This window comes from Puma concolor, chromosome D4 (assembly GCF_028749965.1).
Source record: "Puma concolor isolate L17-30 chromosome D4, mPumCon1.1.hap2, whole genome shotgun sequence".
In the NCBI taxonomy this organism is placed as follows: Eukaryota; Metazoa; Chordata; class Mammalia; order Carnivora; family Felidae; genus Puma; species Puma concolor.
In genome coordinates this window covers 92963808-93244354 of record NC_141679.1, presented here as the reverse complement: position 1 = coordinate 93244354, position 280547 = coordinate 92963808, and the positions used below count along the sequence as shown (strand labels likewise).

At 61.4% G+C, this 280547-nt stretch overlaps 1 protein-coding gene across 2 annotated transcripts; it reads right to left on the bottom strand.

The window, feature by feature from the left end:
- Positions 1–54488: 54488 nt before the first annotated feature.
- Positions 54489–204836, bottom strand: COL5A1 (collagen type V alpha 1 chain). 2 transcript variants are annotated; one of them, XM_086684456.1, is made up of 66 exons: positions 204329–204836; positions 168486–168653; positions 163676–163889; positions 162515–162677; positions 143570–143701; positions 142615–142752; positions 141799–142035; positions 141079–141237; positions 140874–140930; positions 136983–137024; positions 136697–136759; positions 129432–129506; positions 128581–128673; positions 127277–127333; positions 126306–126359; positions 125898–125951; positions 123637–123690; positions 122283–122336; positions 121055–121108; positions 119471–119515; positions 116561–116614; positions 115996–116040; positions 115396–115449; positions 115152–115196; positions 114266–114319; positions 109940–109984; positions 109067–109120; positions 106006–106050; positions 104222–104275; positions 101898–102005; positions 101165–101218; positions 98718–98771; positions 94269–94313; positions 94090–94143; positions 93059–93103; positions 92564–92617; positions 91550–91603; positions 88545–88598; positions 87738–87845; positions 86297–86386; positions 86147–86200; positions 84746–84853; positions 82588–82695; positions 81630–81683; positions 80678–80731; positions 80475–80582; positions 79291–79344; positions 79079–79186; positions 77956–78009; positions 77075–77182; positions 76410–76463; positions 76098–76151; positions 75104–75157; positions 74425–74478; positions 73656–73763; positions 73501–73554; positions 73359–73412; positions 72122–72229; positions 70643–70696; positions 69838–69873; positions 69382–69435; positions 68494–68749; positions 67527–67639; positions 65014–65082; positions 61609–61842; positions 54489–56838 (listed from the first exon to the last, which is right to left on the bottom strand). In XM_086684456.1, exons 1-66 carry the CDS (start codon positions 204447–204449, stop codon positions 56692–56694), a joined length of 5517 nt encoding a protein of 1838 aa, XP_086540582.1. In that variant the 5' UTR covers positions 204450–204836; the 3' UTR covers positions 54489–56691. The 2 variants fall into 2 exon arrangements, with proteins under 2 accessions (XP_086540582.1, XP_086540583.1); XM_086684457.1 differs by lacking the exon at positions 65014–65082 and adding an exon at positions 64883–64951.
- Between the last annotated feature and the right edge of the window lie 75711 nt (positions 204837–280547).

Here is a 280547-nt window from a genome sequence, read left to right as displayed (position 1 = left end):
GACCCGCGGCCACCACGGCGCTCCACGGCCCGTCCGCACGGGCATGTCGCCGTGCACCTGCTGTCCTGCCCCTCCTCCCGCACCGCTGCGCCCCTGCGGCCTCCACCTGCCATCTCTACACGGGGACGGGCCCACACTGCCCCTCTGACCTTGTGCCAGCACGGCCTGACTCCTGACCCCAGACGGGGAAAGCTGGGACCCCCCCGGAGGCACCCCACCACCGTCTCGTTCTGTATCTGGAATCTGCCCTGCCAGCAAGGGCTGCGTTCACTGGAGCTCCTCAGGCATAATTTGATTGAGAAGTTGAAACGCCCTCTTAAAAACAAAGTCCTGGGGTAATCCATATTGGCAGCTGGCTGTGAATAACCCCTCACTCCCGAAAAGCTAGATGCAAAGCACGAGGTCACCGCCTACATCCCACCACACGGTCCCATTCCTTCCACACTGACCTCCCGTGCAAAGGCACTGTGGTTAGCTACCTTCAAGCCCTGAGGATGCTGGCTGACCTATCCCAAAAGTCCAGCCCTTCACTGCTTGTGTCCCCACTCTGTGTAAATTCTTAATCCTGGATCATTCACAATCTGGCTGTGGAGATGAAACGCATACCCGTGAAGAGACAGCACAAATAACACAGCTGAGAAGCGATCGACTAGTAGCCAGTGTGGTTCTTAGTGGGAAGGAGAGGGGCTTGGAGGAAGGGGCCCCAGTGGGTATACGGAGAGTATCCTGGGAGAGGAGGCCTTCACTTCAGGGTTTGTATAGCCACCCTTTTATTTGCTCGCTAGTCTGCGGGTCGGCAGCTTGGGCCGGGCTCGGCTGGGCTGTTCTCTGCCGGCCACCAGTGGGACCCCGCACGCGGCTGCAAACTGGTGGCAGCTGATGGAGTTGACAGTCCCAGTGGCCTCACTCACCGGCCGGGCGGTTGGGACGTTAGCGGGGCCTCTCTCTCCCGCGCCCTGGGGCTTCCTCGCACGGTGTCTGGGGACAGCAACGTGGAGAGAGACACCTGAGGCCCCTTCTCCACCACCTGTAGTGGCCAAAGCGGGTCTGGACGTCAGCCAGGACGCGAGAGGCAGGGAAGAGCCTGCGCCTGTCGATGAAGGGTCTGCAGTCACGTGACCCAGGGGCCCGAGCTCGGGGAGGAAGGCGTCCGCGGCCCAAGCAAGCTGGCACGCTCGGGGAAGCCTCAGCATTGCAAGCCATTGGGGTCAGATGGGACCTTCCCGAGACTCCGACCTGACCACACTGTCCGGGAAAGGAGCGAACCTGGACAGAAGGCACACGGCACCTGCACCAGGGGGTGAGAAGCCACTGGCCGGCGGGGCCGGGAAAGCAAAGTTCCAGGGTCGCCAGCTGGCAGCCCCGGAGACACCTTGGCTTCGGTGTGAGTGGGAAGGAGGAGGCGGTGGGAATCGAGAAAACGGTGGGTGATCAGTTGGTGCCAAAGGGCTGTCCAGGGTCTGACTCAGAGTCGGAGAGACTCTGCTCCTCCCATCCCTGCAAGCACGATGTTTGTGGAGTCAGAGAGCGAAAAGAAGGAATGAAGTGAGGTCTGGTCGGAACTCACACAGGTCCATCCGCACGCATTGAGCACTTCGCGTACACAAGCTAAATCACGACAACACCCCTCCATGCAATTACTATTATCATCTTCCACGCACCCAGCTAAGGGCTCCTTCCACACCTGTGATGTCCCCACAGGTAACTCCTTGTTGCCCACTCCAGGGAGGGCAACTCACCCCCGGGAGGAGGCCGCCTCCAGGCTCTGGGGCTTGAACAGGTCTGTTTCAAAAAAAACCCAGCACGTTGAAAGCTTGAAGTAAATGTCCAAATGGAGCAAGGAAGCCCGGCCTTCTTCCCCTACCTGACCCATCTTTTCCTTGGTCCCGGAGCAAGTGAGCAGAGGCCCTCTGGTTCCCGGCCAGGGTGGATGCAACGGCCTCCAGGGCCCGGGGGTGGGCCCCGAGATGCACTGCCCAGCCCCCCTCCAGGATGGCTTGGCTGCCCAGCTTTGGGCAGTGGCCAGCACGCAGCCTCCAGCCATCAGCACCCTTGTATTTCCATTCGTTTCTGCTTTGTATGTTTTTGAAGCTCCGTTTTGAGGTGCGTAAGTGCTGAGGATTATTGTGCCTCCTTTTTAATCGACTCCTTCATCATTATGAAAAGGCCTTCTGTTGGTGATATCTTTGCTATGAGATCTTCTTTGCCTTACGTTAATGTAGTCGAAATAGCTCTCTTTGGAGGAGTGGCAGCATGGGCTAGCTTTGCTTTTGGCCTGTCTCTGTGTTTGAATTAATACGGGTTTCTCGTAAGCTAGATTTAGCTGGATCTCCCTGGTTTACCTACTCTGTCAATCTCCGCCTTGTAATTGGGGTGTTCAGACCACTTACACTTAATGTGGTTATTTATTGGACTGGTTTTCAGTCAACCATTTTTCTATCTCTTTCTATTTATCCCATACAGTCTTTGTTCTTTTTGTCCTCTTTTCAAAGCGGGGTTTTTTTTGGTTTTTTTTTTTCCCCTAAAAAACCAACTGTGATTTTAAGGAAAATTTTAGCTCCTTTGCTGGCTAATGAATTACAACCCCTCATTGTACTATTTTGTTGGTGGCTGTGGGATTTCTCATGTGCACATTTGGCTTATGTCCAAGTAATATGTCATTTCACCTACTGGATAAGAGGCTTCCATCTGGGTCTTTCCCTTTCTCCCCTCCTATGTTACAAACGTCATAACCCTTTTTTGTTTTTGCTTTAACTGGATTTTCATATGGTCTTCTTTTCCTTCTGCTTGAAAGACTGCCTTTAGCACTCCTTGTAGTGCAGGCCTGTTAGTGATGAATTGTTTCAGGTGTTTCATGGCTGAAAACAATGACTTATTTCACCCCCATTTTCTAAAAACTTGTCACAAAAATCGGGAGCATTTTTTTGTATCTGAACGGTGGTATTTTTTTTAAACGCTTTTTATTTTAATTTTATTTTTGAGACAGAGAGAGACAGAGCATGAACGGGAGAGGGTCAGAGAGAGGGAGACACAGAATCCGAAGCAGGCTCCGGGCTCTGAGCCGTCAGCACAGAGCCCGACGCGGGGCTCGAACTCACGGACCGCAAGATCGTGACCTGAGCCGAAGTTGGACGCTCAACCGACTGAGCCACCCAGGCACCCCATCTTTTTTTTTTTGAAGTTTATTCTATTTATTTTGAGAGAGAGAGAAAGAGAAAGATCAGGGGAGGGGCAGAGAGAGAGGGAGAGAGAGGATCCCAAGCAGGCTCTGAGCTGTCAGCGCAGAGCCTGAAGTGGGGTTCGAACCCACAAACTGCGGGACCACGAACTGAGCTGAAATGAAGAGTCAGACGCTTAACCAGCTGATCCACCCAGGCTCCCCTGAAGAGTGACATTTTTGAAGCATAAATAAATAACTCAATCCTATTTGCGTCGGCATTAAAGACAATAAAATACTTAGGAATAAACCTAAGCAAGGAGGTGAAATGTCTCTTACTTTGAAAACTACAAGACATTGATCAAAAAGATCAAAGTCACAAATAAATAGGAAGATAGCTGTTCTCAGTCCCTCATGGACTGGAACGGCTGATATTGCCAACGTGTCACTACCCCTGGAAACTATGCAAAGATTCGATGCAATCTCCATCAAAATGCCAATGGCAGGGCGCCTGGGTGGCTCAGTCGGTTGGGTGTCCGACTTCGGCTCAGGTCACGATCTCGCGGTCCGTGAGTTCAAGCCCCGCGTCGGGCTCTGTGCCGACCGCCTGGAGCCTGGAGCCTGGAGCCTGTTTCGGATTCTGTGTCTCCCTCTCTCTCTGACCCTCCCCCGTTCATGCTCTGTCTCTCCCTGTCTCAAAAATAAATAAACGTTAAAAAAAAAATAAAAAAAAATGCCAATGGCATTTTTTTTTCACAGAAATAGGAAAAACACCTTAAAAGTTATATGGAACCACAAAAGAACCCGAATAGCCAAAGCAATCCTGAGAAAGAAGAAAAGACAGGAGGCATGACACTTCCTGATTTCAAGCTTTGCTGTGAAGCTGTAGTAATTAAGACAGTGTTGCATTAGCATAAAAATAGGCAAAAAAGTCGAAGGAACAGAACTGAGAGCGCCCCCCCCCCCCCCAAGCCCCAAGTACATAGGACCGGCTAATATTTGACAAGGGAGCCAAGAATAGCCAGTGGAGAAAAGGGGGTCTCTTCAGTAAGTGGTGCTGGGAAATCTGGATATTTACGTGTAAAAGAATGAAACTGAACCCCGATCTTACATCGCTCACAAAAGTGAGCTTGGAATGAATGGATTACAGACTTCAGTGTAAGACCCGAGACCACAAAACTCCCGGAAGAAAACACGAAAAAAAGCACCTTGGCACGGACCTTGGAAGAGGCCCTTTTGGAAATCGCACAAAGCGACAAAGTAAGAAAGTAGCAAGTGGGACCACATCAAGCCGAAAAGCTCCCGCACAGCTTGACGGCCTCGTTCCCTTTCAGGCTCCCACGGTGCGCATCTCGGGGGAGACCCGACCCATCCTTCTTCTCTGTACCCTGGGTCCTTTTCGCTCTGGCGACCTGTGAGAGTTTTGCTCTACCCCTGGCTCCAAGCAACTCATTCTTTTTTGCTGTTTGTTTACTTCTGAAAGAGACAGAGTCTGAGCAGGGGAGGGGCAGGGAGGGAGGGAGACAGAGGATCCGACGTGGGTTCTGCGCTGACAGCAGAGAGCCCGACGCGGGGCTCCAACTCACGGGCCGCGACATCATGACCTGAGCCGAGGCGGGACGGACGCTCAACCGACTGAGCCCCCCCCCCCCCCCCCAGGCGCCCGCAGTTGATTATTTTGTATGTCAGTGAAGCTGCACTTGGGGTTTCTTGTGCTTGGGACTCACTGGGATTTTGGATCTGTGGGTTGATAGTTTCCTCCAAATTAAAAAAAAGGGTTTGCATTTTATGTGTTCGGATCCCTCTGTGGCCCCTGTAGGCTTCCCTGCTGTCGCTCACGCTGTGCTTGTTCTTGGCCCCTCGCTCTCTCTGTGTTTTACCTCGTGACGTCCCCACGGCTCGCCTGTCGTTTCACCCGGTGCCTACTCTTTGGCGTCAGCTCTGGCACCGGTCCCACCCGGGGTGCACTTCACCTTAGACCCTGCGGTTTCTGCGTCGAGAGCCTCGACTCGGCTCCCTCACACCTCCCGTGGGTCTGCTTAGTGCCTCCGTTCTTTCCCGTGGCTCCCGGAACCCGTGGGGCACAGCGACACTCACTGCTTACTGCTGTCCTCTGTGTCACTGCCAGGTCACACTGCATCGACGACCTTGCCCTCTCCGTGTGGACTGCGTTTCCTTGCTTTCGGCATGCCTGGTGCACTGTGGTTCGCCGCTAGGTATCACGAATTGTACCTTCTGGGATGCTCAAGGTTGCACATAATCCATAAATATTCATGAGCTTCTTCTAGGACACAGTTAAGTTATGCGGGAACATTTTACCCTTTCGGGGAGCCTTTCCAGATGAGAGCAGGGCAGTCCAGAGCACGTTTTCCTCACCGTGGAGGCCACACTCTGGGTGTGCCATCCGAGGCCCTGTGACTCACGACGTCTGACACGCCAGCCGCTGGGGGAAGTGACTGACCCTTTTGGGGGGGGGGTCACTCCTGGTGACCTCCAACAGGCCTCACTCCTGGTCTTGTGTTCCCAGGACTGCTCCCCACGATCCTACCCCCTGGCCTCACGTGCTGAGCCACTGAAAACCCGTGATTTCCCATGCTGACCTCCCCCTTCTTCGGTGTACTTCCTGATGGATGGTGGTCCCCTGGGTCCCCCCCAAACTCCCAGTTTCATTTCCTCCACTTTGCAGGAGTTCGGGGCTCTCCCAGCTCCCCCTTCTTGCCTGCAGCCTGAAAACTCTCTCTGGGTAGGCACGTGCAAATGTCCTGGGGCTTCCTTTCTTTGTCTCACATCTTCCAGGGTGTATTTCTTTTGTTGTTTAATGTCCAAACTCCTTAGAACCGTTGTTTGATGTATTTTTCCCCGTATTCTGTTGTTTTGTTTTCTTCTCTTTTCTTTTTTCTTTTAGTCATGACAGGAGGGAGAGGGTAGTCTGGTTCCTGTTACTCCTTCTTGGCTGGAAGCTGTTAATCTTTAAATTTTCCCAGCGGAGGAAAGGTTTTGCTAGAAACATTCACTTCACAAATATTTATTCACTGAATGTAAACATGGCGGGCAGTGGACGGGGCTCGGGGAGACGGAGCGGGAGCAAAGACAGACGGGACCACGGCCCTCAGAGGCGAGAGAGGCATCCCCTGAACTGCATAGCCGGCTCTTTAGTCACAGTCGTGATACCCGAAGGTTGTAAAAGCTCACGGCATCCAAGCAGATGGGATCAAGTCAATGCGATTACACATGAAATGTACGTTTTGGGGAGATGACATGATGAGTTCATTCGCAGAACCAGGCAGAAGAACAGAAAGGGGTCCAAATGGCCACGGGCTTCACCAGGTGGGAAGGAGGCACGTCCTGGCTGAGGGCGGGGCCTCTGGAACACCTGCCCCCCTGCCCCCCTGCAGAATCCCCGGGGAGAGGCGGTTTCCCCGCGGCCACATCCCGCCGCATCCAGCAGCCAGCCAGACGTCCACGCACACACAGGTCCGGCTGGCCGCTAAAAGCTATGGACAGAGGAGAGCACCTAGCAAACAAAACGCGCAGAGAACAGAGGAGACCACAGAGCTCTCTGGGGGACGAGGACCAGCACGATGAGGGCTAATGAGGGGCTGGAGTCTGGGGAGGGGCCGGGGACAGGACAGGCTGCCACTCGCAGGGGGCAGCGGTCACAGAGAAGGAGAGGACAGAGGGTGGAGGGGGGGCCAGCGGGGGCTCTGGGGCAGGGGGCAGGAGGGGGGGTGCCATGCGGGAGGAAGGGGGGGAGCCAGCGCCCAGGAAGGGCTGGGGGCTGGGCCCCGGGTCTGCCTTCACTTGGGCACCTCCGGCTTCCAGTGCCGAGCACCCACGGGCAGCAGGAGCCACCAGGGTGTGGGCGGAATGGGACGCTGGCTTGGGGCAAGGGGCTGGTCAGAGGCACGTGGGATTAGACGGGTTAACACCCTCATCTTTCTAGGTCATCTCAAAATTGGAGCTCAGCTAGAGAAGCATTTCAGCAGGTTGTGTAGCGACCTTCCGGGCAGGAGCGCGCTCCGGGCACTGGAAGCCATCGTGTCCCAGAAAGCCCACAGCCGGGTGACAGCTGAGAGGGGCACCTCCTCTGAGCGCTGGGGGCAGCGGCCGACAGGACACGGGGAACCAGGACCAGGGCAGGAGGGGCGGCTTCTCCCCGCTGTGAACAGGGGCAGGACGCGCCTGGGGGTGGGGGTCTGCCTGCGGTCAAGGTGCTGCAGCCAGAGGTGTTTCCGCGTGCCCGCATGTCACACGGGCCTCAGCAGGAAGGACAGAGCGCACCGTGATGCTCAGGGGCTTAAACACAACTCCCGCCGCGCCCCGGAGGCTCCAGGAGGCGGAAAATGGGCCAGGACGGCATGTCCCCCCTCCCCGGACAACAGAGGCCCGTCTCCAGGACCCTCCAGGCCCATCCTGTGCTCCCAAGCTAAGCTTGTTCCTCGGGAGGGTCCGGGACCTCTGCGTGGAGAAAACCAACTCTGCCACAGCGAACTCAGCCGGGTCGCCGGGGCCAGGGACGTGCCCACGAGCGAAGAAGCCCTCGTGCTTCCCCCTCCTTCGCAGCCCAGACGCTCCAGCGATCAGAGCAAGAGCAGCCGCCACCCCCACCCTCCAGGTGAGAAAACGAGGCTCAGAGATGTTTGCACAGGGAACTCAATGCCCAAATCCCCGATGGCTGATCCCTAATGCCTCTCCACCTTGCCCAGCTGGCCAGAACAGTCCTGAGGCAGGGCACCTGTCCGGAGGGCACCTGTCTGGAAAGCACCTGTCCGGAGGGCACCTGTCTGGCGGGCGAATTTGCCCTCAGTGGGGACACGAGGCCAGGTGGGCGGGACTGGGTCCTGGCACGCACTCAATAACCCCCTTGCATGGCCGGCCCCTTCCAGTCCCCATAGCTTCTATGTTCTTGCTTCAAACCGCCTTGAAATTATCAACCCGTCAACACTTGGCCTTTGCTGGCAGAACCCACGGCCATTTATTATTCATACCAAGAAGGTTTTAGGAGAGGCTGGGCTCTCATTGACTGGGAAGTACAATTATTATTTCATTAAAGATTGATTACACGTGTGGCTGGTCATTTAAATAATGGCTCTGCTGACACCGTTAATTGAATGACACACGATTCCGCCCTTGCTCCTCTGAGCTGGCCCCAGAGCCCGCGGAGAGGGGGCCGGCCCTTTTCTCCCACCCGGAGGGCAGGGAAGAGTCAGGGAAGGGCGGGCGAGCTCTGTCTGCAAATCAGGTGCGTGTGGGGTTCAAAGGCGCGAGGCCCGACGTTGGGGCCTGAGCCCAGTGTTCGCGGACTCTCTCACGGCCACCAAGCTCTCGGTCCACAGTAATGTCTCCAGGAGGAACTTAATTTCAAGGTGGCAAGACAGATGCCGTGTGTGGTTTAATGTCACTTCATCATTAAAAGCAGATTGATGGGGGTTGAAGACGGCAGACGGCCCTCCCAGGTCTTGCGACGTCAATGCCGTCTGACTAGAGAGAACTGCATGGAATCCAGCCCGTGGCAGCCCGAAGGAGGCATCCAGGGAGGCACGCACGCACGCGCATGTGATCGAGGAATGCACGAACGTGCCAACAGAAAACAGGTGCAGCCTGGAGCCACGGCTTGCCTTCCTCGGTCCATGGGAGGAGGAGCCCCCTCGGGGAGACCCCCAGCCCGGCGCCCGCCCATAAGCCCCCAGAGGACCGGACCCTGCCCTGGGACACTGGGTGGAGGCGGGAAAGCATTTCCGGAGGAAGGCAGTGCAACGCCACCCCCGTCCCCCCACCACCTCCAGGGAGGGCAGGTCTCCAGGCAGAGCCCCCAGGAAACTGGACCCCACTGGGCCTCTCCGGCCATGCAACCCTGGGCTGCCACCTGAGCCCCCTGCCCGGCCCCTCCCCTCCGCCCCGGGCCCCTTCCCTGGGCTGCCGCCAGTCTGTGTGCACAGTGGGGAGGCCGGACGGCAGGGGGGGTGGACGGCAGCTCTTCCCTTCCTGGCCTGAGGTCGGTGCGGGCAGCAGGGGCCACATCCGCACCCAGGACAGCCACCCTGGAGCTTCGCCTCCGCCCGGAATCATGAGGATTTAGTCTTTGTCAGCGGCCCGGCTCACGACGCCCAGCTCCCCTCTTACAGAGGCAGGAACAGGGCTCCGGGCAGGTGAAGGTCACGCTGCTTTGATGGAGGGAAGTCGGGTTTTGGAAGGGGTGGGCTGGGTCTTGTAGAGGAAGGCTTGGGTGCCCCCAGGGGACTTTCCCTTTGCGTTGGGTCCTGGGCGTGGTGACACTGGGGCACCCGAGGTGTCGTGCAGAGGGCCGGGGTCTGGCAGCGGGGCGGCTTCCCCCCGCTGCTCATCTGCCGTGTCACCCTGAGCAGCTCACTCTGCCTCTCTGGGCCCACGCTGGGGCCCACACGTTGAATGTCCGGCTTCCGGCCTGGCACAGAGGGTCTCCCGAAGGGCCCGTGTGTGTCCCACCGCCTTCCCCGACAGGGTCACCCTGGCCAGACACCCTCCGGGCCCAGGAGTTTCGGGGCCCAGGGTCCCCCAGCGTCCGTCCTGCGGCTCACGTCTGCCTGGTCCTCATGTTCTTTCTCTACAGAAGCCGGGCAGCCGGAGAGGGCCAGCTCGCTGTCCCAGCTGAGGAACCTGGGAGTCGGGGCGCCGGTGCCCAGCGTCCCCGGAGGAGGTCATCGGGACCCACCTGGCGAGCGGTCTTCCCCCCAAAGTCACTGTTTTCCCCCAAGACTGAGCTTCCCATCCTGGGCGACCCCTTCCTCGGCTGGGAAGCACTCAGGATGTAGTTACTGCTTTCATATTGGTATGTCCGGCCCCAAAGCCGTCCCCTGGGCCCGTCCCCTCACAGGACACCTGCACCCACAGAGTTCGCCCACAGCCTTGGGTCACAAAGGAGAAAACGAACCCAGACTTGAAAGCGAGGCCCAGGGTCGCCGGGGGTGGGGCGGGGGTTGTCCAGCCCAGACCTCATGACGCGGCCTACCGAGCCCCGCGGGACCCAGGGCTGCGGCCGGTAAACGCAGGGCGGAGATGACCAGGCCCCAGGCCGCCGGGATCCTGTTCTGTGCTGACCATCCCACAGAGCGAGGCTGTGGGCCCCGGAGGCAAATGAAACGATTTCGTGTCATGAGGACACAGGGGGCTTGGAAAAGCGGTTCTTGTACACCCCGTGGCCTCGGACCGTTAAGTGCCTGCGCGGCCCATCTCAGAGCATCAGGGCCACCCCCGGAGCGGCCTTCCCGGGAAGTCCAGTGACGGAGGAGGACGCTCCCTGTCTGGATCCATTAACCTCACTTTCTTGGTTCCCAGTCCGCTTGGACGAGCTCTTTTTATGGAAGAGGGTGCCCACATCCGCCCCCCATGACTCTAAACAGGCTCTGGACCCCGGGGGGGGGGTGGGGAGCAGCAGGGACAGAGCCCAAGATGTAGGGAGACGCTGTCCCCTAGCTTGGGGACATCCTCCAGAAGCCGGCGTGACTGCGGCCCCATCACGTGCCCCCTTCCTGCGCCTGGTGGCTCATTGCAAACACACCAGGGACTTCGGGACCAGCCCGGTTGCCCTCAGGTACCTTCTCCCAGTTTCGAAGGCCACACGTGTTACTCACAGACGGCTCAGGTGATGCAGCGACCCTTCTAACCCTTGACTCGTTGCCCAGGATGTGGCTCCACAGAGTGGGTACAGGGGTGGGGAGGGGGGTGGAAGGCAGGGTCGGAGTCCTGATCCCCTGCCTCGTGAAAACGGGGCATTATTGTCCACTGCTGCATAAGGAATTGCCCCAAAGCATGGACGCGTCACAGACAGCCATGTCTTGTCTCAGGGCTGCGGCGGGTCGGGCATTTGGGGACACCTGCCTAAGGTGCCTCGGGAGGTGGCAGTCGGGGTTGGCAGGGGCTGGAAGGTCCACACAAGCGGGAAGGAGGCTTCAGCCCCTCTCGCTACGCGGGCCTCGCGCTAGGCCGGTGAGGTGTCCCCATGTGTGGCAGCTGGCATCCCCAGGAGCTAAAGGTCCGAGGGAGGGAGGAAGGGGCAGGCCACAATTCGGTGATGGCCCCAGAGCCACGTGCTATCTCGCTTCCACGTTCCCCGCGTTAGAAGTCCAGGCTATGCCTCTTACCGAAGAAACGAACATATTTCTGCCTCTCTGCGAGAATCTTTCCATGTTTCTCCGTGCTTACCTGTACCTGTGATATAAAGAGTTGAATTGCCAGAATTTGGACTGTATTGCATAATCGATCGTCGACCCCTCACCCGATCACTCACCGCGTTGCGGGGTGAGCAGATATGTACAGTTACTTTCCCACGACCGCACAGGATTTCGGGCCCCACGGTGTCCCAGGAAGCGTCGCCAGAGTCAGCAGGTCCTGGACGAAAGCCCGGTGCTGCCGTTAAACGGCTTTCACTCCCGTCCCGGAGGGCGTTCAACTTGGAGTCAGTGTTTCAGGATCTCAAACAGACCATAGGTGAATATCGTGTCCCAGCTGCCCTCTTCCTCCAGGGCCAGGGTTCCCCGGTGGGCTCGGGTCCAGTGGGACCTGGCCAAGTGAACGGAGGGGAAGGCCCGCGTTCCACTCCCGGGTGGGCCAGGACATCACCCTTCCCCTCTGCCGCCCGAGCCCGGGAAGGTGGGCCGCGAACGGGGCACCTGGGTCCTGGCAGGTGGTGGGGGTTTGTGTGTCGGGTGAAGCCTCTGAAGTTTCCCCACCACACCCCTGTGCCCTTGTCCGGTGATTCCCCCGACATGGCCTCCAAGGTGCAGAGAGCGGGGTCAAAGGCCACGCACATTTTAAGGTTGACACACGGTGTCAGACAGCCCCGCACAGCCGTCGGGGGAACTCAGGCCCCGGCCCCCAGCCTCTGCAGGGGCTCCGCCGACAGGGCGGGGAGCTGGGCCGCCCAGATGCACTCACCAGGGCTTGTCCCCTTCCGGTGCTCAGGTCTCGGTGCCGTCCCCTCCCTCCTGCGCTGTGAACTGCCCCAGCGGACTCAGCTTTCAATAAAAGGACGTTCGGAGAGCCCGTTCTGCTCCGGGCCTGGAGGGATGGACGCCCCGGCCGGCGCTGCCCTCGGGCCAGGGTTAGCTCTGCCCCTGCTGGGCACAGCCACGCCCCCTCCGCATGTCCACCACTCGCTGGGCGTCCCGAGGGCCGCTCTGCTCCAGCCTGGCACACAGAAGGCGCAGGTGAAGCTTGTCATGCGAACGAAGGAAAACAATGATGAGCAAATGTATCGCCGAGGCGCGCGTTGGGACTGACCTGTGTCCCCTGCCAGCCCCCCAAATCCCAGCCTCCCCCAGAGTCCCGGAACTCTCGGGGGTGACTGTGTTTGGAGGCGGGATCTTCGCAGAGGGGATCGAGCTAGAATGAGGCCATTAGAATGGGCCTCACCTCGCGGAACTGGAGCCCTTATAAAAAAGGGGAATTAGGACACAGGCGCACAGAGCGGGAGATCACGGGGAGAGGACGGTGTCTGTGAGTCACGGAGGCGGGCTCTGGAAGGAAACCCCCCGCCGGCACCCTGACCCTGGACGTCCAGCCTCCAGGGCTGTGAGGCAGGGAGCTTCCGTTTGAGCCGCTCGTCCGTGGCACTTGGTGACGGCTCTGAGCCCACTGATGCCGAGAGCTGGGTGGACCACGCCGGCTCGTGGCCTGGCCGTGGCAGGTGGAAAGCTGCGGCCACGTGGCTGTGAGGACCCGAGGGGACCCCGGCGGCCCCGATCTGCCTGTGTGGGACGCCCTGGCCGCGGCTTGCGCCCACGATCCTTATTTTGTGTCTAAAACCCTGCAGATTCGCCCTCGTCAGCCGCCCTGGATCTCACTTTCAGTGGTTTCATTTCTGCGTCTGTGACCTGTCAGCCTGTGTCATCTCAGTGCTGGCACCGGGCGCCGGACGGCCAATTATTCCCCAACTGGGGCAAGTCCTCGGCACGCAGAACCTCGCACACAAACTTCTTTTTTTATGCCATGCACCTCGGAGAGAAGTCTCGCCCCGTGCTGCGTTCGTCATAGGGGAACGGTGCACAGCGACGCGGGCACGAGTGGGTGCATCCGAGCACCGTGGGACCCGTGCCATCCGGCGCGGAACTCACACCGTGAGCACCCTCTGGTTCGTGCTAACGAGTGCCTTCACGCTCTGGGGTTGAAGACGTGTGGCAGAATCCGTGCTCGGCCACTTTCTGCACAATCGGGGGTGACTTGCTCCCCCTGGGCCTCAGTTTCCCCATCCGCGTGAGCAGTGGCGATCACACCGCAGGCGTAGAAAGAGATGGGCTCCGTGCCCAGCCGACGGCCGGCCAGCGTGGCGGTCCTGCTCACCCCCAGCTGCTTGCTTCTTCCCGACAAGCTCCCAGAGACGGTGGAAGAAGGTGTCCAGCCCGTGTGCCCATGACACGGAGGAGAAAAGTGAGGTCAGAAATGTCAACGGGTGTGCTGAGCCGGGAATCAAACACAGGCTTCTGATTTCAAGGGACAGGCAGCAGGGGCCCCAGTCTCAGACAGTTGACAGCTACCGCCTGGCTGGACGCAGCGAGAGTAGCAAACCTCACCCCAAGGGAGGTGTTTCCTGCCGCATTTTAAATGAGCACATCCTAACCATCACCTTCATTTCTGAGCAAGTTGCAGGAGGGGCTTTTTAAGGGCATTTGTCTGCCTCTGCGTCCTTTGAAAAGCTCCGCTGTGGGGCGCCTGGGTGGCTCAGCCCGTTGGGTGTCCGACTCTTGATCTCGGCTCAGGTCATGGTTTCATGATTCGTGAGATCGAGCCCCGCGTCAGTGTCCACGTTGACAGCACCTGCTTGGGAGTCTTTCTCTCTCTAGCTCCCCCTCCCGGCTCTTGACCTCTCTCTCTCTCTCTCTCAAAAATAAATAAACTTAAACATAATATAAAGCTCAACCTAAGTTTATGGCCCTGGAGGAGAGGACCAGCTTCCCGTTTATGGTAAAGTCACCAAGGGAAGTGGTCCTGGGAGCGTGCTCCCCAAAATCCTCGTCTTGCCTGGGAGCCTCCCAGGAAGGGCGCTGGGCCCCAGAGCAGGTGAGGCAAACACATCTGCTGCTTCTGAGCACCAGCCTGTGGCGTCGCTAAGACTCCTGCGTGTGGGGTCCTGCTGGCCTGGCGTCTGCGTGCTCCCCGGGGGAGCCGGCGTGGGCGTCTCGGGGCCGAGGGGGTCGCGAGTGGGCGGGTAGCAGTGCGTCTGCAGTGGCCAGTGCCTGAGTGGTCGTGCACACCCTGAAGTGGCCCTGGTGTCACTGTGACGTGACCGGAAGCAGTGCGCCCCCCCCCCCCCCGCCTCTGAGGGCGTCTGCGAACCCTGCTGGGGGTGTCACAGCCTCCCATCCCTGTGAAACATTTTACCTCCACTGGGGGCTAATTGACACCTAGAAATTGCACACATTTGGGGCGCCTCGGTGGCTCGGTCCGTTAAGCGTCCCACCTCGGCTCAGGTCATGATCTCGCGGTTCGTGGGTTCGAGCCCCGCGTCGGGCCCTGGGCTGACGGCTCGGAGCCCGGAGCCTGCTTCGGATTCTGTGTCTCCCTCTCTCTCTCTGCCCCTCCCCTGCTCTTTCAGTCTCTGTCTCAAAAATAAATGAACATAAAAAAAAAAAGAAATTGCATACATTTAAGGTAAGCATCTCGATGAATTTGGGCAGGTGCATATACCCATGGCATCATCACAACCAAGGTAGGAAACAGGCACAGCACCTCCCAAAACTTCCGTGTGTGTGTCGGGGGGGTGGGTGTGGTTTTCGGTAGAACACTTAACATATTCACGTGCACAACACACACTGTGAACTGTAGGCTCTGTGTTACCCACGCACAGCTGTGCCCCTGACCTCTAGGACTCAGCCATCTGGCAGGCTCAGCTCTCCCCCTCGGAACACACAGAGGAGGCCCCCTGTGCCCCCGGGTAGATCCTCTCGAGAAATCAACACCCTGAGGGCTAGGCTTGTGCCCAGAGCACACGTGTGTGCGTGCATGAACACACAGGCACACACGTACGGACCCACATGGATACACACACACACCCACACAGGCTTACTGAAGCCCCAGTTAAAAGTCTTAACCCAATCCCAGGAAAAATGGCTCCTCGAGGGAAACTTGGCGGATTCTCGTCATTCTCGTGGGTCCTTAGAAATTTTAGGAGGGGAAGAGTTCTCGGAAAGTGTTGCTGCAGCCGCCCTGGAGGACGGCGGAGGCGGGATCTGGGACGGGGAGGGCGTCCCGGGGCTCGGGGTCGGCGGTGGCGTGGCGGGCGTGCTGGAGTGTGGTCTCTAGGCGACGCGGGGTCTGCCTGTGGACAGAGCACACGGCCGGGGCGCCGTGGACCCCCAGGGGGAGGAGAGCCATTCCGCAGGGGACAGAACGGGCTCCGCCTCTCCCTGCGTCCAGCCCCCGCTCACCCGTAACTCAGCAGCGTGCGTGCCTCCGTCACTTTGCTCCCTCTGGGGCTCGGCGGTGCAAACGTGGAAGTGTGTTTGAAGGCCAGGCTGATGGGGGAAAGCGTGTGCTTGTGCTTAATGAACCGTGTTTGATGCCCACCCCCTCTGACGCTATCACGCCCCGTGGCCCAAGCGGGAGCGCGGAAGCGGCCCTCAGGGCTCCGGAGTCCAGCCTCCGCTCCCGTGCACAGCCCCCTCCAGCCCCCAGCCCAGCGTCACATCAGGGCACGGACGAGACGGCGCGGACCCAGCCGCCTCTCCCCCGCCCACCGTCCCTGTGCAGGTGCTCCGTGGCACGGACACGCGGCCGGGCCGCCGGTGGCCCGAGTCCCCTGGCTCCCCTCCCCAGGATGGGGCTCAGGCCCCGGTGCTCACGGGGCCCTCCTCGCCGAAGGGCAGGCCTTCTGTGTGTCTCCTCCGTTCTCGCCTCCCCAGCGCCTGGAGCATAAGACGAGCTCGGTCGTTATTCCTGGACTCTGAACTCGGTGTGGATTCTAACAGAAACTCCACCAGAGTCGGTGCTGCTGCTCGACTTCCGTTTCTCCCTCCTGACGCTCGATGGTCGTGAAATCAGCAAGCACCTTCTATCTTCGTGCGGCCACCCGCCCAACAGCGCGCTCCTGAGCGATCTGTGACAGCTCCCAGCACCGGGGGTGCGGCGGCCGGGCGCCTGTAGCCGAGAAATCCACAGAGACGTGCACGAGAAACCCGTAACTGATGAAGGGCTCAGCGATGAAGCAAGATACGGGAGCGATGCACAAAAACCAATTATATTTCTACACGCTTGTAGTGAACAATCAACACGGAAGATTTAACAATTCCACCGACGGTAGCTTTTAAAGGAACACACGATGGATGAGGAAACTTAGCAAAAGAGAGCAAGATTTGTACGCTGAGTGCAGGACAACATGGACAGAAATCGAATGCCACATAAACAAACAGGGGGACATCCGTGATCTCAACAGAAAAGACTCGCTATTAAGATCGCAATACTCCCCAAATTCATCGACAGATTCAAGGTGATCCCTATCGAAATCTTGGCTGGCTTTTGTTTGTGGAAACAGGCAAGCGGATCCTAAAATTCCCGAGGAAATGCGAGGAATCCAGAATAGCCAAGACAACCACGGACAGGAAGCAGGTGGGGGGGACCGCCACCCCCCCCCCAGTTGCAGAGACCATGTGGCTCAGGCACACAGGTGCACTAGTGGAACAGAATCGAGAGTCCAGAAACAAGACCCCATGCTTGTGCTCAGTCGATTTCCAATAAGGGCTCCAGGCACATCCGGGAGGGAAAGAAACACAAGGCTGGACATCCACGTGCTCGTACAGAACCATCCACACATGAGGACGCGGCTCAAGATCTACCAAGACCTGTAACTGTCAGAGCCGAAGCATGAACCTCTCAGAAGACGTCGGCGTGCATCTCCGTGACCTTGGATCAGACGATGCTTCCTTTGCAGTGACATCGAACGCACAAGGAACAAAAGAAAAAAATAGACAGTCGGACTTGGTTGAAATGTAACACTTTTACACATCGAAGGACACAAGGTGTGAAACGGTGATTCTGACCGAATGGGAGGAAATGTGTGCGAATGCCTGACACGGGGCTTGTAGCCGAAATACCGAAGGAGCTCTTTCGACGCGATAGTCATTTAAAAGGGTGGCGAACCCCGTGTGTCACAGGGCAAAGGATTCGAATCGACATTTCTTTAAGTCACATATACAAATAGGCCACCAGCCCGTGGAGCCACCGTGGCGGGCAGACAGTGGAGCCGCGGGAGTCAGGGCAGCCGATTCGAGCAACGGACCTTGAATTGAATCTAACTGCCAGGCCATCGGCCAGAGTCTGAAGCGGGAGCTGCCCCGTTTCACCCCCCGCGACGCAGTGCCCAGGTCGGGGTCTGCAGGTGCGAGGGAGCTCCGCACCAGGGTCCCAAAGGTCTCAGGGACTCTGGGGTCCGGCGGGCAGTGCAGGGGAGCCGGGGACCGAGTCAGCGGCGGAAGGTGGCTTCACCTGTCCCTCCCCCCACGAGGAGGCCTGGGCACAGGGGTCTGAGGAAGAACCCTGCCCAAGCTCTGTGAGGGAGGCACGGGGCCGAGGCAGGAACGTGTGGGCGCAGGCCTGGCCATCCGAGTCCCGACCCACAGCCCCTCAGAGGCGGGCACCAGATGAGGTGGCCTTTGGGGACAGCCTCTGTGACGCCTGTGGCCGGGCCCGGAGGTTCATGGTGACACTGTTCCCAGTTGCCAAAACGTGCCAGCAGCCCGAATTCCACCCACAGACGGACAGATGGGCGGAATGTGGACGAGTCCCTGCAGGAAAGGAGCAAAGCCCCGAGCCCCCTGCAGCGCGGGGGAGCCCCGGACACGCCACGGTAGGTCGGCGGTCACAGAACTCACTGTCCACATGAGGCCCGGGAGAGGCAAACCCACAGACACCGAGCGCAGGCCCCGGGAGGGACCGCTGATGGCACACGGTGGCTCTGTGGGGTGACGAGGGCTCTGGAATCAGCCCGTGCCGACGGTGGCCCCGCTCTGAGAAGCTACGAAAAACCGCCAACTCATACGCTTTAAATGAGTGAGTTTTATGGTATGTGAAGGCTGTCTTAATAAAGTGACAGAGAGTCTGCACTCACCCGCGGCCGGAGTCCCAGGCGACCAGTGGAACGCGGGTGCGAATGTGTGGTCCAGGCAAACTCGGTCTGCGGTCGAGGGGGAAAGCGGCCTGGGAGCGGCCCGGGAGGATTTCATGTCAACGTGTGCTGTCTTCCTCTCCTTTCTTCATCCGAGAAAAAAATGAGCAAACAATACATGTTTTAACTTCATAAATTTTGACAACTGTAGGTGCTCCTGTGACGGCCACCCTAGGTCCCAAATTAGAGCCTATTTGTGTCACTGCAGCCGGTTCCCTGGGGCCCTCGGCAGTCCCCACCCCTCTCCTGCCACCGGACACCCACACCCCAGCAGCACGGGTCCCTTCACTGACAGCCGTCACCCGGATCGGCGCGCCTGTTCTCGGAGATCGCGTGAATGGTGAGACACAGCATTTCGTGGCTGACTTGCTTTGTTCCACGTGAAGTCGGGAGGCTCATGGCTGCTGTCCCATGTTCCTCTTTATTGCCGGGGCAACCGCCGCGTGGCCGGTTGACCCGACACTTGGGTTTTCCGGTTTGGGGAGATTATGGACCACGTTGCCGTGAATATTCCCGTTCCGTCTTCTCACGGACGTGGCTTTCCGTGTCTCCTGGGAAGGATGTGCAGAGGCGTCGCTGAGCCTGTTGGTGCTTCCCCCGCAGTGAGCCCCTCACGGCGGGCGCTCTCGTGGCCGGGCCTCTGTGGCAGGTGCCTCGTTCCAACCTGACTCCAAGAGGAGCCTGTGCGTCCGTTTACTCGCTCGAGGAAGCTCACGCATCATTCACCATGTACCAAGAGCTGGACGGACAACTGTCTGTGCTCACAAACTCATTCTTTTGTGGACAAGGCAGTAATAAACCACACGTCCATACTCGTGAGTCTAGAAGAAAATGCACAGGGCAGCAGGGTGAGGGTGGCCGGAGGTGGAGGCCGTCCCACGGGAAGCCCTAGGTGGCCATCCCCAGACCTGGTCCAGAACCCCAGGGTCGGCATCACTACGTCCCTGCTTCGGTGACCTGTCCCCTGTGCTGATTGAGGCCTCGGGGCATGGCGTTCGTGGCTGTGCCTTGGCCCCAGGGGGGCAGCCCGTGTGTCTGTGGGGTGCATCTCTGTGACCCCAGCACGCGACCAGAGTTTGCGGAGGTTGTGGAGAGTGACAGAGAGAAAGGCAGCCACATGTCCAGCCTCCAGGATGGCTAGGCAGAGCTCGGACACCGATGCGTTAGAGAAGAGAACACATCCGCCCTCCCCGAGAGCTAGTCCTTCGAGTGAAGGACATCCAGCAGCTCCTGAACACTTCTCCCTCGGCTGCCTCCGGGCCCTGAGTCCCGCAAGGGGAGCGAGGAGGGCGCCCACAAATTCTGGGCTCACAGGAGCACAGTCTCGGAAAGCCGTGCGTCTGCTTGTCTGACAGCCAGGCGTCTCCTCCGTGAGCGGAGACCCTGGGTGCCTGGCCGCCCCCACCCCAGGCCAGCCTCGCCAGCTCACGCTCCCCGGGGCTGCAGGCTCCCCAGGGACGGGTCTCCAGGGAAGGTGGCGCTTCCTCCTCTGCCGGGCCCTGGTTCCTGCCTTCCGGGGCCTCTTCCGGGCCCCCCCGGAGAAAGAGGATTTTTATTGTTGCTTCTGCTGCTGTTTTTCCACGCCCAGAGCCTCCCAAAGGCAGGCCGTCCACACCGTTCCCTGGGGGCCCAGGCAGACCTGCCAAGCAGGACATGGAACCGGCCACCTGGCAGTGACGGGCGGCAGGCAGGGGTGACCAGGAGGTACCATCTGCCCTCGTGATCCCCTTGGCTTCCTGTTCTTGGCCAGCAGAGGACGTCCCGAAAGCACTGCTGTGACTCGGGGAGAGGCCCCCGCAGCTTTGTGCGGCTCGACTGCAGGTGCACAGTGCTGGGGTGCCCCGGGAGCCGCAGACAAAGCCGGAAGTAGCCTCAGTCCCCCCCCGCCGGCCACCAGGCAGCCGCTCCTGGGCACGGTGGGGGACGGGGAGACGTTTCCCTGGTGCACGCCACCTCGGGGTCATGCGACCTTTCCCAGGAGTGGGAGGCCGTGGGGTTTGAAGGCAGCCCGGTCCGTCCCACTGCACAGGGTGGTCAGGGGCGAGCTGAGGTTTCTGCCCACGTCGGGCAGACAGTGGTGGGAGACCCGCGGCAGGTGCGGTGCAGGTGGTCGGCAGGCGCGTGGCCTCGAGCTTCGTAGGAGTCTGGCGGGTGCTCGCCACCTGGAGCCCGGGGGCCGTAGCCGCCATGGGCCGTGCTGGATCCAGCTGAGGAGGAAAGGCAAGGGCAGAGCAGGGTTTGGCCCTGGGTTAGGGTGAGGGTTCGGGGGAGAGGGAGGGGGAGGGCTGGGGGTGGGGTTGCGTTAGGGTCAAGGGAAGGCGTATGTGTAGGGCCGGGGTTAGAGGTTAGGGCAGGGGTAGGGTCGGGGGTGGGTGTAGGGTAACTTAGGTTAGTCAGGGCGTTAGGGTAGTTATCAGTGTTCTTCTCTGATTTCTGCATTTTCCCAAAATCCCTGTAATGAGAGTGCATCGCTCATAAGAGCAGAGCCCTCTTTGCAAATGGGGACCAAGGGCACACACTTCAGCCCTGACCCTGACCGTGGGCGGCTGCCCTTGCTCGGCCCCGGGGGGGCTTTGCACACGGCGTAGCCCTGTTCTCACCACGCAGTACCATGGAGAGCGGCCAGGCCTCCGGTCCAGAGCAAGAACGCTGCCCGGGTCGTTGCCATGAAAACGTATTTCTTAGTGACACCTCAACCTTCAAGGTAACCTTGGTTAACAGCTCCGGCTGGTATTTACGAGACGCCGCGGCCGGGCGGGTGGCACCCGTCAGCCGAGTGACCTCAGCCTGTGTACGCGAACCTGGCCTCTGGATGTTTCCTCGGAGGCACCCTGTGGGGGCTCCAGGATTCCTCTCCCAGTACCGCCCTGCCGCAGCCGGGACTGGGGTCACCCAGTGCAGGTGACAAAGCCCCCGGGAGGGCCTCGGAATGGGATGTGACTCCCACGGCTGATGTCTTGGGGGCAGGGCTCCAGGGCGGGTGTGGCAGGGCGGGTGGCCAACTGGCCTGAGCCCGAGTGTGACCCCCATGGCTTGCTGTCCATGCCCTCCGTGGACGCCTCTGTCCTCCGTGAAGCCACCTTGCCTGCCCTGCTGGCCAAGTGACCCACGGAAGGCATCGTGTTGTTCTACACGATGTTCCAGGCCGTGAGGACAAAGGTGGGATCCATGAGGAAGGCCCCAGTGCTGCACCTGCCAGGTGCTGAGTCTGTGCTGAGTCTTACAGGACAGAGTCCCTCCCGCCAGCCCACCTGGCCTCAATGCCACAACCACCTGGCCCGGCTCCTGAGCCGCCTGAGAACCCAGGGTCGGCTACAGGTGATGGTGGGGGCCGCACCAACAGTCTGGGCCTACGGGTGCCCCTGGGTGCCACGAGGCAAGAAGAGCCTTCTAGCACACATTCCAGGGGAGCCAGAGCCTTCTGCCCTCCTGGCCCTGCCCCACAGACGCCGGGGCCGGTGGCTTTCCGGTGGGGCTCTGGCATCTGAATGTAGGAAATCTACCCAGGGATTCAGATGCACACAGGCAGCTGACCAGTGCTGCCTTCTTCCTTCCTGCGGCCACAGCTCCTCGGCTGTCAGGTCAGTCCAGGACCCCAGGCTGCCTCTTCCCCATGGTGCTGTCGAGGTGGACGGGGCCGAGGGGCACGGCACAGCGTGCGACAGCCTCACGCAGGGGTGGTTCTCAACACGGGCAGCCCCACCTGTCCGCCCCCAGTGCCTGGAAGCGGGCAGGGGAGGATCTATCTGCACCCCTGGCTGGAGGTGAGGCCGAGTGTCCTTCCTGGGCAGGTGGCATTGCCCTGTATGAAGGAGCCGTGGGCTGGCTAAAGGGGAGGCTCCTGCAAACGTGATGGGGCCCCGGACGGCAGGGTGCACAGGGATGCACGCGGGAGAGTGTGTGCGTCCGTCCACGAGTGTGAGTGTGTAAGTGTGCGAGCCTGTGTGCACGAGGTAAGCAAGCGTGCGTGTGCCTGTGCACCCGTGTGTGTGTGTGTGTGTGTGTGTGCATCATTTCCCCCGAGCAGGATGGAAGTTCTGGCACCTTCTGCTCCCACCGTCGGGCTGGGTGCGGCCAGGTCACTGTCACCAGGACGAGCTCTCTGCGGGGACTGTTGCTCGAGGTTGGGGACCAAGTTTGTTTCTGTTTCTGATGCCCGACAGCACCCAGCACCTTCCGCTCTTGTGGAACGGACTTGAACTGGGGCTGAAAGGGGCCTAATTGCCTTTGCGTTCAGCAAGTCCGCTTTAATGCCCAAGAGGAGGCTGGGGTCTCGGAGCAAAGAGCTGTGTTCAGCGGAGTCCGGCCCCGTGCTCTGTTCACGGAGACAGCCCCGTGCTGCTGCAGACCGGAAGGGGCCCCCAGGGGACTCTGGGCGTGTGACACTACAGTGCCCCCGCCTGCCCTGCTGCTGGTGGGGCTTCTCAGCGTGGCTGGAGTCAGACACCCCCTCCTGCCCACCCAGCCACAACCACAGAACCATGGCTCGTGGCCCCAAGATGCGGCCTGGCCACCTTTCCACGGCCCCCAGGGGTGGCATTTGGGACAACAGAACAGCACTCCCGGCCAGAGTCGGGCGGAGGGTCTGCACGCGGGCGGGAGGCCGCCACTGCAAAGGCCCGTTTGGGAAGAGGGGGCTCTGAGCTGGGGGGGGGGGGAGGGGCATGCCTGCACACGTGTTGGACCCGGCCGCGTGCCCGGCCCCCCGAGTCCTGCCCTCCGGCCGCGAGGCCATTCACCTACCGGGGTGCCCTTGACTCCCGGGGGACCCCAGGCTCCAGCCCCTGTGCCTGGTCAGTGCAGGAGCCTCCTCAGCGCGTCTTGCAAATGAGGGAGGGCCAGGGCTCCGGACAGCACCTCAAGGTGGATGTGCGGGCAGAGGTGGGAGGAGGGGCTTCCCCACCCTGGGCCCCGGGCTCCCCGGCCTCCACCCTCCCGTAGCTTTCCCGCCCAGGCCACGGATCCAAGGGCTCCCGGCAGAAATTAGGAGGAGTTCAGGACCTTGGCCCACCTGCGTCCAGCCAGCTGGCCTGGGTGGACCCATTTCTCACCCCATGCCTCAGTTTCCCCATTTGTGCAAGAGGGTCTCCATGTTCTTTGCAGTCCAGGGTCAGATCTTACCAGTGGAAGGGCAGGGTGAGGCCACCTCGTGACAAAAGGGGGGACAGGTGAAGCTTCACTGCTTCCCCCCCGGCCACTCACCGTCAGCCCTGCTGCAAGGGAGGGTGACGCCCTTGCTCCCGGCCAGGGGGGCTCTGCACCCCTCGAGAGCGCTGGCCAGGAACGAGTTCCAGACATGGGGAGTGTCCAAAAGATGGACTGTGCGGAGGTGGGGGGCGAGCTCAGCCTTGGGGCCAGGCGGGGCCTCCGCCCATCCAATTTCTCTGGGCCTCAGTTTCCTCATCTTTGAAAGGGGCCACGGCCCGCAGAGTCACAGCTTGAGTGAGGCAGCACATACATGTGCATCTGTCTGGTGTCCCCTCTGGTGCACTAGGTCCGGGGGCCGGTCTGTCATTCCTCCGGGAGGGGCAGAGGGTGCCGCAAGCCTTCGGGGTAAATGCCCGCGTCAGTCCCGCGGAGAGGCTCAGCCCCAAAACCCAGAGCACGTTTCTGAAATCACACACCTTGGGCTTAAGCCGGCTGTCGTCCGAGGCCAGGTGGGGCGGGAGGCTACCCACGGCTCTTCTCCCTCCTCCCCTGGGTGGCCCGAGAGCCAGCGAGCAGGGGGAGTGAAGCACACAAGGGGGCTGGTCACACAGAGACGGGAGGCAGGGCGGCTGGGAGAGGCCACTGCAGGCCCGCGCCAGGAGCCCAGGCTCGCAGGCGAGGGTACGCTTCCGGAGGGAAAACGGTGTCGCCTGCTCAATGTATTTCTTTCACTAGACAAGGTCCCCTCTCCTGCCTCCTGCCCAGGCCTCAGGGAAGCCGGGATCCTTCACCAGCCCCGACTCAGTGTCCCCATTCGGAAGGATAATCTGAGCACCCAGCCCACTCAGGATCCAAGCAGGGGGGCTCATTGCCTCTGGGCAATCCGCAGGGAGTGGAGGGCAGGAGGGCCCTCCCCAGCCCCCACCCCCGGAAAGGCCAGGCCAGCTGGGGCCCTGGGGGTGGGGACAGAGGTGAAGGTGGAGGCAGAACAGACCTGGGTGTGAAGGCCCCCTCTGCCCCCCCACTGCACCCCCCGGTCCCCCTTCCCCCCGCCAGCCCTGCCCACCAGGGGGCCTGGAGCAGGCCACTCCTGGTCAGTTTCCGGATGGCCCCATGGGAATGTTCTGGGACCGTTAGGGAGAAGCACCACAGGCTTTATGTGGGCCTGGGACCTCCAGGTCCTTCCAGGTCCTTCCAGGTCCTTCCAGGTCCTTCCAGGTCTTAGCTGCTTTCAGCAGACAACTGTCAGCCTGGCAGGGACTGGGCTTGCGGCCGTGGGAGAAGGAGGTGGCCGTCGGCCAGAGCTGTTTGTCCACTGGGTGCTGCGTGTGCAGGGCACCTCACTGAGCCCTCGGGGGCCCGCGGAGGGCCGGCTCTCATCCCCACTTGCAGGCCGGGAAACCGAGTCTCCCAGAAATCGTTTGAGATCATACGGCCAGCGAGGCGTGAGTCACCGGATCCGCCCTGGCGGGCAACCCCAGTATCTGGATGAGGCCTCCTGTGGGACCCCAGGCAGATCGTGCTGCAGAACAGTGTCTAAGGAGAAGAGAGGCTCTTTCCAAAAAGCTCCTCTCTGCCTCAGTTTCCCCCCGTGTAAAATGACCGCGTAGGTAACACAGCCTCTGGGCTTTGAGGGTCCCCTATCACGGGAAGATTGCCCAGAGGAGGCCTCAAAGAGAAGCCGGGTTCGGAGAGGCGCTCCCCCACCCCTGCGCACGCCCGGCCCTGCCCGCAGGACGCACGCGGGACGCGGGGCCACCTTTAATCCCTGGCGGCAGGCGCGAGGCGGGCTGCGGGTGGGGGAGCGAAAGAAATGTTTAATTTATCACCCGTTCCGAGAACGGTGGGAAAATAATAATAATTCTGTCAGAGCACCGGGAGAATATTATTTACAGCCTCGAGCTTTCACAACAATTTGAATGCAAAACAGGATGTGCTGTATTTATAGCAGTTTGTCCCAATTGGAGAGGGAAGGGCCAGCTCGGGAGAGCAAAAAAGCACTTTTCTTTCAGCCGCTGGCGCTCGCCCGCCCGCTGAGGAAATGATGAGCCGCCAGCACTCCGAGGGGCCCCGCGAGCTGAAAAGGCAGGTCCCGGGGACCAAAAGCAAACGCCAGAAGCACTGGGTGGCTCTCTTTTTATTCAAAATCACATTTTTATCGATTCCTGCACTTGTGCCTGGCAAGGCTGCAGAGGTGAGCAGGTGCTGTGTGGACAAGACGCCCCCCAGAGCGTGCCCGGCTGGGGCCGTCTCCACTCGGCAGCGAGGGGCCGGGGGTGGGGGCGGCCGCGCCTCAGTTTCCCTGCTCTTGGGAAAGGAACCGGCGTTTCTGTCCCCGGGGGCTGAGATGATTAATGAGCAACCCAGCAGAGCTTTGAGAATGGAAAATATCCTCACCGTCCCAGGGATTAATCATCACATAATGCATGTTCCATAACGGTGAGGGGACTTAAGTACCTGGAGTCGGCAGAATGACTCTCCCCTCGCGCCCCTCAGGAGCCTGTGGGGCAGAAGCTTCGCGGAGAATCAAAGCTCTCCTTTGCAGCAGCAGAAATGCTCTGGAAGGGTTTTCACGCCGTGAGACGGAGAACAAAAGGCGCCTCGGATGGAGGGAGGCCTCCCAGGTTCTGAAGGCGGACAGGGGACAGACAGAAATGGCTCTTCTTCTGTGGTTCTAAAACAGGACTGACCGTGTTCACCCCCAAGCTGGCTGAACGTGTCCTTGGCCCCGCAGGGAGCCTTTCCAAAGGGGTCAGGGGCGACCGTGCAAGCTCTCAGATCTGTTCCCTGCATGGCGTTCGAGCTGACGCCCTCCAGCTAGATTCTGGGGACAGGACTCGGACCATGGAGGATTTTGGGGGGCAGAGACTTGCCCCGTTCACCCTTCCTGACGTGGTAGCCCCGGGGCACCCGCCTTTTCCTTGCTGAGGGTTTGTGGCAGGTAGATGTGGGTCAAAGTCCTTAAATTGTAAACGCCACTCACACGTGAGCAAGCGCCCTCCACGTGCTCTGTAGGTAAGAAGGGTCCCTGTGCCTCAGGTTGCCCGGGACAGTGGACATGCTTTACCACCTGTTAACACGTGCAGAGACCCCTGCCCTCTCCAAACTATCCTGTCATCTCATTTACATGAAAGGGGACATTTGAATTAGCCTCAAAGTCAGATAGGACCGGATGGGACGGGTGCCCAGAGAAGCCAGGTCAGCTTGGAGAACCTGGTTCCAAATGCGGGCCCAGGAGCCAGGGTGACCCCCTTTCTAGCAGTGATGACAGACAGCCTGCCCCAACAGAGCCTCAGTTTTGTCCCCCGGAAAGTGGGGATAACAATAGGATCTTCTCAAAAGGTGAGCCATGACCCTCAACTTCAAGCGTCCAGGGCTGATGGGTGTAGGACAACGCCCCTCCCTCCTCCTCGACTACCTTGTGACAAAGCTGAGCCATCACTCCTGCGTGTCCACGAGCAAGACCCCTGCCCTTTCTGCCCCGGAGCCGTGAGAGGCATCGGCGGAGCTCCCTGGGCCTGCACAGACGTTTGACAGGCCGAGAAGCCTGAGGCTTGGATTTGCAGGCACCGAGCAGGGCAGCGAGATGCTGAGTTGACCGGGCCGGGAACCCCGGCTTGTCGCTGTCCGGTTCCTGCGGACATCCAGCGGCATCCGTCGCTGACAGCAACTGCGGGGGCGGGGGGGGGGGGGCGGGGGGGGGGGCGGGGCCCAGGGCAGCCCACCCGGAGAGAGCGGGGAGGGAGCCCGGGGAGGAGCCCCCGGCAGAGGCAGTCAGGGCCACAGCCACCCGCGGCACCAGAATGAAACCAGCCCACCTCCGAGGGTGGGGCCTGGCAACATCCCAGAATCCTGGATGCACCCTGCAGAGTGCCCTCGGCAGCCCGTGGGACTAGAGGACGCAGAAGGGCAGGGACACAATGATCCAGTCAGCCGCCTCCCCGATTCAGAGGTCCGGTCAGCAGCGGATGCGTGTTCAAAAGGGAGGGGGACCCCTCCCTGGAAGGGGAAGGGCGTCAGCCCTCACGAGAGAGCGCAAATTATCTCAATCAAGTAATCACTTTCATGCTTTCAGCTGAGCTAAACCAGAGAGCTTTGGTCGGAGGAGGCAAAACTCATTTGAAGTCTAAGCCTCACGGGGGAGCACCGCAGGAGCCTTCCAGATGCCGGGGGGGCGGGGGGACTTCAGGGGACAGCGCCTGCCCCCTGGAAAAGGCAGGAACCTGCCTCCCGGCAAAGCCCGTGTCCCGTGCTTCGCTACCTGCAGCCGGCTCCGTGATGCGTACCCGGCTCCCGCGGGCTCCTGGACCGTAAACCGTAGATGGGAGATTCCCGCCCCACCCCCACCCCCCCGGGGTGGGGTTGGTGAAGAAAGAGGCTAGGGTATTGGAGCCATCCGGTCACTCGGTGACGGTCACCTGCTCTCATCCTGTCATCCTGGGTATGCTTCACACCAGGACGGCTGAAACGTGCACGTGGGCAGTGCCACCAGCTGTGTGCCATGCCCTCCACAGCCCGCCGGCCCCCCGGATCGTGCCTGGGCGACCCGAGGCTTCGGGGCCACCCCTGCCATCCGCACACCCACAGAGACCAGGGCTGCTTGGGTCTTGATGCTGAACAGAAGGGAACTTAAAATATCTCGACGTGTAGACCTTTCTGGAACCCAGGATGGACCCCATCGGAACGGGGGCTGTTACGGCCACTTCACTGATTTTTCCTAGGAGGGCTGGTGGGAGTGGAGAGACCACTGTGTGACCCCAAAGCTTACCTGGGTGCTTGGAGAGGAACCTGCCGCCCTGGGGCTGGGCTGCAGCAGGGCTCCTGGCTGGTGGTTTCGGGGGAACACAAGTGACTCAGGGATTTGCATTCTTGCCCAAGAAAATCCCACAGGCCACACCCTGACCTTGTCTCAGTTCTTGTTTCCTGTCCCTTTGGAAATGTCTCCTCTTAAAATACTTGGTGGGGAAATCGCCCAAACGAAATGCTTGAGAAACAGATTACCACTTGCTCACCCAAATCACTAATGGGGTTTGGAAATTTCTAGATAGATTCTTGTGCTTCGAGTGACCAGCCATCTGGGCTTTGCCCAGGACAGAAGGGTCCTGGAAATTTCACTGCTGATACGGGGACGGTCCCAGGCAGGAGGGACCAGTGGGTCAGCCTGCTTGAGCCCAGGTCAATGTCCATGGTGGTCACCCAGCAACTCTGCCCCCATTTCCCTCCCTCATGATGATTGGCTGGTGGCCGGCCAATCAGAGGCTTCCCTGGGAGCTTTCGGTTGGTTGCTAGGTCATACTCTCCCTTGCCTCTCCAGTCACAGGGTGGGGTGTGGTGACACATCTGTGACCACAGCAAGGGTCTCGCGCCTTCTAGGAAGCTGTCCTCTGCTGTCCTAGGTGAGAAGGAGCCCAGGCAGGGCAGCCACGGGTGTGTCTGCATGTGTCTGTAAACCCAGCCACCTGCCCTGGCCACCCCTCGTCAGTGGGAAGAACAGAATTTGGGATACTGAGAGGGTGGAGGCCGAACGGCCCCAGCAGAAACCTCGCGCCCTGAGTTCCGCTCCACCGGGTGACTTGCAGGAGGCCACAGAGAAGGTATTTACGTGCAACAAACAACTCCCCAGCACTTCACCCACAGCAACACGCATCCCGGATTCTTCTAGTATATTCCACCCGCATCGCAAGACCCTTCAACAAGGTTAACCCCATCCTAATGCAAGTTTAGAAATGAAATCCGCCGCAGCGAGCAAATGTCGGAGGCAGCCTCATCCCATTCTTTCCCGCAGAGCAAATATGTTTGCACAGCGGCTTCGGGAACAGAGCTCCGGAGCAGATAATACGCGTGTTCAACATGGCCTCAGTCCCTCTGCCGCTCATTTCGTGCATTAAATATGACAGTCCCCGGCCGGCCCCGCCACCGTGCTGGCGAGCCAGCAGCCGCTTGTCAGCACGTTAAATCAAGAGCAAATCGGGTTGTGCACCGGTCCCTGGGAACAAAAAGCAGTGGCAGGATTTGGGATTTTACGAAGCGGTTTCGCTCAGGTGGGAACGCGCTCCTGGATTTCTTGTCTCGTCTGTTCATAAGCTTTCAAATTACACGCAAAAGCAGACAAACACCGCAGAAGACAGAACGACACAGGACAGATCCTACTTCCTGCTCTGCCTTCCTCTAATTTCCAGAAGGTGAAAATGGCCTCTATCCTGCGCCAGTCGGGGCGGGCGGGGGGAGGGGAGCCCGCTGTGCGATTTGCTTTCTCCACGGCGCTCTGAGGGCTTGCAGACCCAATTAAGATATTAAAATGGGGCGCGGGCATCAGGGCTCCTCCGCGGAGGGCTGTCTTTGTTTGCGGTTTCAGCAAGCAGCGCTGTGCAAACTGCTCCGGCCCCGGGGACGCCAGAGAGTTCTAACGGGGATTATCTGCCTCCTGAGATATAAATTCCAATTTACTCTGACACAAACTATTACCCTGCAAACACCGGTCATCTGTCTTCAGGTGCCTGGCAGGCACTCCTCGCCAGCGTCATTATCTCGGGGAAATTAAACCCGCACAGGCTGAGGACCGCGTCCTGCCGGGCAGGTGCCGGCTGACCTGACCTCCGCCCGGTTCCCCCCTCTCCCCTGCCCCGCGTTCGCTCCCACCACCTGCCCCCACAAAGGCCACCGGGCAGCTCAGATCGGCTGCAGCTGGAAGGGGCCGTAGGAAGCCTGGCCGCGGCCGGCCTGGGGGTCCGGTCCAGGCCAAGGACAGGTTGACGGGGCCAGAAATGGGGAGACAAGAAACGGGAGGCCTAGTTGGCTGTGCTGTGCAGAAAGCTGGGGCTCTGGGGGCCCCCGGGTGGCTCAGTCGGTTAAGCATCTGACTTAACTCAGGTCGTGATCTCGCAGTTCGTGGGTTCGAGCCCCGTGTCAGGCTCTGTGCCAACAGCTCGGAGCCTGAAGCCTGCTTCGGATTCTGTGTCTCCCTCTCTCTCTGTACCACCCCCACTCTCTCTCTCTCTCTCTCTCTCTCTCTCAAAAATAAACACATTAAAAAAAATTTTATAAAAAAAAAGAAAGCTGGGGCTCTGTCCCCACTCTGGTGGCAGATGAAGCCTCCCTTCCGGGTCTCAGTCCCCACATCTAAGGCCCTGGGTGCCAGGGTCCCCGTCCTCTTCCTGCAGGTGCCGCACAGCCTCACTGAGGCTTTCCTGGAGCGGCAGAGGCCAGGCTGGCCAATCTGAAAGGCAGGAAGAGACCTTGTCGCCGGACCCTGACGGTGGGTCAGGGGGTTACTGAGATCTAACACACGCTCCCCACGTCCACCCATGCACGGTGCCATGCTCACCGGCCTCTTCGCAGAGTTGTGAGATCGTCACCACGCTCTGTTCCGGAACACTGTCATCACCTCAGAAGAAACCCCATACTCTTGGCTGTCCCCTCTCTGTCCCCCTCCCCCCGGCCCGTGACAACCACGAATCTGCTTTCTGTCTCCGTGGCCTCGTGTGTTCTGGGCACCTGACATCAGTGGGACCACACCTCCTTCTCACGCTCGAAGACTAGTCCCTTGTGTGGCTAGGCCACGCTTTGCTTATGCATTCGTGAGCGTGCACATGTGGGCTGTTTCCGCGCTGGCTGCTTGGAGAGTGCCGCCGTGAACACGGGCGTGCGAGCTCCGCGTGGACACGGAGGCCTCGGGGCGGAACCCCTGGGCCACGCGGTGGCTCTCCGTTCTGGGAGCCACGGCCGGGTCCCCGGGTGGCCGCCCATCTCACGACCCCGAGCCATCTTGCTGCTCTGTTTTGCCTCAGACGTGTAGAGAAAGTGCCCGTGGGCAGGGACATCTTTACTGCCCCCAGTTCCTACGGAACGGGGACCCTTTCCCCCCAGCAGCGTCCTGACACGCGGAGGGCACACTGCCCTGCCCCTCGAGGCTCAAGTCGCAGACGCGGGGCCGGGTGCCAGCGGGGGCGGGCGGGGTGGCCCTCCGGCCTCAGCAGACAGGGTCTGAAAGGACAGCTGGTGCAGACGCCTCACTGTAGATGGGGACACGAAGGCTCTGAGGGCCGGGGTGTCCCTGAGGCTGCAGACCTGCCTGGAGCTGGGCAGGAGCACAGACTTCTTTCTCTCTTGGCCTCGCCCTGGCCCCGGGTGGCCTCGGGGGCCCACAGCCAGGAGGAGAGAGCTTACCTGGCAGAGGGACGTCCCCAGAGATGCCCACCGTCAGGGTCCGGCGACGAGGTCTCTTCCTGCCTTTCAGACTGGCCAGCCCGGCCTCTGCCGCTCCAGGAAGAATCCAGAAGATTGGACGTGAGGCCCCGGGGCTGGAAGGGAGAAATGCCAGGCACGGCCTGCTCCTTTACCGCCGCGGTGCTTCGTCACCTGCCGTGTTTGCCCAGCCGGACCCGAGCTCCTGGAGGGCTGGAGCCCACACCTGTGTCCCGGTGTGTGCGGCTGATGGTGTGCCGAGATGGCGAGCGGGACCCGCGGGACCCGGCAGGAGAGGAGAGTTTGGTTGTTTGTGCACATGCGTGTGCTTGTGTGCATGGGTGTGTGCACGTGTGCCTTTACACAGAGGTGTGCGTGTGTGTGCATGGGTGCGTGCGCGTGTGTGTAGGCATGGGGGGTATGTGTGCATGGGCGTGTGTTTGTGCGTGAGCACGCACGGGTCTGCCTGTGTGTGCGTGGTTGCCTGTGTGTGTACAAATGCGTGTGTACGTGTGGGTGTGCATAGGTGTGCGTGTGCACGGGCGTGTCTTAGGCAAGGTCTCAGAATCTCCGCATTTGGAATCAGAGGCACCAGTGTTTTGGGGGTGAGCACGGCTCTGGCCTCGGGCGTCTGGAAGGCGGAGTGAGCCCGAGGCGGCTGGGACTCGGGTGGGCCCGCCTCCCACTTCTGCCTGGTGGCCTTTCCCTGAACGCGGGCCCATGGAGACCCCTGCCTTTCTGTGGGCCCATCACGGTCAGGTCGCCCACGGGCACACACACCCCGAGAAGGAGGCCTTCACCCCATGTTCCCCCGTTTCTAACAGGACGTTCATGGCTGGCCCTGAGGGAAACTGCAAAATTGCAGACGCTTTTTCTCCCCCTGCAGCCCCAGGGCCTCTAAGGGATCCACTCACGTGCCCCAAATTCTTGCCGAAGAGTCTACAGGTGCAGTTTCTCAACCTGGTGTGTTAGTGGCTTAGCAACGGCGTGCAGGAGAATTTACGCTTTTAAAATAGAATAATGTTTCCTTCCACCACACGGACGCCAATCTTGGCACTCGAGGCATGGTTTACGGACTAGCGCGGGAGATTCCTAGCAGAGGGTCTCACATCCGTGGGGGCATTTTCATACATTCCCCCTGAAGTCTGTCTGGGTGCCAAGTTCCCACATCCCGTAAGAAGGTTCCTAATCACGGCCCCTCCCGTGCCTGGAGGCAGAGGGACTGTCAAGGCTGGGACCCTTTTCCCAGCAGGAACCAGCGAGCTTCGGCAGACATCGTGGACTTCAAAGGCAACCACCCATCTGCCAAGTGCAGCTCGTTCAAGCTGGCGGGAGAGGCCGAGAAGTGCAAGCTGGTCCTGGGGGACTTGGTTGGGGACAGCGCAGGCGAGTGTCAGCCCTGGGCTGAGCGGCCTGGGCCTCAGAGCAGAGAGAGCCGGCTTCGCGTCCCAGCTCTGTGTCCCCGGCCCAGCTTCCCCACTTCTCCGTCTGTGATTTCTGCGTCTCTGTGAGCGAGGGTCAGTCCCTGCTCCGGAGGCTGTGACTCTGCAGGACAGTGAGCTGACTGTGCGTGGGGCCGGAACTCCCTGACCCTCGTCCCTGTGGGCACGTGGAAGAGGGCCATCAACTCTCACCGGTCCTTAGAGCCCGGTCTCCGAACCGTGTTCCGTGAAACACGAGCCCAGGGCATTTTGTGCACTGGAGGCGCCGGGAGTCGTAGCTGGGGGAGGCCCTTTAACTGCTGGGCCCAGAGCTGCAGAGAGGAATGCCCTCGGGGCAGAGGGAGGTTGGGACGAACAGGCTCCGAGCTTGTATGCCCTTGACTCGCAGGGTCTCACTGAGACCTCCGAAGAGGGCACGGCGCGGGGCCCACGGCCCCCACTTTGTACGTGGTGAAGGGAGGCTGCCGGACCCACAGGTGAACTTCCCGGCAGGGCTGAAGACAGAGCAGGGGGCCCCGGACGACGGCCATGCTGCCCAGGGCAGCTCAGGGAGGGGACAAAGCACAGAGCAGAGACGCAGGCTAGGGAGGAGGACTGTGCTGGCCGTCCTGAGGGTCCTGGGGGAGCCCAGGGTGGCTGGAGCGGCAGGGTGGTCAATGCACAGGGGGGCTGGGTCCTGTGCGTCCTGCTCCCTCCTCCGCGATGCCTCGGCGGGCTGTGACACGCCTGCAGCCCCGCTGTTGCACCTCCAAAGTGAGGGTGGCGCTAACTGCACTCAGGGCGCAGGCCCCTGGACGGCACGGGTCTTTCTGGCACCAACACCGCCCCCTTTCCTCACGAGCAGGTGATTCCCTGATGTCCCCAGGGCCCCACCCCCACCCTCGCGGGGACACCGTCTGCCCCCACCCTCGCGGGGACACCGTCCCCAGGGCCCTGGAGGAAGAGAGTGCGTCATCGCTCCCTGCTGCCCCTTTGCGTCCCAGCCCCGGGACCCCCCGCTCGTCAAAGCCCCTTCTGGCCCCTCCGGGTGCCCCGCGCACATGCCCACAGCCTCACTGGGCTGAAGAGGGAGTTTTTAAAAGCGTTTGCTCCCCGACAAACCCGGGTTTGCTTCCAGCGTGCGTTTGCCTCTCTCGATGCCGGCCGTTCAGAGCCTTGGGCGCAGCTCTTGGGCTCAGCGTCTGAGCTCGCTGGGCCTGGGCCAGGGTCCCTGAGCGGGTCTGAGGAGGGGGAGCCCCCAGCCTCCGGCCCCCCGGTAACTGACACGGGGCGGCCCCTCCCTCACCCCGGGTCTCACTCTGCAGCGGCTTCACACAGCCTAAAAAACGCTCCTTAAGAAGGGAGAAAAAGCTACATGGGAACCTTTCTGCTTCTTTCAAGCGTGCAGAGTGGACCTCAGGCCAGCTGTCCCCCGACAACAGCTGAGGAAGGTCGCGCCACACCTGCTCCGGGGAGCGGGGCCGCCGGCCCCACGGAACTGGGCCACACCCCACCCGGCACGTGCCTCGGGACACTTGCAGACCTGACTGGGCCGTGCTGAGCAAGCCCCACGGGGGGCGGGGGGTAACAGGGGACGGTTTTCCACGCTGAGGCCGGGGAAAGATTCTTCACTGGGACTTCAGAAGCACCAGACACGAAGGAGTGGGTCGATCTGTTCGACCACCTTGAAATCCGGAGAACAGAAGGCAAGTCACAGAGGGACAGAGCCACCAGCTGCCGAAAACCGTAGCGGCTTAGAGTGGCAGGAAGGCGTCCTGCACATTCGAAGTCCCACCCGGGTCTCTTCTGAGGACACTGGGGAGAATCTGTGTCCCTGCCTTCTCCAGCCTCTACAGGACGCGCCATTCCTTGGCTCGAGGCCCCTTCCCCCAGCCTCCCAGCTGCTACGTCACCTCTCTGATCTGCTTCCCAGACCCCTCCCCACCTTCCCTGCTTCGAAGGACACAGGAGATTAGGTTGGGCCCCTGCGCCATCCAGGACCATCTCCCAGCTCGAGGTCCTTAACTTAATGCCATCTACCAAGTCCCTCTGGACATGGAAGGTGACACAGTTACCAGCTCCGGGGACGAGGGCAGAGAGTCTTTGGCAGGGGTATATAATTCTGCCTATCGCAAACTATTAAAAGAAAAAGCACATTCTCCTATCCGGGATATCTAAGGGACGCCTACAGATCAATAAACACGTGGGCAACGCTTTTCGTGGCTTACACTTTTGTGTCTGTGCTATGTTCACAGTGCAAAGCGACCTTCACAGAATGCACTCTCTGAGGCCAGGAACGTGGGCGACCTCCACATCTTTCCTTCACATCGGGGGTCAATGTGTCGGCGAGGTCCCCCGCCGCCCTCCCGGCTGACGAGATCCCGCCAGGTCCTGGCCGCAATCTCCAGCGAAAGCCAAGTCTATCCACTGGGACGGTACCTTATTCCTGAGTAGCTATAAGCATCCTAGAAACCCAGGAAGACTTACATTAAGTGCACAAATCGTCAATACAAGTCACAGAATTATGACTTTTGTGTTAAGGAATCTGGACAGGGTTGGCGTTTCGGTCTTACGTTTGAACCACATGGCCTATTATAAAGAACGTCTCATAAACCCCGACTCAGACGTGTGATTAACTGATCGATTTAGTCATGACGTAATATGGAAATCTCAGGGCACGTCTACACAGTGCTGAAATAAAGGAGAGACCTTGGGCTCGTTGCGTCTCTAAGTGACATTATTAGATTCCTAAAAATTAATGAGCACTAGGACGATTTTGTTCATTAGACAATTGCACTCCCCAAGAAAGGATTTGGATCTATTACACTTACTATTACAATCTGAAGTGTGAAAGTATTTAATGAATTAAATCTGTAGCATTCAAAGGCCCTTAAAAGCCAACTGTTAAGATCTGGAGGTCTTTTGGGAATAGAAAAATAACATCTATCAGCCAAATGTAAGAGATCAGGGGAAAGCTACACTTTTTTTTTTTTGTTTGTTTGTTTTTTTAGTTTTCAGAAACCACCCATAATTTTAAAAAGCAAAGTAGACGGGCGCCTGGGGTGGCTCAGTTAGTTAAGCGTCCGACTTCGGCTCAGGTCATGATCTCGCGGTCCGTGAGTTCAAGCCCCACGTCGGGCTCTGTGCTGACAGCTCGGAGCCTGGAGCCCGCTTCAGATTCCATGTCTCTCTCTCTCTCTGCCCCTCCCCCTCTCGCGCTCTGTCTCTCATTCTCTCTCTGTCAAAAATAAATAAAACATTAAACAAAATTTTTGTTTTCATCGGTACATTTCAGTGGCCGTGAGAACTGTTCTGTGTGGGCATTTGGGGAAATGAAATAAAATACAAGAACTCTCTGGAGACACCCGTCATGAGCGCACGGCCCCGTCCGAAGGTGCCGGAGGCAGGCGTTCACGCGGCCTTGTCTCCGTTGGCCTTTTCTCTGCCGTCGGGCCTTCTGCACTCGCTGGGCACCTCTGTTATTCCCCTTACCTCTCCATCGGCTTCTCATCCGTACATCCTCCTCCTACCCCTTCGCTTCTACAGCTGAGACTGCGCATCCTCCCCGGACCTTTTACAGCCAAGGTAAATGGTCCCTGTGTCCCGTCACCAGCAAAGACCTTGAAAGCCCGCAACCGCGTCCCCTCCTGCCTTTCGCCATTGCTCCCCGCCCCTGCTTGGTCACCTGCCAGAGCCCCACGGGACAGCGACACAGGTGCCACGGGGCCTCTGCCTCCGCCCCTGCCTGCCCGCGTCCTCACCCCGTGTGACTTGTCCCTATTCCTGCTTCTTTTCCCGTGTTTGTTTTTTCTTGTTTTGAATCTGGGTCTGCGGGTGGTAAATTAGGTCCCTGCCCAGAGGTCTTCTGGAAACACCTTCGTCTTGCCTCCCTTTCAAAGAGCATCTTCCCTGGGTGTGAAATCCTAGCTTGGCAGTTTTTTTTTCAGCGCTGGAAAATACATGTCTGGCGTTTCTAGATGCCATTATGTCTTTTTTTCTTTCTTTCTTTATTTTGAGAGACAGAGTATGAGCGAGCAGGGGAGGGGCGGAGAGAGAGGGAGAGAGAGAATCCCAAGCGGGCTCCGTGCCGTCAGCGCCGAGCCCGGTGCGGGGCTCGAACTCACGCACCGTGAGATCACGACCTGAGCTGAAACCAAGAGCAGGGCGCTTAACCAGCTGAGCCCCCCCCCCCCCGGGCGTAGATGCCCTTATTTCTGCCCAAAGTCTCATGGCGGCTCCTCTGAAGCACATGCCTCTCTTCCTCCGGCGGTTGGCAAGCTTTTCTCTTCGCCCTTGCAGCCCGAGGGGAGGCCCACGTGAGGCCTGCTTGGACCTGTCCGCTCTGCTGTTCCACGCGCGCCAGTTCTGAGCGCAGGCGGTTTTGTCCCACCGCGTCCCCACGTCTCTCGCCCGCCCTCAGCCCGGACGCCCTCAGTGGAGCGCTGTTCGAGGCACTGATGAAACCCCCACCCGCTCGGCGCAGAGCCCTGCACAGCCTCCGGCCTTCTCTGTGCCCGTCGGGCGGCCCCGGGCAAGGCCGCCGCTGTCCCCGCGACACCGGGTTCCCGCGGCTCCTCACCGCCCCGGTCGCCTCCGCCACCTCGCAAGAGAATGTCTGAACTTGGTCCTGCTCTTCCTGTGTTTTCACAAGGAAGTCCGGTCCCCGTTACCGATTCGTGCGTTCCGGGCAGCGCAAGGCTGGGCCCGTGGCTGTGTCTTCTGACTGTGGCGGTCTCCCCGGGAGGGATTCCCCCCCCCCCCCGTGACCCGCTCTAAACGGCCACTTTGCATTCATCCGAGGACAGGGCCACCCTCCTTTCGGTGGGTCCTTAACACATCTGTGATGTAGTGGCTGTTGCTCATCTGTGAAATTTTCTCTAGAAATCGATTCCCTCGTGAGCTCACTGACTGCAAGGACACAAGTTTTCTTTATAAAAGTGACCCTATAGGGGCGCCTGGGGGGCTCCGTCGGTTGAGCAGACGACTTCGGCTCAGGTCACGATCTCGCGGTTCATGAGTTCGAGCCCCGAGTCAGGCTCTGTGCTGACGGCTCAGGGCCTGGAGCCTGCTTCGGATTCTGGGTCTCCCTCTCTCTCTCTGCCCCTCCCCTGCTCTCTCTCTCTCTCTGTCAAATTAAAAAAATTAAAATAAAATACAATAAAATAAAGAGGACAGTGGAGCCGGGAGGAAAAAGAGACCTGAGCAAGTGTGCGGGGATGTGTCCCACACCTCGTGCTGACACGGCCCAAGGACAAGAGCCCTGGGTGCAGCCAGACAGAGCTGGGCGGCACGTAGGCCCCTTGGAGCTTCTCAGACTTGGAAACCACGGAGGTGTGCGGGCCGCTGCACCTAAGGCCACGCGAGCCTGCCGTGTCCCTCCGCGTCGGGCTGTTTTGTTTTCTTCGGGTGCGCGCCCCGCCCTGGACTCTGGCGGCCCGGCCAGCGGCCTGGTGCCGCCCCTTCTGAGCACCCTGGATGAACACCTTGGAGCTTCCTGCCGCGCCCTCCCCTTGGCCCCTCCATGGATGAGCTCCGCAGGGAAGCAGGCCCAGATACCACGGGAAGGAGAGCTCTGACGTCAGGGACCACGGCCCCAGGCCACGCGGTCCCAGATGGCAGCCGGCCTCTTACGCCTGCAGATCTTCAAGGAAAGACAAGCGGCCTCTGTCCGGGGCTGCGGGGCCGCCGACTCTTGCCCTGTGTGAAAGCGGGAACCAGGACGGGCCTTAGTTTCCAGTCCCAAGATCTGACCATTGACGGTTCAACCGCAGTTAAAATGCAGAACGCCCCTCTGTAGTCATAGAAGGAGCGGGGGCGGGGGGAGGCCTCTGGGAGGGCCGTTTTCGCTGCTTCGGGACAGATGGACATTTCCAGATGGCTGGTGGCTCTCCTGGCTTCCTGACTGGGACTCCTGCCATCGAGCGGGGTGGGCGGCAGGGGCTTTCAGCCTTCTGTGAGGCTCCGGGAATCAGATAATTGGCCGCCCCCTCCCCATATGGCCGATTAGTCACTGGGACAATGAGAGCCAGGGTGGGTTTTGGGACCAGGGCGCACAGGCAGCCTTCCACGCCCGTCCTCACCGAGGCCGCCTCTTTGGGAAGGTGAGTGCCCACTAGAGATTTTACCGAGCAGCCTCCGTTCGTCAGGGCTGTAAACCAGCAGGCCTGTTTCTCCCTCAGGCGAGGGTTCGACGCCCGGGGACCTGGCCCCTCCTGCCGTCTGCGTCACAGGGAGGCCTGCTCAGGGCTCCCGAGCTCGGGCCGAGAGAGAACGTGACACACAGGCTGAGTCGCTCCGTTCCCAACCACATTCCGCTGGTCTTCTACTCAAGGGCTTTAAAACAAAAATCCCATCTGTCACTGTTTGGGGTCTGGAAATGTTTGGTATTTTCCAGTTCTGCAAGACCTCGAATTCCTGGGCTTTTTCTTGCATTTTGTGCCGCCTGCAAGTGGCTAAGATCGTCCCTACGTGGTTCTTTCTCTCGTGAGGTCCATTCGGCCCACATGTAACAGCCATGCGCTACTGAGGGTCTGGGTCCCAAGCTCCTCCCTTGGAGCGACATGGGACGTTTGTTCTCTGGAGCCGCCCTCCAAGTCAGCAGAGGCAGGACGTCGACCGAACAAAATGGGGCGCCCTCCCGCTGACCTTGGACGTGTGGGGCCGCGCTGTGTAGGACGGCGGGGTGCACGCACGGGCCGGCGAGGGCTTCGCGGTCACGCAGCGGGACACAGCACAGGCGAGCGGGCCGGGTCCTACCTACAAGGGCTGTGCTGAGATGTCCCCCGGGCCGCCGGGCAGTGAGGCGCAAGTGGGGGAACCCTGGCCCCTGCGAGGACTTTGCTCAGTTCTGGTGGAAAATGGTCTCGTCCCTCCGTCTGGGCCGGGGGCGCCCTGGGGGTGGTTGACCCGCCCGCACCCCGGAGAGGGCTTTGCCCCTGCAGACGCAGCCATTCTGGGGGGGCTAGCGGGGCGTGGCCTGGCTTTGTCCTGCGCCACCAGCCCACGGGCTTCCCTGAGCCTGTGGGGAATCCGGTTTCTTTCGTCCGTGCCAATGATTGGGGCAGTTTTAATAGGCCGCTGACCTCCTGGCAGGGTGACCACCATCCTGGCTTGTCCCGGACTCAGTTTCCCAGCAGGTAGGGTGCTCAGGGCTGAGACCAGGAGTCCCAGTGAACCGGGACCAGCTCGAGTCTCACCCTTTGTGATGGGAGGTCATTGGGAGAGGACAGAGGCCGGAGGGCTGGGAGGGGCCTCTGGGGCCCAGGAGCCCCCAGTGCAGCCAGTCCAGTCCTCCCAGTGTGAGGCCACGAGTGTTGCCCACTGCTCTTCTTCCCGGCCGTCCAGAACTTTCCACGGTGTTGCTGCCAGGTCTGTGCCCCCGTTTCCAGGCAGTGCCCCCTCCCTGGGTCTTCTGAAGTGGGACAATCAGGACCTAAGGCACAGGTGCGGTCTGACCTGTGCAGACAGGAGTGTGGCTGTCTCCTCCTCAGTTCTAGATTCCATGCCTCCATTAACGCAGCCCTAAACATCATCCCACTTCTGGAGAGCGACACGGTGCTCCACCCAGACCTGACTGAGCCTGAAGTCGACCAGGTGGCCCCTTCCAAGCCCTTTTCTTGCAAATGGCTCTCAAGGCTCCAGATCCTTGGAAGGACGTGTGAACCCGGGCAAAGGGGAGGGAGGGACTGGAGCAAGTGGGCTTGGTGGACCGGGGCGACAGCACCGTGCTGGTTTCAGGGTTTGGGGCCCCTCGCAGCCCCCAGAGGTCAGCTTTATTTGGGGAGGGGGCGACGTGCCTCGGGCCGGGAGGCTCCATGGTGAGTTTTGACGCCAAAAGTGTCTCCTCCTCCGGGAAGCCTAGCGTCTGCTCCGCCCCTCAGAGCACGCCCCGGGGCAAGTGTGGGCAGCCGGCGATGCCGGGCAGAAGTGGAGCCCAGCACAACAGCCACGACCCTGCCCAGCTGCCAGAGGGGCGGGGAGGGGGGGGGCACGAGGGAAGCTGTGGGGGCTGGGCCAGGGCTGCCTCAGTTTACAACAGTGACCTAGAATCCAAGGGGCTCCTCCTCTCAGCTTGTGAAACAACGGACCAGAAACTGAGGCCGGACTCGGGCACAGCGGCCAGGCCAGGGAGGGCGGCCGGGAGGGGCAGGTGCAGGGGTGGGGGTGGGGGTGGGGCGATACCAACGCCCCTGTTCACTGACCCCTTGGTCTATCGCTGACCCAAACCGTGGGCACCGTCTTTACTCCGGAGTCTTCAAATCCACCCCATTATCCTCAGTCACGTTAGAGAGAACTCAGAGAGGTCAAGCGACTGGCCCAAGGTCACGCAGCCTGGACCTGACCGGGCCCAGGGAGACCCAGGTCTGTGTGGACACAGAGCCCTGTCACCTCACCAGTGACACAGAGACTTGCTTGTTCACGAGGGAGGCAGCTCCATTCTGGGACCCTGACCTTGGGAGTCCCAGACCCCAGCGCTCACAGATAGCACTGGGCGGCCACAAGCCGTGTGTTGACAGCCGACCCGGGCAGGGAGCCCCACAGAGCCCCAGGCCAGGCCCCCAGCATGTGCTGGATTTGATGACAGGGCGGGGGGGGGGGGGGGGGGAGGGGGGAGGCTGGAGCCCAAGGGTCCCAGAGCCACTGGGTGCGATGATGGAAGGTCCATGTCACCCGGCTGGAAGGGAGAAGGGCCTTCCTCTCCGAGGGACAGCACAGGGCAGACGAAACCAGAAATCGCATTGGAGCTGGAAGGGGTTCAGCAGCACGGAGAGCAGGCCGGGGAGGGGACACGTCATGGGGTGGAAACCCAGGGGACAGGGGCACCTGCCACCAAACTTACAGCTTCAGGCCCGTTCCCGCGGGCGTCCCCTGCCCGGCCTGGATCCGACGACCGCCCTCCCTCCTGCAGCCGGGACTTCCGGGTGCGCTGTCCTGACCTCGCGGGGTGGGGTCATTGCTCCCCGAGTCTTCAGGGGTCACTCCCATCAAAGCTGGGCTTCCCAGGCGGGACCCCGTGCCCTCCCATGAGCACAGAGGTCACAGCCACAGTTGAGAATCCAAGGGATGTGTGCATAGACCCCACAGGCCACTGCCCCCTTTCCCGGGGGACAGTCCAGCCCAGGGGACACGCCCGGCCCTGGCCCATGCTCCAATCTGGCCCCAGCCCCCTGCTCGGTGGCCGGGGCCGCCCTTCAGCGGCCCCCCAGCCGGTTACACCTTCCCGAAGCCCCTGCAGGTTCACGCACTCACATGCATATATAATGCAAATAAAACCCTGTCATGGCATCGGGTTAATTGCACGAGCCCCTTCCTCTCCCAAATATCTTTGACTGCATTCGTAGAAGTATTTTTAAAAAATCCTATCGTGAGGGTTAAATTGTAGCGTAGGGCTAACGCGTAGCTTGAAAAACAACAGCTTTGTTCTGACACTGAAGGTCAAGAGATAACAGCCTTGCTTTACCAAGGTCAAGGAGATCCACTGGTTGCAACTAAGCGGCAGAAAGTCTAAAATGATCACCTCATCTGGCAACTGTTTCTAACTCATCTGGGAACTGTTTCTCTGTTCTGTTCCCAGGTGATGATAAAACTCTGTCCCCCCCGGCTGTTCGCGGCCGCACCCTGATCAAGAGTGTCGGTCCCGATCGGTCGGCCTTGCCTCTCATTGCAATAAACTTTGTTGTGACTGTCACTGGTGCCCGTAGCATTCTGTTGTGGGTGCAACACTATCAAGTGTTGAAAGAATGAGAGCATTTATAAGTGATGCACGGCAAGGCTCAAACATTTTTAAAACTTACTTTTTTTTTTTTTTTAGCTCTCAGCCCATCTCTCAAACAGATTTTTTTAAAAAATTTTTTTAACGTTTATTTATTTTTGAGACAGAGAGAGACAGAGCACGAGCGGGGGAGGAGCAGAGAGAGAGGGAGACGCAGAATCCATAGCAGGCTCCAGGCTCCGAGGCGTCAGCACAGAGCCCGACGTGGGGCTCGAACGCACGGACCGCGAGATCGTGACCCGAGTCGAAGTCGGATGCTCCACAGACTGAGCCACCCAGGCGTCCCAATTAAACAGATTTTTTTTTTTTTTTTTTAAACAACACTTAAAAAGAATTTCTGGCTTGCCAGGCTAAAAATGTTTCTGTATTTAACATTCTTAACGGGCCTTCTACCATAGTGACAGGGCCCTCAAGAGGTCACGGTTTTTCTCTCAAGATTTTGTTGTGTCTTTGAAACTACAACTTCCTGAAGGAAGATCAGTCCCAGGAGGACCCCATCTCTAGGGTGGGAGGTCGAGGCCCGGCGAGGTCCTCAGCTCCGGGTTTACGGCTGCACGCGGGGGCGCCGTCCTCGCTGCGGAGGGCTCGGTCCAGGAGAGGCCCGTCCTCCTCTTCTCTACCCGCCCCCCCCCACCCCTCCACCCCGTTCAGGGCTGGGGCCGCAGTCCTGCACTGGCTCACCCCCGAGCAGGTCCCCTCCGCGCTAAGCGGCGGTGAGGCAGGTGAACAGGGGCGGGCGTGACCAGCGGTCGGGGCAACGCAGGCCACGGCGACACCCGCGTGTGCTGAGCGAGGAAGCAAGTGTGCGTATTAAGAAGACGCGTGGTCGGCGAGAGCCAGCGGGGAGACGAGGCGTCGGCGTCCCGGAGGGGCACGAAGCACAGAGGGCCCCCCGGGGGAGCAGGGCGGGGACCCTGAGCCCGCGCTCCCTTGCCTGCGGGCCCCAGACCAGCCGTCCCCCCTGCCGCCGTGTGGGGGGGGCCACGCCAGGCCAGACGCTCCTTCGCTCCGACACCCTGTAGACCTCGCGTCTGTGGCGCCCCCGAGGTGCTGGCCATCGAGGTTTGACAGGTGACACTTATGACACCACCAAGCCCCCGGTACACCTGAATCGCTGTCCCGGTCTCCGGTGGAGAAGGCGTGCTTGCTGGGGCGTAACGGAATCGCCTGCTCGAGAGGAGGGTGGGCCCTGGGACTTGGATCCTGGGCCTAGGCATGGGATCCTGCTCCCTTGTCCCCCTGTCCCCCTGTCCGCTGTCTCCCTGTTCCCTGTGTCCTGTGTCCTGTCTCCCTGTCCCCTTGTTCCCTTATCTCCCTGTCCCGTTTCCCTGTGTCCTGTCCTATAACCTCCCTGTCTCCCTGTCCCCTGTCCCCATCTCCCCGTCCCCTGTCCCCTGTCCCCTGTCTCTCTGTCCCCTGTCCCCTGTCTCCTGTCTCCTGTCTCCCTGTCTCCCTGTTTCCCTGTGTCCTGTCCTATAACCTCCCTGTCTCCCTGTCCCCTGTCCCCATCTCCCCATCCCCTGTCCCCCGTCCCCTGTCTCCCTGTCCCCTGTCCCCATCTCCTGTCTCCCTGTCCCGTTTCCCTGTGTCCTGTCCTATAACCTCCCTGTCTCCCTGTCCCCTGTCCCCATCTCCCCATCCCCTGTCCCCCGTCCCCTGTCTCCCTGTCCCCTGTCCCCGTCTCCTGTCTCCCTGTCCCGTTTCCCTGTGTCCTGTCCTATAACCTCCCTGTCTCCCTGTCCCCTGTCCCCATCTCCCCGTCCCCTGTCCCCTGTCTCTCTGTCCCCTGTCTCCTGTCTCCTGTCTCCCTGTCTCCCTGTTTCCCTGTGTCCTGTCCTATAACCTCCCTGTCTCCCTGTCCCCTGTCCCCATCTCCCCATCCCCTGTCCCCCGTCCCCCGTCTCCCTGTTCCCTGTGTCCTGTGTCCTGTCTCCCATCTCCCTGTCCCCTTGTTCCCTTATCTCCCTGTCCCCTGTTTCCCTGTGTCCTGTCCTATAACCTCCCTGTCTCCCTGTCCCCTGTCCCCATCTCCCCGTCCCCTGTCCCCTGTCCCCTGTCTCTCTGTCCCCTGTCTCCTGTCTCCCTGTCTCCCTGTTTCCCTGTGTCCTGTCCTATAACCTCCCTGTCTCCCTGTCCCCCTGTCCCCATCTCCCCGTCCCCTGTCCCCCGTCCCCTGTCTCCCTGTCCCCTGTCCCCGTCTCCTGTCTCCCTGTCCCGTTTCCCTGTGTCCTGTCCTATAACCTCCCTGTCTCCCTGTCCCCTGTCCCCATCTCCCCGTCCCCTGTCCCCTGTCCCCTGTCTCTCTGTCCCCTGTCCCCTGTCTCCTGTCTCCTGTCTCCCTGTCTCCCTGTTTCCCTGTGTCCTGTCCTATAACCTCCCTGTCTCCCTGTCCCCTGTCCCCATCTCCCCATCCCCTGTCCCCCGTCCCCCGTCTCCCTGTTCCCTGTGTCCTGTGTCCTGTCTCCCATCTCCCTGTCCCCTTGTTTCCTTATCTCCCTGTCCCCTGTTTCCCTGTGTCCTGTCCTATAACCTCCCTGTCTCCCTGTCCCCTGTCCCCATCTCCCCGTTCCCTGTCCCCTGTCCCCTGTCTCCCTGTCCCCTGTCCCCTGTCTCCTGTCTCCTGTCTCCCTGTCTCCCTGTTTCCCTGTGTCCTGTCCTATAACCTCCCTGTCTCCCTGTCCCCTGTCCCCATCTCCCCGTCCCCTGTCCCCTGTCTCCCTGTCCCCTGTCCCCTGTCTCCTGTCTCCCTGTCTCCCTGTTTCCCTGTGTCCTGTCCTATAACCTCCCTGTCTCCCTGTCCCCTGTCCCCATCTCCCCGTCCCCTGTCCCCCGTCCCCTGTCTCCCTGTCCCCTGTCCCCGTCTCCTGTCTCCCTGTCTCCCTGTTTCCCTGTGTCCTGTCCTATAACCTCCCTGTCTCCCTGTCCCCCTGTCCACTGTCTCCCTGTTACCCTGTGTGCCGTCCCCTGTCTCCCTGTCTCCCCATCCCCTGTCTCCTGTCTCCTGTCTCCCTGTCTCCCTATGCCCTGTCTCCCCATCCCCTGTCCCTTTGTCCCCTATCTCCCTGTCTCCTGTTCCCTGTCTCCCTATCCCCTGTCTCCCTGTCTCCCCATCCCCTGTCCCCCTGTCCTTCTGTCTCCCTGTCCCCCTATCTTCCTGTCTGTGTACCTCTCTCATTTCTCTATGGACAGACACCCAGGTCCCGCCCAGGGGCCTTCACTCTTCATCACGTTGTTACCTTTGGGCCCGGGTAGTCCTGCCTTCCCAGGGGCTCCAGGGGAACCGGGAGTTCCTGCAAATTCCAAACACACATGTATCATGGACAAAGGACGGCCGCAAAATTCCACTGGAGATCTTTGCCCCAAGTAGGAAGGTCCACCGGCCCCTGTTGTCCTCAGAATCGCTGCCTGGTGTCATGGAGCAGCCACAGGATGGGACCAGACCACCCCCTGGGGCCCGGGCCCGGGGCTGCTGCTGATTCCTGCCTCCGCTGACCTCTGCGTGGTGCACCCAGGCCTGGGCCACGCTCCAGAGCCCTGCTGTCTAGCGAGGGGCCCGGAACATGGACACCTCCTCCGAGATCCTGACACACCGGTCCCCCGGGGCACGGCCGGCCTCTCTTGCAGTGTGTCCCCACAGGGCGAGGAGGTTCGGCTGAGCCCCAGCCCCCGGATGCCGTCGAGGGCGGGGTCATCAAGAGCCCCTCCATGTAGGATCTGATTCCATGTCCGGAGCAGGGTCCCCAAGTGCCCCTCAGCGTGCACCTAATCACCCCGGGCTTGGGGCGCCCCCCCCCCCCCGCCGATAGCCCCCTCGACGGGCTGTTGGCACACATCTGCCTTCTATGCTGGCTCGGGCCCCACGCCAGGAGGCCCCCGCTCTGGGGAGAGGCGCCCGCACACGGCAGGTCCGCCCACACCACGGCTTGTCCCCAGTCCCCCCAGGGCGACCGAGGCCCCGCTCTCCCCCTTCCTGGTGTGAGACTCAGGGAGGATGCTGGCCCCCGCGTGCCTCCGTTTCCTCATCTGAGGGAAACATAGAAGAACGTGGTGGCCTCAATTTTCGGGTGAGATCAGGGAGCTACGTGAGGGCCGGACCTCTGTCTTCCCGTGGCCTCGAAAGCCGGCCTTGGGTCGAGGACCAGGAAGCAGATATTCCGTAAAAAGACACTTGGTCTTTGGACAGTCAGGTGGGTGGGCGCCGACCCCTCAGGTGCAGGAGAAAGCTCGTGTGGAAGCCTCGACCCCCCTCCCCAAATGCCGCTGCTGGAGGTCCAGTGTAGACCGGAGGAGCCTTAATGGTCCCGTGAACGGGGGACCGACTCATCGTTGCCCCTTCTGGGCACACTCACCGTGCTCTCACCGCACAGGCAGCACGAGAAGAGAAAGAGAGGAAGAGAAAGGAAGAGAAGAGAAAATGCTTTCACAGCACCGGACCGCATCCAGCGAAAGTCCACGTATTAGCAGGCGTGCGCAGTCCAAGGCGTGCGCTCCGGGGTCAACCGTACCCCAAATGTGAGTTCCTGAAACACTCCGGAGACCAGATCCCTCGTAGGGGAACCGCAGGGCCCGACGGGCCTTCGGGTCGGCGTCTGACGCTGCTTCTGAGCAGGGCCCCGGCCCCCGGGCTCCGGCTAGAGACGAGCAGGGGACGTGCCCACCCCAGGGTCTGACAGGAGGAGGCGGGGCTCGGTGACCCCGCCCGATCCGGGGGCACGTACCTCTCTCTCCATCGACCCCTGCCTCTCCCTCGGGCCCTGCGTCCCCGGGCAGCCTGTCGGAGCCCTCCAGACCCGCCACTTCACCCCTGCAGAGAAACGCAAAGTGCCCGGCTGGGCTCCGCACCTGATCCCACTGCCAGGCCACCCGATGCCAGGCTTCTGCCCGTGAGGTGACCTCGGGCCTGGGCAGGCCGCCGGGGACCACTGGAGGGTCAGCCTGGAACTGGGGCTTCCTGCCTCTCTGCCCCCCCCACCCCCCCGGCCATGGGTGCTGGTCAGGTGCGAGGAGATGGCCTGGGAGCCCTCCAGACCAGGGGGAGCCCAGCTCCTCAGTGCTGTGTGTCCTCGGGCATGACATCAACCCCTCTGGGCTTCTGTCCTCGGGGGAGGATACATTAGACGACGCAAACGTTTAAAACCTGAGTAGCACCCACGGTGTTGAGAATGAGCTTCATAAACGCTGGGGACTTTCAAAAAATAATGACAATAGATATTTATAAGAAATTGGGGGCAAATTAAGCGTCCCGTGATATTCTAGTCAAGAGCCACATGTGCCTCCGGCCTCACTTGTTCCAGACCTTTCTCCAGGGTCACGCAGGGGAAACCGTTCCCGTCCTTCTCTCCCGGGCTCGGCTAGTGAAGGCAGCAGCTTCTGGAAGTTCCCGCCCGGTGAGAGAGTGCCTCATCCAGAACCTCCCACGGGTCGGGATCGGGGCGTGCAACCGCTGGGGACAGCCGCTGGCCGGGGAAAGGTGATCGGGAGCCTGTGATGGCCCCTCCCTTTCCCTGCCACCTCAGCGACCCAGTGGGGCTCAGCTGTCCCCAGAGCCTCCGAGTCCCCCAGGGCCAGTGCCAGCGGCAAGAATCCGACCTGGGCGGCCCTCCCCGCTCTGCCTTCACACGCAGCGCCCGTGTGGGACCCGACGGTCGCCCCCACACGGGGACCCCGAGGCCCGGAGGGGAAGCCTCCCGGGGCTTGGGCCCAGCCGGTCGGGCTCCAGAGAAGCTCCTGTTCCCTCCGGTCCAGCTGCATCTATTTCTGTGCCCGGCAGCCTCCTCGTCTGGAAAACGAGGCTGAAAACGTGCTTAGCGAGGGCTGGGACGCAGCCCGTGGCCGGCGAGCGGAGGCCGACGTCGGGCCCGCGCAGCTGGAGTCTGACTCACCCGGACGGGTGTCGGCCGTCCAGGCCACAGCGCACAGGAGGGCGACGATGGCCGGGACGGCAGGTCCCGCGGCCACGGCGGCTCCGCCCCGCTCCGTGGCTCCCGTCTGTGCCGCTCAAGGCGCTCCCTGGCTCTCTGGGGCCGCGGCTGCCCGCCTTAACCTCCGGGTCTGATTCTCACGTCAGCGACCGCTTCCTCCCAAGGCCTGTGGCGCCAGCCTCACAGGCCCTGGGCCTCACAGCCTAGTTAATGAGCATCCTGCGTAAGGGCCCTCATTTGCCCTTGGCTGGGACACTCTTCCCAGAGAAGACCCCACGGCCCTGGGGGAAGGGCAGCCTGCCTGTTTGTGTCGTGAGGGAAAGCCCTGGCCGCCCTCTCTCATTCCCCAGCTCGGTGGGACAATGATCCGAGGCCGCCCCAGGTCGGCGAGGTTCGCACAACCAATCATTTGCACACGGTGGGAAGCGGGGTGGGCGGCCCGGCCAGGGATGTCACCAAGAGCCGGTCTAGCTGGCCCTGCACGGAGGACAGGCTCTGGACCACCAAGCAGTGTCTTCGGGCTTGGGGAAGCGGGGGAGGGGGAGGGGGGAGGAGGATCCCACCCAGTTGCCCCGGCCACTTGTCACGTGCCCCGGGGAGGGGCATCTCTGAGACAGAGCCAGAAGTCCCAACCCCACCCGCCCGATAGCCCCTGTCCCAGCGTGTCACTGGAGTCGCGACCCCCATCGTAAGACAGTCATGATGCTTTAAACGTCCTAAGTCAGCAAATGTAACAAGAATTATTCACAGGCCCCTTAACGAGAGTTATCAAAACGTGCCTGTTACCTACGGAGTAAGGTTTATAAATCAAGCTTAAAAGCCTAAGGAATCACTGGGCTTTGGAAGTCACCATTGTAACAGACTCACCAGACTCATCTGAATTTATTTGAAAGACAGGAACACACTGAGAGGTCCTTCCTGTGCAAGAAACCAGACGAAACCTAGCCGAGAGGCACCACAGAGGGAGGAGGAAATCAGGAAATGAGTCCGTATCACAAGGCTCAGGCCCAGGGGTGCTACTACGACTTTGAGGGCATCTCTGGTTGTGGATGGGGAAACTGAGGCACAGAGAAGGAAAGGGGCTGCCTGGGGGGGGGCCCACACAGGTTGTCACTGGTGGGTCAGGATTAGAACCCGGCTCCCCGTTGTCCCTGGAATGCTCTCGTCACCGCCCTCTGCCTCCCTCTGCCTCCTCCCTCGGTCCCGAGCCTCCCGCCCCTGCCCTCTGGCTCCTGGCTGTGAGACGCTTAGAAACCTGGGCTCGGGCTCCAGGCTCAGGGCTCCACTCATTCCGGCCCAACCCTCACCTGTGACAGCACATGGGCAGGAATCCGACATCCCCACCCGCCCTCGGGAGGCTCCCAGCCAGAGTGGAAAGACCCCTCAATGGCAGGCCAACGACCCATTGAGGCACGGGGATCAAAGACGGAAGTCCTGTCATGGCTTCCTTGCCTTGGGCTCCCCCTGCTCCAGAACTTTCCAGAAGCCTGTCACTGTTGGTCCCCGCCGAGCGTTTCCTGGGCCGGTGCACCGGGACTTGGCTCCCCCTTGCGTTGGCCTCACAAGCAAGACAGAAGAGGGATGTTTAGTGAGCACCTACTAAGTGCCAGGGCTGCTCTGTGCCCTGTGACACCGTGGTGACAGAGCGGACAGGTCCGTACACTCTTGGGAAGGCAGCCAACAAAGAAGCAGACAGACAAATACACAGTGTGGCCCCAAGAGGCCTCCGGCCAACAGCCAGCGAGGACCGGAGGCCCTCAGCCCAACGGTACTCAAGAGATCTTGCCAACGATGTGTTTGAGCTCAGCGGATCACTCCGCGGTCAGGTCTCTGGATGAGACCTTGGCCGAGGCCGGCACCGCGCCTGCCATTTTGGGGAGGCCCCGAAGTGAGGGCCCGCGTGAGCTGCGTCCAGACGCCTGACCGCAAGAATGTGAGCTGACGCACACGTGCTGTGTCGAGTCTCTTAGTTCGGGGTGGTTTCTTCCGTAGTGAGAAATAATACGAATGTACAAAGTGGCTGCTTAGGTTTAAAATGAAGCTGAGAAGATCCCTGCACCGGGGAACATGTCGGTTCCCAACACACGCCCGGGGAAGCGGACTTCTCCCAAACCCACGTGATAAAACGTGTCGGTTTGGGGGGTCGGGGGTGGGAAGCGGGATGCTTTGTGCGCATGGCACTCGTTGAAGGGTTTACCCCTGGGAGATTACCGGAAAGTGGTGTTTTCCTGCTCAGGCACAGAAACAGACCCCAGCGACGGGATAGGCTGGTGGGTATAGGACGCCGACTCGCGTGTGCTCCCAGTGCGTGGCCGGTGAGGGGAGGGCCCCTGTCAGCTACAGTCCTTGTCACCCTCTTGGGGGGAAATCCCTTGGACTGTTGTTCTCCTCTCTTCTGTTGAAACCGACCGCGTGATAAAGTTCGTTTGTGAGATTTTTAGACCAGACCGGGTGACTACTTTGGAAGGCTCCAGACAGATGGTGCTGGGTTAGAGGTATCTAAATCTTGGGCGACATCCACGTGCGCTGTTTCGTCCGCGTATGTGAGCTGCGCGTCACTTTACGCACACACACCTCTGACCTCATGCAGAGTGAGTTCCTGGATCCCGCTGGTCAGTTTTCAGCGCGGGAGTTCGTCGCGGGTGTTGGCTCAGCCCGCTTTGCGCGGTGAGGGGGGCCCCGGGGGTGGAGGCGGGGAGGGCTGGGTGGGGGTCAGGACGGGAGGGGGGCCCCACCTGCAGGAGTCCGTGTGGGGGGGACGGACACGGCTGTATCTGCAGGGGTCCCGAGCCCCTGCCAATCACAAGGCTGCCGGGCTCTAGCTGCTCCCCTCCCCCGCCCCCGGTGGCCTTCGGGTTGGAAGTCTAGGCGTGTGCTCCCTTCGGCAGCGCATATCCTAGAAGGTCTAGGTCTTGGATCTCCAGGAAGTTGTGCAGGTGGTTTCAACGGACAGGCGGCTTAGGGAGCCGCCGGTGAGCAGACGTCAGTGGGCGTCACCGGAAGGACCCACGTTGTCCCCGCACACGGCGATGGCTGCCTTACGAGCGTGCTCCCCGCTCAGGGGCTTAGCAGGCACCCCTTCTCCGTGGAGGAGGAACCAGAGACCCTCCCTGGCTTTCCTGCTCCGGGACGGGGCCATTTCCTTTCATGACCGCGAGCGGTCCCCTCCCCCAGGGCCCAAAGCGATTTGTGAAGTCGACCTCCTGTCCCCTCGGCCCCTTCTCCATGCAAAGACACAGCCAGCCCGTCTCAGGCTCTGAGGGACCTCCGGTCACAGAGCGGCGGTGACCCTCACGCGTCTCGCGTCTTACGGAGGGGCGGACAGGGGCTCTGAGTGCTGGGTGTTGGCAGAATCTGGGCCTGGGTCCCGGAGCCAGCTGTCCTCACTGCGTTCTGGCCAGGCCACAGCTGTGTCCCTGGGTGCAGGTGTGCCCACACCTGCACGTGCACGTGGTCCTGGGGGTCTCATCCCAGAGCCGGCGTCCCCCTGGGGTCCCGGCCTGCTCGCTTCCCACCCTTCTCGGCAAGCCCTGCGGACTCCACGCTGGAAATATCCAGACTGCGATCCTCGGCGCGTCCCCTGCACGGCCAGCTCTCACCTGGGTGACAACCGACGCTGGCTCCGTCCTAACACGGGGCCCGGAGCCGGCCAAACACGGGTCCTGCCGCGTCCCACATCCGGCACACAACACACACACGGGCACACGTTTTCTCTCTCACTTTGTGCCTCTTTCTTTATGCTTCTAAAAAAGTACACTTTTATCCCTTATATGCGTGTTACTTCTCCTGAGCACTCATCCCTCTCGACAGGCTTCGTGCCTGTGTCTGCTCACGTCCGTCGCCACTGGGCCAAGAGCTCTGTGCAGACGGGACTCTTCCGCGGTCCCCAGAGCCTGGCACACGGCACGCGGCCAACGAACTCCCTGAACGAATGAACGAATGCACGAACAAGTGGATGAACCAGCTTCCCGCCTGTTGGATTTCAGCCGGCGACCTGTGCCCTCGGCGTGCGCACGCCCGGCCTGTCCCCTCCGCCTCCCGAGTCACTGTGGCGGCCCTCAGACCCGTCCGGCTCTGAGGGGGCCCCACCCTGCGTGGTCATCGCCTGAGCCGTGTGTCTGGAGCCTTCACCATCCACATCCAGGTTCTGAGCAAAGCGCGGCTGCTCACGTGGGGGACGGCTGAGCTGCGCCCGGTGTGTCCCTCAGTGTTTCTCGGTGTTAGCGCTGATCCTCAGCCCCTGGGGGTCCTGGTCCCCGCCGGCCCTCTCCAGACCTCATCTGTTCCCCGTGACGCCCTCCAGCGTGGTCACCGGCGACCAGCCTGGCCACCGCCCTTCCACCTGTGACTTCTTCCCTCGGGAATAACCTGCCTGCGAAGGCCACAGGGAGAAGACGACGACCTGGACAAATGCTCCGCCCTGGAGACAGGAGCCTCCCGTCCTGGGAGGACAGTCCGGGCTGCACGCCTGCCGTCAGCGACGCCGAGGTTTTGCGAGAGGAGTGCCCCGCTCTCAGGGGCCGAGTCCGTCGAGCTCAGGATGGCCGAGGCCAGGGGGCGTTGAGCCGGGGGGCACAGCAGGGCCCCTGAGGCCTGGAGTCCGATTCAGCAGGTCGGCAGCGGGGCCCGAGAATCTGCTTCTGTGCCAAAGGACCACACTTTGAGAAACACCAGTCCAGGCTTTGGTGCAGCAGCTAACCACCCCGGACGTCACTGGCTTAAAGCAACCAACATGTGTCTCCGGCTCTGTTGCAAATTCATCTCAGGTGGGCTGGGGACCGACCCCCTCCAGGTCCGCTGGGGACGCGGCACTCCCGAGAAGGAGGCCGGTGACAAGAGGGAGCCCCTGCTGCAGACTGGGAGAGCCAGGGTCGAAGCTGGAGCTCGTGGTCAGTGGCCAGGCGAGCCCCACGCCCCGAGCAGCTCCAAGGGGCCGAGAAGTGGGGTCCGGAGGTGCAGCTGGGCAGCAGGGTGGGGAGGGAGCCCCAGGGACGTGCGTCAGGGCCCAGGATGAGCCCGGACACCCAGGCATGGCCACAGCGTCCCCCGGGTTGGCGCCTGGCCACATCCTGACGGCCCCCAGGGAACGGCTCCGTCCTTGACGGGCCCACGGCTGTGTCTTCTGGGGGAAGTGCCCCCTTGGCCGCCAACGGCCTCCTTCCGCTCTCCGCGGCCACCGGGAGGGGGTCGGTGCAGGGGACGGCCCTGTCGCCCTTAAGAAGACAGCCAATCACGTCTGTTTATGGTGGAAACAGCCAACTTGATTTATTGAAAAATTCTTACAGGGACTCATTCATCGCACAGGTTTAAAATATCGTTATGATGGGGCGCCTGGGTGGCTCAGTCGGTTAAGCGTCCGACTTCGGCTCAGGTCATGATCTTGCGGTCCATGAGTTCGAGCCCCGCGTCGGGCTCTGTGCTGACACCTCAGAGCCTGGAGCCTGCTTCAGATTCTGTGTCTCCCTCTCTCTCTGCCCCTCCCCCATTCATGCTCTCTCTCTGTCTCAAAAATAAACGTTAAAAAAATTGTTTTTAAATAAAAATAAAATATCGTAGGACACCCTTCCTTGGACGTCACAGTTAAACTTAGGATCGTGTCTGTGGGGCTTTAAGGCGTCATCTGACATCGTATTGTAAAGGGCCCAACGTCCCAGAACCTTTTCTGTGGGTCTTCCGATGATCGTGTTTTCCCTTTCCATCAACAAGTGACCAGTTATATCGACAAGGACAAATAAGAATCACACCAGGAGAATTTCTGCAAATATAAGAAGTAATTTTTATTGCAATATACCGTAGCAAAGTGGTCGGGGGAGAAGGGGACACATTTGGCTTCAGTACAAATGACGACAGCTTTGAAGGGACCACGAAGATGGGGAGGACAGACTAAGAGCAGACTCGGGAGGGGCGAGGAATCAAAACGGAATCACATGACCTAGACAACCCCCGCAGGGCACCGCTCGGCAGTCCTCGCGTATGGCTTTGCTTTGGAAGAGACAAACGTGAGAGTCATTGGCGCAGGCCGGCATCCCAGGCGCGAACGGACCTCGAAGCCAGGCTTTTCTTTGGCAACAGCGAGACTCTGTTTCCGCGGGAGTTCGGGAAATCCCAGTGGGTGATTTCGTTTCGCCCGGGGCCGGAGGGCTCTCTGCTGTGGTCTCCCTGGCGGGGCGGGGTGGGCAGGGACAGCACCGGACCGGTCACCTCTCCCCCCGAGGGGGCCGAGCAGGGCCCGGGGGCCCCACCCGCTTCCCCCAGCATGGAGAGAAAGGGCATGGCACGAGGGCAGCTTTTCACAGTAAAGGGACAGCCAATCCTCGCCGGTCCATCGGGTCCCCCGCCCACAGTAGGCAGCCCCCGGCCCTCGCTCGTGGGCAGAAGGCACGGTGCCCGGACAGAGCCCCGCCAGCCCCGAGCTCCAGTGCGGCCGAGACCTGCGCCCAGGATGCTTGCAGGTGGGAATCCAAATCGCTCGTGTGGGAAGGAGGCCCTGAGGCAGCCCTGCAGAGACCCGCAGAACTCACGGCCCTCCTCCCTGTCCGCTGAGGGCCCCCCGGGCCACCCCGCCGGGCCACGCCCGTAGCTTCAATTCAGTTCTTAGCACAGACACAGAAATTAGCACCAAACGTTCGGCAACCGGATACAACCTGCTATCGTCACGACACAGACAGTGCGGGAAGCAGCTTTTATTTGTGTGTGTGTGTGTGTTTTCAAATCACAGAACCACAGCCGAATACCGGAAACGGGCCTCGCCGCGACCTGGGGGCGCAGAAGCGCGTGGGCCCAGCGGGCAGGAGGGTGGCGTGCGTCTACCTTAACGTCCTTGGCGGAGACCCACGCCGTGGAGGCGAAGACGGGGACCACGCAAGGCGGGAGGGTGAGGCACGGCCAGGTACCCCCGCGTCGCCTTTCAAGGAGACCTTGGAACAGATAGCACCACAAAGGACAAGTTAAAAGTGAGCACCAATTATCACGTAAGGACCATCTACAGAAAGTGTGGGTTCCCTGCCCCGGACGCTCTCCCGTCAGGCTCTGCGGGAAGGAGAATGGAGAAAGGAAGCAATTAAAATTAATTTATGCCTGCGTTTTAACCTAAGTGCATGAAGGAAAGGCAAAGCGTGGAGTTCTCTCTCTTTTTTCCTTTTTTTCCTCTCCGTTAAAAAAAAAGAAAAAAAACCTCCAGAGCTCATGAAAAAATTGTCTGAAGAGGGGCACGGACGCCTGCTGGTCGAACGGCAGCACGACCTCCCGCCCTGGGCAATATTCCACTTTATTGCACGTTCCTGGCCAGGGTGGGGACGGGGGCTCCTCAGGTCTCGCCGGGATTGGACCGCCCACCCCTTGTCCCCACTCTCCAGCGGGGCTGAAGCTGGGTTTCCGTGCGTGATCGAAAGTCAGGGACACTGCACGTTTATGACAATACAATACAAATATTTACTTAAAACTCACAAAAACGGAAGCACCTTGAATCCATTGGAAAGGCACATGCGGAACGACATTTCGCCCGCAAATGGATCGTGTAGTTGAGAACAGACGCTCTGGCAAGGTGGGGATGACCCTTACAAGGCTCACCTCAGAACACGTTTTGAAGGGGAAATACACATCTTCAAGTTGAATTTAAAAAAAACAACAAAAAAAGGGATCTCCGAATAGTGCAGCCCCCAACCCCGCTCCGTGGCAAGAAGTGTGGCCCCCTTCCCGACCCCGTGGCATGGTGGCGACGGAAGGGCGCTGAGACAGCGGGGTGCCGGTGGCGGTGGGCCGTCTAGGTCATGTGATTCGGCTCCGGGGTGGGGACTCAGCTCTCTTCCTTTGCTCTGTGGGTCTGGGGTCCGGCTCGGCGTGGAGCCGGGCGCAGACGAGGTCGGGGGAGGGACGAGGGGCCTTCACTGTCCAGGACGCCCGCAGACGGCGCGCTGAGGTCACGAGGTTGCTCTCGGGGGTCGGGCTCGCGGCTCCTAGCCCAGGAAGCAAGCTGGCCCCACTTCAAATCCGAATTTCTGCGACGCTTCACCGAAGTCATTGAACATGATGTCCACGATGGGCACCTGCTCCACCTTGGGGGTGTCGATCTCCAGCACGGTCTTCTGATACCCTTTCTTCGTCTGGGAGGCACGAGAGAGGCGTGTGTCAGTAAGAGGGGGCCGGGGGCACCTCTCACGCTTGAGCCCCACCTGCCACACCTGCCCCGGCTCCCGGGCTCCCACGCACGCGCACGAGCGGCCGCGGACACGGCCCGGTTTCTGCCACGTCTTCAGGCAGGCGGAGGGAAGGAAGGTTCCGGACCAGGGCAGGCAGCGCCCCGCCTCCCCGCCACCCCCCCCCCCCCCGCCCCACGACCGGCCATTTAATCCTGGCCACGGTCACGGACCCACGCCCCCCCGCCCCTGGCCAGCTGGGACACCCCAAGGCAGCCCCTCCAGGACCAGCTACAGAAAACACAGCTCTACTGGAATACGCCGATCTGGGCTCCACGCTCAGAACGCAGAATTCTAAGACAGAACAGCGGATCGCGGGCCCTGCCCTTGGCAATGACCCCCAGAAGTGAGAGGAGGCCACACCCACAAGTGCGAGAAGAAGCGGGGAGCTCTACGCCGTCACCTCCCTCGGCCAGGCCGGCACCCACGGCCGTCCACCCAGGCTCTGTGTCTCTGGGCCTCCGCCCTCACCGTCGGCCCCCCTGAGCACCAGGGAGTCAGATTCAACAGCCTCCTGGCCCTCGCTGGGCCGCTGGGAGGTGGGGCTGCCACGGGGCCCGTGCCACCTCGGCTACGGGTGGCCCGTGCCTTTCCACGCCGGCAGGGCAGTGCCACGGGAGGGCCGGCGAACGGCCTCTCCTCCCCACCCAAGGGACGGCAGCGTTTGCCGAGCTGACAGGGTGATCTCTCCTGGATTTACGGGGCCCCATGGCTGCAATGGTCGGAGCACTTATGGAGGGCATGTTTAAGCAGGCCGCGAGCCCGCAGCCGCCCCGCCACCCCGTTATTCCTGAGGCATAAATAACCGTTACGGGCTGGCGATGGCCCCCGAGGGTGCACGGAGCTTCACAAACAACGGGATTTATGCGGCACGGTTCCTCGGGCCCCCTGCCAGGTGGTCCGTGTGTGTGCACAGGACTGGGCCCACTCAGTGGCCCCTCAGTCCGGCCACACGGCCACAGAGCGTCTGCGGGAACCCCAGTCTTTGGTCCCTCGATGCCCCGTGAGTCCAGCTGGCCTCCAGGGGCCGAGGGTCGAGGCTGGCCTCTCTTCCACCAGGAAGTGCGCGGGGGGCAGCAGGGCCCCCTGAACGGTTACGTGGGAGGGGCGTGACCTGGCAAATCGTGCTGAACTTTTTGGGGGTCTGGGGTTTGCTGAGCACAGCTCACCAGGAGCCCCCCGTGCCCCAGCTCCACGTTCCACCGGCCCCGCCCTCCGCCCACACTCCAGCTCTGGCCTGCCTGCGTGGCCCACTCTCTCCATCCGCAGGGTTCTCTCCTTGGAGACGTCGTCTCTCCACGGAGATAGGATCTTTTCTTTCCAGACTGAACCCGTCTGAGGGGGGAGCTGCCACTCTTCCTGGCCCAGCGTCCGGTCTGGACATCCCGCCCTCTCAGGTCCTGCTGCGGCAGCCAGAGATGCCCGAGGACCGTCGCAGAGCTCAGAAACGGCCACCGTGAGGACGGGGCGCGATCTCCTCTCTCCGGCAGATCGGGGCAGCCGATCGACGTGCGCACTGTTTTCTAAGGGGCAGGACCGTGGCTGGGATTGCAACGGCGCTGGGTCTTGGGCCCGGGCTCCGGGCCAGCGGTGCCGGCTTCCACGGACCCCGTGGTGGAGGAGGAGCCGGGTCCTTCCAGCTCTGGGCAAAAGGTGGAGCCATGGGGGCTCCCCTCAAATCTCCGCCCTTTCCGTACGGCGGCAGCCCTCGCGGGGAGAAGAGGCAAGTGGCAATGTCGGGAGCCACTTTCGGTTGTGACAAGTAGGTGGGGGCCCGGCAGCTGGTGGGCTGAGGCCAGAGGCGCCGCCCAACGTCCGACAACGCACAGGGCACCCCCACCCCAAACCCACACGCCCAAAGACTCATCTGGCCCCAGGTCTCGGTGGAAACTACAAGGAGATTTTAGCTCGATTCCTGCAAGAGCTTCCTAATGCTGAGACCTTGCCACCACGGCCCGAGAGCTGCCTCGTGTGGTAGTAAGCTCCCTGTCAACGGAGGCATTCAAGGTGCAGCTGTGCCAGACGCGGACTACGGTGGGAAGGGGGTGGGGATTAAGGAGACTCCATTCTGTCACATCCTACGGGCCTTGGGCAGGTCACTGGGCCCCTCCTGGCCTCAGAATTTGCTTCTGCAAGATAAAGGGAAGACCCCAATCAGGGGTTCTTACCCAGAAGCGGGAGCCATCCCAGTGGCGTTTGGGGCGTGGAGGCTAGTGGTGACCGGCTGCCCACATGCCGCCGGCACACCCACGCCACCAGAGGACACGGCCAGACAAGGAAGGCCTTTGGCTCTGGGGTTAAGGAGCCGGGAGCTCGACCTTGTGCCAAGACGCAGGCAGACCCAGGCAGGCGGGCTCCCGGTTACACAGCACCGCGGGGAACTCCCGGCGGCTCCCGGCTTTGCTGTCGCAACGAGTCGGGGAAGGAGCGTCTACAGAAAGAGACGCGGGGGCACCTGGATCTTTCCGGAAAGCTCTCTGGAGCCTGTCTGAGCTGCAGCGGGGAGCCAGGCAGCCCGCACTGTAGCCGCTGAGGGTCCTGGGCCGACGAGGTGCATTTTCCAGCATCCCCCCCCCACCCCCCGCCCGCTGCCCCTGCAGGGACGGCCCCTCCGCTTCTGGAGGACCAGGCTGCTCTCCTCACCAGATGGCCTGTGCTGGCCCCAGCGGACTGCTTCCCTCTCTGCCATGGAAGCCAGGATGCTCCAGAATGCTCCGAGCCACATTCAAGCCCCTTCCCCAAGGACTTCCTGCTCTAGGAGACACTTCTTTGCCCTTCACGTCTCTGCCTTTACTGCCTTCAACTAGCGGGCCTCTGTTGTCAAAAACAGTCACGGGAACTGAGGGTTCTTCTGGGGCTCACGGCGGGCTGAACACAATCCCGAGCGCTTTTTAGGCGAGATTAGAAGTGCTCCTGGAGCCACCCTCTGAAGCAGATGCTATTACTGTCTCTACTCGCGGGAGGCGGGGAGGCAGGGATAATTTTACCTGCTGCCTCACGACCTTCTCACAGCAGCTCCCGTGTGTCAGGAGCGTGAACAGATGCCAGGAGGTTAAGGCCCCCTCCTGCCCCCCCACCGATGCGTCTGGACCCCTCCCCAGGGGACTGGACTCCTCTGCTCTTAAGCAGGGACGACTCCCGCACATTCCCCGGTCAGACCGCAGGACTGACCCGCACAAATCCCAGGGCACGGGGCCGCAGAGGGCAGGGGCAGAGTGCCTGGGGGAGCCCACCCCTCTGGGCGTCCTGGCCTCACACTCGGCCCTGGTTCCCTCCCCTGTAATCCCCACAGTGGCCCCGGGGGGTGGGTGAGAAAAGGACCAGAGGGCCCCCTGGGGGCCGGAGGGGGCAGTCCCGCCCAGGGCACCAGCCAGGGGCGGAGGCAAGCTCCGAGCCTGGGTCCCGCTCTCGGTGAACACCGGGCACCTCTGCCCGCTCACCTTCCCTCTGGGCCCAGGTGGCACCGCAGAGCCGTCCGCGACACTCTGGCCTGGCCCAGAGGGCGCCGGCCACCCTCAGCGGACCGGTCCCAGGCACGCCGGGACGGGATGGGGCGGGAGCGTGCAGCTGCGGGGACGGACACAGAGGCGAGAGCACGGGCTTGTCACACGCACCTGGTGGCAGCTCAGTGCGGGGGGACGCCCTCCCCGGCCCGGGTCACACTGTGACCAGCTCTCACAAATGCCCTCGCTGCTCCGTTCAAAGCGCAGGTCGGGCGGCAGAGGTGGGGTGGGCGGGGGGGGCAACTGGCGGAACCACCGGAAGAATTGGAAATCACAGATGGTTTGCTCCACCCAGAAATCTTCCGGAAGGGCCCTGTCTGGGGCTGGCACTGGGGATGGCCACCAGGTGACTGGCACGGTGCCTTCCGGAGAAGGACATCATGCCTGGAGGGAGGCCCCGCGGAGGGCCGGCCTGGGCACCTCGGGCAGGTCCCTGAAGAACAGGGGCCGGGAGGGGACAGCAAGACTCAGAGGCAACGCTTCCTGGCGGCCCCCGCCTCCAGCCTCTCAAAGGCCCCAGGAGGGGCACGCCCGAGGATCTCAGCAGGACCGGGCCCCCAGTGCGCGGCTGCACCTTAAACGTCTCCCGGGACACGAGGACACGGCTCAGACCTGTGGGCTGCCCAGGGCTGCCCCTCCCCTGGGCACCCAGGCCTCGCTCTGGGGGGGTGGGGGGCACAGGCGGGCGTGCAGAGAAAGGCAACTGTCGCGGGGCCCGGGGCCCAAAGAGCGAGGCGCAACTCCAGCCCTGACTGGCCGTGCGGCCTGAGCAAGCCTCCCGTCGAGCCTGCAGGCAGAGCGGCCCTTTCTGGCGGCCGGCGCGGGGCCCGGGCCTGACCCTGCACCCACAGAGCACAGCCCGGCACTTGGGAGCAGACCCAGCCTGGGTCCCGGCCATTCCCAGGAAAGCCCCGTCCAAGAAGAGAGCCTCTGATTCCCAGCCGCGCTGACAGGGGCTCCTTGTCACACGTGGATGGGGCCACGGACCCGGCTCCCCGGCCTCCCGTGTCAGGGCCCAGCTCTCCCGGGTCGGGCGCCCTCGCCGCCCCCTGCACGCAGCGCAGGGCCGGCCCCGGAGGCGCCCGGTGACCGACCTGGCGCGGACCGAAGGACGAACGCCGGAGGCCTGGAGGGTGACACCCCGCCCCCCGGGCCAGCCGCGTGTGACACTCACAGCACAGCCATCCACCAGGGCGCGGATGTAGGGGCTGTTGTCGTAGGACATCTCCTCGTCGTTGGAGCCCAGGAAGCGCATGGCCTTGTCGTAGCTGCCCGTGGCCGCGTCCTGCCAGGCAACTGACTGGTAGCAGTTGTAGGTGATGTTCTGGTTGGCGGAGGCACTCAGGAGGCGCAGGAAGGTCATCTGGACCACCCCCACGGGGTTGCCCTCGGCGTCCACGTAGGAGAGCTGGGGGGTGGGGAGACAGGGAGGGCGCTCAGCAGCGGGGGGGACACGGCCTCCTGCACGGCCCGCCTCTGTCCACGTGCCGTCTCCTCCAGAGTGAGAGCCACGCCGAGGGCAGCGCCCCGGAAACGTGCCACACTCCCGGCCCCCCGCCCCCCGAGGCCAGGGCGCACCGGCTCCCGGGGGGCTCCCTGGAACAGAGCTCGACACACCTCATTTCTTCCAGACACCCACACAGCCCTCCCACTCCTCCTGGCCTCGCGGGTCCCTACTCCTCCAGGGCTCAGTTCATGTTCCTCCTCCTCCAGGAAGCCTGCCCAGGTCAGGTGCCCTTCCCCACCTTAGCCTAGCTCGCTGTCTCTTTTCCCTACTGGGCTGGAAGGCCCTCCATGCCAGCGCTGGACCCCGTGTCACAGGCTCCTGGTGCGTGGCCGCAGCCCGCCCCGGACTGAGAGCACCCTGAGGGCAGAGACATGGCCCCTAGTCCAGTCACTGTGCCTGGGGACCGGCCAAAGGAAGGCGCTCACGAGATCGTGGTAATAAATGAGAACCTTTTGCTGGGCACCTATCACGTACTAGACCCTGGCCACGGAGCCGTGGGAACTGCAGACAGAGAGAGCAGGGGGCCTCAGGGGCAACTTGGGCCATTGGGGAGTGAGGCACGGGGTGCTCGAGGGCTAGGGCGACCGGGCGTCCTCCTGGAGGCACAGGGGAGCCACAGGATGGCACTCGGGAAAGGCCATTTCCACCTCTCCTGGGGCTCAGAATCCAGGGGAAAGCAGAGCACGCCTTCCTGCGGCCTGGGGCGGGGCTCAGTGTTGCCCACACTTCGAGGGGGCAGTCGGGGCACACTGGGGACGTGAGCCTCCCAAGAAGACCCCTCTCTCTGACAGCAAGCCCCGGGCACGGCATCAGGGAAAGACAACGTGTCAGCTCTCAGGGACTCTCTCCAGCGTCACCAGCTGGTTACCCCAAACAGGGCTACCGGGCTCGGCGGGGCAGGCACGGGGCGTCCCGGGAGGCGAGCCTCGGTTTCCGCATCCCGAGCGGATTCCAGCTTTCTGAACAGCAGGACGCGGCCAGGGGACGCGGGCGTTGCCCTGACACCCCCACCCCGCCCCAGACGAGCCTCGTCCCACGCCAGCCAGGCATCGGGGTCTGAGGCTGGCCCCGGAAGGGCCGGCTGAGCACGTGAAGGGGAATGAGGCCCACTTGCTTCTATCCACACACATATAACCAGTGAGCACGGAGGCGGGGGGCCTGGCCGGCGATCCAGCCCCTTCCCGCCAGCTCCGGCTTTGCACACGGCGACCGGACACCTCACGGTCGGACCCTGAGGAGGAAGACCGAATACCAACCGGCAGTCCGGGCCATCAGGTGCTCCTTCTGGGAGGAAGCTTGACTGACTGGAGGAAGCAGACATGCACAGGGACAGGCCAGCGAGCAGCGCGGGACACAGAAGGACCCGAAGCCCCCAGGGCTGAGCGGGGCCGCAGGACGGCCGAATCCCGCCGCGAGTCCCCACCTCCCAGTGGGAAAGGGGCTCCTCGGGGTTATCTCCACGGGCTGGGTCCCGGGCAGCCCGTCCAGAGAGAGAGGCCATTCCTTTAGGAAGGGCCCCGCCTCTACGTCCGCCAGGACGGTCACGGGCAGCTGGCAGTGCCTCAGCGGGAAAGCCCAAATAAGCAGGTGCTTCCGCTGGGTCCCGCCTCGGTCTAAAGTGTGTGAAACGGGCCGGAGGCAGGAGGCCGGCTACCGGGGTGGGTGGCGGGAGACGGTGTTCTGAGAGAGGGGAGAGGGCGCGGGGCCACGAGGCGGGTCCTTCTGTGAGCTGGCTGCTCCTTCTGAGGCGAGCGCAACAGGGGTGGAGGAAGGAGAAGGGGCAGGTGGAGAAGCAGGTGGGGGGCCCGCCGTCCACGCAGGGAGATTAAAGAGGTCTCCGCAGACGTGGCGAGGCGAGCGCGAGCCTTCAGAGTGTCTGCAAAGAGTGGCTTGGAAATCCAGGACGTGGGCAGCATGCGATACTGTTAGCTACGGAGTGCCGCAGGGTGTAAGGACGAGGGGCCCCGAGGGCGGAGACGGGGCCAAGGCCAGCGGGAAGCCACCGCTCCGTGAGTCCTTGGGGGACGTGGCTTCTGCGCCTGCGGGCAGGGCCGTGGCGCCGGCACGGATGGCGGACGGCCAGGCGGGGAGCCACGGAGCTCCCACGACATGGCTCCCGGGAGGGGAAGGACCCTCTCCGGGGGCGCGTGGAGAGGGGACAACCAGGTCCGAGGACGTGAAGGCTGGGAGCGAGGTTGGACACCTGCTACGCACCCACGTCCTGGGCCCTCGGCCCCTTCGCCTGCTAGAAGGAGGGCACCGGACTCTGTGCACTGTATTCCAGGAAGGGGTCCGATCAAAGCCCTGGGACGGTCAGAGAAACATGCTGGCCGCCGGCCGCACGTAAAGGAGCCCAGACTGGCCCTCGGTCTCCGTGCCGGTGACAGAACATCACTGGCTTCCTTCAGGGTATTCCGTGCCCTTCCATCTCTGGGAAAGGTCACTGGGACTGGCTCCCCGGGAGTTAAAGCAGGGACCAGCCTAGTCGTGCGGGATGCGCAAAGACGCCCGTGGCCGGGTGGGCCATCAGGACGGCCCCTGGCCCGGCAGCCGCAGGGGCCCGTGTCCTGAAGAGAACTCAGTTGGTCAGCGGCCCAGGACTCGCCTCGTCTGACCTGCCCGCTAGGACGCGGCGCTCTAGAAACCCCTCCGGCTCCTGGGGTCTCTGGTCCCGACTCCTAGCGGCGCCCGGCTGTGGCTCCGGGCGGCCCGTGCACCAACCTCCTGTCCTAGACCGACTGGAAACCCGCCCGCCTGCCCCCAGGCCGAACGACCCCTCGTCGGGGATGGCGGGCGCCCAGGCTGGGTCTGGCTGTCGCGTGCCGCGGAGCAGCTTGGCTGGAGGGGCTCGAGCAGGGGCGGCGCACGGCGGCCGGCAGTGCCATGCAGAGCCGCGAGCCAGGCTGTGCCGCGAGCAGGCAGCGCCCCGGCGGCCACTTACCAGGGACCCTCGCTTGTACTGACTATACCAGGTAGAAGGCTGCTCTTTGGGCCAGCGGGCCATTTTACTCTGTAAGATACGAAACGGACGCGTCTGAAGGACAACCGCGCGCGAGTCGGAGGCCGCCTTACCAGTTTACCGCGCTTGAATTCACTGAACCAGGAACCCGGGTTTTCTTTGGGCCAAGAAGTGATCCTGGCCTAAACATCGAGCGGGGAGGTGGGGAGGGAGAGAAACAGAGTGACAGGGTTACTAGGAGCCTGCCCTGCCTGCAAAACACACCTCCTCCCGCCCGCGGCGCGCCCCTGTGCCTCGCCCCACGTGGCCGAGGGGGTTCCGCTCGCCCGGGGGACAGCCCGGGGGCCACGGCGGGGACAAGGGGAGAGTGGGGGCCTCGGTATCCTCTCCGTTTGTGCACATCCAGCCGCCGGCGCGGGGCCCGGCACTTGCCAAGTGCCGGGTGGGGCCGCGGGGTCAGGGTGCGGACGACCGAACGGATTCCCGGGGACCGAGATGAAGGCAGTCATGACAGTAAGGGTCAGCATCTGCTGACGGGCCAAGGGGAGCACACTCGGCCACCCCGCCGTGTGATCCGCGGCTCTGCCTGGGGACGGGGTGGGCAGGGGCGCTGCCAGGGCTGGGCCGGCTGGGGGTGAGCCGTGCAGGTGGTTGATGCATGTGGTGGGGGTGCACGTGTGTGTGCGTGCGTGCGTGCGTGCGGTGGGCGGTGCCTCCCTGAAGACGCAGCGTGGAGCCGACCTGGTGGCAGAGGAGGGCCCCCAGCTGGCGTGTGCTCAGCGCAAGGCTGAGGTGCTGTTCCCAAGGTGGGGCCCAGCACAGAGCGGGCTCGTACCCAGTGCACACTCAGTGCACGAATGCATGCGTGTGACCCCTCCTCGGGGAGGACACCTGCCCCTGGCTCCGGGAGCCGGAACGGGGAGCCGCTGGCTGCAGGCACAGAGCCGGGGAGCCCAGCGGGCGGGGCCACGGGACCCAGGCCCCACAGTCTGCTGTGCGCAGCAGGGGAAGAGGAAGCCTGACTCCCTGTCCTGTCCCCCCCGGGCTTCCCCTCTGGGCTGGCCTCGTACCGGGGAGGGGAAGGGGCCTCGGGGAGGAAGAGGCACCCCAGTGCCCCCTCCTGTGCATTTCTGAACGGGCACCCGGCCTCCTCTGGGAAGCAGATGGCAGGTGCGGGTGGGCACTCCTTCTGCCTTAAACCCCCGCCCTCCCGCTGCCTGACGGGGAGGGGCCGGGCGCCCGATTTGCATGAGGCTCAGTCCGAGGAAGAGGGCAGAGCAGTGGGGGTCGCTCAGCCCCCCCGGCCCGCTGTCCGCCCAGCTACAACGCCAGCTCGGGCTCCCGGGGGTATCTGCTGGTTCTCCAGAAGCGAGGCCGCTTGGCGGGGAAAGAGCCACAAAAAGGATGAGAACCAGCGTCTTTTCCACCCGAATTTCCTCCTGGGCCTCTGCCAAACGGGAGGGTCCTGCGGCTTGCGTTGTCTTTTTGAACCTCAGGGCGTTTGTCGCTGGGCATAAAGGGATTTCAAATTTCAGGTTGGGGAGAGTGTGTATAAGATAGGGGCGGCTCAGGTCACGATCTCACGGTTTGTGAGTTCGAGCCCCGCGTCGGGCTCTGTGCTGATGGCTCGGAGCCTGGAGCCTGCTTCCGATGCTGTGTCTCCCTCTCTCTGACCTTCCCCCACTCACGCTCACATCTCTCTCTCTCAAAAATAAACACTAAAAAAATTTAAAAAACAAAACAGGGGTCCCCAAATCGTGCCTGTCAGGGTGGAGCTCCTGTCCCTGTGAGCCGGGCCTTCTGTCCAGGGGTGCTGGGGGCCCCCCAGTTTCAGCAAGATTTAGAGATAAGGGGGTCCTGACGCGGCTCTCTCCCACAGGATCTGCTTCTCAGCGCTGTGGCCAGTAAGGAGCTGCAGGCCTCAGGCTGCCCGGCTCTCCTGCATCGGAGCCTCGACTGTCTGCACAGCTGGCCGCCTGAGGGGCGCCGTGGAGGTCTGCGCAGGCCCCACGCAGGCCCCACGCAGAGGGCTCTGTGCCATCTTTCAGCTAGAGACCTCGCTCACCTTACCTGTCCCGCACCAAGGCGGAAAGGAGCCCACGTCCACCCCACACACCCGTGCACACACACAAACCCCCGGCACGGAGGCGATGGCTGATGTTGATGGTCCATGCGGTCTCTGTGAACCAGAACCCCGCCCGCCGACACCCTGCACCCAACAGACTTCAGAGAGACGTGCTGTACTCGGGACAGACAGGAGCAGGTGCCCAGGAGGAGCCTCCTACTAAGAACTGAGGCAGACGCCAGCCTCTAAGAGACGTGTCCGGGTGACTTCGTACTTGCCCCCAAAGTCCCCCCCCAAGGGCCTCAGGTCGGCCTGGGGTCAGAACCGCGGGGTCATCTGAGGAAGGCTTGGAGCGACCAGTGGTTGAAATCCCAGCCCGGGGGAGGGGGGCAAAATGCCCGGGGGCTACCCTCTTCAGCCCTGCCATGGCACGAGGCTGTGCCCACCGTGTCCCGTGGCTCTGGTCTACTTTCCGGGGGAGAAACCTTCACCTGGAAACCGCCGGAGCCGTCAGCCCGGCCGTGCGGTGACAGGAAGGCAGTCGGGGAGGCAGGCACTTACCCCCTCGGACTTCTTGTCGGGGAAGATGCACGTCGCCCCTCCGGCCGTGAAATTGCAGTAAACTTTGAAGGAGTCTCTGGAGCAGCCTTGGTTAGGATCTACCCAGTATTCACCTGGACGGCAGACGGGGAGGTGGGTTCGTGAGCTGCTCCCTGCGTGGTTCCAGAAGCATCCGCACCCTGTCGGCTCAACCGTTCAAAACCCACGGCCCGGCCCACAGGCCGCCAGGGCGGGCCTTCCCCGGGTCTGTGTGCTCACGCTCTGCCTTTCGTGCTGCACCCACATGGAGGCACGACGGACCCGCCACCAAGAACCGGGCGGGAGGGTGAAGCCCAGGGCCCGTCAGCGCTGGCGAACGGCCCCCGCAGCAGGCGGAAGGGAGTACAGAAATGCTCCAGGTGGGCTTGGAGGTTCACGCGCTTGGGGTCAGAGAGGCCGGGGACCGGGGACCTCGGGGGAGAAGCGCTCACGCCTCCCAGAGGGGCAGCAGCCGGCCGGCTAACGGGGCCGTGGGCTGCGTGTGGCCTAGGGCCGTGAGCCCGGGAGGGGTGCTGTGTTTCCGGAACAGTCCGGACAGTCCGGGTCTCGCAGGCTGCTTCCTGACACTAGGACGTGTCCAATGGCACGGGGAGGGGACGTGACCCCCGCGGCAGCCCTGACATCAGGCGTGCTGAGCACACGGCACACCGTCTCTGCCTCTGGTAGGGCACGCGCTTCTGTCCCCACTTCACGGACGGGGCAGCCGAGGCTCAGGGTGACAGGTGACGCACGAGACGGTGGCTGAGACGGGACTGGAAGCGGGCCCCGGGCCACCTCGGAGCCCGGCCCTGCTTCCCCGGCCCCCCTTTCCCGGGGCGCGTCCCGCGCTGCCTCCGTCAGGCCCGCAGCTGACGCACGGATGGGGGCCCCGAGGCCGTGTCCTTCCCACCGCGCGGGCTGCCCCGTCCCGGCCCCCTTGCGCCCCTACCGTCCGGGAAGTCGGGATGGCAGAGCTGCAGGTCCTTGCAGGTGCGTGCGGGGTTCTGCTGCGTGCCCAGGGGCCGCTTCATCTGCTCGATCTCTAGCTTCAAGGAGTTGAGGGAGCCGAAGATCTCCTCCATGCCGTCCGCGTAGTCCGCGTAGCTCTCGCCGGCCCCGTCGTCCAGCAGCTGGCTGGCGTCGATGTTCCGCCGGGTCCTGGATGCCTGGATCGGCAGGGGCTGGATGACCTCGCCGGGGGGACCCTGTGTGCAGAGAGGACCAAGGGGCTCTGGTGGGAGCAGGGCCAGGGGAGCCGGGCTCCACGTCCCGGCCACAGACCCCGGGCCACCTCAGGGGGCTTCTGTTCCCTCTTTCCTGCTCCGGAGCGTGGCACACCCCTCCCGGCCGCCAGGCCTCCCCTGCGCACCCGCCTGCCTCCGCCCAGCCTCGGCTGGACCCCCAGCGACCGGCTCTGCCCTCGCCTCTGCAGCCCAGCCTGGGGCTGCACACGGTGGGACCGCACTAACACCTCCCGGGGGCGGTGTGGGGGCCCCAGCCGAGGACAGACACAGGAATCGAGAGGCTGTGTTGCCAACACGGGGTGACCCGGGGGGCGTGCCCCACAATCTGGCTCGTCAAGGCCTCTACCCATCACCCCGGGGGCCTCGTGTGGTGCCGCCCGCTGTCGCACGCACACGGATGCGCACACATGCACGCACGCGCACACGCACGTGTGCACTCTCTCCCCCTCTGCCCAACCAGGCCTCCCAGAGAGAGGCAACCGGACCCTGTCCACCAAGTCCTGGACGGCGAACAGCACCCACAGACGCTCCCACGACCGCCTCCGCGTCAGGAGAGCCCCCACCCCACTTTCAAGTGTTCGAAGGGGACTCACCGGCGGGCCGGGGGGTCCTGGGTGGCCTGCCTCACCCTTCGGGCCAGTGGGACCCTGGGAAAAAGGAAAGAGAACCAGGATGTGACTTAACCCCACCTCGTGCTCTGGATGATCTCCAGAAACCTGCATGGAGACGGCAAGGGACAAAGTCTAGCGTGCCGGGGGGAGGACGGCAGAGACCCTCCTGTCCACAGTCCCAGCTGTAAAAGCCTGACGCCCCGAGACGGGAGCTTAGGCGCACCGTCCTGCTGAGATGGGGAGCGACGGCCCGAATGCCTCTGTCTGCAGCGACCCAGGCTGCGGACGTGCTCAGGACCTTCAGCTCTGGGAGAGAAGCATGGAGACCAAGCCATCAGGGATCGAGGGGGCGAAGGCGGCCCAAAGCGGTCATCCAGGGGGATGCACGCCCCTCCTCCCCCGGGAAGAGGGGGCCCATTCGGGGTACAAGCCACTTACCGAGGAGCCCTTAGCACCTTTTGGCCCAGGAGGACCCTGCAGAGAGCGAGGGATGGAGCGTCAGGGAGCGGGCACCCCTTCACCTCCAGGCACCCACCTCGACCCACAGCCCCGCTCAGGCTGGGCTGGGCCTTCTCCCCCTCCCCTGCGCCCCAGTCCCTCTCCTAGGAGCCTGAGCTTGTACTGGCTTGTCTGGGGGGCAGGCTGGCGCTCACCCACTGGGAGGCCGAGGGGCCTGTCTGACGTGGTCACACTGCCCCCACCCCAGCCGAGACACCACACATTCAGGCAGCCAGAGTTAGAGGGAGAGCAGGGCCAGCGTCAGATCCACGGGGCCACCTTGGGCCGCACGGACCCAAGGGGCAAGCGGAGGCTGGAGGCCGTGGGGGAGGACCCTGGTGTGCAGGGTGCCCTGGGAATCGGGGGTGCCCTATGGATAGCCCCCCACCCCTCGTCCGGGCCGAGCAGTCCGGCTCATGCTGATGGGGACACTGTCCTCACCCCCCCCCCCCCAGCGGATGTGTGCGGTGGAACAACCACGTTCCCTCAAATGCCTGCCTCCCCTACCTGGACCCGGGGCCCAGAGACCCCACCTCGCTGCGTGGCTCACGGCCCTGATGTGGAGATATGGGCAAATCCACCCTGGGCCCAATGTCCACTGGGCAGTGAGACCCAACCCCGGGTCTCCTGACTGTCCTGTGACCCTCCCACCACATACTGAGGCCCAGGCCCAGGCCCAGGCTCACCGGCCTCCCTGCTCCCCCCCAGAACGACCAGGGACCACCCGCCCCTCCCAGATACACACCGGCAAGCCGGGAGGGCCCGGAGGGCCGATCGGGCCGGAAGGACCAGTGATGCCCTGAAAAGGAGCAGAAAACACAGGCCATCACACAAGGGAGGTCACAGACATACTCACCTGCTGGAAGCCGAGTTCCTCAGCTCTCACGGTCTCTCCTCCAGCGGACACGGCCCGCCAGGGGCCCGAACACGTGCCGGGAGGTTGCCCGTCCCCCCCGCCCGGCTGCCCGGGGCCCGGCCAGACTCTGGCATCTTCGGGCCATGGGGAGGTGATTTCGTAGTCACCCCTTCTAACGTTCCGACTTGAAATACACAAGCCCCACACCCAGTGGTCCCCCCGTTGCTGGGTGTGAGCACAGGCCCTGGGGGGCGGGGGACGTCAGTGTCCTGGGGTCCCTTTGTGCCTCCCCTTCGTTCCTCCGCACGTAGAGCTTGCAGCCAGACCCCCCGTCCACACAGGCCAGCCCGGCTGGTTTTAGCCTCCGGCACCCCCGCAGCCGCAGGGCGCCCAAGGCTCACCTGGAGCCCGGCCTCCACATGAGCTTCCCCCTGGGGCGTAAGCGCCCGCCAGGGCAGAGGGAGGCTGAGAGAGCCCGCCCTTCCCCCTCCCCCCTGCCACACAGGGACCGGAAGTTCTCAAGCCGGCTCCCCCCGGCCGGACGCTGCAGAGACCGGTTTGCTGTGACGGCTGACTCTGGTGGTGGAGACCCTGGACACCCTCCTAATTCTCGAGGTCACTGGTCACCACGCCCTGGACAGCTCCCACTTGGGGAAGACGGTGGCAGATGGAACAGGGGCTCTGGAGGACACCACCCTACAGCCACAGGCGGCCGTCAGCGGCCCCACTTCATTCCCTGCCCCCGCGGCTCTGCCTCACGAGTGCTGCCCCCTTGCGGGTCAGGCGGGGGCCAAGGTGGGCGCAGCCAAGGGCGTGAGCACCTTGGGAAGCAGAGAGTTATACCCGGAACGAAGCCCTCGCTCACACGGGGAAGCGCACAGCCACGGCAGGCCCGCCTCGTCCCCTATCCTGCTGCCACGCACACATCGCCCTTCCCCGGCCACGGGGTCCGCCTGTGCCCTGCCCTCCCGGGGCTCGGTGGTGCGGGGCCGGGAGGATCTCTCTGGCTAAGGTTTGCTGGGGGTGCAAACTCCAATCACTACTGTGGTTCCCAGGGAAGTCTAGGGCCAGGCGTGCATATCCGGGGTCGGGGGGAGCCCGGCCCGCGGGTCTGGCAAACGTGGTGGAGACTTGCCAATGACCTGGGGGCAGTTAGCCGGGTCACAGGCCCTCGAGTGGGGTGAAGCAACGCCCCCTCTGGGGCCACCAGGGCAGCGTCCCCTCCGCTGTTCCCCTCCAGACGCGACGGACGTGAGGACATCCTCGCAGCTTTAACCGGCCTCGGGTCCGCTGGGCACGGAGCGCCAGGTCGTAAGCCGCTTCTCACCATCCGCGAGGACGCTCACTGGGGGGCCCCACCTCACGCACCTGTTCGCCCTTAGGGCCGGAGGAGCCCTGGGGGCCGGGGAGACCGCGGTCGCCCTTTTCACCCTGTTCGCCCGGAGGTCCGATGAGTCCGATCAAGCCTGGATGACCCTGTTTGGAAACAAAGGCATGAGGCGGCGCTTGCTGTGGCCGCGCCTCCATGCCAACCACGTGAGCCAGCGGGACGTGGCACGTCCCGGCCACAGGAAGCCACGGAGTCACCGGCCAACACCTCCCGGTGTGGAAACCGGCCTAAAGACAGCTCAAGGGACAGACGAGCAGGTCTGACACAGTCGGCCTTCGGTCAAATCATGGTCTAAAGAGAGAGGGAGACACAGATCCCAGACCAAGGTGATAACACGGTTTCCTGAGTGACGCTGTTTTGTGCGTCTGCTGTGCGCTGCCCAGTTTTTCTATGGCCACCGTGTATGCCTTTTGTTATGGGCACAGAGACGTTTATGGACTTAAGGGAAAAAGCTACAGGGTGTTATAGATACGACAATTTTTCACGTTTCTCTACAAGGGACGCTCTCTACACAGGCTTACGTGTGTTCGTTTCGTAGGAGCCTGTGGAAAGCTCTAGAAGGACTCTTCCAGTTTTCCTTACTTTAGGGATTGAGTGGTGATAGGCACGGAGTAGAAAAGAAACAGACTCCCCAGTCCTTTTTAGAAGGAACTATCTGGGGGGCGCCTGCGGGGGCTCAGTCAGTTGAGCATCTGACTTCGGCTCAGGTCACGATCTCACGGTTCGCGGGTTCGAGCCCCGCGTGGGGCTGTGCCGACGGCTCGGATCCTGGAGGCTGCTTCGGATTCTGCGTCTCCCTCTCTCTCTGCCCCTCCCCCGCTTGTGCTCTGTCCATCTCTCTCTCAAATAAATAAACGTTAACAAAAATTTTTTTAAAAAGAAAGAACTATTTGGTTTGTGTGCTTTCTACCTGTCCGTAAATCAGCGTGAGCAGAAGAAAATCACCCCCCAGCTGGAGAAAAGGAGCAGGCTTTGCTGTGCTGCAGAATCCACAGCGGGCACACTGCTCGGGCCCTGCACACCCTTCGGCCACGGTCTCCCACCGAGGACAGTGACCGAGTCCCCCATACAGCACAGACTGGTTACGTTCCCAGCCTTCCAGGACCTGTCTCCGGCCAGCAGCGGGCACTGGACGGACAGGTGGCGGATAGTTTGAAACCCCGGACGTGAGGGGCCCCGAGTCACAGCCTCAGAGGCACCGGAGTCCTGTCTTACCTTTTCCCCCTTAGGGCCAGAATCTCCTTTGAGGCCGGGGAGTCCTGGGGGACCCTGCGGGGAAGAGGTGGAGGGATCAGAGCTCTCCTCCCCAACCCCACCCTCCACCCCTGCCGGGGAGCCCCTCAGGATCATCACTCACCATGGGGCCAGGGGGGCCGTCGGGGCCTGGGGCGCCTGGGAGACCTTGCTCACCCTGAAACGCAACCGGCCCTCAGCATGAGCCCCACAGGGCCCGTCCTGTGCCCACGCCCCCGCCCGGCAGCCGCTGCCCCTCCCCGGCCCCCGTTCGCTCACCACAGGGCCAGGGATCCCTCGCAGGCCATCGGGGCCGGGCTTCCCAGGGGCCCCCTGGGGGCCGATGGGGCCAGTCTTCCCAGGAGGGCCTTCTAAGCCGGCTTCCCCCTGCAGGGACACAGATGCTTGAGGCCGTGGTCACCTTGGCCCACGACCACCGCCCAGAGGACCCCAGATGCCCTCAGATATCTGGGGCTGTCCCAAGTTCTTTACGGAAGCCACCCTGACCAACTCTCCACCCCCCTAATTTCCTCGGTCGTCTGGGCTTCCCAGTCTCCAACGATCTCGGCCACCACGGCCGTTCCAGCCGGCCCTGCCTTCATGGCGGGCTCAGCCACCACTGCCTGGGCAGGCCTGGGCCTGGAGGGCTCCTGTCCCTGCATCAGTTACCGACAGGGCAGCTCCAGGAGGCCCACTGGGCCATCAGAGTCACAGGGAGCGGCCCCTCGAGGGCCCTGGGCGCCCCGCCTTCTGCCCGGCCCCGCGGTGGGCACTGGGTCAAGCACCAGGCCGGGTACCCCAGCACCCCAGCTGCCCTCTCCTTAGGCTGGAGGGGCAGACGGCCTGCGGGCCTGTGGGCACCACAAGCTGTCTCCCTCCCGCTTTGCGGCGAGAGCCAGGCCTCCCTCTGAGCCGGCCCCAGCTCCCTGCTGCCTCTGTGGCTTTCCTGTGTCCCCACGTCTCCACTTCACGCCCGACTCGGCCGCCATGCAGGCGGTGGCTCTTCTGGGAAGCTCGACAGTCACGGCTGAGCAGAGAAGCACATTACCTTGGCTCCCTTCTCTCCCTGTCTGCCTTCGGGGCCTGCGGGGCCGGGGGGGCCCTGGAACAGAGCAAGGGAACAGCGTGTGAGGAGCTGCCTGAAGCAGCCGGAGCCATGAGGTCTGTGTCTGCAGGGAGACGAGCCGGGGGGCGGGGGTGGGGGTGGGGGGCTCCCGGGCCGCTGGCCAGCATGGATGAGGCCCCTGGAATGAGTCCCAGTGGTCTCAGTTCTGGAAAGGCCTCCGGGTCAATCTGGGGAGGCCTCTGGCAGCCCGCGGTGCTGGGGCCCCTTTCCCGCTCACACACCAGGCAGGCCAGTCTACCACAGCACCCCCCAGACGCTAAGTATTCAACATGCAGAGAAAGGCCCGTTTCGCCCGCTCTGACTTTTGAGAGAGGTCTGACGCAGGGGGCGAGGCCCTCTCCGGCTTCCTGGGTGTCGTTCCCCCCACGACGGGCACCACCGATGGCATCAGCACTTGGCCTCCCCCAAAGCACGGGGCGACCGACCTAGCAGGTCTGAGGTTTGATGACACGACGGGGCTGGAGAGCACGCCTCAACCGGAAGCAGGTGCCCGGCGAGGGCCGCCTAGCGGACGCGGGGCCAGGCGGAAGGGCGGAGGGGAGGGGCGGGCCTCACGCAGAAATCTCGCAGGCAGGGGCGACGTACAGGATTATTTATTTACCCTTTTGCCTGGAGGCCCAGACGGTCCCGGTTCACCAGTAGGGCCCGGGGATCCCTGGGGTCAGAGAAAGAACACAGAATTTGGGAATCAGGGTCGGTCAGACGGACGCCTGGCACGAAGTTCTCGGCGTGTGCGCCCCGTCCTCGGCCGGCCCCGAGGCTGCCTCCCTCTTCCTCTGGAGCTGCCACAAGTCCCAGGTGAAGTCATCCCGCACCGGGGCTCCAGCAGCAGCGGGACCGGGAACCCTGGCTCGCGGCCACGGTTCTGCCGCATTTTCAACCAGCACTCTCCCACCGCGTAGCAATGACTCTGGATGCCCAGCGACCGTCCACACCACCCCCTGCCCACATCCCCGGCGACAGGAGTGGACCCCGAGGCACGGGGAGGACAAGGGTGGCCCCGAGTCCCAGCCCCGGGAGCAGGGGAACTCGGGCATCTCCGGGGCTTTGTTTGCTGCTCGTCTCACACGGGCGACGCCAGCCCGTGCCCGAGGGTCGAAGTGCCCAGCAGCGACCTGCCTCGTTGGTGCAGGGTGGGGGTGAGGGAAATCGGTGAGGACTCTGGGGCCGTCCCCGAGGAAGGGGAGGCCCATTGGGGTCGGTTCCAAACCGGGCACACGTGGCTGGAAGCGATGTTTCAGAAACTCAGTGTCGGGGATGAGAGGCAAGTCTAGTGTAATTCCAGCCCAGGGGGCTGACCCGGGCAGAGCCCTTTGGGGGAGAGGCACCAATTAGGCAGAAATAAGGCCATCCTGACATTCACGGGTGGGCTTGGGGTGGGCAGGGGCTCCCCAGTGACAAGTGACAAATCAGCAGTACAGCTGTCCCCAGCTTCCACCAGAGCCCTGCAGGGAGCTCGCGGGGAAGAATGGCTCCTACGAGGGAACTGGGCTCGGCTTTTTCTCAGAAAGGAACAGAGCAAGTGGCAAATCCCAAGAGCGCTCGACACCCTCCACCAGGTAGCCGGGGTCCCCAGAGGTAACGAGTGGACTCACCGTTTGCCCAGCCTCACCGTCGTCCCCTTTGTCACCAGGGGGGCCATCTTGACCCTGAGGGGATAAAAGCAAGTTCCTCTTGTCTCCCGGGTCACAAGCCAATGCCCACCGTGTCCCCAGTCCCTTCCCGAGAACCCAACCCTCTCTGGGCGGCCAAGCGGGAACTCCTAAGCACCACAGCCTGGAGGCCACGTGGGAGAGCACCGTGTCCCAAGGAGGATTCACAGAAGACAACCAGGAAGGCAAAACCCGGATGGCAAAGGCAGGGCAAAGGCTGGCGGGGGTGGGAGCTCCGTGGCCTTGAACACCTACCGCGGGGCCAGGCTCTCCAGGGGGACCAGGATCTCCAGGAAAGCCGACAGGGCCCTGAAACAGACAGAGAGGCACGTCGGGGCCCCGAGCAACCGGGGGGCTGCCGCCGCATCCCCAGGACCCCCGCCTCACCCAGCCCCTGCAATGCCCTCTGTGTGACACCAGGAGTGCGCCCACGGCCCGGAAGCTCCCCGGAGACCACCTCATCCCAGCCACACCCCACGCGGGCAAGGAAGGCTCAGCGCTCCGCTTTCCGGGCACACGGAGGAGGGCAGGCGCCGTGCCCATGACTCCGCTCCCGGGGCTCCAGGCTGAGACCAGGCCCAGACCTTCAGGCTTCTAGAACATGCTACTAGAAGTCCCTTCTGAGACGAAGTGGGACAGGCCACGGGAAGGTGGCATCCGCGTAGACCGCTGCTCCTGCAGCCCATTTAGCAAGCTTCCCGGGCTGGGCACATGAGGCCCGGAAGCCCCCCGCCCCACCCCTCCTCTTCCTCACCTCCACATCTCCGGCCCAGCAGCTGGTGTGAAAGCCTCTACGCTCTACAAACGTTACCCCAAGACCCATCGTGGTCGGGAGCTTTAGTGCGCCAGCAGAGAATGAGAAAAGCCGGGGCCCGGAGGTCGCCAGGTTCGGGGCGCCCTGGTATCTCGGAGTTACTCACGGGGCTGCCTTTGGGACCGTCGTCCCCAGGAGGGCCTTTGGGTCCAGGGGGTCCAGCTGCACCAGAAGGGCCCGACTCGCCCTTCTCGCCCCTTTCTCCTTTGGGTCCCTGGAGGGAAAGGCCAGCGTCGGTGCCCTCGGAGCCGACCCCAGTTTCGCAGAGTGCCGTGCTGGCCTCAAGCGAACCCCCTTGTTTGCACGGGAAAGCGAGTGCCCTCGGGGTGGGGGAGGGGCGACACGCTGGGCCCAGTGGGTCCCCGAAGCTGCTCGTGCTCCCCAGCCCTTGGTGGCCCCCGGCGATGGCCTGGCCCCGCTGGCATTCCAAGGTGGGCCTGATGGGCCCACCGGCTTTCTGGGGCCCCTGGAGGGGACCTTTGGCTTCCAGGTGGGAGGGGCTGCGGGGGCCCAGGACACCCGCCCACTCCCCGGTGTGCAGGTGGAGGCGGAAGCGAGAGGCCAGGAGACCCCCAGCCACCAGCCGCCTTCTGTGCCCGAGAGCCTCTCACAGGCCGTCCTGGAAAGAACGCCCGTCTGACCTGCGAAGGTCAGAACATTCCAGTCTGGGCTGATGAGGGGACAACTGCCCCCATGTTTGTGGCAGCCCACGAGCAGGTCTGGATCACCGCAGACGGCGGAGGGACTTACGGCCTTCGCTCGCGGGTGTTCACCGCCAACGTCTTCGCGCACACACACACACACACACGCGCGCGCGCACACACGGGCAGACTCGCGCACACACACACGCCCTCTTGGTACGGTAACCCCACGGAGGTAAGCGTGAGGGGAAACACGACTCCCGTCGCATGGACGGGACAACTGGGGCAGACTGTGAGCTTCCCACCCAGCAGGGGCCCGTGGTCGGGGCCCCCCCAGCCCACTCACCGGAGGGCCCCCCTCTCCAGGCAGGCCAGGCTCTCCGGCTTCACCAGGCTCACCCTAAGGAGGAAACGCGACACGGTTACGGTGGCACCGAGAACAGGGGCCCCGGCTCCAAGCACTTAGCAGACCCTCACTGCCGTCGGGCAGGTGGGGGCCCGGGGCGAGCGAGCGGCCAGCGCACTGTGACGGCGTGTGGGGTTGGAGGGCAGACGCGTCACTGTCAGGGCGTGTGTTGGCCTTGGTACTCGCAGGCCGTGACGTTCACACAGAGGAGGGGACCAGAGCGGGCTGGGCGTCACAGACGGCGCTCGGGTGAGCTCTGGGGGACGACGAAGAGAAGGCAGTGGGAGGGACAGGGGACAGCGCAGGGGGGAAGGGCCGGGCCCAGGCAGCGAATACGCAGCACCACAGGCTCAGAGGGTGCAGCCGCCCTGGGCGGAGGTGGGCGCGCTGGGAGGGAGACGCCTCCGAGCGGAGGCAGCGCATCATTAGTTCGCGGGCTTTAGCAGGAGATGCTTCTCTGTTAAGGTTCGTATCGTAAAAAACGAGCAGTGACGGAGAACTTCTTTCAATTTAACGGGCTGATGTCGGAAAGTTCTGGAAATGGTGTCCAGGGACTGCAAATGGGCAGGAGCACGTTGGCCTCGTCCCTTTTATCCCGAGGAAGTAGGGCAAGGGCTTTAGCAGTGGAGCAAGGTCACGGGCACCGTGTGGAGTCCTGCCCGCGCACACGAGCGCACACACAGAGCCCGCCCTGCTCACGGAGGCATCCCCAGGGCCCACGCCCTGCAACTCATCCGATCGGATGAGGGGGACCCCAGGCTGTGAAGCAGGAACGGTAAACGTGGACACGCCCGCACTGCCAGGAACGGACAAGAGCCATCAGAGCCGGATCTGGGAGGGGGCTGGGCCCCCCTGCTGGTTGTAGCGCTTGGAAATTCTGCAAACGGCCGCCAGGAACAGGGGTCAGAGCCCCCAGCTCCACGGCACAGGTCTGCCAAGCGTCAAGGTGCGTCTGACGGGAACGACCCGGCAACGCCCCGCACGCCTGTGTCCGCAGCTGGACACACACACACACACGCACACACACACATCGGCCGCCAGAACAGCGAGGGGCGTGAGTCACCTTCTCTCCCACCGCACCGGGATTGCCTATGCCACCCGGAGGCCCTTGTGGCCCGTCAGCGCCTGGAGCTCCAGAGGGTCCTCGGGGGCCGGGGGGGCCCGGGGGTCCCTAGGGGAAGGAGAACCAGTGAGCAGAGACAAAATGCAAACTGTGGCCGAAACAGAAACGAGCCGCCACTCCCGGCCGGGCCGGCGCATCCTGGTCACGCTTACCATCTGACCCACGTCCCCAGTCTCGCCCTTCTCTCCGGGAGGTCCCGGCAGACCCTGGGGACAGGAACACGGCAGAAACTTAGCAGGTCGGTGTCGCGCTATCCCAATACCCACGAGGCCTTCACGGTCTCCCCACCACCGCGCCAAGCAAGCATCCAAGAGCCTCAGAATGTGCTTCTGAGCGTATATAGCCAAATGCGAGGCCACCCCCGTGATGCCAGGTCTCGGAATTAGCCGGAGGAAGTCGTGAGAGAGCACTTGGAGATTTACGGACCAAGGCGCTTGCCACACTGTCCCATTAAACAGTAAAACCTAATGAGCCAACAGCAGGGAAACGTCAGAATAAATTATGTCGCCACCATATGCTGGCAGTGACTAAAAATCACGTTTTCAAAATAAAAAGGGACGCGTCTAAAGAACACTTAGTAACCCGAACACAACGCGTAAAGCGAAACGCAAGGAGCTGCGCTCAAACTTTCCGTACGCTCCGCGTGATTCCGGTTTTGCAAAAGCTGAAGGAGACCGCGCGTGCGCGCGCGAATCCACGGAGGTAAGACGCGCCCGGGCGTTTAAAGCCGTCAGTCCTGAGCGGCACGTTTGCCAGGCACTCTTTTCATCTACAACGCTCACAGTGGGTCAGTCATTTCCACCATCTCTGCAACAAGTGCGGGAACCCACACCGCTGGTCAGGAGGAGCAAATACGGACACGTCTGCGGCCACGGGGATTTGCGCTGTTTCCGATTAATGAGGAAGCCCCGGGAGGCCCACAGAGCCTGGTCTTAGATTTCCCATTCTTAAAATGTCAGGAGAGGGGTGGGGGAGGGGAGAGGAGAGGGGAAGGAGGGCAGAGGAGATGAGAGGGGAGAGGGAATCAGGACGGGGAGAAGGGACAGGAAGGAAAGGGAAGGGGTAGGGGAGGGAGGGGAGGAGGAGTGGGGGAGGGGAGGGTGGGGGAGGAGGAAGGGAGAGGGGAGGGGAGAGGGGGAGGGGAGGGACTAGGGGAGGGGAGACAGGGTAGGGAAGGAAGGGGAGAGGGGAGGGGAAGGGGCGGGGAGGGCAGAGGGGGAGGGGAGGGAGGGGAGAGGGGAGACGAGAGGAGGGGGACGGGAGGGGCCGCCACCGCAAAGATGAGGGCCCTTCAGAAGGAGACCACCGCCCTTGCACAAACCCTGTGGTTAGTTACCTGCAGCCCCACTGGCCCGGGGGGCCCAGGAAATCCTCTTGGACCCTCGTCACCTTTCTGCCCAAAAAGGCCCTGCTGGCCGCGAGGGCCCGGCTCGCCGTCGGCTCCCTGCGGGGGGGGGGGGGATGATAGAGCCGGGGGTGAGGAGCCGCTGCCGGTACCCCGCCGGCTCGAGGGGCTCGGGATTAAGCATGGATACTCACGGAGGGGCCTGGCTGTCCGATGGGGCCCTGAGGACCGGTGGGCCCAGGCGGACCCTGGAGGGAAAGGACAGAGACACGGCTGCTTTCCCGGGGCCAGAACGGAGGCCGACGGGGAGGGCCGGTCGGGGCAGAGACCACGGTCCGAGGCCATCAGCTCGGCCCCCACGCGTGGCCGTCGGTGGAAGGATGCCGGCCCGGCGGCAGGGGCGTGTTGTTGCGGGCGGTGCTGGCGGCCGCCGTGCATCATCTGAGCTCCCACCACACGCCCAGCCGCGGGCCCCGGAGGCCCTGCGTTAAACACACGATGGGCGCCACGCCGCCCCCCACACGGGGCCAGGACCCGGCTCCAGAGCGTGAGGCTGGCGGTGCGCCCCAGGCACAGCCCACTGTCGGCCCAGGGAGCGAGGGAGGGAGGAAGGCAAGGGAAGCAGCACCGGGCGGTGGCCCCCACGGGCACACGGTCACTGACCACCTGGGGACACCAACCCCCCTGAAGAGGCCCAGCCACTCAGCAGAGTGGACAGGTGTCACCCGTACCAGGAAGGAGCTGGCCCCGAGTGACACTGTTTTTCAAGAAGACACTAGGGCCCCTGAGCAGACTGAGCAAAGGAAAAAGGGGCAAAACAAAGAGGCAGCGGTCAGGGTGCCCGTGGCCCTGAGCACCGAAGGGCGGCCGTGACCCAGGCCTGCAGAGCCAAAAGCCTCGAGGACGAAACGCTCCACTGGCCTTACTTCCCAAAACCCGTGAACGCCTCCCGCTTGTCTGTTCACAAGGGACTCACTCAGGGACATACGTACGTGCACGCACAGACACACACACACGCCCGTGTGCACACGCGTGCATGCACGCCACCCACACGTGGGTTCCAGCAGCCGTGTCCTGCTCCGGGCTGCTGATGCTGCCGCGTTGAGGACGACGTAAACGCCAGCAGGGAGCACAGGGTCCCCGTACCTGCTCGCCCTTGTCCCCCTTGCTCCCCTTCTGTCCAGGCTCCCCGATCTCTCCCTGCGGAAAGACCAGGAAGATCTGTTAGCCCCGAACCCTCTGCATGTTATCCGCTCCCCATGATTATTTTTTCCTAGAGATGAAGAATCATCTTCTCTCTGGGGGGGGGGGGGGGGCGGATAACTTTCCAAGGAAGAGACATTTCCACAGATTAACTGATTTCCCTTCTAATACAATACTGAACGGGACGCGGCCTCGATCTCACACGGTACAGGCTTTTAGCGGATTTTAAAACGTGGTGAGAATCACGGTGGAAATATTTGTTCGTCAAATCGGGAGGCATAGCGATGCAGGAACAGAGGCATCGGTTACTGGGCTCCAGAGGGATTATGAAAGTGCCCAGCGTCCCTGTCGTACAGAGCTGTCCCCCGCGCTGAGAGGCGGAGTCATCTGCGCACAGGTGACGAAGTCGGAAATGTCACCCGAGTTATCACAAATGGAAAGTCAGGCCAAAGAGCGAGATTCCACCGTCTTCATTAAACGAGGGGTGAAATATCAGCTCCGGAAGTAACAGCGGTAGAATCATCAAGCACACTCTTAATGAACGGGGGCCTTGATGATTCAAGCGACTACACTTAAAAATAGACACCGAGTAAAATCTCGTCGTGTCGGGCTCCGCACATTCAGCACCGACGTGATGCACCGGGAAGCGGGGAGGATCTCTCCTCGCTCAGGAGGCTGGCAGCAAACGTCCCCGAAACGGCAGAACCGCATGGGAGGAAAGCAGTTTCAAAGCCCCCCGAGCACTCCAGAGATCTCATTCGTCACCGCGCTATTTGGGAGCTTTTCCGAAACCCTGCACCGACGCCGAGCGAGCAGGGGCGGGGGCCGCTGTGCCACCCACACCGGCAGTCTGGGCTGCGGGTCGTCCGCGGGCAGGGGCACTTGCCCCAACTCTTCTTACCTTGTCTCCGTCTTCTCCGGGGGGGCCCACTGGGCCAGCTGGACCGGGGAGCCCCACGGGACCCTGGAGGCCATCTCGGCCAGCTGGGCCTTGGGGACCCTTCTCACCCTGAAGAGGAAAGGAGACCCCCGGTCAAACACGGCTCCGTCGTGGGACCATCCAGCCACCAGCTCATCAGCCCAGAGAGGAGAGGCCCCCGGGCGGGGAGTGGGCAGTTCCGGGCCTCGCCAGTCCTGACGGGTTTCAGCCAGCTTCGCCGAGGATCACTCTGAGCCCGGCCCCCCGCCACTCGCATCCCGCACACCGCTGCCTTTCCGAAGAAGGGCTCCTCTTTTACAAATGGGGAAACCGAGGCACAGTTTGCGAGCGGTACCGCCCAAATTCAAAGCCAACCAGCCAGATTCCTGAGGCTGTGTGCGGGATCACGGATTCTAGGGGCCAGGAGGGCCTGAGCCCCGGCCACCACCAATGTTCGTACCATTTTAATTCTCGGCCAACACCTCCCCCACCAAACGGGCGCGTACGCACACAGGCATCTCTCTTCTCTCGTGATTCTGATTCACTTGCCTCGTAACTGCCCCTAGAAATCTCAAGTGTCCTTACTAAGTCCTTGCTTTGCTTGGGTCACCGTATTACTCTGTGGGCACAGACCGAGGGGGTGTGTGCTGGGGAGGGGGACACGGGAGAGAAAAATGTGTGCTCGGTGTCCACATCCACGTGCAGCCAGCACCTACTCGGACCCCACTGCCCCATCTCGACCTCTCCGGCTTGCACAGCTCCCTCCCTGCCCCTCAATTTAGTTCCTGCCAATGTAGACTTCAACCCTAGGTGAGCCAGAAGCGGCCCAGGCCGACTGTGGCTTGCCTGGAGCCTTCCCGTGGGACATCACTGGTCAGGCGGACAGTGCTGGGGGACACCTGGCCTCCTCCTCTCCCTGGGGCTCTCCGGGGAGAATGACAAGCTTTGCACTCCTGGGAGGTTTCTGCTTAAGTATTTACTCTCTTCAGGCAACGAACTCAACCGTCCCTCAACCGTCTCCAACCCCAACTGTGCTCTACGCGCATTCAATGCACCACAGAAGGCGGGTTTCTGGCTCCGAGTTCGGCTGGGTCAGTGTCCGATGGCCTCAGTGGAAACGATGAGATGCCATCAGAGCCGACACCACACTGAACGGATGTTTGCCGGGGCGGGTGCTCCCTGCGTGGTATCGCGCTCGGCAGGGAAGGGAGCCGGGCCCTCGCCACCCATGAACCGCCAAGCGCGGAACGCACGAGGAAGGTCTTTCTAGCAGACATCCGTCAGTGCGGGCGTCCCAACTCTGTCGGGGATGGTCCGTGAGCACGTCTGCCCTTCCCTCCCGGAGCCCTGCTCATTCTGACACCTAAATTCCAAAGGGAAGTTTGAGCTGAAATTTGTCTCCGGGACCGACTGAATGCGGGGCAGGTGGGGGGTTTGCAAAATCACGGTGGACACCAAATACGGTCGGGGTGGGGGCACATCAGGGCAGCAAGGGGCATTTTGTGGTTACTCCGGGAAAGGTGCTTGGCGGAGGGCGGCCACTGGCTTCCCGGAAGGTCTACACATGAAGGGACCCGTTAATCTCCTTCCTGGCAACCAAGGCTGGGGCAGGAGGCCTCACGAAGCCTCCACGCTGGGCTGGGCCACACTCGGGGTCACTGACAGCCGGCTGTCGGGGGTCCAGGGAGAAGTTTCTCTTCTTGGCACTCGCCTCCCGGCCCCAGGCCAGGGGAGGGGGCTCCCATCCCGAACACCCATCCTTCTCCCACAAAGACCAGCCTGGCTCGGGTGACTGGGACCCGGCCACACATGGAGCCCAGAGCCCGGCCGAGACCAAGGCTGAGGCCACGCTGGGACACACACGGTCCCCAGCCCCTCCCTCTGTGTGCACGGGCTGGGGCACAGCCACGCAGGTGAGCTCCCCGGCACCCTCTGGCTCAGGTGACTCTGAAAGAAGCCAGCCGGCATTGGGAACCCAATCTCAGACCTCAGTCAGGACGCTGGGGACACACCCACTCTCCTGGGGGACAAGCACACCCTCCCCCCCACCTCCCCACCTCCCCACCTCCCGGCTCCCGCAAGCCCCTGGGGCACGCTCGTGGCAGGCTCGGGGCCCCTGCGCCCCCGAGGCGGTACTTACAGGAGCTCCTTTCTCCCCAGCCGGCCCTGGAGGTCCTTGGGGCCCGGGTCTCCCTGGGATTCCGATGGGCCCAGCAGCACCGGCCGGGCCTCTCTCTCCCGGGGATCCCTGGGGCGGGCAAGAAAATGGTTCATTTCCAAGGCTCCCAAGTGCACGGACACAATCTTCCAAAGTGCCACCAAGCCTTATCACTCCAGAGCCCTCAGTGGCTCCCAGGGCCCTTCACAGTGCACACTACTTAGACCAGCGTTCGAGGCTCTGGGTTTCTGGGCCCCTCCTGGCTCCTCCCTTCCCATAATTCCAAGCAGATGCCTGCCTCCTCCCCAGGGTCTGAGAACACATCCTCCTTAAGTGCTTGCCTGGGGTGCCCTCCTGGCCCGGGGCCCCCATCCTCTCCCCCCCACCCGGGGTCCGCCTGCCCACATCGGGCTCCCTTTCCATCCCGCTCCCCCATGTCGCACGTTCTATGCTCTATGGAGGATGTTCTGCCCCGCTGACCCCCCCCTCCCCCCAGAGCACCGCTGATGGGTGGGAACCGGCCTAATCCTAGGGTCAGCACAGGCAGGCCACCATTGCCCGGGCATCGCTCCGCACTGGCCTTTATCAGAAAGAAAGGTACCATTTTCATTTCTGCCTGGCTTCCCTGAAACGGTCTGTAACTCGGGTGGGGAGAGCTGGGGTTACCGTGTGGTCTGTGCTCAGACCCAGAAGTGGGGGGGGGGTCCTACAAACCCACATCTGTGCAGCAGAGCCGGGGCCCGTCCGAAGGGCAGGGGGAGATGCGGCCCCCGTTACACCTCCACGGAGTGCCAGCCGAGAACAGGGGTCTGTGGGTATGCCTCCCGAGGGTGGGCGTGGCCCCACGCGGCCCCCGATTCCCCCAGACCACAGAGGCAGCTCTGGGAACGCTGCGTCCTCAGACCTCTCCTAGCTGGACTCCCAACGTTGGAGGCACCATTCCGGCAACAGACGGCACCTGTGCTGGCTGACCTGTGCGTGGGCAGCCCCGGGGCAGGCGGGCAGCCTGACTCTCCAATCCACACTCAGAGACGGGAGATCTGTGCCCCTTCCCTTCCCTCCCCGCAGCCCCGGGCCCAGACCTACGCTCGGCTCGTCAGCACCTGCCTTGCTCCTCCAAAGGCAGGATGGAGACACGCGGCCCTCCCTCCACACCGCCGAGCTCTCTGCCTGTCCTCACACTGCGTGCCCCCCGCTCGTGGTCACCCCGGCTGCCAGCTCGGGGCCTGCTGCCCGCCTCCTCCACGTGGCCTGCTCAGGACCCACAGCGGGCCAAGGTTGGTGGGCACGCTCTCCTGGCCCTTGGGGCCGCCCTGTCTGCCTGCCCCCCAGGCTTGGAGGAAGAGGTCGGATAAAGTGTCTGTGCCGGCCGGCCGCACTCACCGCGGGGCCTGGCGGGCCAGGGGGGCCTTCGCTGCCTTTCAGTCCAAGTGCGCCCTGCAAAGCAACGAGAACACGTTCAGGACACCGCGGGGAGAGGGCCCCGGGCTGGGCGGCGTCCAGCTCCATCACCCCGCCCGGCCCCTCACTCACCACTGGACCGGGAAGCCCCCGATCCCCAGGGAAACCACGCAGTCCAGGAGGGCCGTCTTTCCCAGGGAGGCCGGCGGGACCTGGGTCACCCTGAAATCAGAGCCACAGATGAGCTTCTGAGCGATGCCCGGGACCAGGGTGGCCGGGGAGGTGGGGCGAGGCTTCCTCTCCCAGATCCACCAGACTCAAGCCAGAGTGGGGCAGCCCCAGGCACTGGCTCCAGAAGGAGCCTCTGAGTGGCGGCTTGATGTGCTCCGGGGCAGCTCAGTGCACAGGAGCGTGACCGGTGCTCGCGCCTGGTAGGCACTTTCCGTGGGCTGGCTCTGCGTGTGGTTTGGGGACAGACTCCACCCCTCTGGGCTCAGGGTGGGTTGAACAGGAGCCGAGGGCCCCCACGACTACCCTTTCCATACACTTGGGGCCCCTCGTAAAACTGCTCAGGTAAAGAAGCCTGTGGCCAGACCACTGGCCACATCACCCAAAACAGACCCATCACCCGAGACACTTGTTCCCAGCCTGAAACCACGTTTCCTGAAAAGATAAACCAGCTGAGCGTTTTCCCTGAAGCACATGAAAGCTTTGATAAATCTTCCAGAACTTTCTCCAGGGCCCGGCATGGGAGCAGAGGGCATCTCCGACCAGCACGCCCTTGACCTTTCCAAACTCGGACAGCTCTCTCGGTGAGGGGATATGTGCCCGCCCACATCTACGCGTGTCTACATACGTCACACAGTCACACACACGTGTACGCGTCCTTAAGCACACACACGTGGATCCCAGCACAGACACGTGTAATTCTTCCAACAACGCTTTACTGGCTCCCCTTCCTTATTCGCGGGTTTACTCTTGCGCCTGTGCTCGCGTGCACGGCTGGGTTTGCTGCGTCCCTCCCTGAAAAGCTGCGAGGGGAGAAGCTTGCCACTTTCAAGCCGATACCCAGGAATTACGACCACTAACCAGGGGCGCGCCCCGGCTGCGCGGGGAGGCTTCCTGGGGAACAAAGACGGGATGCAGGACCCACGCTAAGAGGCAGGCTAGAAACACGTCCACTTTCTGTTTTCGTTATTTATCCTTTAGCCTCTTGTGGTGGGAAACTTTTTAACGGGTCACTTTCTGCTGAATCAGTTTCAGACACGAAACGTCAGGGTGGGTTATGCGCGTCTGGGAGTCGGAGTGGCAGCCGGGGGAGGGGAGGTCAGCCGGGCACGGCCCCGGGGCCGAAGGCCAAGGACGGTTTGACCCCCGGCCCCCGCTGCCATCCCCCTCTGCGGCAACACAGCCCAGATCCTCCTTCAGACCAGGCAAAAGTGGTCGTCTGGGGAGCCAGCTGGCACGAACAGCGCTGGTCTGAGACCCCCCACTGGTTCATCAGAAAACAGCCGGACAGAACAGAGATCCCTCCGCGAAGTCCGGGCCGGCAAGGGAGGCCCGACGAACTCACCTTCGTCCCTTCTTTCCCGGCAAGGCCGGGGAGCCCCTGCTCACCGGGGGGGCCTGGGGGCCCGGGGTGGCCACGCTCGCCCATTGGGCCCGTTTCTCCCGTGGGACCCTGTGGGGAGAGTCCACGTCAGCCCCGAGAGTTTTCGAGACACGCCAGGGAGCAACCTTGCCTTCCCAAGCTAAGGACAGCCCTGGGCACGGAGGCAGAGGGCCCGCTGTGTGCCCTCCAAACCCCACAGTGCTCTGCGAGTGTCCTCCCTCTGGTAAAAGTCCAGGAGGAAACGGACGGGGCGGACGGGGTGGTTGCGTGCCGTGAGGGTGGCCCGGTGGCCACGCGAGAGGTGGGTGGCGTGCCCACGTCCCCTGCGGTCCGCGGCCGCAGCGGGTCAGTGTCTTATTTCCCGCTGCATCAGGTGGGAACTCGCTGCTCAGTTTTGCTGCTCCAAGCCATCGGTCCTGGCTGCAGGCCACCGTGCAGCGACCCACGGGCCGCGGCGCTGGCCGGAGCCAGGAGGCCCAGGCTGCTGGGGGCTCGGGGGCAGGGAAGAGCGGGCCTGAGCCAGGCCCGGCCCCGGCTGCCCGCGAGCCAGCTCCGTTCCGCCAGCTTGCCTCGCGCTGATTGTTCAACAGACCGTCCCCCGTTCTCCCCATCTGGCTCCCTGTGCGCAGCTCATCTCTGAATGCTAACAAGCCGCGGGACTCGGGATTCTCCGTCAGCAGCACCTACGCCTTCCGAACCCTGGGGCACCTCCCTCCCGTGTGGGCGCCGCACAGATGGCCAACGAAAGCGGGGGACGCGGCTGCTTACCTGAGGGCCCACGACGCCCGGGGGCCCTGGGGGGCCGGTCTTGCCTTGGAAACCCTGCAGAGAGAGAGTCACCACGCCGAGATGGCCGAGCGGTTCTCATCAGAAGGCTCGCGCCCCGACCCCCGACTCCGACCCCCGACAGTGAATGTTCCCCACCGCACTTGCGAGGGCCCGTCTCCCCTCTTTCGTCTGTGCGTATATTTCGCGAACACAGTGAGGCCGCAGAGGTTAGCTTCGCTCGCTGCTTTTCGGCCACCGGGTTTTTGTGCCGGGAAACAGATTTTAAGGCCACCGATCCTGACACCGTCACTAAGCGTTCACTTTCCCGGTGGACTCGGCGCCATTGTTCAGCCTCCGGAAGCTCGACTCGGGAGCTACCTCTGGGCTGTTTCTCATCAGCGACTTTGGGAGATGGTCCCACGTGTGTCGCTAACGCCTCTGCCGAGTGACAGGTGACCTCACCCGCTCCTCGGCATTTGTGGGAACCGGGATGGCGGGGGGGGGGGGGGGGTCTTCGCCGCTTTCGTAACCCGGCAACTCGAACACGCGGTTAGCCGGGTTCAGGGGGTTCCTCGCCTCTGCCCGCACACGGCTCGTGTGCCACAGCCCCGCCTTCAGTTTGGATGGTGGCTCTGCTACGCGTCCTCCCTTCGAGGAGGCGGCTGCGGCTGCGAAGCAGGGACGCTTCGTTTCCAGGCGCATCTACAGAGCCCTGCACATGCCAACAAGATGCCCTCTGCAGGTGCCCTGAGACGCTGGCAGGAACGTGCAGATGTGACGCCCGGGAAGCTGTTAGTGGGAGCTCTAGAATCTGGAGGGGGGCGTCTTAAGCCACAGGGAGACCTGGGGGGCGAGCGGGCTGGCCCGCGTGGCTGATGGGCAAGGGCGGTTCCCTGCCTCGCTGCCGGGACGGCCGCCGGGCCAGCACCGGAGACTTCACGCTTAGCCGCTGGACCGTGCAGGGCCCACGGCGGATTCAGCGTCTCTGCAAATTCTCAGGGGGCTCTTCTCTTGAGGCCCAAGGGAAGCTGCATGCAGTGCACGGGAATGGCCGTATTTAAGTTTATTTATCTTGCGAGAGAGACGGCGTGTGCGTGTGCACGTGCGTGCGTGCGAGCGGAGAAAGGGCAGAAAGCAAGGGCGAGACAGAGAGAATCCCAAGCAGACTCCGCGATGTCAGCAGAGCCCCACATGGGGCTCAGACTCGGGAACGGTGAGATCCTGACCTGAGCCGAGATCAAGAATCAGATGTTTAACCGACTGAAGCCCCCAGCCGTCCCGGAAATGGCCATTTTTCAAGCAGAACCTTTGTAGGCAGCGTTTACAGGGTCAGAAACAAGGGGTGGTGGACAGGTCAAGGGCACCCTCACTTGGGGGGCCGTGGCACAAGTGCCAAGTGCAGGCAGGAGCCTGAGTATAAGGCAGGAAAGGCCCCTCTGTTTGCCCCGGGGTCAGGACCATCCCTGGCCGGTCTCGAGCCCCTGGCTGGGCCATGAGCTTTGGGCTCACGTTTAGAAGTGATGCCCTTTGCTGCCTCCGTTTTCTAAAGAACAAAGTCAACACCCGAGGGAAGACCTTTCTGGAAGGTTTGTCTGGACGCCCCGTGTCGGAGACATCTGTCCTGCCTGGGTCTGGAGACCGGGTGCCCCCGCGTCCACGAGGGCAGCCAGGCACGGCAAGGGTAGCTGGAAAGCCCCTACGTTACTTTCCCAGCAAAGACGAGCAGCTTAATTACTCCACCAGCCTCTGTCTGGGGTGAGGCAGAGGCAGAAAGGCACACGCTTGGCAAAACCTTCTATCTTGTCTCCTCAGAACAGCATTAGAGAAAAACAGGCAAAGCTCAAACGAAATGTTTTAATTTTTCTCTATAAACAAAAGAAGGAGGTGATGTGCATTCATCAGCCAGCATGCGCCCCGCAGCAGAACGCCGGGGAGGTACAATTAAAAGCACTTTGTCACAATGAACCAGGGAGACAAAGGGATGCTTTTAGCGCAGGCACGGAGAAGATGTTAACGGCGGCATTCAAAGCTTCGTGGGACGCGGGGTTTGCCGTGAGACCCTTGCAGAGGCCTGTGACTACAAAGAAAACTGGCCGCAGAGACAGAGGGGCCCTCTCGGCAGCCTGTGCCGTCTTTCTGGTGACCAGGAGGTCCCCACCCGTCCGAGCCTGGAGCCTCAAGGTCACAGGTGCGCCCACGGCCTCCCGCGGACACGCCCGCCGTGGGCGCGGTGGGCTGGCCTGCAGGGCCAGGAAGGGACCTTATTTCTGAAAGACGCTTTTTCTTCCCACTGAAAACGCCGGGTGCTTTAACCTCCGGCCAACAGCGACGCAGCCCGCACCGGGCTTCTCCAAAGGGAGGGGCGAGGTGGGCAGTGCACCCGGGACGGCAGAATCGCTCACCGATCACGAGCCTGGCTGAAAGCCCAAGTTATACCCGGGCGGGCCACCTGCCTCGTTGAAGGGGCCCCGCGTAGCCCCTGCCATCAGCCCCGGGGCCGGGAGGGCCCGCACAGACAAGGCGCAAGGCCGTGTCCCTTCTCTTACTATATCCCAGCGCGAAACAGCAGAAGGGCACGGGGTCTTTCCGGCTCGCTTTCTGGCCCGAATGCGCACACTTCGAGCGTGGCCGCACTCACGATTCCTCACTGAGGAACAGGAGGCTGGTCGCACACGGCTCAGCGTGCGGATGGCATTTTGTCTGCCATGATGGTTCTAAACGTGACCCTGGACCAAAGTTGCCGGGACACCTCGGGCACCGGCACCGGCCTTCTGCGCTCACAGAGCCGCCCCAGGCGCCGCTGGCCTGCACGGGGCCGTCCGCAGGCAGGCAGGCTCACCCTGAGTCAGCGGAAGACGGCCGACACCTCAGGGGCCTTCCCGAGGCTGGCCACTTTCTCCCGAGCCCACGGGGCCGAGGAGGCGTGCCCACGGGCAGGGCTGTGGGAGAGGCCGGGCCAGCCTGCGTCCCCGTGTCCCCGTGTCCCCCACGCTGCCAATACTCACGGTCTCTCCTCTCTGTCCAGGGTGTCCCGGGAGCCCGTCCTTGCCCGGAGGGCCCTGAAGGAAGAGGCAAAGGGAAGAAGTTCCATTCAGTTCTGAGAGGCGCGCACCTTTGGGACTTCACACCAAACCAGGGGACGAACACAGCCACCTCGCTTCAGAGAAAGCTCCTGCAAGAGTCACGGTGACCAAGTGCCACGTGGGGACCCAGCACCTGTGCGTCACCTCCCGAACCCGCACAGCCTTCCCGAGCGCCACACTTCCCCTCCCAGGGGAGAAACTGAGGCAGGGAGAGGTGCAGCCGTGGGACGCACAGGCAGCAGCACGGGGACCCGGGTCCGCCTTGTCCTGGCCGCTGACCCCCAGCATGTCCATCTGGCGACAGTGCCCACGGTCAGGCATCTTTCCTTCTGGGGTGTAACAGAGTGCGCTCTGCCTGTGCTGACTTGGACTGTGCCCCAAAATACGGGGAGGGAAGTGCTAGCCGCCCCGCACCTGCGAAGGTGACCTCGTTTGGAAACGGGGGCTTTGCAGACGTCACCGACGTGAGGTCACACTGCACTGGGGTGTTCCCAAAGTCAGTGGCTGGTGTCCTCACAGCAAGATGGGGGCGTGACGACCCAGGGACACCCCCAGAGGAGGCGCCACGTTAGGATGCAGGCAGAGACTGAGCGAAGGGCGTACAAGCCGTGGACGGCTGGCAACCGCGGGAAGCCGGGAGCGGTGCGGGGCGGGGGGGGGCGGTCTCTCCCAGAGGCCCCCGGGAAAAACCGGCCCCGCCAACCCCCCGATCTTGGCCTCTTGGCCTCCAGACTGCAAGACAGCACATTTCTGCTGTCTCAAGTGGCCGAGTCGGTGGTAATTTGCAACGGTGGCCGGGGACACTCATACTGGACCCAAATAGAAGATCGCGTCTGCCCAAATGAGAGAGAGGTCCGCGCTTCCAAAAAGCGGCTCTCTCCAGTTTCCCCGCCGACGCCCCTCCCACCGGCCCAGCAAGAAAAACATGTTACTTACAGGAGGGCCCTTGGGTCCAGGGAAACCGGTGGGTCCTTGGGGTCCGTTGGGTCCCTGTGGATAGAGAACGGCCAGCTGAGCACAGATGTCCTTTCCCCAGTGCGCGGGGGCCCAGGAGACCCCACCATGGTCCTCCTGAGTCCTTGGTTCTCTGAGCACAGTCTCTTTGTGCTCCCCCGGACCCTTTCTCCATTTATTCCAGCCCCCCGCCCCCCCCCAACGCAACAAAGGAGGTCAGTCCGGGGAGCTGAGGGGGCCAGCTTGGGGCCGAGGGCCGAGGGAGGGGGCCGCCCGCTTCGACGGGCAAGAGACCTCACTCCCGGCGAAGGCTACCACTGATCCGCTTTGGGATCCTAGGAAAACCCTCTCCTTCAGTAGGACTGGAGACACGCCTCCCTCTCCCCAGCCCACCCCGGGAAGAAACGGGGAGGGACATTTAAGGCAGGCTGCCTCCCCAGAGATGTTGGCAGAGGCCCGCATGTTCACGGTGCTCACCCGTTCACCCGGAGGGCCAGCGGGGCCATCGCCTCCAGAGTTGCCCTAGGAAGGAAGGGACACAGAAAAAACAGCTTCACTACGATCATCTTTATTATCACTGCCTGTGACAGCACACTGGCCCGTGACGTCACGGGACGTCAGTCACACACGGCACACGGGCACAGGCGCGGGTCACCAGGACTTCCGGGAAAGGGCAGAGGGCGCCAGCCGCCGATCCACGCTCCCAAAGGCCACCTGTCTTGTCATCAGACCCTGAGCTGCTATCCACGGGGCTGTGACATTTCCCCGAGAAGAGCCCCCTGCAGGGGGACAAAGGCCACGCTCCCACCAGGAAGTGTGTTGAAAAGTCACATGGCGATAGGACCCAGGCATCTGCCCCGGGGCCCCCACAAGCGGTGAAAACAGCTGTGCCGTGGTATCACTCGCTCGTGCAGGGGAGCGTTAATCCCTGTACGGGAACGTGGGACGCACCGGCACTCAGCGCGGGAGAATGTTCTGTACCCTGCCGGTGGGCACATCCCACTAGCCGGGGGGCCAGCTCTGCACCCCAGCCAGCAGAAGGCCCACGTCCCTTGGTGGGAGCGCACTTTGGAATGGCGTCCCGGCCGAACAGGGAGGGCCTGCTTGGCTGTCACACGTTTCCACGCTGAGAAAACGGGAGGAGGGGACGTGAGGGACAGGCTCGGGCTCTCCCTCTGAGGCAGGAGGAAGAAACGGGCCCTCCCCACCAGAACCGGATGGTGGGGTACCCGGATGGCTCAGCACTTGTGCAAAGCCCGGGGGCCCGGTCCCCTAAGGCCGCGGAGGTCCCAGTGTGGGGTGGCCCCCTTCCCGCCACGGCTCCGTTGGGGCCGAGGCACGTGATGCAACTCAACCTGACCTGTCCGAGGGCTGCTGGCCTGGCTCCTTCTTAAATACCCTCAAGCAAACTTCCTTTTTTTTCTCCCAACAAAAAGGCCACGGATCACCCACAGGTGCTCCACGTGTGGGTGGCGTGGCTGATGCCCCAGAAGTCACTGAAAACCTACCTTGGGGCCAGGCTTCCCAGTGATGCCCCGGGGGCCCCGTTCGCCCCTCGGACCCTGCACGGGCGGGAGAGAGGAAAGGTGAGCTCGAATCCTCCCAGCCCTGGACACCTCCCTCCCCCTCCCACCGAGCACGCCCCCTGCAATGTGCTCCCGCTTCTGGAAGCCCAGAGGGTGGTTACCGTCGGGCCTCGCTGCCCCCGTGGTCCTGGCTTCCCAGGTGTGCCCTAGAACCAGAGAAAGAAGCGGCTGGTCAGTCACTTGCCGGAGACCCCTGCCACGGCCTGGGTGGTGGCCCTCTCCTGGGTTACGGGGAGAGAGCTCGGAAACAGAAGCCGGGAAGGTCTGCTCTCCTTATCTGTGCTTCTCCAGGAGATTTTTCAGGCCAACGGGACTTCACTGCACATTCGATACACAGAGCTTTGTGTTTCCGCACAGGCCTGTAGAAATCCAATTTTCTCCCTGCAGTCTGATGGATGTTTACCGCCCTATCTGGTTTCCTTTCCGCAAGCATCAACACCCCCCCCCTTCCCCTCCCGCCCACCCTCTCCCTCCCTTTCTCCATCTCTCTCAGCGGCGGGGGCGAGGGGGATCATTACCGCAACCCCTTTCATACATAATTTACTTTTGCTACAGTTCCGAATATTAGCCATTAAATTTTCAACAGGCTCCACAGACAAGCAAACGTGCAGCTCCACATATAAATCATACACCCAAAGTCATCGGCTTCTCTTCTCGTAGAACTTAGACTCCTTTTTCTTGGCGGTGTTGTTTTGCATTTTCCAAACCCCAGAAAACAGATGCGCCACATTGGTTTTTCTGGGAAGCAGAGCTTGGATAACGGGTAACCGCGGTTCACCCGCAGCGCGCGGAAGCAACGGGCGGACCGCCACCCCGGTGTCCCCACCGCCTCTCGATTCGTCTTCCAGAACTTTATTCCGATTTCGAGCGACGAAGCCCAAGACGGAGCTGAGCCGCGAAGGCCACCTGCCGCACCGTCTCTCCCCAGCTTTGACTTGTTCGCTGCTGGAATCAAAACTGCTCTGTGCCGTCTGCCGTCTTGGAGTGAATTTAATACAACGGTTTACGGTGATGAGGTGATTATGTCTCCTTCCAACAATGCACTCTGGTTTCCCTGCTTTAATTACCTGGCGATAGCCTTTGGCTCCAAGTAAATATTTGCATACGAACATTAATGCAACATCTGCTTTCTTCGCGCTGTTGGCTTTTACCAGCGTGGACGCCGGGCCAGCCCCGGCTACTTGTTGCCGTCCGTGGGTGCGTCCAGCCGCGAGTCTTCTCCACCAAGTCCCACACCCGTGAGCCCGGGCACAGAGGGCAGGACCGAGGCTCAGCCCCGGCCTCCCGGGTGAGCCTGGTGCCCAAGGGTTTCCCTGTTAACTGAACCAGAGAGGGACGGACGCTGCTCAACAGGAACCGCCCCGTCCACGGTCTGCTTGGTGACTCGCCTGTGAGTGCCTGTCCTCATGTCCTCACGGGGGACGCGCAGACAGTCCCAGAACGGCCCTGCTCCGGCCGAGAAGCCAAGCACAGGTGCATCTCTGGACTCCGGCCTCCCGGGCCCCTCAGCCACCAGCCCCGCAGAGCCGCCCTCCCGGTCCGCAGATGGCTCAGGAACGGCGGGAGCAGGCACCACGGAACCCCTGCCTGTGTCCCTCTCCTCCATAATTTCCAACTGGGACTCTCAGGGATGACATTTTCAATGTGGCTGGTGCCTTCAGTCACGTGGCAAGACGGACCATGCCCCATGGGGGTGGCTTTGAGGCCCCGGGGACACCAGCCTTTCACCCCCACCACCTGTTCACCGTCCCCTTGCCTCTTCCTCCCCCCACTCTGCCCCCTGCTCAGGCCTCAGTCCTTTGTCCCGGGCATCTGTGAGGCCCAGCCCACCTCCGCCCCTCCAGGCTGTCCCTGAGCCTTCCCTACCTCTGCAGTCAACCGCCCCCCCTTCCCCCGCACATCTGGTTTGTCCCTGAGCACGCACCGCCATCCGCCACACCATCTGCTTCACAGACTTGCTCCCTGTCCCCACCCTTGGAAGGCAAGTCCCACGAGGGCAGGGATCTGGGCTTCTGTGGCTCTGTCCCCAGGGCTCCAAGAGCACCTGACATGTGGGGACAGGGGAGGTGCTCAACTAATGCCATTTGGATGGAGGGAGGGATGGATGGGTGGATGGAGGGATGGAGAGGGAGGGAGGGACACAGTGACAGGATGGCAAGAATGACCCCATAACTTGGTCTGGAAGGGTCAGCGAGCCAGCCGGATTGCCAGGATCGGCAATCAAGGAAGAGGTGCAAACCACCAGGGCACGGGGAAGGTCACTGTCGCTGGGAAAAAATTTCTTCTTCCTTTCCTGGGGAAGGTTCCAGAATAAAGACATCTCTCTCAGGAGATATGTGGGGGGGACAGACGTGCATAATTCCGGGGTTCCTCTCCCGTGCAGGGATGTGGGTCCTCAGTGGCCCCCGGGGAGGGCGTGGGGAGCCCATGAGCCGAGCCGTGAATGGCCCCGGTCTCCTGCCAGGACGTGCTCGCGGAACTGCAGCCATCTGTGGTTCACTTGTGTGCAGGGCCATCTCGGACGCTTCCCAGGGACGCACTTGGCCTTTTCCTCTAGATCCCATGTCCTCCGCTTGCCTCTGTGCCCCCAACACCCGGGAGGGGCACAGGGAATATTTCTCCCACGATATGCGCGAACGTGCTTGCCGGTCCTACTCGGCCCTTGCCCGAGCCGTTGCCTTCTGTAAAAGTCGACATCGTTGTCCTCAGGGCCTGCCTCCGCCAAGGTGGCCTCCGAATACAGCAACCACCACAGGCAGCTTGGAAAAGCCCCGTAAATTCCCAGCATAGTTTCCTTGCGTCTGTGCTTCAGGTCCTGGGAACCAGGAGCCAAACCTCACAAGAAAAAGCTTCTGGACCCGTGCTCCCCCGTTCTGCAACCACATCTGTTTTCGGTGGCGTCCCTGGTGACCCCCAGCACCGACGCATGGGGATAACTGCCCGTGGGGCTTGCGGGGGGGGGGGGTACCCGGGCATCTCTCTGCCCTTCTGAGCTCAGGGGTGGGAAGTTGAGTAGCTCTACAGGGGCAGGGAGAGAGGAGCGGGGCTTGGGCCAGAGTGCTGGCCCTAGGGCGCCGGCCAGGCCTCCACGGCCCCACGCGACCCATCCCAACGGGGCCTTGATCCCTGGCCCCAGCGGGCTCCTCCACGGACAGGGGCTGTGGCCAAATCACACGACCAAATGCCGAACATCGCGACCCCTCTAGGAGAGTCTCACCGCGAGCTGGTGTCAAAGGTCACGAGGCCGCCACCAGCACAGAAGCCACTCCCTTATCACCCCCACGCTTCCCAGACCCTGGCCCACCCTTCACAGCGGCCTCTGTGAGTATTCCAGAGGGCAGCTTTCCCCAAAGGCGTCCGTCAGACTCTCTCTGGAGGTCAGATAGACAGGTAGGGAGGCGGATGGATACACGGACAGCGACAGACAAGGAAGAGCCAGACAGACACGCTCACAGAGGTATAGACACAGACAGGATGTACGTGCAGGTAAACAGGTAGATATGCATGGAGGTCAGGTCCAGCTCCAGATGACGACAGTGTCCCTGTGTTCACGCCGTCTCCTCGCACTGAGGGCAGTTCCCCGTTTTCTATCTGTCTCAGGCATCGGGCACGTACACGTCTGTTTACACGGGTTGGGTTGGCTTGAGGTCTCTCTCCGTTTTTCAGGAGAGCTCACCGTCTCTGCTCAGACGCGGTGAGGACAGATCGGGGCAGGTGTCTCTCTGGGAAGACGCAGCCCTCCTGTGCCAGGAGCAACAGCGTGGGCGCAGGGGAATGGGCCGGGCCTGTTCCAGTTCCCGCAAAAGCGGCAGTCCTTCCTCCGAGGTCTGGGGGTCCCCCCCCCCCCATCCCAAGGTATGCCCTGCACACGTCTCGCAACCCGGCCCCTCTGCCCCCACATGCCTGTGGACAACCAGCTCAGAACTGAACGACCAAGAGGACCCCCTCGATCCTGCGTCCCGGGCAGCAATGCTCAGAGAGCGTCCTGTAATTTCCCCGACAGAAGGCCTGGACCAGGGGGCAGTCAGGGCGGCGTGGGGGGCGTGGCTTCCTCAGCCCAGCCCTTCAGAACGCCACTGTCCATGGTGACAACGGAGTGAACCACAGCATCCGGCACCGGGCAGGTGCCCTGGGGCAACGGCAGCTTGGGAATGACGAGGGGGAAGAGCTTCCTGAATTGGGACCGGCAGGGTAGGCAACACACTCCTTTTTTCTCCTTCCCTTCCTTTAAAAATTCGCCCGGAGGAAAGGCCCTCAGGTTGAAAGACTCGGGTTTCGCTCACGGCCTGAGGAGCTGTCGGGGTCGCGGTGTTGGTCAGAAAGCATTCCCTCCCCTCCCGCCGCTGCCCTGCAGCCCACCACCACCCAGCCCCGTGTGCGGGGAGTCTCCAGCGCTTGGTGCTGAAGGCCACGGGCTTAAGGTCAGCCATCTGGAAAGGCGGTCTGGGCAGCAAAGTGGGTGAGAGCAAACAGGACGTGCCAGAAAATGCACCCGTTGAATACCAAGGCAGTAGAGCAAGCCACCCGACCGGAGGCCAGGCTGTCCTTACCCTGCCGCCCTTCTCTCCGTTCGCACCAGGAAAGCCAGGAAATCCGATAGAACCCTGAAAGAGAGGTGATTCATAAGGAAGCACGAGAGCTGGGCCAGAGAATCAGCTATGCTGCGTGTGCCAGCAGCAGCTTACGGTTCACGGCCTCAGACACGAGCTCCGCCGACCCACCCCCGACCCACCCCCTCACCCCCCACCCATCCATCCATCCACCTTCTACCCTTCCATCCATCCATCCATCCATCCGTCCGCCCACCCACCCACTCATTCACCCACCCAACCGTCCATCTACCCATCTAACCATCTACCCATACGTCCATCCCATCCAACTATCCACCTGCCCCTCCATCCACTCAGCCAACCATCCATCCGTTCTGTCCAACCGTATACCCACCACCCCGCCCCCAGCCAGCCATCCACCCGTCTAACTATCCACCCATTCAAACACCATCCATCCATCCATCCATCCAACCACCTGTCCATTCAACCATCCATCCACCCATCATCCATCCACTCACCCATCCATCCATCCATCCAACTATCCACCTATACCAACGTCAACCACCCACCCACCAACCCGCCATTCACCATCCATCCATCACCCACTCACTCAAGAAATATTTCCTAGGCATCTCATAGAGTCCACATCTAAAAACCAAAGCCGAGTCTTAACCACACTTCCCCCTTCTCCCCCTCTGAACACCCATGTCTTCGAATGCTGGGATCTGCGAAGAACAGGGCACACAGATTCCTGAGAATGAACTGGAAGGGATGTGTGGATCTTACACTCGTGACATTTTGTTTGCTGCGTCTTGTTGTCATGTTTTGTTATCTTCCCAGAACACCTCTAAATAAAGCATGGCAGCTTGTAGAGTGAGAAATTAATGCAAATCTATGCACTGACTCTAACAACTAACAGCTTTTTAATTCTAGAAACCTACAAGGGGCACGTAGAGAAAAGAGACACTTGGGGACTTTGATGTGGGTAATACCCAGACAACTACGACGTGAACTTCCCTGCGACACTCGGGCACTTCCCGTGCCTGTGGGAGGTGGCTACTGTCTTCAGCGGGCCTCGACTCTCCTGTGGCTAAAAATCCTGACCTGAATGTGCGCTCAGACCATGAAAAGTTCGCGAATTTCCAAACCTTGCACCCCTATGTCCACCTGCCAATCCAGGCAGGAGACTGCCCCGGACACCCGGGTGCAGGTCCCACAGAGCTCAGTGTGGGTGCTGGGACACAGTGGCATGTCCAGACACTCCTGAGGACCTTGAAAACTGCCAGGCGGGGCGCCTGAGTGGCTCAGTCCCTTAAGCGTCTGACTTGGTTTGTGCTCAGGTCACAATCTCACAGTTTCACGGGGTCAAGCCCTGCGTCAGGCTCTGCACTGGCAGCATGGGGCCTGCTTGGGATTCTCTCTCTCCCTCTCTCTGTCCTTTCCCTGCTGGCACTGTCTCTGTCTCTCTCTAAATTAATTAATTAATTTAAAAAAAAACTGCCAGGCAGCTCAAAGTTTTATTCCCTTGCCTTCCGAGGACACTGCCTGAACTTGGCCCACACACCCCCAGACTTCCCTCCTCTCCTCCCCTCAGAGGACATATACTTCGGGACAAAAGGCCTGTCCGTCAGCCCCTCTTGCTCCAAGACGCGGGGGGCACGGCCACATCACAGCCGCACTCAGCACACTCCTGGGGGACCCTGAACAAATTCCCGTTTCACTGCAAACTGCCTCCCCCGCACACGGGGCGTGGGCCTACCCGCCCCAAGTGGATATTAGCATTCCACGGGAAGGACTGCTGATTCCTCAGCCAGAATGGAAATATCCAGGGGGACAGGCAGCCCACGGGGCCCTTCCCGGGAACGAGCCTGAGCCTGGGAGCCTGGAAAGGCGTTGAAGCCGGGGAGGCAGAACGACGCAAGCAAAGCCGGGAGAGACAGGAACTCTCCTCCACCGCTAATTACGCCTCCGGTGCAGACAGCCGGTTATTTCTTAAGGAAGAACCGTGAATAATAAAAGGTGAGATGTGGGGGAAAAAATAACGTGTTAAATGATTTCCAAGGCCTGGAGGAGATGTTTCACTTAAAGCAGAACATGACTTCATGGGAGGAAGGTTTCATCTCCCTTTATGCTGTTATGAGCAAATAACCTTCAAATCTCCAGTGCGGAGCAGAGGTGAGAGAGGCTTCACGAGTCCTCGGTGCAGAGAAGGCAGCGGGCAGAGGTGCAGGGGACGCCTCGCCTCTCACGGTGCTCGGCTCAGGCTGGCTCTGCCCCCTTCTCTGAAAGGCCCGACTGCCAGCCCCTGCTTCCAACCCAACCAGGCTAACGCGCAGGCTGTGGCCAGGGCAGAGCCTGGGGGAGACAGCTGGGGCGACGCTGGGTTTCGCCACAGCAGCCTCCCCCGGGACGTGGCTGTCCGAACACCCGATACGCTCATAAGTTACCTTGGGCCCTTGTCTTCCCGGGTAACCTGGTAATCCCGGCACTCCGAGTTTTCCCTGGGGAAAAAGAAGGGGCTGTGTTATCTGGCCAGCACCTCACCTCTCCATCCATTTTCTCCCAGCCAAGAAAGGACACGGAGAGGCCGCTGCCTGCCCCCTGGGAAGCCGTCTCCCCCGAAAATCCCTGCCCGGACGGGAGGCAGGAGGAGACACGGCCGTGGCTGAGGCAAATCTCCAACGGAGGAACTCTTTATCTGTGAGATTCTGTCGAGCCCTTTTGTAAAAGAGTCCTCGGGGCAAGGCAGGGCGGATGTCTGGTGCACTCTGAGCGCCCGTTCCTCGGCCAGCGCCACGGCAGGGGGGCAGGGGGGCGGGGGGCACAGGTGTAAGGACAGGGGCCTGTGGAGAGTCCCTGCATGAAAGATGATGCCCTGGGTACCGGGGCTCGGTCCCCAAGCTCTGGGGCACCCGGAGGAAGGAGCCCTCTCAGGGCACTGGCCTGGCAAAGTGCTCAGAGAGACCTAGCTCGGGACAAGGAAAGGACTGACCTAGCAATAGACGAATTCGCCAGGAAGGGTGGCCAGGGTGCCGGGGGAGCACATGGGACAGGACCCGACTCAGATTACACCTAGCCCCATCTGGGGGCTTCAGCCCGGCAGAGTCACCAGCCTGGCCACCCAAGGCCGTCAGAAGGGTCTGTCCCCGGGAAGCAGTGAGCATCCTTCCCGTCACATACCTTCTCCCCAGGGGGTCCCAGGGGACCCGGGTCGCCGTTTGGACCTCCACGACCCTTCGGGCCTTCGGGGCCATCTTCTCCTCTGGGACCAGGGGGTCCGATCTCCCCCTGCAGGTCAGAAAAGAGAAGGTGAGGAAGAACCCCCAGTCTCCACCTCCCACCACATGACTCCCATGGCCGTTCTGGGCCCGAGAGTCCGGGTCCCGGGTCAGATCTCGGGGTAGGAGCCACTTAGCCCGCTTGGCGCACCAGGCGGCCTCAAGAGCACGGCACCCGCTCCTGTCTGACGAGACGGGAGCACCGCGGAGCAAGCTACGGGGCTCTGCTGAACGGCCACGCCGTCCCTCTGCACAGCGGTGGGAAGTCCCTTCTCCAGGCTGCACGCTCCTGCTTCTCCAAATGAGTCCCTCTCGGTTGAGGCGACTTTGGTTAACCCCGGAGCTCTCAACCGCTCCTTGCCAAATAGATCAGGACAACCTGTGTGCAGGACGCTGCCTTTTTCCTTGAAGCAGGGATGGGCCGCAGCCCCCGCCGCCCAGGGGTCTGGGCATGGCAGGCACACAGGAGACCACGTGACGTGTCCCAGAGACGGAAGGGTCCTCAACGCTGCCCCAACCAACTTCGCCGCGGTCCAGCCTGGGCCCGGACACGACCGAGGGTCTGGGGGCTTGCCGAGGTCCACGGCAGCGCCGGCCCGGCCTCTGAGCGCCCGCCCCGGCCCTCTGCTCGCTGCCAGGTCTCGCTCTGATCACTGGCTTCCAGCGGCAGCTGGGAGACAGCCGTACCCCCCACAGCAACGATGGGTGTCCCACGGGACACGAAGGACCAATAACTTCCTTATTCGTAATGTCCAATAACTTCCTTATTCGTAATGTCCACTGTGTCCGCGGGCCCAGGACTCTCGGTCCCTAAGAAATGTTCTTCCGACAAAAGGACCCTTCACATATTAACTGAGCACCTAGGAAAGGTCACGCTCAGGGCAGAAGTTTCTCCGCTCCCTGGCTGAGGAAGTGTCCCTGCTGCCAGTCCCACCCTCACCCAAAGGCAGGCCTGCCCGCGGAGCCTGGAGCGTGACCGCCGGACATCCTTTGTGCCATCTCTTTCAGAGATGGACCCTCGTGATGTGGACCCCGAGCGTGTGCACGGCATTGTCAGAGGCAAAGGACGTTCGCCAGCCAGAGAGAGAGAGGCCCCTCAGATGTGGGGCAGAGTCCCGTCACCATGGAGAAAGTTCTAGAAGGGCTGTCTTTAGCAGGAACATAACTGGGACACGACTATGAAATGAATCTCTCTCTTTCGTTCCTCCGCCTTTGATAGAGGCCAAGATTGCCTCTGCCTTTTTAGTCTGTGACACGGCGCCAGGCGCGTGGGGCTCTCCGGGGCTGGCACGTTCTGAAAAGGCACCTGCAGGCCAGCTTTGTCGGGGAACAGTTACGGCAGCGGCACGGCGGCCGACAGCCGTCTGTCCAGGTGCACGTCCAGCTGCCGCCACGGCTGTGCCCACGCGGGTGGCTCGGGCACCTCCCGCCCTCCTGCCCGGGGCCTGCGCTCCCTCTCAAGGGGGTCGGGGCCCTTCAAAGTGCCCGCACCCTGGCGGTGGCGGCCGGCCGACGACCCGGAACCTTCCTCCCGCTTCATCTGCTCTGCCCTCTCCCCACTTAGAGGAAGACACAGCCAGCAGCTTTCTGCCGGGCGCCTGCCGTGGGAGCCAAGCCCATCCCCCTGCAGCACGAGCAGCTTCCTCCAGCGGGGAGGTAAAATATTCATTAAAAAGCAACTGCTCTGTCGCAGCTTCTGATGCCCGAGCGTGAGATTACAGAACACAGGAGCTGCTCGGGGTCCGAAAATCACGGGAGGATGCTCGGGGGACCAAGATGCCATCGGGGTGGGCAGGGACCCCGGCCTTCCCGGGTCGGACGGCATTTCTGCAGCCCCCTCCCTCCGTCTCTTCCGAACCAAGTGAAGCACTCTGCCATCCCGAGTGTCAGCCGCAAAAAGACAAGTCCCCACAGACCCCCTGGGCAGGGGGGTCAGGGCACAGGGCAGAGGGGCCAGGTGACCCCAGGTGACCCCAGTGACTGGGTGTTCACACCCAGAGCCGCCGTGGCTCCGAGCCGGAAGCTGAGGGCCAGTGGGGGGACAAGCACAGAGCCAGGCCCCTGGGCTCCCAGCTGTTCCTGCCTGCGGGCCGAGAGCCCCCCCCCCCCGCCCCCCACAGGCGTCACCTTCATTAGGAGAAGCTGTCCTGCGGCCCCGAATGCCGCAGCCCTCCCCTGGCCTCCCACCCCCAGCCCCGACCCCCGCCAGCACCCCAAAACACTCACCCGATCGCCCTTGATTCCCATGTCGCCTTTAAACCCAGGAAAGCCGTCTTCACCCTGACAAAGGACAAGGCAGTGCCTGGGTCAGCACGAAAGAGCCCACCTCCGGGGCGGCTGGCCCCCCTCCCCCCACGACTCCGCACACAGCCCCCAGCCCAGAGCCGCTGTGTCGCCACACAAGCGCTGGGCGTGCCGGGCGGGGGGGGTTCCGAGCATGAGTCCTGTCCCTCGTGAAGGACGCCCCTCTAACCCTCTGTAGTCGTGGGGTCGAGCTCGTGGTCCGCCGCCCCCACCCCCACACCCCTGCTCCCCGCACAGCTGTGCACAGCTGGGCCCCGCTGGGGCCCAGTAGCCGCTGATGGGCGAGCACGGGGGCGGGGCTGGAGGGAGGACGCCCCAGAGAAGCCGGCCGCCACGGTGGGCCCCACAGACCGGCCCAGCAAGAGCTGGAGGGGACGGAAGGGCCCAGGGCTCGGGCAGTCTGGCTGCGGGGCAGCCCTCAGTGACACAGTCCTGCACCCTCCAGGCCAGGGGAACACATTCCTGCTATTCGCATATTTGGGGATCCACAAGGGTCAGGGACTGCCGTGCGCTCGAGTCCCCACGCAGACAACCACAGACACCCTCAGGCACTTGCACGGGGCGGCCTGGCTCGCCCTCCCTCTCCATCCAGGCCCGGCATCCTGACCTCGTTTGCCCATCGGGGGGCCTGGTCCTGCGCCCCAGGCCGGCCGGCAGCTGGTACGCAGAGGGAGGCAGTTTCCTGGGACTTGGGGCGAACTCGTTTCTCCCCAGCCCGCAGTGCGCGTCCGCTGTCCGGTGATATGCCGGGGACTCACCCACAGCGGCCTCGGGCACTGAGGTCCCAGGAGGCTCTCCTCACCCCCACCCCGCAGGCTGCCCCCCGGGGGCCCTCAGAGGGGCGGTGACCCTCCTGGAGAAGGGGCCTTCCCCGTCAGAACTCGCTCAGGTAGCCCTGTCTCTGGCTAAAGGACAAAAGTGATGGCACAGATGTGGCAAACCTGGGGCTCTGGGGACCCCCGCCAACGGGATGAGGGGAGTTCAGGGAGCCGGGAGCTGCCGGTGGGGACCTCATCTGTCCCGCGGGGAGTGTGCCCGGCCCTGACCCCGAGGGCCCTCAGTCCCCACGCTTCCAGGGGCCACAGGATGACGGCTCAGGGGTCTGCCTTCCTCCACTGGCTCTCCAGGGGGAACCGAGGCAGTGTGCGTGCGCCTGCTCCCCCAGGCTGAGCACGGAGACGGGGCCGAGGCTGAGCCATCGCCACAGCACAGAGGGCCCAGCGTCCGCGCCGTCCCTGTCCGGTGTGGCCATGTGAGGAGCCAGCTCAGGGACGGGAACAGGCAGACGCCGCGGGGAAGGAGCCGTGCCGGGCGCGGCGGGGGGGGCACGGCGACACCTCTTTCCCTCCGTGCCTGGCTCTGCTCCAGCCTGAGGGGCCGCCCAGGGAAGAACACCCAGCACCCCAATGGCCCCGTTGTCCAGCTGCCTTGCGAGGCATCCGCCTGGGGTGTCCGCTGGCCAATGCAGGTGAGCGGCGAGCCTTGGCCTTGGCCTTGGGTGGGGGGGTGCCAAGCCCCCGACCCTCAGCCCCGCCAGGAGGTGCGCCCACAGCCTGCCCTTTTGCAAACAGTCTGTCCCGCGGTGGGGGAGCACGTCCCTCCACACTCAGAGGCCACATGAGCCTCAGCAGCTGTTAGGGCTGCCACGGAAGAAGCCACCCAGCGGGCCTCCGGCTCTGCGGCAGGAAGAGGCAGGGGGCACTCACCTTCTCGCCCTTGGTGCCTTTCAGACCGCGGATGCCATCAGCTCCCTGGGCAAACACGAAGGGAAGAGAGTGAGTCGGGTGGGTCGGAGTCTCTCCTGAGCTCTCGAAAGGGAAGGGTCTAAGCCCCAAATACCAGGAGGGCTGAGCGCTCAGCCCCCCAACCCACCCAAGCTCCCTCACGCTCCCAGTCTCCGAGGGAGGACCCTGCAGGCTCTCCTCACGCCTACGTGAGCCCTGCCTCCCTGCCTCCCCCCACCAAGGATTCCCAGATGTCCCCCGCTGACATCTGCCCTCTTCCAGAAACATCCGTCTCTCTGAGGTCTGGGGAGCCGGTGGGATGTGAGGCCTCAGCATGGCTCTGGAATCGGGCAGACTGCTTGTGGCCTCTGACATCGTCCCAGGTGCCTAGTGCCTCGGTTTCCTCATTTGGAAAGTGGGGGTGACGACAACCACTGCCCTGTTACTGCTGGTGGGAGGGGGATGCAGACGAGCCCTCAGGACAGTGCCCGGCACATAGTTGGTGCTCAAAACACAACAGCTGTGTGCTGTCTGGCCACTGTCATTCTGTATTATTATTACTAACACGCGACAATAGGCATCAGCTCATCAAACTGATTGATAAGAGTGGCACCAGTGCCATTGAACGTCAGCTCAGGACAGATCTCTGCGCCAGACAAGAACTGTAAGGGTGGGACACACTCTCTTTCCTCTGAGGACCCCCCCGCCCCCCGCCACGCTAGCACCTTGCCCAGACCAGGTAAGCCCACCCGTGGAGTGGAGGGAACTGGCCACAGCCTCGGCCCTCCGAGCAGGGAGCAGACGCTGACCGCGGCCAGCTGCCCACGGGACCCCAGAGAGAGGCCAGGCCTCCCATCTGGTTCCGGCCGAGGCGGCGGGCAGGGTGGCCGGGCCACCTCCCGGGGACCCTCGGGCTGCCAGATGCCCTCTGGGGGCAAGAACTGTGCACAGAGTGTTAAGCCTTTTTCCAGGAACTGAGGAGAAGCCCTAAGAAAAGCTGGAGCCAGGCGCTGAGAGCTGGGCCGGGCCTGGGCTGCACGGCCTCCCCTGGGCGGGGGGGGGCAACCGCCCCCTAGATGCACCCCGGGCTCCAGTGGCCCCAGGCGGCCAGATGCCTCGGGACAGAGGGGAGGTGCGGTCACCCCCACACCTCGATGCCCTGGGGGCTCTGGCACCAGCTTCCTCCCTGTTGCCGTGCTGGCGGGGTGGGCTTCCTGTGCCCACGCCCTCCCAGACCCAAAGTCCTACCATTTCCCGACCCAGGTCAGAGGCCAGGGGAACGCGGCCCAGGAGACCAACAGACCAGATCTCTCGGCCACGGCACGGCTGACATCTGGGGCTGGGTGACAGGGGCTGCCCTGCGCACAGCATCCCTGACCCCCACCCGTTACGTGACGGTAGTCTCTCCCCGCAAGTTGTGACAGTCAGAAACGTCTCCAGATGTCCCCCGGGGGGCACGAATCGGCCCTGGGCCTGCCGTCCCTCAGGCTGCGGACTCCACTGCCATTTTCAAGAGCACAGGGAATGAGAATGCATCTCTGCAGTGCAAAGAGCGTTCAGCCCCACTCTTTCCCCCCCACCGCCTGCTTCCGAGTCTAACTGGATCGCTCACGGCCTGAATGAATTTTAATCAGATAGACAAGATAAGAGCATTCCCCATAAACATTTTAAAGCAAACACCTCTTAGCTCACAGACACAGCATTATGCAATTAGCCTCGTACAGAGCCAGCAGACGCTTTTGCGACAAGAATGTATAAAATAAACACGCACGGAGCTCACATAATCGGCATTTCTGCCACACAGGCAACCCTGACAAAACTCACAAGGCGTGCTGGTAAGAGCCCGCTTCAGGGAGAAACCTGCCCTGCCTCGGGCCCCCGGCCCCCGGCCCCTCGCCCCTGGGAAGTCCGTCTGCCCTCGGGCCCTTGGAACATCATGATTCCGGGGAAATGCCGTCGGGCCACTCAGGGTCCGGCACAGGGCGCTTGGTTCGGAATAAGCAAGTGCTGGGTCTGAGTCCCGACCGAGGCATCGATTTTAGGATAACTTGGGGCAAGGTGCTGAAAACTGAGGTCTTGGATTCTCCATCCCCCACACCGCAGGCCAGCCGCGTACACGTCCGAGGGGCAGAAACGCCCAGGAGGATGAAGCGTGGTCAACGGTGCGGACGAGCACAGGAGCTGAGGGGTGTGTCCACGCAAATGCCTCAGGCTGGGCTACTTGCGTCTGCGCACATATTTATACATTTCCCTTCGCGTCAAGCTGAAGTCATTTGGGAACAAAGTGAGCCGTTGGCTTTTCTGAGGCCTCGGCATCGCCTAGAGCTTTCGGACGCTACGGAGGAAAGAACGCCCCCCCCCCCCCCCCCCCCCGCCCCCGAACTCGTTCCTCAGGGCACATCCCTCTCGGTATACATGTGCCCCTGGTGCCCAGACAGCGACATGACTGGAAATTAAATCACACAACTCTAAGCAAACCCGGTTAGCTGTGACGGAGCAGGCGGGCCTGTGTTTCGGGTATCGCTCTGGAGCTCCGTGCCCCCGTTTAACAAGGTTCCAGAGCCCCTTGGCACCACTAACACGACTGCGGGTAAGTGGACACCTCCCACGAGCATCTCGCCAGCGCTCGGTCCCCCGGGTGTCATCCTATGGGGACGGACTCTCTCGCTCCGGATGTGCAAACGGCCCGGAAGGGACGTTTCTGAGTTTCCCCGGGGAAAGAGGGACAGGCTGTTCCCCTTGGCTGAGGTGCGTACCCGTGCGGGGCCTGGGAGGGGGCGGGCACTGGGTGAGAGCTAAAGCAGCGTCCCGACAGATGGACAGGCGGCCACCGCCCTGACGCCTACGTCGTCACAGACGCACCGGAGCTGTCCCCTGCTCCGGGATCAGCCCCTCCTGGCCCTGGCTGGCCACTCCCTCGCCTGTCCCAGCCCCCTGTCCCGGGATCCCACCTTTCCCTCAAGAGCGCCGGGGGGACCGGGACTGCTGCGCCCGCAATCCCAGCCTTGGCCTCCCGAAGGGCGCGAAGCTGCCAGAACCTCACCTTGACTCCTCGGGGACCCGGATAGCCGATGGGGCCCTGGGGGCCGGGTGGACCCTGAAACGAAAGGGGAAAGACCGTCAGCTCCATCCGGGGTGCGGTCGTGTCCGGTCCGCTCTGGGTCCTCCCACAACAGCTGGAAAGCTTCCGTTCCAGCAGCCAATTCCTCATGCTCCGTGCGGAGCGGACCCCGCACATCGGACCCTTGGAGGGGCTCCCACTGGGCGGGGGACGCCTGCTGTGTCTCCTGCTGAGGCTTTTGCCGGGGACCGAGGTGCGGCCGCCGCCCAGAGGTTCGGGAGTGCGAGGGGGGCCGTGAGATGGGGAGGGGCCCTGTTGCTTCGGGCTGCCCTTAAAGAAGTGCGCTCCCAGCAGAGGCACCTTGGGTGATGGGGGAGAGCTTCCGGCTGGGAGAAGGGGACGAGGGCTGACCGTCTGGGGAAGGGAGCCCTTGACGGCGTGAGGGCCTTGCTGACCACTCACTGCCCCGGCTCCCCGAGCAGGTGCGGGCCTGGGGAGGGCCGGGAGAATGAAGGGACGGAGAGGCCGACTTCTGCCACAGACAGGGCAGCGGGCAAGTCCCTGGGGGCCAGGCCACCTCGAAACTCCATCCCGGCCTCAAAGCCCCACGTCCTGGCCCCCAAACAAACGAGGGCCATAGGTCAGCAGGAGCCCCCGGCCGAGAACCTGCACAGTCACCCAGCTTGCGTGTGGCCAAGGTTACGGCGGTGCCTGCACCCCCATGTGCGGTAACCGAGGTGGGGAGGGGTCACGGGGGACTTAGGCGGAGCTCCATGCCGCCCCAGGCCGGGACCCCGGGGCACAGACAGCAGACCAAGGGCACAGTCGTCTCTGCTCACTCTCTTCTGAACCCACCTGGCCTCCTTTCTCTCCTGGAGGGCCTTCCTTGCCAGGGTGCCCCTGTCAGGAGAGAGAAGGCGTTAGGCAGCGGCCACCCCCCACCCCTGTGTTCAAATGTGGGAGGGAGAGCCGGGTCCCTCCCACCGCCTTCCCCCCCACACCCCCAAACACAAAACAGGAACCAGAGAGGCAGGAAGTCAAAGGCATCAGGCAGCTGGGCACGGAGGGCACTCACAGCCACGGGGCCCCGAGCCAGTCCTTCAGTCCTGACCCTCGGCTGCCCCATCTGTCACCTGGGAATGGTGGCAGGCCTGGCCACGACCCGGGGTGGCATGGAGGAGAACGTGCTGGCAAGCCCACGGGTGGGATCCAGGCACCATCACGTCACCTGACTGTACCCAGCCCGCCCCCAAGTGCAGGTGAGCCGGGACAGTGACCACAGGGCATTTGCTCGTCTCCTGGCATGAAGGCTTCTGTGCCAAACAAGGACGGATGAAGCGGGACCGGGGGTCTGGACATCTGGCTTCCCGGAAGGGCAGGCGCCATGCTGTCTGCAGGACACAGACTCTTTCACGTCGGGGATGGCAGGCTGGTGCTGGGGTGGAGGCCACGCCCTGTCATTCGACTGGGGTCCCAGCACGTCCCCAGGTCTGTGTGCAGGTGCCTCCCAGCCTCCCGGGTGGCACGTGCCAAAGCAGAGGACCTACTCCCACAACACAGGTTTGGAACCAACCCCAGTAGAAATGGTTATGGCCCCCGGGTCACTGCCCCGTCTACCCGAGCCCCAAGCAATTCAGTTCTCAGGAACGCGAGCTCTCTGACTTTCCAACCCAGGTCGGTCACTAGGTTTAGGCCTTTGAGTTCCTGAGGCAAACACAGACGATGACAGCAGAAAGAGACCCACTTCGCCGAGGACACTGGCAGGGCGCTGACTCTCGACCTGGTTACGTCCGACCCACAGTGTGGTCTTGGGGAAGTCACTTGCCCTCTCTGGGCCTCCACCTCCTCATGGGTCAAAGGAGAGGGTGGGCCAGGTGCTCTCTCAGCTTGCGTGTTCTAGAACGCAGCAGCATCACGGGCACCCACATCTGGTCCCTTTGAATAAATGATTTGTGCGTCTACCTTCTGATCTTTACTAGTCATGCGCTTGGATTTGACACCGTTGCAAATAGCCCGCCCCGAAGTGCACAGCAAGGACCCCCCCCTCGAGGTCCTTCTGCAGGGTGGGGGGCGCCCTTAGGGAGCTGCGCCCCCACCTTCGAGGGAAATCGGGCACCAGATGGACCGCACCTGCTGCTCTGGCCCGCGGGGGCCACACCACCCGCCACACCGCCTTTCAGAAACAAGGCTCACAGCTCCAACGCCTCACGTGGCAGAGCTGGACCCCAACAGTGCCAAGGAGAAGGTGACCTGCTTTAGGGTGACCAGGAACGGGTGGGTCCTGTCCCCTCTCTGCCACATGGGCTCTATGGAGCTTCCAGCAACCACAGACGTGTTTCTGTTAAGGAACCGTGTGAACAGGGAGGGCAGGTGTGGATGCGTGAGCCCCGGGCTCCGAGTGCCACACACGCTGGGACAGAGCCACACTGGTCCCTCGGAGAACGAGCAAGGCCCTTCCACACGGTACTGTCCTCGCTCACGGGGCGGCAGGGACAGAGTCCCTGCAGGGACTGCCAAGAGCCGGTCTGAAAAGTGCTATGGACTGCGCCCGGCAGCGAGCGCGTGGGCCACTCACGTCGGCGGTTATCGGAATGATTAGCATTATTTGAATTGAGGCCAAATGTCTTTACGTCCGTTGTAAGTTGCGTCTACAGAATGAGAGTAACTGTGGGGAGAGCTCAAAGCTCGCTTAAAAACGAGGGAACAGGGGCGCCTGACGGCTTGGTCGGTCGGTTGAGCGTCCGACTCCGGCTCGGGTCATGATCTCACAGCTCGGGAGTTGGAGCCCCGCGTCGGGGTCTGTGCTGACGGCTCAGAACCTGCTCGGGATTCTCTGTCTCTCTCTCTCTCTGCCCCTCCCCTGCTCACATTCGCTTTCAAAATAAATAAATAAGCGTTAAAAAAAAAAGTTCCAAACAATGTGCCAACAAACAATGAAAGGAAATACACCAGACTAAGAGATTGATTTTTCCGCAGTGAAAAGCCGGCCATTTTCCGTTCCCTTCTACGCGTTTGCGTTTTTCCAATGCTCTATAACGAGCACTGCTTGTATGATGGAAAAATAATAAGGCTTAAATTATTTGTATTTGATGTTTCTCTGGTTAAAAAAGTAATATATGTTCCTTGGAGACAATCAGGCAAGTGGGAAAGGAGACGAAGTCCCTCGTAACCTCACCGCACGCAGCAACCCCGGCTAATTGCGTGACGTGGCTCCTCTGATCCGTCTTACGCACACACGCGCCAAATGCACCACGTGGTATATTTTTAATGTGATTTTACGTGTCGGGCCTGTCCTCATGTCACAGAACACTCGCCCAGAGTTGGTTCTTACTGGCTCCGTAATACTCCTCGGAACCATAACTCACGTCCCCATCGCCCCGTTGTGAGCTCTCCGGGATGATTTAACAACACGCTTCAGTGCGCGTCTGCTCCGAAACGTTCCCTCCTTCCGAAGGGCTTTAAATCAACCTTCCTTTCTGCAGCCGAGGCCAGACCCAACCAACTCGAGGGAAGAAGGGAAGAAAACCCTCTCCCGTTCGGAGCGTGTGCTTTAATCTCTCTGTTCCTGCAAATTCACGTACGACAACAGGCACCTGTTCCCCTTTGCGTCTTTAGCGTTAAGCACCTTCAGTGAGCAGCTCACACAGCCTTGGTCAGACGGGCCGCCGTGCGCTCATATTTCAAGTTTAAGTGTTTGCTGGGGGGTGGGGTGGGAAGTGCCAAGTCTAGGACAGGCAGCCCACGGCTCCACGGGCACGGGGCGGGGGTGGGGGGTAGTCTTCGAGGTCTAAGTAGGAAGGAGCCTGGACCCGTCCCTCAGGGTCTCTGGAGCATCAGGGGTGTCATTGTGGGGACGGGGGGTCTCCGGGGCAGAAGCAGTCAGGTCAGGGAGGTGGGGGCCTGCAGCCCGCCCCACTCCCCAGCACTGTCTGCCCCATAGGGCTGCGGGCCTGGCCCGTGTCGGACGCCCTGCACACAGGAAAATGCGTGCAAGGAGATGCACCCACCTGCCATCAGTGGGGTAAGCCCTGGCGGTGGGATCAGAGTGGCTTCCATTTTGTCGTCTTTTCATCTATTTTGCTAATTTTCCGTAACAAGTTATTTTACAGTCAGGAGAGGAAATTCAGCGTGAACGTCAATCAAGAGAGGTAAGCCACCACTGCATCCCCACCGCCAAACGCGTGGAACACGGGAGGCCGCGGGAGGCCCGGGGCGGCTTGCGTGGGGCGGGTGGTGACCGGCCACTGGCTCAGCCTGGGACGGGGCGACTGCTGGTGTGTGATGCCCTGGACCCCGCCATTCTCAGCCCCGAAAAGGGAAGCCGTACCTTAAACAGTCCCCAGTTAATTGTCAACGTACTGAGCTCTTGCTTGGGTTTGACCAGCATTATTAGAACGATAAGATACGCCGTGTCTGAAATAAATGGTTCAGATAGTCCTATTTTCGGAAATGTGCTGTGTATGCAGCATCACCTGAATCCTCTAAAAAAAAACGTGAAACCAGAAATCCCAGCAGCAGCTTGCAAAGAGGGCGGTGGGTACAGATGGGTCCACACACACACACACACACACACACACACACACACACACACCACACACCTCGCACGTGTGTCACCTCCCCACCTCTCCCTCTGCCAGCTCAGCCACAGGCTGACTTGTCACTGGCTCCCTATTCCGAGGCGGTCCCTAATCTGGCTCCACAGCTGCGCTCACACATGGCAAACGCACTGGTTAATACCCGCCTTCGCAGTGTGTGATGGCTAAAAATACACTCAGCGCGCGCTGTCCTTCCCTTCAAACACCAGCGACACGGGGAACGGCTCGGAGCCCAGCCCAGCCCTCCTCGGGGTTGGAAATGCAGGCTGGGTTCTGGTCCTTAAACAGCGCTCCCAACAAATGACTCCTTCTCCTAGTCGTGTAGTTTCCACCCCTTGATCAGAACCCGTCATGGAAAAGTGCGCCCAGAGCCCTATAATCGCTGGGCCACCAGTCACACAATCAGCTGGGTCTTTCTTTATCGGTGGAGGTGGGAGAGAGGAGACAGGAAGGGGTGCCTCACCGCAACCGGGGGCGAGGGACGAGGGGCGAGGGGCGAGGGGGGCGGCCGCTGGCCTGGGCTCTCCATCCCTGGGGGCACACGGGGCAGGCAGTGCCGAAGGGGTGAGGTGGGCAGGGTACTCACCGGGGGTCCGTCAGCACCGGGCATTCCTGGCAGGCCTGGTTTCCCCAGGGGACCCTAGAACAAACCAGAGACCCCCTGAGCCCTGGGGCCACCTCTTCCCTAGGCCGACCCCAAGGGCACTTCCCGACATTTCCGCTCAAAGAACATTTGTTGAAAGGGATGCTCAGAGGCACTGAACGCCCCCTGGCACGGGAGCTTCCGGCAACTGAACCCCCCCAAAGGAGAGGACCCTCCCCCTCTGCTGCTTCCTGGGCCCGCGGTCTTGCCAGTGGAACAAAATCATCCCACGTGGAGGCAGGAGGGCTTCTCAGCTGGTGCCCAGGTGTGAGAACCAGGTGTGAGGACCACACCTCGGAGGTGGCCCCGCCGTCAGCGGAGGGCCTGCGCTCGCGCAAAGATCTGGGGGTTGAGCACGAGCTCGGCAGGTGCTCCGGTGGCCCCGCTCTCCCCCAGCACCTAGGACTCAGCGGGGGCCCGGATGCAGATGGGGGGTGGGGGGCGGTTTGCCAGATTTAGCAAGAACAACACGGAAAGCAAACAACAACAAAACAAGTCTTCAGGCTGACAACAAACAGTCAAATTTGACCGGGCGCCCTTTCTGGTCCTGAATCCGGCAACCCTCCGCACCGCTAGACAACGGACGGATGAGTGAATGAATGAACTTATGACCAGTGACGGACAAAGGTCCCCGATCTCCCCCCGGTCTCCTTTCCCGCGTGCGCAGGGCCCTGAGCTTCCCTGGCTCTGGGAAAAGAACAGAATCACGCACAAGCTGGGGATGGACCGCCACTTCCGCGGCCTGGGCTGCGGTGGAGGGAGCTCCCCAGGGGCCGGAACGCACCCCGTGGGCAGGTGGGGGCGTCCCTATATCTGCACAGCCACTCACCTTTTCCCCTGGAGGACCGATTGCACCCTGGGGGCCTGGGAGACCCTAGGAGAGGAAGGCAAGGTCAGGGAACTGGCCGGCTCCAGGCTCCGCCCTGCCACCCGCCCACCTTCCCTGCACCCTCTCCCTCATCTGGGATGACTCCGTTCTAGGTCACACGTAGGCTGCCGGTCCCTTGGGGCCCAGGAGACGCCACCGAGACCCGCACCCTCCCCCCCACCCCCGCTGGCCGCTGCTCACTCACCTGGGCACCTGGATTGCCCTGCTGTCCCGGGGGGCCGGGCTCCCCCTGGGGGCCCTAGAGGAAACACAAGCAAGGCACTGATGGGGACTCTGGAGGGCAGGCAGGTGCCCAACACCAGCGTCAGAAGAGGATGCCCAGACGGGAAGAAGCAGGCGGCCCCGTGGCAGAGACGAAGCGGGTCTGGGCACCTGCAAGGATCCCCACGCTGACCCGGACGTGAGGGGCACCCAGTCGTCTCTGCCGGGACACCCAGACAGCCGCCAGGAAGGAGCGACCATGAAAGGAAGCGACCAGAAAGTACTCTACTTGGTGGAAAACTTCCAAGACGTCGCACTAAAGTCTCCCAGTAGGGCCAGGGGACCTATCTTTCGCTGGGCCTGGCTTACAGTAAGTGCTCGTCACCGGAGCACAGGTCAGGGAGACAGACAGCTCCCTCCGCACCTGCACAGACACGGTCTGGCTCCGGTCGGAATAAGCACGGCCGCCAGCTCTCCCACTCAGACTCCACCTGGACCCAGGGCTCAGGGCCTGTGCCCTCCACCTCACATCCCCTTCCGGTTTGACGGTAGTAACAGTGGGCATCAGACCCCCAAGACCTACCACATTTCCTTTCGGACCTGGTTGGCCATCCATACCCGTCACACCCTGGATGGCGTTGGAAAGAAAATAACAGAGTGCTGAAGAATCAACCACAGTCACAGGGAAAATCCCACCCAACTCTGCTCGGCGTCCTGCCCTCACCGTGCCGGGGGGCGGCAAACCTACTGGGGAGGGGCAGGGGTTGATATTAAAGAATCCTGCAGGCTCGATCGGCCAGGGGTCGATGGAGCTGTCGGGCCCGAGCATCGGGTGGGCCAGGCCCGGAGAAGCCACCCACCGGGACAGGGCCCCGACAGAACCATGGGCTACCCGCTTCCAGAACTTTCCAGAAGTTGCTTAGAGTGCCTTCAAAGGAGAAAATGAGGCATCCTGGGGACCGTTTAAAACAGTACATGTCGCGTGAGAAGGAGAAGCTGTACGGCCCGCTGGCCTCTGTGCCTCCTCCCGCAAACCCACGCCTGTGGAGGGCTCTGTCTGCCTAGGAGCCTCAGAGCCCCGGCGACACCTCGACCAGCCCCGGGCAAGTGTCCGAGCGGGACAGACGTGCAGAGGTGACAGGCCTTACCGGAGGTCCAGGAGGGCCCGGGGGCCCCTTTGGCCCCAACAGACCACGCGGCCCCTGCAAGAGGAAAAGGCAAAGGACTGTTCACACTTGGCCAAGAACCCGGCGCCAGCCCTGCCCCAGGCAAACCCCGCAGCCCCACCCCCACCCCCAGAGTGTTTGCAGCAACGCAGGTGTCCACGCGTCCCGGGAAGCATGGGCAGCACCCGTCCTCGCCCGCGACACCTCCTCAGCCGCCCCACCTCTCCACCAGCTCTGGGAAGCAGGGGCGGGTGCATGGAATGAACCGGCAGCTTAGACAAGGGATCAAGGGGCACCTTCAGAGCAAAGGGAACCTTTCAGCTCAATGGCGCCCTTTCACACTCGCTCGGGACAGGTGCACACAAAAGCTCTCCCAGCGGAGGCCACGGAGATACTCCACTGCATGGAACGCTTTTGTCCACGTCTCGTCACTGGCTCCCTCTGCGCAGTGACATGTGACTGCATTTCTGCCACCGGAGGGTGGAGGGAGGAGAAACTAGTTCTCTGATGGGGACGTCGTGACCAAAGGCAGAGCTGAAGCACGGGGCTCGGGGTTTATTTCTGGGGCGCCACTAAGGCCCAGAGCTCAACCCCTCCCCCCTCTGCAGCAAAGGGCACGTGTGGGGACGGCCCATGTGCACATGGAGGGACACAGCCCCAAGGCAGCGCCATTCCCAGCACGGTTCACGAGATTCAGAAGGTAACACAGCAGAGGCATCGCCCGTCACCCAAAGGAGCCCCATCCTGAACCTCACGCTTGCCCCACTCCTGGGGGGATTTTCCAGCCTTTAACCAAGGCACGAGTGCCCTGAATTCTGACGGAAACTCCTGAGACTCAGCGGGAGAGGGCTCCTTCCCACACTCAGTGCCACTTAACTATCCCTGTCGTTATTTAAAAACCTAGAAAATGCTTTCTAGAAGTTACTAACCCGCAAGGTGACGCTTCGGCGTGTGTTAAGGAGGGGACTGCGTAATGGATTCTCCTTAGAGGCGAATCAGGCATCCAGGGCATAACTTAGTCCCCGGTGAATGTGTGAGCCCAAGCCCAGGCTCTCTCCGCGTACCGCTTGCAAGGTTTCCCCTCAATTAACGTCGCCAGATGCATACCGCCGTGGCGACGCGGGCAACAAAAATGAGCCATTTCAGAAGTAACCACAGGTGAGATGTAAACGGTGTCCTTTGTCACTGAGGAAGTTTGCTTGGGCCCTAAGAGAAGTCGGCTTCGGGAAAAGAGCCGTTTGCTGCCATGGCAGGGCCACCCTGATGCAAGGCTCCACTTTGGGGAAGTGTAGACATCAGAAGGGATGGTAAACCGTCTGATTAGTCACCACAACTGCTGCTGGGCACTTGCCTGGTGCACTCTGGGCGTCCACTATGCCTACATCCTGGACACCCACCATGATGGCCCTGCACATCCACCATCATGGCCTTGGACACCCGCCATGATGGCCCTAGGACACCCGCCATGATGGCCCTGCACATCCACCATGCCTGCAGCCTGGATACCCACCATGATGGCCTTGGACACCCGCCATGATGGCCCCAGGACACCCGCCATGATGGCCCTGCACATCCACCATCATGGCCTTGGACACCCACCACGATGGCCCTAGGACACCCGCCATGATGGCCCTGCACATCCACCATCATGGCCTTGGACACCCGCCACGATAGCCCTAGGACACCCGCCATGATGGTCCTGCACATCCACCATCATGGCCTTGGACACCCGCCATGATGGCCCTAGGACACCCGCCATGATGGCCCTGCACATCCACCATGCCTGCAGCCTGGATACCCACCATGATGGCCTTGGACACCCACCACGATGGCCCTAGGACACCCGCCATGATGGCCCTGCACATCCACCATCATGGCCTTGGACACCCGCCACGATAGCCCTAGGACACCCGCCATGATGGCCCTGCACATCCACCATCATGGCCTTGGACACCCGCCATGATGGCCCTAGGACACCCGCCATGATGGCCCTGCACATCCACCATGCCTGCAGCCTGGATACCCACCATGATGGCCTTGGACACCCACCACGATGGCCCTAGGACACCCGCCATGATGGCCCTGCACATCCACCATCATGGCCTTGGACACCCGCCACGATAGCCCTAGGACACCCGCCATGATGGTCCTGCACATCCACCATCATGGCCTTGGACACCCACCACGATGGCCCTAGGACACCCGCCATGATGGCCCTGCACATCTACCATCATGGCCTTGGACACCCACCACGATGGCCCTAGGACACCCGCCATGATGGTCCTGGACATCCACCATGCCTTCAGCCTGGATACGCACCATGATGGCCCTGCATATCTGTCATAATGGCCCTGTACATCCACCACAATGACCCTGGACACACGCCATGATGGCCCTGGACACCCACCATGATGGTTCTGGACATCCTCCATGATGGCACTGGACATCTGCCATGATGGCTCTGAACACCGCCATGATGGCCCTACACACCCGCCAGGATGGCCCTACACACCCGCCATGATAGCCCTGGACACCTGCCAGGATGGCCCTATATATCCACCATGATGGTCCTGGACATCTGCCATGATGGCCCTGTACACCCTCCATGATGGCCCTGGACACCCACCATGAGGACACTGGACACCCCCCACACCTGCAGCCTGGAGCTCCAACCACAGCCCTCCAGGTCTCGTCTTCTTCGCCCGGGGAAGGCCATATTTGCCTTACCAGCCTTCTTTTCCTTGCTCAAGAAACCCCCAGATGTCTCTGTTTCAAGGCTGACCTCCCCTCTAATTTATGCTCTGGGCAGGTCCCTGGTTCCACCCAGAGCGGTCTCCTCGAGCAGCCCGTCACCACGCAGAGGAGACAGAAGCCCACCCGAACGGGACTTACGGGTTCCCCGGGCAGCCCTCTGGGCCCGACTTCTCCATCATCACCCTGTGGGGGAGAAAAGAGGCAGGATTTTAGGGACACATTCTGAAGCCTGGACAGAGAGACAACATGCCTTCCCGCTGTGTGGAAGGGCTCTCTGGCCCGGGGCTGCTTCAGCCTCTGCCGGATCTACTAGTCCAGTACTAGCCGGGAAGGCCAGAGCGTCCCCACCCCAGGGAAGCTTCAGGGAACTGGGGGGATCCGAGGCCCTGGGACGCTCTGCTCAGGAGCTCACACACCACAGCCCCAGTGAGGAGAAGGCTGCACAGAAACATCAGGGCAGCCAAGAATCTGGTGACCTCGATGGGTCGTGATAGGAATAAATGATAGAATGATACAAGGTAGACTGAGACCGAAAACAGGTGGCTGGGTGGGGGGGGAGGGAGGGAGGGAGCGAGAGAGGGAAATGATAGGAGCGGGAACGACGGAGACTGCGTTGGAAGGGGTCACGGACAATCGCCAGACCCCTTGGGCCAACTCCCAGTAGCCTAACCTCTCTGCCCGGGCCCTACACACGGCCTCTTCCTTCCAGCTGTAGAAGGAAATGCTGTCCTGGCTGCAAAGGTTCCAGATCAGGAGCTGCCATCAGCAACTCCGCTTCTCCCGGTCAGGGCGCTGCCCCCTCCTCTTCACCTCACGCACAGCCGGCCCTGCACGCGCACACACACACACACACACACACACGCACGCACACCTCCCCTACTAAGAAGCACACACATCCGGGAAGACCCGTCTCTCCTTTTCCATAGTACAGTCAAGTGCGCTGGGGCCCAGACAGGAGAGGGGACCCTGGCAATGGCAGCTGAGAGCTGCTGAGGACAGAGGCACGGCCAGGCCCTAACTCACTTCCCAGAGTTTCCCAACCTTCTTCCTAAAACACCCCCGAGACCCCAAGACGCTATGTAAGTGACCGGGGTGAATGGAGGGAGGGGCTCATAAGCCCACTTAGTTTTCTCTGCACATCGTAACTGTGCATCACTCTCCCAGGAAGACGCACCTGACAAACCCCGGGGCCTCCGCAGAGCCCCCCTGAGAGAGGCCCACCCCCAGCCCGGGCTCCAACCTCGGGCAGAGCTGTGCTCCCCCCACCCCTGCACGCTCCCAGCCCTCCGCCTCCCTCCACCTCCAGGGCCAAGGACAGGCTTTTCCCAGACTCCCCACCCCGCCCCTAAACCCCGGGCCCCACCACCCCACAGCCTCCACCCGGACCACATGACAAGAGGAAACACAGAGCTCATGACCTCTCCCGACACCCCTCCTCCACGGCGACCCGGCAGCCACCTCCCGGAACTAGGGCACTCTCTCCGAGACCAGCGGCAGGTGAAAGCCGCTCCCAGACGCAGGCCCAGCGGTCAAGCTAAACGCTTCCACCTGCTTTGTCTCAGAGGTGCGTGCGGCCTGTCCCCACATCCCGTGGCTTCACCCACCCACAGCCCCTCCTTCCCCGGCTGCACCCTTGCCAACCAATGACAGCACCGCCTGCATTTCCCGGCGGTTCCAGCCCAGACCCCCCCCCACCGAGGGGACAGGCAGGCGGCTACTCACCCGATCTCCATCATCTCCCGGAGGTCCTGGCGGGCCAGAAGGACCAGGGTCACCCTAGGACGTCAAGCAGGGTCAGCGTTAGGCACTCTGAACAGTCACCCCCAGCCGTCTCAAATGCCCGTCTTTCTGCGATGCTGAGACCAGAAGCCCGGAGCCCGCTGAAGACTCCACAGTGACAGGAGGTGGTTTTGGGGACTGGTGTCGGGAGGCAGGTTCGCTCGACCGGCTCCCACGGGCAGGCGGTGCCCCCGGACTCTGCGGGCCGGGGGGGGGGGTGGGGGTCTGAGCGACCCCCTGCCAGCTTCTCTGTGGGAAGCGGGACACCAGCCCCGGCCCCACAGGGTCCCCAAGGAAGGGCTGCCGCCCTCGACCGTGAGCGCCCTGAGGGTCGGCGCTGGTCCACCTCCCGCCTCTCGCAGCTCTGGGCCTCGCGTGCAGTCGGTGCCTAATATGGGCTCATCCGTCAAACGGACGGGCCCGGCGGCTGCCCTCGTCCCAGTCTCCACATCGTGGCTGGAGAACGCGGACGACGCGCCTTGATAACCACTACGTCATTCCTCAACGGGCCGCGGGGCACGTCAGATAAACCCTCCCGACACCGTCCCCAAGCGCGTGTGCTGGTGTGTGTGCACACACACGTGCCTGCGTGTGCCCTCGCTGTGCCGGAGTCCGAAAGAGACACGCTCTGCTTCAGAGAGAACAGGTGAGGCAGAAAACATCGGAGGAGCGGCAAAGAGCCGTCCCACGGAGGCGGCCCGTGCAGGAGGGAAGCAGGGGTCTCCGGGCCACAGCACGCGCCCTGGCCCCGCCCCAGGAGCTGCCACCAGCTCCCGGAATCTCCGCCTGAGTGGTGCAGAGGGTCCCCGGCAGCGAAACGGTGGCCAACCGGGCTTTCTGGAACCGCGGCGGGCCCCAGTGAGAGCGGATTTCTCTAAGGAAGGGCCCTCCCCTCCCCTTCCACACGCCTCGGGTACGGGGGCCTGACGGGCTCGCTCACTGTAAGCGGCCCACGAGAAACCCACTCTCTCTGGGCTGACTTTCCGCAAGGACATCGCGTTGGCACTGGTTTCTGGGAGTTTCTTTCGTGACCACCCCGGAAAGGTGGGGTCCCAGCCCCACACGAGAGATCCCAGGCCTTCCGGAAGGGTCTCCCAAGAAACTCCTCCACACTCTGCACGGAAGCCATCGGGACCTCTGTGCCGGTGACGCGCACGCGGGGAACACTTACCCGGTGGCCCTTCTCCCCCGGCAGTCCAGCCAGGCCGTCGAAGCCGCGGTCGCCCTGCGAGGGACAGAGGGACCTGCTCAGGGGCGCCACTGCACACAGCTTGGCCGCCCTTCCGGCAGCATCCGCGCACCCCGGGTCCCAGAACCTCCGCGTGTGGCGGCCACCGGCCTCCGTTCGCCACAAATTCCGCTGTCGGCTCTGTGTTCCGGGGCCCTTTTCCCCCAAACACCAACGAAGGCTACAAACACAGAGCTGACTTTTGTCCTAGGGCCACAGGCTCTGAGCCTGGATGTCAAACGAGTGCCTGTCTCGCTCACCGCTACACCCTCAGCGCCCGGCACGGCCGGGCGCACTCGTCACCAACGGGGCCCCCTGGCGCCCCGGGCCACCCCGGGCTGCCTCCTGGAGTCGGGGCGCACAGCCCTGCCTCGCGGACGTTGCAAAGCACGTGGGGGAGGTCGAGAGCATGCTAGTTCAGGCTTAAGATGCCTCTGTTGTTGGAAGAAGTCCACTTTCTGCAGGGAGAGATTCAAGAAGGCCCTTCTTCCCTCCTGCCGCTCGGGCGACTCGAGACCAAAGCCTCCTCCCCTGAGCTCGGGTCGCGCGGGGAGCACCCGAGCTCATCCACACCAGCTACTAGGTGAACAGGCGTCTCGGCCGCCGGCGGGCGCGGTGACCCATTGTCCACCCCCTCCAGGTAACGCGGGAGAAAGGCGCCGTGCACAGCCCCGGATGGCGCTCCAGAGCTGGGAAAGGAAGGGCCGGCCGAGAACAGGGGTGGGGGCTCCACACCAACGCGGGGGGCGGAGGGGTGGCCACACTGCAGATTCCGTTCACGCGCACACGTGACTGACCCCGCGTCCGCTCACACACAACGTCTGCTGGCTCCCTGCGACGCGGGGGAGCAGACGCCCCAAAACCGGTCGAGAAAGTTCCCTGTCTCGTGCACCTGGCATTCCTCGCGTCAGCCCCCACGTGCGTGCTCTTGCCGTCTGTCCGTTCACGGACGGCTGGCAGAGCTGAGATTCCACGCGCCCCCCTCCCCCAATGCTCGCCACCTGCTCAGAGGGACCCATCTGCCCCCTCAGCAAACTAGCTGCAGTTGCCATGCTGGCTTGTGACATTCACCCCGGCAGCCCTGGTCCTCGACCGCCTGGAACCCAGCTGAGACACGGACCCAAGCAGAACCTTCCCCACCCCCAAGGTCCCCCCGAGATGAGCACGAACGTCATGACTCGTTACTTGTCACCACAGTGACCTTCATCGCACCGCCGCCATGTTGGCCGTGCCATCAACACGATGACGGCGACCGCGGCCGCGTGCAGGATGCCAGGAGGCGGCGAGCGTAGCCTACCTTCGGGCCCGTTTGCCCCGGCATCCCTCTTGCTCCGTCACTCCCAGCTCGGCCCTGGAACACAGGAGGGAAACTGTCACCGGGGTCTGGGAGTCGTGGCCTCCTGCGATGCGAAGCAGTCACACGGCCCCACGTGGCCAGGCTGGTCCGGAGGACCCCGACCGGGCTCCCGGGGCTGCTGTGTGCCTCTCACGTGACTCCAGTCTTTCTGAGCCTCGCCGTCTGAAATGCCAGATGGGGAAAATGCCAGTCGCCTGTGTCCGGGATGAGACCAGGCTGCGAGACCAGCAGTGGCCAGGCAGCTCTGTGAGTCTGTGGGACTGTGGGTCTCGGGCTCCAGAGAGAGTGTGGCCGGGCAGCAATCCACAGCCCGCTTCCCTTGCACCGTTCGGAAGCCAGATTATGGACAGGAGAGTCACAGAAAGGAGGCCCTTAGGGCCAGTCCAATTGGCTACAAAAGGAACCGAGCCCCACAGTGGTGGCTTGTCTCACTAAAGCCACACGGCTGCCCACCATTAGCAAGACACTCATCCGTGGGGGCCACTCCTGGGGCCATTACTTCCAGCTATTTCCAGGAAAGTGACAAGGACAAGCCCACGGTCCCCACCCGACTGGCCACGGGGCTGAAGGGTCGGGCCCACTACAAAGGCCCCACGGTCACCCTGGGAGAGCCCCACCAGGCTTGAGGCTGCCTGGACAGGGACAGGGCCAGATGCCGCCCTGTTAACGAGGAAATGCCAGCCCGCTGGGAATAAAGACCTGGCCCAAAAGAGCACCTTCTCTCCTCCCCTCGTCCCGCGTGCACCTGATCAAACGAGGCCCTCACCGCCGAGCACAGAGAACATTTGGAAAGCGACAGCTTTCAGCCTCAAAGTACAGGGGAGACAGGGCAGGAGCAGAGAAGAGAGAAGCCGGGGACCCGGGTGGACCCCAAGGAGCTGGTCTGTCCCACCCGGGGTTAAAGTTTACACGGAGCTGCGGGGATGAAAATCCCCGTCAGGAAAGGCGCCCAAGCAATGCGGCTCCGGGGCAAAACGCCGAAGCCAGGCCAGGTGAACGGAGACACGGGTGGGGCCCCTGCCCTCCACAGTTGTCCAAACCCCCCCGGAGTCAAGGGAGATTGGTCAGAACGGTTCGCGTGACCTCCCGGCAGGATGTGCAGCGGCTCCCGACGACCAGCACCCCGACTCCGGCCGGCAGCCCCCCGCCCCCGAGCGGCGGCCAGGCCAGCACAGCCCACGGGGGTCCCCGCTCGCGGCTAGCGCTGGCTCCACGGAGGCGTCCTGCCTGCCCCACGCACTCTCCAAGCGGCCCGGGCGGCCCAGGGCTCAGCACGCCTCGGAGAGGCTCACACCTGCACCGGGTCGACCGCAAACAACCCCAAAGCTTCTCTTCGCCCGCGTAAGGCGTCTCTGGCCGAGTAGATCCACTCGTCAGAGCATAGCGTGGGTTCGCCGTGCTCTCCCTGGCTCGTCCGCACGGTGAGGCTTAACTGATAGGAACCTGTGCCGTACGCCCTGTTCAGCAGCCACGGCCCCAGGGAAACAAACGGGTCTCCCACACTAGAACGCCCTCCCAGAGTCCCGGGGGGCCGGGAAAGCGGGCGAGCGACAGGACGCTTCCTCCAAAACCAAGGCCGTCTCTGGAGACATGAGGCCGCCTCGAGGACATAAGGCCCAGTGAGCCTTTTGTGTTCTCCATGCTCGTGCCCAAAGGGCCGCGGGAGTTGCCTTAATTAAAAATGCCTGTTAGGGGCGCCTGGGGGGCTCAGTCGGTTAAGCGTCGGACTTCGGCTCCGGTCACGATCTCACGGTTCAAGGGCTCGAGCCCCGTGTTGGGCTCTGTGCTAACAGCTCAGAGCCTGGAGACTGCTTCGGATTCTGTGTCTCCCTCTCTCTCTCTCTCTGCCCCCCGCACCCCCCCCCCATGCTCTGTCTCTCTTTCTCTCCGTCAAAAATAAACATTGAAAAAAAATAAAAAATACAAATAAAAAAACCACAACATCAACAAGCTCAGGACGGAGGCCAGAGACCAGGTTGGCAGAGGCCCGCAAGGCACACCTGCCCCAGGACACGCAGCACCCTCCGGCTCAGCTCACGACCCCGGGGAAGGGGATCCTGCCGTGAAAAGTTGCTCTTCGACAGAGGGGAACCACGAACCGGGCTTCCGGCCCCAAGCCTGGCAGTGGGGGCAGGGCAGACCCACCGCAGACTCCCACCCCCGTGGGGACCAGCTGCGGCCCACTGAGCCACAACACTTACCCTTCTTCCAGGCTTTCCGGCCGGGCCAGGAGGGCCCTGCACTCCTCGGGGACCCTGTCCGCAATCAGAGAGGGCAGAGTGTCAGGGGGCATCCATGTTTTTCAGAGGCAAAACCAAAGCCCTGAACCTCTGCTCCTCAACCCGGCCGGGGGCTCGCCGTCTCTCGAGTGGGCACCGCCGGACAGGGCACAGGGTCTGCTGCCCCCCGAGTGAGGGCCGCCCAGGGCACAGCCAGCGAGTTCCCCTGAAGACAGCGGCTGTTTCTGTCCCTCAAAGCTGCACACAGAGCCACAGATCCCTGCCGCTTCCTTAAAGAAATGCAGCTCTGCCCCCCGACATGCCCGTGGGCACCACCTCCCATACGCAGGATGCGCCCCTTCAAGCAGCAAGGGCGAGGTGCCCACGTACCTGAGGCCCCATGTCTCCCGGTTCGCCCTTCAGACCTCCGCTCCCCGGAGGGCCCTAGGGAGACACGGTCTGGGTTAGAGATGCTCATCAGACGCCAGGGAAGGGGGCGCCCCGTGGGGCTGGGCTCCCGCTGCAAACCAGCAAAGCTCACGGTCCACGGTGCCCAGCGTGCCTGCCCTGGACAGAGCCTGGGGGCTGAGCAGGACCTTTCCAGTTGTTTGGATCTGCTCTGAGTTTTGAACCAAATTCTGGACAGTGGGGCTTATGGCAGGAGAGCCGAAAAGCCCAGCACAGAGTCCGCTTCTCTCTCCAGGATGAAGGTGACAGTGGTCTGGCACGTTCCGCGGCTCAGGCCAGCGTGCGGGCACCCTCACGACGAGGCAGGAGCCCCAGACGGAGGGGAGCAGCCCCGAGCCAGCATGGCCGAGGAAGGTGCTGAATGCAGACCGGGGGGGGGCAGAGAGCCAAGGCGCCCCCTAGGGAACGGGGGTGGGGGGTTAAATCCTCCGTCTCCTTGCAAACTGCAAAGGCCGCAGGCACTCCCAGGGGCTCCTGTTTGCGGGCCCTGAGCGTGCCCGGGCACACACCACACACAGCTTGTGCGGCTGGGGAGGGGAGGGCTGGGGATCCCGGGTCTGTCCGTCCCCCCACCTCACCGAAGGGCTCTTGACTTTGGAAACAGAACCGTCAAGAGTTGACGACAGCCCGGAAAGAAAGAGACTCAGAGCTCCCTGGGCCACGAGGCAGAATCACAGCAGAGCTGGTGCGGCAGGCTGCCCAGCCCCCAGGCCGCCACAGCCTCCCAAGCCCCTGCCCAAGGCCCCCAGTCCCGCTGGGGTACCACTGACAACATGAGTGGTTGACGAGAGCTTAAAGTGTGCTCTCTCTGGGTGAGCTGGGAGCCCAAAAGGACCGACAGAGGATGTCCCCCACCCACCACGCTCCCCCTCCGTCCCCCACGTAGGACTCACCATGGGGCCGGGCCTCCCCGTCAGACCCATCGGGCCAGCTGGCCCCCTCAACGCCAGCTGCAAGGGAAAATGGGGCACACTGAGAAACGGCTAGCGTGCTGGTCCTAACAGGTGGGGCTCAGCTGGGCAGGAAAGGCCCGACGGGGCGCACCAAGGACGGGGGCCTCTGCAGGAGGGGTTTCTGACGGAGCTCCAGGAACCTGGCACCTCAGCTCCTCTGGGACCTGTGAGCCAACACGAACGGAACGGAGGCCGTGCAGGTGGAACCCGGGGGTGGCCTGCCCCACGGTGGGGATGGGCGTCCCACCCCCTTGGGTGCTGACCTCCTCCTTGTCCCCAGCCGGCCCTCGGCTCCGGCGGTCCCCCAGCCCCGCCCAGAGTGTGACCCCACCCCCCACCCCCACCCCCGCCACAGCCCAGCTCGGCCTCCTTTCCCCAAAGGACCTCTTCTGCTTCTATCCTGTGACTCAGTTCCCCCTCCCCCGCACGATGCCATTTTCATTTTGGTAAAGATTCGTTTCAGTTACAAAACCTTGTAAGCCCACGACCCACTCGGCTTCCATGAAAACGCACAGCCAGGCAAGGCCCCGTCAGTAACTCCAGCCGCAGGCGGTGGGGTTTTTCGTGCACCTCGTGGCATCACGTGGACAATTTGTCCCACGGCAACAGCTCAACGCTCAAGCTGTCCTCTAATTATCCTCGCATTGTGATCACTAACATCACCTCCACGGTGCCAGAGCCACATAAATACTGCCCAAACGAAGGCTTACTTAGTTTCCTGAGATGCCCCATTACAGGTGATGTTCCGCCGAACGATCACCCACCCACCCGCCTCACGGAACCGGGGTTCACTCTTGTCACCGGCCATCAGCAATCTGGAGCGTCATCAATCAAAACCTCGGCTCACTAACCAGCCGATTAGCAGAGAGCAGAGCCGTCAGGAAGCAAACGCTCCTCGGGACCCCCAGGCCAGGTGAGGGGCTTTGGGGCCTGCGGGTGCCGTCCCAGAGGCTCTATCTCTGTCCTGCCCCATCACTGGGAGCCCTTCCAGGGGTGCACGGGGTCTGTCTCTCCATCCCCCGTGCCCAGCGGAGGGCAGCAGACGGCCCTGCACGTCCGTATCCGGGGACCTGGACCCTCAGCATACACAGAGAAGCCCTGAGACACCTCCCCGACCTTTCCCAGTGCTCGCCTGGGCCCCCAGACACTGGCGAGTGCACACTCACACAGTGTCCTGATCCCCCAGGAGGCGCGCCCCTCTCCCAGCCGTGTCCTGTCCCCTCCAGGTACCACGCATCACTTACCCGGGCCTGCTGCAGGATGGCCTGAGCCTGGGACTCCTGAGCCGACACCATGGGACCCTTGGAGCCAGCGTCACCGCCCCCTCCAAAGCGGAACTGCAGGTGTAAGACAGGGGGTCACCGAGGGTGCACCGGTGTGGGTGCCCACGCTGGACCCCGGGGCCTCCCGGGTGACAGCGGAGCCTGGCGGGGGTGGGGAGGCCTCTGGTTGGACACTGTCTGGCCCGAGCCCCCTCCCTGGACACGCTGCCCCGGCCCCACCTGCCGGCTTCAGCCCTAGGGCCACCGGAAGACCCGCCCCGAGTCTGGAAAGACCTTTCTGACTTCCACGGCATCTCACTCTGAGACCCCACAGCCCCTATTTATTGCAAGAAAAAGCCAAGGGCCCGGTGCAAATGCCTGTGCTGAGGAGCCCTAGCTCCTGGCTGCACACAGGGTACCCTCAGCTGCACCTGGCCTCCTGGGTAGCACCGGGTCGCCAGCCAGAAGACTGACCTCTGGGCCAGCGGGCCCGGGCCTGGGCTCCCACAAGATCAAGGAGGGACCAGCTGGCAGCATGCCCGCTCAGGGGTCCCCGCGGGGACGGTGGGAGTCTGACAAGAGGAGCAGGCTTTCAGAGCCAGTGTCCCTGCACCTGAGGTGGGCCACTCGGGACCCTGGAAACACCCCAGGAGAGCCTATTTCTATGAGACAGTTGTCCCACATTGGAGTGGCCTGTGGCCAGGGGATGGTCCCCCTCAAACACAGAGCCTGGGGCCCCCTCTCCACCGAATTCTGAGCCCCAAACCCACCCACGCTGCCACCCACACACCCTGCCGTGCACCCCACCACCCACCCCCACACATGATACTCACAGGCAACATGAGCATGGTTCCAGGAGGGCCGGGCAGCCCATCAGCCCCTGGAAGGCCTGGGCGTCCAGGGGGACCCTGTGGACAGAGGGCCCAAGACAGCTGGGTCAGGATGCAACAGGGACGGGGCAGGGCTGTGTCCAGAGAAGGAGGGCGGAGCCGCAGCCCACGAGGAAACCCACAAGGCAAACACAGGACCAGCAAGACTCCCATGGTGCGGAATGTTCCAGAATCCAAGCACAGAGGAAAGAAGGGCCTGAGAGATGTGGGCTGAGGACGAGGAAAGGCTTCAGGGGGAGAGAAAGAGGAGGGAAGAGGTTCTGAGCCGGATCCACAGAGATGTGCAGGGAGAGGTGGGAGACCCAAGTGCAGGTGGCAGAGGGGCCACCCCAGGAGGCGGGCAGTCGGCCGAGCCAGGGCCCCCAGCAGCCAGGAGCGCCCCCTCCGGGCCTGCACACCGACTGGCGGGCAGCTCAGGAGACCCAGGCCCGTTTCCCCCATTTCCTCCGCCTGCCAGTGACCCGGCCCCCACGACGCTGCGTGTGGTCGCTCAGAAGGCGGTCGGGGTGACCGCTTCCCCTTGCTTGGACAGACACAAGGGACCCCAGTGAACGGGGGGACGTCCGTGGGACACAGACCCCTCTCGAGCAATCTCAAGAGCCCGTGTGTCCAGATGACACGGTGGCCCCCACGCGTCCTATTAATCTGGTCCCCAAAGCAGGCCGCAGACAGACACCCCCCTACAGATTCTCTAGACTGACCCTGGCCGCTCCAGAACGCTACCAATGTGAAACGGACGACACAGTTTATTAAAAAAAAAAAACGTATTATCAGCCAGCCTCTTCACGAATCCTGGCAGATCCCCACCCAGCCTGAGGCAGAGGAGGTTTGCTTTGCAGACAGATGGAGGCGTGACTCCCTCCTCCCAGTGGAAAGGGACTCCCACCGGCCACACCCGGCATAACCGATGGGCGTCGGGTCCCGCATTCGGCACCAAGGACAGCCTCGCTCCGGCAAGGTCACCACCACCACCGGAGCGCGATGCTCCAGGCAGGGAATGGAGATCAGTTCCCCCGGTCCCGGCCCAGAAGACGGGGGACGTTGGCTCTCTGGGAACCGTCCGCGCCCGAACTAACACCGGCTCCTCTCTTCTTCCGTGGTTGCTTTGACCACAGAAGTGGTCCCCGTCCTCGGGAGATGTCGTGGACCACGGAGTTGCACGAGATGGAAAGTGAAAGCCCCTGTCCCCCCCGCAGAAGTCTCCAGGGCTAAACTGCCTGTGCGGGGCAGCGGGCCGCACGCACGGTGGCTGGCGATGGGACACGTGACTACGGGTCTACGCTCGGGAGACGCTTCTCTGTCCTGAGACACCGTCCTGCCGTGTGCCTTCTCTCCACGGCACACGGCGGCCCGTTGACGAGCTTGGCCTCACTCTGTGTAACGGCCGTGGAGTTTCCCACGCATGATGAGCCCATCGTGGATCCACCCGCCCTCTACTGGTGCGCGTTTGGCCATTTCCAACCTCCGCCGTGACACGTGCTGTGGCCGTGGACCCGCGGGCGGCTTTTTAGGAAGTCCCGCAAGCAAACCGCGGGGCCAAAGGGCTACGCTTTCTTCTACTGCTGATGGACACAGCCACGCTGCCCTTGCCTGCATCTCGGGGAAAAAAAAAACCCTTGCTTAAAAAAAGAAAAAGCACGTTTAAAAGAGGAAAATCTGGAACGGGTTTGGCCACCTGGGGTTTCTGCTTGGAAACTCGGTGCCGACATCGTTTGCTGCTGAGCCCTCCGCCTTGGAGTCGGTCCCAAATCAAACCCCAATTTAAAACTTAGGGTCCGTGCCTCCCCGGCACAAGACGCCAGCCACGTGGTGTCTCCGTGGTGTGCGTGGGTCTGTGTAGCACCGGAGGCTGGGGGCCCACTGGGGGCGGCCCCTCGTCCACTCTCCACCTCCAGAGACCCTCCTGCCATGCCCCCCACCCCTGCTCTTCCTGAGCCACGGTGCTGGGACTGCAACCTTGGTGGGAAAGCCCTCACCCTCTCGACTGCAACCAGGACGATGCCAAGGAACGGGCAGAGAACGACCCGGGAACTGGGGGAAAGAGGGGCTTTGGAGGGAAAAGTGATGCCCCGCCCTCACGAATCCGCCCAAAGCTTTAAAACGTGAGTCTTGCAGAGCAAGTAACCCACGACTGCTTGAAAAACTGTCCGCGAACCTTTGCCCGGTGCCCAGGTCTGCAACCTTGTCCCCTGAGCTGGAAGGCGGGGCTACATCAGAGGCATCTTCCCATTTCTCAGGACACTGACCCCGGGCCCCCAGTGTGGCTCACTCGGTTCCACAGCCCACGTGGGACATCGAGGGACGCTCCGGCAAGCAGGCGGGGAGGTCGCAGGGACCCTGCGTGGCTCCAGCCGCCGGATTAGAAGTGAAATAAGCAAGTCACCTTTCCTGTGTCACTTGATCAGCTGGCCCCCAAATCAGTGCCCTAACTGGCTCAGAGGAGAGGGTTGCCAAGCGGTGACATGGCAGGGCTCCAGTCACACCTACACGTAGACACGAGGTGGCCACCTCCGTGTTAAGAAGTCGCTGCTGTTTCACGGGGTTTCCGGAGGCCGTTGCTGGCCCTGCGTTTGCTCAGAGATAAAGGCCAAGGGCACTCAGATCCTTGGCAAAGCCGCCGTCAGCCGCGGCCGCAGACCCAGACCAGAAGCTGGGCCCGTGAGCCCTCCGCTCAGGGCCAGATGAGCCGCCCAGGGCCCGCCTCCAGGCTGCGGCGTGGGTGCAAACAGCACGCGGCAGCCCGAGCCCTTTTTCCTGAAAAGGGCAGCAGGGTGTCGGGGAGAGGGGGCCCCGAGGGCCAGAGAAGTCTTTACGCTGAGATATTTTTTGCTTGGCTCTTAGACCTAGAAAAGGAGAGGACCGTGGCGTGAATTCTCTAGATTCTCAGTTAAGTATGCCCTACCTTCCTCCTTTTTAGGCCAGCGCCTGGGCAACAGGAGCTCGGGAGTGGCTCCAGACGGCCCCTTCCCGTGGCACATCTGAAAACTGGGGTCGGGAGCTGTGCCCACAGCTGGGGCCACAGCCTCGAGTGAAGCTGGCACATTTCTCCCTCACCCCACTGACCCCACCTGCCCCAGCCAAGCCCGCCACCCGGAGCGGGAGCGGGCACGGGGAGGAACGCCCGAGCTCTGCCCGTGGAGGCTTTCCGAGCCCCGGGAGGCTGGCAGAGGCTGGACAGAGGCACTGAGATGTGCCCAGGACTGTTTCTAATTCCAGCCTGCCCCCTCTCAGAAGGAGCGTCCCAGCATGCTCCCTGATGTGAAAGTGGGTCCTTCTGGCCTCCGGGGGGCTCAAGGGATTAGCCACGTCTCACAGAGGGGGAATGTTCAAGCCACAGCAGGACAATGGCCCGCCACGCCCAGGGCAGGGCTGTGCCACCGGGGCTCACGGCCCTGCAGCTTATGGGACACCTTCACGTCCAGAACGGAGGCCCTTTCCCACGGGAGCACCTCCCTCCCTGCAGAATCGGATGCGCTCAGTGCCCTCTGGGGAGGGAGCGGCGAGGGAGGCCCACGCCCGTCTGTGACCGCGTCCTGTGTCCACGCGCAGAGACACCGGCCGTGGGGAATTTGCGAATAACCAGGTGTGGTGGGTTGAGTGGTGGCCCCATGGAAGACGCTTAGGAGCACTGGGAGAGAACAAATCCGCATGGCCGCCCAGGAGGCGGGAGAGAACAGACCTGCCCTGCCAGCCTCACTCAGTCACACAGCCTCACACAATCTGCAACGGAACCTGCCTGTCAGGTGCCAGGGACCCAGCCTGGGTCCATTCCCCCGGCGCTGGGCGTAAATCCTGCCCACCCGGGGGGAGAGCGGTGGCACAGTGGGGTGCAGTCCCCAGGGTGGTACTGGGGACCCCACACGGCACCCGTGATGCACACTCTCTCGTGGGGGAGGCGGTACCGACCGCTGTTCCTTAGGGCAGGGCTTACGAACCTTGTAAGGCACAGAAAACACATCCAAGCAAAATCCCACAGGAAAGCCCGACCCTTGAAAGATAAGGAAGGGCGGGGGTGGGGGGGGTGACCCTGCCGGGGGCACTGAGTGCATCCGATTCTGCAGGGAGGGAGGTGCCTCCGTGGGAAAGGGCCTCCGTTCTGGACATGAAGGGTCCTGAGAGGAAACCTGCACGTGGGATCCGGGCTCCCTGGGAGTGCTCAGCCCCGTGTGGGATCCACAGGGCCCTCAGGACACCCGGCTCTCTTGTCCCTCGTCTCCCTCTGAGCCTGAGCATGAAGTAGGGACCGGGACAGCTGGCCCGGATCAAGCCCACCCCTGCCTTGCCTCCGCCTCGTGGCTTTCACAAGCTTTCCCTCGGCCCACCTGGGCCCGGCCGTCTGTCACTAAGGGGCGCTGGACGGGGTGATGGCTCAGGGCCCTTCTCACCTCTGACACCGCCCAAGCCCAACAGCAGCTCGGAGGAGCTGACAGCCACCCAGTTAGGAAGACAGGCTCAACTAGTCCAGGCCAGATAGGAAGTAATCAATAATCAGTAACAGGAAAGGCTACAGAATCCCAGGACGGTGGAACTGGAGTGGGAGGGAGGGGCGGATCCTTCCAGATCACCCAGTGAAAACCTGTCACGTCCAGACAAGCAAATGGGGCCAAGCAGATAGGGGATCGGAACGTGCCACCCCAAAAGCGCCACTTTGCTCTGAGGACGATATCGAGCTGACGGTAACCGAGAATCAGCAACAGTTCTCTGCCCTCCCCTCACCTGCCTTAAAGGAGCGCGTAAGTTTCCCCCTGGACAGATGGCACGAATTACCCACCACCGCCATCTGTACCAGGATGAGGACGCTCCTGATCACTGGAGACCGGGAGACTGAGCACAGGCACTGAGAAAAGGCTGCACAAGCAGATCTTACTAAAACGACCCTTACCTTCCATTCGTTTCCCTGTATGTTTCCTAGTCACTTTCCCATAATTTATCGCCCTTGGTTGAAATGGTACAGAAGCCCTCAGGTCCCTGTACATGTAAAACTTAAAACAGTAATAAAAGCGTGTGCCTGTTCTCCTATCGATGCCCTCTTTTCGTCCGTTTAATTTATAGGCCCCCATCACCAAACATAAGAGGATGGAGGGAAATTTTTGCATTCTACACAGGGATTCTGAGGTCTCCCTGCTGGCAGGTGGCAGGGTAGGATCCCGACTCTGCATCCAGTGTTCTTTGCCAGCTGATCAGCTGCGTATCCGGGAGACGTGGGCACAGAGAGGATGCTGAGCTTTGAGCAGGGACAACTCCTTAGACAATGACGGCTCACGCAGGGCCCAGAGGGTGGGCAGCCCTCGGCTCCTGGAATCGGCTCCCCCTCCCCACTTGGAAAGGAACTGGGGAGGCCGAGTGGGCTGCAGATTTCTCTCTGACTCCAAGGACAGCATCGCTTCAGAGGAGCAGGTCCCTCTGCCGACCCCATCCCCAGGCCCCGTGCTCCTGGATCCTGGCTTGAATTTAGAGACACCAGTTGCTTAAACCAACGACATCCCACTGGCAGCGGCCTTGGCTCCTCTAACAGAGCCGCTGGGTCAGGTACGGAGCACCAGTCACCAACGAGACCACCCACCCCTGGCACCGAGCCGGTTCAGCCCAAAGGCAGGGGCCAAGTGGGGAGGAGTCCTCAGTGCCAGACAGCGCGTGGAACTGGGTGATGGGCAGGTGGCGGGTGGAGGGACGGAGACTCGTAGCAACACCGAGGCTGACCAAGGTCCATCAGTACCCATGCACCCAGTGGATAGCGTCCCGTCCTGCATCTAACGGAGACGACAGCACCTGCCACGCCGTGTGGTCCCCCCTCACTGACCTCTGGGCTCAGGCACGCTTGTGGGTCCGTCTCATGACGGCCCCCGTGGGGGCACTTGGTCATACAGATCTTTGGGGAAAGGGCCCCCAGAGCGAGCTGGGGGAGGGACAGCAGAACCCTATGGTCTGGTCCCGCGGCCAGGGCAGAGCAGTGGCCCCGTGTCTGGAGTCGTGCCGTGTGGCAGAGAGGAGGGGCCGCACGCGGCGAGGCCGGGAGGCGTGGGAAGGCCACCAGCTGCCAGCGTGGCAGGCCACCTTGTTTGCTGCCCATGCGATCTGTCCCCAGAGGCCCCCCCGCCGCACAGAACGCGGCTAACCCCAACCCCCTTGGTCAGGGCTCACCTGCTCTGTCGGCGGGCACCCCCACCACGTGCCCAGCACCGCTCCAGAGCCTGACCGCCAGACCCCCAAGGACTTCCTGCCGCGTGGCCTCGGAAGCAGACCCTAGCCGTCCCTCCACACGACCAGACGCGGCCACCGGGCCCCGTCCACGCGCCCTCCCTGCGCGTCAGGTCCACACTCTCTGGGCGGTGTGCCGGGCCCTGGGGACAGCCATCCATCAGGACACACACACGCTCCTGGTTTCTCCCGTCCACAACCTGGCCACCCGATAACTATCTGTGCCCATGTCGATATTCACGGGACCAGAAAGAAGAAAGGAGACAAGCGGGGCAAGAACCCCATGGCTGCAGTACCCCAAAACTCCACTAGGTGTCAGAAAGAAATTGTGGCTCAGCCTTCACCTCAAGGGCAGCGACCTGGGGACACATCCCTTTGCTCTGGGGACCTCAGGATGCATCCCTTTGACGGAGGAGGGGGGAGAGCAGGGGGGAGGGACATGTCCCTTGGACCGGGGGCGGGGGAGGGGGGACTCCTGGACGGGTCCCTGTGACTGGGGAGGATCCTGGGACATGTTCCTTTGACCGAGGGAGACCCCGGAACGAGTCCCTTTGACCCAGGGCAAGCCCTCCTATTCAGTAGCTTGATTTCCAACAAGGAAGACAGAGTGCAGGGAAATCAAGGCCTAAGAAGCTCACATACTAAGGAAGGACGGATGTAGGTCCCAATCCCAAGTGACGTGGACAACACGTGGACAGCCTGACATCGCAGGCCACAGGGCCCTCTGTGAGCTGGTCACAGCAGCCTCAGCGGGACTCAGGCCTGGCAGACTCTTGCCCTTGCAGGTGCCATCTGCCCCAGGCTCGGGGCTGGGCAGCACTCGAGCTCCCTAAATTTCCGAAGACGGACGCAATGAGGGGGTGGCGGGAGGGGTGAGGGGGCCAGGGGCAGTTTGGAGAAGAAAGCCGATATACCCGTGCACATGTGAGGACAAGGCCAGCCACGGAACGGAAAGGCACACGGACAAGCCCACAGAGCGTGTGGTCCCAAGGAGCGGAGTCACCCCTTACCCTTTCTCCAGGATCACCCACTTGGCCAGTGGGTCCCATCGTTCCCGGAGGTCCTGGGAGACCCTGGAATTAAAATCAGGACAGAATTCAGATACAGTAGCAGGGCAACACCCCATTCCCGCCTTGCTTCAGGGGAGGGTGGGGGTGGGCCAGGGCAGCGCTGGGCCCCGGGGGGTCTGCAGAGATGGGTGCCCCCTCTTTCCCATCCAGGACCTTCAAGGGGCGTCACTGACCCCGCACCCCCAAGCACCTCCCACAGGCCCGGGAAATTAAACACAACACTCACCGCGGGGCCTTCGGGGCCCGGCGGCCCCTCCATAAGCATGCCCTGGAAAAGACAGGAGACAGCGTCTGAGACCCCAGGACCCCGTCTCTCCTGAGATCGCAGCACGGGTCCGGACGCCCGGCAGGGTGACCCTGTGAGGGTCACAGACCTGGGCCTTGGAGTGCATGCCCACCAGGGGCCCAGAGCAAGGAGGGGCCGTGGCCAAGACCGTGGGACCCGCGGCCTCCTTCTTCCCAAGCCCCTCACCCTGCCACTAGGCCCCCTGCCTGACGGCCTTTATGGCCAAGTGGGGACAAGGCCTCCTGCCCCCCGCTCCCATCAGCCTGGGCCCCAGAGAGGCCCGATGCGTAGCAGAAGGGGTCAGAAGACTGAGCTCCCTGGCCCAGGTCATGCCCCCCACTCCTGGGCATCCGCTTCCAGCCCCTTCCCAGGGCAGGACCTTCCTCCCGCAGGATGAGGGAGAGCTGTCAATGCCCGGGCCGGGCAGCCCCAACTCCCTCTGTGTCTCTTCCCACTCCAGGGGGCTCCGAGGCAGTGCACAGCCTTGTAGGAGGGAAGGGGTCTCCTGCCCCCTGCGGGGCCTCACTCGCTGAGAACACAGCAGGCATAGTATCTGGGGGTCCCGGGACCAGCAGGCTTCAGCCACACTCGGGGCCGGCGACACAGCCACACCCCCCCCCCCCCCCCCCCGGTGATTCTTGAGACTGCCGGGACAAGGGTCAGGGAGCCGGATGTCCCTGGCCCCCCGGGGCAGACCTTGTGCCCCTGCTCCCCCAGACCAAAGAGAGCATGGACTGCTTCCCCACCCCCGGGGGTGGCGTGTGCCTCTGTGCCCGGACTCTGCTTCCACGGTGACCAGCGGCCTTGAGAGACCTGGGGGGTGGGGGTCTCCCAGGGGGAGGACGGGGCACGCCCCGCCAAGGCTCGCAGACCCGTGCAGGCGAGGTCCTCCGACCCCCCAGCCTCCCCGCCGGGGCTCCCCGGTCACTGCCAACACGTGTTTACACAGATGTGCGCTCAGAGGACTATTTGTGCTTGAGATACACACAGGCAGTTCATCCAAATAGCTTTCGAATTTCCTCCTCTGACAAAGGCAGCTGAGAAGGCTCAGAAACCAGGCTGGGGTCAAGCGAGAGACCTCTGGCCGCGGCGGGGCCCGGGGCCCACAGCCGTCTTCCCAGACACGCCGGCCATTGTTCTCGGGGAGCTGGGGTGCTGCTGGCCACAGATCTCACGGGAGCCTGGGCGGGGAAGGATGCCGGAGGCCGGGGCGAAGGGGCCCAGCACAGGGAGCCCAGACTGCCCACCAGGGACCGAGGAAGGCTTCATGGACGGGGGAGAGCAGTGGCCTTCCCGCGGGGCCCTAGCCGGGTCCGCGCCCCACCAGGGTGCAGGCGCCAGTCTCAGAATTCGGCGGGGAGAGTCCCCGCGAGTGACGGGCTCAGCGTCTGCCCAGCTCAGGACAACTCTGAGTGCGGGGGCGTCCCCCCCTTACACAGCACAGAACAGAGCCTCCGAGGGATGTCCACCGGGCAACACAGGACACGGAGTCTGGGGACTGGTCCCTGGAGGCCCAGGACAGCCAGGAGCAGATAAACCTGAGTCCCCTGAGCTGACAGGATTTCTGCCTTTCAAGGGGCCCCTGACCCCGCCGGAACGTGTGGATCCGAGGGGAAATGGCGGCCGTGTCCCTGGCTTGGAGGGAGCCAGGGAGCTGGTACCAAGAGCCCCTGTGACATGAGTCCACCTCCCCAGAGGCAGGGCGCTGGGGCAGGGCGGGGAGAGCGGAAACAGGGGCCACCCCGCCCTCTGCGGTCAGCGGTCAGCTGTGAGACCCACGTCGGCCGGCTCCCAGGATTCGGCCATCTGTTTACAGAGCTAAGACTTTGAGAGCATCTCTGGGTTGAGAAACTGCGACTGTTTACACAGTGTCCCTGGGGGACCGGCGAGGGCCCTGTGGACACGTGGAACAGACTGGGGACTGGGAAGGACACAGCGCTGGGGCCAGAGGAGGGAGCCCTTCCCTAACTGTGCCCAGATGCCTCGGTTTCCCTCACTTTGTGTAGACACGCTGTCTGTGTGGGACCATCTCTCCTCTGTCAGCCCCTCCTCCGCACCCCCCGCCCCCCAGCAGCGCACCTCCAGGCGACCCATCTGGCAGCTGCGAGCAGACAGGAAGCTCACCCAGAAGGTACCAGCCTGGCCTCTCCCCAGGCCTCCCCGGAGGCCAGGCACCTACCTGCCCTGGGGCCCCACGTTCTTCCCAGGCAGGACAGCCTGCCTGCCTCCGAGGCCATGCGGACCCCACAAAAGGCACCCCAAGTCAAGAGCGGATGCGCTCGGGGACCAGACTGTCTGGGCACATGTGCAGTCAGTGAGATCAGCTCAGCGACGCTGCTGGCTCACCTCTGGCCGGGGCGGCCCATAGTGACCGCGGCAAACCCGCTGTCCTCTCGGGGAGCCCCCACCCAGGCCACCCATGGCACTGCGTTCCCCCCCAGCCCACCTTTCCCCTGGGCCTGGTGTCGGGATCTTTCGTGTTGCTGAGCAGGAGGCCGCCTGGCACTGGCACCCCCTCAGCACCTCCGCACCTTCCCCTGCACCGCCACCCCCCACCCCCAGATAAGCCCTCCTTGGACCCGCAGGGGGTAGCGGAAGAGGGTGTTCTCAGCCTGAGAAAAGCATGTGCGTCCGGTGGCCAGGACCCAGTGGGACGGACAGGCCCCATCCCCGGGGCAGGCCCGGAGGGAAGACACACAGCCCCGGGGGACGGCCTTTGCCATCATCCAGCTGCTTCCGCAGGCCGGGCAGGGCGCCAAGCCGGAGGGCTCTGCCCAAATCGCCCGCTGGGGGCTCCACCCCAGAGACGGGCCACGTCCCGCCTGCCCTAGCCATGGGGCTTCGGGTCCCTCTGGGGGAGACCAGTGGTTGAGGTTCTAAAAGCACCAGAGGAGAGAGGCCACAAAACTCCCCGTCCCAGGAATCCGAGGTCGTGAGGCCCTGGGAGCCCCGATGTCCCGTCCCAGGCCCAGCCACCGGGAACCACGTTCCGGTGGCAGGAGCCTTAGCCCAGCTCCCCCTTGTGACCAGCCTCGGCGCAGGACGTCGGCCTTCCCCTCCGGCACACGGACGACGTGGCAGGGTGGACCTCGGCCAGCCCCTCCCCGTTGTCGTGTCCACGGCCACTGCCCGGCCCACACCGCCGTGGCCACCACACGCGGCCGCAGGGCCCACCCCAGCAGGCTGACCACGTGGCGGCCCGTCCGCCCAGGGGTCAGGGCCTGAGCTCGGCAGCTCTCAGATCACCGGGGGGCCCCTGGTGCCCCCGGCAGAGGACCCGGCAGCAGGGAGCGGCCGCTGCGCCCCCGGGACCCCCCCCCCCGAGCCCCTCATTCCATCACAGCCCTGTACTTGCCCGTGACCCCAGCCTGGTAGAGCAAAGTTCATCAAAGTCCCTGCACGCGGCTTCACCAGTTCCCGCAAGCCGACCCCAGGTGGTGGCAGTGCCGGCCTTGGAGCGGCAGAGTCCGCGGCTGAACCCCTGCACTGCCCGGCCCGGCCCGAGGGGCCCCGCCAATCCCCTGACCCCTCCAGCGGCTTCCCTCCTCCCCACGGGTTCTGAGTCCCTTTCCTCAAGGTGCTGGAGGCCGGCATGGAGTGAGGCGCTCAGACCGCACGTGCTCAGCGCAGAGGTCTCGCCAGCTGGAATCCCAGGCTCCTCGGTCAAGGTCTAGAACATTCCCCCGCCTGAGGCCCTTTCCTCCAGCCTCTGCCCCAAGTACATGAGGCGTCCACGAGGGGCCCCGTCCGTGGGTCGGGCCGTGTCCTGCATGATCCACACGACCCACCACCCCCACCGACTTCAGAGAGGGGGCAAGAAAGCGTCCTTACTGGTTCGATGATGGCAGGCTCTCCCTTCTGGCCCTTCTCTCCTCGGGGTCCTTCGATCTGGGTTCACAGAACACAGGGGGGCAGAGAATGAGGCAGAGAAGGGAAAGGAAGGCCTGACCTCATGGGATCCCAATGGCTCACGGCCGGCCGGCCCCAGCCCCAAAGCTGCGGGCGGGAAGGAGCCCCTCAGCCCCGCAGCCCTCACCCCTTCGTAGATGGTGTCCTGGTTGGCGGGCATGCCCGGCCCTATCTCCGACGGGGACACCGTGGGGTCGTAGTAGGGGTCGTAGTAGGTCTCGTCCAGGTTCCTGATGGTTTCTTCCGTAAACTCGCCTTCCAAGTCATCTTCCGGAGGCGGAGCAGGCTGGGAGGGAGGGGAAGCGGGGGTCACCGGAGGACGGCAGGGACGGGGGCCTCCCAGGAGCCCGGTCGAACGTGCTGGGGCAGGCAAGTCACACATCCTCCCCTCCCACCACAGGGAAACGTCACCCCAAGCCCCACAGCACCCCATGGCAAGCTAAGGCCGCACCGGGATCGGCACGCCGTGGGGAGGCGGGTGGTGTCGGGGGCTCCGCCCCAGGGCCTTGCGGTCTGGGGGTAACATGCCTCCCACCCCATCCCACGGACGGGGGGGTTTGGACCCCTCAGAACCCAGACAGGGACGCTGCAAACACGCACATCCCCATCCGTCCCCACGGGAACCCCAAGATACCAGGCAGACGGGGCTCACTCCGCCCATCTGCAGATAAAAAATAGACGACGGTGTCACAGGCTCAGCAAGTCAGGGGCCCCTAACCCGGGGGCCGGGGAGCAGGGAGCCAGTCCGGGACCCCCGAGGTCAGAAGCGGAGGGAAGAGGGAGCCCCGGGCCCTCATCCAGCCCCCCCGCCCCCCGCACCAGGCCCGCTTGCAAGGGAAGCAATTACATTGGAGGCGTTGGCCGTGCTGGTCGTGCTGGTGGGAACCTCGGCCCCTGCGCCGTGATCGGGGGGCAGGTCGGGATTCTCGAAGCCCTCGTAGTTCAGGTCCTCGTACGGGGCGGGCGTGTAGTAGTCCTCGCTGGGCATGTAGTCGTAGACCCCGAGGCCGGGGTCGTCCTCCTTCCCGGCCCCCTCGCTGGTGTCGGGCACTGAGGGGGCTGCTGTGGGGGCTGCGGTCTGCTCCTGAGAGCGGGGAACGGAGCGGGAGTCAGGGAGGCGGGGGCCCAGGGGAGCGCCGTCCGTGGCCTAAAACCCCTGGTGCTGCACTTGAGAAGGGTGAACTGTATCTCCAGGTTTAAACGGGGTTTTTTTTAAGTGTATTTATTTTGAGAGAGAGAGAGAGAGACGGACAGCAGGGGAGGGGCAGAGAGAGAGAGAGAGAGGGAGAGAGAGGATCCCAAGCAGGCTCCATGCTGCCAGCACGGAGCCCAACGCGGGGCTTGAGCCCACGAAGCCCCGAGATCGTAACCTGAACCGAGACCAAGAGTCAGATGCCCACCCCACTGGCCATCCAGGTGCCCCTGTATCTCCGGCTTTAAAAGGAAGACGCCACACTCAAAGCAACGTGCCCCTTCACACCTCTGTCTGCTGTCCACACGCCGTGGTGGAAAGCCCTCTGCCCAGCCTCCCCGGCAGCACGATGCACAGAAGGTCACTCAGTCACCCGGTCACTGGTCCCCCGCCGAGCGTCCACCCGCCACCTCCCGGCGGCCACGGTGCCCTCCCGCCCCCCCAGGGCCCCATGGCCTGCAGCGCCCAGACCTCGGCAATCTCTGTGGTCTCTCTAGCAGCTTCCACGGGCCTGGTGGTGGGGGCGGGCTCCTTGCCCGGGTCCTCTGTGTCCTCGTAGTAGGGGTACTCGTAGTAGTACGCGCCGCCTTCCCCCTCTCCTTCTGGGTACTGAGAGCAAATTGGGGCCGTGTGAGGAAGGCGGCACCCCACGAGGAGCCACGCTGCTCTCCTCGCCATCCAGGTCCAGCCAGGCGCGGTGGGCACCGGACAGTCGTGCCCCACTCCGGGTGCGAACCCGCCTGCGGCCCCGAACCAGCTTCTGCACCCTCCAGCTCCTTGGACAGCAGAGTCAGCCCCGCGAGAAGCACAAGGGAGGACACGGGGGCCCCAGGTCCCCTTCAAAGAAAGTCGAGTCCTAAAAGGCACAGACGTGCTGACACTTTAGGACCAAGGGCCCGGACAGCCGGCCAGACCGTGGCATCTCGTGACAACACTGCTGTCACTCAGGATCCCTCACCCTCTGCTGAGGCCCCAAACCATAGCAACAGGGAAGGTGTCACCCTCAAAACTGGGGCAGGAGTCCGGCCAGAAGGCCTCAAATGCCTGCCTGGGCAATGGGACCTCGGCCTCACGAGGGACACCCTTCCTCTTCTGACTGGTCGCCACAGAAGGAGGGCAGAGGACTAATGAGAGCAGGTTGAACATGACAGAAGACGTGAGTCACCCGTGACCAGGAGGTGGGAGGATCTCCACTCATAAAAGGTGGGGAGAACGCCAAGCGGGCTTAAGCAAGGTGCTGCCGACGCGGGGCGGGTGGGTGAACAGAATTCCACAGACCGCGAGCCTCTGACTCTCGCCCAGTGGGTTTATTTTGAATACTGGTCCCCCGGCTTTCGTGTCCCTCCAGCCCTGCCGGCCTGCCTGCCCGGCCCCCCGCCAAAGGGCCTGCCTACAGCCCTGCCATGAACCAACGGGGCCAACTCACATATTCATCCGGGTTGGGATCCTGTGACTGGGGGGTGTCGGGGACCGCGGTGTCACAGTCTGGGCTGTAGTGCTCACAGTGATCGTAAGCCGCCCGATGGTCCGAGACAAAGAGCAGCTGCTGGATGTCACCCTGGAAAAGGACAAAAGCCCTTGAATAAGTGGAGCACCGGGAACTCACATGGGGATACGGGAGGCCAGCCTGATGCCCTGAGGTGGTGAGCAGCCCAGACAAATCTTGGGAGGAGCTTGTCCTCAGGACCAGCCTTCCTTTCAGGGAGGTGCCGCCTCGAATCACCACCCAAGCTAGGATGGCCAGCCCATCCAACCATGGATCTAATCCATCCACCCACCCACCCATCCACCCATCTATCCATCCATCCATCCATCTACCCATCCACCCACTCATTCTTCCATCCATCCATCCATCCATCCATCCATCCATCCATCCATCCACCCACCCATCCACCCCCCCATCCATCCATCAATCCACCCACCCACCCATCCATCCATCTACCCATCCATCCATCCATCCACCCATCTTCCCTCTACCCATCTACCCACTCATCCATCCATCCATCCACCCACCCACCTATCCATCCACCCATCTATCCATCCATCCATCCATCTACCCATCCACCCACTCATCCATCCATCCACCCACACCCACCCACCCATCCATCCATCCATCCACCCATCTATCCAGCCAGCCAGACAGCCAGCCACCCTTCCATCCACCCACCCACCCATCTATCTATCCATCCATCCATCCATCTACCCATCCACCCACTCATCCATCCATCCACCCACACCCACCCACCCATCCATCCAACCATCCACCCATCCACCCATCCACCCATCCACCCATCCACCCACCCATCTATCCATCTATCCATCCATCCATCCATCCATCCACCCACCCACCCACCCATCCATCTACTCATCTACCCATCCACCCACCCATCTATCCATCCACCCATCTTCCCTCTACACATCTACCCACTCATCCAACCATCCATCCATCCATCCATCCATCCACCCACCCACCCACCCACCCATCCATCCACCCACCCACCCACCCATCCATCCATCCATCTATCCATCCACCCATCTACCCACTCATCCAACCATCCACCCATCTGTCCATCCACCCATCTACACATCTATCCATCCACCCACTCATCCATCCACCCACCCACCCACCCATCTATCCATCCATCCATCTATCCATCCACCCATCTACCCACTCATCCAACCATCCACCCATCTGTCCATCCACCCATCTACACATCTATCCATCCACCCACTCATCCATCCACCCACCCACCCACCCATCTATCCATCCATCCATCTATCCATCCACCCATCCACCCACTCACCCACCCATCCACCCATCCACCCACCCACCCATCCATCCATCTACCCTTCCGCCCACCCATCCATCCATCTACCCATCCACCCACTCATTCCATCCATCCACCCACCCACCCATCCATCCATCTACCCACTCATCCTTGCACCCTTGTACCCACCCACCCATTCACCCATCTAACCCATGCGTCCAGCCACCCACCCACTTCCATTTATCAGACACCTGTTGGGCACCTGCCAGGTACCAGCCATGTTCTCAGAGCTTTTGTGAACTGTGGGTGATAAATGCAAGCTGTAACTTCCACTCTAAATAGTGAGGGCTTGAGGATACACTGCCTCCTTCCCTGTTACCCTTATGGTGGGGGAGTATTTTTAAAGAGGAAAATAACCTATGACCCAGAGATTCCAATCCTAGGAACTAAGGCAAGGCATGTAAACAATTCACCCATAAAGTATCACAATAGGTATTCAAATAGGTCCCCAGACACCCATGCTCACAGCAGCATTATTCACAATGTCCAAGAGGTGGGAACCACCCAAAGGTCCATCAGCGCATGAATGGATAAACAAATTGTGGCCTGTCCATACACTGGGATATTATTCAGCTATGGAAGGGAATGAAGAACAGACCCATGCTACCACCTGGATAAGCCCACACTGCCAACCACCGTTTGGCATTCTGGCTCACTGCCATGGCAGCCAAGAGTCCCACCATGTGAGCTAGGAAAAGCATGCAGTTCTATTTTATGCTGATCTCATCAAGATGTATCAACAGCAGACAAACACAAGGGAACAAGAACCACAGGTCTCATGAATGTTATCAAACATTTGATGTCCTCCTGGCAGAAGATCCTTGGGTCCCAACCAGATGGATATAAACTGATGTCATGATGATTTTATCAATGGCTAACGTCCAGGTAATGTTTACTATAGGTCAGATACAAGGCAAAGAAACTGCATGCTCTCACTCCTTTTGTGCCCACAAGAACCCTATGAATGATGTTCTATTAATTCCCATCTGAAGCTGAGAAACCCAAAGCCCTGAGGTCACCTGTCTGGCATCCACAGTCACACAGCAGGTGAGGTGGGGCCAGCTCAATGCAGCCTGTGCAATATCAATCACTTATACGACCTGCCTGGGCTCAAAAGGAAGAAAAGGAGCATGGGCAAGCATGCCGAACGTTGGAACTACGTCATTAGAGACGGTGCCCAAGAAAGGATAATTAGGGGCTGTGCCAGGTGTTGAGCTCCCTGGCCCAGAGCCCATCCTGCCACATGCACATCTATCTATCGACACACTATCCCAATCCATCAATCATTCATCAACTGTATATCCATCCATCACCCACCCACCACCCACCATCCATCTGCCCTCCATCCATCATCTATCATCCATCCATCCATCATCCATTAATAGCAACTATTGAGAACCTACTAAGTGCCAGCCCCTCCCTGCATCACACACAGGGATGAAGCCGTGGCCCAGAACCACTGCCTGGCAGTGTCCACACTCTACCTAACACTTTGCACTTGCCTTACGCCCATGGGTAAGATCACATGCACACCCAGACCGCGTATTCATCTGGTCGTCATTGATGCCTCTTACGTCCCACTGTCCCTTTCTAAAGACCTGAGACTAGCCCTGTTCCTGTACCCGCCCCCCCCCCACACTCTCCCATGGTCCAACTAAAGGCATGTTCTGCTCCTGAAGACAGAGCCATGAGTGAAGCAACAGAACACGTACCCGTGAGCTTGACCCAAAGGAGGTGGTGCTCATTCGGCACATGTCAAAACAGTGGGCCCAAGCAAGGAAGCCACGCCCTCCTTGACCTTCAGTTGATAAAGGTGTGTGAACCCCTCCTCTGTGCTGGATCCTGGACTATGCTGGACAGTGGGAGGCTGGCAGGGTGTGCCGCTCAAAGTCACTAAACGTCCTCCCTGGCTCCCAGAAGGCTCTGTGGGAAAACTGGCCCAGATACGGGGCATGGGGGGAATGACTCAGTGGCAGAACTGGGTGACAGTCCTAGAGTCCGGAAGAGGCCCATCCTACCTGATGCCTGAGACATGGGTCCAAATATGTGATCCCCACCCCCCACCCCCCCGCTTCAGTCTGAAAAACCTAAGGACCAGCATGGAGCTCAGAACTCCCCCAAGCTGACCTGTCTCCGTGCAGAGGGCTCCCCTCCCCAAGTTCAGTTGTCCCCCCTTTCACAGAGCTGCCCACCTGCTCCTTCTCCCTCCCTCTCCCTCCTCTTCGTCCCTCTCTGCCTCTCCCTCTCCTTTTGGATGTCAGAGGCTCCTGGCCCACACTGTAAACTCTCCAACAGACGAGAACCACGTGACAGGAACAGTGAATCAAAACCACACACTTTTATTAAGCAACAGGACTTTGAGTTCGACTTTCATCCAATTCAAATAAAACATTTTCTTCCTTCAACTGGCAGCTTGACATCTGAATGTATGTTCTCCAAATGCAATCTCTGTAAGGAAGAGGGGGCTCGGGGGGCTCTGGGGGTGGCTGGGGCAGCTGGCATCGGTGCACCCCTTGCGTGCACAGTGGCACACGGGTATAACAGCTGTCTGGTAAAGGGCCTGCCCCCCCCAGGAAGCCCAAGTCCTCGGGCCATGGCCACATCCGGCACATCCGTGTCCCTGCACCCCAGGGCGCCCAGCCCAGAACCAGGCTTCACAGGCCCCGCACGGGGGTCCATGCAGCCCCCCGACACCAGGCAGGGAGCAAGGCTAAAGGCTAGGGCACGAATACCCACGCACAGACGCAGGGGCCAGGTGCTTCCTAGGGACTCACCCGGGGCTCTGGAATCCGAGCACACGGTTGGTGCCAACCTGGCCCTCGGCCAGCCCCGGTTCCCTACCTGCCTCGCCCACTCCCCACATTGTAGCAGAGGGCCCCGCCGTAGGGTCCCTGCAAGCACGAAGGCCCCTTCGTTCCCAGGGCCCGCCCTCCTCCGCAGACACCTACACTTGGTTAAAACCAGTTTGCCCACAACCCCCCGAGTGGGTTTCCACACCAAAAAAGGTGCCCCTCTGTGCTGTGGGTGCACGTCTCAAAGGGCAGGAATCCACCAATCCCCTGCCCCACTGTGAGAAGGGGACACTGAGGCACGGGTGTCAAGGTTCACACTCTGAGCCTCACAGGAGCTGGGTCAGGTCTGGGCCCGGGTCCTCATCCAGAGCTCCTTCCAACCCGCTGTGACCTCTTCCCTGCACACGTGACGGTTTGTTTCTCAGGTGGGGAGGGCGCCAATACCCGTGTGCCCTTTGCGGAGATCCTGGCCCCCAGTGAACTTACTCCTGCTGAGACCAGACACAACCTCAGAATCTTTCTCCACCCGGAGCTCCCAGCAGCCACCACCCAACGACTGGGCGCCGGCCTGCCCCTTGACTGGCCCTACTCCGGTCCATAGTGTCTTTCAGATGTAACGCAAACGATCACGACTTTGTGATGGTTGTGAGAGCATTTTCACGACACCTGCTGTGATGGGAAACCCTGAGATTCACTCCGTGTGCCCCCCTTTCCTGGCAAAGCCTTTCTCGGCAGCTGCTGGTGGGAGATGCTGGGGGGCCTGGATCAGAGGCCCCAGCTGCCCACAGCCTCAGCCCCTCGGGGGCCAGGCTGGGCCTTTTGGAAGCTGACCACCAGCTCTGTGAGGCTGGCCACAGGTCAGAGCTGCCGGTGGGTTCCCTGACCCTCCGGAAGCATGGAGGGCACCCCAGGATCTTTCCCATCCAGCTGCCCTCTCAGGTGGGGGAACCCTGACCAGGAACCCTCAACCAGCTTGGCCTTGACCTTGGAAGTCTGCCGCCCCCTTCCCCGGAGTCAGCCTAGCAACCCCCAAACTCAAAGATTCATGGCTCACTTGTAAGATCTGGAGTTGTGTGAGGGGGTGTGTGCATGCATGTGCGTGTGCGTGTGTGTGCATGGACACACGTGTGTACGTGAAGTGCAGAAGGTGACCTCTGCGTGACCTTCTGGTCGGGGTGACAGAAACAGAGAGCTTCTGTCCTTAGGGACCCTTGGGAGAAAGTGAGGGGACATTACTGCCTGTGGCCACCGGGCACCTTGAACATGTCGGGAGCTCTGGGGCGGCAGGGGCAGGGGGGTGGACGCCGGGCCTGGAGAGGGAGCCTCCCAAAGTGCTGACGGTCGGGGCTCACGCCCCGGCCCGGACCCGCCACCCGGGGGTGCTCTCCTGCTGGCCCCAGGAGGGTCGAGTGGGGAAAGGACACCTGCCAGGCTGCAGGGCTCCCTCTGAGGCCTAGAGACTCACATTCCAATGACTCCGTGTTCCCCGTCAATAACCGATACTGTTGCTCAACTAAAACCGACGGCCGTGGCCTGTCTCTAAGGCACTGACTACGTGTGCCGCGGTGCCTGCTCTTTGCCGGGCGCTCCTGGGAGCCCTGTGCATCCTGCACCCGCGGCCTCCCTGCCCCTCAGCACCCCCTCAGGACGGGGACCTGGGAGCTCAGCCCAGCTTGGGCTTCTCCAAAGGGGTTCCGTGGAGAAGCCTGACACGCCAGGCTGCCCCCCCAGATGTTTGTTAAGAAAGGGTTTACGGGGTTGTTTCAAAAAGGTCCAAACTCCCAATGTAGTAAAACCGTCTCATTTTACAGACGAGGAGCGCGAGGTCAGCGGGGTGGGTCCCCTGGACCTCAGCGGGGGAAAGGCTCCGGGGCCCAAGGCCAGGAGTCCTTCCACTCTGGGGACCACAGCGCCAGGTCTGTGAGTGCCTGGCTGCTGCTGGGGGCCCCCTGGCCGTGTCTCTCCTGAGCCTTCCCACAACCCCCACTCACAGATGGGGAAACTGAGGCAGTGCGACCCGAGAATTTTCCAGAGCCAAGAAGGACCCAATGTGTACTTACTCCTCGCCCCATGGCATTCCACCAAGGTCTCACAGTTGAGCCACGGCCACCTCCCCAACAGCAGCGGCCGGAATCCACGGAGCGTTCCCATGCCGCACTGCGTTCTCCCCCTGCAGTCCCTGGCTTCCCGTCCCCCAGAGTGACCCTGCGTGACGCCTTTTCACACCGTGCCCCTCCCCCCAGCCCCCCAGTCCCACCCCAGTGTGGACTGCCCCCTCCGTCCTGCCCAGCATGGCCCCGGCTCTCCCTCCGACCGGGAGAAGCCCTCTCCCTCCACGGAGCCTTGCCTGACTTTGCCCCCGGGGAACCCACAAAGTCCTGCACAGTGGGTAAACCCCCGGCCCCGATTCCGCCCGACGGCTCGGTCCGCGGGGCCCAGCGAGGGGGCAGCCCCTCCAGCCGCCCCCAGCCCCGCTCTGGGAGCATGAGGCACACGCCCCTGGACTCACGGCCTGACAGTGGGTGACATGCCCCCCACCCTCACTGGGTCCCTACGGGGTCACGTGTGGCCCAGCCCCAGCCAGGCAGCTGACCTACCAAGGGGCCCAAGCCCCGGTCCCCTCCCTCAGCAACAGCCACCCGGTCCCTGGGCTCTGGTGACCCTGACCCCCTCCCCATGACAGCTTCCTCACCGTGGCTCCTCTGTGCTCACGTGGGTGCGCTCGCCCTGTGTCTCCTGTCTCCCCCCCGTTTCGCAGATGCACACACTGAGGCTCAGAGAGGCGGGGTCCCTCTTGCACGGGCAGAGCGGGGGCTCCGGAGTCGCTGTCCTGTAGCTGCCACCCGAGAGCAGCCCGGCCCCCGCGGAGTTCACGTGGAACGTCCCGCTCGTACGACAACCGTGGCTCTGCCCCGGCCTCAGGACCACCCGCTGCCCCCGAGTCCCCATCTGGGCCCCCGGCCCACAAGTGCCCACCCTGCCCTGCACTCCTGCTCAGGTGCGGACCAGTCTTCCGCTCTCACACGCCTCGCTTCTGCCCCCCCCCCCCCACCAGGTCAGCAAAGCCGTGCCGAGCCCCGAGAAGCTCCGGCCGCGGTGCCCGATGGTCGCTACGGCCGCTGGGCTCCGCTGCGCATCCTCGACCCTGAGGCGACAATCAGCGGCCCCGCTTCCTGGCGAGGACTGGCCGGCGGCAGCCACTGGGACGCAGCAGGGTGCCCGTTGCCCTTGGCCGCGGCCGAGCCAGGAGCGTTTTGCTGAGGGAGCCAGTTCTGCTTTTGCGATAATGAGGTCTTATCCGGGCTGCGTTTCTGCTTAGGAGCTGAGGAAACTGCAGAGTTTTCGTTGGAGAGCTTTGCGGCCTTGGGGGCCGCGGAGCCAGAAGCCGGAGTCTGCCCAAACGGGGGTACGTCCCCGCCTGGCACATCCGTGCAGCTAAATCAGCTAAATGTTTCCCTCCGGTCCTGCGCCGGCTTCTTTCCCCTCCTGTCAACAAAACCGCCTGAGCCACGGCCCTCCTCGTCCAACCCAAACAGGCCCCGCGGGGGCCCCGCCACGCGCTCGGCTCTCCCCGCGGGTCGCGTAGTCGAATTTCAGCCAGAGCCCTTCATGTTCGGAAGCGGAGACACACAGATAATTTGAGAAGGCGGACGCTTCTTGCCCGAGACTGCCTGCGAAACGCTCGGCGAGCGGGCTGTCCCTGGAGCCAAATCGGGAGGGAAGCTTCGACCTCCCGGCTGCCGGCCACGGGCTCTGGCCACAGACTGGCACCGCCCCACACGGGCCACGGGGTGCGGCCACCCGCCGCGGGGACGGCCACGGGGGTCCCAGCGCGGCTCTCCAGGCACGGGGGAGGGAGGCCGGCACCCCGGGGTTTCCATCCTGACCCACGAGGCGCCGAGCCACGGTCTGCTCGCCTCAGGGGAAGCGGTGCTGGGCCTGGGGGGCCCCGGGAGAGCGGGGCCACCCCGGCCTCTGTGAACAGGAGGGGGGTAGCACGTACTGGGACCAGGCACACGCACACGGCGAGCACCAGGCATGCGTGCAGGCGTCAGCCATGATCATCTACCCTGGCCCAGCACTCCTCCCCCGGGGACCCTGGCCAACTCCAACCACCCTGACCCGTGCACAGGGGCCGGGGGAACCTGGGAGGCCCTCCTCACAAGCCGCTTCCTCGGTGCCCCGGGAGGCACCACACGTGAAAGGCCACCGTATGTCCCTGTTCAAGCCCCTGTGGCCCCAACAAGTCACATTTAAAACCCTGTGCGACACTGTTGACCCGTGACTCACACGACGGAAAAGGCAGGCCCCGAGCCAAAGGAGGTCGAGATAATTTTTTCCATGATTTTCGGAGGACCCGTGGAACCTGAGAGCGAGTTTAACACTATCTGGGCAGGTGTTAAAGAAATATTTCCCTGTGCTGCCCCCCAGGTGCCGCCTGGCCCGTGGCCCATCCGTGACCATCCCCGCTACGTGGCCACCTCCGGTCCCGATCCAATGGTCACCTCTGCCACCAGCAGGTACTGCTCCAGTGTGTCTAGGGTCCCGTCTGCACACACACACGTCTCCGTGACAGGCCAGGGCACGGTGGCCCGGGGTGGGGGGGTCAGGTGTCAGCCTCGTCAGACGCCGAAACTGGCCGAAGTGACCACAGGGTCAGATTGGTGACCTCAGAGAGGGCACACCTCGTCCCCAGACCGACAGGCCGGCAGAACCAGAGGCAGGGGCCAGGACGACGGCCCACGACCTCCGTATCCCACCGCTCTCTGTAGGGTGTGGCTCTCACACCCTCGCCCACCAGCCGTGTGGCCCAGGACACCTCGCTCTGGGCATCTGGCCCCCAGCACAGCCATTTGCCACCTGGGCGGCCCACGAGGGAGGCTGTCCCGTCCTCCCCACTCCGGACCCTTGGGAGCAGTGAGCCCGCCGCCACTGGGCCGACCACAGGGCGTGGGGGATCTCCGAGCCCGGCGGACGGCACCCTGCAACAACCTGCACAGAAGGAGCGTGGACCCCGGGCACCGCGGCAGGGTGGTGCAGGGCGCTGGCCGCGGTGGCCGGGGCGCTGGGTCCTTCCCTCCCCGGCCGCGGGGCCTGAAGCACGATCGCTTCATCCCTCCGGGCCTCCGCGTGTTCATCTGTGAGCCCCACCGGGCAGGAGCGTGCTCGGGACGAAGCGTGATGGCCTGTGTGGGACACTCGGCGGGCCAGGAACCCAGTGAGGCCAGGACAGGCGAACGAGGGCCACCGCCGTCACCACCACTCACTGTTCTCACTTGTTCAACCGGCACCCCCGTCCTGAGGCTTACGGACCCAAAGATGAGGGGGTGGGCGTCTCCAGCCTCCACCCTCAGGCTTTAACGCTGCCTCGGGGGGCAGCCCAGGTGACGTCGTCATGGGCTACCACCGAGGGCTCAAGGAACGCACCCCGGAAGGAGTGGCCTCAGAGCTGGGCCCGGGCAGACGAGGTCCAGAGCCTATTCGGGTCCTTGCTCGCCCACCAGCTCATCCCCACGCCCCGGAGGAGAGTCCCCACCCTCGGGCAGCAGCTCTCTCCCTCCCCTGCCTCACCAACCCTAGGCTCAGACCCCAGGTCGTTACCTCAGCCTCCACCGGGCACGGCCCGCACCCGTGACCACCCCGCCCTCTGTCCCGAATGTACTAAGGTGGCACATCACACCGTGGCCCCTAATGGACACGCACATGCACCCCTCCGCGCCCTCCGTAGGAAATGCCTCGCCACCACGCCCCTCCACCCCGTGCTGGTGCAGCTGGCTGTTTTGAACCCAAATACAGAAACATTCACCCCCAATGAACTTCATTTCCTCGGTTCCAGAGCATGCTCCCAGCCCCAAAGACCTTTCTGAGTCATACGCTGTCGACCGAGAGAGTCACCTGGGGTCATATGTGGCAGTCAGGCCTAACCGGGGTCCCTCGGCACGTCCACAGCCGTCAGGTTCTCACTTGCACCCAGAGCACGCACATCCCTGCTGCGAAGGTTCGGGGGGGCGGGAGGGGGGCTCAGGGGCCAGGTGCTCCCGCACTTGAGAAAACTCCACACCCGATGCACCCTCACCCCCGGCTGCCGGCTGATCACTCCCAGACCTTGCTCAAGGGCGTGCTTAAGGGCACGGACTGTGGGGTTGGCCGTCGCTGCACAGATGCCGCCTGGAGAGGCCGGGAAGATCCGGGGCCTGAGATGGCCGGGGCAGGAAGGAGGAGGGTCACTCTGAGTGGGGCACTCAGGGCCTTGGGGCCACGAAGGCCGGCTGGAGGGTCACCGCCAGAGGGAAGTTAGCAGGCAGCGGTGCCGTCTAAAAGGACCTAAGGGACAGGGACGGACGCCTGACGTCAGAGGCCCAATGTCATCTGAGAATCAGGATGCCCTTCGGATCCAGGAAAAGGGTCCGGACTTGGGCCCAAAGTCTGGCCCCGCACTTCCCGACTGTGCGACCTGGGGCAGGTGGCTTTACTTCTCTGGACTCTAGGTACCCCGCGAATGCTGAGGAGCCAACGCCACACGTGTCCTGGGCTGCTACGAAGGATCGTCAGGGCAATTATCAGGATAAGACCACCAGCAGCTAGGGCAGGAGGCACCTTCGTGAACGCCGGGAGGGACGTCACTATTATCTGCTTTTCCAAGCGGAACAGAGGAAGCACGTTCGGAGGCACAGCCCCTGCCCCATCTCGGGGCCTCGGGTTTTCTGAACAAGCCTACTTGCTCGGCCTGGTGCCTGGGCTCCTCCGATGCAGAGGCCCCCAGCGCCTGTCCCTCCCGGAGCCGAGAGCTTCCAGACGAGTCCGGGGTGACACGGGCAGGGAATGTGTCTGCGACGGGCTTTCCACGTTCTCGGAGACGCAGACTCGGAGGCCAACCACCGCCGCCCTCCTACAAACACTCCTCACGGCTCTCAGAGCCCAGGGGTCCCCCCAAGGCTGGGACACACGCTCAGGAAGGGGGCACCCCACAAGCGCACGCGTGGACCCTCCGGCACCGGAGGCTCTTTTTCCAAATGCACGGTCCGGATACAAGCAGCTCACCACCCACTGCTGCGGTCGGGGGAGTCTGACAAGTCACGGCCACACGTGCGCCCGCATCCGGGGCCCTCGGAGAACACCCTGGAGGTGGACTGATGCCCGGCGCTGGGGGCTTCGTCAGGCATTACCTTCGCCACTCACGAGCCTCACGGCTCCATCTTCCGCCCTGGGGTCCCAGGCCCACCCGAGTCCGTGCGCGGGGTCCGTGGGGGCCAGGGCGAGGCTGAAGCTTCCCCACGCCCCCCGACAGCTGGCGGCAGCCAAGAAAAAGATCCCCCCCCGCACACAGCGGGACCCCCTTGTCCTTCAGCTGCCCACACGGGCGGCTCCCCAGCTTGGGCAAGGGGGCCCTCCTGGGCCACTGCCCCCCTGCTACCTGCGTCCAGAAGCATCGGCCGCGATGCCCTGCGCCTCCAGGAGAGCCACCGATGTGCCTCCCCTCCCCTGATGTGACCTAGCCCGTACCCGCGGCAGCACCGCAGGCGACCGCGAAGGGACATTCGCTCCCTGGAACCCTGGTGCCGACCCTCCCCAGGGACCCACACACCAGAAGGTCATCCCACAGGCCGGGCTCCCAACACTGCATCAGCCCCCTGGGCCCGGACGGGGTCCTGCGCTCACGGTTTCCACGGAACAAAGTGAAGGCCTCTCCGGCCAGGCCGCAGCAAATGCCAGGTCCCACAACGCGTGGGCAGAAGCGAGACCCGTCCGACCCCGCGGGGTCTCTCTGACCCCTCCTAGTTCGCCCCCCACCCCCCACCCCCGGGTAGAGCCAAGCACTTGCCCCAGCTGCTTGGCTTGACAGGGACCATGAGCGCAGCCGGCATGACCCAGGCCAGCTTCAGGGGCACATCCCCAGAGCCCGGTCCCCACCCCGAACACCCCTGACCCCTCGACGCGCGATCCCACACAAGAGCCCCTTGGCGTGGCCATCAGCCTGAGACCCACCGCCCCCTTGCTCCTGCCAGCCGCCGCTAGGCAGCCACCCCACCCGCCACCCAGCTGGTCACGGGCCCCCAGCCTGCAGGCTGCTGGCCACCAGGCAAGAATCCAGGCCCACGCCTGCCAGCTGCCCAGCCCCTCCTGGACCTGAACTGGACACAGAAATGTACCCCAGACTCCCTGCGCATTGTCCTCATTGGCCAGTCAGGCGCCCAGACAAGCCAGGAGCCACGCACAGGACTGCCCCCGACCACCCGCTCCAGCCGGGAAAACCTTAGCATCCTGCCTCCTTGGCCAGACCCGACTCAACGGCCCAAGAAAGCCTCAGTGTGAAACCACGCCCAGGGACTAGCTTGTCATTACCCACACGTGTCCTACGGGAATTGATGGGCGAACCCCTTTCCGTACTGGTCTGGGTAACGGGTTAAATAGCGACTCCAAAAGACAGCTCCAAGTGTTAATCCTAACCCCCAGAACCAACGGGGTCTTACTTGGAAACAGGGACTTGGCAGATGTAACAAGGTTAAGGCTCTCGAGATGAGACCATCCTGGATTAGGGTGGCCCTGAATCCAGTAAGTGTCCTTAAAAGGAGCAGACAGACGAGAAGAGGAGAAGGGGTATACACATAGAAGCAGAGACTGTAAGGGTGTGGCCAGAAGCCAAGGAACCCCAGGGCCACCAGGAGCTGGGAGAGGCAGGGGGGACCCCCACCAAGCTCCTCTGGAGGGACCACAGCCCTGCCGACACCTTGAGGCCAGACTTCTGGCCTCCAGAACCGGGAGAGAATAAGTTTCTGTATTTTTAAGCCACCAAACTGTGGAGACTCGTGGGGACGCCAACATCACTGCCCTTCCGGGAATTAGGGAAGGTCCCTGGGAAGTGGGGGGAGCTGAAGACCCAGTCAAGAGGCCCTGACCTTGCTTGTTCATGTCCCCCCACATCCTGTGGGGTCTGCCCGGGAACCGCCTCTGGGGGCGCAGGGCTGTCCCCTCACACAGCCGGACGGCAGGGGGGGGCGCTCCCAGGAAGAGCCCAGAAGGGCCCGAAGGAGCAGACGGGAATGGGAGCAGACGTGCTGGAGGGTCCGGGCCCTTCCAGGCTCCACCTGCTGGGCGCCCGTCCAGGACATGCGATCTGCGGTCAGAAAGCCCGGGTTTGAGCTGCCCTGTCCCCCAGGCCCTCGACCTAGCCCTGGGGTCCAGCCCGTCAGGGGTCATGACGGGCTAAGTCAGAGCGGCCCGCACGGTTGCACAGCTCGGGCTCCGTGCAGAGGCCAGGGGGCCGTGTCTGGGGCGGCCCGGACCTCGCTCTGGCAGCAGGGGGACAGAGCCGCGGTCCCCGCCGGGCCTGACACTGTGGACAGGGGTGGGGGGCAGGGGCACTGGCCCCTCAACACCGTCGGCCAGTGGGGACGTGGATGGGAGACACCGGCAACCGCCAGCAGAGCCGGGAGCCTCGGGCGGGTCCCCTCCCACCGCGTGCGCGTCTGTCCACCTGGCGTCTGAAACCCAACGCGGATTTGGCCCCGCCAGCCCCACAAGTGCGCCCCTCTCGGCCACCTTCCAAGGACAGGAAAAGCACACCCTAGGACGTGCCCGCGGTTCCGCTCTGCAGAGACATCTGGGTCGAGACGACGACGCCACGGGGAGGCTGACAGAAGCGGAATGACCGAAAGCGCCGGTCACGGAGGGGCTTCAGACCCAGCAGGGCCAGGCGGCCTGCAAACGGTCGCCGGGGCCACAGGGCACGGGGGCCACCTGCCGGTTCCAGCAGTCCCAGGCTACGCGAATGGCTCACCCCGCCGTCCCTGTGGCATTTCTTCACTCTCTGACTCCCCCCTTGCTGCCCCATGACGAGTCTGGCGGCTCCAGAGGCCCCCAGACTGCGGCTTCCCCAGCCCCGGGTCCCTCGCCTGCGCCCCTGTGGCAGGCGACGGGACGGCTGCAGAGCTCACGGCTGGGACAGCGAGAGCCAGCACGTGGACCCGGGCCTCAGACGCCAAGCCCCGCGAGATCCCGAGGCCGGCACCCGCGCGCATCGAGCGAGGGTGGCTCTGTGCTCCCCGGAGGAATCCCAGGCCACCCTGGGCATCGCTGGGAAAGCCCCGTTCCGCGGAGGCCCCGCTGCCGCCCCAGGAAAGCCGAATTCCAGGAAAGAGCATGTCAGTGGAAAAGCCAGGTCTCTGGACAATGGGAATCAGGGATGAGGGAAATCGCTGGTCTTTCCAAACGAGAGGCAGGCAGACAGACGGGAGGACCGTCGCCCGGGTCTGATGCCGTCTTCCTCCCGCCGGCCCCCGGAGCTTTGCAGAGAAAGCCCCAGTTTACAGCCTGTTCGGTCTCGTTTCCCCTCGAAACATCCAGCAGCTTTAAAAGCAGACTTGGCTCCTGGCCCAGAGCTCACTGGCTCCCTGTCCCCTGGGGCGGGCCTCCCTCCTGGAGACGAGGGTCCTCCTACCACAGAGGCCCTCCCCCGACCCCCGCTGAGCCCCACCCCCAGACCCGTCCTTCTGGAACAGGAGCTGAGCTGAGGGCGGGGAGGGCTGTGCTGGGCCTTCCGCACAGTTCAGAGACGGGGCCGGGAGGGTGCTGGGCACGTGGGGCAGCCTGCAAACCCAGTTTGTGCTGGCCCTTCCTGGAAGGTTCCGGGGTTTCACAGACTCCACGGGTCAGGGGACTCCGACGTCCTCGGGCCCGTGTGGGGCCAAGGGAACAAGCACCCACCAGCATCGTCTGGGCCACCGGGGGTTCGCCCTGGCTGGGGAAGGTCGTGACCCAGTTTCTGAGGACGCGGTTCTGTTGGTCGGGTCGCTAAAGACACACAGGGGCTGCTGGGAGTGTGGCACCTGCTGTGCATTGCGACAGCGTCCTGTCAAATACTCTGGGCAACAACAGATCTGGGGGCCGGCCCTGCTCCGCTGTAGCTTTGCTGGGTGACCTTCTCCAGGTTATGCAGGCTCTCTGGTGCCGGTGTCCCCAGAGTGGCCGGGCTCGATGGGAGGGCAGAGCACGCCGGCGGGTGATGTCGCGGGGCCCTGCTGGCCAGTGCCGACCTGGCCGGCCTCCCTCGCAGCTCTACCACTGAAGGAAACGACCACTCCTACCTCCTGCCAGACGCACTCGCTCCCCCTGGCACTCTTGTGTGTGTTTCCAAATGCACAAAGCTCATTCCTGAGCCCTGGATGAAAACAAGACTTTTCTCTGCACGGGGAGGCCGCAGCACCACTCCTCTGAAAGAACAGCTCCCCAGCCCCTCCCCACAGTGGGCCCTCGGCCTGCCCGGCACCCACTCCACCTCGGGGGACAGGAGCAATGCCCCGGGACCCCGGCTGCCTGCTGGTCCCAGGACACAGGCACATCCCGGGGAAGGAAGAGGACACGGGACCCGGAACTTCCCAGGAATCCTCTGGAGGACGGTGCCCCCGAGCAGCCCCGTGGGCTCACCCTCCTCCTGAGAACGTGCGGGCAGGGACCTACTAGGTGGGTGGAAGGCAGTGGCCAGGCCAGCCCGCCCCTGACCCTTCCCTAGGGCCGGCCTGGCCAGAGGACTCTGCCCGAGAGGCGAGGACAGCAGCGGCAGCTCACGCCCCCAGGGCACAGAGACGGCAGCATGCAGGCAGGGGGCCAGCGCAGGGCCCGGGGCTCAGGCCTGCACGCCCTCGGCCGGCCCTGCCCAGCTGGAGGCCCCGGTCTCTAAGGCAGGAGTCCTGGCACTGAACTTGCAAGGGGAGTCTGGGAAAGCGGAGGTAAGGGACAGCTCTCGACCCCGAGCCGCCACACGGGGAGCACGCTGGCTGGTCAGTGTTGACAAAGGGCCAGAGGGCCTCGGCACGGCCTGGCCTCTGACGGCCCAGGGTCCGGGTCAGTGTGGTCCGCCGTGGCCTGGCGGGTGCAGGCATTTCACACGGATTCCATCGGTCCTCACTGCGGAAGACAGGTCACGTTTCCCAACGTGAGCAAGTCTCCCAGCCGGGAAGGTCCAGGGGACCACCTCCCGCAGAGCACGGACACCTCGTGGCCCACGAGCCCCCGCGACCCCGGCAGCCCCTCCCGCTCAGAACGAGTGCCACGGCAAGGGCTCCTGAGCTGCCGTTGCCACCGAACACGGCCTGTCCTCAGCCGCGCCGCGAGCCCCGCGCTGCCTCACGCACACGCGTGACAACGGGGTCGACCGCGGTGCAGATGGGGACCCCGAGTCTCGGAGGGGCCAGGCAACTCACCCGGCGTCCCCCAGCTGGTGAACGGTGGTATAGCTGGGACTCTGCCCCCGCCCTGGCCCCGCCCAGCCCTTCCCGAAGGCCGCGGAGTCTCAGTATTTCGTGCTCTTGAGCGCCTCTGGGCTCGGTAGGGATATCAAGGAAGCAATATTGGTTTTAGGATCATTTTTTTTTTTTTTTAAAGAGAGATAAAGCCTGTTCCCGAATCTTTACGCCGTGAACGCACAAAGGGCACTAGAAATCACCAAGAATTTGCCCAGCGCAGAAAAGCCGCTGCACGACGAATGAACTCAAACGCGCGCGGTCACTGCCCTCCCTCGGCACACCTTCCCACCTCCGGTTATCCAGAACTTTCTAACCAACCGAGAAATGGGTAGTCCCAGCGCCCTGGCTCCCCGTTGCCCAGCGGGCACCCACACCCAGGGCTCCGATAGGTGAGCCCAGGGAAGCCCCCCCCCCCCGACACCTCCCAGGTGCCGCTACCAGGACCCCATACACACACGAGCGTCCTGTGGCTCATCTGCTTTACCCGGATCCTGCCACCAGCAGGCGACCTGAACCAGCGACAGCTCAACCCAGTCTGTGTGACCCCCGTGCCTTTGACACCAGCTCCCCAGGGGACCCCACAGCCGCCTCCCGCCTGGCTCACGGCCCCGGCTGTCTCACAGTTCATCCCGGGTTTCTGGGCAAGTCTGGTCAGAAATGCGCCCAGAGGGTGTATCTCCGTAACTTGCAGAATCTGGCGGTTCCAGCAGGCTCCGGGCCCCACCCCGCCCTGCCGTCCCGGGACGCACCCCGCAGGGCCCCCGGACTGGCCTGCACGCACTGACTCCCCGGCCTTCCCTCTGCGGACCCTCCCGCCCCACCCTCCCGTAGAGGCCGCCGTTCTGGTCTTTCCTTGCTGGTGCATCGCGTCCGATGCCCCTGGGCTCTGTCCCCCCTCCGCACCTGCCTTGGCGCTGAACTAAAATCGAGAACAAGCAGCTAACGCTCGTCGAGCGCTTACTCCGAGGGACACAGCGTGACACGCGCTATCACGTGCGACCTCAGGCCACTTCTGCCGCGGCTGCATTCACGATCCGTGACCCCATTGCACAGATGGGGAAGCCGAGGCTGGGAAATGCAAGAGCCACTTACTTGCCTGAGGCCCCCCCGCGCGCGAGGAGGGGGCGTGGCCCCGGGGAGCCTGCAGCGGACAGGCCGCCGTCCGTCCCCGAATGTTTTGCGGTGATGCCACATGCCCCGTTATGACTTTATGGAAGGATGACACTTTTGGACACATTCTTCGCCTGCTCAAAGCTGCAGTGTGACCACCCTCCCCGCCGGAAGAGCCTGGAATCGGCAGCAGACGGCACTGCCGTTGGCACAGAAATGGAAGTGGCCGGCGTGTGTTCTCTCGCCCTCCGGGGGCCCCCGCAGAGCCCCGGATCCGGTCAACACCCGTCCAGCCCTGGGTGAGGCTGGGGGGGGGGGTCTCCAAGTCACAGAGCAGATGCACCGACCCGGAGACCCTACCTCAGGGGGGAGCACAGGGGCAGTGGGCACAGAGCCGACCTCTCAGTCGCGCCAAGTGTGCGAGCAGGGAGCTCACGCTGGCGCTGGGGAGTCCCGCCAGGAGATGCCGCCTCATCCTCCCGTCTCTGGGGGCCCCACGGGCGAACCCCGAGAGCTGGCAAAGCCCTCAGAGACCATCCAGCACAGCTGTTTCCAAACACGCTCCAGCCACGGGGCCCTGGTGGCAGCTGAACCTCCTCCCTCCGCAAAAAGCCCAAGCAAAACATAAAAGAAAAGACGTCCAGTGGAGGGGTCCTGGCTGTCACGTCACCCAAGCTGGAGGGGCCACCGGTCTCCTGAGGGTCTTCTAGAAGACAGATCCCAGGCCTGCTGCCCCAGCACCTTCAGTTGGCAAAGCCCAAGTGTCTGTGCTTTAAAAGGTCCCCAGGTGATGCCACCGCGCTCCCCCAGGGCATCCGGAAACCGCTGGTCACCTGCCCCTGGTCACCAGCGGGACAGAGTGCTTTAACGCCCTGACGCTGAACCCCCATCTGGGAGGACAGAGATGCAGAACTCCATGGGATGCTCCGCTCAGCCCCTTCCCCGTCCCTGAGGCGCTCTTCCGGAAAGCTAGGCTCCAGGCCGCAGGTGGCACGGTCCGTGCCTTCCGGCAGCTCCTGTGCACCGGCCCGGCTCTGGCCCCCAGTCCACCCGGTCACAGCCGCCCCCTCCCCAGAACGGCCGAAGATACCGGAAGGCAGGGCCGTGCACGCGTCCACAAGCCTTGGGCCCCGCTCACCGAAGCCTGTGTCCTTCCCAAGCCTGTCCCTGGACCCCTGGATGGGGCTGGGGACTACTGTCCTCAAGGGGCCTCTCCGCTCCCACAGGCCACAACCCCCCCTGGGACAGTAGAGGCTTCGGCCGATGGAAGCATGGCCGTGCTGGGATGCCAGCGTCCCCGAGGAGGAGCCGGGCAGCCGCGGCGGCCGTATCCAGCAGTGACGACCCGCCAGCGCTGGGCCCAGGGGCGCATGGGCCGGCCTCCCCTCCCCCGTCTCACCTCAAACACTTCCTCATCCAGGATCCGGGTTCCGAACACGATGATGCCGTTGACGTCGATTACGGGGTGGTCGCTGCGGTCGAGGGGCTTGGTGGTCTTCTTTTTACAATCCAGGATCAAGGTGACGTTCTTCTTGTGGATGCTGAGAGCGATCCTGTGCCACCTGCAGAGAAACAGCCCAGCGGGTGAAGGGGGCCCGTGTCACGGAAGGCCAGCACAGGCGGCCCTGCGGCAAACGGCCATTTCCCGCACCGTCAGGGCGGGGCCGGGCAGCTCCGAGCTGAGCCCCTGCCATCAGACCAGGTTGGGTGCAGATGTCGGCCACACAGCGTGGCCCTGGGCGGTCCGCTCGGGCCGTGGAGGTCTCCGCGTCTCTCACCTCTCACCAGGTCAGCTGTCTGCCCCCGTGAGCTCCCTGGGAAGCCCCGGGCACGGGCTCTGGAACCTTCCGCGGGCTCTCCAGCGGGTCAAGGGCAGGCAGACACAGTGGCCCTGCCTCGCGAGAGCCCCCCGAACCCTCCGGCAGACTGCGGGCTGCTGGACAAGAAGGCGCTTGCAGGGGAGGGGGAGGATGGGTGGGCCTGTGTGAAGTTCTCAGCGAGAAGAACGGGGACCACATCCCGAGGCTCTTCGAAGATCACGCACAGGGCCTCAGACGTGTCAGCCACGGACGAGCTGACTTTCAAACTACCAGGGTGGAGGTATGCCCCCAGCAGAGAATTCTGGAAAGACCTGTCTTTTTTGTTTTGTTTTTTTTTAAATCGTGTGCTCCCGCCTCTGATGTGTCTGTGTCCTTAAGGGTATCTTACATCTTTTCTGGAAGGAGTCAGGTATAACCACACAATTTTTTACGTCCCTGCTGAGACCAGGAGCCTGGCATTTGAGATAGTTTAGCGCATTTTATGCAGGGGAAGCAGAGAGGCCCAGGGAGAAGAAAGGGCTCCCCAAAGGCACGCAGGACGACCCGAGACCAGGACCCAGGCCTCCAGACTCGAGCCCCGTCCTCCCTCTGCCTGGCCCCGCCTGTGCGCATCTGGCACTACCCTGCTTCTTATAAAGCGCGTCCTGCCGTGGGGTCCCTTAGCAGCCAGCAGGCTTTCGGCGGCCTGCCCTGACCCTCCAGCGGGGGCAGGACTGGGCTGCCGAGCGGTGCCCACTTACTTGCCATCCGACAGGTTGATGCCCCTGAAGAGGGGATAGTCCTCTGGCCCTGGTTTCCCTGTGTGGTCCTCATAGAGGAAAACCGGAGAGCGGCCCATTTCCAGGCCGATCTGCTGGATGCCCTGCTCATTGTAGATGGAGACCAGGAAGGCCTGGCTGCCTTTCTTGGCTTTCACAGTGGTTAGAATGGAGAAGTCCTCGGGAAATGAAGACGCTGTAACAGAAGACAGAGGGAAGAGGGCAGTCAGGAAGCCCTCAGCTGCACGTAGCCGCAGCTCTGCAAACAGACCAGCTCGGGACCTGGCAACTTCGGACGCATATGGTGGTGCACAGCCATCTGCTACACATCTGCCCCTTGATCAAACTGTTCCTGTAGCCCTTCCCTATCACCATGTGACCGAGCCCATCCTCTGTGAAGCTCAGTAAAGGCAAACTTGATTGCTCCTTCCCGCTGTGAGCCTTCAGTGTCATCTCCTGAGTCCCTCAACACATCTGCACGTAAATCCTAATCAGAACCTCCTAGAATGTCAGCTTCCTCTGAGCAGGGGCTGTTCCAGATGCATCACTGTTCCTAAAGCTGGACCTGGCAGATTGTGTCTCATTTGGTGCCTGCAGGAGGGAGGGAGGGGGAGAGAGGGCAGGGGAAAGGAAGACGAGAAGCAGGGACCATACTTTTTGCCGTTTCCCGGTTGATATGCAAACCAGAAGAAAGAGAGAAAGAAATCAAAGGACTTCAACCCAAACTTTTAAAAAAGAGAGAAAAAAACCAACCCTGTATGTTGATGGCAGAAAACACACTTTACATCTCAGGACGGAAACAACACAAGGTCACTGACAGCCAGACCCACGCGGCCCGCTGAGTGCGCGCAGGCCGTCTCCGTGTGCTCCCGACCTCCCCACTCGCACGCGCCATTCTCTGGCCGTGACAGTGGCGCAGCCCGCAATTCCGCACGGGGCCCGGGGCGTGGAGAGAGCGTGGCTGGTCCTGACACAGGGGAGCCACGCAGAAACGCTCTGCGGAACTGGCCAGAAGGAGCGGCACCCGGAGAGGTGTGGCTCCGACTGACGGGGGCGGGGCGTGGGGATGGGAGTGAGAAGCGTCACGCGGGGCTGTGGACCCGGCTCACGGACCTGAACACGGAGGGACTCTGTTATCAGACCCACCGCTCCTTGGGACAGCAACCCGGTCGAGCAGCCGCCCCAAGGTCCGAGGGGCGGCAGGGCTGGGGTGGGGGGCCGCGTCCAGCCCAGAAGCTATCCCTGAGCGCCCTCTGCTGACGGAAGAGCTGCACGGCCAGGCCACCGCCCCTGCTTCTGCTCACTGGAGCAGAGAGCTAGCTGCAGGGTAACATGCTGGGGACAAGGGGACCTCCAGGGCACCAGGCCAAGGGGGGAGGGGTGGGCAGGAAAACTGCCTGCTGCAGCCTCTGTGACCTTTGCAGGACCCAGGGTGCGGAGATCTTGCCAGGGCGAGGCAACAGGAAGACGCTGTGGCTGCTTCAACCGGTGAAACCAACCAGCCCCCAAAGGCCAACTCAGGGAGGTGGGGGGGGGGTCCCAAGGTGGAGACAGAGGGCAGATGAATGACTTCCTTAAGGGATGACTTCCTTGAGTCATTTCCTGTCTACTTTGCCGAGGCCCAAAGGCACTGGGGCAGTCTGAGTATACAGTAGGAGTTTAATAAGGGTATCACTATTAAACTGAATCCTCGTTCGCCAACAGCTCCCGGACAGGATGTTCTGCTGGACAGAGGCTGATCCGGAGCCCCAGGCCCACCAGGAGGGAAGGTCTGGGGGGAAGGCCAAAGGGGGTGGGGGCACATTGTGACACCCCGCCCCTGCTTCGGATCCGGAACATGAAGGGAGTGTCTCAGGGGCCCCGAGGGTACCAGGTGGAGGACAAAATGGAGAGGGGACCCCGATCCAAGGCACAAGAACAGAGGAGGGGGCCCGTGATCATGAGGAAGCGTGCCATGTTCCAGAAGCCTTCAGAGGGCACAGTGTGGATGTGGCCGAGCTGGTTCTATGGACAAAGGAGCCCCTGTCACTGGGGCCCCAGGGCAGACGCCCGTCCAGGAAGTGGGGGCAGCCTGATGGGACACACTGGTCTCCTGCGTTCACGGGGGATCCATGATGGTATCTTCTAGGGTCTCGGGCCTGTCTTCCTTGACACGGTGTCCCTCCTGCAAGCAGAGAGTGGCGAGGCCCGGGGACCCCCAGGCAAGCAGCGCCACCCTCTCCGGCTTGCCCCCCAAAGCGTCACAGCTCTGGGCTCTGCCTTAATCCCTATAGACTGCTTACACGGCATCAGGGCCACCCAGGGCCAACTGCCGGGACAGGTCCCCGCTTGCCGTCCTGAGTCCACTGACCTCAGGACCCAGACCCCTGGGCCCAAGGAGACGAGGAAGACCTCTGAGGGTCAGGGAGGAGTCTCTGTCCGGCTAGCAGGTGCACACAGCACCAGGCTGCCCACCTGCGGTCCCCCCCAACGGTACCCGGGCTCCCCAGAGAAGCCTGCGCTGCGGAAGGCTCGTACGTAGCCGCAGAATAAAGGAGCGGGCGAGGCGGGCACCTGGGTTAACCTGTGTCTGGCCCACGCTGGGGGAAGAGTCCCCACAAGGGCTCCCAAATACCCGCGAGCCTTGGCCACCGGCTTGTGAAGGGGCCGCTGCTCCCCAGAGGATCCAGGTGACCCGCTGCAGACAAGTCCGGGGCCTTCTCCTCATGGAAGTAATCACCTGGACGTCGGCCTCCCTCTGCTCTAAGACACGTTTAAAACCGTGCACGTGGCCACCGGACCACACGGCCGGCCCAGCTGACCCAGGCGTCTCCGAGCAGCCACACCGTCCCCCGCCCCGGGAGGCGGGCGTCACAGCGGAAAGGACGTCCGGCGTCGGGCTCGCTCAGAGGTTCCGCGAGAAGGGACAGAAGCCGTGTGCTTCCTCACATCCGAGGCCACGGGCACAGGACACGGACCCGGAAGAACGTCCTTAGGCCGCTCTGGCTGACGGGGGTCAGCAAACCGCAGCGGCTCCACACTCAGAGAAGGGACCCCACAGAAACCCCTGCTCAAATCAGCCCGAGGCAAGTCCCCAGCTTTGTCTGGCTCTGTCTGGGCTCCTTCGACTCCACAGGCTAATCGCAACCAGAGCACCCCGTCAGAGCGTTTAAACGCTAACTGTGTAATCAAGTTACTAATTGCAGAGCTTAGGGAAAACGAGGGCTTGAAAACCATGCCGTGTCTTACTCCTGACTTCAGGCCAGACCTCCGATAATTAGTCTCTATTCCGAGGTCCATGCGATCTCTCTGGCGTGACGTAAGGAGGCCGGGCAGACAGAAGGAAAGAAACCCCAGGAGTCTGTCGTGACAGAGACCCCCCCGAGCCAGGCGTCCGGCAGGCTACCTCCCAGGCGGCCCACCTGGCTTCCCCAGGAGGCCTCACGTGGGGACAGCATCACACACGCTCCGCGCGGCCGCCGGGACCTGGGGAAGCCCCCCACCGCTCCGCCTCGAGCCTTTCTCTGGTCCCAGCCCCCCAAGTCTCTCTAGGGCAGGGGACGTGGGGCAGGATGTAGGCAGCTTCTGGGCGAAGACGAGAACGAGGGCGATCCTAAGACGCGTGTCTAGGCTCAGCCCCAAAGGTGAGGAAGTGCTCCCGGGATGCTGGGCACGGAGGCCCCTGCGGCCGTCTGCCGGGAGCACGAGGGGGCCCTGACCCAGAGGTGGGCTCCTGACGGTTCCGCAGGGGACGCCGTGTCCCTGGCTGACCTCATCTACCCAGAGTGACCTTCTTGTAAAGGGCCGACCCGGCCCCTCTCAGGGACAGCCTCCTAAGGGCCCACAGATTAAAGGCCGGCTGAGTCCAAGGGGTCCAGGGAGCAGACAGCAGCCCCCGGAAGAATGTGTCCCTCGGGACCTGGGGGGGGGGGGGGGTGCGGAACGCAGGAGCAGAGACACCGCCATTTGTCAAAGGGCCGCCCAAGGTCGGGGTCACAGCCAGGTCACCAAACAGATGACGCCCAGTCTTCTAATAATTACAGAGCGTCTCCTAAGGTGAACGGATACGCCTGGCGCCCCGGCCCCTTTCGGACCCGAAGCGAAAAGGGCTCCTTTAAGGCAGGGGGAGAGCTTATCGACCGACCCCGACCGTGGGCTGTCTCCCCGCGGCCAGATAAGCCCAGAGGGTTGAACTCACTCTGGGGCGTGGGGAGGGGGCGCCACACTGGTCCACAGCCGGGGGACCGGGACGACTCGGATTCCACGTCTTAGCAGCCAACGGCGCTCCCCGTGCCGGGCGCGTCATTAAAAGCAGAGGCCTGGCGCTTGGCAATCACCTCTCATTAAAAGCCTGCACCCTCTTGCTGGGAGCCGTGATGCTCGATTCATGCGTCTCTCAATGTCACTGCCCCCAATTAAGCCTCTGTGTGCGAGGGCTTCCTTTCCCATGACCCTGGGTCTCTCTCCACCTCACCGGAGAACCGTCCATCACCTTTTTGCACCTGGGGTCCTGGCAGTCTGTCTACAGCTGGAGATGCACCTGCTTGGAATAGCGAGGGGGACGGACGAGGCCTCACGCCCCCACCTTCGGTGGTGAGGGCTCATGTGATGGCTGCTGGGTTTTTTCACTATAACGAGCTCAAGCCAGCCTCCTCAGAAGAGCTTCCTGGAAAATCAAGGGTGCTTCTCCCGCCACATGGGGTTCCAGCTCTGCGCCCTGGCGGGAGGCAGGAGGGGAGAGCCGTGCCCTCCACCAGAACACACATCCCCTCACCACCACCCACCAGCGAGGACACACACGCCCGTCTCTTACCAGGATACAGCTGCTTGGTAGGTGCGCTGAGCTGCGCATCTTTCGTGACTCTGTAAGCGACATCTGGGCCTTTGGAAGATCTCCGCGTTGCACAAAAACCTGTTGTCTTTGTTATTCCGTCAGGCAAGTTGTGAAAATCTAGAACCTTCAGGAGATCTGCTGGCTGAGCTGAAATGGCAAAGGAAGGGAGGTGTGGGGTTAGACAGGCAGGGAAGGAGAGGCACAGGGCACCCCCACCTTCCCAGGAGCGCCCGGAGGGCTCAGGGGAGTTGGAGGCGGCTCAGAACCAGCTCAGACGCCGGGTGTTGGGGGGACGTGCACTGCGGCCCCCAGAGCCGTGCTCCCGGCCCAGCTCCCGCCGCAGGAACGAACCCTCGCCTGCCCGGCTCCCTCGTCCACCGGCAGCTGCGGGGCCGGCGGGACCCCCCTGGTGGCGGAACACAGACTGACCGTGCGTGGATTCAGCTGGAGCCCGCACACCCCACGCGCCCTGAGCACGTTTTATCCCCCTCGTCACCCGATTAACACACGATTGTCCCATAACTGTTTACAGCAAAGATGCAATTCTCGCTTGCCCCCAGAAGACCTCTGCCTACAAGACAGAGCAGAACCAAGAACGAGCGAGGAGCAGGTCCCTGCCTCCCTTCCGGAAAGTTCCTGGCCCTCCGGCGGGGGCTCCTCCGAGAAGGGCAGCGGTGCCCTGGGGCCTTCGGGCCCGAACGTGGCCTCCCTCCTTCACATCAGAAAGAGCAGGGACCTCCAGGCTGCGAGGACCACGGGCTTGTCCACACACCTGCCCCAAACAAAGGCGGCTCCCTACGGAAAGCTCAGCTCACGTTACTGCAAGAGGCCCCGGGAGTCCCCGCGGAGAAAACAAACTCCAACTTAGAGTCAGAAGGAAAACCTTAAATTTCCTCACTGCGTCCAGCCCCTGGACAAGTCCCTGGGACAGGCAGAGTCACCGCCCTCTGGGAGCCCAGCTGCCTCGATGATGACACTTCGCTAAGGGCAAAAGGCGATCTTAGCTTGACCTCATCCCGACCTCCGGGATCCTGTAAGTGTCCTTTATCGCGTAAAAATCCCTTCGGACACGTCCTTCGCCTCTACCCCCCAAGATACAAGGTAGCAAATCAGACTCCAAGCGTACGGTCCCCTGATACGCATCTGAAAGGTCTCATGACTGACGGTTTGCTAAACGGTAACACGTGGCCTTTTCCCAACAATAGTGAGCCCTCTCGGGGCCCTGGAAACCTTGCTCCCAAATCCCTTGGAGGCCTGTGCTGTCCCCAGCCCCCTCCCGACTTGGCGGTGGGTAAGCAGTCGCTTCTCACAGCTCTTCCTGCCCACAGACCTGTCCGCGTGCTTTAATAAAGCCACCTTTTCGCACTGAAGACGTCTCGAGAATTCTTTCTTGGCCACAGGCTCTGAACCCCAACGTTTTCCACATCACAGCGGGCGATGCCCAGGCTAGGGGAGCCCAGCCCCGGCACCTCCCTGTGGGGATGGGGGTGGGGGTAGGGAGTAGGGGGTTGGCCCCGCCCCTGCCACCAGGCCAATGAGGCCACAGCACCAGCTGGTCCCAGATGGTCGGTGCCCTGGTGGACCAGACACTGGCCCAGGCCAACAAAGCTCCATCCTGGGGCTTTTCCTTTGGGAAGGAGGAATCCTCTCCTCTCTGCTGGCCCCACACACTGGGGACCATGAAGCAGGAGCTTCAGGCAGCCCTCTGCCAGGGCTGAGGGGAGCGTCAGCGAGCAGGGACAGACTCCTGCCACACTGCTTTTGCTCCTGGATCAAGCTGTGCCTGAAGCCATCGCCCACATGAGCCAATACATCCGTCCTTATGTTTGTAACAACTTGGATTAGACTCTGACACCTGCTACTAAAAACTCAGCCCCCACTGAGTGGACTCACGCAGGCTTGTCCCGGATCCTGGGCCCTCCTCAACTACTCAGTTCGTCGGCTCCCCAGCCTTCCTCCCCAGAGGGCTCACCACATGCCCGAGGCTCGCTCCAAAGGCAAGTCCCACTTTCCTAACAGGGGTGGAGGATGTGGAGGTGAGAAAGGACCCCCAGCATCGGTTCTCCTTCCCGCATCCCAGGAATCCTGCAGCCAGCTGCCTCACTGGGAGCTCAGCATAACCACCGGAGAGCGTCGGGGCCCCAGAGGCTGGGCAGCCTCAGTGCGTGCCGAGCGAGGCCCTGACAGAGACCCCGTGCCCGAGAGGGCAGGCCCGGAGGGGAGCGTCCAGGGCAGCGGCAGGTGCAGAGGGCATCCCTTGGGCTACCCTCCCCACACGGCGACGGGCTGGGATGGGGGACGCGGCAGCCCGGGCCAGGCTCCGAGAACACCGGGGCCGCAAGGAGAAGAAGCTGCTTTTCTCCGGCACGAAGCACGCCCCCGCCCTCAGTTCCCTGCAAGGCACCATGTCACCTCGATCCCAGACTTCTGCCGCCAGCGTCCGTTTGCACAACTCAGCTTTGCCACAGACTCCTGTCGCTGTAACCAAGGAGATGCAGGGGTGGGCGGAGGAAGGGACAGCGTGGGGACCCAGGACACTCTCGGTCCAGACTGACCTCCGCTCGTGGACAGGATCACTGCCTCTTGTGGCCTCTGTGATTTCCCTGGGTGGCTCTCGGCTCCTGCCAGGACCCAGCCCCCCCCACACGGCGCGGTCACCCCCTCGCAAGGCGGGGGCGGCGCCTCTGAAGCTCGCGGCCCTGGCGACCGTCCTACAGGCTGCCCACGACCCTTGCCGGACGTCTGTCCACTTGACATCGGGCTCAGGCGCTGGCAGAGCCCAGACCTGGACTCGGGCCGTGGGAAGGGACGGCCGGTGCCAGCCGCCCGTTCACCTCCCACAGCGATGGCACGCAGTTCTGGCTCATCTCTGAGACTCGGTTCCAGCACGGGCGGCGGCCAGGGGAGGGACCAGAGGTCCCGGCTGGGCTTTCAGGGCCCCGTCCCGATAGCTGGCCGTGCTCTTCCTAGACGGGCAGCTCGCAAACCTGTTTTCTCCATCGCTGGTGGGGGAGAGCTGTTTTCCAGAAACCTCCGGGACATGTTCACAGGCCTCTGCTAAACAAGTTGAAAAGGCCACCAGACCATCCAGGCCCAACGCCACCCCTCCTGCCGGCCAGGGGCTCCCTGTGCCAGAGCTAAAAAAAAAAAATAATAATACTTTGAAGTTTTATAAAAGGTGTGGGAAGGGCCTGGGAGGCATCTCGCAGGACAGAACTTCCGTGGACTTTCCCTCCCGTTGACACAGCCTCCCTGTCAAAAGGCAGTTTCTTAAGAAACCGAGGTCCTCGGTGCCTCCGTGAGGATGAGAACGCCCCCAGGAAACAGTGCTCTGGGGACAGGTGCCCGTTGGTTTGAGACCAGCATCACCCCCCCCCCGCCACCGTCCCCAGGGAGAAGGTCTTGAGGTCACCGCCTCGCTGAGGCCAATGAGAGGACTTCTGCCAGCAAAGGCTGCCCGGGGCACATTCCCTGGACAGTCCGCGAGCCCTCCCTCCTCCTCCCTCCACAACAGCTGGGCGGGCCTCCCCCCTGCACGTCTCAGCACCCTGTGGAGACACAGAGGGAACTGGCCGCGTCTCGGCACCCGCCCAGCGCCCGCTCAGGCGCCTGAGGCCGCCAGTGTGAAAACCAGGCCACCGCCACCACGGTGAGACCGCGCCACCCTCGCCGCATGCGGGCCACCGTGCGCTGGGGGCAGCGGGCACCCGCGTCCCACTCAGGCTCTGCGGAGCCCAGGGAGCCGAAAACCGCGTTCGGCAGACTCCTGGGCGGTCTTGGGGTCTCGGGGAGCAAACCAGGTCCTAGCACCCGGGGGGCGGAGCCACAGGCGCTTTGTGCCCAAAAGGCGGCACCAGGAGCCTGGAAAGGAACGCGGGACCGAGTGGCCTACCGAGGAGCCGAAGCAGAAACGAACGGCCCGGATCGGGGCCCGGAGGCGCCACAGACACGGGTCACAACCGGCCGGCTAGCTGGTCAACCGGCACGGCCACCAACCACACGGGGCGGCCTCTGCACCTTCCACAGCCACTCCGAAAGCCATCTGCCCAGAGCCCCTGGGGACTCAGAGCCAGGGTGCCCCACGCCACCGGGGCTCCTGCCCCCGCCCCCCAGCACACTGCAGGGCGCGAGACCCCAAAGCGGCCCCCGGGAGTGACCTCACAGCCCGGCACGCCCGGGGCATGCGCGGCCCCACCGCCAGCGGGCCACACGGACACCAAGCTGGCCAGCCGTCGGGTGGGGGGGGGGGGGGGCGGCGGGGCCCTGACGGTCAGACCCCCTGCACAGGGCACCTGTGTCCAGCTCGGGCTCAAGCTCCACTCCTTCTGTTTCCTTTTTTGCTTTTCGCTTTCCCCTAAATAGGCCACACGTGTTCTCAGACACTTGCTGAGGGTGAAGACTGCCTCTGAAGCCCCGGCTCTGCCCATCCCGGCCGGACAGTGCGGCGGCTGATTGTTGCCCCCTTCCTAAGGGCTCGGGGAGGAGCTCGTGGGCTGTCCGAACCTTCTCCCTGGACCTGGAACCATCAGGTGCCTTTGGTCTCCACCAGGTCACAGAGGCCCCGGGGGAGAGGACCTTTTCCTCGGTCCTCCGAGTCCCGGGGCCCCGAAGCCGGAGCAGTGCCCTCCGCGACTCTATCACCAGGGAGTGCGCGCCTGTGCCGTCCCGTCCACCTGCCACATCTCCGGGACCCCGGGTCCCCTTCTCGGGCGACGGGCTCCCACCAGACCCCAGGTGCCGGGCGGCAGGGATGGGGGCATCGCAGCACCTTTACCTCATCGAAAGGTGACCATCAGCGCCGTCCCCCACGGTGACTGGCTCCATCGGCCCCTGGGCTCAGGGATCTCTGAGGACGGGCGCTGATCTGGGCGGCTCTGTCCCTGCCCTGCGCTCACCTGCACAGCCCCTGTCCACCCCCCTGCCTTCACTGGTGGCCCTCCTGCGGCCCTCCTGTGACACACGCATGGAGCGCTGAAGGCCCCAGGTTCCAGACAGTGTTGCTGGGAGAAGTGGGGCACGCAGCTTGTACCCTCGGCGCCCCGGCGGGGATGACACAGCCCTTCCTGTAGGGACTCCATCTGCGTGCTGGGACTCCCTCCCTCCCCCCCCCCCCCCGCGCCACCCCCCCACCCCCGCCACCGGCCCCAGAACGCCACGGCTCACCCTCCAAGGCCCACAGCCCACCGTTTCCTCTCAACGGAGACCAGGGCCAAATCCTGCCAGGTGTCTGCGGGCTGCCGGACAAACCCAATGGGGAGAGCCAAGTGGCGGGCGCTCTGCACCCTTGAGTCAACACCGTTACCGCCAAAAGAAAACGTGACGAGTTCTCTAAACAACCACCAAGGTTTACATCTTCAAAATTCTCAGAACCGTCTAATTTTAGAGCTAGAAGGAGTCATAAATAACCTGGGTGCCGGCGCCCTTGATTCCGAGAGCGAGGACGGGTGGACACGGGGAGTGACCACCCCGAGTGGCCCCAGCAGGCTGGGACCCGGCCGGGGCCACGACAGAGCCATCCACAGCTTCTGATCCACGCCAGCCCCGAACCCGCGTCCACTCGGCACAGGCAGGGGCCACACGGAGCTCATGACGCGGTCCCCGAATCACGGCGCGTCCGCCTCCCGCGTGCGGTAACCTCGCTGCTCTCAGAGATGCGCCCTTCCGTGAGTTCAGGTACCTCAGGCCCGTGTGCGGTCTGCTCCCCTGGGCTGCGAACCTCAGGAGGATCCCCGCACCCCTGGTCCCGCCAGACACGGCCACTGCCCCCCAGGGCTCCACTTGTCCCGTGTCAGCAGAGCGCCACACGGTCACCCGCGGAAGCACCAGCCCTTGCCCTGTCCTTACTAGTTCCCTCCTATGCTTCGGGGAAGCAAGAAGGACGAAGGACACCAGCGAGGGAGGGGGGGCAGAGGCCCCCCCCACCAACCCGACCCAGGGCCGAGGCTCCTCCCACCAGCCCTCCGTGGCCCCATCAGGAAGGTCAGCCCAGCAGGTCGGAAAACAAACAGGCCCTCGGAGGCTCCGACAGAAATTCCTCTTCAGTGACCAAACTGTGGGAACAAAGCAAACAGGCAGGGGTGGAAAATGCACTCAGACCGCCTCCACGTCCTTCCCCCTCCGGCACCCCGGGGCTGCCACAGGGCAGAGCCCTGGAGCTCACATCAACTGGGGGCAGGCCAGGCTCGCTGCCACACGGGGAAGACGGGCTCCTCGCGCCTGAGGCCACCCCGTGACCCCCTTCGGTGGCTCCCATCACTCCTCTGCGGACATCAGGGCCCGGTCCCGTCCAGGAGGCCGCGGCTCTCACCGGCCGCCACCGCACCGATGCCACAGTGTTGCGGGGACCGCTCCACCACGGTCCCTGAGGAGAGAGTCCTGGGGGTGTGCGGCGGGCAGCACGACCGCCCTGCTCGAGCCCCCGGGGGCCTGCCGCGGGGCCTTAGCACCCCTGGACCCCAACTCAGGCAGTTTTGAGGCTAGAGGGGGCTGGATTGGAGCCTGGCTCTGCCCACCCTGCCCTATGGGCAGTGGAGGGTCCCATGCGGGAACAGACGTGAGGGCGCACCTGGCGGAGGCTCGCGGTCATCGTCACTCCCCCACCGAGAGACCCCACTAGCCTCCCCTACGACATCCCTGACCCCCTGCCAGTCTGTCTTCCCTGGGGGTGAGCCCAGCACGGAGCCCGTCGTGTCCAATGACACCGTCTGTCAGGTGTTTCTGGCCCCTTTTCCGGTTTCTAAGCAAGAGCTCGGGGCGCTGACACAGCCTCAGCTTCGTGGCATGTGACTATTTGTGCAGCATCTGTGTCCTCGACCGGACGGCCAGGACAGGCCTCCTCGAGCCGCCTCCCCCAGGGGGCCTCCGAAGGCCCCGGGATTAGGGCTCGGCAAATGTGGCTCCGGTCCCAGCTCCCCCCCGCCACAAGCCCCACGGCCCTGGGGAAAGTGGGTTCCATCCGGAGGCTCCCCGTCACCATCGGCAAAAGGGAAGGGACACCGCAAGGGATGCCGGCCGGCAGGGGCCACGGCCACGGCCACGCGCAAGCATCGTTGACTCCCTTCACCCGGCCTGAGATCGGACTGCTGGACGACACGGGGCACCTGCCCCGTGCCCCGCCCCAACCGCCCCCACCGTGTGCAGGGAGGAGGGCAGGGACTGTGGGGCGCAGGACGGGCTCCCTGGGAGCGCACCTTCCGTGAGCCAACACGAGGGCCCGGAGATGGGGAGCGGGAAGGCCGCATCCTGCTCCTCACTCTGACCTCATGGTGTCACGCTAAGGGTGAAGTGCAGTCGTGGCGGGGGGCAGGGTGAGCTAAGAACCTGTCAGAACTGAAAGCCGGACGGCGTTGCAGACAGCAGAGGGCAGAGGGGACCCAGCCCACCCCACGGCCGGTCAGCGGGCCAGGGCCACCGCGCAGGGCGCCCCCCAGCCTGACCTCGCTCGGCCGGCGCACACAAACGGCCGGGTCCTCGCTCATAAGTGGGACGCCCTCGGCCCACAGGCCGCACCCGCCCCGCTGGCGGGAGACCCTGACCTCCCTCGTTCCTGCTCTGTCCTCCGGGGGCCCAGAAACCCCCCAGGCTGCAGCTCAGCCTTGGGAAAAGCGGGCGCTTCTGGGCCGTCCAGTTAGAACCACACTTGGTGCCGGTCCCTTCACAGCGGCCTGGCCGGTCCTGTCCTTTCCCTCCAGCAGATGCCCGTGGCGTTCCGTCCACGCAGCAACTGTGCTCCTGGGGGCAGCGGGGGCGGGGCGGGGGGGTGGGCGTGAGTCCGCAGGACACGGGGATTCCATGAGCGGGTGACGCAGCCAGGACGCAAACGGGTTCTGGAAGGCCACGGAGGGCAGCAGGTAGAGAGGCAGGCACAGCCTCCCTGAGCTGGCACCAGCTCATGCCCCTTCCTCGAAGGACCGCCCAACAGGGGGCACACTGGGGCTGCGAGTGCAGTGGTCCTGGTCCAGGAGGGGGGCAGCTGAGGCCCTCAACACCCACCGTGCACCTCCACGGCCGGGGGAGGGCGGCAGCTGAGTCTCTGGGCACCCACCGCGTGCCCACAAACCCTGGGGAGGGAGGCAGCTGAGGCCCCGAACACCCACCGTGCACCTACGTCGCTTCCTCCCTAGGAACACAGTGTGGCTAAGGAGGGCCCCAGGGGGGAGGTTAACTCCTGGCCTGCCCCGGACTGTGACCCCCATCTTCCACCCGTCACCGCGGCTGACCCGAGGGTCTGGACACCTGCCCCCGCACAGGTGTGGCCTGTGCTGTGGCCACATGCTGTGGCCAAATGCTGGCCACACTGTGGCCAAATGCTGGCCAGGTGCCCTCATGGGGCCCAGACACACGTACGTGCCATCACCTGGGCCGAGGGCACCTACATACGGTCCAGCCTGGTGACCCTCCCCACCAGAAGGTAACTCTCAACACACACACACTCGCTCATGTACATTCACACTCACACCCTCTTACACACTCACTCCCTCTCACACACATACACACACTCTCAGTCACACCCTCTCACGCTCCTGGGAGGGAGTCCTGCTGTCTGCCAGGACTCCCACGAGGGCCGGCTGGCAGGTCAGAGCACGTGGGAAGGAGTCCCAAGGGAGGAGTGGACGGGAAGGCGACATCGCGTGGAGGCCAGCAGAAGCCCTCGGGCTTGCTGGGGCCACACGGGAGGGTCACACGGGGAGGGCCCTACGGGGCACCACCGAGGGACGAGAGGAATCTTCCCGCCGGCCCGAGCACCGGGGGGCGTGCCTGCTCCGCTCCGTCCCCCCTGCTCTCCATCTGGCTTTCCAGAAACAGAGGGACGTATGTACGTCTCTCCCGTCATCCCACAAAGGGCTGGGAACAGAGCAGAGCTGGACGCGAACCCCCGGCCCACTGCAGGCACGGCACGGGACAGAGGGGCGGGCTGGGCCGCGGCCAGCCCACGCTGCCGGCAGGAGCCAGCCCAGGAGCGGAGCCCGCAGGCGTGAGGGGGAACCGGATGATTAATCTGAGTTTCCCCAGAGGTAATTTATCTCCTCTTTCTGGAGGGAAGGGTCGGGGGAGGGATGGCACCAAGTGCCAGACCACACGGCCCGGGCTGGCTGTGTTTGCGGCAAGAGGCTCTTCGCACCGCCCCACCTGCTTCCACATGGCCTGGAAGGCGGGCTGGCTGCCATCGGGCCAGCCGGGGTCACACTGGCAGGGGGCCCTCTGCATCCACGGCCTTGCCCAGGCCCGGCACCCCGGGAGTGAGGCCCAGGGCGCCGAGCTGAGGAGGGAGGGTGGGCGCAAAACAGATCGGCACCAGCTCCAGACTGGACTCGCCAACGGCTCCGTGATGGACGAGCGACACCCGTCACCGGAGCGGGCCCGGCAGGCTACGGGCGCCCCATTCATTCAGCGATGCTCTCCGAGGCCTACCGGGCATCCAGCACCTGTGGGGGGCCTGCACCATTTCTGCACTGACCATCCCGACATTCCGGAATCCGCAGGCTGCACTGACCTGAGCATTTCCTACCCTGAGCCTCAGTCCCCCTGCTACGAAGGGGCTGTAGCAACAGGGCCAGGAACGGGAGCTGAAGTCCCCAGCACGGACACCGGATCCAGGCTCCTTCCCTCCCTCAAGAGCGACTATGACGAGTCAACGCGGTGTCCAGAAGAGACCCCTTGGCTTAACGAAACTCCAGGAGAACAAGAGGCCCCAGCCCGCACGCGCCACGCCCTCCCCCCACTGGCCTGGCAGGAGGTGCCCCAGGGGGCCTGCCGTCTCCTGGACTGTGAGATCCTGGTCAGAAAGGTGTCGCCCGGAATCGTGGCGGGAGGGGAACGCTTGGCCCAGAGCGTATGCGCAGTATGGTGAACAGAACCAACCAACGTACGAGTGGAGGGGAGACGTGTTCTAGGGATCCGAGATAAATCCGGAACGGGAGGGAACCCTTCGGTGGGGGCGGCGGTCCAGCAGCAACAACCGGGATGTGCAGGCACAGTGACCCGCCATCACCCCCCCCAGGGCTGAGTTCTGCAGGGAGCTCGCAAAGGCGGGGGCGTCTGCGACAGCAAAGAATGGAAAGCAGGTAAGTGCCCACCGGCCGGGGCCCGTCACGTAAAGTGCGTGTATGAAACCCTTCGCAGAGGCTGGACAGGAAGGGGCTGGTCCAGCCGGCCTGACCCGGGAAGACCGCCGAGACAGGTCACTAAGGGAAAAGAGCAAATCACACAGCAAGAGTCCCATCCCTTCTCCTGTTAAATAAAAGCCGTCTACGCAATCGCAAACCACATCATATAAATGCACACACAGAAAGGCCCAGAGCAATTCCAGCCAGATAGTGAGGGGCTTCTGTCCGGGCAGGGGCGAGCGCTGGTAGAGGGTGAAGGGGGACGTCTGCCCATCTCTCTCTCTCCACCTCCCCTTCTGAAAAGTGCTCGAAGTCCACAGTCACATAAAACCCACGTAATTTTATGAACCCCCACAAAATACCAAAATGTGTTGTTTAAGTGTGGCCATTTTAAAATGGCCACAAATTCTTTACCACGAGTGCCCATTAAGAGGCAGGGTCTACGTCCCCTCCCTTGAATCAAGGTGGGTTCTGGGACCACGTGACCAGGGGAAGACGGTGGAGGTGCTGGGTGCGAACTTGTGGGTCTGGGTTTTGAGCGGCTTGCGATACGCCGAGAACCAGACTCCATGCTTGGAGGAAGCCCAAGCGGCCCCCGGACGGGCCCATGTGCAGAGAAACCCAGGCCCCCAGCCAACACCCAGGGCTGCCCTCCAGCCGTGTGGGAAACCACCCTGGGAATGGCTCATTCAGATCCAATAAAGCAGCTTGACGGGACACCAGCGGCAGATGTGTGGTCCCTGCCGGTCGCTCCCCCTCACGGACTCCCAAGCCCACTAAGGTTGCTCAAGCAGAAGACTGCTATCTTTTGCAGAGCTAGTACTAAGTTCCAGGTGGTTTTAACACCGCAAAGCATAACCACACCAAGCGAGCAACAAAGGGGAAATTTGTTAACAGCAATACTCATGACAGACGTATGTGAAACTCTCACAGCTACAAAGGAGGGAAACAAATACATTATGTTTGATGTCGCTAGGAGTTCAATAAACCCAAGTTAAAGCAAGACTCTTGTTTCTCACCAAACTGGCAAATATAGATATATATTTTTTTAACGTACCAAACTGAAGCTTTCTAGGAGACAGTGCGATGCTCGGGGCTGAGATTGCGCGAAGCATTCACTCCCTTCACCCAGTGGGAACTTACCTCCAACACCGTGTAAGGAAGAAGTATAAACACTTAGAGACGCTTGCCGTGAAATCAGGCACAACACCAAGAACGTTGAAAGAACGTAAATGTTGCAACCGGGGGGGGGGGGGGGGTATCAAAAATATTACTGTGCATCCAAATAACATTAACATCACACACTCATGACTTTCATTTGTTGTCACATTAATGTTAGCTGATGTTACTAACGTTTGATTAAGTGATATTTCTTTGATTGAGGGATATTTAATTGTATGGGGAAATGCTCCTGGGTTTTGTTGTTTATTTTAAGTGAGGGTTTTGGAGGTATAATCCGCACGTAGTAAAATTCATTCTTCTTAAGCGTTCGGTCCAGGGAGTCTGACTAATGTGTGGTCCAGGAACCACCCACCGTCACGACACAGAATACTGTCATCACCTCAGAAGGGCCCCTCGTGTCCCTCTTCCCACCCCCCGCCCCTTGCAACCAGTGATCTTTTTTCTACAATTTTGCCTTTCCTCAAATGCCACGCGAAAAGAATCGGATCGCATACAATCTTTAGCGTCTGTGTGTTCCACTTAACGAAACGCGTCTGTACCCGCAACTGTTGCACATGCGCACTCTGGCTACCGCCGTGCGGCATCCCACCGCTCGGGTGAACCACAATTTGTTCAGCCATCCCCCTGCTGACGGGTGCTTGGGTTGTTCCCAGTTTTGGGGGGTAATGAGGCAGCATGTGAACATTCACACGTGTCTTTCCACAGACGTTATACGTTCACGTCTCTTGGGTAAACACGTCCCAGTGGAATTGATGGGTCCCCGGCTAAGTATGATGGGCTTTATAAAAACCTGCCGAACCGTCTTCCCGAGTGGACGGCACTTTCCCCACATCGTCGCCAATGCTTGTGTGCGCCCTGGTACCTGCTTTTGGTTTTAGTTTGCAGCTCCCCGACGACCGCAGCTGTTAAGCATCTTTCCATTTGCAAATGGGCCATTCTGACATCTTTTCTGATGAGATGTCTGCGCCCGCCTTCCGCCCAGTTTCAAATGGGGCCGTCTATCTTCTCGCCATTGAGCTACAACATTCCTTTCTCTCCTCTAGATGTAAGTGTGTTTTTTGCAGGCATTTTGCTCCAATCTGTGGCTTTACCTTCCCATTTTCGTAACAGGTTCTTTTAAGAGCAGAAGCTTTAATCTGATCCAGTCCAACCTGTCGATTTTTTTATAGATCGTACTTTGTGTGTGCTTTCTGAGACATTTTTGCCTAATCAAGATTTAAACAGAGGGTTTTCTTTCTCGTTGATTCTTTACAGTTTTAAATCTTACATGTATGCCTATGACCCATCCTAAGTTTTATATTTGATTTGAAATAAGGGTCCAAGTTTGTTTGTTTGTTTGCAAACAGATGTCTAGCTGTTCCGGCCCCACTTGCTGATAAAGACTACCCTCTTGCCAGTGAAATACCTTAGCATCGTTGTCAAAAATTAACTGATCACATATGAGCAAGACTATTTATAGACTCTCTTCCATTCCCTTGGTCTACATGTCTTTATGTCAACACCAGAATGCTTTGATTGTGGTAGCTTTAGAGTAAGTCCTAAAATCATACAGAAGGAGCCCTCTGCATTCTTCTTTTTCAACATTCTCTTCATTCTTTCAGGTCCTTTGCCCTTCCACACAAATTTCAGGATCGTGTTATCAATGTCTATTTTTGAAAATGTCTGCTGGGATTTTAACTGACATTGCACTGAATCTGGAGGTCAGTTTTGGGTGAAAATGACACCTTCGAAATATTACATCCTCTTGTCCATGAGCATGGTATACCTCTCCAATTCTTGAGACCTCCTTTAAGACCTCTAAGCAATGCTTTACAATGTTCAGTGCACAAGTATCTTGTCAAATATGTCTCTAAACATTTCATATCGTTGATGCTACTGCAATGGCTGCTTAAATTTCTATTTCCAATTTTCCACCTCTACTCTCTAGAAATACAAGTGACTTTTTGAATTGACTTTGACTCCTGTGGCCATGCTAAACTTATTTATTACTTCTAGAAGCTTTTTTGTGAAGTCTTCAGAATTTTTAACACCAATAATCATGTGGTCTGGAAATAAGACAATTTCACTTCTTCCTTTCCAGTTCACATGCTTTATTCCCTTTTCTCGCCTTCTTCCACTGTCTAAGGCTTGCCATGCAATGTTGACTAGGCATGGTGGGAGCAGATGTCCTTGCCTTGTCCCTGATCCCAGGGGGGGAAAGAACTCAGCAGTAGATTTTACATCAATGTCCTGTATCAGATTGAGGGAATTTTCTTTTACTCCTCATTTATTGAGATTCGCTCATATTTTAAGACTATTACAAAGTGGCCTGTAATCCCAATTTTGTAAATGTAGGCATGGAACAAATACTGGAAAATAAACACATCAAAATGTTCAGCTGGTAATTTATTTGGCCTCACTGAATAGAAACTATCACCAGGATCATGGTTTAAACAAGGAAGGGATTAAGGTTCATTTTTATTTTCTTCTTCGTACTGCTCAGTAGCTTTTAATGTTTCTGTGATGAGTGTGTATTGTTTTTATAACAAATCAACAGAATAATAAAAGCCAATTAATGTCCAACAGGAAATGGCATGATAAAGTAACTGTCCTCTCTCCATGTCCAGCTAAAAGTAAACCCGCAGGTCAGTCACAGATCTTTTCACCTTTGCCTTCATGGTGGACAATTTTTTTTTTATGTAAAGACAACAGTATAGAAGGATATATGAACTAAGATACTTCTTTTTTATTTTTTTTCAATGTTTATTTACTTTTGAGAGAGAAAGAGAGAAGGGGGGGAGGCAGAGAGAGAGGGAGACACAGAATCCAAAGCAGACTCCAGGCTCCGAGCTGTCAGCACAGAGCCCGACACGGGGCTCGAAGCCATGAACCACAAGATCATGACCTGAGCCAAAGTCGGACGCTTAACCAACTGAACCACCCAGGCGTCCCTGTGGTGGGTAATTTTTAACTTCATAAAGCAAAACTGTGTTTGCACTTCTCAGGAACATTCCCCAGAGTCTGCATTTGGAATGAGCCACCCGACGCCACGCATCCTCACGGGCCCCCCCTTTGTTAAGGCCCGAGTCCAGCTTACCCCTGCCCTTCTGGACTGAAATGTGGACAAAAGGCAAATGTATCTGCTGGCTCACTAGTTTTCTACACTGACATCAGCTGGCGTTTGCCCTGAGATCCTCGTCGGAAGAGACAACTTTAGAAATGGAAGAAAGTGAGCCCTTGGAGGTGGTGTAACACCTATTAAATGTCACAAAGCAAACAACGTGATAAACGAAGGTAAGAGAAATATTTCCTGTTACAAATTGAAGTCACTGTCTGTGCGAGCGAGCCCTGCACACCCTCCCGAATGCTCCTCACGCAGCCCAGATGGAACGGCTCTCGGAGCGCAGGCCGCGGAAGGATCCTGGTGGAGTTCTGTTGCTAGTCGATCTTTCTCGGCGCTGAAATCATGTTGTTGGCTTGTGCGATCCAAGGAAAAGAGTATTGCACTGGGTCACTCTGACCTTTGGAGGGATATGTTACGTGACTTCCCTCAGGACCAGAAGGCATTTTTCAATTACTACAGCCAAGCAAGTCTTTAGAACACTCTGACGATGACTCAAAACCAGACACAGGGACCCAAAATGAGCACTTAACGGTGCAAAACTGTATCAACTCCCTCGAAGGAGGCGACACAAAGTGGCGGCAGAACTCAGAACTGGTCTGCACCACGGTCACGCCCCAGTCTAGCCACCGGTCCCACGGAACACCCTGGGCCCACGCTCCGTGTGCTGATCAACTGGGGTTCCGAGCCCCCGCTCCCCCAGGGATGAGAGTTGCACTCCGGGTCCCCAGGCTTGGTCGGCACCTCCAGACCCTGGTGCAGAGCGGGCAGGGCTACGTGGAGCCACCTGCACGGCTGGACGGATCATTGGCAAGAACCCATCCCGCAGCCCCACACCAGGCTGCTGTCCCTTCCTTTCATGCCTCGGCCCTTCCCCGCCCAGGCCAGCCCGGGACGCCCCAGACACCAGCGCCAGCCCACCCCCCTCCCCAGTGCCCCAGCGCACACTCATCCCACGTGACCGCCTGGTGGGGAGAAGATCCTGCCAGCAGCAGGACCTGGTATCACCGTCTACTCCGCGGGCCACAGCAGGGACACAGCACAGACGACCCAAGAGAGGAAGGGGAGCAGAGGGGTGACAGTGAGCCACTACTGACTGCCCATTCGGTTCCAGAAGATTCCCTGACGTTTTCTGACTAAATGGGAGGAGCTCTGAATGCATGTGAGTCATAACTGTTATCAATAACCCACTTTTGACGGCGACACCGTGGGGTAGGAAGTACCACTCTGGTCTCCAGATGAGGAAACTGAAGCCCTAATGCCCAGGCAGCCCAGCCAGGTCCCGAGCATTACACAACAGCCCCCCACTGCCTTCCAGGAGCAGCAAGGAGGCAGTGACCGGCCTCCAGCAGGTGGGTAGCCCAGGTCTATCCCACGGGCCCCCCAGGGGGTGGGTACCTGGGGATAATGCTGCCCAGGGGTGCAGTAGCTCAGGCGACAAATGCCTGCCGTTGGCTGGAATGTCATCTGCAACAAAAGGGCTTTAAAACGTTCCTGTGCTCTGATGCAGTGAGTCAGCGTCTAGGAATCCACCCCAAGGAAATAATAAGAGAGGCAGAAAGGATTTACCAGAAAGATGTTCATCCAGGTGTTATGTATAAAGCGAACAATTGGAAGTGACCCAAGTCCAGCACTAGAGCAACAGAGACGTGAACCCCAGTGTGGGCGTATATAGTCCGTGACCAGCAGCCATGGCGGTGTTTACAGTGTAACGACCAAGGCAGGCGCCATACTGTTTCTGCCCGAGCTCAGGCAGGAAAAGAGGAAAGCGTGAGGACGGGGCTACTGAATGCCTGTGTCCCCCCAGAACTCATATAGTGAAACCGTCGCCCCCAAAGACGGCGGCTCCAAAGAGCTTCCTCACCCCTGCCAGTGCGCGAGGACACAGCGGAAGAAGGGTCCTCCCCCAATCACACCGACTCTTGACCTTAGACCTTCCCATCCTCCAGAACCGGAGGGAATAAACTCCTGTGGTTTATAAGCCACCCAGTTGGTGGTGTCCTGTTATAGCAATCCGCACACACCAAGACAGAATGGAAAAGTAAAAGCGGGTTTCGTATTTTCCCAATTTGCTGTAGTAAGTATGCTATGCTTCATAGCCAAGAACAGTTAACAGGACTATTTGCGGAATTAGTAGAATCTCTGAATCTATAGCCAAAGATCCTGAAACACTGACTCGCCACTTCCCTGTTCCCTAGATGACGTTCCTCTGACGTTTCACTGTCAATTACACGGCTTTCCTTCCTTCTCGCCCCCCGTCCACGTCCCGCCTCTGCTGAGAGCCCCTATTCCTCCCACATCCCCAGCTACTCCAGAGCCAGCCCCTGCCCCCACTAACTCCTAAGACACGGTCAGCTCCTCATCACTATCCTGGCTGCTCTGCCAGCTGCTGTTACAGCCAGAAGCATCCTGTGTCTCAATTCAAGTCAACGCACACAGCCTGAGACTCCAGTTGTGCCTGGTACCGTGCTAAGTAAGCACTCAGAAGCTCAAGTGAGTCAGTCTTTCCTCGCCCTCAGGGAGCCTCAAAGTGAGAGTGGACGTCTGCGTGGTCATACCACCCTGACACTAGAGCGGGCCGTGGTGTGGTGGACGGGGCAGCGCGGTGCCATGACAGAAGGGGGGATGGAGGTCAGGGGTGGATTCATGGTCCAGATTCATGGGTGGGTGGATGATTTATGGTCTGGATGGATGGGTGGGTGGTGGAATGGGTTGATGGTCTGGATAGATGGGTTGATGGTCTGGATAGATGGATGGATGGATGGCTGGAATGGGTTGATGGTCTGGATGCATAGTGGGTAGCGAAATGGGCTGATGGTCTGGATGGATGATGGGTGGTGGAATGGGTGATGGTCTGGATAGATGGCCAGTGGTGGAATGGGTTGATGGTCTGGATGGATGGATGGATGGATGGATGGATGGATGGATAGATGGAATGGGTTGATGGTGTGGATAAATGGATGGTCTGGACAGATGGTCAGTGGTGGAATGGGATGATGGTCTGGATGGATGGGTGGATATGGAATGGGTTGATGGTCTAGATGGACGATGGGTGGTGGAATGGGTTGATGGTCTGGATGGATGGATGGATGGATGGATGGATGGATGGATGGAATGGGTTGATGGTGTGGATAAATGGGTGGTCTGGATAGATGGTCAGTGGTGGAATAGGTTGATGGTCTGGATGGATGATGGGTGGTGGAATGGGTGATGGTCTGGATGGATGGTCAGTGGTGGAATGGGTTGATGGTCTGGATGGATGGGTGGGTGTGGAATGGGTTGCTGGCCTGGATGCACGGACAGATAAGCAGGTGGGTTAACGGTATGCATAAGCAATGGACAGACGGGTGGGTGGGTCCACTGGGTAGGTGGATGGATGGATCAGTGGATAAAGACGGCAATATGCCCTTGCCAACGAAAACCCAATTAAAGGCACGAAAGCCTCATCTCTCGACATTCTTCTCTGCCACTCTACTCATACTATGCTTCAGTCACACTAACTCCAAATTCAAAGGCCAAGGTCACACAGCATCAAGGGGTTTGCACATCCCGTTCCCTGTAGTTGGAATCTTCCTGCTGCCCCAACTGCCACTCGTGGCGAACCCCCACTCATCTTGTGGACCTCAGCTTAGAGGTGTCACCTCTGGAAAGGTATCCCTAGGCCCCACGCGGGGGACCGGTGGCCCTCCTCTGTGCTCACTCTTCGAGTATTAGATTAAACCAATGAAATGGACGCCGAACCATTTCGGCCCCCAAGATGGCACTTCCCCATGGTTCGACCGAACAGACCGGCCGCACATTCCTGTGAGTTGCCCATGTGCCTGGCACGCCCATAACACTCTCACGATGGGCAAGCAAATGAAGGGGTCTCAGCTCCTTCCCCCACAGTTCTGTGCTCTGCCAGGACAGACCACCTCCCCGGTGGGAATAAGAGTGGCTAAAGTTTGGGGGCCAAAGTTTACCTCCCAGCAGTGACCTTGTGGGAACAGGACACAAAGGGCCCTAAGGGACAAGTGGGGATGTCAGCTCTTCTAGGGCAGAGGGGACTCCGTTGTCATTTGACGTCACAGTGCCCCTCCCCCAACTCACCAGATGAAGGACCCTCAAAGCCTCATGTCCTGGCTGGTTTTTGGAGGGGCGCGGCAGGTGCCATTCACAGCCTGAACGCTGCCACCCACACAGAAGGCGAGATGCGCGAGCCTGCAGTCCCCAGGCGGGTGTGCGGCCCACCACGTGCTGTGCGGTTCCCGCAGAGACGGGGCCACATCTCAGACCCCGCTCTCAGCCGCGCGGTGCTGGCACTTTTTCACGTTTGTGAAGCAAACACACTGTCAGCACCTACTTCCGAGGATTGAAACAGACGATGCCTCTGGAGCTCTGCCCCCAACCCGCTGTGTGACTCTAGGTGAGGCACGGGCCAGTCTCAGGTTCCCCACCTGCACAATGAGTGCATGGCGGTCACGGAGGACAGTTTCGGTTCCACAGGTCTATGCGTGTATGCTCCTCTCATCAACAGACCACCGACTGTCGCACAGCCATCTAGTGAGAGTCCCTTCCCAAACTGCTCACTTCTCTATTTCACTCCCCCCCCCCGTTTTTCAATTTATTTTTGAGAGAGAGAGAGACAGAGCGCGCACAGGGGAGGAGCAGAGACAGAGGGAGACACAGAATCGGAACAGGCTCCGGGCTCCGAGCTGTCAGCACAGGGCCCGACGCGGGGCTCGAACTCATGAGCTGTGAGATCGTGGCCTGAGCCGAAGTCCGGATGCTCAACCGACTGACTGAGCCCCCCCGGGCCCCTCCCCTTCTTTTTAACCACAACTTTTTCAATTGACTAAGGCAGTGGGGCCCAAAGCAGCCGCCTGCCAGCAGAAAAGGCCCGCGGCTCCTCCCGGAGCGGCCAGCCCACACCTCCTTGTCCCCCGTCTCCGTTAGCCACACACCTGCCCACCGTGCCGCCACCCACGTGCTCCAATGAGCCCTCACCGGACTCACGAGATGCTGACAGGGCTGCACCCAGCCCTCCACTCCAGCGAAAGCCACGGGTCCCCACGTCTGTGCCTCCGTCCTCGTCACCCACGCGCACGCAAGCCCACGGATGTGTTTTTCCCTTTAATGGTGACGGACTCAGACCGTCTCCCGTATCCGGGAGACCAATCGGTTGCAGGAAATAGGAAGGCAGGAAAGCCCGGCCCTCCTCCTTGCCGCGCTGTGTTCCGTGCTGTGGCTGCAGAACGTTCCGGTCTACGCGGCTCTGGCGACGGGAAGGGGCCACCTCAGTCCCCTGCCCTGCCAGCCCGTGCCACCCCGCCGGCCCGCTACAGGTGTCTGCGTACATTCGCGTATCAACGGGGAAAAAGCCAAGACCCGCGGAAGTTGCCAGGCGGTTTTCGTGTTCTGACAGATACCGCAACCGCCTGGCGTGGACGGACAGCGTGCGAGGGCACCCGCTTCGCCTCCCTCCCTGCAGCCGAAGTGTGTGCTGTCTGTGTTGGTTCCTCGTCCGCCTGCCCGGGGGGGGGGGGGGGGGGGGGAGTGTGTCCCCGGGGTCTCACCTGCATTCCTTGCCAGGGAGCCAGCATCCGCTTGTGCATTTAGAGACTATCCGTATCTTCCTTCCTAAGAACTCTTCGGGTCTTTTCTGCATCTCCTTTTCTGGAGGAGGGAGGGGTGGTTCTGGCCTTTTCTTACTGACTTAGAGGAGTTGTAAGTATTACAGCAGATCAACCCCTTCTCTGTGACACACGCTCACGTTCCACTTTCTTTTTCTGGCTTCCTTTCTTTTTTTCTTTCTTTCTTCCTTCTTCTTTCTTCCTTCCTTTTTTCTTTCTTTCTATCTGTCTCTTTCTTTCCTCCTTCCTTTTTCTTTCTGTCTTTCTTTTTGTCTTCCTTCTTTCTGTCTTCTTTCTTTGTCTTCCTTCCTTCTTCTCTTTCTTTTCTTTGTCTTCCTTCCTTCCTTCTTCTTTTTCTTTCTTTCTGTCTTCCTTCCTTCTTCCTTCCTTTTTCTTCCTTTGTCTTTCTTCCTTCCTTTCTTTTTCCTTCTTTCTTTCTTCTTTCTTTTTCTTTCTTCCTTCCTTCTTCTTTCTTTCTGTCTTCCTTCCTTCCTTCCTTTTTGTCTTTCTTTCTTCCTTCCTTTTTCTTTCTTTCTTTTTGTCTTTCTTCTTTCTTCCTTCCTTCCTTTTTCTTTCTTTCTGTCTTTCTGTCTTCCTTCCTTCCTTCTTTCTTTCTTCCTTCCTCTTTCTTTCTCTTTCTTTCAGTCTTTCTTTCTTTCTTTCTTTCTTTCTTTCTTTCTTTCTTTCTGATTGGTTGTTTCGGGTTTTGTTTTGGAACTCTTGACACTTATGGAGTAAAACTTTTATTTTCTTTTACAACTTCTGGGGTTTCTGTCGTACTGGGAATGGCGTTCCCACCCCCAGATTGTAACACCCAGTCTCCCACGATTCCTTCTGGGAGAGAGCTCTGCGATTTCGTTTGCACAGTTCCCATCTCTGATCCATCTGGAACGCGTTTAGATGCAAGAGGAAGGCAGGGTCCAGATGGTGTGTTCGCTCTTCCAGCCCATTTCAGTGACTAATCCTTTCGCTCCCGGCCAATGGCCAATGTGAAGGCCACCTTTATCAAGCCCTGAATTCCTGCGGGGGCTGTGCCTTAACACCCACAGAGTAAAGGCCACCCAGAGCCCCCCTTCATGCCCACGTGGGGCGGGGGGGAGTCTGCTGCTCACCTAGCCCCCAGCACACTCTCTTCCCCAGCAGAGAATAGCCTGAGGGAGGAAGCATGAGCCACCGGGGTAGATGCAGCTCGGGTCAAGTCCAAGGCAGCGTGCCCCACGAACACAGCCCCTTACAGTATCAGGAGATGGAAACGAGCCACGTCCAACCACAGGAGACACTGTCAGGGAATCAGGCTTTTTACGGCGGCCGTGACGGAGGACGGAATGCTGTCCTTATAGAGTGAGGGGAGAACGTCCAAATCAGGACTTGTGCTGGGACTCCTCAGCCTTCTCCTTGCAGGGGAGGGCGCTGGGCGGGGCCGGGGCTGCGCCCTGATTTCCAGCCCAGCCGCCACGCCTCTCCCTCAGTCCCCTCCTCTCTGTGCTCAGACCCAGTAGAGTTTGAGTGTGGGGATTACCAGTGAGTTTTATTTTCTCTATACTTTTCTTTTTCCACAAGGACTGTTACAAAAATGCATCCTCCTTCATTAAAAAACATACACCATTAAAGAAGGAGGAGGAGGGGAAGGCATCTAAGGAGAGGGTGCGCCCCTCCCTCCCGGACATGGCCTCAACGGGACACAGCTGGCGTCTCTGCAGAGCCCCCCCAACACCCGGCCTGGTGGGAGCTCCCCCCGCCCCTCCCGGCCCCGCCCCTCCTCTGAGTGTCCACACCGTGTCCCCCGGATGCCCTGGGCAGCACAGCTCACCCCCAAGTCCCAAGTCCCAAGTCCAGGCACACCAGCAGCCTGGCCACAACATGCCCTCAGAGCCACCGTGCACACAGCGGGGAGGTCTCGGGAAGGATGTGGACGGGGACGCGGAAACAGACAGGCCGGGGGCCAGCCCGGTCCTGGCCCGGCCCATGCCGTCAGCGGGGGTCTTCGACTGGCTTCTGACCCCCGGTCTCCCCAGCACTCAACAGGCACTGCTCTTCCTCTCTCGGGGCGGCAGGGGGCTGGGGGGTCAGGACGGGGCAGCACAAGGGAGGTGAGCCTTGCTTAGACTGAGGCACGCCAGGGCCTGCCACGCACTGACCACGGCAGCCCGGGTCTCCCCCTCGCCCCGGGGCCAGGCGGCGTGTCCCTGCATCCAAGTGAGCCGCGCAGCCGTGTGCAGGCTCTGGTGCTCGGTAAATGCCCGGCGGCCTTCAACCAGCCCCTGGGCAAAGCTGCGCACGGTGCCCGCCCAGCGGGCAAGCGCACAGAGCAGGTGAGCCGCACGCTCATCCACAGCCCCGGAGTCCGGTTACGGCCTCGGACGCGGAGTCTGCGGCCCAGCAGAGACGCCACGGACGCCAGGTCCAGGGCGCCGTTTCCGGGCCAGAGCGCTCTGGGAGAGTCAGCTCCCTCCCATCCCGATGGGGCAGCCGCCACACCGCCCCCTCCTTCCAGAGTAGTGACGGCTGAGGCCGGGCCGGGTCGGGTCGGAAGAGGCAGGAGGGCCCAGGGGCCGCGGGACGTGGGGGCGGAGAAGGACCCCGGAAGCCCTTACCTCGGGCCTGCTCTCCGTCTCCGTGCTCACCCCCGCCCCACGGCCTCCCCGCGGGCCCTGGGCCCTGAGCTGTGCGCTGGGCAAGGTCGGGAGCACTCAGGGAGGGAGCTCACCCCGTGCAGCTGGGTCCCGCTGGGCCAACCCTCCAGCTCAGAGTTTCCCAAGGCGCCGAGAAGAGAAGTCACAGTGGGGAGGAAGGGGCAGCAGGACAGAGAGCAAGCATGAGTCGTCAGAGAAAAATGTGCGAGAGCCTGGTGCCTGACATACCCCAGAGACGGGCCGCTGCTCCGAACAGCACGGGCCTCAGGGCCCTGCCCGGGTGCAGTCGTTCACGGGCTGTTTACACTACCGCCGAAATCAGATCAGGAAATATTTTAACAAGTGACTGGAAAAAGACCAGACTACCCCTCTTCGGAGGGTTTTCATCTTTATTTTCTTGCCGAGATATTGACCAGGCACCAGTGTTTATGGAGAAAGGCACAAGCCTGGAGGCCGGGGCTTTCGCTGGGGCTCAAATTCAGCACAGGGAGGACTGGGTCATGGGAACCAAGAGGTGGACAGAGGAGTGAGCCCGGGCTCTGCAAAAGCAGCCGCCCCGGGGAGGCGGCTCGGAGCGTCGCACGTGCGATCCTGGGGTCCGCGTGCGGGAGGCAGCGTCCCGGAGGCAACAGGACCGACCCCGTCACCCACCTGCACGTCCCGCAGAACCGAAGTGGTTCGAGGTAAGGGCTCAGGAAAGAAACAGAGGCCTGGAGAAGGGCAGGCAGAAGCCTATTTAAGGAATTCCAAACCGGGGAGGAGAGAGATTCTGGAAGTGATTTACGGGGTATGATTGATCCCAGAATTAGAGGAGGCCTGGAGAGGGTCATCTGGAGAGCTGGCAGCTAAGGAGCTGGGTGACGACTGGGAAATTTTCCAGAAGACCAAGTGGGAAGGGGTTGGCCGGAGGAGGCGGCCTGGGGTACTCAAAGCCACGTTCCAATCTCAGGTCTGTTCCTCGTTAGCTGAGTCACTGGACGGATCCCCACCATACGGACCTGGTGGGAGCAAGCGATCCCGGGTGGAAAGCCCCCAGCACAGAGGAGGCGCTCGGCACGCCAGCCAGCTACGTGTCCCTGGGACCAGAGACACCAGAAGAACAGCGCTCACACCTGCTTAAGGGCACACGTACACACAGGCACACACCGTGCACAAGCTCGTCACTTGCTGGGGGACCCCTCGAGAGACCTGGGATGGTCCGACTGCCGTGTGAAGCGTGTCACCGAGCGCCGATTCACGTCAGGGCAGGACAACCCAGGGGAGCCCTGAGCCCAGACTCCGATCCGCCAAACCACGGGCCCCGTTCCCCAGGCTGGGCACCCAGACGAGACGTTCTTCCACACCTGCGCGGCCAAATCCCAATCCCTCCGCCGCCTCTCTCCCTGGGCCCCTCCAGGGCTACCACACCCGGGACGGCCGTCTCTGCCAGCCAGCGTGGCACTCTCCTCCTCCCCCAGGATAGCCCGGGCCCCCTCTCGCCTGCCCATCCTTCCCTCAGGGTCTGGGAAGCCCTCTGGGTTCAAGCCCACACGACTACCTACAGAGCCCCCCACCCCCACCCCCGACACCGCGTGTGGTGAATCGTGCCCCTTGACGGGACCCACGCCTAGGGGTGCCTAGCACCGTGGCCCCTTGGTCTCAAATAAATTGAAACCCCCTGACTCTTCCAAGTAGAGGGGTCTGGCCCGTGCGGTGGGGCAGCTGTGTTACCCAAGCAGCAAAGTTCCCGAGGCAGCAGACCGATCTCGAGGAGGCATGATCCGTTTTAAGAGCAAACCAAGAGGAGAACTCTCGTGATCCCCGGTCCCTGGCAAGCCCGCAGACCCTCCCTGGCTGCTGGGACCCCTCGTAGGCATTTTGCCAATGAGATGAAGTCTGGGCCCAGAAACCAGGCCTCGGGGCATCGGTTTCCTCGGGGCTTTTTAGTTTCCTTTCCTGGAATGTTGACAGTTTAAAGATGTAGATGAGGTGCTGGTCCTGGTCCAGCCTCCCTGACCTAGGAGAGGTTACAGCTGGGCCACAGCGGCTTGCCTCTTGGGACACCCGATCGACCGCTCGACCCCCACGCTGCCCACAGAGGGCAAGGCTGCTTAAAGCGACCCCACCCTGATCTTTCGCAACATCTGGCTGTGGCTGGCACAGATAGAACCCCACATGCCCCTTTCATCGTGTGTCAACTGACATTAAACAGGCAAGACCTACCTGGCTAGGATCCTCTCCCCCTCTCTTTCCTTCCCAGTTAAATGGAAAGAATGAGTCAGACCAGGGCAGCTCACCCCTCGTACAAACACTGGCCTCGCAGCCGAACGCAGGGCGCAAGACCTAATCCCACAGACCTCATCTAAGAAGTATGAGGAGGGCGCCGTGGGGCCCAGGACCCAGGCTGGCTTCGTCCTGCCCTCGGGCCCGGCACCCGCCACCAACCAGGACCTGGGGAGGCACACGGCGGGCAGAGAGGTCACCCACGGTGGTCCCCAGGCTTCACCAACCTCCCCCATCAGCCGCCTGTTACCTAGATGAAGACCCCAGAGAAGAAGGCGGTGGTCATGCCTCCGATGGGGCCGAAAGCCCCTCCCCTGGCTGTGAGGTCTACCCTCTGGACTCCGACTCCCCAGACAGGGCCTGGATACATGGGATTTCCATAACGGAAACGCTATCGAGGGCCCCAACTCTGCCACTTACTAGCGCTGGGGTTTCTGTGGGCCTCAGTCTCCTGGCCTGGGGGATAGAGATGACACCTTTTCCCTTGGAAGGATGTCATCAGGACAAAACGATACACAGAAGCGCTCAGGAGACGGGAAACGGAAGGAAGAAAAGTCCTAGAGACTCCCACCCTTGGCCTTCAGAGAAAACTTCTCAAGCAAGCACACCTCCCACCTGGGTCACATCTGGGTCACATGCTGTTCCCGCCTCTGTTCCCAAGGAGAGGCCTGTGGAGCCCAGGGTCTGACTGTCCCTCAGCTGCCCTCCGGCCGATCAGAATGGTGGGTGGGCCCCACAGCCTGCAGGACAGTCAGGCCAGACGGCCTGTCCCCACGTCCCCGGCCCTCTCGGGGTGGGGGGGGTGGGGGGGTGGTAAGAACCCGCCAGCATGTGCCCTCCAGCCCCCGCACAGCAGCCCTCCCAGCACCTGTCCACAGGGACAGGCCCGCGGCGCTGCAGGGAGGGAAAGGGCCGGCTGGTTCTGAGCCGGGAGACCCACCTCGGGCCTGGCCTGCACTGCCCCCAGCGTGCTCCCCCTCCCCATGCTGGTCCTCGTGTCACTGACGCAATCAGAAATCAACGAAATAAGGGAAACGGAGAGGGTCTCCACCACGAAGTGACTTTCGCTTATTTCCAGTGAGCAAGGAAGCTTTCGGAAGCTCGAAGGCCCTGCAGTTTGTGGCATGAGGGTGAAACCCACGGGCTCTGGAGGCTGGGTCCCAGCACTTTCCACCGTGGGTGCTGCCGTGAGGTGTCTGGCAAATGGCAGCCACCAAACCCGCCCTGGGCAGACCTGAGATGCTCCAGCCCCGCGGGTCCCGGGACGAATCTGTGAGGTTCAATGCCATCCCCTCACGGTGCACACCCAAGACAGCTGGGCTCCCCTCCCGGCCGTGGGACACGGGGCCTGGATGCCAGGGCACCACTTCTCGGCAGCCTTCGACCCCAGGAACCCCCAAGCCCTCTAGTTCTGAGTTGATTCATCTGCAAAACAACCCCGAGGGCAGAGGCCAGACCACCGACTCCCAGTAAGACATCCAATTCCTTCCCCAGGAGCCCGGGCATGTCCGCCGTCCCGGCCTCGCCCTGCTGGGCCAAGGAATGGGCCCCCGGTAGTTCCCTGGTATCCAATGCCGTAGAAGGGTGGACGGCAGTCCCCGGGGATGCTATCTGTGAAATGCACCCCTCCCCCCTCCCGGATTCGCCCCTCCGTCACTGGCCGCGCCCTTTGCACTAACTGGGCAGCGTCTTCCGAGGTCCTGCCCTTTGCACTGTTTAGCTTCTGAGGTCCAGCTGCAGCCTTGAACCGGGAAGCAGAAGCTTTATTCCCACCTTCCACTTTGCAGAAACCACCACCCCTGCCTCCCTGAGCTCCGCGGGTAGTTACAATGGTATGAAACAGCAACGATGATACATGACGGCTGTTATTATTACATGGTAACAACTGCAGTGACAACCCCGACAACAGCAACTACTGCTGTTAACGCGACTCTGCATCTGCCCGGCTGCACTGAAGACGGGATGTGGGACACCCCGCTGAGGGCTCTACGTCCACACACAGCGCTGATCCTCCTGGCCGCCCCTCTGCGTGGTCGATTAAACCAACTCGGATCAGAGAGGTGCAGCAAACCCTGGAGGTCACCCAGCCAGGGGTGCTCACCTGCCCTCGTGGCCCCTGAAGCCGCTGTCCTAGGCCCTGTGTGCTGGCTCATCGGTGTCTCCCACACTCATCCCCTGAACTTCCCTTTCAAAGCCAAAGACGTGGCGGACTTCGGGAGGGACGGGAAGAGCGGGGGCCGGAGGAGGTGCAGACCTGGGCTCCGTCGTCTGCTCTCGTCCTCGGGGATCCCCGGTGGAGCCCACTCAAAGCCCCACCTCGCAGGAAACCAGACCTGCTCGCCCGCCTCCTTGGCTCCCGGTCAGTCCCAGAAAGCACCAGGCAAGCCAGGGCCCCAGACCCGGAGAACTCCAACCCTCTGCAAAATGCCAGCAAAGCTGCAGCCTTAGGACCAGCCCTTGGGGCGAGGACATTCCTGAGGGTTGGGGGAAGCCGTGCTACAGCTGAGTGACAGCCGCACAGGCGCTGCGCTGGGGCGGCCGGGAGGGGACCCCACCCACAGCCTGCAGACTGAGCCTCGCCTGCCTGCGCACCCTGCTCTGCTGTTTGGCCCCAGCCAGCTCTGGGCAGCAGCCTGCACGCCCCGGAGATGCGGGGCCACGCAGGAACAGCGCTGCCGGTGTCCTCCTGTCTCGGGAGTGTCCCACCCAGGGCCTGGAACAGGTGGACAGTCCAGAGCCCAGGAGCCCAGCCCACGTCTTCCTTGGGCCTAAGGAGCACCAAGAAGGGTGAGGTCTGAGTTCTCTCCCGCGGCACCTTCATGAGCCCCTGTGGCCCAGCTCCGCGGCCCGAATGAGCTCCCCTGCATCTACCCACGTATACTGACGCCCTGCACTTACCACGCGGCAATAACAACTGTGAAAGCCGGCACTGTGACGGTGCAATTCCTGTATGACATCCCCCCGCCCTTCCAACAGTCTTCTGAGACAGGTGCCGCTTCTATGCCCATTTCACAGATGGGGAAACTGAGGCACAAAGAGGCGCTCAGAGGTGTCTCGGCACCTGGCACTCGGGATAGGTAAGACGTGAGCACCCTGCCCTCCCAGCTCCCGAGGGAACCGAGAGCGTGGCCATCGGCCGCACGACCTGCCTCTCCAGGCCCCTGAATTCTGAGCTCATCCGTGCATCCTCCCTCCTGCACGGACACGTCACAGAGAGGGAAGTACTCACGCTGAACATGCTGGGCAGAGTCTCCAGCTGAGCGTGACGTGATGTCAAGGGCCAGTGCCACGGTCACCGGGGTTGGGGGGGGGGGGGGGGCTGAATGGCACGAGGCTCACCGCCGCTGACACCACTAGACCCCGTGCGGATTACGGGGACTTGTGTTACCTTTGACGTTTCCCCTAATCGCCGCTTCCGGAAGGTGGGGCCACCCGGAAGAATGCAGGGCAGACACAGGAAGCGGGGGGAGCCTCTGCCCCCTCCTCGTCCGTCCCGGCCCTGCTCCCCTTGTAGGCGTCCGCCACCATTTATGCGGAAGCCTACAGCCTACCTGTTCAGGTGAGGGAGGCCGACCCTGAGAGAGCGCTGGCCTGTCCCACCCTCTCCCTCTCGGGCTGACCCCAGCGCCTCCCCTGGAGCCCCCTGCCCGCCTCACCAGCAGTGCCCACCCCCCAAGCCGGCCCCGCCACACTGGGTGCCCAAGGAGGACCCACACACTCCCTGCGGTCAGTGAAACCTAGCCACTCTCCCAGCAGAACTGAGTGCAACGGGCCTTATTTAAACTATAAATCTGAACAACAAGATAAGTCCCTGGAAAATAACCCCGTTTGGAAATCCTGTTCCCACACCTCCATCCTAGAAAGCGCCAGCCACCCCGGCCCTCTGGTGCGCGAGCGCTCTCTGGCCCAGGAGGCACGGGGGACGCCGTCCCTTCCTCCCCTGCACGAAACCGGCTGAGGCTGGGCCACACTGTCCTCAGGAGGACGCGGCGTCCACGAGGGAGCTGGCTCGCAGAAGCAGCCCCCGGAGGAAGCCGGGACTCCCCTAAGCATCTCACGCTGTGTCCAGAAAACTCAGAACTGGGAAAAGCAAAGAAGAAACCGAACAGGAAAGAGATCGCGGTCACTGCGGCCTGGGCACACCCTGAGGACGTGAGAAAACACCTTCCCCGGAGGCACAAACATTGCTCTGGCTGCCCTGAACCACACATTGAGGTCCAGGCGGCCCTTCCTTGTCCCTCAGCTCCCTGCACGGCCCGCCCCTGCGCAAGGCTCAGGGCTCTGGGCTCCCGGCTGTCCCCACACCCAGGTTCCGGGAACCGACCCAAGCTGGCCAGGGCACCAAGGGCCCACTGGACGCACAGCCACCCCCTGTCCTCCCCAGGAAGGTCTTGACCTTCGGCCAGGCGCAGTGCCCTGGGAACAGACCAGCCCAGGATCAGTAAGGAGGAGACCCGAGGCAGAGGCTCCCAGGCTGCCCACCTGGGACCGTGGGCGGGGGGGCGCAGACCTCGCTTTCAAGCACAAGGCCAGAAACAAAAGCCAGAAGCTGCCGAGACCCCCTCGCCTGGATCTGAGAATGGCATCTCACCGGCACCGGTGAGGGTCCTACACCAGCAGGAGGGCAAACTCACCCAGGGCCCGACCCCAACAACCACGGGGACCTGACAAAGCAGGCTGGCCTCTGATTGGCCAGCGCCCGGTAGAGCTGGTAGGTACCTCCCTCTGACTGGCCAGCGCCCCGTGGAGCTGGTAGGTACCTCCCTCTGATTGGCCAGCGCCCCCATGGGGCCGGATAGTGCCTCTCTCTGATTGGTTGATAGCACTCCCTCCCTGCTGGCCAATGTTTCACTACCTCCCACTTCGCACTTCCCCGGACACAATCACCTGTTCTGCAGTCCGATTTGCTCACCGCGCCGGAAGTTCCGGTGCTGCAGGGACGCTCGCCTGCACCTGCCGCCCGTGCCCGGCCCAGACCTAGGTCGCGTTAGAGGTCCGCAAACACTTCCGGCCTAAGCGCGGCCACTCCCAGCAAGGGCCAGCCTCTCCTGCGGTTCCCTGGGACCCCTCTCCCGGGCAGCGCCGCCCCCGGAGCTGCCGAGCTGCACCCTCGGCAGGATGCAAGACGATTACTTCCCACCTTCCAGTTGGGTTGAAACGCCCTCTTTCTGTCATTGTGAGATCGCTCTTTTTACAACGCAGGCTGGGAGGTTGAACATGGAAGTCACTCCTGGTGCAGGCACACATTTGTGGCGTTCGGTAAAACGACAGACGACATGAGGATCCCTATTGCCAAAGTGCTGGCAGGGAAGACCAGGCCAGAAGAGTGACAGTCCCAGGCATGAAACACAGGTCCTGGCATCAGAAAACAAAGGGACCCTCCGAGTCCTGCACGCAGACGTCGCAGGGCCCCCTGGAGCTCCGCAGAAGGAGATTTTGGAGAAACTGGGTCAGACTGGGTCCATCTCTTGGGTCTGAGTCACCGAAGAATGGCGACATTCGCTTCTAATGTGGGGTTATTACTTAGGATGGGAATCGGCCAGAAAAACTACTGGGTGAGTCAAAGCTGATGGGGTGATGCGTCAGACCGTGTGACCCCCACGACCACACGTCCACGCACATCCACTCACGTCCGACCGGGCGTTCATTCATTCCATAAATGGCTCTCCAGCCACCTCCGCGGAGCTGGTGCATACACAGCGTCTGGGTCTGCAAAGCCGCCACGTGCACCCACCGCAGAAAAAACCCTCCCGGTGCACCAGCCATCGCGGTCAGTTGCACAGGCTCGTGGGCTGCTCTCGTTCACTCACCGGGGGACATTTCCCGTGTCACCTCTTCTCCTGTTTCTCCCGGGAGAGGGATACGGGCGCCACTGCCCACAGGAGAGACAGGGAGCCACTCACACAGCCAGCCGGTGAGCAGGGCCAGGCGCCCGGCACCAGACCCCGTAACACGGCTTCGTGTCGCCTCAGGGCCCCGGGAAACACAAAGTGGATACTGAGCTCACTCTGCGCTCTGCACGTGTTATGCATCGAGCCCTCACCAAAACTCCTGCAGGACACGTGATCATCACCCCCTTCTTAAAAAAAAAAAAAAAAAAGGGAAACTGAGGCACGGGGAGGCTAAATGCATGGTTGGTAGGAGGGGAGCCGCGGGGAAGCAAACCCAGGCTGGCCGGCTCCAGCCGCCCGCCCCGAGCATCACCCACACCCCAGTCCTTATGCTGTGCCCGCAGCAAGGGCACATCTGCCCGTGAGAAGGGCCAAAGCAGGCTCCGCCTTCAGGACCTCAGGCTCCCCTCCCGCTGAGCCAGGCCAGAAAGTGCGGACACCGGACGAGTGGCTCATCTGGGGGAACAAAAATAAGGAGGAAAAGAGAAACCCTGGTGTGACGCCGCCCCCCTGTGAGGAAAAACATGTCATCAAATGATCAGGCCCAGCAGGACCCCGCTGGCCCCGCCGCAGGACCCGCAGCCCCGGCGTTCTCCCCCCCCCCCCCCCCCCACGGGCTCCACGGCCACGGTTCATCTCAGCACCACCCATTGAGCGGGCGTGGCTCACGGGAAGGAGAGAAATGTCACCTTGCCCCCGGCTCCCCACACACACCAGGCCCGGCACACAGGACAGCCTCAGGAAACCACGCAGACACAGGCACGCCGCAGGCGCACCGACACACGCACGGACACGTGGTTCCCCGCGCGTGGGCACATCACACACACGCACCTGCTCCCACACGCACACACAGACACGCACACGGGTGTACCGCCCTCAAAGGGGCTCGTAGCACATTTTCGCACATGTTGCCACACGTGGCCTGGCCACACGAGCCCAGGAGGCGACGCGGGCGGGAAAGCGTCCCCACCACGCAGACGGGGTCCCACCCTGACTCAGCGGGATGACCGAGCCTCCTTCCGCTGCGCTTCTTCGGGAACAGTCACATTTAAAGCCCATCGTGGCAACTGTGCTCTGTCCCTTCTGCAGAAATGCCACTCAGAAGAGCACGCGGAATAACGTCCTACGTAACTCGGGGGCTCACTGTGCATCAGGCACATTCCACACGAGCAACTGTCAAAGCAATTCTCCCCACTTTCCGGAGGGGAAAGCTGAGGCAAATGCTCAGTTGGCACTGACCTCCCAGCTGCCCACACTGCTCCTGGGGCTCATCCCCCCTCACATCTAACTGCCCATCCCCAGCACAGGAACCCAAAGTCGTGGCCAGAGGCGCCCCACCCAAGCCGAGACTGTCAGTTGGCACACGGGCCCCCACGCACGGGCAGAGAGGATTAGGGCAGCCCCCCAGGTCTCCACTCGTCCCCCAAGAGACCCCCTCTTTTGTCACTGCAGCCACTTCTGCTGGCACCGCCTCCCTGGACAAGCGGTGCTGGGGGCGCCCTGCCAACCAAGCTAATGAGGGGCTTTCCAGCCAAGGGAAGCAGCCCCAGAGAACACAGAACACCAGAGCAGAATTTGGGATGTCCTGCCAAGAAGGAGGGGTGGACAGGAGTAAAGCCAGGGGTGGATGAAGGCACCTGCTAAGGGAGGGGAAGAAGAAGAAGGAAAAGGCCAAGTTTAGTGTCACCTCCTCCAGGAAGCTTCCCCAGATCTCCCCAATGGGGCCAACCCTCCCAGATGATTTAAAGTGACACTTGGCACCAAAATGAACAGTGAAACAAACACACGTGCTGCCCAGAGGACTTGGGGGCTCCTGCACCGAGGAGCCCGCCCCCGCTCACCTCCGTCCTCCCATAACCCTCCAGGCCAGGGTGCAAAGGCCTTCCGGGTCCAGGTAGGTCATGCAGATGAGCGAAAGGCCAACTAAAGAGAAGGAACAGGACAGTGTAGACTGCTTTCAATCTGGTTCCTCTTGAAGGCATTCCAGTGAAAAAGGAGGGAGGGAGGGAGGGATAAGGGATGGAGGAAGTTGGGACCTAAACACTGTTGGCCAAAGGCAACTCATCCTTCGCCCCAGGGTGAGGGGGGGGGTGCACATGTGGCAGAACCGCCCCCTCCCCCTACATCTGCTGTTCTGGGCACCAGGCGTCCCCCAGGGAGAGCTGATAAATGGATGTGAAGTGAAAAGGTATCCCCCCTCCCCCCTTAAGTCAAAGGCGCTAAGGCGCGGCCATGCTAAGCAGAAAGGAGACCCTCGCTCAGTGCCCAGATGCAGAAGTCACACAGACCCAGAACCTGGGCTCCCGAATCTTGCAGGTCTGTGGGAGGGTCCGGTGACATGATGCGGGCACAGGGCCAGGCAGATGCCAGCACATCCGTTGTGATGTGCAGTTAACACATGCAGTGGTCTGGAGCGGGGCGGGGGGGGGGGGACCCTGCTTTGCTCCTTAAATGCAAACCCAGGGTGCCTCAGGGTGTAGGTGATCATCGCTAGTCTGCCCTCTAACTGTTCTGTTATTAAGTGGGGGGAGGGGGGGGGACAGTCTGCTCGCCACCCCCTCAGCTCCAGCCAACAGTGTCTGTGATCCAGGGAGGAGGCAGGGCCAGACGGCCAGAAGGCAGGGGCGGGGCAGGCGGGCATCAGCTGTGCTGGGCTAGGGCGTGGCCGCGGTGCTTGTCCAGAAATATCTGAAAGGGTGGGGTAACGGGGCAGGCTCTGGCCGGCACCCCAGGAACAGCCCTGGAGCAACATCACAGGAGAAGGGACTTCGCGCCCCGCACCCGAAGAAACTCCTGCCTGGGGCCCCCGCTGGGTGGTCAAAGCCACTGGGCAGTGACCACAGCTCCGGCCCCTCCAGCCACTGAGATCTGGACCAGATGAGGGACAGGGCTCCAGGGAGCCAGCCTGGCCTCTGAACTCCTCCCACTGACTGCTCTCTTCTGGGGAGGAGGGAAAGGGGGAAGGATGGAAAAGGATGTCTTTCCAGCCAACTTGATTGAGTCAGAGGAAATTTAACCGTTTCGTATCTGTCAAGTCCCACAAAGCTTGGACGACTCTTCCCACAAAATTATTGCAAGAAGCAGGCACGTGACTGGACTCAACCAATGACGGGCCGAGGAGATGACCTCAATTTCCAAATATTGGGGTCACGTTTCATTTCACATACTCCCCTCCACCCGTTACAATGTTAAAGGGCCCCAAATGCAATCTTAACTTTTCATTCCTTCACACACTTGGCCAAGGAGAAGGCAGAAAAAAGAGCCATGTTCAGAGAAAACTCGGAAAACATCTGGCTCATCCCACAACGGAGAAAAGGACAGGCGCCTGGGAGGACCGCTCCCGCCTGCCCGCATCTGCGGTGGACAGCCACCCTCCTTGGCCACGCACTGCCCATGACTTCGAGACGGGTCCCGCCCTGGGAGGTGGGACGGGTCTGGGAAACCCGCTCAGGAAAGCGGCTTCTTCACATGCTTCTAACGGTCTTTCTGACCAAAGGCCAAATGAGCAACTCCCGGGCCAGGGGCCAGGCTGCTGCCCCATCCCCTCTGCCACGTTTCTGCTTCCAAGGGGCCGCCCTCGGGAAAGAGGGGGTCGGAGAGGGGGCAGGGACTGCAGGCACAGACAGAGCCCGGGAATGGAGCTGGGGGCCCACTGCAAAACCGCCAAAGGCATGATCCCCAGCCTGCACCCAGCCCCGGCTTTTGGGGGTGACGACTCCCCTGAAGGGTTCCGTCCTGTGTTCCTGGGGAAAGCCCGTCTGAGGAGCAGGACGGGGCTAAGGCCCTCGGCCACCATGGGGCCCCCACCGACTCCAGATCACTTTCCCGGAGGCCACAGTTGTCCCCCCCACCCCGCCTTCAACTGATCCCCGGGGCGTGGGGGTGGGGGGAGTCATTTAGCCCAGGACCTTGGCACGTTGGTGGCAGCCCAGGGATGAGAGAGCAAGTCCCCAGAGCTGGGCTAGGCACCCCTCGGCTCCCACAGGCCCGTGCTGGCTGGACACCCCGACTCCTGCTCATTCTCTTTGGCCCACCACACACCCATCGCACCAGGAAAAAGGGAAAGGGTATCTCAATCGGGAAGTGTAGCATGGAAAGTGATTCTTCCCACATGGCTTCAAATTACAAAGTGGCGGGGACAAGGGGGGTGGGCCGTGGAGCGGCTGGCCAGCTGTGCCCCCCAATTCCCCTGACCTCGCACCAGCAACTCTGAGCCTCGTCTCCAGGCTTGTTAGTGGGGACTTGGGACATTCTGAGACCTCCGATGTCTGAGGCTGTGCAAAGACCCATCCCACAGGTAACCACCAAGGTGATGCTTAGAAGCCAGGGTCCCATCAGGAAGCTGAGTGGGAGGGAGTCAGAGCTACAAGAGTCCAGGCAGGCGCCCAGGGGAGTGGGCTCCTTCCAAGTCAGACCTCTGGCAGGCAAGGGCCCCATCTGTGGACCATCTGAGCCTCTCTGCCCAGACGCCACCACCACCTCCCAGCTCTGCCCCGCAAACCCCATCTCTGGGAGGCAAACCCAAGAACAACTGTCTCCCCGGGGGACAAGAGGTGTGGGGGGGGGGGGGAATTCGGAGCAGGGCTGGAGGGGCTGGGGCTTCTGGGATTCCCAGGCCGGGGGCCAGTGTCTCCCCCCCACCCCGCCCCAGGAGCCCGGCCGGAATTGACGGGCTGCGACTCTAGGGGGCGACCCTTCCCAGTTTTCGGGAGAGGAAGTTCTGCCGGCGCGAGTGATGTAGGACGGAGATACTAAGTTTCGGGACAAAGTTTGCCGGCCTCGCGGACAGACCCTCTCGCCGATCCAGCGCCAGGCCCTTCCTCCGCGCGCGCCGCGGCCCCACCCGGCCGGCCCTCTGGCGCGCAGGGGTACCGCGCTGGCGCGTCTCCCTCCCCGGGCCCCAAGGCTGGCATTCGGAGAGGCGGCCCGCGCGTTCCCCGAGCTCGCGGGTGGCGGGGGGGGGGAGAGCGGGGAGAGCGCCCGGGAGGCCGGCGGGGGCCGGGGATGACAGCCGCCCCCGCGCCCCAGCGCCTTACCTGCGCGGCTCAGAGGCGGCGCCCACAGCAGCAGCAGCAGCAGCAGCAGCAGCGGTGGGGACAGCAGCGGGGCGCCCGGGCGCGGCGGGCTGCGCGCTTTCCAGCGGGTGTGGACGTCCATGCCGGCGGGGCGCGGGTCGGGGCGCGCGGGGACGCACGGGGGCGCGGGGCGCGGCCCGGGAGGGAGCGGACTCGGCGGGGACCGCACGCTCTAGGAAGTCATGGGGAGCAGCCGCCGGCGTTCTCTTTGTGGCGGTGGCCCTTGCGCCGGGGCCGGCTGGCGCGCTCGCCCACGCGCGGGGGGTCGACCTTGGCCCGCGGGGCGGCCGGGACCCCGCTCGGCTCGCCGCCCTCGCCTCCTCGCCCCCTCCGACTCCTTCTCGCCGCCTCCTCGCCGCCGCCGCCCCGCGACCCGCTCCCCGTGTGCGCTCCGCTCGAGCGAGGTCCTGCGCCAGCCGCGGGGACGGGGAGTGCCGACCTCGCCTTGGGCGCCGTGCTCTTTTCCCCCCTAGTCCTCCCTCCCTCCCCCCTGGAAGGCACCCGCCGCGGCTGTCGATCCCCCGCGCCCGCAGCAAATCAGAGCCCGGCGCCGCGCTCGGCCGGGCCGGCCCCCGCCTCCCACTGGGCGCCGCGGGCGAGGGGGCGGGGCCGGCGGGCGAGTCGCGGCGAGGAAGGGGCGGGCCCGGGGCGGGCGCGGGCGCGGGCGCGGGGCGGGGGCGGCGGCCGGCTCTCGGCGAGCGCGCGCGGACGCGGACGCGCCCCGCGCCGCTCCCCCGGGCCCCCCGCTCTCCCCGCCCAGGTGCCCGCACCTGGCCCACCCGGGGAGCCAGCGTGGAGGGGCCCCGGGTTTGCTCACTCTGGGCTGGGGAAAAAAAAAAAAAAGTTGCTGCTCAGCCCAACTTTTTCTTTTACGTGGACGAGCTCCGAGCTCCTCTTCTGGGTGGAGACTGAACTTCCAATTCAGCCAGATCGGGGCGCCCAAGACTGAGGCCGACTTGTCAACCCGCCCCGGAGGACCCGCCCTCCACCTTCCCCCTCACTGAGGATTGGGCGTGGGAGCCCAAGTTAGGGTCTGCCCTCCCAAGGGTCCCAGAAGGAGCCTGGAGGTTGCACATCTGGGATCTTAATCAGGCGAGGTCGGCCGGCCGGCAACCCACCACCACCACCACCACGCCCCTCCTCGCTCCCTCCCGCGCCCTCCCCCCTCCCCCGTGACCCCTCTGCAACAAAAGGAAATCAGAGGGAAGGTGCCCCTCGGGGAGGTGACAGCGGGCAAAGGGGTGAGGGGTCGGGACCCACTGCCCTGGGGACTCCCGCCGGGCACCCGCCTTCACTTCTTTAAGCCCTGGGGAGGGCCCGCTGGACTGGACGGCAGGCTGCCCCTTCTACCAGGCTCCTCAGCCCAGAAAGCCTCCCGTCTGGGACAACTGCAGGGCCCTTCTTACAAAGAGAAGGGGCGAAGGCGTTTTCAGGGGCTCGCCATTCCTGAGCCGTCCAATCCGGACCCCCTAGAGCACACAGTTCCCCCCGGGGTGCTGGGCCAGAGCCGGGGCCGCTCCTTGTCACATCGCCAGGCTGGTGCGAGATTCCCCAAATGCCCTTTCCTGCCCACCATTCCAGAAACGGGGACTTGGGGTGGGGGTGGGGCGTACTTAGCTTTGCTGGGACGGATGGCCACGTGCGGCTTCTGGCGTGGGTGGCAGGTGGCGGCTGACCGCTGAGCAGCTCGGCTCCGTATCTGCCGCATGTGCCGTGCCCTTCCTGGTGCCACTAATGCGCGGGGAGGGCCGCACAGACAGACGGGGAGATGTTCGGGGGGGCATTAAGTAAAGCAAATTGTTCTTTCCGGTTTTTATATTTCTTTGCTGTTGTTTTTTTCTGTGTAAGTCGTATGTATGATCGGAATTGTGTGAGTGGTGTGCATGCTCGTGTTTATGCATGAGGGGTGTGTGTGTGTGTGTGTGTGTGTGTGTGTGTGTGTGTGCAAGCTAGAGCTGGTCCTTTACTTGTATGCACCTTAATGAGATTCTACCTGACACTTCTGAGCCCCCAGCCCCAGCCCTGACAGGCCCCGAGAGTGTCCCCCACCAGTGGGAAGGCCAGCCTCTCTCCATGACTTGGGGTGCTGACACAGGTCAGTGGCCTGGCTACCAGGAAACAGTACAAACTTTCGGGGTTCTAGCTTTTCCCCAAGGACATATGGCACTTCTCAGTCACGTGCGCCTCCATCAGGCAGCCACCCGGAGTCCCTCTCAGTGATGCGCAGAAAGCTTGCCCCTCGTGGCCCTGAGCAGACAGGACAGATGTTATCCTATCCCTGGAGAGCAAGGGGTGTGATGTCTTGGCCAAGCTGATGAAGGTGCGTCTCCATTCCATCCAAGCCCGGGGAGGCCAGTTTCCATGCCTCCAGGAAATGCAGAGAAAAGTCCCTAAACTGAGCGGCCTGACCTGCCAGGCCAGGACTTAGAACAACTTGACTGTCTGAGTCACGATTTGAATTCCAGTGAGCACAGTGAAAAGGTCAGCCACCCCACGGGGGACCCAACAGGGTGCGGGGACTTACCCAAAGTACCAGCTCATGTGTGCCGCAGCCAGAGTTTGCACCCAGATGTCCCTTTTGGGTGCGAAACATGCTGATCACCTCGCCCGGGTTCACGCAACAGTGACTGGTGGTGGTTGACCCCAAGCCCAGCATCCCCCGGACCCTCCCGTAACGGATTAAAACAGACGGCCTTTGAGAACTGTTTAATTTGCTCTGGGCCCTAGAGAGTCTGCAGTGAGCAACACACCCAGGTCCCTTTGGCGTGGGCCTGACAGCTGCACAGAGACTCGGTCATCACCTGTGTGGGGAGTGGCCACCTGTCAGCCCACATCCTCTGTAATTCATGCCAGGTTCCAGTCTGGCCCATCCCGGTGCCTGTACCTTGGCCATGGGAGGCACTCACCAAGATCTGGGGCTCTGTGCACCCCGGCCACGGTCGCAGTATACTTCCCGCGGTGCCTGGTGAAGAACGGGACAGGCCAGATGTGCCCCGAGCTCTGCACCTGCGATCCGACCACCCAACGTGCCCCCTGCTGCCGTAAGTTCTTCTACTGACTATCTACGCAGCGGAGTTGTGGTTCTCCACAGAGCGTCCACGCGAGCACCAGGTATCGCCCTCCCCTGGGCTGTTGCGGCCGCCAGCCTCCCATCTTAAGGGGCCGCTCAGCCTCCCAGAGTCATTGCCTGGCTGGGAAAGGCCCGGCCCGTTCCCGAGAAGCCTTCCAAGGCAGCCGGGTTCCCGCCCTCCTTTCCCCCCGCTGCGGGTGGAAGCTCAGGGCCCCACGGACAGGTGGGAGGGACCCGGGTGTCTGCTTGCCCTCCGAGAGTTCACGGTCTGCTGGGGCACCCAGGTGGGCCCAAGGCGTCTGGGGGGCTGCGGCCCAGCAGAGTGAGTGGCCCCCACACCTGTCCACAGCCTGGGGCTGGGTTCCCTCTGGCCACCCAGGGATGACGCTCCTACCCCGCATCCCACACCTGCGGGTGGTGTCCTGGTATGGGAGCGGCCGACTCAGCTAGGGCCCCAGCGGCAGCCGCAGGTGAATTCTCCCCTCTGCTCCTCAGTTTTGTTATCTGAGAAGCAGGGAAGAGGGACCCCTCATCCACGAACGCAGTAGAACATAGATGAGAAGGTGATGGGGCACCGGTGGGCGGGGGCGGGGGGAGCTCCGTCGGTTAAATGACCGACTTGGGCTCAGGTCACGATCTACAGTCCGTGAGTTCGAGCCCCGCGTCGGGCTCTGTGCTGACAGCTCAGAGCCTGGAGCCTGCTTCGGATTCTGTGTCTCCCTCTCTCTCTGCCCCTCCCCCACTTGTACTCGTGTGTGTGCGTGCCCCCCAAATAAATAAACATTAAAAACATTTTTTTAAAAAATAAAAATGAAAATGAAAAAAGAAGGTGAGCCAGGAAGGCCTCGGAGATGCCAGTGCCCCTCCGTCTCTGCTCCCCGTCCCCCCAGCCCAACCCCCTCCCACACACCCCCCACAGCTGGCCTGCCTTCCTCCCAAACCCCCAGTCAGCAGAGCAAGGACCCTCCCTCTGAGGGAAGAGTTCCAACAGCAGGGTGTGGATGAGCCAGACCTGAGCAGAGACCCTCCTGCCTCACCAGGTGCCTCACCGGGTGTGACCCTGGGGGAGGCTGTCTGCAGAGGGGTGGCCCTGCCGGCTCTGGGGACCCCACCCCTGCCCTGTGCAGCTGTGAGGCTCAGCACACCGCAGGGCTCTCCTTCCACCGTGGGGGCCAAGTGCTATTAATCCCAGGGTAACTTCCGAACAATTACTAGCAAAAATCATTACTTATAATTTTTTTAACGTTTATATATTTTTGAGACAGAGAGAAACAGAGCATGAGCAGGGGAGAGGCAGAGAGAGAGGGAGACACAGAATCAAAAGCTGAGCCATCAGCACAGAGCCCAATGTGGGGCTCAAACCCACGAACCGCGAGATCATGACCTGAGTCGAAGTCGGACGCTTAACCAACGGAGCCCCCCAGGAGCCCGGACCCCCAAGGAGCCCCAAAACTCACTGCTTTAAAGGCCAAGGACACGGCATGTCCTTCGTCATCCTGTTTCCATCATGCTCCTCGTTCAACTTGGACTCGGCGTAAGAGGGCAGAGACAGGGCTGGGTGGGCCCAACAACAGGCCAAAGCTGGGCTCCCCAGGGCAGCAGTCTGCTGGGGCCCCACATCCAGCTGTCCTGGTGCTTCTGGGGCCTTCTCCCCCTCCCTGGTCCCCGTCCGCCCTCTTAGCATGTATGTGCCCCCAATCTCTTCCTACAAGGACAACCAGTCACATTGGATGAGTTTACCCTACAACGAAAATGACTTTCTTTTTAACCTTAGTCTCCTCTTGAAAGGACCTGTCACCACAGTCAATTCCGGGGGGGGGGGGGGGGGGACACAGGGTTAGAGCTTCCACGGGGGAACGAGGGGGCGCAATTCAGCACACAATACCTTGGCAATCCCAGTCTGTGGGCCTTTTGGAGAAATCCAGGGCACTGTGTTTTCCAGAACAATAAGGGCATTCTAACGCCCGTGGGGGTGGGGGTGGGACCACGTCCAGCAGGAGGGGCCTCTGATGGCATCTCACCCTGACTGCTGGGCCAGCCCTCCGGAATCTCGCTCCCCTGGTGCATATGGAGCTGAGCGTCTGTGACGCCGACCACGCTGGGGGGACGGGGGGCAGCACACAGGCTGAGACCCGGCCGCCTCCTATGAAGGCTCCCGAGTCCTTCCCGGGTCCTCGTTTCTCCCTCCCCACACTTTCTGTGGACGAGTGCCCCTGCCCTGCTTCAGGAGCCCCGGCCCGAGGTGCCCAGGGGGTGCAGAGGAACACGTCTCAGTCTTTGTGAACAGCCTGCGGGCGAGCAGGTACACCTGAGCATTGTGGGCGGGAGCCGGGCCTGGAAGGCCATGTGGCCGTGTGCGGACATCCCTCCAGCTCCGGCAGGGCGGCTGTGGGGCTTGACCTCGGCATCCCGGGCCCGGCCCACCATCTGATTTGCTGAGTGGACCAGACAGTGCACAGAGGCTGTGCTGCAAAGAGCCGGGGAATCGGGATCTAGAGCTCTGGTCCTCTTTCTCACGCAGAACCCCAGGGCCACCCTGATTCCACCTCACGTTCCGTGGGGTCCCCTAGGAGGCTCTCCTCCACCCACGTGGAACCTTCCACCGCTCTGACAAGAGAAGGTCCCTCCCACACCCGCCAACCCCGAGTCCTGACGTCTCTGGCAGCCATTTCCTCCCAGAGCTCACACCCAGGACCCAAGGGTGCCGGGACCACCACCCTACAGGAGCAAACCAGTCCGCAGTCACGGGCCGTCATCCTTCAGACCAGACAAGCCTGCAGGAGGCTGGAGATTTCCGTCGGGGCTGCAGGGCACCAGCGGAAGGCCAGGAAGCAGGTTCTCCACGGCCAGGGGGCCGCCCCGGGGAGCGCAGGAACCGGGCAGCGAACCCGGCGGAGCACAAGGCACGGCGGCGCGCCCGGGACCAGCGGCACCCCGGTGGCTGAGTCAGCCGGGACGGCGCTTTGTTCCCCCCAAGCCCACGAGGGCCTGGTTTTGCTGCACCTCGATGTTCCTCCCAGGGGCCAAGTGAACTCTGCAAAGTAACAGGAATTCCAGGCAAGACAGGCCATGACGGACAGCCAGTAAGACTCTAAACGTGGAGAGAGCGTTTGCAATTATCCAGACAGTGCGACGCAGGGACGCATCTTCCAGCCTGTGACGAGCTGGGCTCGCCGCCCTCCCAGGGAATGTTTTCTAGAGCAAGGCTGAGTTTGCAGCCCAGGGGAAATGTCAGCTGGACAGCTCTCGACGGCTGCCTCTTGTAAAGAACCGTGTGTGCGGGTGGAGAGAGCTGCCGGTGGTCGGCGGGCCATCCCCCGGATTCAGATGGCGGTTCTGGGGTGCGTGTGATGGCACCCCACGTGGGACCTAACTGGATCTTCCCCGGCCCATGACCCCCACTTTGGGAGGCAAAGGTGGAAGTGTCCACAAAGCCTGCGGAAGAGGGCCTTCTGGGTGTGCGGGGCTGACTCGGACCTCAGCCTCTTGTCCTTTTAAACAAGGTCCCATTTCCAAGGGCCACAATCAACCCACCAGAGCCCCGGAGTGGTCACGTCATCCCCACCGGGGAGGCCAAGAAGCCACGGTCTGGAACAAGGGGTCAGCGGCACCTGCTGGCCATCCAGCTCAGGTGCAGAAAACCCCAGCACTCCCGTGTCCTGAGAGCAGGCGACGTCCCCATCGGCAGGACTCAAGCTGGCAAAGGGACGAGGGAGCTCAGTGGAGCCGTGCGTGCGACGGCACATTGCCCGGGTGTGCCAAACCCTGCCCGGGACTGTTGTTTTTTCCAGGAGGGCCTAGTTTTATTTGTTTTCATTTTTAGTATTAAACCAATGTTTTCAATGGAAATAGCTCCCAGATTAAATTTTCTTCCATAAGAGGAAATAAGAGGGGATAGAGAAATTTAAATGAGTCTCCCAAACCCAGAAATCAAACTCATTTGCCCCCCAGAACCCTTGAGCACAGTCCGCGAGCCGAGCCGGGGCGAGTACGCACGTGACTTGGGGGTACGGGAATGTGAGTCAGGGGCGGGGGTGGCGCTGTGGCAAGAACTGACCGGGGCTGACCGTCTTTAATCCTCATGATACAAAGAGCATCCCTAACATGCAGGTCAGAATTCAAGCCCGGAGCATGGGGAGATGGGCCCCAGAGCTGTCAGGTTCTTAAGTGGAGAAGCCGGGGTCCTATCCCAAGCCTTCCCCCCCGCACCCCCAGGCTGCTCACTCTGCCCGTGGGGCCTTCCAGCAGAAACGGTACAGATCAGATCCGCCCTGACACTCAGGGCGGGGGGCGGGGGGGTGGGGACAGGGCAGGAGCTCACAGGAGGAGTGGGTGCAGAGCTAACAGGGGCATCCTGGGTAGGTCTGGCCGTGGGAGGCTGACAGCGGTTCCCAGAGACAATTCCAAGCCCTAATCCCCAGAACCTACAATGTGACCTTATTTGGGAAAAGGGTCTGTGCAGATGTGCTTAAGCTAAGGGCCCTGAGATAAGGAGATCATCTTGGTTTGGCCAGCTGGGCCCTAAATGCCACAGCAAGTGTCCTTGGAAGAGGAAGACAGAGGGGATTAAAGACAGGCAAACAGAAGGCAGGGCGATAGGACGGTTCAGGCAGAGACTGCAGTAACTGCCACGAGTCAGAGAACATCTGGGGCCACCAGAAGCCGGGAGAGACAAGGAAGGCCCCTCCCCTGCAGCCTCGGCCAGGAGTGCCGCCCTTCGGACACCTCGATCTCGGGTTTTGGCCTCCGAGACGGGGAGAAATTGAATCTGTGTGTCTCAAGGCACCCAGTGTATTTGTTATGACAGCAAGGACACTAATACACCTGAGGCCTCCAGGCCAGGTGGACAGGCCCAGAGCATGGGGCACCTGGAGAGGGTCTGGGGAGGGGGACGTACCAGGTGGCAGGTGTGGCTTGTGCCCAGGCCCCTTAGCTGACATGGCCCAGTGACTCCCGGGGCACCTGTCCCCTCACTTGGCCAGTGGGGTGGGTGCAGGAGAGGGCACTGGGCCTGAGCTCCCCTAAATGGGCTGGGGATAAGCACCAGCCTGGGGGGAGAAGAGGGCGGGCTCGGAGAGGCAGGGGTGGCCCTACATCCCTGACAAGTGTCTTCATAAGAGACGTGTGGAGGAGAGACACTAGGAGAAAGGGGGAGGCCGCGTGCAGCTGGAGGCAGAGGCTGAGGGCTCGGCCACAGCCCACGGATACGGGGGCCCACCCCCCACGGGCCCGGCACCGTGAGCTCCACACTCAGAGGTGGCACCTCCATCTTGCCAACCTGCCCGAGCCCAGAAAACGCTGGCTCCGCAGCCCGAGCTGTGGGCACGACCGTCCACTGGGCATTCACGTCCCACCTCTCAGCTACGGAGAAGTCCAGACTCTGTGCCAAGGAAAATGAGACAGAATGTGTGAGACGCTAATGAGACCCTGGGCCTGGCATCTCCAGCGGCTCCCCCCGGGGGGCACCAGGGCACCCCGCCAAAGCCCCTACCCGCTTAGGAATTTCCCCCTTTGAAGCCCGAGGGCTGGGAGCCGTGATCCAGCTCCTTGCAGGAGAATAAAAGCAACCAGCCGAGGGCAAATGCTGGCGTCGATTCGGGCCCCTTTATTTTTGTCAACAAGGAGATTTGTCTTAATGGGAACCAGCAGAACCCCGGTTGCAGACTTTCCCCTCCTGACATCTCAACTGTAGCCCGCCCCCCCCCCCCCGCCCCTGGCACTCCACGCAGGGCAGCTGTGAATTTTGTGCAGGGGATGGGGGGTGGAGGGGGGAGGGAGGGGGGAGAGGAGAGGGTAAGTCGGGGGGCGACCTTGGGTCTCTGTCCCCACCCCTCCGCTGCGGGCACCCACGGCCGCCACCCCTCCACCGTGCCGTCTCACTGCACTGACCCCATGCACCCACGCTGACCCCCTTCCCTGACTTGGGAGCGACATGCACGGGAACACAAGTGATCGAACACCTTGGCCAAGATACTTGACTTTCCTGTGTCTCGTCTGTAGAACAGAGACACTCCTCGGACCGACCGTCACGGGGATCTGGCGGATAACAAACCCCCTCGTGGTCTGGCACACAGAAGGCCCTCGGCCCACGTTTGCTAATATCAATCGGTCTTTGGCTGGCACGGGGGGAGCCAAACGGGGAGGTGCCCAGTGGCGTGCGAGCCTCAGGCACTCAGGGGGCTGGGCACTGGGCATGATTTCGGAGCTGGTAGGAGCCCCCCGTTGTCACCAGTCGGCCCCTCTCTGTTACGTCTGCAGACTCTGGAAGATCCAGTGTGGACCCTGTTCGTCTCGAGGTCTGCTCACTGGCCAGATGCTACGAGAGGTTCAGCGTCGGGCCGGTGCTGGCGTGTCCAGACTCACAACAGCTGGCTTCTTGAAATGTGCTTCTTAAAACTGGCCACGGTGGGAGCATTTACACCACGGAAATGGGCAGACGCTGTGAATCTGGGCCTTTCTCCGTAAAGAGTCGTCACTGAACACTTAGCGGTGCCCCTAAGCAGGTACCTGACCTTGGCCTACTTCCTGGGGGCCCAGAAGCAGGCCGCGATCTTTCCCCAGAAGGTTTCAGTGAGATAGCCAGCCCTTGTGGGGGACGGGAGCCAGACTCTTCCCCTTATCCATTTTAAAAGCCCAGATTTCCTGTGGGGCGGCCATCTGCTTTCCTAAGAAGCTGTCTTTTCTAAACAGCTGCCTTCAGATATTTGAAGGACGGTCCCGTGGAAAAGGAGCTATTCCAGATGTGCTAGAGGAGGAGGGCAACAGTGCTGGGTGGATATTTGGGGAAAACCCCTTTCCTTGCATTTCGCGCGCGACTGAGAGCCGCAGGGACCCTTCCCCGGGGTTTTCTTGTCTGAGAGCCTCTCAAAACTCAGCTTATGCTCAGCAATACTTTCGTTGGGCGTGAATCCCTCCTACGTGCCCAGCCCCTCCTGCATGGTCCCCTGCACGTAGCGGGAATTCAGGGCGTGTTGACCAACAGGCCCTTATCGGCATCAAACCGTAGAACTTCAAAGCCGGGCTAAGTGTCAATGACATCACCTCAGGCCCTCAGCAAACACCCAGAGACGCGGGTCCCTTGTCACGGTGCTTGACTGAGGCACCAGGGACAGTGAGGCTCACTGTCACCTCTCCCTGTGGGGTCTGGGGCTGTGTTCGCAAATGATTGGCTTTTATTCAGACCAGCAACTGGGCATCCTAGATACAAAGCATGCTGTTTTGTTTTGTTCACTTTTGTTTAAGCTTATTTGTTTATTTGGGGGGGGGGCAGAGAGAGAGAGGGAGAGGGAAAGAGAGAATCCCAAGCAGGCTCCACGCCGTCAGCACAGAGCCCAACACAGGGCTTGATCCCACGAACGGAGATGGTGACCCGAGCCACAGTCAGGAGTTGGACTCAACCCACTGAGCTACCCAGGCGCCCCTGTTTTGTTTACTTTATAAACACATTAAAACAACAGCAGATTTCACATTGGGTTGACGGTCTTTTGAGGTGGCAGGGGCTGCACTTGTCCGAAGCTCAATCTTAAGTCAACGTCACCGGAAGAAGTGACGGGGGTCATCCAGCGACCGTAAATCTTCCCTTCTGGTTTCATGTTGTTTACAGCTGATACAACGCTCTCGACCGCGTCATGATTTTGTACTCCGCGGACACTCACTGGAGTGACGACAGCATGGAAACCCTGGATCAGCACCGTGTGGGTCCAAGCACTGCGAGCCCCGGGCGCCAGGCTGCTGGTTCGGCCTTTGTTCTCACGGCGAACGGCTGCTTCCAAGATACAGAGGTGACTGCACAGTGCAAGTAACAGATGCCGGGAATTGCGCATCTGCCCTCTGCCCGGCACCACGTAAGTGCTTGAGACGCGAAACCCGGTTGTGTTCTTGCAAGGAGCCTGGAACGTGGACGCTGTCACCTCCGCTTCACGGCGGGGCACAAGTGTCCCGGCTGGGGGCGCCTGGGTGGCTCAGTTGGTCAAGCGTCCGACTTCGGCTCAGGTCATGATCTCACGGTTTATGGGTTCGAGCCCCGCGTTGGGCTCTGTGCTGAGAGCTCAGAACCTGGAGCCTGCTTCGGATTCCGTGTCTCCCTCTCTCTGCCTCTCCTCTACTCTGCCTCTCTCTCTCTCTCTCTCTCTCTCTCTCTCTCTCTCTCTCAAAATAAATAAATACGCATTGAAAACAAATTTTTAAAAAAAGAAAGAGGGGTGCCTGGGTGGCGCAGTCGGTTAAGCGTCCGACTTCAGCCAGGTAACGATCTCGCGGTCCGTGAGTTTGAGCCCCGCGTCGGGCTCTGGGCTGATGGCTCAGAGCCCGGAGCCTGTTTCCGATTCTGTGTCTCCCTCTCTCTCTGCCCCTCGCCCGTTCATGCTCTGTCTCTCTCTGTCCCAAAAATAAATAAACGTTGAAAAAAAAAAATGAAAAAAAAAATAAAAAAAGAAAGAAAGAAAAGTGATGTGTCCCAGCTGGGATCTGGACCAGCCTTCCCAGCTCCACGGCTGGCTCTCGGTCTCCATCACTCACCCCCCGTGACGCTGTCCCAGCTTAAGCCACTCGAGCTGGTTGTCTCTGCACCTTTATACCTGAGCCGGGGTCAGGGAAGCCATGCCGCTCGCTCAGAAGGGACGTGCGGCTTTACGTAAGTTCCAGCACACACGGAGTTGTGGATCTGAGTGGCTGCCTGTTGGGTCTCTTCCAGAAAAATTAGCTTTGGGGGCAGGAGGGCCTGTGGGGTCAGCTCATTGCCTAATTCAAATGGCTGACCTACTTTCCCTCCTCCTCTTTGGGATGAGACCGACTGCTCCAGCAAGACTCTGCACCCGTCTGCTGTCCCCTCCAGGCTGCGTGAGTCAACGGGCAGGAAAGTCTCTGTCACTCTGGGCACTGAGCAGCTGTGCCGGGATGGGGGGGGGGGGCGTCTGTAGGCGCTGAGACGGCTCCTGGGCCCCTGCAGGGACAGACTGTTCCCGGTGGCCTGAGTGTGGGGATGTCAACGGGCACATTCCACTGCACGGGGCCAGAGGGTGACGAAGGGACATGGATGGGGTCCTTCCTGCAGAGCTGCCGGCAGGTGGCCCCTGAACTGGCAGAGTCTGATTCAGGTGCAAACAGGAGTAAGCTTGGGTGGTGCCAGCCTTCCTGAGACCACGTAGTGGCTGCTATAGCCACTTCGGAAATACCATGGAGGCTTCTGGAAAGGTGACAGTTCCTTTGTGCATAGACGCTACGAGAGGTAGCCTGGATGGGCGGCTGATACTTCGATCCCATTCCCTTGTATAGGGTCTGGGGACTTTTTTTTTTTTTTTTTCCCAGCTCTGAAAAAAGAATCTCTGAGACACTCTGAATGCCCAAACATGAAATAGCTAACTATATTCCCCCCCCCCCCCCCATCGTAGTGGGAATCTGTAAATGGTTTGAGACAGGCAAACGAAATCCCGGGTGTAAATCCCGACCAGGCTCATGACCTTGACGATTTGCTATCAACTTAAAATTCATCACAACTACGCAAAAATTAAGATTCCGTCCCTCACCTGCACTCGCCACACGGCAAGCACCCAGTGACCGCGGGCGGCTGGTGGCCACCAGCGGCACCGCACGGACTGAACGGGTTTCCACCAGTGGATGGGGTTCTGCACACCCAGAAAACCTCAACGGGCCCGCGGTCAGCCCACGGGCAGCCAGGACGTGGGTTTAAAATGCAGAGCCCCGGGTTTCACCCCTGGCCATCCTGTTCCGCGGAGCCCGGTTGCTAAAGCCCAGGATGTGTATGTCTAAGAAGCTGTGGGCTGAACCTGACGAGTAACAGATTGAGCTAACAGACACTCGGTACAGAAGGAGCAACTGAGGCCCGTGAGCTTGCCACACCCCACAGCGACGAAGGAGGCCCCGTTCACAGGGCTTTGGCTCCAAGATCCCTCTCACGTATGTTCACGGACCGGGCAGGCCCGGTTGGCCCCAAAGGCTCCTTCCATTTTCCGTCTGTGCCTCTGAGGCCTCCACGTGCGCTGGGCAAGAGAGACTCAGCCCGACTCCCTGGCCCCCAGACTCAAGTCGTGAGCCCCGTGGCACACAGCTTCGTACAAGTAGTCATTTCCACGTTAAAACCGGTGGCTCAGAAACACAGTAACTGCCATAAAGCTCAGCATGAGCCCTGTCCGCTGAAAAATATCCTCAACCCTCCAGAATGTTTTAATGGAAATAACTTTCAAACAGAGGGAACTGGCAAGGCAGCCAAAACCCAGTTTCTTGAAAATGAATCATGTAGTTTGGCTTGAGTGAGGCCCCTGGTCTCTGCACAACTGATGCTTCTTTCTGTCCATTGAGAGTCTGTCAAGTCGGCTCTGGATTCGTTTGAGTTCTGGAAAATTCATCAGCGTGACCCAGAGGAGGGCTCCGAACGTCCGCAGCTGGCCCTGCCCGCCCAGCGCGGCCCTGCCCTCCCTCCCGCAGCTGCTGTCCACGGCCAAGGAACCTTGCTCAGTTACTAGAGCTCGCGGTGGTCCGGGTCCACAGCCAGCCTCCTTCACACGACCTCATGCCCATTACGCTGTCAGATCGCTCCGGGCTCCCATTCAGCCATCAGAGGGCTGTGGAACATTGGCCTGGGCCGGCTCCAGGGCCGGGCAGTGACACGGAGCGCGGGGCCTGCCTCTGAGGCGCTCAGTCTGCGGCTCACTGCACTGCACCCCAAGAGGCTCCATCTGAGAGGCTGGAAAAAAAGTGGTGAGTGTCCACAGAAGGCTGAGACCAATTCTGGAAGGGGAAAGAGGGAAGGGGGGGAGGGCAGGAGGAAGAGAAGGAAGGAGGGAGGGAAGAGGGAGGAAGGGAATGAGGGAAGGGGAGGGAGGGGGAGGGAAAAGGGAGGGGGAGGGGGAAGGAGGGAGGAGAAGGCAAAGGAAGGGGGAGGAGGGAGGAAGGGGGAGGAGAGCAGGGGGGAGGAAGGGAAGGGGCGGGGGGGGGGGGGGGGGCGGGGAGGAGGCTTTCCCAGGAAGAATCGCAGAATGAGTGACTGGAAAAGAAGCCCTGAAGGACGAATGGGCGCTCCGACGGCAGGGCCGTCCAGGGCGCCGTGCGGGCCTCACCGTTGGGAGGACGGAGGGGCTGGGGCCGTAGGAAACAATGGCAGGTGTGGGGCCATTACCCACAAAAGGCCTTGTCTCCATGATGTGATTTTTGTCCCCCATCTGGCATTAAAACGAACCAAAAGCACGAGCCAGCTTTCTTCCTCAGCCTGCTCCTCAGGGTCCAGCACAGGGCCCGGCGCTCAGGAACCGGAGAGGGACCTCAAAAGGCTCGGGTCCACCGGGCCGAAGCAGACCACCCGTGAGTGCAGCCCGCCAGCCTCCAGCCTGCGTGCCCCTGGCCCGGCGGGGCCCCCAGCGGGACCGGCCACCCACCCCACCCTTGATTTTCCTGCCCTGTCCAGCGGATGCAGGTCTGGCACGACGACTCGCGCACAGACCGGAATCACGTTTCTTTACAGCACGTTCTCAGCCTCATGCTCTTGACATCTGGGGCCAGATGATGGTCCGTCGTGGGCCGTCCTGCGCATCGCGGCTGTTGAGCCGCCCTGGCTCCACCCACTAGATGCCAGCCTCCCCCACTGGCGGCAAAACACAGCATATCCGGACACTGTCACGTGTCCCCTGGGGGCCAAACTGCCTTCGGTTGAGAGCCACTGATGTCCCTGGATTGGGGACAAGTGCTCGGCCGGCCTTCCTGGCAGGTCACGTCCCTCCTCACGCCGTGCTCACGGATGCGTGGTCACGTACCCAGGACTTCTTCCAGGGAGCATGACCGTTACTCCCGGTAGATGCTCAGGGGCCCACGGTCCTTAAAAGTTCAGTCCCATGATCTAGAAGCATCAGGAACTTTTTCCGTTAAGGGTTGTGACACAGTAAATATTTTTGGCATCGCGGGCTGCGGGGTCTCTGGTGCAGCTACTCAGCTCTGTGGTTAGAGGGCGGGAACAGCCACAGATAATAATTAGTAATGCGTGTGGCTGTGTTCCACGGAAACTTTACACACAGACCTTGAAATGTGAATTTCATGTCATTTTTATGTGTCATAAAACAGCCAGACTCCTTCTTCTTCTTTTCACCAACCAGCTAAAAATGGAAAACCACCCTCAGCCCGTGGGCCATACACAGGCAGCCAGTGGATTTGGCCCGCGGGCCACAGTTCGCTGACCCCAAGCACATCCTGTGGCAGCCCCGCCTGTGGCTTGTCCAGTCACGGAGCCAGAGTGGCATGTCTGAGACGACTGTCCCAAAGCCCTGATCCCGCGACCGTGGCTTGTCCTTGGATCTTTTGCCCTGGTCGTGGGAGGGGCCAGCCCCGTCAGCTACTGTCCCAGGGCGAACCTGAAGCTGGAGACAGAGTTCTCTTCCCGGGAGAGGGAGGGGGTGTCTGGAGGTGAGCCGAAAGGGATTGACATTGACAGGAAAAGGGCTGGAGTAATCAGTGGCCTGGGTTAATCCCACTTGGTGAGAAAAGTCATCAAAAACGTGCAGGCGGCCGCTTATCAGAACCCGGGGGGCTCCTCGGCACATCTGGCTGGGGGGGTGTGTGTGTGCGGGGGGTGGAGGGTAACTTCAGCCTGGAGGCAAGGGCCCCCGCCAGGCCTGGTTCAACCGCTGTGCTGTCCTGCCCTAAAGCACCACGCTGATCCCGCGACACCCTCACCCCGAAAGGGTTCTCCCCTCTGGGGACGGGCCGCCCTATTTATAGCTCTGCCTGGGCCTTCTCAAGATGGCAATTTCACGCCCATCCATAAATCTCCCCTTCCAAACCAGTACTTGTAGGTCAGCAGAGGGGGTGCCGGGAGCCACAGGACTACACTCCCCATGTCAGGCTGCCAAAGTGGGGACGCAATTAGGATTCCGGGCAGGCAGCGGCCCAGGGCTTCTTCCGAGGGCAGGACACGTCGACAGCAGGCGAGGGTGGAGCCCCAGAGGTTGTGCAGGCCAGCGGCCTCCGAGACGAGGCCCGGGCAGCCCGAGGGGACCTGGGATGCCCTGGCCAAGCCCCACCGCGCGTGCGCCGCCGGGCAGGGCGCAGGTTCGGCCCCCAGCATGCCTCACAGATGTACGCAAGGCACACAGCTCACCCAAGAACGCGTCTGCTGATCACCCACGCGGTCCCGGCGGCTGCTCCGGATTCTGCACAGATAAGACACGACACGAGGCCTCTTGCAAAGGACGCCCCGTCAGTGAAAAGAGCCGAGTGTGTTCCCAAAACACCACCAACTGGGACGCGCGCCACACCGGAGAAGCCTGGGGGCGACAGCAACGCGGGTGAGGGGCTGGGACCGTCCCGGCAACCAGCGAGGGACCTTGGCACGCCAGTCAGCTGCTCTGGGCCGGCTTCCTCCAGGCCTTAAAAGGAGCGATCAGCCCATAGGTGGTCTGGGGTCCCAACAGCAATGCCAGCCAACTGCCCCCACGCCAAAGCCCTTCTCAAGTCCGACCCTCCACATCAGAGAGGACTGTCCACAAGAAGCCGGTGGGCTTTGGTTCCAAAGCAATCTTGTTTTTTAATGCTGACTTATTTTGAGGCAGAGAGCACCAGCAGGGGAAGGGCAGACAGGGAGGGAGGGAGAGACTCTCAAGCAGGTTCCAAGCTGTCAGCACCGAGCCCCACGCGAGGCTCCGTCTCACAAAGCGAGATCGTGACCTGAGCGGAGATCGAGAGTCGGACGCGTAACCGACTGAGCCCCCCAGGCCCCCCCCCGGGCTTTGGCTTCAGGCGGCTGCGGGTTCAAATCCTGACTCCCACGTGTTACACAGGATCTGTCTCCTTCGTGAGCCTGTGAGTGAGGAAGACCCCAGTGCCCCACAGACGTGTGCCCCCTGGGTGGTGCCCGATCATCTCCGGAGCTGGCACGGGGCGCCCCCCCTGGGCCAAGCCTCCTCCTGGGCCCCTCTGTCCCCCGGAAAGGATCAGATCCAGTCCTGGTCTCCACGAAGCAGTGCTTCTCGTAATCTGGCACATGTTGGGGACCGTTCCTGACGAGGGGGGCGCCCCACGTGGACAGCCAGGCTCTCCAGAGGCCACGCTTCTCCACCCCACACCAGAGGCGCATGCACAAGGCTGCCTGGCACGCCCCGGTGAACCGCATCCTGGGGAGGAGAGCCTAGATGTTTCCGTGTCCTGTCTGGGCCCCGAGAACGCTGTCCCCATGTCCCTGTGTGTCCGTGTGGCCTTTGTGCTTACAGGACGACCTCTCCCATCCTGACCCAGCTCGGTCTCCAAGGCGGCCGGCGGGCCCCTGAAGCTTACAGGGACTGCCACCCAGTCCGGGGGTTCCAAGGCTGCACGCCGCGCGGCCCCCACCTGCCAGGACGTCACGAGGGTCCGCCGTGGTGGAGGAGGCAAGAAGCACCAGTGGGCGCCTGGCGGGGTCTGGGTGATCCCCGGCCCCACCACTGACCGCAGGCCGATGGCGAGGTCCCGCCAACACCTCCTCTGGTTGCAGGGCAAAGACCAGCACTGCCCGGGGTGGGGGGCGCTAAACAGTGACCCACAGCAAGGCCGAACACCCCCCTCATCACTGCAGGGGCGCAGGTGGGGCCAGGCCCAGAGCAGAAGGGCCGCCCACATGCCATGCGCCCCGCCAGGACCCTGACCTCCGCTGCCACACATCCTTCACGGGGTTCGTTCTCCCTCCCTTCTTTTGGAAGCTGGACCATCCTTCCAGGACCCAGAGCCGTCCCCAAAGCCTGTGTGCCCCTCTTCCCTCTGGAAAGGAGCCAAGGCCAGGTGGGTGTCTTGAGCTGCCGGGATCGGCCCACGCTGCTCTCTGAGCAAGGTGCGTGGGGAGCCCAGTCCCTGCACGGGAGCCACATGGCCTCCACGTCTACCCTGGTCCCCAGGCGGTCGAGGCACGCGAGGCAGGCGAGGCACGTCCCAGAGTTCCGAGGAAGGGAAGTGAACGGGCCTCAGGACAAACAAATGTCGGTGAACTTGAGGAAATGGAAAACATTGAATCCCTTCTCTGGCAGGGGAAGCAAGAGAAGGACCGAGCAGAGCCAAGGAGGGTTCCGGCCGGCCCGGCGGCTCCGAGCAGCTGGTCTAAGCATCAGGGGCGGGAGCCAGCGCATGTGCAGGCCTGCAGGACGCGCATGAACGCCTGGTCCTAGGTTGGAAAGTGGAGTGCTGCAGGGGTGAAGGAGAGAGGGCTCACGCAGGCAGCCCAGCATCTCGGCCCCTCCCAGGCCCCCCGTGGGGCATCACCTGTGGCCACAGGGGCAGGGGAGGAGGGTCTGCTCCCTTCTGAGTCTCCTGAGCTGCAACGTCTCGGGCACAGGAGACGACCGGCAGGCCCCGGACGGGCGCTGGAACTCGGGAGGCAGTGAAGCCGGCGGAAGGAAGGGGCTGCAGGTTGATTCGGCAGCCGGGGCTTCTCCAAGGCCCGGGCTCTCTCCCCATCTCCGTGCTCGGCCCCAGGCACCCCCCGGCAGCCCACCTTACACACCGGTGTCTGGAGGCAAAAGAAGGCTAGATCTTTCTGGGGGCTGTTTTAAGAGCTGAGGCTCTTTCCCAGGATTCCCCTCTTGGCCCCTCGCGCCCCGGTTACAGGGAACAGGAGCAGAATCCCTGTGACTGGCTGGGGCGGGGACAGGGCCACGTACCGGGTTACGGTCAGGCACCTCCCAAGACCTGCCTGCTTGGGGGCCAGCTCTCTGGGCCATGCCCACGTGGCCTTGTCACGCCTCACGTTTAAGCTGTGTGCCTCCTACCTGCCAGCTCGGGCTTCCCTGTCCAGGCAGAAGCGTGGGATGCCACGGATGTCTCTCAAGGCCAAGTGCGGGCAGCCTGGAGCTCTGCCTACAGGTGCTGATACCCTGCGGTGACCCTTGGACCCAGGGGAGCAGAGCCGGTGGACAGATCCTCCCCTCTCTCCCCTGGAGTGAGCAGGTGTGAGGCTCCCCAAAGCCCGCCCCTCCCGTCTGCTCCACGGGGCTGCAGCCCCAAATCGAGCTGGCACACGCGGGCACTTGCCTCTGGTTAGGACAGCCACCTTCCCTGAGCACAGCAATGGCGCGAGCCCCCCCCTCCCCCCGCAAGCCAGACAACAAGAGAGAGACGTGCTGGAGTAACTAACGGTACCTGCCAACGACGTGTAGCCCAATTAGCGGGAAACCCGAGGAACGGGGAGAGATGGGGGGAGGGGGGCTTGTCTGAGTAACGCCTTCACAAAAACAAAAGCTCTGGGCCCAGACAGCTTTATGAGAGATCTCTCAAACACTCTGGGTTCTTCGTGGAATTCTATCGTACGCGATCTCTTTGTTCCCAGGCCGCGGCCATGGCTCCAAGCCACAGGGGAGCAAAGCCTTTCAATTCACTTCGTGGAACTGCATTGTCCTCCCGCTGAAATCAAACAAATGCGAAGTTGAACCAAGGGAAACTGAGGCGCTGCTAGCCTGAGTCCGGAGCAGAGTCCAAATCTGGAGAGCACGCGAAAGAACTCGTGGCTTTAACGTCTGCAGAACCCCGACTCACAACAAACGGCTTCACTTATGGGTTTAGGAGGGAAAATCCCCCCCAAAAAGCATAGGCGATCAAACAAGTAGCATGCTGGATGATTCATACACCGGGACCAGGTAGGGATGTCAGGAGATTGTTCCTAACTTTGTAAATGTAAAAAAAAGGTTTTCCAGGGGCACCTGGGTGGCTCAGTCAGGTGAGCACCTGACTCCTGATTTTGGCTCCGGTCATGATCCCTGGGTCATAGGGTCGAGCCCTGTGTCGGGCTTCTCACTGAGCATGGAGCCTGCTTAAGATTCTCTCTCTCTCCCTCTCCCCCCTCCCTCTCTCCCTGGCTCGGCCTGTCTCTCTTTCTCAAAACAAAATAAAATAAATACATAAATACAGGTTTTCATTACACATTGGATCGATGAGAAATTACACCTGTTAAGAAATTAGCACCTATAACAAAAAAGTACAGCAAAGACCTGCACCCCAACCCCCAGGGGAAGATACAGGACGTCGCCCCATGTGCCCTCCCCAGGCCCCTCCCCTGTCCCTCGGAGGGAACTCGCTCCCGAGTCTTATCCTACCATTCCCACGGCCCTGTGCCGCTTTCCGTCACGTTCTTACATGCCGACACGCTCTTGAAATTGATGAGTGGTTGGGGCGCCTGGGTGGCGCAGTCGGTCAAGCGTCCGACTTCAGCCAGGTCACGATCTCGCGGTCCGTGAGTTCGAGCCCCACGTCGGGCTCTGGGCTGACGGCTCGGAGCCCGGAGCCTGTTTCCGATTCTGTGTCTCCCTCTCTCTCTGCCCCTCCCCCGTTCATGCTCTGTCTCTCTCTGTCCCAAAAATAAATAAAAACGTTGGAAAAAAAAAAATTTAAAAAAGAAATTGATGAGTGGCATCTTGCCGCGTATTTCCCTTCCTCCTGCACTTTTGACCACGATTCACCTATTTCTTTCATTTCTGCGATTCGCAGGCAGAAATTTAGTCGCAGGCAGCTTTGGGCCGTTCACCCTCACTCTCATAGGACGCTCCTTTACGTGAACGTAATACGGTGTCTGTGCCCGTGCCACTGTTGACGGACGTCTGGACAATTTCTCACAATGCACCTCTGTAAACGGTTCTTCTGTGAGGGCTCAAGGTGTGCGTCCTGAAGCCCCGTCCTCTGGGGGATTTTCTGGGTCACCGGGCACATACCCACTCAACATGGCATCGTCACCTTCCCCATCCTGAAGTGACCCATTTACTGTCCTCTACGATCTTCTAAGACTTGTCCGATTTTGCCTTTCCGCTAAGAGCTGAAATAAACCCGTAATTAATTTTTCTGAATAGTGTGAGGTGGTTTTGTCTGGTTTGTGCCCTTTATTTACTTTGGTCTGGGTGACCGACCACCCTTGAATAACTCACTTAAAAGTCTGTTCTCTCCTCTCGATCTGCAGTGCCGTGTTCTCCACAAATCAAGCCTCCAAATCCTGACAAGTCTGTTTGTGACAACTCCATTCGGTTCCATCGGTCATTTTGTTTCTTTTTGCAACGTTGTAAGACTTAATTCCTTTAGTTTCATAATAATTCTTGACGTTAGAGACTCACATCCTCCCAAAATGTTGTTCTTCCTCAGGAGCATTTTTCTTACTTATGATCCGTTGATCTTGTATATAAATATTCAGATATGAAGCTTTCCAAACCACACACACACACACACACACACACACACACACACACATGCATGTACACGCACATACGGGCACACACATGCCTGGGAGCCTTTTGGAATTGCACTGCTAATAGATAAATTCGGGAAGAGCTAACATGATACTCTGTCATTCCCAAACATCATCTCTGTCCATTGATTTAGATTTTCTCCAGTCTCTTGATATAATTTATCATTTTCTCTGCAAAAGCATTGCATACGCTTTATTGGATTCATTTCTGAGTATTTCATACTTCAAGTGTTATTAATGGTAAGTTTTAACCGTTTTTTTAAAAAGTATAATTAAATGGGGTAAAATGCAGTAATCTTTAATGTACATCTCAATGAATTTTTCATGATTGCACCCACATGACCTATCCAGGTCAAATACCCAACATTTCCATCGCTCCAGAAGGCTCCCCATGCCTTTCCAATTAACACACGTGTCCAGAGGTCACTGCTGTCATCAGGTTGAAGATTAGTCTTCCTTTTTCTTGAATTTCAAATAAATGGAATCATATGGTACGTGTGCTCTTTTTTTTTTTTTAATGTTTATTCTTTTTTTGAGAGGGAGAGAGAGAGAGAGAGAATGCAAGCAGGGGAGGGGCAGAGAGAGAGGGAGGCACAAATTCCGAAGCAGGCTCCAGGCTCCGAGCTGTCAGCACAGAGCCCAACACGGGGCTCGAACCAGATCATGACCTGAGCGGAAGTCGGACGCTCAACCTACTGAGCCCCCCGGGCGCCCCAGTATGTGCTTTTTTGTGTCTGACTTCTTTTGCTCAGGATAACGTTCTGAGATCCGTCCACATTGCTGCAGGTATCTGTAGTTTGTTTTAATTCCCGGAAGGGTATTCCATTTATGCACACACACTTGCTCCTATATTCCCCTTTCATGGATATTTGGGATACATGATGAAAGCTTCTATAAACTTTATGCCATATTTTTTTGGAGCATTTACCTAGGAGTGGTGGCTGGCTCTTTGTCGGTGTAGATCAGAACCATAATGGTAGGTGTGTATTTGTATCTCCTCACGGCTTCTATTTGCACCTCCCTGGTGACTCATGATGTAGAACATCTTTTCTTGGGCTTATTGGCTACGCAGCAACTTCCGTCATAAAGTTTTATTAATTAGTCCGTTTTTTTTTTTTAACTTGGGCTGTTTATCTTTTTATTCACGAGTGGTTAACGAGTTTTATTAATGAGTGGTATGTCCTTTACGTATTCTGATCAAAATTCTTCGTAGATATATAGGTCCTTGTGTATAGCTACACATATATGGCAAATATTTTCCCCTTATCTCTCAATTGGTCTTCTACTTTCTTAGCGGTATTTCTTGAACAGTGGAGATTTTTAATTTTTCTTAAATCCGACATGTTAATTGTTAGTTTTACAGTTAGTGGCTTTCGTATCTTGTTTAGGTAACGTTTGCTTGCCCATAGGTTGGGAAGGAGTTCTCTTATATTGCCTTTCAGAGATTGCAGAGTTTTGGATTTCCCAGTTAGGTTTAAAAGTCCACCTCAAATTAATTTTTGTTCATGCGGTGCAGTGGGGGGTCAAGGTTGTTTTTTCCTGCAGAAATAGCCAGTTGCTTCAACACCATCTGTTGAAAAGAATTTCATTTTCTGAAATAAATTCAGTTGGTCATTTGTAAGTCTCTCTTTCTAGATCTTCTGTTTAAAAAAAATTTTTTTTAACATTTATTCATTTTTGAGAGACAGAGACAGAGCATGAGCAGGGAAGGGGCAGAGAGAGAGGGAGACACAGGATCGGAAGCAGGCTCCGGGCTCTGAGCTGTCTGCACAGAGCCCGACGTGGGGCTCGAACCCACAAACTGCGAGATCATGACCTGAGCCAAAGTCGGACGCTCAACCGACTGAGCCACCCAGGTGCCTCCTAGATCTTCTGTTTTATTCCATCAATCTGTCTTTTGTTTCACCAAAACTCCACTGCCCTAAGAACTGTTAATTTCATAATGAGTCTTGAATTTAGGGAGTGTAAATTCTCTTTTTCTTCTCCAAAACAGTTTTCACAATTTACTCTAGGTCCTTTGTGTTTCCGTCTAGGTTTTATTTTATTTTTTAAGAGATTTTATTTTTAAGTAATCTCTACACCCAACGTGGGGCTTGAACTTACGACCTCGAGACCAAGAGTCACAAACCCTCCTGACTGAGCCAGCCAGGCGCCCCTCCATTTAAATTTTAGAATTGACTCAAAAGTCTCCATAAAAATCCTTTTGTCGGTCCTTTTCCCTCCTGTATCGGCTTTTGAGTTAAATGGATACTTTAGAAATTGCAATACGTAGTCTCAGTTTATCACAGTCTCTTAGGCACATCATAATTATAAATGGAATCTTTTTTTTTAATTTTTTTTTTTTTTACCGTTTTATTTATTTTTGAGACAGAGAGAGACAGCGCATGAACGGGGCAGGGGCAGAGAGAGAGGGAGACACAGAATCGGAAGCAGGCTCCAGGCTCTGAGCCATCAGCCCAGAGCCCGACGCGGGGCTCGAACTCGCGGACCGCGAGATCGTGACCTGAGCTGAAGTCGGACGCTTAACCGACTAAGCCACCCAGGCGCCCCATAAATGGAATCTTAAAAGCAGCCAGTGGGGTGGGGCGGGAGGGAGGAGCAGTGGGGGGAATGAGGGAGGAGTGCCACATGTTCCAAAGAGCGGCAGTGGGTGTGATGGCTGACTTTAGCTCAGAACTATGGAAACCAAAAGACAATGGAATGGCTTCTTTAAAATGCTTGGAGAAAAAAAGCGCCAACGTAGAATTCTATAACCAGGGAAAAGAGTTTCACAAATTGAGATAACATAAAGATGCTTTCATACAATAAAAGGGAGGCTTCAAAAGTTTACCACCAGAACGCACACGCTACAAGCAACGGTACGACGATGCAGGGAAGAGCAGACTTCATGGCAACTAGGACCCAAAGGGTGCGGGTAGGTAAAGATTCTTTTGTCTAAAGTCCGTTCCTCTGATGTTAATCTGTGATTTTGTTGTTGTTGTTCGTGTTCACTTGGTCTACCCTTACGTTTTAGATATATCTCTTCTCTATTTCAATTCTCCCTTTGTAAGTTACACACACTTCTCTACCATGAATGGCTCCCTGAACATCTTAACATGCGTTGAACTTCCCAAAATCCAAAGGCAATCGATACGTGTACCCTGCTCTCAAACAATCAAGATTCAACACAGTACGCCACATCTTTTCTCACTTCCCGACTTTTCTGTTATTTCAATGCTTAAAGCCGTGTAAGGCATTTTTATCGTTTTGCACAGCCACTGTCTAATTGCATTTCCATACTCACCACTCCTTCTGCTCGTCACTGTTCCTTTCATATTGTCTCCCGCCTGAGATGACTGTCCTTCAGCCTGACATACATCCTCCGGAGTTTCCTCTAGGGAAAATCTGCTGATGGAGAAATTTTCATGTCTCTAAAAACGTCTTTCTATTTCCCTTATTCTTTTCTTGAAGTTTTTTAAGGTTTATTTATTTCTGAGACACAGGGAGGAAGACACAGAACCCGAAGCAGGCTCCAGGCTCCGAGCTGTCGGCACAGAGCCCGACGCGGGGCTCGAACCCACGGACCGTGAGATCATGACCTGAGCCAGGGTCGGATGCTTAACTGACTGAGTCACCCAGGTGCCCCTATATTTCCCTTATTCTTGAAAGATATTTTCTTTTGGTATACACATTCAAGGATCCTTTTTTTTTTTGGCTAAGAAAGTAAGATTCCACTCTCTTCTGATCCCCACTGTTGATGTTGACAAGGTAGGTGTCAGTGCAACTGTCATTCCTCGTGGGAAATTTGTCTCCTCTCTTCATCGCTTCTAAGATCTCTCATTCTCTGGGGTTCTGCATTTCCACTTAGATGCCTCTGGGTGTCGACTGGATTGTATTTGTCCTGCTTTGGATTTAATGGGCTTGACGAACATGAAGACTGGTGTGTTTCAACAGGTCTTGGAAGTCTTGCCATGTTTCCACCAGGTGGTGTCTCTTCTCCCTCTGACGAGATGTGACTTAAACCTTCTCATTCGATTCCTAGGATTCTCATCTCTCTTTTAGATCATACGCTTGTCGTCTTTCTGTGCTCCATTCAGGGTCATTTTTAGCTCATTCCCCAGTGTATCGATTCTTTCTTTAGTTGCGTCTAATCCGTGGTCAAATCCATCGGGGAGTTTTCAATTTCCATCAAAATGATTTTCATTTTTGGGGCGCCTGGGTGGCTCAGTCGGTTAAGCGTCCGACTTCGGCTCAGGTCACGATCTCGCGGTTCGTGGGTTCGAGCCCCGCGTCGGGCTCTGCGCTGATGGCTCGGAGCCTGGAGCCTGCTTCCGATTCTGTGTCTCCCTCTCTCTCTGCCCCTCCCCCCTTCATGCTCTGTCTCTCTCTGTCTCAAAAATAAATGTTAAAAAAATTAAAAATTAAAAAAAAATTAAAATTAAAAAAATGATTTTCATTTTTAGTGATTATGTTTGGATTTGTAAAAATCCAACCTGGTCATTTTTTTTCATACTTCCCTCCTTACCCTTATTTTAATCGCCTCATTTCTTGCTTTAAACGGATGGAAGCACATGCTTCCATATTCTTCTCTCATGCTTCCAATATGTGGAGTCTGATGTGTGGTTCTTCCAGTTGCCGTGTTTGGTTTCCTGTTTTTCTGTTCTTGGTCCTGGGGCCATGTTTCCTCCTGTATAATGTAGTGTTGACTACACAGACCCACACCCCTTGAAGTGGTTTTACTTGGGGGAACTTCTTCGAGACCTCATTTGAAGGTGAGTTTCCTCGGAGAGGTTTTTTACCCACTTCTGTCGAGGACTTCAAAGTGCCAGTCCGGGGCCGCCGTAAGCTAAATTTTCAGGTTGAGGATCTCTGGACCACCCAGGTAGCCTTAACTTGGGCTGCAGACCATGCGAGCACTGGCTTGTGGTTCTGAATTCTCAAGAGGCGCCAAATACTTCATGAATGGGTGTTCTGACTGCCCCAGGGCGTGTTGGGTGTGTCCAATGACACTGATGTGAGCCCTCTGGAGTCCCGGCGGTGGACTCTCTCCGAACCTCCTCCTTGGGCAGGCTGTGGCTGTCCCCTGCTTCCTGGAAGGCCGTGAACACAGGTGCTGATGCCCACCTGATGCCGTTGTGGTGAAGGCCCATTCTGGAGCACAGGTTTCAGCTCATACGGAGTTATTTTGCCCCGGGGGATCCCTTTTTTCTTGCCCCAGCAAGATAGGGAACTTTGATGAGGTGATTTTATTTTTTTTTTAATTTTTTTTTTAACATTTATTTATTTTTGAGACAGAGAGAGACAGAGCATGAACGGGGGGAGGGCCAGAGAGAGAGGGAGACACAGAATCTGAAGCAGGCTCCAGGCTCTGAGCTGTCAGCACAGAGCCTGATGCGGGGCTCGCACTCACGGACCGTGAGATCGTGACCTGAGCGAAGTCGGACGCTCAACCGACTGAGCCACCCAGGTGCCCCTGATGAGGTGATTTTAAAATTAACCTCAAAGCATAAACAGGTGAGGCTAGTAGCCAAGGCCTTTTGGGGAAAATCACAGCGAGTCGTGACGTTCCCTGCTCTGCACCGTGAGCGTTACTGCTATGTGTCTGCTTGGCTGGGCCAAGGGATGCCCACGTGGCTGCTGAAACATTACACTGGGCGTGTCTTCGGGGTGTTTCCGGAAGACGTTCGCATTTGGATCAGTGGACTGAGTAAAGGTCTCCCTCCCAAACGCACATGCCACCTGCATCACCCAATCTGCCGAGGGCCTGAATAGAACCAGAAGTGGAAGAAAGGAGACTTTGCTCTCTGCTTCAGCTGGGACGCCCATCTCCTTCTGCCCCCGGATACCAGCATTCCCGAGTCTCAGGCCTTCAGACTCACCTGGGACTTACACCGTCAACCTCCCAATTCCCAGGCCTTAGGACCTGGACTGAGTTACATCACTGGCTTCCCTCATTCTCCACCTTGAAGGAAGATCCTGGAACTGCTCAGCCTCCATATTGTGTGAGCCAATTTCTAGAATAAATCTCCTCTCATACCTATCTATCTGCCTATGTGCCCTATTGGTTCAGTTGCTCTCAGAACCCTCCTTAATATGTACATTAAAGCAGGATATAAAGCTTCAATACTTTTATTTTTTTAATGTTTTATTTATTTTTGAGAGACAGCATGAGCAGGGAAGGCGCAGAAAGAGAGGGGGGCAGAGGATCCCAAGCAGGCTCCGTGCTGACGGCAGTAAGTCTGATGCGGAGCTCGAACCCATGAACTGTGAGATCACGACCAGAGCTGAAGTGGGGCGCTCAACCAACTGAGCCACCCAGGTGCCCCAAATCTTCAACACTTTTAAACATGTGGCCCCCTCTCGTGTCACAAGTAGAGATCAGTAAAATGAATAAAAGTCTAGGGGCGCCTGGGTGGCTCAGTCGGTTGAGCGTCCGCCTTCGGCTTAGGTCACAGTTTGTGGGTTCGAGCCCCGTGTCGGGCTCTGTGCTGACAACCCAGCTTCGGATTCTGTGTCTCCCCCTCTCTCTGCCCCTCCCCCGCTCACACTCTGTGTCTCTCTCTCTCTCTCAAAAATAAATAAACATTAAAACAAATTTTTTTTTAAAGCGAAGGCACAAAATAACATTAAAAGCAGAGCACAATGTTTATGCAGTCTCCAGGTAGGAAAGACATTTGTAAGCGTAAAAGGCAAAAGCTGACGACATAAAAGAAAATTTTTAACTATTAAAGTTTTATTTGTAATACAACATGATGAACCAAAGTAAAAAACCAGGAAAGATAGGTGGAGATTATGAGGGACAAAGATTCACATTCCTCGCCTTTGAAGAAGTTTACAGATTAAGGAAGCACAAGCTTAAGAAACACGAGCAGAAAATATACGCCCAAAATGCTCAACAGATTTGTGAGACCAATGTTCAAGTTCACCAGTAATCAAAGAAATGTTCACTGAAGAGTATAACTTCCAGGCCCATCCAGATTTGTCAGGGATCATCCCCGATGCCGGGGAGCTTTGGGCGGATGGGCATTTCCTACGCCGACGGTAAACCAACCGCCTTGTGATTTCCAGAGGACAGACTGGCATTCTGTACTAAGAGCTACAAAAGCATTTCAACACTCGGACCTCCCAATTCCCCCTCGCAGAATGGCATCATCCCCGGATGGCGGGCTCAGGCAAAGACACGACACGAGGATGGCTGCCTGCACGGTGATCAACACGCACAAAATCAACGCCCACGACAGAAACGAGCTGAACATGTGACGGGATACCCGGAGAATAGGACACGTGGAGAATCGAGTATTAAAAGTGAAGCTTTGGACAGAGGATCTGAGGCAGTAGCACGGAGCAAAGCAGTCTTCCCACAAATGGTGCTGCCCACGTGCAAAACAATGAATCTGGATGCAGACGTTACACCCTTCATAAAAAATTAACTTAAAAAAGGGGCCCCTAGGTGATTCAGTCGGTTAAGCGTCCGACCTCGGCTCAGGTCATGATCTCACGGTCCGTGAGTTTGAGCCTCGCGTCGGGCTCTGTGCTCACAGCTCAGAGCCCAGAGCCTGCTTCGGATTCTGTGTCTCCTTCTCTCTCTGTCCCTCCCCGGCTTGCGCTGTCTGTCTGTCTCTCTCAAAAATGAATAAACATTACAAAGACCTCTTAAAACCCAACAATCAGAAAGTGAACCGCCTGATGAAAAACGGGCAGGAGCATCGGGAAGACAGTTGAGAATACGGTCATGACCGTGTACGGTGACAGAGGGCAGTGAGCTCTCTCGTGGCGGTCACTTCCCAGTGTATAATAAGTGCAGACTCGCTGTGCTGGGCGCCCGGAACCGATAGAATATCGTATGTCACCTCCACCTCGGTTAAAATAGACGGGCAAAAGACGTAAGCAGACAGCTCAGCGAAGAAGACTGACAGGTGGAAAGTGAGCCCGTGAAAGGATGCTCCGCACCCCACGTCACCGGGGGAAAGGCAAAGCAGCGAGGTAGCACCACACGCGCGGTGGGTAGCCCGGAGCGCTGAGGTCAAGCGCTGGCAGGCACGTGGCACCACAGGAACGGTCGCTCGCTGCTGGGAGGAAGGTGGAACAGGGCAGCCAACTTCGGAAGACACTGCGGCAGTCTCTCAGCAAAGCTGAGCACCCTCTCGCCGCACAGTCCGGCAGCCACGCGCCTCGGTATTTGTCCAAAGGAGTCGAGCGCTGAACGGGCGCGCGGAAACCTGCGCGTGGATGTCTGTAGCAGCCTCCTCCGTGGCCCCCGGCGCCTGGAAGCAGCCAGGATGCCCTTCGTCAGGTGAACGGAGAAAGCGTGGTCCGTGCAGACGGCCAGGCAACGCTCAGCGCTGAAGGGACCGCGAGCTGTAGAGCCAGGAGACGCTCGGGAGGAAACTTAAACGCAATGGAATGACAGAAGCCAACGGGAAAGGGCTGGAGGATTCCAACTCCATGACATTCTGGAAAAGGCAGAGCGAAGGCAGCAGTGAAAGAACCAGCGTTGCCAGGGGCTGGGGAGACGGGGAGTAAACGGGCAGAGAACAGGGGACTTGGGGATGGTGGCGCTACGTCTGTGACAGCGTGAGGGTGGCTACGTGTCATCCCGTGTGCGTCCAAACCCACAGACCGTGCGGCACCAAGGTGAGCCCCGAAGCACACGGCCCGGGGTGCAGCTGGGCGGTGGTGAGTCAGTGCACGTTCATCCACTGTCACCGAGGTGCCACGCTGGGGGTGGGAGGGCGCAGGGGACGCTGGAAATCTCTCTACTTCCCACGCAGCTTTGCTCCCAACCTAAAACCGACCTGAAAAATACATGGTATTCACTAAAAAAATAAATTAAACAAACTCAGGCTTTGAGGACGACTCGGCTGCCGAGAAGACGCGCACGCCGTCGCGAGATGACAGAAGCGGAGTCGGAGCGGCGGATGGGACGGGGTGGCGGGTTCCGCCCGCCCGCTTGTACCGGGTCTCACGCCGCACGCCCAGCAGCGAGGATCCCCGATCGGGACGTGCGTGAGCGCGAGACAGGGCAGAGACCCCGTCTGGAGGACCCGGGCTGGCGCATCGGTGGACTCTGAGCCCCAGACGTACTCAGGGCCCGTCCTAGCTCCTAGCGGGGGCTTGGCCCCAGACAGCCACCTGACCCCTCTCTACCACGTGGCGTCCGTGGAGAAATGAGGGCAGGGAACCCCTAATGAAACAGCGTCATCCGGGGGGCCCGCGGATCCACAACCCAGCTCGCGGCACACGAACCTTAACCGGAGAGGAAGCGGGGGAAGCCAAGGGCCGACTGCCTCCTGCTCCCCACCCGTGGCACCCACCTGCCCCCGGGGCGGCTCTTCCCTGTGGTCCCCCCTGGTCGGTCCCCCTCCCAGCCCTCCGTGTGCAGAAACCCCGTGGCCCGAGCTACCACCCCCCTGCTGCTCCCACAGTGGCTCCGGGGCCCAGCAGCTCTCGTGGGCCGGCTCGGGGGCAGGGGGATGCCCACGCGGATAAAAGGCTCCGGAGGAAATCAAACAGCCAGGCAGGGGCTCCCTGCGGCAGCAGGCGAGCCCCTGGCGGCAGTGGCCGTGGTGTCCCAGCTGGGCGGGGGACAGAGCCACTCTCCTCCCGCCGGGAAGGAAAGCGACAGTGGGCGGGAAGGAGACAAAGCCCACGGTTTGGGTCAGCAAATGGCAGTTTTCCGGGCCGTGCGCCGTCCTGTGGTCCCCACTAGGACCGGGCTTGTCAAGGAAGATCAGTCCAAGCGACGTTCCCGAGCCGCCACGGCCCTGTAGTCACCCAGGCTGATGGCCATCACTTCCTCCCCTCGGGGGACTGCTTCATCCAGGAAGAATGTGGTGCCTGTGTTCCCAGCTTCTTTTTCCAGCTGCCTCCAAAGGTGGGAGCCGGGGAGCCTCTCAGAAGCCCAGACGATGCCTCCGCTCTGGGGTTTCAGAAATTCCGCGAGTTGGTCTGGGACGTGAATCATGCTTCGGGTTTGGAAAAAGTTGCAGAATCAAAGCCGAGGGAGGTTCGGGGCCGCCCGGACGTGGCGGCGGGCTTGGGGGCCCTTCTGGAGGCTGGCCAGCGCCGTCCCTCTCGGCTCTATTGGGGCGAGGCAGGGGCTGCCCGGAGGGACAGCCCACCCTTCCCAGAAGTTCTGGGTCCATCCGGTTAGCCATCCCAAACCACGGACACAGCCGTTGCCTCCTGGCTCCACAATCCCAGACGATTTCCAGGGATGTCCCGAAACTCTCAGAATAGAACTGCTGAAGCAGGCACACCAAATCCCTGCGGTGAATTATCACATAAAACATTCAGGATGTTGGCAAGAGGCCAGGGGACAGGGGAGTCTCCTTCCCAAACAGCCAGGGTGTCCCAATGATCCGGCTGTGGGCAGGCTGGCCCTCAAGAAACAGAGAAACTGAGGCCCAAACAGGGAAAAGGACCCCTCCCCCTCCCACCGAGGTCCTAGAGCATTACACAACACAAACCACGTGGCACGGGTCTACTCTAGAAATTTCCATCACTAGGCTTACTCCTTAAGGACCATCTGGAGACGTGCATGCATTTTCAGCTTTACAACCAAACGTGCGAGAATTTACACGGGACGGATTCACCTCTACGGCCCTCAGCCCAACCTGCCTTGCCAGCCTTCCCGTCCTGCTCTGGTCGCACGGCTGGGGTGCACCCTCTAGGCACACTTTTCCAGAAAGACACGTTGCCCATGGGAGGGCACCTTCCTGTAAAAGTGACAGCTCGCTGGGCAGGGAATTTAGGATTACAGCATCTGACTTTCAACCTCACTGCCAGGTAGCTCTGCTGGCCCTTCTTGTCACAGAGAAATACGGAGGCCGCTTGATCGCTGCTTTGTGAATACGCTCTCTCCCCATCCCGTGAGGACTGAACCGTCAGACGGAGGCTTGATGTTTCCCACGAGAAATGAGGAACAAGCCAGCCCAGACGGGCCGTGCTTCCCAGGGTCCTGCTTTACGCCAAGGGCCAGGCTTGGGTCAGACAGCCTGGACTTTGTTCTGTCGCTAATTGGGCTCGTGACCTTGAGAAGCCACCGTGATCTTTCTAATAAGGAGAGAATGTTCTGCCAGTATCTGTTAGCACAGGCTCGGGTACGCCCAGAAACAAGTGTCCCCAGCATCTCTGTGGATGAAAACAAGAAGGAAGCGTGTCTCTTGCTCACTCACGCTCCACGTAGGTCCTGACGCCTTCACGCACTGACCCAGGCGGCTGCCGGAGGTTCCGCCCCGGAATACTGCCCGTTTCCACGGCAGGGGAAATGACCTCGTCTGCTGCCTCTGCCCAGAAGCGGGACCACCACGTGTCCCGGAGATGGAAGGCGAGGACAGGTGCGTCAACAGCCAGGTGCCCTGAATGGCTGCCAAATGATTCCCTGGCAGGGTCCTCCCCACAGCCACCTTCCGTGGGCAGCCGGAAAAGCCTGGAAAATGAGGGATGGACCTGTCTGCGCTGCGGGGCCCCAGGGAGAGGGTGGGGCGGAGGCTGGGGCCAGCGCGCACGCCCAGGGGAGCGGGGCCTCCTTCGCCTTGGCCTCCCAGCGCCCGGGCGAGGTTCCCCTCCCCTCCCCCTCTGCAGGTCACAGAGGGGCCTTCCTGCACCGAGGGGATGCCCGGACAGTCCCTTAGAAAGGAAGCCTGCGGCCCGGCACGATGGGACTGGCCATCTCCAAACCCTGGTTCCTTCCCGCCTTTGAAACACAACGTCTTCATCCGAAGCTGCAGGGGTAACAGAACTCAGGCGGGGGGGGGGGAGGGGTGCTTTCCCGTGAAGAGCCCTCAGCAGAGACGACACAGCGGGCAGCCTGCGAGGACCCCGGAACTCTGCATTCATGTCGTCTCCCTCTGCGTGTGCATGTGCGCGTGCATAAGTGTGCATGAGTACGTCAGTGTGTGCCTGTGCGTGTGCCTGTGTGCATGTGTGAATGAGTACGTGTGCGTGTGCATGCGTGTGCCTGTGCGTGAGCATGTCTCTGTCTCTCCCTGAGTGTTTCTCAGTCTATGTCTCTGTTTCTCCCCCGTCTCTCACTCTGTGTCTCTGTCTCTGCCTCTCTCCTCCATCTCTCTGTCTCTTCTGTCTCTGTCTCTCCCATCTCTCACTCTGTGTCTCTTCTGTCTCTGTCCCTCCCCCATCTCTCACTCTGTGTCTCTGTCTCTCCCATCTCTCTCTGTCTCTGTCTCTCTCCCACCTCTCTCTGTGTCTCTTCTGTCTCTGTCTCCCATCTCTCACCCTGTCTCTTCTGTCTCTGTCTCTCCCCGTCTCTCACTCTGTGTCTGTCTCTCTCTCCCATCTCTCACTCTGTGTCTCTTCTGTCTCTGTCTCTCCCCATCTCTCACTCTGTGTCTCTTCTGTCTCTGTCTCTCCCATCTCTCTCTCTGTGTCTCTTCTGTCTCTGTCTCTCTCTCATCTCTCACCCTGTCTCTTCTGTCTCTGTCTCTCCCATCTCTCACTCTGTGTCTCTTCTGTCTCTGTCCCTCCCCCATCTCTCACTCTGTGTCTCTGTCTCTCCCATCTCTCTCTGTCTCTGTCTCTCTCCCACCTCTCTCTGTGTCTCTTCTGTCTCTGTCTCCCATCTCTCACCCTGTCTCTGTCTCTCCCCCATCTCTCACCCTGTCTCTTCTGTCTCTGTCTCTCCCCGTCTCTCACTCTGTGTCTGTCTCTCTCTCCCATCTCTCACTCTGTGTCTCTTCTGTCTCTGTCTCTCCCCATCTCTCACTCTGTGTCTCTTCTGTCTCTGTCTCTCCCATCTCTCTCTCTGTGTCTCTTCTGTCTCTGTCTCTCTCTCATCTCTCACCCTGTCTCTTCTGTCTCTGTCTCTCCCCGTCTCTCACTCTGTGTCTCTTCTGTCTCTGTCCCTCCCCATCTCTCACTCTGTGTCTCTGTCTCTCCCGTCTCTCACTGTGTCTCTTCTGTCTCTGTCCCTCCCCCGTCTCTCACTCTGTGTCTCTGCCTCTGTCTCTCCCCCACCCGCTCCCTTCCGTCCTCTCTCTCAAGCCAGACAACAGCATGATGTAACTCGCAGCCCAAGCAGCCAACTTATGTCTGAAGAATCCACATGTTTTAGGTGTTTGAGGAGAGAGCTACGCCCTCTTTCTCATGGGAACAGGGTAGGACGAGTCATATCTGGGGGTTCACCCTCTGCCCGGAAGAGGGAGGCCCCTGAAATTCCAAGCCGGCATCCCTGGGCTCTCCAACCACCCCCCCACCCGGAGCCCAGAGCCCCCTCCCCCCCACCCCTGCTCATGTCAGCAGGCGCCCCGGAGCCCGCAGGACCCTCCCCGCCCAGGCGGCCCTGGGAACAAGCTGGCGGCGGCCGCTGGAGCCGGCGGACTGATGACAATCGCAGACTCCGCCGGAACCGCGGGCCTGGGCGCACAGACAGGGCAAGCCCCCTCGTCCAGGCCGTCGAGTCTGCTGACCAGTCGCAGCTCTGCCCGCTGGAGACACGTGGAGGGTGGCTCACCGGCCCCCCGGCCCCCCGGTGCCCCCGGCTGTGACGCACGCCAAGTGGCCGTGCCCTGGATCCCACGGCAAACAGAGCGCCCCGTGCACCAGGGTCTGTTGGGCTCGGGAGGGACGGCGCGGGGTTCCCTGTGTGGCGCCAGGACAGAACCGGGCCTCACGCAAGTTTCCGCCTCCAAATACGACAGCTGCCAGCACAGCGCGGGACCGGACGTGCGTGCGGTCACGACGGGGCGGCCGGGAGCCTGGAATCCAGCAGGATCAAAGGCCAAAAAGTGCGCATTCCCCTCAGGGCGCCGCAGTGACTCAGTGGGTGAGGCGTCCGACTTCGGCTCAGGTCACGATCTCACGGTGCGTGAGTTCGAGCCCCGCGTCGGGCTCTGTGCGGACAGCTCGGAGCCTGCTTGGGACTCTCTCTCTCCCTCTCTCTGCCCCTTCCCCGCTTGCTCTCTCTCTCTCTCTCTCTCAAAATAAATAAACTTAAAAAAAAAAAGAAAACATACATTCTTTTTGATCTTGGTTTTGCTGGAATAGGTTTTCAAGGCGGAGAAGCTTGAAGGCGGGGAAGGGCAAGGGGAGGCGTCCCGGCCTCTACACAAAGCTGCACATCGTAAGTCGCAGGCGTCTCTCCCCCTGGCGAGACCAGGGCAAGCCAGAGAGAGGGGAAGACTGGCTTGTCCGGGTCCAGGCTGGGTCCTCGGGCGCCACCGGCGAGGGACGCGTCCCCAGTCTGTCCCGGAGAGAGCCGGAGCACGAGGGCTGAGGGGCAGGTGTGCCCCTGCGTGCAAGGCGCACACTCGCTCTCAGCTCCTCCGAACTGCAGACACGGAGCTTCTGCACGGCGAGACCCCAGATGATAGAGAGTCTGGTCCCATCCGACAGGTGGGGACACTGAGGCACCCCTGGGGGCTGACCTGCACACGGCTCTGGTCCCGTCCAGTTTCCCCACTCTTAGTCTAGAACCTTCTCCCTGAACCTCAGCCATCTGGGGAAAGGAGCAAAGGGTCGTAGACGTGCGGCCTCCTTCAGACACCGACGTGGAGGCAAGGGGGAAGCACGGTGGCCACTCACGGCCACGCCGTCCGTCCGCTCAGGCTGTTGCTGTCACACGCCATGGCCTGGCCAGCCACTTCTCCCAGTTCGGGAGCCCCAGAGCCCGAGATCAGGCTGCCCGCACATTCGGTTCCTAGCAAGAGCCCTCCCCCTGGCCGGCAGAGGGTCGTCTCCTCCCCGCGTCCTCACTTGGCGGGAGAGAGCTCTGGTCCGCCCCCTATGCCTGTAAGGACACTCGTCTGACCACACCACCATCATTACTCACCCAAACCTAATCACCTCGCAAAGCCCCCCGATACCGTCACATGGAGGGTCAGGGCTTCAACGTGGAACTGAGAGTGACCCATTCAGCCTGTAGACCCATCCTTGGCTCCCCAGTACTCCTGGAGGGAAATGGGTCACCGCTGAAGAGGTGCAGACTGTCACTGTAAACTCAAGGGGGCACCAGTCACATGGTGGTCTACGGACAGACCCCTGGAGTTGTGCAGTGCACAACCTGCACAATCATCCACACCGAACCCGAGTCAGGCACACACCAATCACTTTGGGGGTCCTGTGCCTGGCGTTCTCCTCCATTAGTGGCGTCGTCACAAGCCCCAGTCAGGTAGGTCCTGATGTCATCTGTAGCTTGTAGATGATGGAATCGAGACCCAGAGAGGAGAAGGAGCTTGGCCAAGTTCAAAGGGCTAACGTGTGAACGGGGATGGGAACTCAGGCCGCCCTAGGCATCTTCTCAGCTTCATCGGCCTCCCTGTTGCGGAGCCATCCGTGGCGTGGCTCTCCAAAGCCCTTCCTTAGGCCCACTCCCCCAGGAAGGCCCCAGACTACGCACCCTCCCAGGGGACCAGCAGCCACGGTCCTCCACAGGAAGGGTGTGCAGACAACCGTGGGTGACACCGATATGCACAAGTCTCCGTGCTGGGTGCCAGGCAGGCTCCAGACCTCCATTCATTCACGGCCAGGCAGGGAGGTGCCCTGAGATGTGAGGCAAGGGGGCCCAGGCAGAGGCAAGGGACGGCTTTCTGGAAAAAGACACTGAAGCCGAGTTCAGGATGCCGGGTAAGAAATACACCTGCTGACAGAGGTGGGCACTCACTCTTGCTCTGGGGACAGCGGAAGCAGGGCATGTGCCCTCGAGGCGGGGGAGTCGGCTCTGCTCCAGGACGAGCGAGGTGCCCGGGACGGACGAGTGGCTGGAAGGGGGCAGGGCTGGGCTTCAGACTTGTCTCCTCGCCGTGGGTGGCGATGGGCAGTGGAGGCGGGGCTCCCGGGGGCCGGTTCTTCCAGGGGCGCCCTGGCTGAGGCAGGTGCCTCCTGGGGGTCGGGTCAGGTCCTCACCCAGGAAGACAGAGTGAAGACAGCTCCTGGGGTCCTGCCTGGAGCACGGCTGGGTGGGCCTCGTTCGAGCTTCTCTCTTGCCCGCCACACGGCTCCTCCCGCTTCCTCCGGGACCCCCCATCCTTCCAGCCCTGGCTCGGGGCGCCCACGGTCCAGCAGATGAGGTCTCTGTGGCCACCGCCTGGCTGGACGGGGTGGGTGACATCTTCGCATCTTCTGCGGAGGAGGAAATGTCACCTGTGCCCAGTCCTGCCCGGGGCACATCCTTTGTAGGTGCCACCTGGGGGACACAGCCTCACAGCACATCTGTGGACACAGCTGCCCCCAACCAGTGCGGGGAGCACACACCTCACCAGGCTCCCAGCAGCTAAGGACCCACATGGAAGGTCAGCCCCCAGGCCAGGGAGAAGGTTCCTAACACCTAACGCCCATCCCCAAGAAATTGTGCCAAAGCCAGCTTTTGGCCTGAGGTGGCCTCAGAGACCGATAAGCAGAGTAGACCCTGCAGTGTGGGCCCATGTGGACCCCAGCCCCCCGCCAGCCCTTCTGGGACAGACCTGGGGTACCCTCGGGGACTAGAGGGGGGCAAAGCCAGTAGGTCCCTGAGCACAGAGCACAGAACGTATGTACCTGCCACTTAGGAGATGCTTCCTGAATATTTGCTGAATTCAGGGCTGAGTCCTCAGGGGGCTCTGCAAGGCCCCTTCACCGATTCAGTCATTCGGCAAATATTTGTGGAGCACGTTTTGTAAGTTAAACTTCATGCTAAGCACTAGGGAAACCAACCTGAAAAGAAAGAGAGAAAGGAACAGAGAAGAAGGAGGGAGGGAGGAAGGAGGAAGGAAGGAGGGAAGGAGGGAAGGAAGGAAGGAAGGAAGGAAGGAGGAAGGAAGGAGGAAGGAAGGAAGGAAGGAAGGAAGGAAGGAAGGAAGGAAGGAAGGAAGGAAGGAGGAGAGGAGGGCCAGCCCCTGCCCAGGCTCCCTCCCTCTGAGCGGGGCCCAGCTTGATGGAGGGCGTGTGGCATGGGAGGCAGGCTATCACAGTCCGGCCGGGAGGTGCCGGGCAGACAGCAGCCACGGCCAGAGGAATGACTCGGGGTGGCACAGAGGGAACACAGGACCGCAAGGAGCAATGGTGGGGGTCCCAGAGGGTGGTACCTGGGGAGGAGGGGCCAGCCAGGGCACGGAGGGGCGGGCGAGTCCCCGGGGGGGGGGGGGGGGCCTCCCGGGAAAGCAAACGTGGGAGACGGCGACGGGGACGGGGCCGGCCTCGAACGCGGATGTCCACCCGCAGCCCGGCCTCTCCCGGCCCTGAAAGCAGACGGAAAGAGACCTGGGTCTTTCGGGAGAACCCCCGGGGGCCCGGCAGAGTCCAGGAGGGGCTTCCAGAACCAGAGGCCGCTGGCTGAGCGCCTGGCCCAGCACCTCTAGCGGCCCCGCCCGAGAGCCCCGAGTCCTGGGCCGTGTTGCACAAGTGTGGCCCGAGCCTGGGAACCCAAGGGGGCCTCGCGGCCGGGCCGGCGGGCGGAGGATGTTTGCACAGTGAGTCAGCGCAGATGTGGGGCTCTCATTACACACTCGTCCACGAAGGCAGGAGACCAGGCCTCGCGACGGCCAACGCCTCTGCTCCCTCCCGCCAGAGGGAGGCCCCGGGAGGGGGCAGGGAGGGCCCGCTGCAGACAAAGGCCGAACTGCACCGCCCGTGGCCGTGGCCCAGGGCCAGTCTGAATTAGTGAGCATCTGAAATGAAGAAAGTTGTGTTCTGTTCTAGGAACCCAAGTCTGTTTGAACAGTCGGCCGCAGATTAGGGCCCGAGGATTACCGCCAGCCTGGCGTCTTGCGCGCCTGCCTTGAGGAGCAGATATAAATAACTCGCTTTCAGAACGGGGACTGTGCGGCAGGCGAAGGTCACAATTAAAGGGACCCGAAAGTCAGCCTCCTGGTGCCGGGCACCCTGTGATCTCGGGGTCATCGGGCGGCTTTGTGGTCAAGACAAGCGCAGGGCGTGAGCGGAGGCCGGGGCTCCGAGCGGCTCGAGCCCGGTCGATCGGGCACATCACTCGGGAGCTTCAGAAACGCGTCGCCAACAGCCCTCCCGCTCCGGCTGCACCGTTTTACGAACAGGGAAAAAAAAAAAAAAAAACACTCAAATTCTCCTGTGGCTAATTCATTCCAGAAGGCACCAGACTGAATATCGCTACTGTAAATAGATTTCTTCATTATCCTGGGGCATTTTTTGGCCAAAAGACTAAGGAAAAAACCAGGCAAGAGTCAGTAAGTGTCTGGGCTCCCGGCAGGCCCAGCAGGGGTGTGGGAGGGAGGCCCAGGGAGGCCGGAGCCGCGGCGCGTTCCCACCGTGGACGTGCACCTGGTCCAGTCAGGTGCGCCTGCTCGCCGGGCTCGGCCGGGGAGCACGGGGAGGGGTGCGTTCCAACGCCCCGGAGGGCCACGCTGGGTGGCGGTTCACGATCCACGCGGGATTTATTTCATGGAGGTGACCAACGATGACACGGAGAAATCCATGACACCGTAAAAGAGTGTGCTACTTAGAGTTTTCGAGAGGAGAGGTCACACCGCCCAGGGCACGTGGCAAAGCACCAGACTCCGTCTCGGGCCGGAAGGACCGGGACAGCGCGGCCCAGAGCCCGCGCTGTGGTTTCTCCGGGAAGGAACGGGCAAGGCCCAGGGTACAAGTCACAGCGAACGCTCAGCACTGGCGTGTCGGAGTGATTCCAGCAGGCTCTGGGCCACAGGGGTGTCCCTAGCCATCTGGTCCCTGGCCCGGGTGACTTCGGGCAGGGGGAGCGCTGGCCTGTGTGTGAGAGCTGGCGAGGGAGGTGGACGCGGCTGTGGGCTCTAGACGGACTGCTTCGTAAATGAAAGGCGTGTTTGCAAGGGAGACGTCTGCTGCCTCCGGGAATTAGCTCCCCCCACAACCCAGGGAGGGACAGTCTCTCCCCAGCCGGCAAGGCCCCCAGAGATGTGGAGGTGTCGTAAAATAGGGAAAATAAAGCACGCAACGAACACAGGCAGGTGGACGCTTCTCGGGCCAGAGCGCTCAGCGCAGCGGGCCCCACCCTGCCTCGAGCCCTGGGGCCCCGGGGAGCCTCCCCCGACCCCGACATTCCCCGGGGCCTGGTCTTGGGTGCTCATCTGCCTTCGCTGCCGGGCCCCGGGTGATCTCGGGGGGCATGCACGGGCTGGGGTCCCCATCCCTACCCGCCCCCCGAGTCCGCACCTGCCTGACCTCTCTCTGACCCCGTCTGTGCCCCAGACCTCTTCATCTGTGTCATTTCTCCTGCAGTGTCTGTCTCTGGCAACGGGCGCCCTGTCCTCCCCAGGGCCCAGGCCAGAGCTGGGGCCCCACCCCGTCTCTGCCGCCCTCCTGCCCGTTCGGGGCCCCCGTCGGCCCTCTTAGGTCCACCGATCGCTTGTTGGTGAGGGTGGCGGCAGAGGGCAGCGAGGGGAGCAGCCTGCTGCTCCTCGACACAACCGACCCTGAACCCCGACTCGCCCGGAGGTTGACCGCAGTCGGGAGCAGACCCTGAGCGAGGCTCCTTGTGGACCCGGGCAGCCAGCGGTAATCCACGTCGAACCCAGTGCCGGGCAGCACTCGTCCTGGCCGTCCGGCTCTCCTCATGCAGGGTCGGGGCTTTGCCCCCCACACCCCACGCTTTACGAACATTCTCGAACGTGATTTCCAATGGGGGGGGGCGGGGAGTCCACAGAATAAGACGCTACCACTGGCTTCCCGTGTGTGAGTCCCTGGGGGGAAACTGGAAGCCACCGAGACTCGGCAGGGCCGCGGTCCCCGGGGAAGATGGCGTGTCCGGGCAGAGGTCAGCGTCTGGGGTCTCTATGCCAGGAGGGAAGTTGAGAGGCCTGACCCCGGCCCCCACTGAGCCCTCCTCCCGCCCACCCACACGGCTCCAGGGACCGTACCTGACCGCACTGGCTCGGCTGGCGGGCCCGGCAGCCCGGTGCGCCTGTGAGGCGGGGGTTCTGATAGGCTGGTGAACGTTCGGGATCACGGCCCGAGGGAAAGGCCAAGTGCGCACCAGCCCTGCTCTCTTGAGATCCAAGTGCTGCTCCCGCCGCACAGTCGGCTTTGCGCCACCAGCGAGAAGGGCGCCGAGGGCCCCATGCGGAGGTGAGCGGCCTGGTGACCTGATCTCCTAACCCCTCAGCTCCCCAGAGGAGCGCCACGTCCCCGGGAAGCCACGCAGGAAGCAGGGCCACGGTCCCTCCGAAGTCTCTGTGGTGCGCCCACGTGGGAACCTAGCCCAGGGCGGCACATCCACGGCAGGCCGTCCGGAACCCCGTATCCTAGCAGTGACCATGGGGGGCCGTCTTGACCCGCGCACCCCGGGCCCGGCCCGCTGGCACGCGTCCACCTCCCCAGGGGCCCTCTCGGCACCCCGAGAAGGAGGGCACCCGAGCCACCCCAGCCCCATTACCCTCTTCCCAGAGATCTCAGGGAGATCGGCGGGGGTCGGCGGGGAGGGGGGGTGGATGGAAGGTGTCTCTGGGGCCAAGCGTGGCCACAGTCCAGAAAGAGCTTTGGAGTCCCCGGGGCGGCACTGGGCGGTGTTCCAGCTGGACGCCGATTCTGTCTGCCTTCGTGGCCCAAGAGGACGCCAGCCATACACAGACCTGGGAAGCAGGGGAGGCCCCAGAGTGGAAACAGGGGTCTGCACACGGCACACCCAGTGTGGCCGTGGGCTTGAAGGAGGGTGACTGCCGGGGTGTCCTCCAAGAGAGACCCGGAGACAGCTGCCCACGGCCACCCCGTGGTCCGGTCAGCGACTTGCCCCCTCGTTAGCAGCAGGCCGCCGAGAGGGCAGTTGTGGGGTTCAAAGAGAAAGTCTGGGGAGCCCCCACCCGGTGGAAGCCATTAGCGGGTATCCGCAAAAGGTCTAGAACTTTCCACCCGTGTGCTCCCCTCATACTGCCTGCTTTAGACAGTTTACACACGTGTTGTAGTTATTTATCTGCCTCGCTGTCCCCTGGGCCTTCGGCCTCTGGAGAACAGGGCTGCGCACCCCCACTTGCGTCCCCCAGCTGAGGTCTGACCACGCTTCAGTCACTCTGAGGATGTTACCGAAGGGATAAGGTGCCGGGCGGAAGGGAACGGGCTCTCCGCCACAGCAGGGGCAGGACGCTCGGTCCCCGTCGGCTCCTGCTGTCCCTGGTGGCTGTCCCGTAATTGCTTTCCATGCGTCTGCTGGTCTTGTTACATAACGCGTCATGGGGAGTCTCTGCCCCCTGCCCCCTCTAAGGGCGACACTGTCCTCACTTCAAATGCCATGGGTTAAAATGCACCTGTTCTGAGCTACACAGAAATGGAATCACCCAAGCCGTGTTTTCGGGGGGTTTTGGTTGGTTTGTTTTATCTCCGCCTGAAGATCCGCGCCCCCCCCCCCCCCCGGCCCTGCATTCTCTCTGTGGATCCACCCACGTGGCCTCATAGCAAGTGTGCTCAGTCGGACCGTGTTCTGAAATGGATGGACAGCAGGTTTCTCCAGCGTCCAGGTGCCACAAAAAAGCCACGGTTAACACAGTCGCACGTGCGTTCTGCCGCGTCTGTGCGCACGTTTCTGTCGGGGGGCGCGCCAGCGAGTGAAGCGGCCAAGTGCCCGGGCTCGCGTGTTGTTGGCTCCAGGAGATAAAGCCTCCATGGCCGCACTGGTCTGCACCTCCCCCATGGGGCACAGGCGTTCCGGGGGCTCCGCGTTCCCACCAACACACAGCTTGCCCGCCCATTGTAATTCGAGCTGTTTTGGTGCAGGGTTGGGGGAGCGGTGTTTTGTTGTGGTTGTTGAGGAAAAAAGCATTTACTGGGGCACCTGGTGGCTCAGTCCGTTCGGGTCTGACTATTGGTTTCGGCTCAGGTCACGGTCTCGTGGTTTCATGCGTTCCAGCCCCGCGTCGGGCTCTGTGCTGACGGCGCGGAACCTGCTTGGGATTCTCTCTCTCTGCCCCTCCCCCACTCACACTGCCTCGCTCTCTCCCCAAATAAATAAGTGAACTTTAAAAAAATTAAAAAATCATCCCTGAGTGAAACGCAGATAACAGAAAACTAACCCTCTGAGAGCGAACGATCCCTCGGTATCTTGCCCACCCACAGCGTCGTGCAGCCGCGAGCCCTGCCTGCTCCCAAACATCCCCCTCGCTCGGAAGCAACACCCTCATCTTCTGAGCAGTTTCCTCCCATCCTCGGCCCCCTCCCCAGCCCCGGCAGCCACCACCTGCACCGTGACTCTAGAGACGGTCTGTTCCGGGTGGTTCGCACAGAGCCACACGGGACGTGACCCCCGTGTCTGGCTTCTCTCACTCGTGTTTGCCAGATTCGTCCATGCTGTGGCCTCAGTCAGCCCTTCCTTCCTTTTCACGGCCGAGTAGTATCCCGCGGTGTGGATGAACCGCGACTGTCTCCACTGTGACCTTCCCTTCCAGCTCCTGGGCTGCTCGTGTGGTGAGGCAGTCTGTAGACGGCTCTCAGCCTTCCCAACACCCTCTGCTCTTGAGCTCCTGATCGATCAGCTTCCCATTTTTGTCCTGGGACCGGGTCTCTTTCTTACAGATTTGGATTTGAGTCCTTCGCCAGTTACATGTTGTAAATATCTTCCTGCACATCGTGGTTTGCACTTGGCTGATATTACCACTCACCCCTCCTTTCTGCTTTAACCCGCTATTCCCATGCTCAGGCGGAGAGACAGCTGTGGCCGTGGGGCCTGCTCCAGATGCCCGCCCGCCCCCGGGTTCTGTGCAGTCTTGAAGAGGAGACTCACCCCTCCCGCTCCCCTGGTTCCCCTGGCTTGCTTGACTGAGGGTCCCGGGAAGGCTCACCGTGGGGTCCTCTCTTAGACTTCCGTCAGCCGCCCGACCACAGACAGCCCAAACCCCGGGCCCACCACCGGGGGACGGCCCAGAGGACCCCACCAACTCCATGTGGCTGAATAAGCCTTTTACGCACACCTGCTCTGCACCACTGGGAAGTGGGCCACCAGCCCACACCAGCAAGTGGCTTGGGGTCAGGTGGGGAGGTGCACTCGAGTTAGGCAGGGATGGGGAAGGCACACGCAGCCGGCCCCGGGGCTCTGTGGCCCCGCTAACCCACGGCCGAAGCATTAGCTAGCAGCATCCCAGGGGAAGATGCTGGGGTGCACACGTAGGGGTGCACGCCATCCGTCCTGGGATCATCCTGGAGGGACAGAACAACCATGGGTGGGTGTGGCCGGCCGAACAACGGCCCCCACGGTCCCACGTCCCGATCGCTGGCATTTGCAGCCGTCGCCTTGTGTCCCGCAGAGGTGACTGCACATTTTGAGAAGGGAGATTAGCCTGGGTGGCCCGGGGATGGGGGCGGGGGTGGGGGGCGGTATCCTCACAAGAGTCCTGATAAGAGGGAGGCAGGAGGTCAGAGTTGGAGGAGGGTCTGATGCAGGAGGCAGAGACTGGAGGAAAGGCGTTTGAAGACCGAGGAGGGGGCCACGCCCCAAGGAATGCAGACAAGCTGAGAGGCAGGGAGCAGGTTCCCCCCCCCCCATCCCGGAAGCCTCCAGAAGGAAGCCCTGGTCGTAGCCCAATGGCGCTGATTTTGGACTTCCGGCCTCCAGGACTATCAAGGGATCAAGGTGTGTTGTTCAAAGCCACCGGTCTTGTGGTCAGCGGCCCTGGGACACTCCTGCGGTGGGGAAGGGGCAGGACAGGAGCCTAAGAGCCTCAGGAGAGAGGTGCAGTGTAGACACCCCACATAGGAGGCTGTCTAAACAGGCTCCTTGGGCCCTGCCCCAGGTGACAGTGCCCAGCTAGATGCTCTGAGCACAGAGAAAAAAACGACGCTCTCTCTTGGATGGCAGGGACTCTGGCCACCATCCCGTGGGACGTATAAAGTGGGTCCACCCAAGAAACGCGCCTCATCCCAGGCTGCGCACGCGGAAAGGAGTGATTGGAACAGCAACACCAGCGGCGACAGCTACCGCTTAGGGAGCGCTGGCTGGAGAGCAAGCACAGACGAGCCCACCCCCCCGCCCAGGACCTGCTATTCCCTCTCGCGGGTGAGTCCCCCAAGGTTACGTGGTGGACCAGGTCCTGACCCCAAAGCCATCACTTTTGACCCCGACGCTCTGCTACAGTTGTGACCCCCTAGGGTTTATTATTTAAGGTCAAACGAAGCAAAACCCACAAACACTCACTAATTCTGATTTTGCGAACCGGAGCCCTTTCCGAACAAACCCATTTCGTACGGGCAATTTGCGTCCCCAGCACCGTCGCCGAGCAAGCCTTCGGAAAGTCTGAGAGAACGGGGACGCGCTCTCAAAACCTCGCCTGCCCGTTTACGCAGGAGAGAGGAACAAATCCACCCCAGTTATTTGCCTGGTCCTTTAAAGTCCTCCGGGGGACGGCTTCCCGTGACAGACACACACGTTCCCCAAGCGTCCAGCCGGCACTCCAAGCCGTGAAACTGCGCCTACACCGGCCAAGTCACTCGGACTTCTCCCAAACCCAGACTGGCCAGTCTCCTGATGAATTCAAGTTGGTGACGGCCCACCCTTCTGGCCCGTCCACCTCTCCCGCCAGCCTCTCCATGTGCTGGCCACCGTCCTAGGAGCCGTGGGGGCCGAGGCCACAGTGCGCGTCCTCAGCAGTGAGAGCGGCCGCAGAGAACCCAGACCCCTCTTGGGGACAGCCTGGCACCCGCTACCTGTCACCAAATGAACGTGTGAGACCATCTGAGACCTAACATCTACCCGCCCGGGACTCCCGCCCCCAGGTCAGAACGGGGAGTCAGGGAAAAGCCAGCGCTCCTGGGAAGAGCGAGACGCCCCCATCCTGGCTCTGACCCCAGTCAGCGCCCACTGTCCTCAGCCTGCTCCCTGCTCCTCCGTCCTGTCTCCCCGTGCTCACCTCTGCACCCAGAAGGGAGCACTTAGCTCAGGGATGCCAAGTTTGGGGATCTTATCAATCAGTGAAATTTTTTTAAAAGATCAGAAGGCACCTGGGGGCTGTCAGCTTTAAAAAAGACACCTGGGTGGCTCCGTCGGTTGAGCATCCGACTTCGGCTCAGGTCACGATCTCGCAGTTGGTGGGTTCGAGCCCCGCGTCGGGCTCTGTGCTGACAGCTCGGAGCCCGGAGCCTGCTTCGAATTCTCTCTCTCTCTCTCTCTCTCTCTCTGCCCCTCCCCTGCTCGTGCTCTGTCTCTCTCTCAAAAATAAATAAATGTTAAACAAAACAAAACATTGAATATCACCCCTCTTTGGACAGTAGCAAGGACATAATCTCAGAATAAAGGACACTGTTGAACACAGAATAAACGGAACTTTCTGAGAACGTGAGCGCCCCGTCTCTGTTTGGTTTATGCCGTTGGGGACCTGTGGGAACATCCGCCTGCACTTGGGACACAGGGGCTGGTGGCTCTGGGCGCGGCACAGCTCCTGACCCCCTGAGCCACGGGAGACCCACGGCGGGGCTGATCTTGAGCCTGCCCCGCAGACACGCGGAAGCACCTGAGGAAGGAAACCCTGCGGCCCGCATTCTGAGCGTCTCCCCTCCCTGCTGACGACGGTTTGCTGCACAGATGGGCCCACACGGCGTCCCCCCCCCCCCCGCCGCCCGAAGGCACCCCCGGCGTAGGGTACGGTCCCCACAGGTGTTCATCTGTTTCCTCTCTTACTTGTCTTTATTTTTCTCTTTGGCAAAATGCAATCACGACTTTCAGCGGGTCCGTATTTACAGGGGACACGGGCTTGGCTATTTCACCTCGGGCGAGTTCCCCTTTTCCACTCACCTTTTAACCTAGAAACACGACGTCTCCGTCACGCGTCTTTTGTATTTCATCTGTGACTCTTATCCCAACGATGACTTCACTCTGCCATCACCTTGGTTCTTTTCCACATATTTTCTTTGAATTAACAGCACCCTTCAGGTTGCTTTTTATTTGGTTTTGCCTTTTGCCGAAATACTTTGTGAATTTCCTACCTAGCAATGTTTCCAGAGTAAACACTTTTTTTTTCCTTTAAAAGCATACAAGTCTTTGTTAAGCCTTCAAGCAGCCTGTGACACGTGTGTACGTGTGAGAACGGGGCCCAGACGCCACCGCTCATGACCGCGAACTTGAGCCGGGACGTGCAAGGGCACATGTGGGCGGCAGCACTCAGGGATGACACAGAGCACTGTGCCCGATTCTGGCACCTGCACGTCGCCTGATCCCAGGCTCGTCGCGGCTTCATATGACCCCCCACCGTATTGCTTCAGGGCGAATGTTTAAAATATCAAGAGAATCAACTTTGGTTTCCACAGATCTGGTCTTTATTTAAGGCCACAAAAGAGGCACCTGGGTGGCTCAGTCGGTTAAGTGTCCGACTTCGGCTGAGGTCATGATCTCGCGGTCCGTGAGTTTGAGCCCCACATCGGGCTCTGTGCTGACAGCTCAGAGCCTACTTGGGATTCTCTCTTTCTTTCTCTTTCTCTCTCTGTCCCTCCCCTGCTGTCTGTCTCTCTCTTTGTCTCAAATAAACTTTAAAGAACAAAACGAGAGGTGCCTGGGTGGTTCAGTCGGTTAAGCATCCGACTTTGGCTCAGGTCCTGATCTCACCGTTTGTGGGTTCGAGCCCCGCGTCGGGCTCTGTGCTGACAGCTCGGAGCCTGGAGCCTGCTTCGGATTCTGTGTATGTGTGTGTGTCTCTCTCTCTCTCTGCCCCTACTTGTGCTCTGTCTCTGTCTCTCAAAAATAAATAAACATAAAAAAAAAAAAAAAACTTTAAAGATGGGAACATGAAATGTAAAATTTGAGTTTCTTTTTTAAAAAAGAAGGTACCTTGGAAGAAAAATAGCAAAACAGCAAATATTTGGGACTGGTGGCTACAAACGACCAGTCTGGAGTGTGTGTCTACATGTTTACATTTACTTGTTTAAATTTCAATCAAACAGGCTGACCCCACAGCCGGGTCTTAGGGCCGGGGCAATGTCTCCGGGGCAACGGAAACTCCAGGCTCCAACAGGGTCACGGAATAGAAGAAAATGCCTCGTTTGGGACACAGGCGGCCAGGGCCCTCGGCGTTCGTCCCATACTCATTTGCTCTCTTGACCTGAAGCAGAGCCGGGCCAGGGCCCAGGCCTGTGGGCGACCCAGTCCCCCCAGAAATCTGGGGGCGACAGAGGAGAAGGCTATCTTCTGGGGTCTGGGCACCAGGCGGGTCCTGCGACCCCGGCCATGGTGAGGGGCTGGCCCGCAGGCCTCTGGCCAGGCCCTTCAGTGAACACACAAGGATACTGAGGCCCGGGAGAAGTCTCTCGTTGGGGTCACACGGAGATCCCCGGTGCATGCAGCCCGGGCCACAGTGCAGGGCCCTGACCCCAGCCTGGAGCTCCTTCCTCAGCTGCACAGACGTCTGACTCGGGGGCTGCTGAGGGCGTGTGGGGCGCAGCACGGTCAGGACCGGGCCGGGCCCGCAGAGGGTGGGGGACGGTGGTTAGACACGGCGGTGGAGCTGGCACGGAGCCATCGTGGTGGCAAGGAGAAGGGGTGCAGAGGGAAGGGCAAGTCAGAGCAAGCCTGCCTGAGCAGAGAAGAGCCGGGTCTGAGGCACACCTGACCTCCTCAGGCCCACACCCTGGGGACCCCGCCCGGCGAGTCCGCGGATCCCACAAACACCACGGACCCAAATGCTCAGCAGTCTCGCCCACTTGGTATCTGCTGCAAATCTCTGATTTTAAAAGTCACACGAGGGGCGCCTGGGTGGCTCAGTCGGTGCACCTGACTTCAGCTCAGGTGGTGATCTCACGGTTCGTGGGTTCGAGCCCCGCGTCGGGCTCTGTGCGGACGGCTCGGAGCCCGCTTCGGGTTCTGTGTCTCCCTCTCTCTCTGCGCCTCCCCCATTCATGCTTTGTCTCTCAAAACTAAGTAAACGTTTAAAAGTCAATAAATAAATAAAAGTCACACTAGTGTTTCCCTGGACGGTCTTCAGTACGATGCAGCAGCAAATTCCCGAAGTGCCCCAGAAGCACACAAACACAAGGAGGTTAGGGGAGCCAGTCTATGAACCCGCGTCCATCTCACGGGCCAGGCCGCTGCAGGCTCCGTGCGTCCAGCTGGATGTAGCAGATTGCGTCACCCAGGACGAGGGAGCTCCCCTGCCCCACACAGCCTCCCATCCAGAGGCGGGGCCTGGGTCCCTCCCTGCGACTCTGGGGGACCTGAGAACAGCTGCGGCCAACGGAGCCTGGAGCGAGTGACGCACGTGGTGCCCAAGACTGGCCGTGAGGGCCACGTGCCTCCCGGAGCCCCGAGCCACCAGGCTGACTCTCCAGAGGCGGCCACGCCGGGAGGAAGCCCAAGCCACGGGAGAGGCCACGCGGAGGTGCTCTGGTCACGTCCCAGCTGAGGCCGTCTGCCGGCTCGAGGAGCCGAGACGCCTCCAAATTAGCCCAGGCCTACTGTCCAGCGTCCCAGCGAGGCGCCAGGCAGGAAGCAGCGGGGACAGGCACGCCCGGCGAGCTCCTGACTCGTACCGCCGGGCCGGCTTGTTGCGCTAAGTTCTGGCTGCTGGGTTCTGTTCTGTAATCGCCAGAACACGTGGGAACGAAAGTCCTTAACTCCGTTTTAAAGTCATTCCGAGTCGGGGCGCCTGGGTGGCTTAGTCGATTAAGGATCCAACTTCAGCCCAGGTCACGATCTCACGGTTCCTGGGTTTGAGCCCCGCGTCGGGCTCTGAAGCTCAGAGCCTGCTTTGGATTCTCCCTCTCTCCCTCTCTCCCTCTCTCCCTCCCTCTCTCCCTTCCCCCACTCGCTCACTGTCTCTGCCTCAAAATAAATAAACTTTAAAAATAAAATAATGTATCAAAACAATCATTCAGCATTCAAACACTCAGAAAAAGCATTTCCACCAAGCAGATACATTTGTTCCTATGCTCAGAGCTGGGAGCTCTCGCCATCTCCTGACCCTGATCAGACACCCTCTTAATTCCACGAGCTTCAAACGAGAAGCTGCCAGGAATACACATGCCGTGCGGGCAAAGCCTGACGTGGGGAGTCTGGGAGGAGCCAGAGCTAGAGCTGGCCGTGAGGTGGCCCCGGCCACGCCGTGTCTCCGCCCACCCCCCCCCCCCCCCCACCACGCAGGCCATGGAGGTTAGCACCGCTAACCTGCTCTCCATCTGTCTAGTTTAACCAATTCTGGACTTCGGTATGAACGGGATTGCACGGCACTCGGTACCTGGTCTTTCGGGACTGGCTTCTGTCCCTCAGCGTGTCCCCCAGGCTCGTCCAAGCTACAGTGCGGATCGGTGCTCTGTTCCTTTTTACGGCTGAATAACATGCCACTGTACGCATGCGGCACGGTCCCCCTCCACCCCTTGGCTGTTGGGCGTGCGGGCTGATTCCAGCTCCTGGCGCCTAGGTCAATGCCGCCGTGAACGCTCACGACCAAGCGTTTGCAGGGGCCAGTGTCTTCACTTCGGGAGTGGAGTTGCTGCGTCGCATGGTGACTGCGTGATGGCCCGTGCAGTTGCCCGGCTGGTCCCCACACCTGACCTTCTCCCGGGAGGCTCTGAGGGTGGCTGCGGACTAGACCACCAAACCGTCCCCACGGTCCCCGTGGCACACAGCCCCCAAGACGGGGCAGAGCACCAACACCCCTGCCGTGGCCCATCCTTAGCAGGGGACGGTGTGCTGGGTGCACGTTGACGACCGACAGGCTGGGTGACCGCAGCTCGCGGGCCAGGAACTCACGCCTACCTGATATTCCACCCAGAACCCAGAACCAAAGTGCAGCTTCGGCCGTGGTGACCTCGGACGCGGTGATTTCGTAAGGTTCGACCTCACAAGATGGAGATTCTTTATGTGGATTTTTTTTTTTTTTTTTTTTGGTGCATGCGGATTTCCTCTGCCGTGACCATTCCTGTTTGTATATGTTGCCCATTTCCCTGCTTGTCTGAGGGAGGGGACTCGTGTTCTTACTGACACGTGGAAATTATGTGTGCATCTGGGTATGAAACCAGTGCTGCGTGTATGCTGAGTGTATCTTCTCTTGCTCTGGGGGCCGCCTTTCCATGCTGCCCCCGGGACCGTCTCATCACAGACGTTTCAAATTTTAATATGAACGAATCTATGAACCTTCTCGTAGTCTGTGCATCCTTTTTGCATATTGTGTAAGAAACCCTCTCCTACCCTGAGATCATTACGAACGCCCCTTTTTTTCTCTCTTGGAGATGCTACGGTTGTGTTCATCGGGTAGGTCAGGGGGACCTTCGGGGACGCATCTCCCCCGAGTGACGTGATGTCACCCGCTCTATGTCGTTTCCATTCCGACGCCCAGCCGCGTTAGCCGCAGTGACCCGTTTCTGCCCCTGCCGCACAGCCGGTCCCCCTGCTCGAACAGCCGGCTCACCGTCTCCTCTGTCGCTGTTTCTGTCGTAGCTTGTATCAAGGTGAAAGGGTCCCCACCTTGTTCTTCAACCGTGTCTCACTGACAGTCCCACCCCGGCCCTCGCTCAGCAATGCACATGGTAGGATCGGCTTATCAGGTGTCACCAAAGCCAAACACGGGCCTCGTGGAGAGGGTGCTGACGTCCTGTTGAACGAAAACCTCAGGGAAGTCAGGACACGTGGCATCCTGAGGGTACTGCGTGTCCCCCTGAGCCCGAGACGCTGCCTCACTCTTTCTTCCCGGTTGTTTGGGATTTCATTCTGGGGAGGCACCGGAACGGAGCAAGGCAGCTCCCCACTGATGGGCGTTCAGCTGGATTTGGGGGTCTCCCGTCCTAAACATCACTGCGGTGAATGCTTCCACGCGCGGATCTTGTGGGGCGAGGCCGAGGGCATCCACGCCACAAACCCCAGGAAGTGGGCTTTCTGGGCCCTACAATCCAGCACCCTGAGTTTGGGAAGACGTGCCGAACTTCCTTCTGGAAAGGTTACACCCGTGAACGTGGTGAGGCTGGTGGGATTTCCTTCATCCCGACCCCACCCGAGGCGGGCAAAGGTGGAGGTGTCTTGTGTGAGTTCATCACAGCAGCAAATGCCCCGTCTGCCCCCCGGGGGCCCCCAGGACAGTGGCTGGACGTATGGCTCCTTCTCCAGCCTCCCCCCTGCCCCGGAGTGAGGCCCGCCGTCAACCAGTGACCGGGGAGCTTGCCGGAGCTCTTCTGTGGAGCACAAACCCACAAGCGCAGGGATGGACCTGGGCCGCAGCGCCTGGAACGGAGGCCGCCGCACTCGGTGCTCAGTGAGCTGATTAGTCAAGAACACGCCCGGCGGCAGTGGGGTCTCCCAGGCTTCACGCTCGGCAGAGAGCTCCCTGCTTCTACTGCCAAGACACACGCCACCTTCCCCAGGCTCCCGGTGCCCCCGAGGACGTGGGCAGTCGTGAACCGGGGAGCGCCATCCCCCGTGACCAGGCTTGGAGCGGCAGGGGCGCCCTGCCCCCGGGGAGCCTCCAGCCTCACCTTCAGCAGCAACTCAGCACTTCTTAGGTATCACCTCTGTCGTGTGTTACTGGCCGATGTGCCCACGGAGCCAGCTCGGACTCTAGGGGAGGGGAGTTTCCTCTTGACAGGGAGGTGACATCAGTATGGGAAGGAAGGAACCCTCCGTGGACCTAGCCACCCCGGGCGGCTGTCAGAATGCCAGCATCGACTATCACAGGTGCTACTGTTAGGGCTCAGTCCGGGCCAGGCGCTGGGCGACAAACGATCCTTTCAATTGTTTTTCCAGTTACGTAGTCTGGTTCCCATTTTATGGATCGGCAGACTGAGATTCTGGGAGGTTCAGTGTCTTGCCTCAGGCCCTGCTGATCAGAAGCAGCCACGCCAGCGGCCGAACCCCCTTCTGTCCGTTCCCGAGATCTTAATGCTTCTATGGCACCAGGATGCTCCATGGACAGAGGCACCAGGGCGTTCTTGAATTGTTTTCTTTTTTTTAGTTTATTTGTTTATTTTGAGAGAGAGAGAGAGAGAGAGAGAGTGCACACAAGTGGGGAAGGGGCAGAGACGGCGGGAGAGACAATTCCGAGCAGGCTCCGGGCCACCGGTGCAGAGCCCGACACGGGGCTCGATCTCACGAACCGCAAGTCACGACCCGAGCCCAAGTCAGAGGCTTAACCGACCGAGCCACCCAGGCGCCCCTCCTTTAATTGCTTCCTGCGACATTGTTTTTCAAGGGCCCTCAAGCCGCCTCAGCTCTCCCGCACATCTTTTTAAATTATTCTAATTGTGAGACACAAAAGCTACAAATAGCATCCGTGTGCCCCCACCCACGTTGGGACAGACACGTGCCGGCGCCACGGACGCCTCCCCGCGCAGCCCCCGCGGCCTCCGGTGGTCGTCACCACCCCGGCTGCCGCGGAGATTGCTTCCTTACGTTTCCCTTAGTTTCTCGTCTAATTACGCAGCCCTTACAGTGTAGTGTTCACTGTGTTTTAATGTCATATAAATGGAATCACACAGTAAGTCTCCTCTGATGTCTGGGTTTTTCCCCCCTTGAAATTATGCTCTTCCGCTCGCCCGTGTTGTTTCGAGGAGTCCAGTTTACGCGTGCGTGCACGCGCGTGGCTTTCGCGGGTCTCGCGGCAGTCGCTGTCCCGTCTTGCTGGGCGGCAGTTCGCAGCATGAACGCACCACGCCGCATTTCCCCATCTTCTTCCCGGGGGACGTCCGGCTCCGGTACCGAGCGTCTGGCGGGCGGGAGCACAGGTTCCCAGGACACACTTCCAGGCGGGGGGGTGCGGCCTTCAGCCTCGCCGGAGCGTGGCCGCCACCTTCCCCCTCCGACCCCCACCGCAGAGGCTGAGTGTTCCCGAAGCCTGGCCTTCTGGCCACCACCGCTGATTAACGGGTATTTTCGTTTTCACCCATCGGAGGGCGGGGGGGGGGGGGGGTGGGTATATCGTGTATCTCAACGTGGTTTCGCGTCCTACGGCGGCGTGAGGCCAATCTCCAGGGGAGTCGCTGACGAGGAAGCCTCGTGGTCCCGCGACGAGTCGTTCTGACCAAGTCCCACGCTGCCGCCTGTTCACTCGCTCGTCCGCCCTTCATCTCACGCCAACTGCAAAGTATCAGCTGGCCTGTTTCGGGGCCCTCACTGCACGTGCTCAGTGCCGTCCTCAGCAGCCCCGGCTTTATGCCACACCTCGAGGGAGGCACCACGCGTGTTCATTTCGACAGGCAAAAGCACCAGGGCACAGAGAGGTTGAGTGAACTGCCCGAGGTCACACAGCCAATAACCGCTGCGGCTGGGGCAGGGTGGGACCCGGGCAATCTGTCTGCAGAACCCGTGTGCAGAGACACAGGCCTGTGCCTGGCCAGGCATCACGTGCTCAGGGGAGACCCTGCCCTCCGGAGACTCGCCTGTTCGAGTTCAAGGTACACGAAAGAGCCAGAGGCCATGTGACGGCAAAAGGGTAGACCGGGGCGGGGGGGGGGGGTGGAGTGGGGACAACGGAACAGGGCAGAGAGAATCAGAGCCACGCGAATCCACCCAAACGCTCTGTCAAGATGCGCTGTATGTTGTACGATGGCACTGAGCTTCCGGAGAAGTTGCAAAGACAGCACAGAGCTCTCCGTTAGGCCCGGCACCCAGCCTCCCCCGGCGTGAGCATCTCACGCGAAGTATCCCCAACTGTGTGTCAAACAGCCCTGGCTCCTCGCACTGTGGGCGGTGTCGGAGACCGCGGCGGGGCGCCGTCTCATCAGACGACAGGGCCAGGGAGTGCGCGCTCGCACGCCCGTGTGCGTGCACGCACTCCCCCACCCTTATGCCTGTCTGTCTGTCTCCGCGCGCGTAATGCTAACGCGAGCTTGGATCCAAGCCCCCAGCCTCAGTCCAGCACCACGTGCCACACGCCTCACCCTGGTCTCCACGACCCCCCCACCCCCCCGCCTGTCTACACCCCCCTCCCTCAGGACAAGCCCGGCCCCACTGCCCACCGTGCGGCCACTGACTTGCTCGCTCCCAGTGTGCATAAACGGCACTCCAGGAGCGGCGCCCACAGCCTATCCGTGCACGGCTGGTCGGTCCTCAGCCCTGCAGTTTGTGGTCAAAACACCCTTTCCGGTTACTTAGGTCAGGGCCTCTCCCCTGATCCTTGAGACAGGTTTTATCACACATCTCTAATATGGTCAGGACCCTCTCCATCCGGGGACCCCCTCGCCTTTTGGTTGAACTTTTTTTTTTTAACACCATCGATTAAGGTTCCCTCCTCGTGCGGTAAAGCCTTATGGGTTTTGACAGAAGCGTGGTGGGGTGTCCACCCACCTGGGGCCGTGCGAGTTCATTCGTCACCCCAGAAGGCGCCTGTGCCTCCCTCCCTCGCGGTCTCCTGCCTCCCCCACCCCAGCCCCTGGCAGCCACTGATCTGTTTTCTATCTCGGTAGTCTTGCCTCTTCCAGAACCGTCATGTAAGTGGAATCTGGCAAAACGTAGCATTTCTGGTCTGACTTCTTTCGCTCAGCAAAACGCATTTAGACTCTTCCGTGATGTTGCGGGAATTAACAGCACGTTCCTTCTCCCCGCTCGGTCGTGTTCCATTGCCCGGCCGCCTCCTGGCTTGTGTGCTCGCCCAGTGGTGGACGTCACGGTTGTTCCCAGTTTTCGGCGATAACGAATAACGCCACCATAAGCGCTCCCTGGTGGGGCTCGGTGTGCACGTGAGCTTTCGGTCCACTTAGGGGACGACACAGCAGTGTGATCGCTGGATCGCGCAGTCAGAGTTTGTTTAGTTCTGCGAGAAACCCACTGTCTTCCGAAGCAGCTATGGTATGTCCGTTCCCGCCAGCGGTCAGCAAGAGCTCCCCCTGCGCCTCATCCTCGCCAGCACTTGGTGCTGTCGACTCGTGGATTTTAGCCTTTCAAGGGGGCGGGGGGGGGGCTGTGTCACTGCTGTCCCCACTCCGTCTCTGCTGGCCACGGATGTGGAGCACCCTTCCACGGACGACCGTGCCACGCGTCTTCTGGAGTGAAGCGTTTGTCCAGACCTCTGCCCCGTTTCTTCCCCGGGTCGTTGTCTCGTGGCTGAGCTGTAAGGCCTCCCAAAATACTCTAGAGACGAGTCCTTTATCGGCTGGAAGACTTACAGACGCTTTTCTCCGTCTGTGCCTTGTCTTTTGTCTCCACAGGGTGAGCTCTTTGACCTCTTTCGCCTGTTTCGTGCTTTTGCGCATTCAGATCCTGCATGTATTTTGGTGGATTTGGTTTTTTTAATGCTTATTTATTTTTGAGAGAGACAGAGCATGAGCGGGGGAGGGGCAGGGAGAGAGGGAGACACAGAATCGGAAGCAGGCTCCAGGCTCCGAGCCGTCAGCACAGAGCCCAACGCGGGACTCCAACTCAGGAGCTGCGAGATCACAACCTGAGCCGAAGTCGGACGCTGAACCGACTGAGCCACCAGGCGCCCCTATTTTGGTGGATTCGTACTTATGTATTTCATTGGTTTTTTGGGGGCAATTCATCTGATTTCTGACCATGACGTATAGACAGTTCAATGGCGAGTGCAGCGTCTGTCCGACGATTGGTGCTGTGAGAATCGGTCACCGAAACGTGGAAACAGAGGAGCTTCCACACATACTTCTAACAAGACAAAACAGAATTATCTGAAATCACACATGCCCCAGCCCCCCCAGCCTCCCCAGCCAGGATACAGCAGGCAGGTGTGCCGCTGGGGCGAGCGGCTTCCACGGCTCCGTGTCTCAGCCCGTCCACCCGCGAAGCGAGGATTCCTGGCGGGCTGCATGAGGATCACGTGAAAAGACACACAGGCGCGCCAGAACGGGTCTTCCCGAGCTGCCGCTGCTGAGCGCACCTTTGCTATCATTGGGGTCACCGTGCTGACCCACCCGTTGCCGGCTCCTGCACCCCTCGGCCCCTCCAGGACGCCCTCCCCAGGATCTTGGGACCTGGATCGCCAAGGGTCTTGCCACGTTTCCGGGCGGGCTCCGTCCCTGGATCTCACGGTCTGCCACCATCACCGAGGTCCCCTGAGGGACGGCCTGGGGCTCGACTCGAAGCTGCAGCCCACCGCCTCCCTCCTGATGGAGCCACATCAGGCTCTGGGCAGAGGTGGGGCACGTCCCGTGAACGTGGCCTCCAGAAAGCGAGCGGCTCCCACCGCAGGCAGCCCACGCTCGGACGAGCCTTGCCCCACAGTCGTTTGAGCGCAGGGCCTGAGGTCGGAGGGCCTGTGGCTGCCCAGGGTCACGCAGCTCTGAGCGGCAGAGAGAGGGTTTGCACCCAGGCCGTCTGCCGCCCTCGCCAGGACCTCGCCCGCTGTACCGTGCCACCACTCCCCCACCTGGCATAGGCTTTATCTACCTGCCAACCCTCAGGGGTCAGCTCTGTGTGGCAGGACCCCAGGCCCGGAGGCCACACTAACCCAGGCAGAGCACCCACATTACGGGGGCCCTCGTAACACTTTCCTAACCTTTAACCTTTCCTAACCTGTACTTGTAGATCATACAGAGGCCTTTGAAATCGCTGCCCTCCCTCAGGAGAGAGGTACAGGGAAGAAATGAATCTTAGAAACGTGCAAGGGGCCCGACTGCATATGGCGGCCGAGGACTCGTGTGCACTGTGACGGCTGGTGAGCGTTTGCTCGGGGTGGGGGTGGGGGGGGGGTGCGGTTAGAAAGGAGGGAGGATCCAGCCTTTGACAAACTCACTGCCCCCAGCGAAGGCCCCATTCTGCCTTCTGCACACATCTGCAGGCCAAGTGGCTGTTCCAGGAGGCTGGCTGGCTGGGCTGGGGACCTCTTCATCACCGTGCGTGAGGAGCACAGCCTGGCTCCAGCTCACTTCCTGCCTGGGAGAACATTGCCCCCCAGGGGGATTCCTGAGCCCCCAGCATTCTGGTGTAAATCTGTTTCCTTGCAGACCTCATATCTCAGGCAGACACATAATGTATAGAGGCGGCCAGGCCATCTGGGCCAGAGTCTCTGCAGGCACAGGGCTGACGTAGTTCAAGTGTTGGATGCACGGCCGGCCCCACACCCAACCACGGGCCGTGCTCTCCCTCTGCCTCCGCGTCCAGCCACCGTCGGGGAGAGCCTGCTCCCCGATTGCGGCCCCGAGGAACCCCCGACCGTTTGGCCCGGCGGGAAAGCGCCAGGGGGTGCCGGGCTTACGCAGACCCGGATTCAGAAGCGCTCTGTCACTAGCCGCGCGACCTTGGGGAGGTAGCCACGCCCCCACTGAGGGTCTGTCTTCCCGTCTATGAAATGGGCTGGCAGAAGCCCCCTGATCTGCTGGGAGGACTCAGTGAGGCCACGGAGTGGTGAGCGCATAGCACCTGCCCCTGGGCAGCGTTTCCTGATCCTCCGCCCTCCCCCTGCCATCCTACACATCTGGGACCCCCCCCCCCCCCCGCCCAACCCCTGCCCCTGGCAGCCGACGGCATGAGGTCACCAGGTGGGGTCAGGCGGATGGGGACAGAGTGCGGACTCTGCCGGGCTCATTCCTGGACCCCCAAGCTCCCGATGATACGGACCTAGCACACAGCAAGTCCCCCCCCAGAGGCTCCCAGCTGACCACCGTTCTGCTTGCTCAGGCTTCTGGCATGCCTTGTGACACAGGAGGCTCACTGAGGGAAGAGCCAAGGACACGGCAGATTCATAATGGGGAACGATGGCCCAGAGACGGCAAGCGACCTGCCTAAGGCCGCACAGTACGGTCACGGTGAGTGGGATGGACACAGGGACTTTGTCTTCCTCTCCACATGACACGCCTGAGGAGCCTTCCCAAGGCCCCAGCGTTCTTGTACCCAGAACACCCGAGAACCCAGGCCCCGTGGGGGAGCCCCTACAGCCACTGAGCACTCTCCCCATGGTGGGACTCATCGCCTCGGGGCCACTGGCCCTCTGGGCTGCTCTGGGTAATTCTAGCCCCACCCGCTCCCGTGGCCTCGTGGGGAGCCGCTGGCCCAGCGTGGGAATGAGCTCAGCCTCCCGTCTGCTCTCCAGATGCCCGGATCCCAGCCCTCCGCTCACCGCACGGGCGATGCTCTGATCCTGCCCCAGAGCACAGATTCCACAGCTCGTCCTCGGAGACCAAGGTCGCACGTCATGCCTGCCGTGCTCACCGAGCAGCGGCCCCCGCAAAGCCGGGACTGTGGTGGACCCACGGGCAGGACAGCCAGTGGGTGTCACCCCACTTGCCACCGGGGTGGCTCCGTGGGCCGGCAGGAGAAGGGAGCGTGGGCAGGAAGGAGCCGCCTGGGTTGCTACGTCTGCCCTGGCCACGAACACAGGTCGCCCGGACTCCTGGGGCATCTATCACCTCCAGAGTTTGCTGGCTCCGCGTAGAGTAGGGACACGCGGCGCGCGGTCCAGGGCTCCGCCTGGGTGACGGTCCTCCCCACAGACGGCTCCCCAAGGCAGACCCCGGCGGCCTTCCCGGTGGGAGCTGCTTCGGGGCTACCCGAGCCGGACCCCGGAGCCGCTCACCTGCAGGGGTGCTGGGGCAGAGCAGGAGGCCGCCGGCGTCTCAGAGGAGAGCTAACTAACCCCAGGGGCCCACCAGCAGTCCAGGCCGGGGCGGACCCCCGCAAGGAGGGAGCCGGCTGAGACCCATGGCCTGCGGCAGCCTCACCGCCTGCCTCCTCCGGGCTGGGCCTGGGCCGCCCCTCATCCTCCTGCCTCACCCGGCGTCCTCAGACCCTGTGCCTCTCTCTGCGTGCCCACCGAGTCCCCCACTCCCTCCGTCCCACACCTGCCCCCGGGGCCACCTGCCGTGCCTGCCGGTCACCCACGCCTGGCTCCCCCTGCCAGGCCCGCAGGCCTCCACTCCTCTGCTCTCCCTCACGGGACCCCACCTGCCCCTCCCTCCCGAGTCCCTCTACTGGGGGCATGCCCCTCCTTGCCAGGGTACTGGGCGGCCCCTCTGCCTGGAATGGCTTTCAGCAGGAATGTGTAGAGACAGAGATTTCCCTGGCACAGGAAGGCATCAGAGCGAAGCCAGGCGAGGGTCCCTAACAACAAAACACCACCGTCGTCACCAGGCCTGTTTGCCGCATGAGCGTTTTCCTGGGAGGACGTGGGGCCTGGAACCTTCCAGAACTCCCAGAGGCTCCGACAGTGCATCCGGATGAGCCGGGATCCCACAGGGAGAGGCTGCAGGAACGTGGCGTCTTACGAGGGAAGGACATACGGACGGCGCCTGTGTGTCTGTCCGGCGAGCCCTGCCACCTTCATCGCCACGGCGTGGCTCCGAGGGGCTCCCTCCGTGTCTGAGGACATGCCAGGAGGGGTGCCGAAGGGGATCCAGGGGCCCTGGCTCTCCTCACCCAGACCCCACGCAGACGGACACTGAGTCCTCCAGGCGGCACGCGGTAGGTGCTCACGAAGTCAAGAAGCAGCTGCTGCATTCAGGGCCAGGATGACGCGGCCGTGGCAACGCTCTGCCCGAAGGTCATCGGGTGGGGCAGGGCGCGGAGGCCCGCCGACGCTTCTGCCCCAACTCAAAGGCAGGTTCTTGTGCCCTGAGCGCGGCAAAGCCACCCTAGAACCAGGAGGAGGCGCTGTGGGGCCCCGTGCCCAGGGTCTCACGGCTGTCCAGCCCGGGGGTGCCACGGAGGCTGCAAGACCCAGGGCTGAGCTGGGAGCCCAGGACGGCCACGGGACCAGGCTGCCGACCGCAGGCGGGGTGTGTCGTCCCCTCTACCAACCGGACCCCCTGGGCTCGGTGGCAACGTGCCAGTCACTTCTGCTCGCCTGACAGAACGCCGCGGAAGCCTCAGCAAAACCAGAAGCCAGAAGAGAGAGCTTCTTGAGCTCCGGGCTGTCCTTCCCAATGCTTACCAGGCTCTCAAGGCGTGGCCAGTGGGCCCGGACCAGCCCCGGTCCTCGGGGAAACCACAGTCCAGGCAGGGCTGGCCCCAGGGCACGTGGTGGGCATGTGGGACCCCTGGTTTTCTCCTCTGCTAAGAGGGCAGACAACGCCAGGGCCCAGAGGGTTCCTGGGAGGAGACAGTGTGGACAGGCCAGCGGAGGCAGCCAGCGTCTTAGGTCACTGCAAGCGGGCAACACGGAGGAGCACCCTGGTCACGTCCGCCTGGCCCTCCCCCTGCGGCTCTTGGAGGACCCCCCCCCCCCATGTCCGCCCAGCCTGCCGATCCTGGGGGCAGAAGACAGGGGACTCCCGCCGGCCGGGCTCTTTGATGGCCCGTTCGGGCCTCCAGGGTCAGCAGAGCAGGGCCCTGCATGGCCAGGGCGGGAGGACCCGGAGCCCGCGGCTGGGCATGGCCCCCAGCTCCTCCCCCACGCTCCCTTCTATTGAACTTGGCCGTCCAGGTTCCCCTTCTGCTTGCCATTTGAACCACTCAGGGCAATTTCCTTTCTCGTCTGAGCACTGATTCCTTTCCAGATGGCTTCCTCCCTCTGTCCCCCTCTACCAGGGTCTCGGGCCAAACCCCACAGCTCAAGGCGGGGCAGGACCAGCAGAGGGCGGCGAGTGGGCAGGAAGGCGCTGGCGGCACTGAGCACTGGGAAAAGGGCTGTGCTCTGCACAAAGCCCGGGCTCGGGAGGCTTGGGGCTGGTCCCACCAAACCAGGCTCAGTGGCCACAACTATGCCCTGAGCACATTTTTAGACTGTGAGTCAAACTGGTAACAGAGTGATTTGTTTAATCACCCCAGAAGGAAGGCTGACTTATGGCTCCTCTCCACGGGGGTCAGGAGTGGGGGGGAGGGGGTCTCAGAGAGGCTCGGGAGAGGGGAGGCGGCAGGGGGACCCCAGAGCAGGGCTACTGGGAGGACGGGTCGGGGAAGAGGCACAGACCTCCAGGTCCATCTCCGTGAGGAGCCCGTGCTCCCGGAGACAAAGGGCAGGATGGACCCACCGTCCCGCCAGCATTCAGGACGCAGAGTTCCGCCCTCAATCAGCTGGACACCGGCTCGTGTCCTGCTCGCTTCAGCTGCCAGTTACAAGGGAAGGTAAGTCAACCACAGCAATGGTTTGTCTGGGTTCCTAGCCTGTGCCAAACCTTTTTCGAGGGACGAAAAAGATAAGCCTCTTCTGCAGAAATGGCAACATGCACGAGAAAGAAAGTTCTAGATCCAAATAAGAGCAGATGTGTCCTATGGGAGCCTACAGAGCTGGGGCCGGGTGGAGGGTGGCCCGTCAGACGCCGCTGGGCCACACACACACTCATTGCTCCCAGTTCTGGGGTGGCTCCTGGGACCCCGGGGGTCCCCCCCCCCCCGGGATGGAGGAGGGGCCCTGGGAGTCCGGCGGGCAACTCTCCAGAAAGCTCCACCCCACCTTCAGCCCTAGGCCAACAGCTGAGTGTCCCGGGACACAGCTCCCTCAGCCATAACACGAAGGTCACATCATACCACACTCACAGAGGAAGTGAAAGGGGGACCTCCAAGATGCCAACGGAAAGTGGACAGCCAGGGACAGACGGGTCTCGGCCCTGCCCCCAGGGTGGCCGCCTGGACCACTTGTGATCGCCAGGTCACGTCATGAAACGTGACCCCTCTGTCACCGATGACAGGGAGGCTCTGGTACGAACAAGGAGTTGCCGGGGCCCCCGGGCACTGGGAGAAGGACACACGCAAAGCTTCGGCTGCCCAGGCAGGAAGGAGGGGGAGGGGGTGGGAATGGAAAGCAGGTCCCAGGAGAGGCAGAGGCCCCACGGCTGGAGGTGCCGGAACGAAACGGGCCTAGACGGGGCGGCTGCGGAGCAGGAGGCACCTGGGCGGGGCACCTGACTGTCACCAGGCCACTCGGCCGCCCCTGGGCTTCCCCTCAGCTCACAGGTAGCCCCGGACAGCCAGAGGATGCCCCTCCTGGAGGTCCGGAGCTCCGGGCCCTGGGAGGAGGGACGGGCGAGCTCCGGGAGGGCTGGGCCAGCGGTGCTGAGGGCCAGCAGCCGGCACCGCCCCGGAGAAGGAAGTGGCTTTGCCGGTCCCGCGGAGTATCTGTTCCCTCCGCTCGGGAAGCAGGGACTGAGAGCGCCAGGGCTCGGGACCTGGAGCCGGGGCGGGGCAGGGCAGCGCCGGCTTCTGTCGAGGACGCTGGCACGGGCTGGTGAGCCCTGGGCTCCCTGCCTGGGGACACAATCTGTGATTCCTTAAGGGCCATTTACACATCCGCACCTGAGCCGTCTCTGTGAGCCCCGCGACCCCACTGGGCTGGCCGGGAGCGACCCCGGGATGCTTGCTGAATGCGAGATCAACGCGTGCCACTCACTGAGGGCCACACTACGTGGGGAAGGGACGAGGGACGGGCATCAGAAGCTGAGGAGGAGTGAGGTCTCCGTCTCAAGCCACCGGGATGATACTCTGCCCCAAGAGCAGGGTCCCGAAACAAAGCAGAGACGAGGGGCAGTGGCTTACAAAGGTCGCTGCCGTTGGACAGTAAAAAATCTTCCTTCTCAGTGGTGGGAAAAGAATATAAACTTGGCCCAGGCACTTTGAGCAAATGCTCCAAACGCCCGATGAGCAGCTGAGGGAGGGAGTCTCTCAGCCACAGTCCCCGCGGAGACGTTCCTCAGAAGGCCGGCTCAGGGAGGTCCCCTCAAGACCTCCCAGCAAGAGCCCCGGCGAAGCCCCCGCGGCCAGGCAAGGCCTTCAGAGACCCCACGGCAAGTACCCACTCACCTCTGCACACCCCCCACCCCCCAGGGTGGTCCAAAGCAAAGAAAGTGTGCACATCAGAACAAGGAAGAAGCAGCCCAATAAAATCTGTGTTTTCTCCCAAATGACTACTGCGACGCTTTCTATGAACTATCAAGGATCACATCATATCTTAAGAATTAAGTTTCGGCATCGCTCGCTAGCCCAGTGTCTCCACCACCTGTGCCACTTTATTTCAGGCCAACATGGGGCTGGAGGCCTGGCTTTCCCCCCACAAACCACCCGCAGGGACTGTGGAGGCCCCCCAGCTCCTCCAAGGCACCAGGGTCCCCGTTCCCTCCACGCCGGCCCCACCGGAGCAGCACCACCGGCCAGGAGAGATCCCAGTCCGGAAGCACTCAGCAAGGTACAGGGCTGCCCCTACGAGGCTGCGTGACACACGGGGACTGCACAGACTCCAGCTGCCAGGAATCTCTGAGAACGTGCGAAGTCCTGACGCTTCGCGACACCCAGGACACTCCTTCCAAGAGGCGGAAGGGACCGGGCAGACCAGGAGGGCTCCGGAGGAACGGATTCTACCGCCGTCCGCGGTCAGAAGCGGCTGGGGGCCGGCAGCCGGAGGGAAGGGCCGCAGCCACACACGCACGGGGCAGGGAGGGTAAGAAGGCTCTGGAGCCAGATACGCCTAGGTTCAAACCTCGCCCTCCCCTCCAGCCTAAGCCTGCCGGTCTGGGAAGTTCCCGACCTCTGCGCCCCGACTTTCCTTGTCGGTAAAGCCGAGGTGATGCCTGTGCCACGGGCGTGGCCAAGGCAAAATGCAGCGGCGCACGTGATTGTGGAACACGCGTGTCCACGCTCGCTCGGCAGCACGCACGCAGCTCAGTAGGGACATGCGGGGGGGCACTGCCGTCTCGTGCCAGGGAACGTTTGACAACCAGCCGGGGCCGGGACGACAGGCCCACCTTCTAGCACTTGCCAGTCTCCAAGGCGTAAATACTCCCACCTTGTCGGATTTCACACTCCTACATGACGTCCCTGAACACAGAGCTGGGCGGAAACGACCATAGCCTGGCTGCAGTCAGCCACGGATGCACCAGCCCCTCCCGGGCCACGCCGCCCAGAAGTGTGGCCTGATGGAGAGGCCATCTCGTGAGTGGCAGTGAGGATGGGCCCCTCCCCCAGGGCATGGCGTACACCCCAAATCACCCCAATCACCTAAGAACCAAGGGGTGGAAGGAAGGCTGTCCCCACTCCCCAGCCCGCCCCGTGATTCACCAGGGAGCTCGTCCCCAGCCAATCCAGAGTCTAAGTTCCCAGAGACACAGCAGGAGCGCCCCGACTTTCACCCGTGACCGCCTCCCCGTGACCTCAGCCTCCTGGTGCCGAGAGGCCAGCAGGTCAAAGTGAGAATAATCCCACCGGCAGGGTCACTGGCCCATAGCCGCAGTCACTGCCCCGCATGCAGGGAGGCCGGCCGCACTTCTGCCGGGAAGTGTCCCCGGAAAAGGGCTCGACCCGAATCCCAGACGAGTTCTTTTCCCAGAAGGGCCGTGCCTTATGAAGCCAGTGTGAGCAGCACTAGGGGTGGCCCGGGGAGGACACCAGAGCGCCCCCCATGCCCGCTTCCAGACAGAGGTGCTCATTCTGCACCAGTGGAAACACGCCTGGAGCGTCTCGGCCAAGCCGCTCCGGCAACTGCTCCGGACGGAGGGAGCTGCACGGTGCAAGGTCACAGCCCTCCCTGGGCCGGCGCACAGCCAATCACTAATGGAGCAGGGACACGGAGACCCTGCCTCCTTCTCCCATGGCTCCAGGGCGCCCCGTGGGCTCGGTGGGATGGGCTCCAGCCCCCCGCATGCCTGCACCATGGCTCAGGCTCTCCCTCTGCCCAGTCCTGTGCTCCTCACTCTCTCAAAGGTGTTGGTCCCAGAAACACCCTCCCAAACTATCCCTAATGTCCATTTCAAAGGCTCCCAGAGAAGCATCTTGATAACCTCAGTAGGAAGACCCAAACCTGGTGTGAACGGTGCCACAAACAGGTGTTTGGGAGAGAAGACAAATGCAGAAGCCAGGGGGTCTGGTCTATGCACCTGGAGGAGGAGGAGAGGGAGGAGGAGGGGGGGGGAGGAGGGAGACAGGGGTTGGGTCTGTGCACCAGGAGGAGGGAGAGGAGGAGGGAAACAGGGCCCCGTCGGTGTACCAAGAGGAGGGAGGAGGAGGAGGGAGACAGGGGTGCGGTCTGTGCACCAGGAGGAGGGAAGAGGAGGAGGGAGACAGGGCCCCGTCGGTGCACTAGGAGGAGGGAGGAGGAGGAGGGAGACAGGGGCCCCCACCTGTGCACCAGGAGGAGGGAGGAGGAGGAAGAGGAGGAGGAGGGAGACAGGGGTCCGGTCTGTGCACCAGGAGGAGGGAGGAGGAGGAGGAGGAGGAAGACAGGGGTCCGGTCTGTGCACCAGGAGGAGGGAAGAGGAGGAGGGAGACAGGGCCTCATCGGTGCACCAGGAGGAGGACCGGGAGAGGCTCTGACAGCCCCACGTGGACACCTGCAGTGGTGGGAAGTCAACTGTCTGTGAGCCTTTGGGACCCCCCCCCGCCCCCGGCAGACAGGGACAGGGAATCCAGCAGCCTTGTCCTCGAGGAGTGCTGCTGCCGTCTCGGAGGGCACGGCGTCACAGGTGCTCGGACAGAGCACGCGGCTTCTCTACGTGGCGTGCCCGAGTCCGCCCTTCACCAGTTGTACAAGAGTCGTGGGGATTGGCCTGTTCGCCGGCCGCCCTCCAAGGCGGCGTTGGCAGAACTCAGCACCCGTAAATGAGCCATGGAGAAGTCGAACCGCGTCTCCAGGTGCCTAAGGGATCTCTGACTGTGACCTTCGGGACGGCCCCGGGCCAGGCTGCTGTCCCTCTAGGACGACGCGAGGCTCTACTGAAAACCAGTGGCAAAGCAGTTCCTCATACGCCCTCGAGGCACGGACATGGCCCGTAAAGTCGGGCCCGCCTGGAGGCGCGCGGGCTGGAGGGCAGCTCCCCAAAGTGCGTTTGGAGGGACCAGAGAGTTTGGCGGCTTTCAGTCTGTGTCTTCGGAGCCCCACGGGGCCCACCGAAGGCAGGGCCTCAAGCCTCCCCATCTCCGTCCACTTCACCCCTGGACACCCTGGACTTCTGCCTACGGCGTCACGTGACCCAAGGACCCCGCGGCCGAGGGGACGCGAAGGCACACTGCCACGTGATGCCAGCCACGCTGCGGCAAGTTCCCAGCCGGGAAAAGAGGAGTGAGTCGGCAGTGCCAGCCCAGCCCCCGGCCAAGCGGGCACCCTGCTGCCACGTCCCACAGAGGCGGCAAGCGGGACCGCATGGATGGGGGCGGGGAGGGTAACCATGGCAACCCCCGCAGTCATCGCTAAGTAATCCCTGCACAATGTACAATTGCTCTGTTCATAGGAAGGATGCTGACCGTATATTCTGGTTTTCCACGCACACGACTTCACCAGGAAAGAATGCAGAGCACACGGTGCAGATTTCCCATCCAAGCAAATCTCCGCCTAGTCCTTGGGGGACCTGACGGATGGGGCTCTGCTCTCTTGGAAAGCGGAGAAGGCGGAGATGTGACGGGCCTGGATCCGCTGCCCGGGGCGGGTCTCCGTGGAGCAAACCGTGGGCTCTTCCCCCCTGAAAGCCTCCTCGAGTCAGACAGCGTGTGGACCGCGCCAGGCCTGGTCTGGGGTCTGTAACCGGGCCAAACCACAGGGCACACTCGTGGGTCAGAACGAGACCCCCCGCCGGGGTGCGTGGCGGAGGGAGGGCCTCCCTTCTTGCTGGCGAGGCCACGGGCACTTTGTGGCTTCCGCTGAGCTTGGGCTCTCCGGAGGAAGGCACACATTCACTCGTTTCCTTGCCCCGTGAAGTTCAAAGTTAGGCGGGAAAGATGAGTTTCAGATGCTAAAAATAATCTTTTGGGACTTTTCACGGAAAAGAAGCGGCCCTGCTGTTGGGCCTTCCTTCAGAGAGATGCTTCCGTTCCTGATGTCCGTGCTGGATGGACGTGGCTGCCATGCCACTGCCATTCCAGACGTGGCCTGTAATTTCCTGCGACCTGGAAATCCACGCTCCCCGGCTCAGACTTTGCATCTTAGAGAAATGAATTTTAGCAAAATGCACCCTGGAACTTTTTTAAACATTTTCTTTTAACAGGACGCATGTCATGGAAACACGCACAAATCAGCAAAACGTCACCCATGGAGAGATCACAAAGTATGCACCCGGGTCACGACACCAGGGTCAAGAATTCAGACAGGCCGGCCTCCCTGGGAACACCCGGGGCCCCCCACCCCACGGCCGCCCCCGCCCTCAGCCAGGGTGGCCGCCCCACACTCCACCGCCACCGCGGACACAGGGGATTGGACACGGGAGCCTGCTGCCTCCTTCCCCTTGCTCAACACGCGTGGGATTAGTCCATGTTGCTGGGCATGGCCTCTGTTCATTCACTCGCACTGCTGTATAATCACATGGAGGCCTTTTAACAACAAGAAGGAAGGAAGGAAGGAAGGAAGGAAGGAAGGAAGGAAGGAAGGAAGGAAGGAAGGAAGGAGAAAGAAAGAAAGAAAGAAAGAAAGAAAGAAAGAGAAAAGGAGAGACAGAAAGAAAGAAAAGAAAAGAAAAGAAAAGAAAAGAAAAGAAAAGAAAAGAAAAAAGAAAAGAAAAGAAAGAGGAAAAAGAAGAAAATTGGCTTGCTGCTATTGGAAGAAGAAACCTTCCCCAAGGCAGGGTGCAGCACCAGTGGTCCCTCTGGGGTGGGGCGAGGCCCTCCTCGGGCTCCTTCAGACCCCATCCCCCCGAGCTGGCACCCATGTGTGACTCAGGACACTGGTATCTGTAGGCGACCTTGACAAGCTGGTGGCAGGCCTCTCACTTATTGAAACACTGCTAATTACAAGCCCTCCCTGTGGCTGGTCAGCCGGTCAGCCGGTCAGCATGGGAGCCGCCACACAAGGCCTTTCCTTTCCCTGGTCGTGTCTGTCCGTGTCTCCTTTAGCACCGTGAGCGAGAAAGCAGGTCTAGGACGCAGTTGATGAGCAGTCCCCCCCCATGCCCCCTCTTCCTCCCCTCCTGAGCGAGGACCACCCCCCCCCCCCGGTTTGGTCAGGCTATCTTCGTATGCAGGCGTATGTGTGAGATATTTCCGTATTCACGTGTGTATGTGCACACACACCCATACACACAGCACCTACAGCATCTGTGTGTTATCCGGACCCCCAAGCTCAGCGCGCAGAAGTCAGCCGCTTCCCAGCAAAGACGCAGACGCAGCCAGAACCCGCTGGAAAGCCCCACGAAGCTCAGAACCGACTGCGTCCCTGACGAGACACGCACAGGGCCAGCGTGACGAACACGTGAAAACGACGTCATATAAAACAAGACGGACGTGGGGGAAGGAGGGACACTCCTCGTGGACCGGAGATACATTCGATATAAAAGTGCCATTTCCTCCTAAAATCATAAACTAACTCAACCCCATCCAGCTAATTGAAACACCAACGGTGTGCTCCGTGGAGGTGTTGGGGGGACGCTGAGAAACGAGTTCTCAGTTCAAATGAAATACTTAATTCATGGAGCCAGAACGGAAGCTAACCCAGGTGCCCTCTGACATCGGAGCCACCGCTCCGTGCCAGCGACCCGGCCCGTTGGCGAGCCCGAGCAGATCCAGAAATAGCCCCAGAGAGACAGGTGGGGCCTCGGAGTAGACGGACTGGAGGGGGACAACGGGACGTCCCGTTGGGACGGTGGGGCAAAGGACCAGCCTCTGGAGGAGAAAAAGTTGAAGGAAGAAGAGAATCCCTGCTTCCCCTCTTTATACCAAAGCCAGCTCCAGAAAGAGTCGTAAACATGGGGCGCCTGGGTGGCGCAGTCGGTTAAGCGTCCGACTTCAGCCAGGTCACGATCTCGCGGTCCATGAGTTCGAGCCCCGCGTCAGTCTCTGGGCTGATGGCTCAGGGCCTGGAGCCTGTTTCCGATTCTGTGTCTCCCTCTCTCTCTGCCCCTCCCCCGTTCATGCTCTGTCTCTCTCTGTCCCAAAAATAAATAAACGTTGAAAAAAAAAAAACATTTAAAAAAAGAGTCGTAAACGTGAAAATAAAGCCATAAAAAGGGGTAAAGCATGTGAAGATCTGTCACACAGTCTTAGGTAGGAAAGACCATTCCGCACAGAAAAGCCATATCAGAGAGTATTGATCGGAACACATAAAACGTGAAGGTTCTGCGTGGCACACACACACACACGTGCACACGTGTGCATAGGTCCGGAAAACACACAGATGCTGCAGGTGCTGTGTGTACGTGTGTGTGCACATACACACGTGAATACAGAAATATCTCACACGTACGCCCGCCTACGAAGAGAGCCTGACCAAACCAAAGTCCTGCTACCGGACAGACCAACGCTCAGATTCCTTAATAAACCAAGAGCGTACACAAGACAACAATGTGCAACGAAAGAAAAGCAAAGAGCCTTGATATCAAGAGACGCGGGGGCGCCTGGGGGGGGCTCAGTCAGTTACGCGGCCGACTTCGGCTCAGGTCACGATCTTGCGGTCTGTGGGTTCGAGCCCCACGTCGGGCTCTGTGCTGACAGCTCGGAGCCCGGAGCCGGCTTCGGATTCTGTGTCTCCCTCTCTCTGCCCCTCCCCTGCTCATGCTCTGTCTCTCTCAAAAATAAATACACGTTGAAAAACAAAAAACAAACAAACAAAAAAGACTTTTTGTTGACCTATTATACCCGTAAGACTTTTAGAGTTTCACACGGGGTACAGGCGCGGGTTTGGGAGGGGACAACCTGGTGTCGTGGCGGGGCGCCAGCTGGTGTCCCTGCCGGCGGGGCAATCGGGCCACGGCGATCCACGTTTCAAAGACACCGGCAACCTCTCAATCAGGAAGCGCCTGCAGAGAGCTGACGTATGTTCACCAAGGAAGGAGAAGACAGGGGAGCGTGTTCGTAGCCCCTCAGTGCTCGTGGAGGCAGAGGTCGTAGGAGCGATGTGACCTCACCCAGCACCGCGGGCTCTCACCGTGACCGTGGGCGCGGCTCCAGCTGCTCTGGGGGCACAAACAGACTCCCCGCGAGGGGGACCCGCTCCCCGGCCTCGAGACACCCACAAGGGGAGGGGGGCACGGGGAGGCGGGGCCGCCGCTCAGGGTGGCGCGGCAGGAGGCCGCGGGCCCTGGCGAGGAGGCCGGCCGTCCCGCGGGGCGTTCTGCTTAATGGTGCATTTACTGGAATGATTGATACCATCCTTCCGCGGAGTCTGAGGTCGATTCTGCCTACCTAAGCACTCTGACCGACAGCAAACTGCAGGGCGGACCCAGCGTGGGTGAGCGGCGCTGCGAAACCGCACGTGTGGTGGCACTGCCGTGCCCGTAACAGGCCGTCCGTCCCGGGGGCCGCGGGAAGGTCCCAAGGGCCTGAAGAGGGGCCTGCAGCCCGGAGCTCGGGGGGGGGCGGCGGGGGGGCGGGGGGAGGGGCTCCGTAGATTCTGCCTCCCTCCCAAGCAGACCCGCGGAGCCTGCCGCCGGGTTGGCCCAGCGGCCCACGGCCAACCGTGACCCTGCTCTGCACGGAACATTGCTCCCCAACGAGGCCACGGGGACGGCAGGCCGCACTCGACCATTTCCAGGAAGTTATTTGAAGCAAGTCATAAAAGTTGGGAGTATTCCCCCTTCCCCGGGCTCCGGCTCTGGAGCCCTTCCAGACACGCTCCCCACACCCTTGGCGGAGATTCAGGGGGATTTTTCCCTCTAGTTGAACCAGAGAATCAATAGGGTGCTTGTCCCGCAGATGAGGCGGTGGGTCCCGGGTCACTGAGGGCGCCGTGGAGGTCACCGGGGGAGGTCAGGGCCCGGGGAGGTCATGGCCTCAGCCCCCCAGCAACTAGAATAAGACGTTAAGCAACGCCTCACACGTCCGCGGTTCTTGGGTCCCTCGACCCCGGAGGAGGTTCCGGGACCCTTCCCCTGGAGGCACCTCCAGACCATCCCCAGGGCCCCCAAGAGTGTGGGGGGGCATCAGGGCAATTTTAGGGGCCCTCGTGGGAGTGGCTTGGCCCAATGGCAGGGGCACGGGGGACCCCCACTCTTCAGACAACCGGGCCACCCCTCCCGCACACATGACTCCCTAGTCCCGGCAGAGGAGGCTCCCTCTCCACCCCGGAGTCTCCCCAGCTCTGGCGGTGCTGCGGCGTGCGCTCGGGGGGCAAGGACGGGTGGGCTGCCCGGCACACGGAATCCACCACCCCACGGGTAAGGAGGTCATTCGCACAATTGTCCCCAGCGTGGCCATGACCACCCGGTGCATCGACATCAGTGTCCCTGCAGAAAAACCCAAGTCGAGGACAGTGAGAGACGGTGGGGTGGGCGCAAGCAGCCTGGAGCTGGGGCCTGGACGCAGCCCTTCCCTCCGGGAGCGACCCGGGCTGGCTCCTCCCCAGCCAGTGCTCAGGTCCCGCAGATGCGGGCTCGGCGGCCTCGGGGCTCCTGCACACGCTTTCGGCTGGCCCTTCTGGGCCCTCCGGGCCTCTCGGGCATCTCCACGGGGTGGCTGGGCACGTGGGGGACAGAGGACAGCCGGTCACCGTGGGGCCATCGAGAGGTCGGGAGGAGGCAGATGCGCTGGGAGGGTGGAGGGGGAGGACACGCCCATGAAGGGGCTTGGAGGGGCTCCAAGACCGGGCTTCAGCCTCGCTCAGTGAAGGGAAGGAGGCCGGGCCAGATGTGCCCCTGGGCGAGGCCCTGGGGAGGACAGGGCAGCCCCAGCTCAGTCCCTTCTCCCACAGCCACAGCTGGGGAGCAGCTGTCTGCCTCTGACCCCTCCCCACCCCACCCCCCACATCCTTTCCTGAGAGTGCTCGTTGCTCTGGTTGGAATTCCGTTCCAAATGGTAAATATTTTATTTCCATCCGCGAGGCTCCCGCACAGATGACTTGGACACGACGTGGAGAATACCTCTCGCTGCTCAATTCAGCATAAGAGGAGTGCGCTGTGTGGCCAGAGGGCAAGCTTCTAGCAAAACACTCTGCCCTCAACTGGACCATGATAAACCGAGGCCTTGTAATTCCCTCCCTCCTCCAGGGCCCGCTTGGGGCCTGGGAGGTGACATCATCAGGGCAAGGGAGCCTGGCGTCCGTAGATGGGTTTCTGTTTCCACCCCACCTGGCACACAGCCCCCCTGAGCCCCCTCCACTGAGGGCGGCACTGCGGTTGCCAGTCTAGGCTTGCTGGGTGATCTTGGGAAAGTTCCTTGCCCTCTCTGGTCCTTGCTTTCCCTTCCTGTGAACTGGAGGTGAGAACGGGACCCATTCTGCAGACTGTCACGAGCACCATCGGGGGCTGCTTTTGAACCGCTGGGTCCCTGCGGAGGCTGTTAGCACAAAAGCGGCTGTAAATACGGCGTCTGAGAAACGCAGTGCACCCCTTGAGCTTACGGACGGACTGGGACGTGGTGTGAAAACACACATTTAGCTGCTTGGATCAGTAACAGAAGTAGCTGCCGGTACCCAGAGGCCGCTGACGCATCAGCGTGGTACATGCTGAGCCCCGGGGCAAACCCTGTGCCCCAAGTCAAGAAGACAGACCGAGGGGGGCGGGGGCATCTGTGTCCCCGCGAGCATAAAGCCGGTGCCCCTGCAGCTGCAGTCGCCTGCCCGCGCGTGCAGCGTGCTCCCAGGGCTCATTTACGAGTGGAAGATGCACGGGGGCGGGGGCCCCCGGTTCACCCCTGGACCCACCAGTCTCCCAACAAAGTTCACACCCGAGAACAGCTGCCTCATAAATGCAGTTTCATTCATTTCCTGGAAGAGGGAGTTTTCGTTTCCACAGGACGGGTCTTGGGAGACCCAGGGAGGAAGGCCCGAGCGGGGCCCCGGCGCCCGGGTTTCTGTTCGCCCCGCACCGTGTGTCCCAGGTCCCGGGTCCCCGCACCGGGCGGGAGGGCGGCGAGCTGATGGACGGCCGCTGTCGGGGTGAGGGTCCGACGTGGGGCGGCTGCGGGAGGCGGGGGTGACTGAGGCCCCGCCAGAGGACAGCGGGGACCTCCTGGCGGGCAGGAGTCCCGTCACTTGTCTAGAATGTGCTGGGAGCGTTCCCCGCATGTCCATCCCAGGCAGCACGTTGCCACCGCCCAGGAGGCCCGGAGGCAGAATCTCAAACTGTGCCACAAAAACACTGTTTGGACGGACACGGAGTTGGGCTGGTTCCGAGCGTCCAGAGTGTCCTGTTTTCTTCAGACTTCCACAAACCCTTTAATAAATAATAGGATAGCAGGGGTCACTTTCAGTGTGAGGCCAGGGTGTGGGTGGGATGAGGTCATGTGCCGGTGCTGCTGAGACCGGGCACGGCGGCCGCTCCTACCCGCCAGCCCCTACCGGCGCTGCCCGCGTCCTGGGACGCGCAGATGGCTCCGTGTGGCGGTGCCGGGGCCGGAGTCCCTCTTACTCCACGGCAGCTCAGATACCGGAAAGCGGCAGATCACGCGGGACAGCGGTGACGCACGAGGACACTGAGCCGGGCCCCCCACCAACCGACCAGGTGCCCCGGGGCAGGTCGCGCGTCCTGTCTGCCTCAGTTTCCTCGACGGTAAAGTGCAATTCACGCGGGTGTCCTTCTCGCGGGCGTGCCATATCTTAAACCAGCTAAAATCCGCAGTGTTTCAAAATGGTTGGGGCACACGGTGAGTTCTTCAGAAACTAAGCCAATGCCCAAGAAAAGAAGGCGGGTCTGGGAGGAGGAGGGCTGCCGGCCCCGGAGGCCGGAGGCCCACCCGTTACACCGCCAGGGAGTGTGGGAACCCGAGACCCCGGTGTGTCCGGTGCCCGCCTGGTTGCCCAGCTGTGGGGCCAGCCCCTGTCCCCAGCACCAGCTCCCTCTCCTGGTGAGGAGGGCCGCCACGGCCGGCCACGGAGCTGCACAGACATCTGGGGAGCTTTACCAACGGCCCAGGGACTTCCTGGCCTGCGTGTCCCCGTCCCGGGTTTGGACCTCGGAACAGATTCCTAGGGTACGAAGCAGGATGCTAACACGGCACCTGCCCCCGCCCCACCTCCAGGAAGGCCCTGTCCCCAGAACCACCCTGCTCGGTGGCCCAGTCCAGACTGAGAGGCTGAGTCCAGGCTCTCCGAGTCAGCTCACCCCACACCCGTGCCACCAGCGCCCCCCGGCCGGCCCTGTGCCCGACCTCCCATGCCCCATTCGGGGCCCGGGACCCGAGCCGAGGACGCCTCCGACACCGGGAAGGGCAAGGGGGCGTCCTCCCCAGCCCACACGCGACTCCAGTCCGCGGACACGGATCTGGGACCGCGGAGCTCCCGGACCGAAAGGTACCCAACGTGTTGTCTGAAGCCATTCCGTCCGTGGTGGTTACGGCCACGGCAGACACAGAGCCATCACGGGACAAGCGGTGGTTATCCGTCTTTCTCCCCCGATTATGCGTTGCGTCCACCCGTGCCGACACACGGAGCCGCCAGCTGCGCATCCCCCTGCCGCGTCACGTCCTGCCAGGCGGACGCGCGGCGAGTTCGTCCCGTCACCTGTGACGGGCGTTCGAGCGGCGTCCACGCTTCGGGGCAGTGAGCAGCGCCGTCATCGACATTCTCTCCCGTCCCTCCTGCTCTGGAGGCAGGACTCCTCTGGGCGCGTGTGTTCTGGGACTTCCGAATTTAGCAGACGCTTCTGCGGCATCTGCCACCATGCTGAGTACTGGGAGTAGGGCTGGCCGCACACACGGCTGGGTCGCCCCGCACGCCCCACGGGACGCAGTCGGGCTGCAGGGGTTCCCGGCACCGCCCCGCCTGGCCCGCCGCCAGGAGGAAGCCCCCGCTGCCCCGGCCCCACGTGCACGCCCCCACGCCCCCGAGGACCCTTCCCACCCGCCCCTTTCGGGGACGGCGGGTCTCCCCTTGCACGCGCCCTGGCGGGTGAGGCAGAAACTGGGTTTGGAACCGGCCGCTCTCGCACTTGAGCCCCTCCCCAATTCCAAGACAAGAGGAAGGCGTAGTCGGCAGACGCGACCACGGCCGTCAGCCCGGGGGAGGGGCGGCGCCACCGCAGGGACCAGGCTGGGCGTCCCCCTCACAGCCGGGCCACGTGGGCCCGCCTTCCCAGAAGCATCCATCCGCCGTGTCGCAGGGAGGCTAACTGTTCTCATCTTCCAGAAGAGGAGCCCGACTCACGGAGGTGGCGCTCCTGGGCAGGTTAGCGGGGAGGTGGGCGGGGCACCTACCTCGTTCCTCGGCCTGCAGGGCCCTTCGCCTCCTTCTGCGGGATGAGCTTCCGCCTCGTCGTCGTGGGACTGTCCTCTGCCCTTGTGAGTCAGTCTGCTCTGTTTTCTAGTGGGAAACCCCTCGGAGGGAAGCCGGTCTCTCCCGTGGCCAGGACGCCGGCCAGAGTCTCCGACGTGCTTGGAATAAAAGGGACTCGATTTCAATCGTGAAATCATATCTTCATCTCTCCAGAAAGTGTCCCCTGAGCCCTGCCAGGAG

Bases quoted from the DNA above. Each gene is read 5' to 3' on its own strand.
- COL5A1 (XM_086684456.1), bottom strand. From the start codon at position 204,449: ATGGACGTCCACACCCGCTGGAAAGCGCGCAGCCCGCCGCGCCCGGGC. The intron at 86,201-86,296 runs GTGAGTGAGGGG...GTTGCTTTGCAG, and splicing joins GGGGGCTTCCCGGTCCAGTG to GGCGCACTTGGACTGAAAGG. The intron at 69,874-70,642 runs GTGTGTATCTGG...CGCTCTCTGCAG, and splicing joins CGGGCCCTCCCGGCTTGCCG to GGTCCTCCTGGGCCAAAAGG.